The sequence below is a fragment of the Salarias fasciatus genome, chromosome 2, assembly GCF_902148845.1.
Source record: "Salarias fasciatus chromosome 2, fSalaFa1.1, whole genome shotgun sequence".
NCBI lineage: Eukaryota > Metazoa > Chordata > Actinopteri > Blenniiformes > Blenniidae > Salarias > Salarias fasciatus.
Genome location: NC_043746.1, coordinates 12,076,720 through 12,328,004, shown reverse-complemented (window position 1 = coordinate 12,328,004; position 251,285 = coordinate 12,076,720). Strand labels below are relative to the sequence as shown.

General features: G+C 43.1%; 7 protein-coding genes and 1 long non-coding RNA gene across 9 annotated transcripts; 6 read left to right on the top strand and 2 right to left on the bottom strand.

The window, feature by feature from the left end:
* Positions 1–1,764: 1,764 nt before the first annotated feature.
* adra2db (adrenergic, alpha-2D-, receptor b) lies at positions 1,765–3,605 on the bottom strand. The gene has a single exon (XM_030115618.1). It carries the CDS (start codon positions 3,209–3,211, stop codon positions 1,940–1,942), a length of 1,272 nt encoding a protein of 423 aa, XP_029971478.1. The 5' UTR covers positions 3,212–3,605; the 3' UTR covers positions 1,765–1,939.
* Positions 3,606–17,263: 13,658 nt separating this feature from the next.
* On the top strand, positions 17,264–24,771 carry simc1 (SUMO interacting motifs containing 1). The gene is made up of 10 exons (XM_030115463.1): positions 17,264–17,657; positions 18,143–19,246; positions 19,354–19,601; positions 19,712–19,781; positions 20,685–20,845; positions 21,799–21,891; positions 22,045–22,176; positions 23,271–23,427; positions 23,562–23,646; positions 24,402–24,771. Exons 1-10 carry the CDS (start codon positions 17,475–17,477, stop codon positions 24,635–24,637), a joined length of 2,469 nt encoding a protein of 822 aa, XP_029971323.1. The 5' UTR covers positions 17,264–17,474; the 3' UTR covers positions 24,638–24,771.
* Positions 24,772–26,420: 1,649 nt separating this feature from the next.
* cnot6a (CCR4-NOT transcription complex, subunit 6a) lies at positions 26,421–40,319 on the top strand. The gene is made up of 12 exons (XM_030105590.1): positions 26,421–26,548; positions 27,591–27,712; positions 28,161–28,347; positions 29,631–29,716; positions 29,813–29,917; positions 30,099–30,167; positions 31,025–31,182; positions 32,599–32,753; positions 33,223–33,377; positions 33,648–33,881; positions 35,231–35,433; positions 35,577–40,319. The coding sequence occupies exons 2-12, from the start codon at positions 27,601–27,603 to the stop codon at positions 35,790–35,792; spliced, it is 1,680 nt and encodes a 559-aa protein (XP_029961450.1). The 5' UTR covers positions 26,421–26,548; positions 27,591–27,600; the 3' UTR covers positions 35,793–40,319.
* Positions 36,318–58,558, bottom strand: LOC115398692 (uncharacterized). The gene is made up of 3 exons (XR_003932589.1): positions 58,545–58,558; positions 42,399–42,405; positions 36,318–36,395 (listed from the first exon to the last, which is right to left on the bottom strand). It is a non-coding gene; the product is annotated as an uncharacterized LOC115398692 (long non-coding RNA).
* Positions 58,559–101,820: 43,262 nt separating this feature from the next.
* Positions 101,821–218,514, top strand: LOC115398022 (A disintegrin and metalloproteinase with thrombospondin motifs 2-like). Of its 2 annotated transcripts, none has more exons than XM_030104637.1 (22): positions 101,821–102,077; positions 103,604–104,028; positions 154,839–155,016; positions 191,698–191,903; positions 199,522–199,605; positions 201,558–201,714; positions 202,584–202,689; positions 202,922–203,065; positions 203,667–203,799; positions 205,691–205,804; positions 205,922–206,067; positions 206,179–206,354; positions 208,457–208,590; positions 208,673–208,796; positions 209,329–209,409; positions 209,512–209,675; positions 209,805–209,961; positions 210,050–210,185; positions 210,332–210,539; positions 210,688–210,817; positions 211,652–211,738; positions 215,023–218,514. In XM_030104637.1, exons 1-22 carry the CDS (start codon positions 101,990–101,992, stop codon positions 217,395–217,397), a joined length of 5,553 nt encoding a protein of 1,850 aa, XP_029960497.1. In that variant the 5' UTR covers positions 101,821–101,989; the 3' UTR covers positions 217,398–218,514. The 2 variants fall into 2 exon arrangements, with proteins under 2 accessions (XP_029960497.1, XP_029960505.1); XM_030104645.1 differs by lacking the exon at positions 215,023–218,514 and adding an exon at positions 204,586–204,615 and having other exon boundaries at positions 101,990–102,077; positions 211,652–211,869.
* Positions 218,515–226,173: 7,659 nt separating this feature from the next.
* LOC115400952 (uncharacterized) lies at positions 226,174–228,098 on the top strand. Its single transcript, XM_030109040.1, has 2 exons — positions 226,174–226,300; positions 227,082–228,098. Exon 2 carries the CDS (start codon positions 227,084–227,086, stop codon positions 227,816–227,818), a length of 735 nt encoding a protein of 244 aa, XP_029964900.1. The 5' UTR covers positions 226,174–226,300; positions 227,082–227,083; the 3' UTR covers positions 227,819–228,098.
* A 6,063-nt stretch (positions 228,099–234,161) lies between these two features.
* On the top strand, positions 234,162–235,249 carry LOC115402190 (C-X-C motif chemokine 10-like). The gene is made up of 4 exons (XM_030110683.1): positions 234,162–234,338; positions 234,438–234,552; positions 234,749–234,826; positions 234,963–235,249. Exons 1-4 carry the CDS (start codon positions 234,275–234,277, stop codon positions 235,036–235,038), a joined length of 333 nt encoding a protein of 110 aa, XP_029966543.1. The 5' UTR covers positions 234,162–234,274; the 3' UTR covers positions 235,039–235,249.
* Positions 235,250–238,492: 3,243 nt separating this feature from the next.
* LOC115396074 (putative monooxygenase p33MONOX) lies at positions 238,493–247,131 on the top strand. Its single transcript, XM_030101841.1, has 8 exons — positions 238,493–238,509; positions 239,042–239,133; positions 239,818–240,005; positions 240,165–240,267; positions 240,714–240,835; positions 244,804–244,955; positions 245,146–245,321; positions 245,740–247,131. Exons 2-8 carry the CDS (start codon positions 239,106–239,108, stop codon positions 245,943–245,945), a joined length of 975 nt encoding a protein of 324 aa, XP_029957701.1. The 5' UTR covers positions 238,493–238,509; positions 239,042–239,105; the 3' UTR covers positions 245,946–247,131.
* The last annotated feature ends 4,154 nt before the right edge of the window (positions 247,132–251,285 follow it).

Below are 251,285 nucleotides of genomic sequence, written 5' to 3'. Positions count from 1 at the left end.
CTAACAACATGTCAGCGCAGCTGTTTCTTCCTTAGGTAATGAAAAATGAATTGATGACTGAGTCCTCCAGAGACATTAAGCTCATTACAACAAGTGCAGGAGGGCTTCCCATTACGTTCGATCAACAAACGTCACTTCCATCCCGCTGAAGGTGATGACTGCACCGAGGTAATTTCACCTCTTCTGAACGCAACCTGCCCCAAACATTTCGTTTATTTTCAGGGTTTCTGATTCCTTTTGAGATAGCGTTTCCTTCTTCACGCCAACCCCGCATCTCCCAGACTTTCTCACTCGCCTCATTAATAAATCACAAGTGAAGAGAAAGGAAATGTGCAACCACCTTCATTCTTGTTTCCCTTGATGATATTTTAACGCATCCCTCGTGAATATGAGCACACTTTGCAAAAACCACTTTAAAAAAAACTTTTTTTTTTTTTTTTTGAGCATGACACCCCTCAGACGGGATGATTGTCTTTGGCGAGGCGCCAGTGGAGCTGTAGGAGTGCTTTGAAGACATTCCTAGGAGGATATAAATAGTGTATTTATCCTCAGCACCCCCGTGCAGACAATAAGCCGGTCAGCGTTCTTCTCACCAGCCGGAGTTTTCCCAGAGAAGTTCTGGCCTTCGCGTGCACGCCTCATGATATATTCAGCGTTTCACATAAACTTTATGTCCAACATGCATCATGGGCTGACCGCAGTCTGCAGTTTAAATTTAGCAACGCATCGAACTCTTTCTATTTGAGATGCTCTATCAGGGCCATAGCAGGGAGCAGAAGTGATTATTCACAGCACTTTTTTCCCGTGATAATACTGTTTTCTAAAGCAGGGGATTACAGTCCAAGCCTTGACTCATGGATATTAAGCTGTCTTTTTGAAGAGATCTTATGCCGGATGTGAGTCTGGCTCTACCTGCAGATACTGCGTCAGGAGATGCTCTTTTGTGGGAGGAAAGGAGGGAAAAACATCACATTTCTCGAGTATTCCTCCTGTAACATGTCCAGATTTAGACCAGTCAGCTAAATCTCTTCCAAATCATGTCTGTGACAGAATCACAAACTTTTAATTTACCCAGTCATACATTAATAAATGAATAACTTTGACATGCAGTGAAAGAGACATTTGCCAAACGATCTAATGCACATGCAGACAAGGTTTGTATAAAGACCATGAGCTCACACATTTTAATATTTCCTTCAAGAAATATGTAGTTGTTGCAGGTTATTGAGGAACTTGGCCATTGCTCCGGTGACTTGGTGGAATATCAGACTCTTACATAACTTTGGGGTTCACTATGAAGAATTTCTTGGAGCCTTACTGGCGCCTCAACTCCTACAAGCACATTCAAACATAGAATAATCACCTGTAACCATGTCAAACATCTAAACCATGCAGCATTCTTTACTTGGCAATAAACTGTGTTTTCCATGACACACACACACGCACACACAGAGGCAGGACTGCGTTTCCTCATGGTCATATTTTAAAGATGGTGGAGATTAATTTTGTATTCATCTGAGGACAAAACACTGACTGTGAGCCACCTGCCAGACCTGGAATCCAGTCACATAAGATACTATAACTTCAATTTTGTTTGGAAACTCTGCAGGAGAGACACCGTGCACAATGACTCGTAGAAATGTGCAAGTTTGCATGACTTATACAGAGATCAATGTATTAACTCACCCCAGACTCTGTGAATAAATAACTGATTCTGATTGGTCAGGTTTCCACCATTAATGAAGTGATAATGTCTTTTTTTTCTTACTTTTATTCATAGACATTTAAATGTGTACACAACACCGAAATATTTCATGATAAATACATTTAAATAATGGAGGGGCAAATCAGCCTGTGCTATAATACAGTCCTGTCCCAGTACTGCTGAGGAACAGAGGCAAAGAAAAAAACAAAACAAAAAAATCCCTTGTGCAATCTTTCACGTGCGTTTTGAAGTTCTGCATATGATTTTCTTGAAGGCTTTTCTGAAATCCCTGTTGAAAATGGTGTAAATGATGGGGTTGACGGAACTGTTGCAGTAGCCAATCCAGAAGAAGAGGTTGAAGAGCGCGCCAGGGATGGAGCAGCTGTCCCTGCAGATAGCGCGCAGGCTGTACGTGAAGAAGAAAGGGAACCAGCACAGCACGAACACCCCCATCACCACCGCCAGCACGAAGGTGAAGCGCTTCTCCCGCATCTGGGCCACTTTGGTCTTGTTGGCGGCGGCCAGCTGTTGCCTGCCCGCCGGGTTCTTCTGCTCCGGGTAGAGCTGCAGCGCGCGGGCCGAAGCCCAGGACAGGCGGCAGTTCGGGGGCGGGCAGCAGTCCGAGCCCTCCACTTTCCTCCGCTTCGTGAAGCGGTGGTGGCGCGGCTTGGTGTCCGACTGGCAGCAGCTCTCCTCCAGGTCGATGTCGTCCAGCTCGCCCTGCTGCGGCTGGTTGCTCCCGGAGCTCTGGCTGCTCGGACTCTCCATCTCGAACCGGTCCTTCCTCACAAAGCAGGTCTCGGACTGAGACGGCTGCCTCTCCAGCCCGTTTTTGGCCACGAACACGGTGGAGGAGCGCTGCTTGGCCACTTTGTAGATCTTACAGTAAACCAGGATCATGATGAGACCCGGAGCAAAGAAGGACACCATGCAGGAGGAGAGGATGTACCAGGTCTCGTCGGTCAGCAGACACTCCCATTCATCGTGTTTGGTCAGGAGGAGCGGGGGGAAGGAAATGACTGCGGAGATCACCCACACCACGGCGATCATGGACTTAATGCGCTTCGGCGTGCGCTTCAGGTTGTAGCTGACCGCCTTGGTGACGGACCAGTAGCGGTCCAGGCTGATGGCGCACAGGTGCACGATGGATGAGGTGCAGAACAGCACGTCCAGCGCGAGATAGAAGGCGCACCAAGTGCTCCCGAAGTACCAGTAGCCCATCACCTCGTTGACGAGGGAGAAGGGGATGACCAGCGTGGCCACCAGGATGTCCGCTGAGGCCAGGGAGACGAGGAAGAGGTTCTGGGGCGCGCGGAGAGCCCGACTCGTGAGCACCGCGACGATCACCAGCACGTTGCCCACGATGGTCACCGAGATGATCACAGTGACCACCAGGATGATGAGCGCGGTGGCTGCCTCCGTGTGCGGTAACGCAAACGGCGCGTCGGTGGTGTTTTCATCGCTGGAGACGTTTTCCACCAAAAACTTCAGCTGGGTTAAATCCATTCTGGTTGCGGATAGTCCTTCTTTATCATCTTTGTCGCTCTTCCCTCTCTTCCCCGCCAAAAGACTAAGACCGTCTGCGCTCTACTGGCATGTTAACGCACGGAGGAAAGGCTGTGCGTAACGCTCCGGGACGGCGCACACGTCGTGCAGCCTGCATGAGAATCGCAGGCTGCAGAAACAGATCTCCTCAACGAGCAAATCCTTCATCGCGGACCCTCCCATCAGTTCTGCAGCCGAGTCCCGAATGTGCCACAGATGCGACATAAAAACCTCGTTTCGAATCCAAAGACTCCGCGAAATACGGTCCCTCCTCAGATGTCACATCAGCGTGCGTAACGCCGCCTGCGCGTCCTGGAGAAGTGTTCCGTATGGGAGACGAGCAGGAGATGCACGCCGTGGGTGGACCGCACGAGAGTGAGGTGACATCACTCAGAGGACAAGCCCATAAAGTTGAGAGAGAGAGAGAGAGAGAGAGAGAGAGAGAGAGAGAGAGAGAGAGAGAGAGAGAGAGAGAGAGAGAGAGAGAGAGAGAGAGAGAGAGAGAGAGAGAGAGAGAGAGAGAGTGAGAGAGAGAGTCGACAACTAGATTTCAAATTTCTTTAAAACCGGGGGTGTTTCTCTTCAGACGACCTCATAGGCTGTGTTAGATATTTCATGCAGTTTCATTCAGTACAGAAAAAATGTTCAGTGAATATGAATACAATATACCAAATAAACTTTCCTCCATGAGCATTTAAATTCAGACTATTTCCCTGTATGAGATGTCCCTCCCTGCCATTGCATTTACTTTGATTTGTCTGGCACAGTAAATCAGCTTTAAACATCAGCAGTGTTTGGGTGGCATCATTGATGTCTGTGAGGTCAAACGTCACGACAGGAGGTTGTGTTGACCTTTCAGAGCCCTGCAGGGCAACCAATTAGTGTTCAAATAAAGAGCCTTAAATGGAGCCATGACCGATCCATCAATGAAATTTATTTTTATATTTATCTCGGTTCACCTCTTTGATGGAAGCCTTGATTTGTGTTCAACCTCAGTCTTCTACCTGTCGAGGCGATCATAATAAACTACCTGTTGTTAAAAAGCTTACATCTGCCTCTTTACGTTTAGTTATATAACATGTATGCAGCTGCATGTAATCCAGAGGATAATTTCCATGATATAAAAGTTCCACAAGAGAGGCACATTCATGTCCCGTCAGGGGTCACTTTGAAACAAACAATGAAAACCTGCTGGTGAGCAGATTTACGATCGACCCCCAAAGGTATTAAATTAAATCCAAACACTGTCCTCTGAAACTTATGTCCTTCAGCACAAACACAGCTTTTAAAAGCAGGAAAAAAACCCCCCAGAGTTTTAGTTGTGTCTGACTTTATAACCTCAGGGAAATTCACGAAATGTAGTTTCTGTTGTTCTAAATGAGCCCATCTTGTTCTGTTCTGTGACAGAGGATGAATTACACACTTTACTGGAGTTTTACTGCTTGGCTTGATATGAAAGAGGCATAAGCAAATAAATGAATACATTTAAAAGCAATGTAAAAATGTCTCAGCTCAGATCATGATGATTTTTTGTATTACACTGAATTCTATACTACAATATATTACAATGACTTTACATGCAGTTCATATCTTATACCAACTTTGCTCATTTTATGTCAGTTTGCTCTGTATTGTGTGGTAATAAACAACTGACTCTGAGTGACATGCATCTGATGTTATTTCCCAAAAATGCTTGTTTATAGTTATAGATAAACAGATAATTTACAGAATGTTTGCAGCATATTTCGCATCTGCATGTAAATTCACATTAACATCGATACATTCATACTTTCATAACGACACAGTTGTCAGAATGATTTGACCTAATCACAGGAAATCAAGCTCTGATTGCAAATACGAGGAATAATTATGTACACATTGAGTCCAGCCCTCCACGTGCTCTATTCCTAGAAATGTAACAATACTCAGCATCCTGTCACTTCGGCTCCAGCTTCCTGTTATGTTGCAGTAATCACATAAATTATGGGTGCATACCTGCCTGTCCTGCAGCTTTGACTCTAAAGAGGTGAAGCTTTCTTCCTCATATGTTGAGAAATCACACAGATTGAATCTCGCAGCAACTGTTTACCGGTCACCGGTCCATCACATAGATTGAGGGGAATGGGAGGCGGTTTTCACTGCAACCTCTAGTACTCGTTGAAAATGTGATTCAAAATGAGAAAGTTAACAGAGGGAAGTGTTAACGATATGTTGGAATGATATGATGACACAAAATGTTAAAGAGATATTCACAAATAATCTAATTAGCTAAATCTGCGAGATGCAGTCAAAGTCATTTTAAAAATTGTTCATTCACTGGAGTCAAGTATGTTTTTTTAAAAAGTGTCATTTTGCCTTTTGTTATTTATAAGAATGTTAAAAGAAGCACCATTTAATTCTACTTTCATTTACTTCCATTCAGCTACTTTTTATTAACAGTACTTTCAACAGCACTTCATTACAATTCAAGCCATGGAAAGTAAATCCTGATGATCCCAATAGGAGCAGGTACCCGATGACGGCTCCCAGTTTAAAGTTTGGCTCTTAATCGATCAGACAACACTAATAGGCTATTTGGAACGTGACATGTCTGACACACACGACCCCGGGATGACGCAAATGCCACATTCATTTACTGTCTCATTTGGAAATATTAGCCGCTTTCCGAGGCCGGCGAAGGGCTGGGAGCAGCACAGGCATTCACAGCCGACTTCAGTAATATCAATCATCAATCATTAAATATGCACCATGATTTGACAGCTTGTCCCGGCGCCAGCAGGTAATGTTTTTAGTGATAATTACGGCCCCCAGAATTTATTCATCAGCTTAGCAGTGATTATTAATAATCATGCTTTTTGAACACCGTTTCACTGCAAGATGACTGTTTCCCATGCAGTCATTCTCACCTGTCGAGGTGCTTGGAGAGGTGATTTTGTGTTTCCAGGTTCATATGAAATGATCACATGCAGCTGCTGTTTCATGTACAGATGTGATGTGAAGATATTTGGCACCAGTGAACAATAATAGCATTACTGATCGAAAATTAAAACAGTTTTACATTTTGCATGCCTCATGGCCCCTTTCACATGATTATTGTTGTAATTGGACAAATAAGTAAAGAGTATTTTCAACATTTAGAATTTTTTATTGTGATTTTTTGAAACAGTTCTGCCACGAAGGCAGACTCTGGTATTTCATCAGAAAATACCTCTGTTTTTGTGCTAGCCCATGTCTTTTGCAACCAGTCTGTGTTTGCAGCCCAGAAGTGATATGATAAAAGTTTAGAAAGCAAAGATAGCCACTGTGTTTGCAGACTTTTTTTCTTTTTATTATTCACAGTATGTACACTGTTCTTACTGACTGGTCTTCCTACCGTTTATTCTCTCTACTGCTTTTCCAATTCAGGAAGTCTGTGCTGCAAAATAGACAGACAATCACTTTCACACCTGCAGGTAACGTAGACTTTCTGGAAATAAATCTTCTTCACTTTTTTATCCATCAAATCTAATTGAGGTTAAAGTTTTGAGAAAAGGGGAGTCAAAAGTCACATTTTTTGGTAATGTGTCCATCATGGTTTTAAATCAGTAAAGAATATGCTGAAATAAAGTTTATGGTAGAATGATTTCATTTATTTCTTTGTTCGGCTTCTTTGATTTTGTCATTCGCCTGAAAAAATTGTCATGATAATATGGCACAAATATACACTCACTGTGACTGTTTTAACCATTTCCAGGACAATCGTGAAATGGAAAATGGAAAACTAATGGCATTTGAAAATATTTTAAGACTTCTTTCTCACCACTGGAATGTGAATCCTGCTCATATTCAACCTAACATGAAGTGCACATAAAAGAATCAGTAAACTTAAAAGATAACATTTCTAAATGAATATGATTTACAAAAGGAATTTGATTTCATTTCATATTCCGTCCTTCCTCCCCATGTTGATGCTTTGATGAATTAACTAATCCCCTCCCTGTGATGCCCCCATATGTGGATAAAAGTGAAGGATCTCTGGGAGGACACCATGCAGAGAGATGACGAAGGGCTGCGCTTTCTCCGCTTCCTCAATCCTCTTACCTTCCTGTTTTCTTCTGAGGCGGCTGTTTGGCTGGATGTGAGCAGAGCCCACTGCTCCGTTATGTAACGTTCCAGGAATAAATGGCCCGGGGTGGTGTGTGAAAACCTCATCTCAGGTTGCAGGTGATTTGCTATAGTAAACAGTTTCTTTGGATAATTCAGCGTGCAGAAATGTATGCATGACCCTGTAAGATTACTTAAAGGCTGTTTTTTGCATCTTTATTTGAATGTGTGTTTGTCAGAGGCTTCTTGGCTTCTGTCTTTGCACATACTTGTAGCAGAGTGGGAAGGACTGCGTGTGTGTGTGTGTGAGAGAGAGAGAGAGTGATACGCTGCTACTCTGTGATTCATATGCTCTTTTTTTCAGAAATCACACGTCTTCCATATTTCCCACCTCCTCCTCCTGTCGCTGCCGCTGTCAGTGGGATCGCTGAGGGGGATAAATACACGAACGGTGACCTTTGGTGTGTCCCAAACAAACAAGACTTCAGTTTCATGTGAACCTTTCCACTGATCCGGACAAAAAACCCGCACTGGATTGTGAAAACTTGGCTGGATTAGTAAATCCTTGAAGGTCACGCAAGTCGGCACATTTTCAAATAGCTTGGTCAGCCCCTGAGCTCTTCACTGGTTAAAATAATTAAGCAGAAGGCCAAAATTGATACTCAGACGCTATCTGAGTGTGTATTTGTAGAAAGGAATTTAATATCTTCTGCCAATCATAAAATATCTCTGAATGTGTTCAAATTAGGAATTGATTGACTCATTCCATCAGTCTCTCTCTGAATAGAAATAAGGTAATAAAAGTGTGATCCTTGATAAGGAGCTGAGCTGTGCTGGTTGCGAGCACAGCGGAGGAAGGCACTTTTTAAAATTTCCCTTCGTATGACCGTAGAGAATAGGCTTCCTGCACAAACACTTGAGAGAAAATTCCCCGTCTCTTTCTGGGAGAAAGGAGCCGGTGGAAGCAGCATGAATGCGACTCGCTGTAAGGTGGGCCTGTAGCCTCAGTTTCAAGTGAGGAAGAAAAGATGTGGCATAAGAAGTTACCGCTGAGTAAGAGGACCCTCAGGAAATCAAGCCTTATTTTGACTGCAGCAGTGGTATCAATTCACCACGTTCTGAGGAACTGCTTCCCTCACATCCAGAGTCTTCTTCCACTCAGAGAAATCCTTTCAGCTGCTCCTGAAAAAGTGGAGGAATGACGCGGAAGTCCAAAAATGGCTCACAAATATTCATTAAACACGAGTTATACAATGACATATTGTCAAATAAAAGGAGTAGTGAATGTTTTAGTCGAGTGATGCTCATTTGTTTTCTAAATGAGATGAACTTACAACCGATTGCAATCAATTAGAAACGTGGAAACTATTGTTTCATGAATAGAAATTCGATGATCACTTCATCTACTATAGCTATTCCTTTAGACTCACATGCATCACAGCAGAGGCGGGAATACAGGAAAAAAGACATCAGTTTGAATTTAACAAACTGTAATTTGATCAAAAAATGGACGTTAGACAATCATCGTTTATCAGAAGATAAATCACAGCTGTTGATTATCCCAAACCATTCTCACAATTATAATATGACATGTAGCATACAGTATACAGACCTGAACATGCTTGATGCACAAAGCAAATATGTGATTTACATTACAAAACAGATCAATGTCTCAGCATTATTCCAACATTTTCACAAGGACTTGCATAGATAAATGTGAAATTTCTCCTCATCCTCCCAGGCCGGTCGGAGTTCCACTGGGACGGTCCATGATGAAGAAAAGCAGACTGCTCATCAGCAGAAAAGTTACCTGCAGGCTTGTTTGTTGTGTGTTTGGAAGTCAGTTCAAGTAGCTGACCGCATGCAATCCTTATAGATCCTGGAGCATGACCATGAGGGAGCAGCGGAGCGGCGTGGGGACTGATGCACACAGACCCTCCAGCAGTCCCATAAACATCAGCATGTTTGTATTGTTACTGTGAACCTGCCGATCCCTGCTTTTCTCTTAAAGCAGCAGCAGAAGTGCTTGAACACCACAAAGGTGGCGTTCCTGCAGAGACTCCACTCCAGTGACTGTGATCCTGTGAGAGGCGTCTCATCTTGCCACATTATGTGACTTTAAATGAGGCTGCAGTCTTTTTTTTTTCTTTTTTTTTTTTGCTCTCTGCACTCCAATGGCAGCTGTGCAAATAAAGCAATTTACCTCAAAACAATCCTTGTTAAGTCCTAGTCTCAACAATTCTCTGAGTGCCTGCCGTGTGCACATCCCGGCGCTTTAAAGTGAACAGTTAGTATTCAAGATATCCCTCTCCAGCCTGTCACCAGCCCAGGCGCTCATCAGAGCATTCATTTACAATTTGACTTTGTTGGCCTCGTTCCCTGTTATTTCCCATCAGCCTGCAGAGAACAATTGTGCTTTTTTTTTATTATCATGTAAAAAAAAAATCTCTGATGATTTACCTCAGTGGATAGTTCTGACAAGCTTTTCTCAGATGCATTGAACTGTTCTCAGGAGTAAAAGAAGCAAAGGTTTTTTGGAGTTTTTTTTTGTTTGCACAGTAATTACTTACAACCATGTTTTTCTTAAAGTTTAATTCTAACCCGAATGACAAAAACAATAACTTTTGGCACAATAAAAAAAAATTCCCACATGAAATATTCCGTCCAACTCTGTAAATATTTAATTTGATATTGAATAATTCTGCATAAAATTATGTAATCAAAGCCAAAATCCATTAAATGGTCCAATGTGGAACCGATTGTATGAAAACAGAGCGCCTGACTTTTAATGGGACCGATCCCCCGTCTGTCCATTGGTCAGAGTGTCCTTGAGCAAGACACTGGTCCCTAAACTGCTCCTGATAGACGAACGGAGCACCCTGGATGGCAGCTGCCTCCGCTGATGTGTGAGCGTGTGTGTGAATGAATCAGTGAAAAAAGTACCGTATATGTTCTGTATATATCCAAACTTTTATTAATTATATTATGAGTGAAATTTTCCTGAAGTTTGTGATGATTACAATTCAAACTCACAGTAAGTCTTTGGGTACGAACTTAATTCAAATTGAAACATCTCATTCGTCTTGAACTGTGTAAGAGACTTTCAGAAACACACCTTTGATAGCTGAGGTGGTTGATTCTTGACTGACTCCTTTAAACATGAGCACTAAAGATGGCGGCCATATCCTTCCACCTGTGGGGAATTGTAACTGTGTGCGTCTGTGCGATGATGGACCGTCAACCTACAGTAGTGAGGGTTTACAGAGCACGGTTTCAGCGCTCTGCCAGCCTAAAGCGGTCAGGGAGACGGCCGGGCGGCACTGGGTGCTCATTAACAGGATGAGGGTTCAGCTCAGCTTCACAGGATGCTTTTGGTTTGAGATGAAAAACTTTGTTGCTGTGACAACCGCTGCGGTTCACCAGAAGTGCAAATGCTTGAAATGCACGATTATTCCAAGGTCCCATCTTCTCCTCAGGTTTTGATGAGGGTTTTGTTTTCCGGTCTTTTTGCTGCCTTTCAGTATGGAGCTCCTTTAGGGTTCAGGGTTCAGTTGTTGGCTGTTTCCGGGCAGCCAGTCGGCAGACACTGGGCTGTCAGATCTCTCAACAGGGTCACAGATTGCGGAGTGAGTCACTCGGCTCCGGTCCACCGTCAGCCTCCTCTGTCCCCGGACTTGGCATGCTCTGCCAGTCAAATGAGTCCTATGAGGGGTAAAGTACAGCTTCGCAGTCACAAATAATTCATTTAAAGAGATAAAATAAAACAAATAACATGGCTGGCAGTCTGTGTCTCTGCGTTTAGCCCTGATGAACTGACGGCCTGTTGAGGGAGGACTCTACTGTGATATCTGGGACCGGTTCCAGTTCTGGATAAAGCAGGACTGAAAATGAATGCGGGGACTGATGCACATTTAAATTTTATGACAGTGTGGAGTGAATGACAAGCATGACTTAAAGTTGTTGCCGTTCACCCTCTGTCTTGTCTTTCTTGTCCCTGTTTTCACCCCGTGTCTCCATGGGATCGTGCTCTCCGGCCTCGCCATCTGTTGGGGCTTTTCGGGTTGCTCTGCAGCAGCAGTGGTCACAACCCAGGCTTCACGGCCACGCAGAACCAGGGAACACACCAGCGTCCATGTCCAAACAGAACCGTGACCCTGGCAAATCAAGAAAAAATTACTGTCAGTAGATTATTCAAAATTAATAGGAATTTGCTTGAGAAAAGATTATTAGTTGTTGAAAGAGATCCACACTTTACTTCATTAAAGACAAAAACCCCTCAATGATCTCAGTGAGTTATTTTGCTGCTTTTTCCACAGGTGTTCATTAAAATCCAGACTCAAAAGAGGTCAAAGTTCCCATTCAAACCCATTTTTAGCACTTTGTAACTTACTCTTATTAGCTGCTTTGTTGTTCCCTTTTGACGGGTTCAGTTATTGAATTTTGGATCGTACACTCTTCTAATTTCTACTGGATGAACCTCCTGCAATAACTAGGATTCAGCCGACCGCAATGCCACAGCCGATGCACCACCAGGGCTGATACGTCAGGATTTACTGTAATAGTTCCACGTGACGTGACGATAAAATCACTAAACAGCTCAAATTGAATAAAGGACTCAAAGAGGAAGATGCTGATGACAGAAAGCAGGATGTCCAGTGGTTCGTTATGTTTGTGCAGTAATTCCAGTGTCCCACTTGATTGTCTCTGTTTTCTCTAAATCTCTACACCTGTACGATTACTTGATGCTTGCTCTTGATGACTCTTAAAAGCGATAAATAATATATAACCTAGCATAAGTTCATTGATTATTAAACCAGCGGTGTTTGGATTATGTGCTCTCAGTGGAGATTTCTCCACTGTCAGGTTCCCAGAAGGTTTCACTGAATGATGGACACAGAGGTAAACTCATCTTCAACTTATATTAAAAAGAAAAAAAAAAGGTCCATCAGCCAGGTGTGCCTTCTGACCCTCTGAAACGGCTAATGGGGTTTGGATCTAAGCGTGGGTTATTACTTCATTCCACAGCTTTGTAATAAATGAGACCCTTTACTTCGAATATTTTATGAACTGTGACTTCAGTGAAATCTGCATAGTCTTCCCTTGTTCTTTTCTAAACAGGAATAACTATATTAAATTGCCTCATCTGACATAAAAAAAAAAAAAAACAACAAAATACTGAGGAAAGGAAACTCTGCGTTGGTTTCCTTTCAGGTGTTTTTCTATTTTACCTCATAAAGTATTATTCTTCAGGATATCAGTAACCCCACGAGTGCATTAGACTCACTGCGCAAACTGGAAGAATGTTCAGTTCCTTCTTTATTTTTTCCACTTTTTTCAAATATGTGCCCAAATTTCTCATTTGTCAGGCAGTTCATCTTCACATATTAAAAACCCCGAATGTGCGTTTGAAACTATGATGCCAGCGGAGTTTATTTCCCCCCCGAGGATGAAATTTCCCTGCAGAGGATGTTTGTTCTCCAATGCTTTATTTATCTATTATTCATGTTCTGCTAAATGTGATAAGACAGCAGATGTGGCCTGTGAGTGTTACTAACTCCTTGATCGGTGTCACGGCTGTCTGTCTGGAGCAGGAAGGGACAAACGCTGCTGCTTCTAACTCGTTGTGGGTTTTTCTGCCACCATCTCTGCTCCCCTCACTGCAAAGCAGAGAGACAAACTAATTCTTTTTAATACAACTGATGAATCTCTAGTTGATGTGTTTTTTGTTTTTTGTTTTTTTAATCAGATATTATGTTAAACATAGGTCTTTGTGTGCCTTCTGTCTGAGGGAAATCTTCACATTTTCTGTTTTTTTTTTTTTTTTGGTTTTTGGTGAACTGAAGCGCACATGATTCTCTATGCTGAGTGAGTTTAATGCCTTTAGGCATTAAACTCAATTCATGCACTGAGTCCACTCTTTGAAAAGCTTCTAACTTTCAGATCAAGTCAATTAAAGAAAAAAGAGAAAACTATTGGAGGTTTTGGGATCTTTTCATTGCAACATTTGTTATCATTTGGCCACATAATAAGGGTTGTCTGTGGGATTGCATGATTTCCCTGTCTGTGCATGAATTCTCTCTTTCTCTCTCTCTCTCTCTCTCTCTCTCTCTCTCTCTCTCTCTCTCTCTCTCTCTCTCTCTCTCTCTCTCTCTCTCTCTGTCTTTGTGTTTACCTTGTGATGGATTAGCAGCCTGCTCAGGATACACCCTGCTTTCACCCATAATTGGCTGGCATCGGCTCCAAGCGGCCTGTGACCCTCGTTTGGATGAAGCGGGACGGCAGGCGGACGGATGGATGGATTATTATCACCACCGTCACCGATGTGAACGAATGTACTTCTCTGATAGTCTCTCTTTGTGTGCCCGGGGATGAACTGTGACCTCCCCGCAAGCCGGGGCAAGAGTGACGGCCGGGTGGACGACATTATCAGTGTGATGGAAGAACCATTTGCCACGCTGGGCCGCTGATGAAAACACACCTTCTGTCTGATTTCCTACATATTCTCAGTGAAGAGAACAGTCAACAGCATGAAGTAAATGGATTTCACTGAGCAGACTGAGTCTCTCGGGTCTGTCGGTCACTGTTGACTCAGCAGGAGAAACTAAAATAGACCAGTAGCTGCCCAAACAACCACCTGAACATTTCACGAAAATGTTGCACGAGGATGCCCAGCACGTCAATAATATCTTTTCTGGAAAGTTGAAAAGAAGTATTCAGACCCTGTCTGCCTGTTACATTCAAGGACGCTGCCAGGATGAACTCGGCAAAGAAAAATAGATGGAAAACTGAGAGAATCGGCAGATCAGCTGTTCCTCAAAACTACACATTGCCTTTTCAGGTCTTGATAAGTCAAACATTTTGGAGGCAAAAAAAGAAAGAATGAAAATGAAGAATAAATAGAATATATGAATGCTTCTCAAACAGATTTCAAACTACGCACTTTGATTTTTCCATCTACCTCGAAACCTGCACACTTATCTGCTTTCTGCTTAATGCTATTTACTGATCCAGCCAGCTGGCCTCATATTAGACATCATCCAAAACAAGTAATTAGTTATGAGTGCAGACATACTTTGTCTAACAGGAAACTGCATGCTCGGCTGCCGATAAAATATTTCATCCTTAATTTGTGTCCATGTATGGGCAGCGGAGTGTTTGGAGGTTCATCTGGGATTTCAAATGTCTCCACAGCTTTTCCTCTCTGTCTAAGTGAACTTCGATCACCTTTCCCCACTGAATTATTTGTAACATTGTAAAAATATTTGTGTTCTAAAATGTAATGGACTGATCCTCATAACACAGCATGGCTAACAAAGTGATTTGACATCAGTTACCCTTTTTTATGTTGGTCCTTTTGTGCTCATATAATAACCTCAATGTTTAGTTTGCTTTTAATGGAAAACGTGTTTCTCCAGGATTTGTAGATCTGATGACACCCAGAGAACAATAAAGAACCAAAAGAGAGAATGACTCCTGAAGCACAGCGGACAGCAATGTGTGAGGACGGAAACACACGGCTCGTAAACACAGACATTACCTTTCCCAATAAAGTCCTCACACTGCCGAATAGATGTCAGGAGGTTGTGTGTGTCTGACTGTGGTGACTCATCCAGCCTGATACTCTTCACAGGGAGTAATGGTTCGAGGCATTTGAGTTTAATAGCCTCTTTCATCCAATTACATGAGACTACAGGACAAAAATTTACATTTCTCAGAATAACAGCCCAACTGATGAGATGACATGATCTGTTTTCCTGGAAAAACTAGTGTCCACAAAAAACAAATTTTAAGTAGTAGTTTGTTATGAATGATTGACAGAGATGTAGTAGTTTAAATTTAACGCCATGACGTCTTGCACAAGGCTTTAAGCCACCAAATGCTGGGTTCTCATCTTCTACAGCTTATCATGATTACCATGTTCTTATAAAGTTGGCATGTGAGGATGCGGATGTGAGTCACAGCATCATATCAACAGGAAGCAGCTTTGGATGAACATATGCCTCTTAAAAAAAGTGAAGTGCGCGTAGCACAGGGTGGAACACGCCAATGAAAGACTGGCAGAGGATGGCAATCCATCTTTTCTATGCTGCTCTGCCTTTAATCACTGATTCTGTTATAGCACGACCAGTTTAATGATACTGATTTTCAGTTTTTTTTCTCATGTCTAATCTGTTCACAAACCAGAAGAAATAGGAAAGGAGTCATTTGAAGGAGCTCTCAAGCTGCAATGTCTGTTTAGACGACTTGTTTCTCTTCATAACATCATAGAGGCGCTAAAGATCATCTTTTAGTCTTTAGAAGAAAAACTACAGAAAAATGTGAGCCTGTATCAAAAACAAATCAAATTCACCTACTTGATATTTTACTTAGAGCAATGATCAGCTCTGTTTACAGAGACTTCTCTGGAATATGTGCGGATTTTTTAAATATTGTGTCAATGGACTGTTATCTAAAATCCCTCAGTCTTTTGCGCACCGTGAGTGCCCTCCAGTGGTGATGTGTGACATTACAACACTCACATCCACTCAATGAAGGTCTGGTCTTTTTATGTAGCTTAGGGCCGTAAAACACAGCTGACACACACACACACACACACACACACACACACACACACACACACACACACACACACACACACACACACACACACACACACACACACACACACACACACACACACACACCATACAGAAATCCTCTTAGTTAATGAGAGTATTCCTAATCACAGAGTATTCATGAATGTAATCAGTATTCACCACTTTGCGTATTTCATAAGATGTTGATTGTTTGCATTACATTTACTTACCAAGTAACACAATAAATGAACGAAAGTATTACACCGGATCCTGTCATGTTACCAGATATACCAGACAAAACAGATTTTTCCAACCAGAAAAGCATTTCACTGCAAGTGAAACTGAACTGAAAATTAAAAAATGTTTGAGGATTTTTGGATGAATTTTGATGTGTAATTATCACAGTTGAAGAGAGAGGGAAGACAGAGTTTGTCAGTTTGGTTTGTTGTGGATTGGAGGCATTATTTCTGCTATGAAAGGTTGAGACTATACGCTCACAGTGAACCAGTTAACCGGTAACAACTAACCCTCATCCACTGAACCGTTTGTTGTTACTTCTCTTGTGACAAGTCATCACCTCCACAGTTAACTAAAGGGAAGTAAGCAGTTTGTTAGACAGCACTATGGTATATTTCATTTTAACACCAAAATGAAAGGATAAATTTGTAGTTCTTGGATGAGGCCTGAAACGTATGACTCTTGAGTCAAATGATGCTCTTTTTGCACCAACAAACTTTCACAGAGACTTTTTCTTCCCTGGAGGAATAAATGTAAAACTTGAAGAAGAGAACTTTTCAAAAATGCTTTCTCATGTAAGATAATTTTGCCAACGGAGAAGGAGAATTTCATATTATTTGAATGTAAAGCTTTCTTAGTTATTACTGTTTCGATACGACATAAACTACAGTTCTGGCTTGCAGAGCTCAGGTCACCAAGACAAACCCGCTTTTCACATCCCGTCCAGGGCGTTTTATAAAGTCACATAAATGCTACATATCCATTGTTTATTAAGAAACTACTAAGGATCACTTGTGCATATCACAATGGGACTTTGTTGACATATTGAGCCCTGCAGGCTTCCCAGTGGGCGGCTCTGCTGCTCACACAGAGGGAGCAGACGTCTGGGCAGCACTGTGTCTCATCTGCACACTTAATGCCAAAGAGCGCGTGCATTTCAGAAAATCTGCAGAGACAATTATGCAGAGCTGTGATTCTAGTTCCTCTTCTTTCCAGACAAGGCTTCATTCTTCCACTTCAGATGAAAGAGCAGCCGGCGCTTCTCCTCCCGGTCGACAGAGGGCGCTAAACCGCGACTGACTGCGATCCTGCGGACCAACAGAGGAAAAAGTCTCCCAAACACGGAAACGTCACATTGAGGGTCTGCTGTGGATAACATCTCCTGCTGCTTTGCGTGTGGACCAGCAGAGTCCGAGGCAGGTTCGAGCAGCGCATCCTCCTAGAGGAGCAGTGAAAGGTCGTGACCCCTCCGCGGACGCGCCGTCAGGTGAGTCCCGGTCATTATGGGGACAAACCGCCGCACCTGTCCTCACAGTTTGATGTGAGGAATGGAGACGGCCGGAGGAGGAGGAGGAGGAGGAGGAGGAGGAGATATGGACGGTGTGATCAGCGTCAGCTCGGAGGACACGGACGACTCGGACGTGGAAGTGGTAGGAGTCAACAACCGTTTTACTGACAATGCCGAGCCGCTGTCCTCCGTGCGCGTGGACACCGTCACCGTCAACACCGACGTAAGTCACCGGTTCCCATTTCAGTTTCTGTTGTTGTTGTTGTTTGTTTGTTTTTGTCTGGACTCGGTCGAGCTGCAACTTTCCCCGAAACTACCACGAGTCATTTCACGGCCGGAAGTGAGGCAGGTGTGTTTCTTCCGCAGGGAGCTCGTTTCAGTGAAGGTTTATCTGGACAGTTGAAGCTCTCTCTCTCTGTTTTTATTGCGTTAACTAATATCGTCTATCGCCATTTTGAGAAAAAAAAATGTCGAGATGTTTTAGGCCATGTCGCTTAGCCTACGTGCCACATTTAAAAGCAATTCACTCTGGTGAAAGGAACAGCAGATATGTGAATGTTTATTATCAATGTAGCACCATTTTAAAGGGACAGTAGAGGAAATGTTTTTGCTGTGTTTATATTTTTCAAGTTACACGCCTATTCTTTTACTATTGCCAAAGTGAAATGACCATTAACACATTTATTTTTCTCTTTCTTTTTTAACCAGTATTATGTTGACCTTACGGATCCACGATGGTCTCTTCCACATCTCAAGCTGCGCAGAAGACACAATTCACACTCTGAAGCCGTCATAGACTTGACTGAGACTGACCCGGAGACGGAGAATGTACCACACGACTGTCAAACGGACAAAGAAATTACGGTTTTAGACATCTCAGAGGAGGAGGATGCTCGCCAGGAGAATACCTCTGTTGAAGACGCCACGGTTCCAGCTCCAGTTCAAGACTGTGAGCCAGTGAGTCCACAAAAGGAAAACCAGCAGCAAAACTCTGACATCCATCCTCGTCATCACAGGCCGGTCATCAGGTTGACACGTTTGCCTTTTCTTGAAACTCACTTAGCAGAGCTGCCAACATCCAGGTGCTCCATTGATTTAAGCAAAGCCTGCACACAAATGTCACTGTACCAGGAAGAAATGAGCAACATCGGCATAACCCAACATAGTTCTGCCGATTCAAGGACTGCTGCGTCAGATGTTCAAAGGACGGAGTCTTCAGTCAGCCGCAGTCCCCCTGTGGATGTGGCTATGTCTCACATGGGACTGGAACAACGAGAACACTGGAAGGAGGTTGCAAGGACAAAATTACAAACTCAAGAATCCCAGCATCCACAGAGCTGCACTGAGCCTTGTTGCTCGGAGAGAAATGTTGCAGCCTCACCAGACACAAACAGTGTTGACGACATAAAGACTGACTGCTCTTCATCCATGATTTCCTCTCCAGCTGCCTCTCCTTCTAAAGATCAAGACAAGAGTGAAGTCCCCTGCTCTAATATAGAACCACTGGAAAGAAAAGAAGCAGTGTCCCGCCAAAGCCATTCCTCTTCCTACTCCTGGCGTTCCTCCCCTGTGAGACTGTCCGAATCAGTCAGCCCGAATCCTGGAGGGCAGTCAGCGGCTGAGCCGTACAGCGGCGACGCTTTTGGAAATAACAGCCCGGTGTTTGTCCTGTGGCAGGACGGGAGTGACGATGAGGATCTGAGTGAGGAGAGGAGTTTTAGCAGGGATTTCAGGGCTGTCACGGGAGAAAATCGGCATTACGTGTCTCCAGTTGCGTTAAAGAAATTTATGGCTCGACCAACTCAAGACCTGGTGAGTGCCGGTAGCTTTTTTTTTTCCTCTTTTTTTTGACCAGATATTTCCGATTGTGCTTTTCCTCTGTTTATTGTAAATCTTAATCCTTAATGCATTTTGATTAGTTTGACTCGGATGACGACGACGCCGGCGCTCCAGAGGAGTTGAGCCGTCAGACACTGAGTCAGGTTTACACCACCATCGAAGTGAATTACCCAGAAGGCACTCTGGAAATGTTGTTTGACCTGCTTCAGCCTGGTTACTATCTCCCCGGAGACATCGCCGCCCACCTCCTCCACGGCATCCTGCTCAACCGTCAGTGTTCCCAATACCAGTGTGTGCAGGCCTTTAATCTGCTAATGAGGACACAGAGGTTAGAGCACTCTCAAAGAGGAGTAGATAGGAAGGCATTAATCATTCATGTTTACCCTGTTTTCAGTTTTATCTCTTTACTTTCTCTCTTCTTTTATTCTTTTCTTGCAGACATCACATGGCTGATAACACCACAGTTCTTTGGGAGTGGGAATTACTGACCTCTGTCATGGCAAATCAGGTACAGCGCCCGATGGCAAAGTCTCCTAACATGCTGTACCGTTAAAGCGATACTTCAACATTTTGGCAAATTGGCCCATCTAGGGCAATTCGGTAGTCATTTAGAACAGCATACTTACTTTTTTTGTGAGGGCGAGCTGTTGTTTATTCAGCGGTGAGTCTGAGGAGAGCTTCACGGCGGACATAATGGAAGTGGATGGTACAGTAGCTTCCCTCGTCAAACTCATCAATCCAACACAATCCAACAACCCCAAAACACACTCTGGTGGACACGTTATAATCCCCACATTCACTACGCTGTGAAATATTAATGCAAAATTACGAGATTGAGCGTTTTTTTGCGAAGATTGCTAAAACGGAACTACTTATTAAACATGGCGTCTGGGCGTAGTGATCTCAAAAGAAAAAGTAGTTCCCAATATTTGCTTCAATGTCGTAATGCTACAATATTATTTGTTGGTGTTTCACAGCGTAGTGAGTGTGCGGATTATAACGTGTCCACCAAAGTGTGTTTTGGGGTTGTTGGATTGTGTATTTGATGAGTTTGACGAGGGAAGCAACTGTACCGTCCACTTCCATTATGTCCGCCGTGAAGCTCTCCTCAGACGCACCGCTGAATAAACAACAGCTCGCCCTCACAAAAAAAGTAAGTATGCTGTTCTAAATGACTACCGAATTGCCCTAGATGGGCCAATTTGCCAAAATGTTGAAGTATCGCTTTAAATTACTTGTTCACCATATACAAGCACTTCATACAGCATCGTCAGTACTGCTGATCGGATGTACATCAGCATTTCTGGTTTCAAAACAGAAAAAAAATATTGACAGCAGAGATGTAACAGCTAAACATCTCAAATTCAATTGAACTTTTTTTTTTCCTTCCTCGTCTCCTCTTTCTCATCAGGAGGGCACAGACAAGCACCGCAGTGAGATTGTGCGCATGTTTCTGGAGTATATTATACAGACTTTGGAGGATGACTTCCATGCCAAGCATGGCACATCTGCCCTTCAGCACTCGATTGCAAAGTCAACATTGTCATGTGAGCAGCAGTTTCCCCGGGTCCGGTGAGTGTTAACATTATAGGCCTGGATGACATTACAGAAAAATCTAGAACCTAAAAGCTAGTTGCCAAATTATATATTATTTTGGAAACTGCCTCATTCGAGCAAGTGCAGTTCATTCAAGTGATCATAGAAATTCCAGCATTTCAGAGAACAAGGCAGCCTTTCAGCTTGCTGCACACTGCACCTCTGTCAAAATAATTATGGGGCTATTATAGTAGCAAAAATGTTTGTGCATGCATGAGTTTTTCATGCAAATGGAAAGTTTTTTTGTTACGATATTTGTCTGATTTGTCTGCAAATTTCTATGTGTTCAGTTCCGGATTTCGTAGCAGAAAGGATGGAATTACAAGCTCGCTGCCAGGCTGTGTGTCTAACCCTGATGTGTTTAAAACAAGCTGAGTTCACTGGTAACTCGCCCATTGTGGCAAGACTTCCATTAATTTGTTAATATGGTTATCAGCTCCTGGAATATTACTTCTGGAATGGAAGAGCACATTAAATGACACACAGCCTGAATGGGTGAGCCTTTCAGTCCAGTTTTAGGTCAAAAACCTTTGCTGCTTTGACTTGTTTCTTCCATCCATTGGCCTTCTGTTCAGCTTTATTCAGCTTATAGTTGTGGAGCCTTGAGCTGATCCCAGTGATGATGGGGGAGGGTGAACTCTAAAATACACAAACATTTGCCAGAAAATGCACACCCATACCCATAAGGAGAAACATGCAAACTGCACACAAGAAGGTCCTCATTCCTGGAATCAAACTGAGGACTGTGTTGTCATGAGGCCAGAATGCAAACCTACACCTGTGGACACCGAGCGGTTTGTTAAACAATAATAAACAGTAAAATGCATTGTAAGTAAGACAAACTTAATAAATCTCCGAGCCAAAGCACAGGTGAGATTTGTGTAAATGCAGCAGTCTGTTGAATGTTCTCTTTTCTTTCTTCTTCACAGGGACGTCATCAAGTGGCTGTTTTCTGTCATCACAAAATCAACAGAATGTGAGCAGAGCAACAGGATGACCAAAGAGAGAGATGAGCATATTCGGTAAATCACCCTGAAAGTGTGAAAGTCTTGTCCTCAGCAGAAGAAATTAAACTGCACATTTTCTCATTCCGGCTGTTCCCCGGTCTGTGAATTTCATTTACTTCATTTTGCATTCACTACCCCCCCCCCCCCCCCTCAATTTGTCAACTCCAGAATGGTGAAAGTGTTCCAGCGGATGCTGTCTCTTGCTCTGGAGGTGGACCGCTGTCCCGCTCTGAGCGTTGCCAAGCTGTCCCAGGAGCTCTTCCACATGCTGATCAGCAATGCTCCTCTGCGAGCTCACAGGTGAGGACGAGCGGCGAAACAAGGTGGAGTTAACACAACAACCTTCCTCATGATGTCATTATCATTTTAGATTATTAAAACTTTTCAAGAGATGTTATAATTCACCTGTACAAGTAATTCTTCTATTGCAACCAACAGAAAGTGTGACTTTCTTCGTTCCTACTCAGATTATAATTTTTAAAGGACCGTTTTTGTTTTTGTGTTAAATTGGAAATAACAATTACGTGAGTGTTTTTAACAATTTTGAAAAAAAAAAAGGGATCAAGAAGCATCACAAACGAAACATCAGTGGCTGAAGAAATCTTCTTAAAGAAAAATCAACACACACATTCAGACTCCAAGAAACACAGCTGGACTAAAGGATTATGAACAACGAGCAATGTATAAAACTGGCTTTTAAGGTGATAACGTGAAGTTATTTCCCAAGTAGCTTTGGTTCTTTGGTTAGTATTTATGTTTGTATTGGACAGTTTGCTTTCTTATTAAGATTTAAGTGGGGGAAAAAAATTAAATCAAATTTAGTCTTAAGCTGTCAAAAGGTTTTAATTTGAAATGCGATACAGATGAACTTATACTGTAAACGAGTGAAAGAAATATTTAAATAATTGATCCAAATTTGATATGTGATGTCATGAGACCGTGGCCATATTGGCGCCACATTTCGTCTTCACCCCACCTTTTTACGGCTCCGTCCTCTCTGCTCTCCTGTCCTGATCCTGTCATCCCTCCATACTTGATCAAACAGCAGCTATCACAGATTCACTGACGATGTCCAGTGCAGCCGCTTCCTTCTTGTATCCAAAAAATGATTAAATTAAACTGGTAATTTATAAAATGTGCCATTCATTTTGGGTATTTTACAGCTCATGCATTTCAAACTGTTTTATCACAACATTCCTGTAAGAAAAGGCATCACTGTAATGACTCCCTGACCGAGGGGCTGTGAACTTGTATCCAGTTTTCCAGAAAGGTCAACTGCTCAGGTTGTGTTGGGACAGGCGTGCAGACCTGCAGGTGACTTAACCTGTTGTGTTGAAAAGCACCTGAAACGTAACACTCCAGCTCTGAATCCGCCTCTTGTTCGTTGCACGCAGGCTGCTGTTGCTGGAGACGATACAAAGCAAGCGGCTGAAGTGTAAGCTGTTGGAACATCTGCTGGTTTATGCGTCCCCGGTGAAGATCTCTCTGCCCATGTCGCTCAGTCTGCTGCTTCACTTTCTGAAGCACTCCACTCTGGTGCCGGACCCCTCGGTGAGCATGACACTCTTCATTTACCGATGTTGAATGTGATGAGTTGATGATGGTAATGTTCCAAGCCATGGTTTATTTTTGGGAAGATGTTTGACAAATGACTTTTGTAACAAGACTCCGGATGTGTTGTTCAGGATGGAACAGAGACATGGAAGAAGTGGGACGAGTTGATGCAGCTTTTTTGGATGCTGCTGCTCAGCTATAACAAGGCAATGAAAGGTGAACAATGTTCTTTTTATTGGATTTTGATACTTTCACATCCTGTAGAAGTGCACTGGAAATACAGAGCCAGATCCATTTTAGATTAAGAATGAAAGATGTCATATACAAAAAAAAAAAACACGAAGGATGTTTTCTCTATAATTATTGGTTGAAAAATAGTTTAACGGTTACATTTCATAATATAAAAAGCGATCATTTTTATTTTTAATTTCACAATGTTGTTTTTTCCCTTCAACCTTTAATTTTTTTCTATTCATGTTAATGACCTATTATTGACTTTGTTTTGCTAATAACACGGATCTCTCCGCAAAAAGCCACACCCAGGATAACTCCCTCCCGTTATCTCAAAGTATGGATCACTGGAGTCACCTTTTGTTTAAAATAGTTTCTAAATCAATTTCTCAGTGAAGTTAGAGTGTGTGTGTGTGTGTGTGTGTATGCTGGATTATAGTCGCATCATTTACATGAATGCAGCTTTCTGTTTTCTACAGTGCTTTACATGTTGTTACAAACTCTTTCCCCCTTCAGGACCAGTGAGATCTTTATGCTTCGGTCTGCACTTATTGACAAGTTCATATTCATTAAACGGCTCCTTTATCTGTGCCGCCTCACGTCTGCAGTCAGTGTGGAAACAACTCCAGAACGTCACATCGGCTCTGTTTCAGAATCACAGAAATGCATCACAGATTGTTCACAGATACTCGGACTCTCTGAAGGAAAGTTGACTCCTAATTGTTCTCGTCTGTTCGCAGGTTATTTATGCAGCTCAAAAAAGGATCAGAGAAGCAAAGTCAGCACGTTGGTCTACAAGCCGCATGACGTGATCTCAGCCCCCGCCGTGAGAGAGGCTGTGGAGGCCTTCCTGTCCAGATCCAGGTCGGACCTGGGAGAAGCGCTGCCTCCTCACGTGGAGGAGTCCCTCACTTATCTGCAGGATCACCTGCTGGATGCATGTCAGCGTGAAGATCAAAAGACTCCCGCTCTCTAGTTCCCCTTGTTTTATTCGGAGAGCGTACTGTAAATTTATTTTTGTTCTCAATAAGCTCCTACTGTTTTTGTAATTTTAAAGGCTGTGCCTCGATGTGTTTTGAAATGTATGAAATATAACACATCTCACCTTTCTAATTTTCTGTCTGTGATTTTCTGACATTCTTCTCCACACTGATAAAGCCAAAAGGGAGAATTTGAGTCAAAATCAAGAAAGCTTCTTTATTTTTTTCATATGTAATTGAGCTTGAACACAAATGGGAAAATTTGAAAAACTTGAGATAATCTGACTGATATCAGACTTTCACATAACTGACCCTCTTTCTGAAACTTTTCTTGAGTAAAGTAGCTATGGCCGAAGAGAGAAATTAAAACCAAATGCAGAGAATTACACACTTTCCATTATTAACCAGCAGGTATTTGAGAAGAATAAAAGTTTTGAAGTTGCCATCAGCAACTCTTCCAGGTTTTTAGTACATTTTAAGTCTATATACACAGTATTGCTCTTATATGTTCATCTGGTGGGTGAAACATTAAAAACACCTCCCAGGATAATGCGCTTCATCCAATATCTACTTCAAACCACAGCCTCAAAACATCTACATGAAGTCACATCAGGTCAAGGTGAACATGCAGAGAAGAAAATCACCATCTGACCAGACACTTGAGAAGACCAGCAGCTGAGAGCACCAGGACTCCAAACATCTCCCATCTGGAGCACAAAGTCGGACAGAGACTCGACTTCCTCTTCTGATGAGTCGTTTCTATCTGCCGTCAGGAAGGAGACAGAAACTCCACCACATCCACAGAACGACAACCAAAAACCCTGCCAATCTATTCATCAATCTGCAGACCCCCCCATTCCTGTGAGCTTCCCAGTATTTATTGTTTCACAGGTAAAGATTTGAAGCTAAGAAGTACTGGAAGGTTTGTGCAAGTTGATCCTGAACAGGACGATGCAGGTTAAGAAAATTCATGGATGTTTCTCGAGATTTCCAGAGCAGTTAATGAACTGACCAGTGACTGTGTGGACGTATTTTGTATTTATACCTGTCCAAAAATATATGAAACCAGCTAAAAGAAGCAGAAACTAAATGAACCCATTTGTATTTATGTCAACGCACAACAATTGACATTTCATCATATTGATCAAGTTTCCTTTTACTTGGAATTTTATAGCAACACAAGTTTGCCAGCTCGTGCTGCAGCTGATACATTTTCAAGGTTAAAATTGTGTTTAAAGTGTCGATTGAAGATTATTAAAAATCACTTTTTTTTTACCGTGGATATCAGTCCATTACTCATCAAACATGACCTTTGAACTCATGACCTTCTCACTGTGAGGTGAGAACTTTAACCACTGCAGCTCATTGAAAACACATTTAATGTGTTTCTTAGTATAATCTTCTATTCATCAAACTCGTGCATTGCATGGTTTGTATGAGGAGTTAGTTTATTCTTCAGTTATGTGCAACATATTAATGTTCCAGGCAGCTCAAATCAAATTGCGTAGATATTTTACATTTCTATTTATACTATGTGATTTAAGCTTTCCTGAAAGTTTCTCCTCTGTCATTTGACGAATCTCATCCGGTAGATAATGAGACGATCTCTCGCTTAATTTCTATTTCGCGCGGACTTGATGGCCCTTTGTGCTCTAAACGCACAGTTTCTTATTTTTATTTTTCTTCCATCCTCTCCGTCCATCTCGGGCTCTGTGGGGTTTTATTTACTGTGGTTCAACAGCTGGTTGGCTCCTCGGCGCTGACCAATAGGACGGAGCGCCGTTATCGGCAGAGGAAAAAAAAAATCCTGACAGTCGCCATGATACAGCAGCGGAAACGGAGGAGAAGTAGCTAGAAAACAAAAGGAGAACACGCAGTCGTCCTCGCGATTTGGTATGCTCTTGCAGGTAAAAAATCAACCCTTTTCCCTCTACATCTCCCCCGTTTCGACTCGTTTAACCGCAGACGCGAAAGCGCTGTCGTCATTTTGCCAGACGGTTACGTTTGAAGAGGAAGTCGGCCAGCTTCAAATAATTGAAATATGTTAGCTTGTGGCTAGCATGCTAACCGAAGCTAAGCTAAAAAGCTGTGAATTGCTTCCAGGAGCAGCATTGTGTGTCTTTGTGTGTGCTCGGCTGCTCGCTGGTTAACTCACTCAGAACGATTCCTGCCATCGCGAGCTAGCTGCCGCGGCTAAGTAATGCGTTGTTTTCTGGCCTAGTGTTTATGCGCAACTCAACGCTTTGGTATTATGTAAACAAGCTTTGGACTGTAGCTTGCACTGATATTTAGCGTACTTTTTGGCTAACTCTCCCGAGAGCGGCCTGATGATAAACGAATTGGTAAATTTCGCTAACTTTGGCTTATCTTTTCCACCTCGCTAGTTAGCATGGGAGCTAGCGTCAGTTGTCTGGTGGCGTTTGTTGTGTAGAAGTGCGATAGCTGCCTATTTAGGTTAAGCTAGGCTAATCAGTTAGCGACATTGAGGGGGAATAGCGGCTAACTCGGCTATATTTACAGATAGTTTCAAACTCCCGTTTCCAACTGGCCCAAGTGAAAGTTCATGTAGTTGTTAATAGTTTGGGTTTTCACATTTGGCATGGAGAACACAGCTATAAGGACCTGGGCTTATATTTTTAACTTATGTAACCCAGTGAAATCACAGTCTTAATGGGAAACTCTTAAAATGTGAAGTGCACTCATGTAATCGTGGCTTTATTTAAATTTGTTTGTTTGGATTATTGTGGATTAGCGTTAATATTATTTGTTTTTCTAACTTAGTTATATTAAACTTCTCAGTGCAGGCATAGTTACACAATGAGCTTTGGCTGTTACATCTGACAGGTCAAGCCTCAGCTTCAGGCCTGGCTGTGTAGTCGGGGATTAATACAGTTTATGATGTGAACCTGCCTGTCAGTGGTATTGATGCTCTTGAATTTCTGCGTGCAGTGTTATAGGAATGCCCAAGGAAAAATATGACCCGCCGGATCCCAGGCGGATGTACACAATTATGTCCAGCGAGGAGGCAGCCAATGGGAAGAAGTCATACTGGGCTGAGCTGGAAATAAGTGGTGAGTATTGTCAGGTGGGCTTTTAGTTTTGAGGTAAAAATGCTTGCTGCACTCCTCTCAGATTCTTTAAACTTAGTGTAAGGATCCCTTTCTTTGCGTTGAACTCCCTCACATTTCTTTGTGCAAACATAAACAACTAATGGGTGTCAGTTCTTGGGGATGGATTCTGCTTGGTTGATGCCATTATGTAGAATCTCACATGGTTGAGAACTCTGATATGTAGCTTGTCACTTTATCATGTTGGAATATATGGAGCCAGGAAGCTAAATTCATTAAAGACAGTATCTGTCTTAAGTGGAGGAAGGTGAATTTGGTGATGGTTTGGGTCAGAATGATGCAGTTATTCCTCAGAAACTTATTGCAGCTCATGCCAGTGGGCAATATGTTCTTCCAGCCCCTTTACTTCATACAAGGGTTTCCTCTAACTGGTTGTGCTGTCCCTCTGCAGGTCGAGTAAGGAGTCTCAGCACAGCCCTGTGGTCTCTCACCCACCTCACTGCCCTGCACCTCAGTGACAACTCACTGTCACGCATCCCGCCAGACATTGCCAAACTACACAACCTGGTGTACCTGGATCTCTCATCCAACAAGATCAGGAGCCTGCCGGCAGAGCTCGGCAACATGGTGTCTCTCAGGTCAGTGAGCTCTCTGCTCATTTTGCAGCACTGACCTGTAGGTGTGATTTCAACCGGGGTTGGGCGATTGGGAGTCTGAATATATCATATCATACCGAACAATGTTTATCATAATATTCTTATTGCAGACAGTTCAAAGACAATCTCGATGACAGCCTGAAGAAACGCGATCAAAAAAACTGAGTGCAAATGATTTAAAAATGATCAGCACAAAATGTTCTTGAGGGTGAAAGATTCACATCAAACATTTAAATGATAAGGAAAGCCTGGTTAGTAGAACAGCTGGCTCAGCTACTGGAAAAACCCACAAATGAGTACGGTTGAAATTTCAATCTAAAGCAAACGTAGAAATTAAGCTCTTTTCTTTCTTTTTATGTGAAACTCCAGTTAAAAAATGACATGTGGATTTTTACTGCTCACATGAGGGTTTAGTTTTATGGTGTTTAATTGTGATACAACCAGTAAAACTCCCTCTGTGTCACAGAACAGATTGTTCATCTGACAAACAGTCAGAGTTGGGAGCAGATTATCTGACTCTATGATCACATGTTGATCCAACTGCCTCGCACTTTACAGTGACCCGTCTGGCTAAAGGCTACAAGCTGTGAAGCTGTGACTTTCTCCACAATGAGCAAGTCTCAGATCTCATAGTATTTTTTTGGGACCGGAGATTTTAGGTTAATTTTGATGACCGTAAAGCTGCAATCACAAGCCAAACAGATTAATAATCTCTTTAGGAGAGTTTGGCTTTGTTTGCAGCAGCTTTTTGCATACATTTCGAAACACCAGTGTACTCTGCACTGACTCACTTTGTAAATAACTGATATGAGTCCACATGTTTAAGGTGAAATCTTTTTTGTCTGCAGTATCTTCAGTTTCTGAGAGAGTCATAGCTTTATCTGTCTCTGCTGTACTTCCGTTCATCTCTTCTCCAGCTTCTTAGAGATTTTCTGCTCCTGACTTCATGTTGCTATCAAACACAATCATGTACTTGCAGTCCAGAGTGTGCAAACTCAGACAGAATGTGTCCTACTGTTGTCATGTCATCAGAATGAACATCAGAACCCAATCCTTCATATCCACCTCTTTTTTTGTAGATAATGTCGCCCAGCCCTTGTTTTAGCTTTAACAGGCCACGTTACAGGCATTCTAAACTTAGTATCTGCTGCTAACTTAATTGCTGCAAGAAACCTGAGGAATAATGCTTTGAATATGGCAGTAAAGATGGTGGTTTCACAGGAGCGCTGGTTTCTAATGATCCACTTCCCATCTGTCCCCAACAGGGAACTGCTTTTAAATAACAACCAGTTGCGGGTTCTGCCATTTGAATTGGGGAAACTGTTTCAGTTACAAACACTGGGGTTGAAAGGTGAGTGGCTGGCCGGGGTTTTTGTTGCCATTCAAGCCTGCAAATCCAGCAGTCTCCTCAGCAGGTATTCAGCCTGATGTGTCTGTCCTTCATCAGGAAACCCACTTGCACAAGAAATTATGAGCCTCTACCAGGAACCCGATGGCACGCGAAGACTGCTCAGCTACTTACTAGACAATCTGGCGGGGGCTATCAAACGCAGTGAGTCTCACTCCCGACAGGAAGTGCTTCATGCTGTGTTGTTGCTTTTCCTTTCCATTCGACATACGGTTGAGGGCATTCAGAGCCGGACAGCCGAGGAGCTGCTAATGTTTATTTGAACTTAAATGTAATGTTTGTGGACGTGTTGGTGCTCCTTGGCGACTATTTCCCTTCTGCTCAGTACCAACAGAGCAGCCGCCAGCCCGGTCATGGATCTCCCTCCAGGAACCAGATCGAGCACGGCCTTCGGGTAAGCACGGCAGACTGAAAACAGAACTTTCAATGGATCTACATGTTGTTTGGGGTGCCTCCCCCACTGGGATGCGATCAGAGTTTAGGCACGAACTCTTAATGCAAATGAATTTCCACTGCTCGCCATGTGCAGCGAACATCTACCTGAACTGCTAATGAAGGCCCCCTGACTCTGATGAATGGCTTAGATTTCCTGTAACTTATCAGAGTAAGATCTTCCCGCCTGCTCGCTCTGCAGAGATTTGACTGTGAGGTGGGACACTGGAGGAAGGGCGTAATTTCCATTAACTGCTTCAATACACTGTGTTTTGCTGGCAATAAACAGAAAAAACAAGGCTGAAAGATGTTGACAAAAGTCAACTTGAAACTAAGCTGAATAATTTAAAGCTGAACACTAAAGAGATTTAGCTCTGGTATTGTAGACGAGGCTGGACCAACAGGTGGACTCAGACCAAGAACGACCACATTGACAAAACTTTGCAAAGTTTACCTGCAGTTAAAACTCGTTCTGGTTTCATGTGACTGAATATGGATCCTGCTCTCACCCATAAAAATAAAACTCTGTTTTGATAGACATCAGAATTAACAAAAACAAATCTTTATTTAAACTTCCAAGAATTCACACTCTTGGATCTTGGTTGGTTGGATGACTGTACACACTGATTGAAATGGTTTTGAATAACTTGAGGGAGTTTAGTTTTATCTGATTTCACTATCAGATTCTTTTTCTTCAACAAGTCAATATATTAATGCAGCATTAACTTAGGAGTGAAATGGTCATTCCAGCTCATAGTGTTGTGGTTATTATGATTAAATGAGAATGAAATGCTTTCTTTTCTCCGTTTCTCTCCTCAGCATTGTTCTCCGTCATGTGCTACAATGTACTTTGTGATAAGTATGCCACACGACAGCTATATGGCTACTGCCCCACTTGGGCTCTGAACTGGGAGTACAGGAAGAAATCCATCATGCAGGAGATCCTCGGCTGCAATGCGGACATCATCAGTCTGCAGGTAAGAGATATGTTGATTTCATTTTAATGTGTTGAAAGAGATCCAGAAAAAAAAAAAAAAAGTGAAGACGCTCTGGGGTTCTGGGCCCGTCTGGTCGCACATCAAAGCAGTTTATCAAAAGCAATCCCTCAACTTTATAATATTCCTGGGATTTGTTCAATTCCAAAAAAAAAAAAAGTCATCTGTGAGTAACTAATTAGCAGCCTGAAAGATTTGGTTTTGGTCTGATATTATTTAAAAAAGAGAGAGGAAAATCTAGAACCCCCCCCAATCAAAAGTCACATAGTAAAGATTCTTAAGAAATGCTTGGCTTAAATAATGATGAGGTAATTGTTTACATTCATTTTTAAATAGCAAAAATCCAAAATTTTCAAGCTATGAACAGCTTTTGGTGAAAAGGAATTTCAATTGAGCTGAAAGTAAGTTTAAGGACATGATATAGTTGCAGTAAAAAAATGAAAATATACTTTCTTCACTGCGCATTGGAGTGTTTGGTGTCATAAGTGCAACAAATCTGCAGTCAAAGTATGTTGGGTGTTAATAATTAACGTCTGAATTGTGTTTATGCATGATCAGGGCGTTCCTAGGTAACAGGAGACGGTTTAAACATGCCGGCACCTTTTGAAGCGGCTGTGTTTTCTCTGCTCGCCGAACAGACCCGGTATTCGGTCTGAGGACAGAGCAGTTGGTGCCGAATCACAAACATGTTGAGTTCAGTTTGGTAGTTTGACCTGCTGTGCTAAAGCTGCTCTGGGATGTGGTGTTCGTGGAGGTGTGACCGTGATGGCGGCAGGGTGCTGGAGCCCTTCCCAGCCGACTGCGGGTAGAAGCAGGTGACACCTCAGACAGGTCAGCGGTCCGTCACAGGTTTCCAGTGATCTGTGAAGAGACTGTTTCCTCTGCTTTGTGTCGACTGATCTGTAAAAGCACAAAGGGAGCGCAGCAGCACTGTGGAAAGATAGCATTATTTATAAGTGTCATGTTTTAGATCATAATGCTGGTATGTACTGTAGGAAAATCTGAAGCTGTTACAGTCCTGCTCTGACAGTCTTGTTTTTTTGGATGAAAACCTGGACCTAGTGATCTAGTGAGCTGCCATCATGCAACATGTGAAGGCTTCTTGGTTTGTTTCTTTTCTATCATCTAATGTTTCAATATTTCTAACCAAAATATCCTGTCCTGACTCTTGAAAGCCACATTATTAGTGGTAAACATTGATTGAAAAAAGTTTTGCAATGGATTGAAGAGATTCTAATAATGTATATACATTTTTTAAATATTTTTTTCTATTGTTGAAAAATGATATAGTCCCGTCTTTGTAAGAGTAAAGTTTTTAAACTGTTGATTTGGTATCTGTACTTTGAAGTGTTTCCTGCCGTCTTATCAGGTGTTATGTTTGTTTTTCGTTGCCTTCAGGAAGTGGAGACGGAGCAGTACTACAACTTCTTCCTGCCTGAGCTGAAGGAGCAAGGCTACGACGGTTTCTTCAGTCCAAAGTCTCGAGCCAGAACCATGTCAGAATCGGACCGTAAACATGTAGACGGATGTGCAATTTTCTACAAGACAGAAAAGTACGTGTGTGAACTTCGCTTTTGGCCTCATTCAGATGGCTCGTATACGGGCGTCTGTTGTTTACTCTGCTTTCATGGTTGGACACAGTTGGAAAACCTCTGTTTGGAGCTTCAGCGGGAGTTACAGGGAATGTTTTTTAGCCGGAGTGCTGAACTCAACAGGCTTCTCCTTCTGTGCCAATCAACTTGTTTTTCCAGATGAGATCCAAGAACCATCGACCTGACGTGGCTCGATGGTTTTGGAAAATGGCTCTAAAGGAGTAAATTCAGACATACCTGCGCTCATAGCTTTGAGCCTCCGTTCCTGTCGCTGTTTTCCTTTGCACTTCAGTGTTCCCATCTAGTATTCCATCCATTTACGGCGCCTCATAAATTATGCACTTGTTTTTTTGTTCGGTTTTTCCCGTCTTTGCATGCCAAAGTTGTTAAATTGTTCTCTCTCCCCCTGTCATCCGCTCTGTGTTTCCAGGTTCAGTGCAGTGCAGAAGCACACGGTGGAGTTCAACCAGCTGGCCATGGCTAACTCCGAGGGCTCCGAGGCCATGCTGAACAGGGTGATGACAAAGGACAACATCGGGGTCGCCGTCCTGCTCGAAGTTCGCAAAGAGATGATGGAGCTCTCCTGTGAGTTTGCCTGTTATTTTGGATTGTCCTTCGAGTGCCAGACAGCTGCAGATGTGCTTACTGGGGTATTCCCTCAAGATTTGTCTTCCCTGCTAATCCTTAATGGACTCCGTCTGACAGTCTATGAGCGGATATAATTTCAGTGTCGGGAATGATGGGCGGAGCTGCAGTTGGCGCATGAATATTATTATATTTGTTGTTGTTTTACACGTAGAACACTCAGTGCTAACAGTAAGCGAATAAATGAAAAAAATTTCTTTCAAATTTCAGCTGGAAAGTCCCTCCACGGCATGGAGAAGCAGCTACTCCTGGTCGCTAATGCCCACATGCACTGGGACCCGGAGTACTCTGATGTCAAGCTGGTTCAGACCATGATGTTCCTGTCAGAAGTGAAGAACATAGTGGACAAGGCCACGCGCAGCCTCAAGTTATCGTCCATCTCCGGTGAGACCAATGCCATTCCACTGGTGCTCTGCGCTGACCTCAACTCCTTGCCCGACTCCGGTAAGAAAACAAGACTCCTGCAACTGTGTTGTGACTAATCACAGACACAAGGTACACCTGGTCCACTCAAGCTGTTTGTTTTGGATTTTACACAAAAAGTCTGAACAGGCAAGATCCCGTTTCCATGTTTGTGTTTTCTGGGACAGATTGAGCTCTCTGATAGTTTGATTATCTTCAGAGTTGTGGTGTGGAGACACAATGCAGCCAGCAAGTCATTATTGGAGAAAATAAACTGCAGGTGTGGGCTGAGTATTTCACTTACTTAAACTTATAATATTAAAGCAGTGCTTACTTTGAGCGTCCGGTTACATTTCTCTGTGGATTAGAGCCTCGCATCAAGAGCAGGATAAAACTGAGAAACTCTTAATGCTGTGAAAACAGATCTGGAAGAATAACATGAAGACCTCTGAGGAGGTTTCGTCAGCCAAATTTTCTATCATTTTTGTGCTGCCCGACCACTGGAGTAGGCAGACTGTTTTGGTGCATTACTTCTGAAGGGGTTAAGAAAAAAAGTGTTGGTGGTTTGTCTCCATCAGTAGAATATGTAACATTAATGGGCCAAATTTATGTGATTGGGTCAAATCTTTTCCCAGTAATCTGAAACATTTGTTGTAACTGATGGAGAAAACAAGCTGACAGGAGCTTCACTTTGTGTCGGTCTAAGATATCTGCAGCATGATTTGTTTTGTGCGTCATGGGTGTTTTTGCATAGTTTTCAGTGACAAACTCTGCATGTGTTGCATTCGGCTGTTTTCAGATGTGGAAACTTTGTTTTAAATTTTGCGCAACAGCCTTATGGTCTTGGACCAGAAATAAAAAGAATCAAATATCGTACCTACAGTTGAATGAATCAGAATATTGGCAACCTTGATACAGCAAAATGATGATTGACTGCTGGTGAGTGATAAGAATGAATCAGATATAGATTTGTTCTGTTATTGACGAGGTTAAACTACCACCACGAGGGAAACGGCTTCTCTTAGCTTCTCTTCGGTACAAGATCAAATGCTAACAAACTGTGTGTAGGTGTTCAGCAAACTCAAATACTTATAAAAGAAACAAGAAGAATGAATAGTTTCTCTTGAAAACACACTGACTTTGACTGATTTAGAGAGAAAGTTGTTTGTAGCAAAGGGGCCAAATTTATATCGAAGAACATCAGTTTGTCCTTTTACAGCCCGCCCTAATAAAAGCAGTCTGTCTTTATATTGTCTAATATTCAACCTGAGTAATGTAATGGAGATTCAGCTACCAGTTTTGCCCATAAAGGCTCTGCTTGGATGTACCGCTCCCGGGTGTTTTCCGTTGTCTTTTCCATAAACACGCCGTCTGCGCCCGTGTCTGTCCAGGTGTGGTGGAGTACCTGAGTACTGGTGGAGTAGACTGCACCCACAAGGACTTCAAGGAGCTTCGCTACAGCGACAGTCTGACCAAATTCAACTGCAACGGCAAGAGCAGCACGTCCAATGGCAGGATCACCCACGGCTTCAAGCTGAAGAGCGCCTATGAGAACGGCCTGATGCCTTACACCAACTACACCTTTGACTTCAAGGTGATTGTAACGATCCGTCTTCAGATTAATGGAAAAATGCACAAACTGTCCAATCCTGGAATGTAGCGACATGTGTTGTTTGTGCCTTTCGACTGTTTGTCAACAATCTGTGCTGAAGTCCTCCTTCCTTTTCCTCTCCTCAGGGTGTCATCGACTATATTTTCTACTCCAAGCCTCACCTGAACGTGCTGGGTATCCTGGGCCCTCTGGACCCCCACTGGCTTGTAGAGAACAATGTCAGCGGGTGCCCCCATCCCCACATCCCCTCTGACCACTTCTCCCTCTTTGCTCAGCTGGAGTTGCTCCTGCCCAACGCGCCTCCCCAGGTCAACGGGCTCCACCTGCCCGCGCGCAGGTAGTGAGTCCCGGCCGCACCACCGGGGGGCGCTGCAGCCACAGCCCCTTCCTCCTCAACCTCCTCCCTCCCACTACCAGCTCTTCCCTCCACCACACTGGAGGAGGAAGACAAATAAACACAACCTGTAAAATATTCGTACAGTGAGGTCTGGCTGACAGGGATTTCGTAAAATGTTATAGATATTCTATATTTTTCTTTTTTTCTTTCTCTGTTTTTTCTTTTATGTTCTTTTTTAACTGCTCGATTCAGTCCTTTATCGTGTATCATATTTTGCGTTTTGACTCCCGTTCCCTCCGACGTCCACGAACCCCCCGACCCCGCATCGCTTCTGTCACTCAAACGTCAGTGGATGGTAGCTCATTCAGATTTGTCACACGGGGCACTGTTTGGTTCAGGGGCAGTGGAAAATTGGGAAGAAAAAAGTTGGCTCACGGGGCGACATCCACCCAACGAGCTCCATAGCTAAAGGTCTGCACGTCCGCCTGTCCTGTATAAATCTAAAAACCAGCAACGACGGCGGACCTGTCATTCTCGGACCTCCATCATTGGCTCGCGCTTGCTTTCCTCGGTACTTTATGCAGCCAGAATATTTCCTCAGCCGTTGCTGAGCGGGACGCGTTCGGGTTGGTGCAGCTTTTTTTTTGGCTGGTAGTTAAGCTACGACCAGAGGTGGACGAGGAGATATTTCCTGCTGTCACCCTGTGGTGCTGAGGCCCCTTCACGGCCTCCCGCGGTGCTACATAGACTACACCTCTGGCAGCGGCCCTGGTGCATTAGCTACCCAAACCCCACAGATGCCTGAAGACCCAGAATCCCGGAGCCTGCATTGGCCTGATTCCGCACACGGACAGGCTGTAACGCCGTCCTGTGCAGGAAAGATGTGAGAAACTCAAGAGCAGCTACCATCCCCTTCGCAGACTGTTTCACCCCAGCTTTGTATTGTTTTTAGGCTTGTCTTGTGCGTAGGAGCTCACGTGGCCCATGTATCACCGTTTTGGGAGCAAGGGGGGGGGAGGGGAGGGAGTTAGGCTGATGGGCAACGCGATGGGGGGGGGGCCGTCGCAAACTTCTTTATCCAGATCGCTTTTAGGCAGCGAGAGCGAGTATTGGCTGATACATGGGAACAAAACCAGCATTCCTCTCACTGTCGGGAGTTGCCACCCAACCACACACACACACTCTCTCACACACACATACACACACAAGCGTACACACACAGGTAATTTGCAGGCAGATCTGTAGCACTGTCTCCGAGGCCAGTAGTGATTTTCCCCAGCCATAAAATCCATACACAAAAGCAGTGGTTTTTTTTCACAAGTGTTTGTACAGAATAGAAATCTAGACTCAGTCTTTACATGATTGTATATGAACCACAAAAGACCTGTTTTCTGGCGTTTTTTTGTACGAAGAGTAAATTATGATCAGATTTGAAAAAAGATTGTATTGTAAACTATGGCTAAATTTTTATCCAGTTAATGTTAAGATGAATTGATATTACCAGCTTGTACAAAAGACGTAAGAAGAGGTTGTTCAAGGCGTTCGCTTGTCAATACTTTGCACTCCATACATTGACTGTAATTGATGTATCAGTATTGTTTTATCTTTTCTTCCCCCCCCCCCGTTCGTCTCCGCCGTTGGTTTGATCTGCGATGTAAATAGACACGACGAGTAAACTCTGCCTGTTGCTTCTCCTCGCCCATTATCAAAGCCATCGATCCATACCGCTGCCATCAGTTCCGAACAAAAGAAGGACACGCAAGAATGGGTCACATCTGTTCATCTCCACATCTCACTGGACAGTGACGTGTGACTGACACGATCTCGGAAACAAAACCCCCCACATGTACATCGTGCCTCACTGTAGCAGTGGACGTTGTCTTGCACTATTTACACGCGACGAACGCCTGAACAACCTTTTCTCCTTTTATTTTTAAATACTGTTGAGACATTTGTGAAGATTTTATGTCCATTTTTTGTTAATGTTTATTTCCTTTTTTTTTTTTATGAGCTGTGACAATGTTATGTGTATATCCTTCCTATCCACTGAGCTCTCTGGTCAGCAGGTATGCTCTCTCCACTGACCCTCTCTTCTGTCCCGAACCGACACGAGTCAGGGTGTCTTATCTCGATGAATTCATTCTTAAAATTGTTTTTGCTCCCTCTTGGTACCCTCGCACAGCTCCCTGCCCGGGCCCCGGAAAAGTTTGAGCCCCGAGCTTTCCTCCATGGCCATGAATTTTAAACCTCCTCAAGCCTGTCCATCACCCTAACCCTTCGACCCCCCCCCCCTAACCTGCCCACCACTTGATTTTTACCTACTCGCTATATTACTCAAACTGTATCTTTTAAAAGAAAAGAAGAAAAAAAAAAAGCCCTCTGCTCAACCACTTTGTATAGTTTTCCTACCCTCGTCACTGCAGCGATAGTGCCATTTTTGTGGACCCCCTACCTCTGTACCGGAAAGGTCGGACGGCCCACTGTTGGGATCGACACGGGATGAGGGTCGGCGAGCTCGCCGGCTCCTCCTCCGAAGGCCACGCTAACAGTTTGCAGTCGATCAAATCTGTTAGACCCCGAAAAGTGAAACCCGACCGCCTGAGCAGTCGTGCTTTTTCCCACAGAATGATGATGATGATGATGATGATGAGCACTTATTAGACTGAGACGCAGCTCCTGTCACTCCCCGCCCGGCCCATCCTACTAATGAGTGACCATCTCATTACTTTAATGTACATGATTGAATGAATGAATTTTTAAAGCAAGAGGGAAGCAAGCAAAATAGGAAGTATGAATTAGGTCCTCGGATCAAGGTCGCTTGTCCCAGTTTTTGTTTTGTTGTTTTTTTTTTTAATTTTTCCCCAGTGGAAATCAATGTGTCCTGTTTGAGTTCTGTTTCTTTCTCTCCTTCCTGAATGGCATTAGTATTGTAGTAGATTTAAAGGGTAGCTTTTTTTGTAAAGTGTGAATAAAAGGTGTATCTCATGTTTCCTTTCTAAAAAGATAATGAATTGTGTTGTTGATGTGTAAATCATGAATTCTATGACGGTGTTATGTTTGCTACATTGTTTTTCCCTTGACTCAAACTCCCCCCCCCCCCACCCTCCCTCCACGTCTTGAAACCAAATCCTCTGCAGAAATCACGGTGATGGGTTGATCAGAGAAACCGAATGTCGTTAGGACCGAGCGCGTACCGGAACGGAAGTGACCCGCGTCACTGGCGTCCGTTACAAATGTCAGCACAGGGATATTCAGTTGTCCTTTTCTTCTTTTTTTTTTTTTCTTTTACTGTCAGCTTTATTTTGGATGTGGCGCGGCGCTAGCCGGAGAGCGCTCGTGTCTGTAGGTTAGGGCAGCAGCGCTGTCTGACTAGTGGCTGCAGTTCAGTGCTAGAACACACAGTTTTGACAGGTGTTTAAAAAAAAAAAATAAAAGAAAAAAAATGTTTGTAAGACTAAGCTAATGATGTGCCGCTAGACTGGTCCTGTGACGTTCTTTTGACTAGTCCATCTCATTCTGTTCTCGTGCACCACAGTGGTTAAATTTGTTTAACTAGCTAGCTTCTCTTGGTAGTCACTGATAATGTTGTTGGGTCTCTTGGGCTCTCAGCTCCCCCCTCCTCTCCTCTCCTCTCCTCTCCTCTCCTCTCCTCTCCTCTCTCCATCCTGCTCATGTTAAACCACAGACGACTCGTGACTGAATCAGTCGAACCGAGCTGAGCTTCGGCACCTTGTGAGCTCCAGTGAGTTGATCACATTGTTGTTGGCTTTGTACTTTTTCCACTGTAGCATCGTTTCATAGTTGGGTTGTTAGATGTAGAGTGACTTTCTTTTGTGTTTCTTTCTTTGATTTTATTTTATTTCTTTTTTTTTTTTTTCCTCCTCCAGGCTGCATCTCTTTTGTAACGGTGCACACCAAAGCTGCTTGTAGTTCAGTTCTCTGTCGCGGAGCGATTTTTTTTTTTTCTCACACCAACCAAATCATAGTCTTCATGAAATGTAGGGCTGTAAGGAAAGCAAAGTACTTTTGTCCTTTTCCTTGACTCACATGAACACCCACATTCACATCTTAACTGCTGTTAGTTTGGTTTTTCAACCCATAAGCTTGTTTCAGATGCATCATTTTTCTTTTTCCCTAAAAAAAACAAACAAACTTGGCAATAATATCTAGAAACATTCAGATTTTAAAGAAAATAGTCTGGAACAATGTAGCTATTGCATCTTTCCAACTGTGGCTGTTGTTTTTAAACTCTCCATCTTCAGACCTTTCCAGACACTTCGGTTACCCAGACTCCTCCTTTTTCTCATCCATCTTGTATATTTGCTCATCTCCTGCTCCCTGCCAGTTTAGTGGTAGTTGTTCAATGATCAGGATTGTCTATCTGTAGTCAGCTGAGTACATATATTGATCTGTGTCACTGTGTTTATGCACTGGACCAACTATTGTTTACCATTCATGAATACCAGCAAAAAAAAAAAAAAAAAAAAAGACAAGAAAAAGGAATAATGACAAAAACACTTGCACAATGTTGTAGAATGTCCATTAACCCAGATAAGAAATCAAGGCAGCTGTTTTCAAATCAACACATACTGTTTTAAAATGAAACTGAATGGTAAACAATGCTTTCCGTTGTACCCTTAGCCGTCCTCTCTATTCTCTTTGAACTAGTTTGATTCTTTCATGATTTCTTTTGGACTCCAGGTTCTGCTTGTTTCCTTTACACCTACCTATGTATTTTCCTACTTCTGGTTAAAAAAATAAATTCTGTATTATCTGTTTCAAGCTGTGTCACCTCTTATTCTTTGCGATGAATATTGAAAATAAATTCTATATCTGTTTCTCCTTGTGCCGCCTGCTCGATCGTCCTTGTTTGACTTCCCGCTTTTCCTCCGATTTCATTCAACTCTTGGATCTGTCGATGCTCGGTGTGTCTGCTGCTCAGTGGTGAAGAGGTTAGTGAAATATGAAATAAAATCCCAGTTAATTCTCTGTTACAGGCCCCTTTGTGTGAAGTTTACATGTTGGGAAACTAACTACTTGAGTTTCATTACAATTTCTCTGTGCAGAAAACATACAAGTGTTAATGATGGTCTATTCCCCCCCCCACTGTTGTAAATTTGGGGCTAAAAGACAAAAATACATCAAGGATCTTTCCATGGAGATTGTTCTTTGAGCTGTTTGTGTGTCAGACAGCTGTTGGAGGACGGGATTTGAGGCCCACCAGTACCTGATCTGCAGTTTTCCTCCAGTCTTCATAAAATATGTGGCTGTGATCATAAGCAGCACATTCATGGCTCGCGGCGACACACTTGCTGTGCTAAAAACAATAGTTGAAGTCTCCCTGTCAGCAGATCCTCTCACCCCCCTGAAGTGTCCTTCAGTAAGACACTAAACCAGGATCGGCATCGCGGGGGCTGTTCTGCCGCCGAGCCTGACCTTTGATTTCCTCTCCTGAACTGCAAATGAAAAGGGAATCTCCCATTGGGGATCAATAAAGTTTAACATTAACATTTAATACCTTAAACAGGCTGAGGATGACAGTTTGTGCCTTGTTGTTTGCGACCACATGGTGGAGGCAGAGGATCGGCTCCAGAGCGCCAGGATTTATGGCTCCAGCTCTCAGCTGGCCTCAATGCCAAAGCTCCAGTGACAATGTGAGCCGGGGCCTGGATGATGAAAAAGAAATCTTAGTAAGTAATGAAGCCTTGAACTGCTCAGTATTACATAAAACATTTTTAAAACACGCCTGTCCATCCAAATGAATGGATTTGGTAAAAAATTATTTTCCTTAATTCAAAATTGCTGCAGTTTTTTATTGACCAGTTGCCGATGCGAACACCTGAAGACTCTGGAGTCCGTTGGAGTCGCACTTTAAGGACCTCATGCTCTTGCTCCAAGAAGACTGAACACTCCGAGCTGCCTCTTGGTGCATCAAAACAAACCAGAGTCAGAGAGCTGCTCTCTGCCACCAGAGGCTGCAGGGAGGCCACCCTCTCGTCCACCGGGACCGACTCAGACTGGGCGTCTGAGCCCCGTGGCACTGATCCCGTGCAACGCCCCACTAGGAGAAAACACCTCAGCAACAGTGCTCTTTCTCTTGCCCCTATTCCCCCCAATGCATTGTGCAACCCACCAATTAACAGTCTTGAAAAAAAAATAAACACAAGTATTTTGCAAAGGATTGTTTTTGCTGCATAGTAATTAACTGACTTTCTTCAGACATTAATTCACTTCTTGTTTGACTGCAGACATTAGCTGGATGGTTATGATAAAGTGTTGCTGTGTGACTGAAGCTGAGCTGCCTGTGGGGTCAGACTGACGCTGATTGACTCATTCTGTTCAGCTGAAGTTATATCAGTTAGAGGAAAGACGCTCCACAATCAAAATGTTACCGGTTCCCGTGACAAGGGGATTTATCTGATCTCCAGGAGAAGCAGCAGCGACAAAACATCCGAGATCAGCAAGCATGCAGACGGCAGCCTGACAGACACAAAGGTAAGCCCATTCATCACGTGTGATGTGGATTGTTACAGGCTTCATTAATCAGTAAATGTGGGTTTAGTGACAAACCAGGGAGGCAGCAGCTGTTTTCACGCACAGCAAAAGTAACCCGAACACTGAAATATATACTTTTTTAAAGCAATCTGTCTGGGTTCAATCTGTACATCTGTGTCCATCAAATGTGCAAATGTTTTGACCGCTTGGTGAGACAAAACAATTTCAAAGTGTGACAATGAGCTAACGGATGTTTGACATGATTGACAAATAAACCCCTCTAATATCAGGCCTCATGCGTCCCGGTATGAAATGCAATCCCTTGTAACACTCTCTCTCTCTCTGGCTCTGATTGGCACGTCGGTCCAGTTAAAATCCACTGCCAGTTTAAGGAAACACCATGCAGATGTAACAGAAGAGAGACGGAATGCGACAGTTTCAGATGACAGATTCATTGCTCAGAACTCCAAGCTGCGTGTGTGTTTAAACGTCGGCGCGCGAGCAGAGCCGTCTGGCTGTTCCAACCGAAGCGCCATGTTGAATGTGGCGACTTGGCTTCATCTGACGACTGTGTGTCAACCTCTGCCAGAAGCATCAGTCCGTTCATCCACACTCAAACATGGTAAGATAAAATATCACCGTTCTACCACAAAGCCTGCAGCACTTTAATGAATTACGATGTTATTTTGTGATAGGACTGTTGTACATGGTGTTAAGTGTTCCACCCTCATGAGTCATTTCAGCCTCACGGCAAATCAATTCCAGGTTTGAACCTGTAAACAAACTCGGCGATCAGTGAGAAGTTTGCGTGTTTGTATCTGTGTGCGGCTGTTTTTCTGTCTCTCTTGACCCTGGCGACCCGGCGATCAGGATGTAACCTGCCTCTTTTACAATGTCAGCACTGAAACAATGCCAGCACGAACTACATGGCCTGGATGGATGTGAACTGGATCCTGAATCAACAAGTTTTGCTGTTTCTACAACAAATAAACATCTGACTTTCTGAATGGTAGAGCACATGAAGTGGTTCCATCAGAAAACCAGCAAAGTTACTAAAAAACGCAAGAGGAATCAGGAAATTCAACAACTTAAGATAATCATAATTATCATGAAGTGATATGAAGTTTCACAGGATCCAGTGACCTTCACTAGGTCTGTGTTGAGCCGGTCTATACATAGAGATCCTGACACTTTTAAATACATAAAAGTTTCCTATTATTACCCTGAAACGGAGTGTGACAGTAAAAATAATTGTCCGCTGACTGCTCTCATATGGAAACGCCGGGCTTTATAAACACGCTGTCTTAAAGTGTTGGAGTGAGAGGAGTGGGGCTGGACGGTCTGTCAGAGAGGCGGTTTTCCCTCTGAAGGCTGCAGACTGTTAGTTAAGAGTGTTTTTGTGTGTTAGTGGATATTTTGAGGAACAAAAACATTTGTTTTCCCAGAAAGCAAGAAAGGAGGAGGGAGGAAACGGATTCCTCTTCCCCCCGATGCTGGCGGGCGCTCGGTCTCGTGTTGACGTGGCGCTCAGATCGCAGCCGCCGTAAAGTTCTTCGTGGCTGCCGTCTCTCATTTTCTGTCCTCTCCTCTCTTGCTGCTGTTTGTTTTTCTGACTTCTCCGTATCCTCCTTTGTCTCTCATCCACCACTTAACCGTCCAGTTTTTTTTTCTTCTGATATTTCCACATGTGTGCGTGTGTGTGTGTGTGTGAGTGTGACTACTGGGCCAGTCGCCTGTGTGATGTTGAGCCAACTCCTCCTAACACGCTTTCGGAATACTTCTTTGGGTTGCATGCTTGTGGATTCAAGTTGTAAAGCTGCAGAAACGAGCGTATAAAATATGGCTGCGCGTGCCGGACCGAGTCTGGGCCTGCCGGGGCCGGACCCGGACCAGCAGCCACCCCGTCCAGCTCCGGAGAACTTTCACCGAGTGGAAATCACCTTCTGAATGATCCCGACTCTCACTGACCGACGACAGACGAGACGAGAACAGCGTGGAACAAATCTGAGCGCAGACGAGGAACGACACCTGTGCCTTTACGCTTTTGTAGGAGCACAGACTTGTATTGTGTGTGTGTGTGTGTGTGTGTGTGTGTGAGTGTGTGTGTTTTATCACCCTGTTAAACTCCAGGGTGTGACTTTGTTCTATAAGAGAGGAGGAAGGTAAAACCTGGGAGTTCCTCCAGCAGCTTTGGACTAGTTCAACTTCTTTTTACATTTCTAATTGAGCGTGGTGCCATGCCGAATCTGAGATATAGATTTCAGTTTGTTGGACTAAGGAGGATAAAAATTAAAAGCCCTTAAAATTAAAGTGGCATGAGGAACAACGCTTCGTAATTAGTTCAACTCTCAGTCGTGATTGATTTTTTTTTTTTCCACATTCTGCATGAAAACACAGTTCTGTCTGTTCTAAGAGTGAAAATACTGAAGTGAAGAATTTTAAGTTGATTATATTATATTCACCTAATTCAGAAGAGAAGATGGTTTTCCCCTCTAACTCCCCATTTGATGGCCATTTTGCTCCTCAGACTTGTTTTGTATGTGTGTGTTTGTGTGTGTTGGCATTGTATGTTATTCTATTCAAATGTGCTCTATTTCATTTCAGTGAGTTGAAAAGCGTGCAAACGGGCCTGTGTGTTTGTGTGTTTTCCGGCATTCTGCGCTGGGATCCAGATGCCGTTCTGACCAGATGTGAAACGCATTAACAAACCTCACCTGTTGTCGGCGTGCGGCGTTGTTAAGGTCACCAGACGAGAAACAAGAACATCACCTAAAACATAATGTGCTGCCTGCTGGCTCTGCCTTGTAAATGTGAATAACTGAGACTGAGAGAGAGAGAGAGACAACAACTCACAACTACAGCTGCCTTTTACACGACATTTAAATTCCTCATTTTAAGTTTTCGTGGTTGAACGGAGCCTACAGTGATCAAGTTTTTATGATTTAAAACACTTTTACCATCAAATCGCCATTTCTTCGATATGTGGCAGATTAAAGAGAGGTGGTTGTCTGGGAGTGGATTTTGGATCAGGAACTGTGTATTTCATGCACAGACTTGCAGTTCAGACAGAGCAGCATGGTGGAGCAGCGGTTAACAACCAACAACAACACAAACAAAGTTGTGGTGACTTTCAGGCATTTCTGCTGTCAGTGTGTTATTCCTCTTTCTTGGTCTTGTCTCAACAAAGGAAGCAACATTTAAAGAGGCTTAGTATGTTCTAATAGGTTTCTATTCTGTTGTATTTTAATATTAGGATGCTTGACATAGCTTATGATGTGTATTAAAATCAGTTAAAATCTTATTGGTTCAGTTGGTAAAGTTTTGTCCCAGACTTATTGAACCGTTTTATACTCACATGTGAATAATCCAATTCCCAATGAAAAAAAAAAATCAACCTTTTCTTTCATGTTTTTTTTTATTGTGACTCCTCTGAAAGCTGTTTCCCATTGATGGTTTTTATTGTCATATTTTGGGACGCCCTCACTTTAAGCATATTTTAAGATGTCATGTGATTTATTTGTCAAAGCCCATAAAAAAAAAAAAAAAAAAAAAAACTCCTAGTAAAGTGTCTGCCGAGGCCAGACGTTCGCTCCAGTGTGTTTCCTGCAGTCATGCTGTGGTGCACAATGTTAGCAATATGAATTATTTCTGCAGTCAATTCGGACATAATGCGGAGGAATCCTGCTCTGCTGAATCCAGCAGTGTAGTTCTAATGTTGCACTGTTAAAAACAACGATAGGAAACTATTCGCTGTGTCGCGCTGTGTGGCGACTCTGCTGCTACTGAAGAAACCATAGTGGAGAGCCATTTGAGGCTAGTTGATCTGTAGGTGTGGATGCGAGTCCAGAGTTCAGGATGACAGTCGTCAGGGACCTTCTGCAGGTGACAACTGGCAAAAAAAACAAAAAAAAAACGTAGTTCCTTGTGAGACCACATCATCACATCGTCACATCATGTGGACGGCTGTGGTGTGAGGAGCTGCTCTGGCCTGAAGCTGTCTCTGCGGCGCAGGAGCCCGTTGGCCGATTGCACAATCCCTCATGAATCACGGACCTGGAGGCACTAGACACACACGCTAGCTACCTCACACTCGGCGCCGAACTGTCCCGGTGCAGGCGCTCCAGCCTCGTGACGGTGCGAAACTGACAACATCCTCCGCTGAAGAGGAGACGTGCCGCGGTCCAACAGAACCTATAAACCTTCGCAGTATCTCTTTCATATGAGCAGGCATGTAGCCGCAGCACGCGCCACACGGATACTTCCAGCGCAATACCAAGAATGATTAGCTCTGAACTCTGCGGAGCAGATGACAAAAGAAGTGGAACAGACCTAATTAGGATGGAGGATGCGGCAGTCAACCGACACACCTGCTTGCAAATGCACACATGAACAATCCCTTCAGCTGCACCTCCACCGCCGACATATATTATCCACGAAGAGCACGGAAAAACAAGGCCGTTCATCTGTGATGCCATGCCAGGAATTCACAGCACGTATTGAGTTAGAGAAGGGGGAAAAAAAAGCAACTAAAAAACAAAAGAGGGGGGAAAAAAACATGTGCTCTGGATTTTCTGAAAACATTGCAGTGAAAACATTGTGGTTGAGGTGCAAGAAGTCGAATCTGAAATGGTCCGGTTCCTCGTTGTTGCCTTTATTGTTACCATTTCAATTATTCATGGTAAATTCTTTTAATTTTTTTTTTTTTTTTTTTTTTTTTTTTTTAGTAAAGTGCTTAAAGAGGTAATGAGCTCTAACTGCTGGCATGTTCCTGATGGAGGCTTATTCAGCAGTTTTCCAGCGGGCTCCTGGATGCTTCTGGAATCAGACCGCCTTCTGGAGGGCAGCACAGCAAGTTTTTAGAAGTGTGAAACGAGTCTCGACTTTCTGTTTCGTCCTGCTCACTCTGCTCTCCGTTGGCCAGGAAGCGGCTGAGCGTCTCGTAGCACATCTGGCGACTGAACGCTGTGCGTCGGAGCGGGGTCGCAACCTCTCCCCTTCCTGCAGCCCGGCCGCCGCCACATGGCTGCCTGGCTGGCGGTCTGAAGTGCTGGCTGTGCTCACTGTTCTCCAGGTTGGGGAGAATTTGTTTGTCACTTGAGGCTTGAACACACACACACATTTGTGGGTCACAAGCTGCAGCAAAGACGAGCGCAGTGTGACAGCTTCTGCTGGTGTGTGTGTGTGTGTGTGTGTGGCTCGGAGTTTGACCTGGGACCTGAACGGCAGTTCAATCAGTTGAAAACAGGGTTTTCTTCCTCCATATTGTAATTGCTGGGACATGGTGGGGATGAGCGCCTCAAATAAAAAAAAACAACATATTTTTAAGGATATTTATCAAATACAGTGAGGAGGCTCAGCTGGAAACTGCAGTGAAGGCATTAACATCTGCTTCAGCCGGTAAACACCGGCGGCCCTGAGCTCCACAACCTCCATACAGCTGCTGAGCGCTCTCCGACCCTCTTCCTCTGCATCACAGTTTAAATAACAACAGCAAGAGTATTTATCTTTACTGCCAGTGTTACATGAAGCATTAGCAAACGCCAAGTCTTTGTGTGGAGTCGAAAATGGATTGTCCAAACAGAACGCACGCTTTTTCTGACGGCTAGCAAAGTTACTGCTGTTTCCTAAAAATTCTAGAATAATGTTTAATAAATGGGACTGAAAATACATCATATATTTGTCGTCATCACAATAACATGTACAGTGCACGCATATAGCAAAGACTCAGCTTACTGCGATAAACTCTCTGCTCTCAGCGCCAAACCCAGAAATCAAGCCCTGGAACGATGTCCCACAATCCTTTTGGCTTGTTTGAACTGGACTGTCCGTCACCGACAGCCTGCCCGTTCTGAGACACACAGCGTTTTCATTTAATTTCTTTTCAGAAGTTTCGATCGCGTTCCGCCCAGTGACGCTTGATCATAAATCACATTATCATAGTTTTCAACACACATTATGGGACATTGTGTGTTTTCCTGCTGTCATGCAGCCCCGGACTGATCTGTGATGGATGTCTTCATGCAGTGTTCTTTCACGTCCTGCGTGTCAACATGTTCAAGCAATCAGCCGAAGCCGCACTGCCCCAGATTGAGTTGACAATGGACTGTCTTCAGCTTCACCACTTCAGCATTGAACCACACCTGGAGAAAACAGGCCAGAAACACAACGGCATAGAAATCTGCTCTGGTTATTGTTGAGTCAAACAACAAGAGAACAGCTTTTTGAAAGAAAGAAATCCAAAAAGCTCAAAGGGATCAACATCAGATACTTCAGTGTTTGATTATTTATAGTAATTCATATCATGATTGCAATATTTGACGATATTTTCACAGATCACACGCTCATCTAATACCACGCAGCCTTAATATCAAATGGGATTTTCACATGGAAATCTTTGAAACCGTCACTCGCGGTTCAGATTATTTAATCAGCATTACCACTGAATCAGCGGCTTTACTCAGCACCGTTTAGTCATGCTATTTCCAATTTAAAAGTCATATTAAAACATAATGAGATTGCAAAAGCCGCAAATAAAATTCTAATGTATAAATCTAGTCAAAAATATTATTGACCTGAAGACCAGACTCTTTTCTATGAATTTTAAAATGTATATATTTTTTTTTTGATGCAATGGATCCATATATCTGAACTCCTGAGAAAAGTGGGTCGTCTTCCAGGATACACCCTGGACAGGCCACCAGTCCATGAGCAATATAAAATATATTTATTGACTCAGAAGTAGTACATAACTATAACAGTCTCATAATGTGAAAAACAAATCAAAAGGCTCGAGTGATTTTGTGATTTCGACCGCCGCAGCGACTTCCTGAAGTCTTGTTGTCAGCAGGATGTTGCCAGGCAACCTTTGAGGACTCTCCTCTCAAAAGCAGCTCCTGTTGCGGTGGCTTTTTCCCTCAGATGACATCTCTGCGCTCGATCTTGACCTGACCTCTGCTGCTGCCGCCGACCCTCCAGAAGTTCACAAACTAAGTTGAAAGTTGCTTTTTGTGCTGCAGCTAAAAAGGAGAAGAGATCAGACCACTAACAACTGATTTGTAGGTTTTTTTTTAATCAGATCACGTTTATTATTAATCTCTTATTGTTACAAGTCGCACCTTGCTCATAAAACAATGGGCAATTAGTCAGAATCAAACCAAGTTGAGCTACAGAGGAGTGAGATTACAGGGAAACTTGGGTCGACACAAAGACAAACCGGTGAAAGGAGGAGAACTGTGAAGTGGTGATGTGATAAAGAACAATGGCCTCAGCAAAGCAAAGCGTTCTCTTTAGTTTCTCCTGTAACAAACGACTTCAACGGAGATTAATTGTGATCAGGCCGGTGCTGAGTTATGCTTCAGCTGCTGTCAGAGCTGCCGCGGGTTTTGTTGATGGTGCTGCTGGTGGCGTTTGTGGGAGTGAGCTGAAGCCTAATGTGAGAGGTTGCCGGCTGCGGTTGCCCTGACTGTTTACTGTTGTTTAGTCTCTCATATTTATAGGTACAGCGCTGCTGCCTGTTTCAGCTAATTATACTGCGAATGCCATTGGGGTGATTGCAGTAATGACTGGTTGGATTTCCAAAGCTTTCCAAGCTGTTTTTTTTTTTTTTTCTGTTTGTCTTTCAGTTAATTTTGCTACGGGATGCAAAATGGAATTCTCTTTGGTTTGCGCGTTTATACGTTTTTGAGAAGGTATGTCTGCATTTAGGCATTTCTCTAATCGCCTGCAGATTTACGATGCGCGCGCTCTTTGAGGTGTCATCTTGTGGCACTTTTCATGACGAACACATCACATCCTCAGGAGCAGGATCTGCTGATTCGATCGGGGCCGAGGTCTGCAGCCTCCGCAGCCCACTTAGCATGCAGAAACAGACCCCAGGAATGTTCTTTAATCAACCTTAATTATAGTTTCCCAGACTCCGCTGCTCCCAGGTCAGTTGTTAATCCATGCTTCAAGTTCAAAAGTTCAGGGTGTCGTTTGCGCAGACATTTAGGGCCCCCTAAACACCTTCTGCCAAATACTAAACAACCCAAACACCCACACGGCTTGCATTCATCACAGCGTCTGTGTCTGCACACCTACATATAAATGCCGGCGCAGAGTGATGGAAATGATGAGCAGCGTTAAGCGCCGTGTGTGTATCCGGGTGTCTCGACTCGGCCATTAAAATTCTGAACATCCTTGGCATTTAGTTTTAATGCTTTTTGTGGCGTCGCCGGTTTTCGCGGCTGCATCGGGAGAATGCAGACGGTGGCAGGTACCGGGGCTCTGAGCCGAATCTACTCCACTGCGAGAGAGACCGCTGTCTGCCGTGCACCTGCGCGCCTCACACTTCCACACAAACAGCAAAGATTCAGATTCTTTTTTTCTTTTTTCTTTTTTTTCTTTTGATCCAGTCCCACACAGAGAAATATGCCGCGCTCATTCAGTAAAGCCTCAAAGATAATTCAACCCAGATCAAGTCAAAAACACACACACACATACACACACGTGGAGTGCGGATGTTATCAGCATAGTTTGGAAGTACGGCTGACACGTTTTCAAAACACTGCGTGCTCGGTTGAGAGTGTGCTGGATGGGTCAGTGAAGTCTGACAGGAGAAAAACAGTCTGAAGACATACGTCCCATCTTGTCCGTCCTCAGGCGCGCGACCTCAGGAGCCTCCGTGTTCACGCATGAAGCACTGAGTTTGAAGCCACTGATTTGAGGAAATGAAGTGCTGAATTTGTGGGAAATCGCTGCATTTATTCTTCCACCCTGCCAGTGACGTATTCCCGCACAATATAGCTTTTTTTTAAATTTAAATATGCATCTTTTTCTTATGTTTATTGTCTTTTTTCCTTTGTGAAGGACACGTATGACTTCTTTATTTTCCACAGCCACTGCTGTTGAGTTGGACTTTTCACGTGGTGATATTATTCTCTTCAGCATCTGCTGCTTGTGTGCAATAGTAAGCCATTCAACAGAATCCTAAGCAGCTTAAATGGTGCAGAACAACATTATTTTAGCATTATCCGCAGCGAAAAACATACAGAAATACCCTCAAGTTGAAATCAAGGACGTAAGTCTGAGCCTACACTTTCCATTGGAACAACTTGCAGTTTTGATAGTTTTGACACACTGACAGGTGGCAACTTTACACAACGATTGAGTTAAGTTTTTTTCTTTTTTCTTAACCACTTTCTGCACATGAACACAACGTATTTAACATTTTCATCAGCTGATTTTGTGATATTCAACAATTGTTTTCAAGTTTTCAGTCCTGGCACAGACTTAAACAAACGGCAAACGCGCCGCATTAAAATGCTCACAGTCGGCTGACTGTCAACGTGTGTGTTTGACAAGTTACCGGAAACTCATGGACTCTTCTGAATTAACTTCTCACGGCGTGTATTCACCACCTCGGCGGCCATCAAGCACTTCAACGTTAGTCACATTAACACACACACTCACTGTATGCTCATCAGATTTCTATTTGCTTGTGCGTCGTTTACATACAAGTGTATAAGAAACAAAAGCATCAGGCGCTGCGATCTGATGGCGGCGTTGACAAGGAATCGGGAGTCAAAAGACAAATGAGTAGATGGAGGCTTTCAGCTGATGAGTGTGCCTGTGTTTAGTCGGAGGGCATTTGCCTCTGAATATTGATCGCTACTGAGCAGGGAAACATCTGAGAGCGGCGGCGCTGACAGCTTCCTCTGTGGCCGGCCGCCGCCTTCGTTTCTTCATTTCATTAGGCGCTCTTTGTTGCCTTATCATGTACTCCTCCTTATCTTACTCAGCTCATTATGTCCTGCAGCGATCCTCCAGGCAAGGGTGTGAATGAGTACATGTCCGCCCCGCCGATCTCCGGGAGAGAGCGACTGTGCTGCTTGTTGTGTTCTCCATGTCAACACATGTACGCTCAGCTGGTAATGGGCGGAAACAAACCTGGAACCGGTAATGCCTTAATACCCCGCTCAAAGTGAGCCCATCATCGGCGGGTTACCCTGCTGTTTCATCTTTTACTCTGTCCGTCGAACTTGTTTGGATAAGCCGAGTCTTTCGCAGAATGTGGGTTTTCTGTCGACGCGCCTGGAGAACGCTGGGTGGATCCACGTCTGACGAGACGCGTGTGGCGGACGAGAGAGAACGACGCTCACAATCTCCCCTTTGAGCACTCTGCAACGAGGCTTGATTGTGTTTGAACTCGCCAACAAAGCAAAAACAGAGCATCAAAGAGATGCTTGCACTACCGCTGCACGGCATTAGGTCTATATTTATTATGTGCTAAAGTTGAGAATTGTGACAGCAATAAGCTTTGTGATATAAATATAAACACTTGCTAAGTAGCAGTTTGACTGTTTTGTGTCAGGTGTGTATTTTTTCTTGCCTGTTTATGACGAGGTGTAAAATATTATTGATTCAGTGAAATTGAATATAGTTTTCTTTTGAAAATGACTCAATTTATGACACCATTAGTTTGGCCACTTGCTGAGGCCGATGCTGAGTCGTGGGCTGATTATACCCGGGACATCTCTGACCAATCGGAAACCCTGCAGAGCAGCTTACGTAACGGGGGAGCAATTATTAAACAATTATTCTCAAAGTATGTAGAAGCGCTTCCTCGGAGATCTTCCTTTCATTTATACTTTCCATTGAGTTCGTTTGAGGCTCATCTCCCACGTGTGAGGGCATTTTGTGTTGGATTAATAATTCCTCACCATGACGGCACCTGAGCAAACCCCACTTCCTGGTACAGGCCTCAGATTTATCTGACCAACTGTGCTGACATGCAGAATATAAATGCTCAAACATCATTTCTTGCGGTTCAGTCAGTGTGTACTGTGCAGGCGCAGACTGTGACGGCGGTGAATTTGCGACGCATGGCGCAGCCCTGTATGTAAACTCAGCAGCTGTTGTCGCTCGGCTGCATTTTTCATCGCTCCGTACGAAGTAAAGGGCATGATCAATGTGTTAAACCGACTTTGTCAAGAAGGGATTGGTGAATAATTTGTTGAGAGAAGGAGCTATTGTGAGAGACCGAAGGAGCAGAAGAACGAAGGTGAGAAGAGATAATGATGCAGCTGGTGTGTGAGCCCCTGAGAATTGTGGGAAAAGAGCCTTTGTGTCCTGTGGCAGAGATCACACGATGGCTCTGTTATTGTTAGAACCAGTACAGAAGTTGGAGAGCAGAAGTGTGCTGGTATTGATGAGTTATTCTGACTTCTCCCTGCCTTGGTGATGGTCCCCTTGTTGTCTTGAAAGAGCTTTTAGCTCATCCGTCAGCCTGTTTGTTATTCCCGTGTTCGGCTGAGTGTAATCCAGCTGTGAGCGCCTCCGTTCGTCCGTGTGTGCATACGTACACATGTTTGGAATTCTTTGAGACTCAGCAGGCACACAGTTGTGTACTCTTCTGTTTGGGAACAGATGCCAGTACTCCTAATTTTCCTGGCGTACTCCCTCGTGTCACATGGTCCCTCAGGTGGCGACGAACAGCTCCGAGTTGCCGTCTGGCCTCCCGTTTGAAACACAGTCTCCAGAAAAATAAAACGGGGGGAAATTATACAGTTCTGCAAATCCCGGATTGTTGAAATGTAAATGCTTCTGAGCCGAAGCTGAAACTCATTCCTGAAAGCGAGTACCACGCTGGACCTCAGTCGTCATGGAAACGGCACACTGTTAACCTCAGTTTGGTTAGTTTCAGAAACCGAAGCCTGGTTTGTGTTAATCATCTTAAAACAACAAAAAAAATAAATAAATAAAACAACTGGCAATCTAGAGACAACAATTAGCCAAATCCAAATGTCTCTGGGTTCTTGAAGGAAACCAGACTCTGTATTTCAGTGGAACGCCGCTGCGGAATGGGCTTTAAATTAAGACATATTTTTCAGGTGACCGTTTCAGGCGTGGAGACAGTTTGAAAGATCGCACAACCTTTAAATTATCGCTGCCGGAGCTGGTGAAAAGCACCTGGTTCTTCAGAAAGCGAGCATGTCTTTAGCGTGGCGGAGCACGGCGACGGCCAGCAGAGAGGTGGGAGCCGCCTGATGTGGAAGCAGCCTTTGAACTCCCTCCTCCCGTTACGCAACCGGCGAGGGCGCCTGTTCTCGCTGGCCCGCCGCCGCTCTAACCCTCGCCGGGCGACACCTGAGTGTTTGTTGTCTATTAGATTGACCCGTGGAACGCTCTTTCAGAAATGGCAGCCTTTTTCCACTCCCGCGGACGCTCGGCCCTGCTCCTCTTTCCCCTCGACCTCCAAAAAGTTGAAAGAGCGAGAATGTAAAGTCGGAATGTAAAAACGGCGCCTAGCTCCAAGCAGTGTGGCGGCGTTTCTCTCTCCTCTGTAGAGGAAGAACAAATATCACCTGCAGTTTTAAAGACGTGTGCTCCCATCATACACGCTCTACGGTGAAGTAGTGTAGACATAAACAAAAAGAGACATTCTGACAAATCGCGGGACTGTGTGGAAAGAGGGGACTTGAAATGGAGGACGAGAGGAGACGAAAAGCTAAATAACGTGCAGCAGGGTCGGAGTGACATTGAGCAGAGAGGAGGCGTCTCAGCTCTGTCTCTATACGTCGAAGACGGATGGCGTGTGGCTCCTCCTCCGTCTCACGCAGTCGGTTTGGTGTCATTTTTACGCCGACATGTCAAAGCAGGAAACATTTCCAAATAGATATAATCATAACACCTCTGTTCGGTCCCGAACAGGTGTGTTTTCCTCACAGAAACGTGTCCCGAAACGTGCCCGGTGCACGAGCAGCAAACCGAAATACAACTGAGATATATGTCATTTGTAAATGAGTCCGTCTTTGCTATGCTACTTTCTCTTAATATATACCCAGGGCACAGTCTTTGATCTATATTTTAGAAAGTCAGAGTCCGTGTCCAGAATAGATAAAGGTATCACAAACTTGACACTCCTGTCTCATAAAACCCTGCAACTTTGTTCATAAATTATTGCTTGCCGGGGAGAGCCGCGGCCCTGAGGGTTTTGGAGGAGACCTTTAGCTGAGCAGAGACTGCTTTACACCTGTAATATAAATTAAGTGTAGGCAGAGGAGGGGAAGGGGACGGACACCTGAACCTCACCCGCAAAAGCAATAGCAGCAGCCTGACTTTACCGGCTCATGATTTATTACCGCTGGATGGAGCGAGGCTGAGGTCTGAATCCTAAAGTCCTCCTCCACTGACCTTATGGGAAAGTTTAAACAAGCAAACGGTCAGTTTACAGGCAAAACAGGACCCTGAAATGTAACCTGGCTACCCTTGCTGCACAGCTGAGTTGGAGTTTTTTTTTTTTTACTGTCTGAGATTATTTCTCTTTACAGAGACGCTCAAATATTTAAATAGGGTGATGAGGTTGCTGTCAGAGGATCTTTGTGGATTATCTCTAAATTTCCATTTCTGTGGAATACGTCTCTATCATCCTGTGTTGACAAAACCAAAAGAGGACTTAATGGATAATTCCAGTTCATTTCGGCTGAGCCTATTTTCCAATTATTGTGGCTGTTGTGGGTCTCAGTGGGTCACGCTAACTTTCCGCTCTCCATATCCTTGGAAGGATTTCGGAAGCAAAACGTCTGCCCTCCGTTCCTCAAAGCACTCTGCATGAATATGGTGCATTTGTTGTGTTTTTACACTTTTAGTATTTAACAATCAGGGGATGGCTATTTTTAGCTTTTTCGTTGACTATAAATAGCATGAAATGAGTATGAATCATGAGTTTGACCTTGACTTTGTTGTTCATATCAAATTTGCATTAAAACTATAAACTAAAGCCTGGAGTTCGACTTGCTGTGACAACCTCAGCCTTTATTTATTAACTCAAACAGGCAGACATTATAATCAAACATTTCCCTCCGAGTGTCACGAGGGAACGTTGAACTAATCGATATTTAGGCTGTGGTTTAAGAGTTTAATTCAACTTTCAAATGAAAATTAAGTATTACAAAAAAAGAAACAAACAAAAAAAAAACAACAATGCAAAATGAGCCGTTATGGATTTGTAGTGGTCATCACTAGAAAAGAAATCACAGGTTTTAGTAAAGGTAACAAGCTGTTTACCGTGTTGAGAGTCAGTGCTGAATTTCCTGATTATTTCCTCTTTTTATTAAACTCGTGCTCTCATTATGTTTCTGTGGCGTCAACTTTCTTTTTCTGGTGTGTTTTCTGTTCAGCCTGCTCATGTAATGTCACAGCTCTGCCGTCTTCTTCTCCCGTCTTCCTCTGATTTGTGTTTGTGTTGTCGCGTTTTTTTGCTTGTTGTGCCGCCCATCGGCTCATTGTCTCAGCAGCGTCTCATTTCCCCGCTACAAGTCTAAATATGTCTGTTTTTGATCTGGTGTCTTTTTATATCTTTGTCTTTTTATATCTGTCTCTGAGCCATCCTGCTTTCCGTCCAGTCTCGCTACCTGTGTGACAACCTCCGGGTCGTCTTCCCGTCCGTCTCGCTCTCTGCTTCTGCTGTCTGCTTCCCACATCCATGACTAATAGCTGCTTTCTGTTTAAAACTGTGTCTGCGTTTTTATTCCTGACCCTGATGAAATGCCCCCATGAGACTGAAATGTATTGTGAAATCCCTTTGTCACACAAAAACACACATATCCACTGAATTCAGGCAGATCTTCCAGGATGGCGTCTTCTGTTTGGTCTGTTTGGACACGTTGAATTAAGAGAGACTGAACCGGAGCTGAGGAGAATACACACTCTACACACGCCGCGATTTCGGTTGTGGCAACATCTTCAATCACGGCTAAAAATATTTAGTCTGGCGTCGTCCAGTGGGAGGGTCTGCCAGATCGTGGATGTGTGAGATAACTTCTGGAAAATGTCCGAAATTTGTGTGACGTGTAGAAGACAGACAAAATAATGCTGGTCCTTACTGGAGTGTCGTAATAGCCATCAGTAGGGATGGATTTCAGTAACTGGTTTTTCTGGCCATGTAACTTGTTGCTTAACTGACCAGAAATGGAACTGAGCACTGCAGGGAGCAAAGTGACTGGTTCATCAGTATTTTAAATCTTACTGTTAAAGTTTATGAAATCCAGATTGTACAAAATAGAAGCTAATACATTTAGAACTATTATACTAAGCAAGATCTAACATATAATAACTTATAAAGCTGCTAAAATCGTAGAGTGTGTATGTGCTTTCAGCTTATAACAAAACTACAGGGGATGGTCCGGTGTGCAACAACACGAAGATTACAATAGTCATACTTTAGTAAATAAACTGCAAAAACAGATGTGGAGTTTTGACAGGAGTAAAATTAATGCATAAGAGCTCATCCCTGTACGCTGTCTGGTCCTGAGAGGCTCGCTGTTTCACATTTTACAAGTTTTGCTCTAAGCTATGGAGCCTTCCCAGTGATTTCACCGAGTATTTCTAAGACACATTAACCAAAAGGTTGAACTTACAAAGTTGACGTCACTGTGGATGAAGATGAGGGATCACCTGTCGTGGATTCAGATTTTATTTTTCTTCTTTTTTTTTTTTTATTTGACCTTGAAGTGTTTTCTACCTAATGTTTTTTAAAGCTTTCCAAGTCTAGGGTCAGGTTCAGGCATGCTGAATGACTCTGAGTGGCTTGGAGCTGTCCATAACGTCTGCACCGTCCCTGAGTCTGTCATCGAGTTACATGCGATAATATCGAGACAGGATATTGCCTTCTAAAAATCTGTGTTTGAGCGTGCAGGGGGAGAGAATGTAGGAAATGTGCCTGTGTCATTCCCCCCACTTCTTCATTCCCCTGCTGTGGGTGTTTGCTCAGAGTGGGAGAAACAATCAGCGATTCTGGAAGCTTCCACAGGCCCCCATTAAAAAATCATGAATCAATTTGAGCTTGTTCAAAATTTCAAACAGAGCTATCATTAAAAATTCACTGGGACTTGTAAATACATCATTGGTATTGCCGGGGCTGACGAGGGATGCCTCAGAATGAGCCCGGAGAGCGTGTGCTTGATCTCTGACTTTGGTGTCAAGGGCGAAGTTGCGGACTTGGTTCACCCGAGGTCTTTCCCAGAGGTGTTGACTGGCGGCGACGCAGCATCTTTCACAACACATTTAACTGTTGCGTCGCCGCCTGTCCTCACGTGCCCTGACATTTCGTGCGCTATTAAAGGTCTCCTCTTTCACCTGAAACATCTTTTTATCATTGAAAACGTCTCTGTGCTCAGATTTTAATGGGAACAACCAGGTGTTAGAAATATATTGGCCTCTAGAAAGTTTTGTCACAGTCCTTCTCTTCGTACGCGCACACACATGCACACAGGCGCGCTACCACACACACACACAAACTCTGCGCTTTCCCTGGTTTCCATGGAAACCTGTGGTGAGGAAACAGAAAACTCAAGGACAGGTATGTCTGCAAACGAGCGTCCCTCGAATGGTACTGTACGTCCACGCGGTCGGGCTGCGAACACGTCCGCCTCCGACTCGCGCTCATCTTCTGTGAACCGCGGCTCGCCGGAGACATGTGACTCCACTAACTGGGCGAAAGCGCGAGAGACCGAGGCAGCGGAGATGAAACATGACACATGACGGTATTTGTCTGTTTGCCTGCCGCATCTGCAGGCCGTGCTGCGTTTGTGTGTTCGCCCATGTGCGCGATACTGCGTGTGTGTGTGTGTGTGTGTGTGTGTGCGCCACGTGTTTGGCCGCCTCGCATACCAGAACAGACACAAACACAGACACGCTCCAATATGGTCCCTGATTAGGAGAGCAGACTGTCCCGACTTCACTCCCACCACAAAGTATGACCAAGTCTCCTCAAAATAACAAGAGCAAGGCGAATTGCATCTCCGACGGGATGTTTTGGAGGAAAATTGCACGTCACCGGGTGAAGCATCAAGGATGCTGTATTTGCAGCCTCCTCCATGCATCTTCATCATTCTATCAGTCAGTAATGGTAACACAATCTCTCACTTTTGGCTGCGTGTGGCTGCTGTTTTCATCTTGCGGAGCACCAGGGGATCGTATCTCACTGCAATCACTTGCCGACTGTCCCTCACAGACATGTGGGTGTCAGACTTCGGTGGGCTCCTTATAAAATCTCCTTACAGGTTGTTGCTCGTTGCAGCAGTGCTGCAGGAAGCCAACCTCCCCCACACGCAGGCCGATCTCGTTTTTAGCCAAAATATTTAACTGCATTTTGTGTAAAAATGCTTAAGCATTCACAGAAACATTTACATTGTGCATATGGCTTATATCAACAGTGCCTCCAGATTCTTCTCATTACGCTGGTTCGCTCTCCCCGGGCTGAACTGAAGTACTAAAAAAGTGCAGTCTAGTCAGGATTGCTTTGTGCACAGGAAGGCATTTTCAACATCAGGCCAAAAGATGTAAGGAAAACACATCAGCTGACGTCTATATTCTGCAACATAACTTCATAACAATACTGCTGCGTGTTGGACTCAGTGCAATACGATGTATACTGGATTAATGCGGCATTTCAGCGACGTATAAACAGTCAGCAGCTGATAAAATGTATAAAGTCGTCACGCAGTGGGTTTGGCTGCGCAGACGTCAAACATCCTGTACTGGACTGACGAGAACTGGTAGATTAGAAAATTAAAAAATGTTTGTACAGTTTCAAAACTGTGTTGGAAGGACATTGTATTAAGTAGATCTATTTAATATACTAATAATTACTCCTTATTTTGAAAGAAAATACAAAAATGTCAAAAAGGAAATTATTCCTTTGTGTTTATTTGGCTCCTTATTAAGACACTCTGCCAAGAAAACGGAGTATTTTGTCAAATTGTGGTGATCGGACAAAATTGCAAGGTCAAGCAGAATTCACGGAGGTTGGCTGAATTTGAATTAATTGCTTAAAAAACAATGAATCTCTGGAATGACCGAATTTTAAATTCTAAGTCTCTCTATGACTGGGTCTTCTGCCATGTTTGTTATTTCAAAGTGAATCTGATCCGAGACGTTTGCTAAGTCACATTACGGTCTAAGTTCTACTGTGAAGAGTATTGATGAAAACAGTTGAATTCTTTTTTTTATAGGAGAATATTGTTGTGTTTAAAAAAAGAAAAAAAAAGAAAAAGCACCATTCTTTGAAAATCAACCACCAAAATAATATATTATCCAGCTTTACATCCACCTATCTGACGTTTAGAGTGGAGGCAGTTGAGGAATACGATCATTGAAACCACAGCAGCAGACGCTCGCATTAGCATTGTCCGCACAAACATGCTAAATAATGCACTGCAAAAAAAAAAAGTGACGTCATTTTTTTCGTGTTATTTTTATACCGGTTCATATTTTTGCGTGAGAATCTCCTCTGCACGTCCGGCGTGACGCAGGCTGTATGACGGCGGTAAAGCGTGCATGTATGCACAGCCTGTTGGGGCCTCCTATAGCGCTCCATACCATATGTCACCCCAAGAGGAACACTTCGCTCAGGCTGTTGCCAATAAAGAAAAAAAAAAAAGAAAGAAGGCAGAATGTGGTTTACATCATGCTGCCGACATTGCATTTAACCACAGAAACAAACTCAGATGTTATTTACACGTGTTCCAGCTTCCATGTCGGCGTGTGTCTTCCAGTCCTCGCTGCCGCTCGTTCAGCGGTTCCTCTCCGTCAGCCTCAGAAGTTGTGAAACTCCTTGTAATATCCGACGCCCTTGTAATTTATGACGCCGACAGGCTGGATGTTGTCTTGGTGACGGGCTGATTAGGGGAGCAGCGTTCTCACAGCCTCCACACACATCTGCATGGTAACCAAACTGTCTCCTCGCTTCTGTTCGGCCTTCATTTTGTCAGGTCGGTTAAGTCAGCGTGTCTTACCGGTGTCCTCACTTCCTGTTTTATTTTGGTACTCGCCTGTCTTACGTCTGTCGTTGCACGCTTGTCCTTCCGATTCTTCAGTTTGTTTCAATACCTATGTGGTCCTCTGCTAATTAAAATCAAGCAGCTACTGAGCAAATAATCAAAAGCGAGCCTTTTAGGTTTTTTCCTTTTTTTTTTTTTTTTTTGTGGTTTGTGGTGATTGAACTAGGATGACTTCACCCTTGTTGGCTTCTCAATGCAGGACTTCACGCTGGTCTGTGTGGTTTTGGGGGTTAGAATGTGGCACAGAGGGGCAACAGAATGCATTACATCTACAGGAAGGAGCGCAGAGAGACAGAACAGCACGTCTGGATAACACCAGGAATACTCACAGGAAACTGTACGTTCCTCTGTGAAAACACTCTCAGGAGGTTTTAATTAAGCTCAACTCTGCAAAAAAAAAAGCTCATATTTCTCAAAATTTCTCAAATTTTTCAAGTACATGCAAAGATACTGACAAAACAAAACAAACTGTTAAAGTACCAGATCAACATATTAACCTGTGTGAAATCACAAAGTGCATGTTTATATTAAAGTATTAAAAAACTGAATATTTAACTTCATTGATTGTTGGTGTCTTTATTGAGGCATCGTGACTTTTTATCTGGTTTTGATGGTGAAATGAACATAAATGTTTGCAAATCTACACACACACACACACACACACACACACATTGATCTTATTGTATTGCAGGCATAAACCAGCTTGTTTATTACTAATTCCACAGTTACATGAAACTGTAAATTAAATGTCTCGGCTGAGTTAATTCTGTCTCTGCCTGAACAGACACAAATATCTTCCTACCTGGGCAAGTGGTTGAGGGTTTCAGTCATGGTGGGCTAACTAATTTTTTTTTTTTTTTTTTTTTTTTTTTGCAGTGTTTGCATTTTTATGATGTGTGTTCATCAAGCTCTCAGATTTTTGTTGTTTTTTTGGAACTTTATAAGGACATTCTAACTAATTCAACACTGTCCTTTCATGTCTCGTTGGTGAGATGATTACTTGCAGTGTAATAAAACTTTTATATACAAATTTTTGCATTTTATTATTTTATGTTGTGATGCTGTATTTATATCATTTATCTGATTGAATCTGTGCATTTTGTTCTTATCAAAGACTCCAAACTCAAGTATCTTGACCAAGACTGATGTGTGGACTTTTGTTAGTTCCTAATAAAAACAAAGAATAACTAAAGCCTTTGACAAGAGCGATGTTTTTTGCAAGATAAACCAGAGATCTTCCACCATTGGAGCTGTCAAATCAGACAGATCAGTGAAACACTGCACCAGTGCACTGCTGATGTGTGGATCGGCTCTGGAACAAGTACGTAACATCAGAGTGACTGTATGGACTTCAAGCGCTGCTGCAAAAATAAATGTAATACTGCAGTTTATTTTCAGATTCCTTTAAAATGTAACTTGGCCTCCTGGTTCTCACTTTCGGGTTTCATGCTGATTAAGGCAGATGTTAATTCCTTTGTTCGGCTGCACAGTGTAGGCTGCTGAAAGTGGGCGTGTAGAATACAAATGCAGGTCCAACTGTCTCTATTAATAAGAACACACCGGCTTTGGAGACAGAATTTACTGTTCTTCATACCATGTGAGGGTTTCTCAAAATAAACTGTTCTGGAAAACAGAAGCTGCCTTGCTGGTTCATTCCCGTGTCGCTGCGTCGCCACGTTCCTGCCAGTACACAACCGAAGTTTGTGTGAAATCCTGTTTAATAAAATCTGGCTCTGCTGTCTCTGTCACACTGGTTTAAGGTGATTGTAGTGGTCTAAATGTTTGAATTGTTTTTAATTCACATATTTATAATTTTTTTTTGCTTTTTTTCCCCCCTCCTCGCTCTCGCCGTTCATCCTCCGTCCGCCCGTCGCCTCTCCATCGCGGCTCCTCTCGCTCGTCCTGCAGAGGCGCTGTGTTTGTGCCGGGTCTTGGCATGGGTGGGCACGCTTCCATATGGAAGTGTTCAGGAGATGATATAGAACATATGTGACCCCGGCTCGCTGGCCGGGGACTCGGTGGAGATCACACCGTGTCATTAGTGGCAGTGAGAACGCCAGCACTGCAGTGCAAGGCAGGAGAGAGAAGGACGGATATAATTAGGTTAAGGAAAGGGGGAAAGGGTGAAAAATCAGAAGAACGAGAGATGGTGCTGAGTACACCGTGTCCTTAGGAGAGTGTGTGTGTGTGTTCGTGCGTGCATCTGTGTGTGCTGTGCTGCGCAGGCCCCCCTATCTGGTTAGCTTTCACTACTAATGTCAGCTGAAGCGAGGCAGAAAGGCCAGGTAGACTGTTTGCTTTAAACCCGACTCCCCCGGGACCGAATTGAACAGATTGATTTTTGTCTCGGCCTTTTACGTAACAAGATCTGTCAGGATCCATTAACTTACTATTCCGAAGACGGAGTGTGCTTAAGCCGAATATGATATTTCCATAACAATTTGCCCAGATGACAGCTCGCTGAGGAGCGAGTCTGAGGTCTGAAGACGTGCGCCGGTGTCGTTCGGCTTCCCAGAACCTCAAAATGAAATGCAAGACTGGATCTCCACATTTTCCACAGGACGCTTCAGCGGCTATGAAGCTGTTTTGACTGCTGCTGTCATAAAGCTGGTCTCTGGAATGATTTGGTCAAGCCACAGTTATTTTGGTTCGGCTTATGAGCGTCAGCAGAGCACACTGTATGAGAAATGTTGCTTATGTTTGACTCGCTGGAATGTGGGCTAAAGAATAAAGCAAGTCTCAAAATGAAAAAGGTGATTTTCAAACTATATTAGTGTGAAGAGTTAAAAGAAAGACGTGCTCTATTGCAAAGCAGTTAGTGTGGAAACGTCTCAAAGACCGTTTGAAGAAAAATGCTTATTTCCTTCTGTTTTCCACGCTGTTAAATGCAGAGCAAGCAGAAGTCAGCAACATGTACAACAAAACAAGTCGAACGAGTGAAAATCGGGTTCCAGGTTCGAGTCCGGGTTGGACTGAGAGCTCTCCAGGTGCTCCGGTTTCCAGCCACAGTCCAAACACATACATCTGAGGTTAATTGGTGACCTTAAATCGCCCGTAGGTGTGAATATGAGTGTGTGTGATTGTCTCTCTGTGTTCTGGGACCGGCTCCAGGACTCTGCAGCCCACAGTGGAGATGGCACGAAAAAAATAGGTTGAAAATGAGACACTGTTTTCTTTTCCCCTCTCTTTATTTTTGGCCAATGTTTTGAGTAACTGGTTTTATTTTCCATTGTGAAGTATTCCACTTACAGGTAGACAACTTAAAAATAGCGTTACTGGTCCGTCTGGTTGCCTCAGTGGTGATAAGTTTGTTCAGCTCCACTCGGCAGATCAGCCATATCGCAGTCCTCTCGGATCAAAGTCGGTAAAATGAATCTGTGTGAAGCGATCACTGCAGACGCACGTTTAGCTGCTAATCCTTTGGTCTGCGTCAGTGTGGCTTTTCAGTAAATTATTCCACTTTCCCCCCCCCTCATCATTTTGAAAAGAGATTCTCCGGGGAGGCTGATTTTCTGAGACCACAGCAAATGTGCTCAGAATTTTTGCTGAATACCCCCTAAAAGAAAAAAAAAAAAAGCCAAAAAGGCACATTTAAAGATTCAGGACTAAAGTCATCACATTTGATGTAATTTAAGCAATTACCTTTCAACACTGTGATGTGTCAGTTTCCCCACACTTCCCTGTACTTCTCATCACTGATATACTATTTTACCCATAATCCATCAGGAATCTATCCATGCAAGACACAGATAATTTATATTTAAGGCTTTTTGCATTATTATTAAGTGAAGTTACCAGCACATATAACAGTGACGATAACGCCAACATTCATTCCAATGTTGGACTCTTTGTAGCTCAATTGTCTCTTTCTGTGTCCATAAAGTATAAATGCGCCTAAACTTAGTTTGATACAGTCGGACACATCATGCTTTACTCTCTGTATTTAGGGAAAAACAGCACAACTCATGACGCAGGAGAAAACTTAGAAAAAAAAAAAGCCATATAAACCACTGTGGGATTGAGAATCTGATGATGATCTATAAACCTGCAGATCAATCCGATCACGTTTTTCAACATCCGTCTGAAGCAGACGATGTGAGAGTTCAACTGAAGGGACTGTTCAGAAGCAAATATGATCTGCTTGAAGATTCAAGAATAAACTGAATTTGTTGTAAACATAAATACCAAAACTTGCTCACAATGCCATAATTATTAATACTGCTTTTTAATTAAATGGTAAAACTGAAATTCTTCACATTTTTCCCAGTAAACTTCCACTTGTAAAGTCTTGGGGAACGTACTGCAGCATCTGTAAAGAAACTCGTAAATTCAGTCTCTTGCACTTCCGACTCTGCTAACTGACCCACAACCGCCAATTAGCACCTTGGCTGCGTCTTAAGTGCACGGCTGTAATCTGTGCCACTCTTTAAAAAATTTTTTTTTTTAAAAAGACCACATCTGTATGGTGTGTGTTCTTCAGTCTTTCAGACTTTTTATGGGATTTGTGGCTACTGATCAGGTTAATTATTTAGCTTTCCTGATTGGCTGTGAAGATGACCGTGAGCTGCACTACCACTGGCTTTTTTTCAAAGTAAAACTTCCACAACAATATGAACAGGCGTTAAAAAAGCATAGTAAGGGTTTAGAAAACCATGATTTTCCTTTTGCTTTTTGTAATGCAGTCAGTTTTCTTTCCTTTCTGGAAATAGAAGCAGTGGAGTTTATTTAATGGATAGATTTCAAAGCAAGGGGAAAAAATAGTGGATGTGAGAAAAGCTCCAAGTGGTGAGAAATATCAGCGAATAGCAGAGTGTGTGTTTCAGTGTTTCAGCCCTGGAGTCTGATCTCTAGTCATTTCCCTCACTTTCGGCTGGGATTCCAGTTTGTGGCCTGTTTTATCTGTTTGTTGATGTTACAGAAATAGAAAAAAAAAAAAGTCGCTCTAAGAGGAGAAGAACAGAGAAAGTGAAGCGGTGAGAGAACAGCCTCTGGGCCGGGGAGACTCAAGTCTGAATAATTCGGGGGGAATTAAGAACATTTTAAAGTAAAAAAAAAATTAGATTTTAATTAGTTGACAAAATGCATGTGAATGAGTCAAAACTGAATAAAAGATTGGGGGATAAGAAAAGAGGGTCGGAGAGAGCAAGACGAGAGAGTGAAAGGGAAGATTTGTCCGGCGGAGAGAAAGATGGCGGGCGGCTGGGAGAGACAGACGGAGCTTGTTTGCTCAGGCATTGATTCAGGGCCCCTCGAGGCTGCGTCTTCCATTTACCAATTTGTGTCTTTCCTACTCTCATCCTCACCTCCGCCCATCTTCCCTCTCTCTGGCGGATCGTTCGTAGGGAACAAACAACGCCGCTCGGGAACACCGGACCCTCGGTTGCCAGGCAACCACACACTGACTTGATGGAGTGGAAGCAACTTCAGAGGCCTCTGTGAGAACAGTATCAGGGTTGTTATTAGACTCGAGTCCCCATAACCTCACCCCACACACACACACACTCACACACACACACACGGTTGAAATATGTGCCCATAGTTTAAAACCTCGGCTACTGTTCCCATAAGAAACTGTTAGCAGATGTCTCACTGCCGCTGCCGTTCACATGTACTGTATTTTGGCCTTTCACCACCCGCTCTGTTTTTTTACGAGGTATAGAGGGAGCACTTCCTCTCTCCCTCCCTGCTAGAGAAGAGTGTGGCTTCGATAATAACAGAGACGGTTATTAATTAAAGGGGGGAACGGACTCGCTGCTCCCCTCTTTAATTCACCACCGGGCCACGGATAGCTGTGGATAGGGAAAGTGTGTGTGTGTGTATGTGTGTGTGTAGAACTATGTATGTTCATATTTGGTTCACATCTGTCTTTCAGTTGCCTATCCTTTACTCTTTATAGTCCCGTCAGCCAATAACAACAAAATATTTGGATCATACATGGAAGCATTCATGCCAGATATGATTGTTCTGATATAATTCTTTGAGATGTGGGATCCACAACGGAATCGATGGAGTTTTCTTCACTGTCGTGCCGTGACTTGGTGACGCCACTTCTTCAGGCCTGGCGTTGAACGCTTCCTGTTGTGTGGCGTCCACACCCACCTTACTTTGCATTATCAAAACTCAGCGCTGCAGGTGTGAAACCACCTCGGTTAACTCTGAGCTGCAGAAAGAGTGAAATCCTGATAAGTTGCCACGGCAACATACTCTGTAATCCTCACCTGCTGTTGGCAGGTTTTTCTTGATTAAAAGATTCATCCATTAAGGCGTGATAACATGAGCTGTCGTTCACCCCAGAGCTGCTGATGCTGAATTCATTTACAAAGATTTATCCCCGAATAATCCCTGCATCAAACTTTTGTGTATTTGTCCCGAAATTTGTGCTGATACACTCATTAACTCATTGATATGTTCTTTTCTGTGTAACCTGTAAATATTTGGTGTTTGAAGTGAACCAACAGCTGTTGAGCTATGTTGAGGGCAAATGATGGATTATGGTGATAAAACCAAAAAGAGTTCCCTGTGAAGACTGTAAGCCTCTAGGAAAGGCCTGAGTCAGCCGAATTCGGTTTTAAACATAGTCGGGGAAACATCATCAACGCCTGTTGAGGAGTAAATGCTAAATACTCGTGACTCGGGCATCTCTCTCACATTACTTTGTCTTTTCTTTGTCTCCAGCTGACTTTCTTCTGCGTGTGTGTTCAGTCTCGGCACCGGCGTGACGTCGACGGCTTTGTTTTTCTTGGGTTGCCACGGTGACTCGTTGTTTCTGGGCGCCTGTAGTGTAGTCGTCACGCAACATGTTGAACTAAAAATGAACCGACTCGGAGGTGACTGAACCGACTCCCATCGGCTTCAGGGTTACAGCGGTCCGGCTCTAACATCCACGATGAGCCTGCAGCAGGCACGCGGTCCGCTAGCGGCGCCAGCTTCCAGGACTTAAAGGATCTGCTGCTGAATTCATCGTGCCAGATACAACAACACGCCTTCAGAGGTCATGTGGAGTCAGGTGTTTTCTGTTGTTTTTAGCAGATTGTGAAAGATTTATGTAGTCAATTTGAAAATCTTAAATCTTCTCAACTAATCAGTAACATGTTTGCTAAATTGACTGAGAAATAAGGAATATTTCACTTACGTCCCACTGGAAACGCGCTTCATGGTCCACCATTGTTAAAAATGTTTAATATTGACCAGAAACACCAGAAAATGATACGCTTTAATGCCGCTTCCTTCTGGAAAACAGTAAAGCTCAAGTGGATCTTTATGGACATTTTCAGAGCATTTCTTCCCATCCAGAGGATATGCTCCAGGTATCGGGAGCAGCGTAAGGGATCGGGACCATAAAAGAGTCAGTCAGATTTCTGGAAAGGTTTGGAATGCTGATTAATGGTACGGGAGGTTATATCTCACTCATCTTTGAGACGAGGGGCGGAGTGAGACTTGAGTGCTGCAGTTTTGAAGGACTGATCCAGCTGTTTTACAGCCCCTCAAACAGAGTGCTCAACACGTGATCTAAGGAAAATATGCATTTTACAAAATTTTCTCAACAAAGCCATCCATGAAAAACAAGTTTAAAGAACCAAAATTCTGCGTTACAAAAGCATGGGTAACATTTCCTGGAAAAAACAAACCGTGAGGTGAATTAACCTAAAATGTGACAAAGACAGCTGATCAAAACTAGTCATGGTAATTTTCTGTTAATTTTCTGAGTTTCTTTTCTTGGTTGTCTCCCATCTTCAGTTCACTTTTTCTGACCACATCTTAGAAAAGCATGCAAATTCCTTACAAATGCAACCCAGACTCAAACTAGGACTTTCTTACCGCGCAGCCATCCGTCTGTTCGGAAGCACAACCTCTGAAGAGCTTTCACTGATTAAAATGGTCACAGCCAGGGACAGACACATTGTACCATTCCACACAGTCCATGAAGCTGAGCACAAGGATGTGGGAGCTGTTTTCCAAGTAGAATATCACTTTTAATTTTTTTCTTTATTTATTTATCTCAGAATGATTTATTGAAATGTTTTTTTCTTCTTCTTCCTCTTCTTGCTGTTGTTGAAATGCGTCTCAGTGTATTGACGCTGTGTCACATGGGGTCAAACAGAGACCCTTTCTCTGGAGTTTGGGCCTGGCTGCAGGGACTTTACTTCCCTGTTATCTTGAGGGTGACCACGAAGTCTGTCATGAATCAGGAAAGTGAAAAACTCCCCAGTAATGTAAATGACCGATGACTACAAAATGGGGCTTTGATTCTTTACTTGACTGAAATTCTCACATTTACGTACACATGTTCCTTGTGCCATTCTGTTGTAATCAGTATGTCCTTCCAGTGGAGATCTGTTTACCTGAACTGAGCTTACGATGGAAAGAGAAATGAAGGCGGACACCTGCAGCCCAGCTGCCTCAGAGAAAAACACACACGAGGAGAAATGGGGTTAGTAGAATAGTTTCTCTTCAACACAATCCAGAAGGTTTTTCTCGTAAAAAGAGGAGGAGAAACAGAGGGGTATTGCTTATGCCCTTGTTCTCTTCTTCCCTTCATCCTAACTCATATGGATGAGGTATGGTGATGTTCCAGTTACCTTGGGTGCAGGAGTTGGTCTTCGGTATTTCTGCAGACTCTGAGCTGCAGCTTGATTGTGTTCAGAGTCTCCAATAGGGGGTGACAGACTCCACACACCCTGCTTTGCTTTTTCCAAACCACTAAATTGTGACCTTACAATACTATACAATAAGGCCTGAAAGAATGAGATAGGATTAAATAGTGGCTACATGTATAAACAACAATCTGAAACTATGCAGAAGTTTTGAAAGTATAACCCAACCCAACAATTTTATCCAATAACAATCCAGCTGCTGCTTTGACTGACCAACATTGTGATATAACACAATTTGCTAAATCCAGTAAGTAGATGGTTGCAGTAATCTTACATTCTGGAGTTAAAAAAACAAAAAAAATAATTTTTAATATTCACAAGTTTATTGAAGAGAAAGAATACAACCAAGAAGCTGTGTAGGCCAGCTCATCTGGTACTCCATGGTCAGAAACCGAACAGTAACTAATCAACGTAAAGGTCACGGTCACTAAAAGAAGTAGTCCAGACGGTCCATCCTGGATCTGCTGCTTCCTTCACGTGACAGATTCGTACAGAGAGCCGGCTCATTAATCAGGACAGTGTAGTTAAGCTGTCACTCTGCCGCTGCATGCCTGCACACACCACCCGCCCAAAAGCTATCCGCCCTCAAACCGCCGCTGCATCTCTGCCACGCCACCGCGGCTGTAACAGCTCAAAAACACCTCCCTGTCATATCAGCCCCCTCATGGCGCATCTGGACAGTGGTGCTCCTGGACACTGGTGCAAGAGCAAGTATAAGATGAGACACCAAACTGAAGGATGCAGCCAGAACTTCCTGGCTGTGTGGCGGCGCATTTCCTGAGTGGGACGTATCAGCCTTGTGCCTGGGGAGTGGGGAGGAGGGGGGGGGCTCCCAGAGAGCAGTGTTTCCAGATTGCTCCCAACACCTTGCGTTACGGGGTTGTGTGTCTGTCAGCAGCAGTTTGGAAAAGGGGTCAATGTGTGAATGGAGGCGCTATGAGAGGGTGCTAAAAAACTGCAACTGTTTCGCACAAAACACGAAGGCGAGAGACTCTCCATTTACCACAAACTCATTTCTGTCTCTTTCTTTTTCTTTTTCCTTTTTTCTTTTCTTTTTTTTTTTTTTTGCTCAGTCCTCCAATGAAACGCTGCCGCTCTCCAGCTGTTGCTGAAAATGTTCCAGCGTTTGACAAAACGCTCAAGATCTCCGCTGCTGTTTCACGGTGGCAGACATGAAACTAATCACAGCATGATCTCATGTTTATTGCACTCCTGGCTTCGGCGCAGATCGAATCGAATCAGCCGCGAGGGTGCCTGTGGCTGGCCGAGCCGACGGGCAGGGCCCGCTTCGCCATGGCGACCCCGCTCATTTGCCGCGCCGCCCAAAGGGAGGCGGACGTAACGAGGTCAAGGGGAGCTGGAAATCAGATCGCCCTCCAAAAAACCCCCCCCAAAAAACAAAACATTGATATGACTTTCTAATAACCCTGGGATCCTCACCCAGACCTGCCCCACATAACAGCCCGAGGCCACACTGACTGCGTGCTTGAATTGTATTTTATTATTCATATGTATGCATCTGACAGCACGTCTGAATGTGAAGCATGCACAGGCCACTGGTCGTTATTCCTGCATGAAGGAAACGTGAAAGTGAGCGCGACGTGTTGTTTAATGGGCCGAGTTTAAAAAAACACATACTTGTAAAATAATCGGCGCACGAAGGAGACAATCATTCAATGGAAGAAGTGAAAACAGCAAGTCGTAAAAGAGCTAAGAGATCAAAATTCAGGCAGTGAAAAACAGAATAGTGTATATTTTCTGTGCACTCTGCTGTATCGTGAAGTCTGAACGTTTTCCTTCACCAGGACTTCACTGCATTGTGTTTGTTTTCCATTAAGAACATTTTTTGGAGTCTTTCTCTCACACGCTTCAAGAGAAAATGTCAACAATCTCAACAAAGTGTGCTTGTACTTCTGGTTGTCTTTGTAATCGTTCCGAGTTTTGAACCTTTTTAGTCATTTTTCCGACAGAACATTTCAACTTGTCTTTACTTTCCGACACATTTTCAAAGATTTATTTCAAACAAGCAGGCTTTAAGGGTTAAGGTTATGCCTCTGAATGGCCTTACAAAAATAGAAGTGCAAACATTTGATCAGTATGCACCAGTGTGTGTCAGTGTGTGTTTTTTGCCTGCGGGTAGATTCCCTATGATTTCAGGAAAAAGAATTTCAAGAGTTACCAGGGGAGAAATAGCGGCTTCTGTGTTTACTCCTGCAAACATTGTCTTCAGACACGTTGTATCCGTCAATACTTTGCAACTAAAGAACAAAGAAGAAACTGAAAGGAAACAGTTACAATTCCAAACGTTCTCTAATTTCCTGTTGACTTTTTCTGTTGACATGGAAGCATAATTTTTCTCAGACTTGATCAGATATCTGATCAGTCCATCTGTGAACGGCTTCATTTCCACTGTGCCGTCCAGCCACTGACACTGAACCCAATGCTTTGTTGTGCTTTGTAAATATTGTTACATGAGTTTCCAAAATGGAAACGCTAGAAATTTGAAAAAAAGTCCAAAAATTCCAAAAAAAATGTTTTCATACTTGGAGGAGGGTGGATTTATCTGCGTGTCGATAAAAGGAAAACTCAACTTTTTGCCATGGAAACAAGTTTTGTGGCTAAACGATGACTGGACCAGATATCAGGTCACACAAATACGTTTTGATCACAAAACAATGGCGATAAAGTAAGATATGTTTTGGGGGATGAAGAAACTGAATTTTTTTTTTGGAGTAAATGGAAACGGGCATGAAGTTACGTTTAGTTTTTTGTGCATTTTCACGACATTCACTCCAAAATTTCGAGACATTCGGATGGAAACCTGGTTAGTAAAAACTATTGGCGAAGAAGTGATGAGCCGATCCCTGTAAACAAGCCCACAGGACATCAAACCAAAAAGTGTTCTATTTATCGTTAAATACAAAAGACTGAAACTCAACACACACACCAGAAAGGAAGAAACTGAAAGTGATGAAATTTCAAAGCTTAAAAAAAAAAAGCGTAAATGGAAACTGGCAGCATCTTCAGACTGTAGGCTAAGCTGTTATTATGGTTTTTCCTTAACTTGATTTAAACAAAAAGCCACTTGAGTTATTAACTCCTGCATCAATTGAAAGGCTGATTTTAAATGTGCCGTTTTATCACGCAGCACTGCTTTTGAAGGAGCGTGCATTTGGCCTGATGACTGCAGGAATGTTCACCAGAGCTGCTGCCCATGAACTGAATGTTTCTCTGAAGTCGGAAGTCTCCAAAGGCGTTTCAGAGGATTTGGCGGTACGGTATCTGCTTCTCATTCCTGGTTTTTTTTTTTTTTTTTTTCAGATCTGCTACCGCAGTTAAAATAACACCACACTGTGGAAATTAACCTCAACAAGTAACAACAAAAAGAAAAGTAAAATCTTATAATTTCAACTCTATCTGCAACATTATATTTAGACTTCTTCCTCAACACTTCAGCTCTCCAGAAATCTCCCTCCGATTACCTTTTATTTCTCATGAGTGCCATGTCCCACACTGCTGGCTCGATGGAGGCCGTTGTTTATACACAGCAACTAACCCATCACAGCTGGCTTGATGGTTTTATCCCCTGGAGCCGCTCACCGAATCTGATGACATCCGGGGGTCGTTTCAAGTTGAGCTAGCGGAGTAAATCCTAAATTTCTGCTGGATTTCCTGAAACACATTGCGAGGCCGATTTCCGACATGTGAAGCGAGTTTAGCTATTGTGTAACAGAGGCATCGAGCGACAGTCATTCCCAAGGTTGTAAATCCACTCTATCACAGATCATTTACGCTCTGAATCGCTGGGGATGTCTGCAGACGAGACCCCCCCCACACACACACACACACACACACACACACACACGCCCGGCTTAGTGTCCCTCAGCGGGGACAGGGAGCCGACGGAACACCGTCTTCAGGCTGGGTAAGTGGCTTCTGCTGTATGTTTACACTCCTCAATCGATGAGTGTTACATAACTTTGGCTTAGACATTTACCGACTGGCTGTTCCCTTCCTCCCTCCCCGCCCCCGCAGGCGCTGCCCCCTCATCTGTGAGGAAAGCCGCCCAGTCACATCGCCGACTGCTCCCGCTCGGTTCCCTCAGTCACGCATGAGCTGCCTTCTAATTGGCAGCTGAGACAACAAGTGGACCACACTGGCATCTAATTAACAGCTGCAGCTGAATTATTGAGAGGAACAAGAAAGAGGTGATTCACATCTTCTATTTCAGAGAAAATTCACTGTATACTTTCTCCTCGCTTGAAGGTCAGAGCAGGCCTCGTGCAGCAAGGCGCGCCTTAATTTTCTCTTTTATATCACTTGAGTTAATATGAAGAAAGAGAATAAGAGATGTCAACTCCAGATGCACTTATCGTTCAGATCTGCTCTTAGCCCGGGTTCCTGAGTAAAGAGGCACATTCGATTAATCTGCAATCCTACCTTTAGCATGAGAATTCAAATAACACAGGCAAATGTCTGATTTGAAGATAATCATTTTTAGATGTTACGCCCCCGTGCACAGGAAAAACTTCAGCAGCAGTAAAACTGATTCTGGCATTTTAACAGAGTAAATGTAATTATTTAAAAAAAAAAAAAAAAAAAAAAACACCTGTATCAGCGAGACGTTAAGATCAGAATCTCATGCTTTGTGAATTTTGATCCAAACACAGAGGAGCAGCATTTCAGGGATTATCTGATCTAAAATGTATAAAAAAATGCAGCTGATATTGTAATAGTGCTTCTTCTTTACGAGAGGTGCTTCTGTGTGCCTGCTAACCCCAGGTTGGTCTTCATTCTCTCTTGTTTCAGCCATCATCTCCCCTCCTCTTTTGATCCATTCATCCCCCCCCCCCACCCCTCACCGGGCAGTCCCCTTCTTTCATCCCGCAGCCTCCTGCCTCCCCCGCCCATCACTTCTTCATCCCTTCACCGCTCTGCCTCTCATCAGAATCTCGTCCTGCCCGGCTTTAGAGCGCAGACACCGCGCGCCCGGGTCAAGCTGGAAGCTGGAAAACATCTTTTTCCTGCTGTGTCATATCGGCTGTGTTCACAGCGAGTAAATCTGGCGAAGAAAACACAAACACAGAGACGATCTGTCACAGAGTCAGGTGTGTGGAGAAAAAAGAAAAATGACATACATTATCAGTCGGAATTCATCTTGGTTTGTCGTGCACAATTTTCTACTTCCTGCCCTGATGTGTTTCACCTGTACCTGAGTGTGTGACTCAGGAGCATAATGAGCTGCTGTTGTGTCTTGTTACCAGTTTTTTTTGTGTTGCTTTGTGTGATCTTGGTGTTGTTTGTCCTCCAGGTTTTCTCTGTTTCAGTGTTAATGTCTTATTGGGTTCCTCCGTTTCCCTCTGCGTTGCGATTCTACGTTCCCGGGGTTACTTTGTATTTCTTGTTTCTTTTCTGTGTTCGTCCTCTCATTTTCTCCAACGCGACAAGACCATTGCTTAAACTAAGCAACTGCTGTGTTTTCATTTCACGCTGTCATACGTGTTGATCGTCAGATTACTTTCTCGAAACCAAAATCTTTATAAAAGTTATAAACACTTGCTTGTTAATTGTAATATTCAGATGGCATTCGGACATAGTTTAGAGTGATATCTGGGGTTTCCAAAGGACCCCGCACTACCGCACCTGAACTTAGACTCCTTACAGAAGCTCACACTGCTGCTGCTTCCTCCTCCTCCTCCTCCTCCAGTATCACAGCACCGCCAGCTCGCTCACAACTCTTCAAACTGCTTTCAAGACGCCGTCTCATGCCGGCTCCTGTTCATTGACTTTATTAAACAGCTAGCAGCAAGATCAATAAGTGTGTCTTCAAACTGCGAGTGGGGCTGTGTGTAATATACACAGATGGCTCCACAGTGGCAACTTGTAAGATTCACAGTTTCTGGAGTGAAATCAGTGGGTATAAAGTGGCCGCCCTTCAGGATGAGTCCGGCACCATTAGAGCTGTTGCTGTGCTTTATGTAGCAGGAGTCCAAACATCTTCTGTCTCTGTGCACACACACTCACATCAGCTGCTTTGAACAGATTGTGGCAAAAGTATTTGGTTCATGTTGGTATTTTGTGTGGGTTTAACACAAAAATATGCAGAAATAAGACCTTGAAAGTAAAATTATGCCAAATGTATTTTATTTGTGTAAATTACTGTATTTATGTTATTGATTTATCCATCAATACATATGACCTTATCTAATTCAAGGATGGATTCAGTATATCCCTGTCCATTTTTACCTAGCCTTTACTTTTACTGACTATATATCATGCTAAGGCAGCGATACTTTTGACTGACTAATTTTTTAAGGTACTCTACTGACCTCTGACCCTTATGGATGATATGGAGTGGTGTTGTGTGCTGTGTGTCATAGTAGATTAGCAGTTTACAGCCTTGTCCAGCCTCGCTGTCATCCTCCAGGATATTTTTAAACGTCTTCACCTTTAAGGAGATGCCAGACAAAAGAAGCTCAGTAAATACTGAAGATGTGCAGCGGAATACATTACTGGGCAGCTGACACACACAGCCAGGAATTTAATTTGCTCTGTGTGTGTGTATGTGTGTGTGCGTGTAAGACAATCTCGAAGAAAAGTGGATGAATTGTGTGAGCACTGTGTGTTGGGAGGCATTTTCTTCTTTGTTGTGCATTTACTACGCACAGCCCTTGAAACTGACCGTGGCGTGTTGTCCAGTTCGTTTAATGAGCACGGCTGGACGCTTTATAAAATGTCACAGCTTGAGGGTGACCAGGGATCAGCGTTAACACCCGCTAACCTGCCAAACATGAGCGCGAGACAGGTTTACTCACCACAACTCCTGGGGGAAATCTTCCATCCGCACTATCTTTTGTTAGTCGTTTACACAGTAAAAACTCACAATATTGTCTGCACACGTCAGACTCTTCACAATATGAAACGTGAATGAACATTGAACTTGTTATAGTTACACACCACAGTACTATTCAAATTGATTCGTCACTCTCGGTTCAAAAGGGATTCAAAAAAAGGTGCAAGTAAAATTGGGAAACATTATAGCTAAAAGAAGAAGTGGGGAAAAAAGTGATAGAACGTTAAAAAAAAAAAAGAAATGTCTAGAATTTATAAAAGAAGAACATAAATACGGTTGGACAAAAGCATCCAAAACTGTTTAGAAGGAGGTAAAAGGGTTGAAACGGCTACAATTTCAAAATTGTCAACAAAAAAATACTTGAAAATAGTAGAAAAACTATTAAATTCAAGTACAAAAATAGGTTAGATTTCATAAAATGTTCACTACTTTGAACCCTAATTTCATAAATGCATCACAAGATATATTTTTGTATGTGCATCAAAACTATACATGAAACTTCCTGAGCCGCATTCGCCTCATTCTAAAAGTTAAATGTGCTTTGTGGCTCCAGTACAATAGGACTGGAGCTTCAATGTATTAATTTCAATTAATTACTCATTAAAATTAACTAATTTAATCTGAAGAACACCTTTTCTCAGGTTTGTCTCTGTTCTCGACATATGCAAAAGTCATTTTGGGTGTAACCGGTAAGAGCAAATTCAGATTTGATCAGATATTAACTTCATTTTCCAACGTAATAGTTGCAGGTAGTGAGTGGCAACTTCTAGAAACTTACATGAGAGGAAAAAAGTCAGCTGGGTATTTTTAGATGACCTTATATAGTCCAACAATGGCAAATGGCAATAAGATATTTACTGTGTTGAAATTAAAATTTGTTTTCTTGATTCAAAGAGAGAGGATGTTTAAGTAACTTTATCTGATCTGAACTCTTTCCAGTGGCTTCAAACTGAAGCCTTGAACGACTTTTTGCCTCTTTACTTCTCATGTCTGCTCTCAATTATGTGAATTAACCACAGATCCCCCATGGCTGTATTTATACCACTTACAGAATCACTTTTGATGCTGAGGTTAAAGGAAGTGGAGGATAAATCCCGAATCTGAAAGCCTTTTTTGCTGATCCTCTGTGAAAAACGAGTGCATGATGGGAGCTTGATGCAGCCGTATGAGTGACAGTAAATGTGTTCATTTGCCGTGTGTTTTCGGGCTCCTCTGTGTGTACCTTGGCAGCAGTGGGACCGTGATAAATGAGCGTTAGGACCGAGCCAGTGTTTTTACAGCTGGACAGTATTGCATTTAGGAATGAGGAGTGTTTACAAAAACACCCAACCCCAGTTTGTCTTCATTACGCAAGCTGATCCCACTCATCCCATTGGATACTAAGTTGTCAAGCATATGTCAAATTTACACGCACATAATATTTATGTCTCCGCACAAACAAAGACGCGTAACGACATAAGTCGCCATGGGGGCCTTGACCATTTTGACCATGATTTGCTGTAAACCCGCAGTCGGCATAGTCAGAGTAACTTCCATTCATCTTCCTGCTCCTACTGTCTGTCCGGTTTGCTTCTCCAGCAAAATGAAAGGCTTGAAGTGAAATGTCAAGATTGCCACATGTTGACAAACGACCGGGTTTAAAGCTGTTGTTCCGGCCTGAGCTGGTCAATACCGCGCAGATGCCTCGCCGATCAGGAATACGCAGGGTGGCTTCTGCATCACACTTCATCCTGTCACAAATACATCTCTGCAGATATGGCCGTCCACACAAGGAGGTCCTGCTCCTCAGCATTACATGACAGTTTTGTCATGTGTTTGGTAGGCAGGGGACGGAAAGTGACGGCGGTCAATTGGCAGCAGCGTCTCTTATCCGCTGTTCATGTTTCGTGGTTTAAGAATGGCGGCAGCCGAGCGACAGTTGATGTGTGATAGTGGATGATTCAGCCTGTCCACATCTGAATATTTCAAGGCTTTTGGGCAAAAGTGTTAAAATCTCTTTAGTTTGTCATCAAAGGAGACGATCAGGAGAGAGTACCGCACACACGGGGCTTTAATGCTTCTTACAGCGTTTCGATTGTTTCCATACTCAGGCTGTAGCATCACGTCAGTCACAACACTGAAAGTCAGAAAACAATGTTCTACGCATCCAGGAAAGCGGTTCTTAATTATTTTTGAACTGACAAGAACCGTGTGTGTGCGTGCGTGCGTGCGTGTGTGCTTCAAGTTTTTAAAGCACTGTTAATTCAGAAGGATCAGAACGTGTCTTTAACTGAGAAGTGCTTGTAAAGAAATAAAAATGTATCAATGGTGGGTTATCATGTCGTTAACTTTCCCAAATAACTATTTCCCACGAAAATGAATAATAAATCTCAATCAATCTTATCACTCATGGTTGAGATGAGCCAGTTTGCTATGAAAATGTTGACTGACAGCTGATTTTTTATTTTTTTTTAATTAAACAGTAGTGAATACGATTTAAATCTGACACCTAAACGGTTAAACTGCCGTAGTGATTGAGCCATAACAAAAAATTAACAACCCTAAAATATTGTTCTTTAGTGAAGTCTGGTAGATTAGAGTATCAATGTAATGTTTTATGAATGAGACAAATATTAAAATTGAACTCAATTATATGATTATACATGCAAATCATGCCAAAGAGACAGACCGCTGAAGGACGGAAAAAAGAGTGATGAATGTATGGAAATTAAGCTGAGCATGTGTAAGTCTCATCAGCCTTGTGATAAACTTCACAATTCACCCTGAATGAATAATACTCATGGACTGTGTTATGGTACAATTCTTCACTGCAAAATGAAAGCACTGCTGCAGAAAATGAAGGCTGCAACAAGTGAGCGTGCCACAGAGGCCTTTTCAATCACTTGAAAACAGTTTGAACAGATTTTATTGCAAAGTAAAAGCCTTTTTCAAATTCAGATTAGGTGGATAGTTTTGAGTTTTCTTTCTTTCCTCTAGAAAACCATGTAGACATGGAGTGGCAGAGAGATGGCAGCTGTCTGCAGCATGTGCGCACGCTGCACGGCAAAGCAGATGTTTCTGTATACATTAGGCCACGTGTGATCTGTCTGTGGATTTTTCTTGTTGCATCCAGCTGCCAAGTACTTATGTGCCTTAATGCCACAAGACGCTGGAGGTCTTTATCTGCAAGGTGTTTGCGTGTGTGTGTGTGTGAGAGAGAGAGAGGGCGGGGGAGACATCGTGTCAGGGTTTAGTTGTGAACTAATATGAACTCTGGAGCTTCTGTAGCTTCGGAGCCTAAATGGCAGAGATACTGGTGGATTTACCAGTTTGACTGTTTATGTCTCCGTGGCTTCTCACTCGCGGTTCTCTCCGTTTCACTTTGAATATACAGAAGCTCAGAAGGTCTGGGGCTGCCCGAGGATGTCGGCATCACTTGTCAAGTTTGTAATTTGTTGGGAATGCATTGCTGAGTGTGTGCAGCAGCGTTAAGTGATCGTCCTGAATTAGTTACCTTTACAAAATGAAAGGCATGTTTATTTGAAGACCGTGACGGGGAGTGAAGTGGTGAGATTAGAAGGTATGTGTAATGCATGCTGGGCTGTTTTTAAGTCTGGAGTGCTCCCCTGAACTTGGGCTGAACTCAACCATCATGTGTGTGTTGTCCCATATTTTCCTTGTTGCCACGTTTTTTCCATCTAGCTTGCATTCAGTTCGCCCTAACTTGCTGGAAAGCAAACACTGGTCCAATCCAGCTGATTTGATCCAAGACTCTGGCTGAAGCAGCTGTGCCAGGACATGCCGGTACTTATAAACTCGCTCATCATATAGCAGGAAGCGGTGCTGTTTCCACGAAATACCACGACCCACACCCAGGACAGGAATGGACTCTCCCAACGGCCCACATCAGAGAGGAGGACTCTGGGAGGTACGCCGAGGAGTTTAACTCAGGTCTTCTTAGAATTCATATACTTCTCAGTGAGAAGTATCCGGTTACACAGCTTCAGTGCAATGTTCGGAAGGATGAGATAAGAGAGACAACTGGCTGAAATTAGACCTCACTCTTTATCAAGGAGTGAAGACCTCTATGGCTTGGAAAAATAAAGGAAGGGAGCCCCAAAACGCAACAGTTTCACACGTTCAAAATCAAATGCTCAATCTCATTCTTTCAGTTGCTATGACCCAGTGACCATTGGTGAAAGTGAAGATGGAGATCAACTGGTCAGTGAAGAGCACAGTCCCTTGACATAATCGACAGCTGATCTCACAATCCCTCCTCCCAACAAACTCTGAATAAGACTCAAAGAAAATACTTTCAGGGCCCGAATATCAACAAAACGACCAGATGTTTTAGTTCCACTTGTTTGTGTCCAGCGCCGTTAAATCTTCCAGAAGTTGTTTTTCAGAGGAACTCAAACAACAAACACCCGTTTTGTCTGTTTTTAGAACTGTAGTGAACAGAATGACTTATTTCAAAAATGTTTCATGGTGGACAGAGCACTAAAGGGGCAGATTAATGCTGACAGGGAGAACATCATAAACAGCGCGAGTCCGCAGCTGACAAGGTCAACGTCTTCCTCTACCGATTGTCTATTTATCGAAATCTCTGTCAATGAGCTCGAAAGCAAGGACAAAGTTGCATATCAAAGCAGAGCCTCAAGTGCATCACACACACTTAAATTATGATGTTTGCATTTTGATGTGATTTCCTCTTCCCTCGGACTGAGCATCAGCGGGGGATGGAAGAAGCCAGATTTTCTTAGGAAGACTTGATGATGTAAGTATTCAGAGTCCATCAGGCTGACGTAACCACACACACACACACACACACACACACACACACACCAAAAACACATATAACCGTGCATTCAAAGATTGTGTAACACCAACAACGACGCCCTCGCGGTCTGCAAACACACTGGAAATGCAGCCTTGGCAACTGTTTTTCTTTCTTTTTTAATTAGAGCAAAAGATCAGAGAAATACCAAGTGTCAATACCGCCGAGAATGAGAATATGGCAACGGCGACCTTTTAGAGCTCCCTGATCTTTTATAATGTCAGGGATGGAGCATCTTGTTCTTTTCTGCCATAAGTGTATGCCCTCTGCCACACCCCCACATGGAATTATAGAGAACTGCAGACTGATAACAAGCAGAGCTGGCTAAATTTAGTTTCCCCTCATTGGTGGAAATAGCTGGTTGGCTTCAGACGTGTGGCTGATCTCAACAGGTCTTGAACCTAATCGTTAGACAATGTCAACAGAATTTTTTAGTGCCTGTCAACAGGGTGTACATGTAACAGCGGGAGCCCCAAATAATAAATAAATATTTTATAGGTTTCCTATGAAGCGTGGCCGTAAACACTCCGGTTTTATGTCCTTGTAAATTTGCTGCCGTGCACAATCATTTCTTGATGTGAGCCAGAATAAAGCAGTTAAGGTTTAAAAATGTGTGCTGTGTGGAAAAAGACTAATTCCCTTGTTTTTCTTCTTTAATTGGATCCTGTTTGAGAACAACAGCGAGGCACTTTTTGCCACACTCTGCGTGGGCCACATGCTCCATTCCCACATTCCCAAAGCAGCAGGCAGAGAAGGAGATAAATCACCCAGGCTGGAGGCCCACTGGCTGGGATCATCCCTATCTGGACAGCCCTCCTCCTCCTCCTCCTCCTCCTCTGGACGAAGGTGTTAGCAGTTAGCACAAGCATTAGCCTCAGGCTGTGGGGCATTGAAGGGTTTCCATGTGGAGCTTGTGGCCTGGTCAAGTGGAAAGCTGCCTTATCTCCTAATCCTGTTAAATTAATGGCCCGTATTTATGTTGTAAGTAGGCAGGAATAAAAAAAGAACAGAGTACGGAGATATAATAGCCTGTGAGATAAATGTGTTCTTTGCCCTCCTCTATTGATGGTGGTGGGGGTGTTGAAATGATAGCCAGGGAACTCTGCGACCCTCCATTATTCTGTTTGTTCTTCTTGTGAGCTACTCATGACTTTAAGCCAAATGTTCACACCGCAAAAAGGATTATATCTCTGTAGACTTGACAGATACTGCAGATTTTCCTCCTAACACGATAAGTGCAGCAGCTGAAGAAAAACTCAGTCCGAGAGATGAAGATAACAACAGCAAAGCGGTCACATTTATCACAGGCTGAATCAGAAAGATTGAAAGCGAGGAAAATATTGCTGTAGCAAACGGTAGTCTTGGGGGAAGAGCAACGATTGTGTTTGTGCGTTGCGACTGGGAACATGGGTGGGTAACTATTGGGCGTGTGTGTGTGTACTGCTCTATGTATAAACTTCAAACACTAGGTGCTCGTGCGTGTGTGTGTGTGTGTGTGTGTGTGTGTGTATGTGTGTGCGTGTGATCTCATGTCCATGCATGACTGCCAGTAGAGTGGGCTGGCCTGGCTGGTGGCCTACGTTTGTTTAGCTGTGAATTCTTACTCCTGATCCAGTGACTCACAGTCTGCTTATGTGCCCAGAAAACATGAATCTGGAGCGCGCGGACCCAAGACCGCAGCATCACTGTTACCTCACTGCCTTCAGTGGACGTCCAGTTTCTTGGAATGAAAACAGGAGATGGCGAAAGTGAGGTTGAAGGCAACAAACACATGAGTGTTGTTGGACTCACCCTTCACAGGGCTTTGTATTTGTCCACCCATGCAACTCATCTGCGAAGTGAAAGCGTATTTTGATCCAAAGCAGATGTTCAGTGCTGCGCAAGTTACGGCTGAACACATTCTACAAGGTACGTTGCTGATTAAACGGTGTTGTTCAGCAAGAAATATTCCAACCTCATGCGACCTTTCTGTCTCTCGCTGCACAAGTACAGTGCTCTGCAAATGAGTACATTTACATGGATTTAGTTTTTTCAAGAGTCTTTGTTGGTCTCAGATCAGGATTGTGTTATTGTCCAATATAAAATGACTGCCAACAATACAAAAAAAGGACACACAAGTTGTTTAAAACTGGACGTGTCTTTGGATGTACCTCCTTTTGCTCCCCTTCGTGATGCGGCTCAACTGTTCTCCCAGCTTTGGGTGTGTCTCGCTTGGCTGTTTGCTTGTTACTAGATCCGTGTAATGACTTTGGCAATCACCTGACAAAATCAAAAAGCTACTCAGTGAAGAGAAAAACACCACATTAAGTCGAATACAGACCTAACGCGGCAATTCCACACAGCATTTTGACAACTGCTTCATGCCTTCCTTTATCCTCGGTGGCAGTAATGTGTTCAGCTCTCTCACAGCAGCTCCTGCTGAAGTTGCAAGTCTCGTAATTCTCTCTCTAAATATTAAAAGTGATGAAACAAAGCAGGACATGATGCCTCTCTCGCCGAGGCAATGCGGCGCAGCAATAACCGCACATGTGACTTCTAATTTCTGCCTGAAGCAATCGCTGGATGAATCTTATATTAGGAATGTATCAGTATTTGGAGATTGCGTGCCTGTCGTGGGTGGAGCTAACCAGAATGAGACAGACCGAGAAAGGAAGAAAATAATTTATAATTAGCGTGGCCGTGTGAGAAACAGACTTTGCGAGGCCAAAGAGCCATGAAGGGGGTGTTGGGAGCAGTACTGGCAGTACACTCTGTGAGTGTGTGTGTGTGTGTGTGTGTGTGCGTGCGCTGCAGACGCAGATGGACTGTACTGAGGTTGCTTGGAGAGAAGAAGAGTACTGTTGCTTGGGAAATGGACTTGAAACCTGTTGAATTTGGTCCATCCTGGAAAAATAAAAACCCATGATGCTCTGGTTTTGCCCTGCCAGTTGAAAACCTTTATTTTGTGTTGATGTTCAGCTTCGAAGAGGGAAGGAAAACTGGTGACGCCAAAAGGAATAAATACACAGAGAGAGTGACAAGTTTAAGAATTTATTAAAGGAGAAAAACTGGTGAGGCTGCTTGGTGACGTAGTGGACTTCTCAGCAAGACGATCCCTGGTTCAAGCCCAGGCTCTGCAGGTCTCTGTGTTCCTGTGTGGAAGCAGCACTCGGGTTTCTTCCCACAGTCTAAAACCATGCAATTGAGGTCAATCAGTGACTTGAAAACCTTGTGTAGGTGTAAGTGTGTCTGATTATTTGCCTCCCTGTTTCACCTGAACTGTTGACCTGTCCAGGGTGTGTCCTGCCTTCGCCCTGACATTGGAGCTGCTCGTTAATGGCAAAGTTAAAAACTTGATACTGGCTATGTGAATTGCCTATACACTCCGAGCAGACATGTGTGCACTCACAATTAAGAAGTGTTTGTGTTATACAAGTGGCCAGCCAGGTAGAAATCAATCAGGCAAACTGGGTCACGGGGGAGGAGGAGCGGGAGACGCCGGAGGTCTCGGAGGAGCAGGCCTTTGTTCCACATAGAAGGTGGATGCAGAGAGATGCATCAACAAAACGCCCCTGGCCTTTCCCTAAGCTGCAGAAAACACGCCAGGCACCCGGCTTGTGTCTGTACGTGATGCATGAATGCATCCAGACTCATCATTCCTCCCAGGTATTCAGAAACACATGTGTATCCACAGGTTACACAACATTTGATCCACATATCTCGTTTCAGTTGATCTTCCTCCATCCCTCAAACACTAAGCCTGGCATCACCCAGGAAATATTTTCCTCAACACCGCTTTTCCACGGAAAGTCCAATAGAAATCTGCTTTGCTGAAACCCATCCGAAAGACAGATGACCATGTTGTGTCCTCGGTAAACCAATCACGGCGCCACGTAACACTGGGGCGCCTCCGGCACAGTCGCAGGAAATCTTTTCCGCGCCAATTTCTGTGTATTGTTGCCTAATAAATGGCATTATTGCCTTTACGCGGGCTTCACGTATACATTGAGAAATATTGAGGCGCAGAATCAAATCAATGAAATCCGCCCACTCTGATGTGATAGAAAAGGTACGTTATGGGTTTATTCATACCGTTCTCCTCGTCATGCACTGCCTCTTCACAGGATTTATCAATATTTATTTTAGGTGTTGAATTTTAAATCATAAGTTATATAATGATTTGATTATAATTATTTTGCATCCTCGGTCTTAGTGAGCCGGTGAATGTGAGACAATCTGCTTCTCCGCATGAGCTGCAGGGCAGTTCCATAAAGTTTAATTATATGTTGCATTCCCAGTGGAGGGGCTGAGATTAAACTAAATTAAATTGTGTTGGGGTGCATAAAACGTTTCTGTGCTGCGGAGGATGCACACACACATTCACGCGCGGGCGCACACACAAAGAAGAAACCAGCCGTGCTGCAACCGAGGACCGAAACCGTGGCATCACCTGGTAGAGACTCCCATCCGGTGGAAATGGTCGTGCTGGGGATTTCTACTGTTACTGTTTTCTGACAGGTGACTTGTGCAGGGTGAACCTGCCGTCGTTCACGGGCGCCGCACGCTTCCTATTTAACACATTGTTTGACACATGTTTAAACCAGCTGTCAAAACCAAGCATCAGGCTCACTCTGCTCTTTACCTCCTTCGGCCTCACTGAATTCTAACAAAATTGACTTTTTATGTGTCTAATACTGTGCTTTCTAATCACTCACTAACTTTTCCTGCGGTGTAGTGACGGGTTAAAGGTGAAACGAGTGTGCCAGGGTTTCCTGTCTGACAATGACGATGACAAACTTGACCCAGCAGCCGCCAAGCAGGCTGGACACAAACTCTTTCTGCAGCTGCACTGTTCATTGTTCCAATGTTTACCTGTTCATGTTAATCTCACACTTTAGCTTTCTTAGATAATATTGGTCTTTTTTTAGCTGAGTGAACTGTCTCTTCACTGCTGCCATGTATGTTGCTCACTAATGTCGCAAAGGGAGAACATGCAAACGGCGTCCTGAAAGTGTCGACTGCTAATGACACATCGCTAAGCAGCGCTGCACAACTAAACTATTTGCACTTGAATCTATTTCGGAATCCTTTATTCGTCCTCTTTAACTCCATTTAATCGTATTAATATTCGAGTGTGGTAAACATCGGCTCACCATTTTTTGATGATCCTTGTGAAATGCTCTATTTTGGGTACGATAAACACTGTTCAGTGTGCAATGGGAGTGTCCCACTATTTTGAAATGGTATCAAAACACAGCATGAGCTTAATAAGGATTAGAACAGTGATTATGTTTTATTATCATAGCATTAATAGTATGACACATTTCACATTTAGCTATGTTAATCCAGGAGGATAAGTATTTATAATACGGAGACAAATATGGATTGGAACATTGAGTTGTTCACTACAGTCTAACGGTTTACTCCACTTTCTCTGTTTTGTAGCTGGGCTTGATATTACTTATGAATATTAATGCATTTCCTTTATGGAGCACTTTTCATCACTTGGTCTCTTTCTCTTCTTTAGGTTTCTTTTTCAGCCTTTTTTTTTTTGGCATACTTGGAGTTGTCAAATCAGCAGAGGCTCCTATTTTAAGTGTGCACTTGTTCGAGTGAGTTCACGTGCTTTTCAGAGAATAATTACAGAGATCAGAATGAGTCCTGATGTGTTCCATGTGGTGGGTGTCGGGTCGTGGTGGAAGTTATTAGCCTCCTGACAGATTATAAATATCCACTGGAAGAAGAGAGTGGCCGTCCCCCTTTTATGACCGAACTGCGAGACGTGGCTCGTGAAGTTAAAAGCACCAAAACACAAATGAAGGCTGAGTCACGTGGATTAAAAGACGCGCCACCTTTATAGTGGTGATGCAGCCCTCCAGCAGACCTTTCCTCTGCTCTAAATTTATCCAAAACGTGAAAATAATGAACGTCTGTGATGATGCAGCAACTGTGTCCAGCCACAAGAACTACTTTAAAGAAGTTTTTTTTTTTAAGACTTTAATGCCAATTTCACTGGTTTTAACTTGGAGACAGTGCATTGCTGCCAAAGCCTGATGTATTTTAAATATTCGCGGTTGCATAGTTTCTTACCTGAATGGGTTTCTTGCTGATGGCTCATAAAATTAATCACCCTACAGTCTGATCACATCGCCTGATCCTGGATGGAGATGCAGACAACACAACTCTGTGTGGTGCTTTACCATCACACAGTGTGTGTGTGTGTGTGTGTGTGTGTGTGTGTGTGTGTGGGTGCACACCACTGTTTACCTGAAAAATACATTTCTAAAACCTGAAAACCATTTTTAGAGAAGTTCAGTTAACGGGAAGAGGCGAACGCCAGCTCACCATCCACAGGAGACCAAAACCGAAAAGGGATCAGCTGTGAGCTTTCCTTGGCTTACTGTGGCTGTTCTGTTGGTTTGCACTGATAATTCATGAATGATTGCTGGCTTTAAACTGGAATCCTCCACTGCGTCTCATTTTCTCTCGCCTCCTACTCTTTGTATTGTTGTCTTGCTTCTTCCTCTGGCCAAGCTTCTCTCTCCAGCAGGGGGCCACTTCTGCTCTGTCCGGCCGCCCATTCATCACTCGCTGTCCTCGTCCTAATTTGAGCTCAGCTCACCCTGACACTCGCAGTCTTGCACTTTTTGAACTTCGCCCTCGGTTCCTGCTCAAACAGGAACGCTGGTTAAAGACCGTGAGCTCGTTCTGTAGAATATATATTACTTTTCCCAGAAAGACACATCATATATTCCATACATGATAGCTCATAACTTCATTAAAATCTGTAGTTATTTATTTATTACAAATATTTCCAGGCTAATTATTTCTTCATGAAAACATTACATTTATTTTACAGATAAGACATTTCACGACTGTGTGGTTTGTTTCATTTCCCTGTGAAACACGACATAAATAAAGTTAATTCACCATTTAACGGGGCTTCTCTTGTCTTCAGCGCACGAGGTGTTCCAACCAAATCATTTTCAATTTCCTTCATCAGGCGATGTCGTCACGCACTGATTTCTATATGATTAACTCTGGCTGTCGTCTTTTATTTTGACATCAGCTTCGTTTGATTTACAGGTACAAAGCTGATACAACTCACTGATTCCAAATGAAATCACAGTGTAAGAAAAAAAAAAAAAGAAAGTAATACTGCGTCACTATTAGCTGTTCCTGTTCTGTGTTATACCAACATCACATGCCTCAACTATGAGAGACAGAATGAGAAAAAAAAAACAATCCAGAAAATCACAGTTTGATTTTTAAATAATTTATTTGCAAATTAAGGTGGAAAATAAGTATTTGGTCACCTACCAACAAGCAAGATTTCTGGCTCTCACAGAGCTGTAACTTCTTCTTTAACAGGCTCCTCTCTCCTCCTCTTGTTACCTGTATTAATGGCACCTGTGTGAACTCATTATCAGTATGAAAGACACCTATCACAACCTGAAACAGCCGCACTCCAAACTCCACTATGGCCAAGACCAAAGAGCTGTCAAAGGACACCAGAAACAAAATTGTAGACCTGCACCAGGCTGGGAAGACTGAATCTGCAATAGGTAAGCAGCTTGGTGTGAAGAAATCAACTGTGGGAGCAATTATTTTAAAAAAATGGAAAACATACAAGACCATTGATAATCTCCCTCGATCTGGGGGTCCACGCAAGAGCTCACCCTGCTGGGTCAAAATGATCGCAAGAACGGTTAGCAAAAATCCCATAACCGCACGGGAGGACCTAGTGAATGACCTGCAGAGAGCTGGGACCAAAGTAACAAAGGCTACTATCAGTAACACACTCCGCCGCTAGGGACTGAAATCCTGCAGTTCCAGACGTGTCCCCCTGCTTAAGCCGGTACACGTCCAGGCCCGTCGGAGGTTTGCTAGAGAGCATTTGGATGATCTATAAGAGGACTGGGAGAATGCCATATGGTCAGATGAAACCAAAATAGAACTTTTTGATAGAAACACACTCCTAGTTGAGGTATACCTACGGTGACAATTACAGGCCTCTCTCATCTTTTAAAGTGGGAGAACTTGCACAATAGGTGGCTGACTGAATACTGTACTTTTTTGCCCCACTGTACATCTACAGCAGGCATGTGTGTGTGGGTGTGTGCACACACGTGGCCATGTTATCATGCCTCTCATTCTTCTGGAAGCTAGACATGCCTCTGAGGGATTATCCCACCTCGTGAGCTGCATTGTGACTGAAAGATCCTTTGTTCACGTTAAAGAATTATTAGAACTGGGGAGATTATTTGCACACTTAATAAATAAATGAATAAATAAAATACAGTCAGTGTGGTAGAGCAACATACTGATATGATGTGACTTTAAGTTTTTAAGTGATGATCTCGGACTTCGTTTTCTTACATTGTAAATTGTCCATAAATCTTGTGGGAGTAAACCTGTCGTCTCGCAGACGGTTGCAGTGATGGGCAACTGAGATCAGAGTGAAGCGCATAAAAATGAATGAAAACACCTCCACCACTAATGGAAAAAAAAGACTAACTATGTTTCTAATTTTTAGTCAACATAAATTAATTTGAGCACCGTAAAATCATGGTTACTCTCTCACCTCAACTACCACAATATGCTGTTCGGGACTACTTTCTGTGTGGAGTCTGCATGTTCTTCCTGTGTGCACAAAGGGCAGGTTTGCTCCCATCATCGAAAAGCATGTTTGGTTTCTCTGTCGTCATCCTGTGCTGGATCTAACGCCCCCCAGTCAGCGGCCTTGGTTTTGAACCCTGAATGGTGTAATTTAGAGTCATTTCAATCGATACTTGATTATTATTATTTTTTTATGACGATCATCTTATCATCAACAAGATCCAGAAATTCCTGCAAATTCATATTAGGAACCGACAAGACATCATGCTGAATTATTAGGTGTGACTGATGTTCTGCAGCTTTCAGCTTGAAGACTGTGCTGCAGGTGTAGAAATGTTCTGTCTGTCACCTCTGTGTACTCTGATCTGATCCTGTCACAGCCTCCGTAAACTCTGCAGATATCATACTCTTTCTTTCAGACCTTGTTGTTTTTCCTTCCTTTCTCACTCACTTTTCCTCCCTCTTCCTTTTTTCTCTCCTTCCTTCTGCCTTTGTTGTGACTCCGTAGTAATTAAAGCACAACAACAGCAGGGTACAGTTTCCTGGGCCGGACCGTGGCCTTCCTGTGGTCTGGATATATTCGGTGGCCGATGCACCACAGAGGTCAGGGAGTCTGGTCTGCCTCTGCTGGCATGGCTGCCTCTCTGTGGCTGGAGGCGCTGTCTGAATTACAGGCTAGACCAGGCTCATTTTATTGCCCCGGTCATTGGCACAAGCCATGTCTAGGTGAAGATTAAATCCAACTAATCCTCTTATGGTAGTGGAAGATTAGAAAATATTATTTTACTTCAGGACAAGAACAGTGAAGAGGAAACCGTACAACTGTCTAAACAAAATGGAGTTTCAAGATGTTTTAATTTGTAATAAAACTGAAAAGATATCCAGGAAAACACGTTTTGCAGCGATACTAGTTATGAAGAAGATCATCTGCCCCAGATAGATGGTGATTATTTATCAGGGAAGGTTACAAAGGCCAACCAGATTTGTCCAGGGCGTGAGGGGAAATAGGCCAGCAGCACCTACTGAGAGCTTAGATAACATATGGTGAATAAACAATCAATGATGTGTGTGTGTGTGTGTGTGTGCTCACACAAATGGACTAAATACACATCTGAAGGGGGTTCTGAAGTGCACTGTGTTGTGAAAGATATTGACGAAACCCCTCAAGTCACCTCGCTGTGAGAGGCGAACACTGCGAGACCAAACGGACAGGAATCGGGTAAAGAAGTGTATCATGTTGAGCTCTAAAGTACTTCCTCTATTCACCTTCATAGATTATCTTGAGAGACATTTTCTGGACCGCATTAGACTGCCTGTAGCCTAATGTCAGCTTTAAAGAAGTCCTCAGCTCCAAGCGGATGAAGAATGGATTTATAGTCGTGTTGCAGAAAAATCCAAGAAGTCTTTTGAGTCATTGTTTTTCTATAAAGGTTATTTCAGACATATGTTATTCAGTATTATAATATGAACACCACATGTTTACACTGAAGCCTTCGTTGTGCTGTAAATTGGATTTAACGTGCTCTTAAATCAGAGTTTGGCTTGGTGAAGAAAAAGATTTCATGATTTTTTTTTTTTAATGTCATTATTTTAAACAGAGGTTTCAGAAAGGGAAGCAGCACTTGAAGCCGAGCTTGTAATTAATGTGTAAAGCATCCGTGCAGTCAATTATCAATGTGCATGACTCACTTTCCATCTCATGTCATAATTGCTCACAGAAGTGCACAAAATATATATTTGAAAAAAAACTTAGCAATAGCTGTAGTTAAATGACTGAAGCATCTGTTTGTGAACTCAAGGGCTGAGTTAGTCAGAAATGTAATGAACCAAAAACTGATTTAACGAACGCTAAACCCCTTTGTGGAAAACTATATGGCTTACTTAACATTTGAAAATAAAATAAGCAATAAAATCACGTCTGAATCAAAACATTAAGCACACGACTGGAGTTTACTGGAGAATGAGTCATTTGGTTAAAAAGCATCTCATTCTAAGTTTTCTCAGAATTTCTTTTCTTTTTTCGTTCACGCAGACACTCAAAACCAAACTCGGCACTGCGGTTTCTTGATTTCAGCGCTCAACTTTGTGCTGCACCTGCGGTTTTGCACACATGCTCGTGCACATGCAGGCCTGTGCAGGCTGCCTGGTATCAGGGTTCAGGGGTTCGGCCTGATGTTCTGTCACCAGGCTTTGATGCTTCGTCATGTAACCTTTCGGAGACACCGGGAACACCTGTCCGTGCGCTCATAAGGTATGCTAATGCATGCGGACACATGGCGGCGCGCTGCCTGACCTTGGCGGGACAGCAGGAGTCACTGGAGGGACCGGCTATGATGGCCCTGCAGGACACTATTTGGCATATGCTCGCTCAGTATAGCTCTTCACACATGCAGCCTTTTCAACTTGCTGGTGAGGAAAATGTGCATAATGCGGAGGAAATGTACACCAACGCTTACCGCGCAGCAAAACACTAAACAAAACACAAATCTGACCCAAATCATCTCCTTTTAACTCGCCTATTTTCTGAAGATCACCTGGGAACTCAACAACAAAATGATGATGACTGAAATATTACGTTTGTGTTTGGTTATTATTATTTTCATCCTTTGTTATTCTGCTCTCTTAAGAATTGAATGCCAAGACAGAGTGAAGGATAAACACTTCAGTCAACTACGATGACAACTTGTAATTAGAATCTATAATAAACACACACACACACACACACTCACACACTCACAGCAGTGAAACAGCGCAACATGTTGAGAATACACCTGATTTTCACCGCGCCTCTCATCTGGCCACTGAGCTCCGTTTCTTCATTCACAGTCTGTTTGAACATGCACAAGCAATGGACATCTGAATAACTCCCAGACACACACACACACGCACACGCGCACACACACACACACACACGCACGCCAAACCGAGCTATAATAACCTCCACAAACACAAGACTTTGTGTGACTGTCTGTTCGTCTGAGAGGAGGAATATTGTCTGTCTCTCCCCGACTCCTTCCAAGTGCACTTTTCAAGGTGCAGGGCTTGGTATCGCCATGGCAACAGCAAAGCGACCAGGAGCCAGGGGAGGGTGGATGTGGTGGGCGGGGGGGCGGGGGGTGGGGAGGGGGCTTTGTGTGTGAAGCAGAGGGTCGTGTGGTTACAGTTAGGCATGCATGGAGCAGAGGCTCGGGGAAGCCGAGACATTTGTGCTTCGTGACGGTAGAAACGGAACGCAGCAGGCTGGGCGTGGCTTTTACCGGAGGTGTGTGTATATGTGTGTGTGCGTGCGGGGAGTGGAGGGTGGGGGTAGATATTGTGAGAGGTCATCTTTTACTAAGCATCAAGATTACACTTCTGAGTGCATAGAACTCCAAGGCTGTTTAGAAGAACCAGACACACACACAGACTCACACACACACACACATCCACACACACGCTTGCTCTCCCAGTGCAGGGTCATTGTGTTTCTATAGCGGAGACCTCCAGGTATTATTGGACTGTGTTTATATGTGCTTGTGTCTCGGCCGGCCCAGATACGTCCACCTCTCTACGGTCGTCTCCTCTTTTTCTTTTGACCTTTACCTTCCCGTGCTTCCATTGCCTGCATTTCCATTTTGATGTAACGAATGTTTAATGCCCTGATAAGATGGACTGACTTTGTGTTCTTTAAAATTTACATCACATGAAGATGCTCTTGTTGAAGATGTGTCTGTAGCTGATCCAGTGTGTCCGAACCACAATTTGGATGAAGTTGTGAACTGATATATCATGTTACATAGTGAATGACTGACTTTACCCCCATGATCATGTTTTGTCCCTACACATTTCCAATATCCTCTGTTATTCCCCTCTTTCTAACAGTAATTTTTCATGACTATATGCAAAGTCTTTGAGAGAATAATTAATGCTATAGCTCCGGACTCTACTCTAGCTATGGCAGATGTCGGTAACTAATGAGAATCAACACATTGTCAGATAAGTTGATCAAAGGCAAAGCTGACTGAATGTGATGCAGGATTGTTGTGAATTAGTGTGTACTGTACAAAGATGCAGCTCAATGATTCTGTACTCCAAGCTGATTATGTTGAAGCAACAACTTTAAACTGAAAGAATTATTATTGATGGAGTTGCTGTTATAATGTTAGATCAGGGGCTTTTTCTGCAGACTTCTTCAAACCTCAGAATCAAGACTAGTTTCACCTGAATTTTATCCAAAAGTTTAATTGAATTATTTAAATGGTGGCTTACTACATTGCTAAAGTGAGCATGTAGCCACTCTAGCACACACACTTTAAATCACACTTGTAAACATTCGGGTTTAAACTCACAACAAGACATTTCTAAGATTCTCATATGAAAACAGACGGCAGCAAAACTGGTGAAGAACAGTCAGAAATTTCCATTCAAATTCAGAGGAAGTGGTTTAGAAATGTTTACAAGTCAATAACACCAGGTTATGAGTAATTCCCCGTTCAAGTTTGTGTGTGTTAAATCTCAGCTGTGGGCTTCACTCCAGTCGATGTCAAGTTGTATCTCTGCCAGAGGTGGGACCAAGTCCTTGTTTTGCAAGTCAAAGTCGAGTCTCAAGTCGTTGCACTCAAGTCCCGAGTCGAGTCCCGAGTCCTGACAGTCAAGTCCTGAGTCGAGTCCCAAGTCAAGACAGTCGAGTCCCGAGTCGAGTCCAAGTCCTAAACTTTTTTCCTCGAGTCCTAAACAAGTCATTAAAAAAAAAAAAACTGGGGAGGCACTGTTAAGGAAATTTTGGACTGAGATATCGATACTCTTTTTGAGAAGCGAGCTTGTAGATTGGGTATTTTCACCATATCTGTCAAACACAGCATAAAGGTGCTGTGCTCCACCTGCGCCTAATGACCAGTCACCACTGCTTTTGAGTAGTGCTTGAGATGATGACTATAACTGATTTTACTTTTGGTGTGGCTGCCTTCAGATGCTTAGAGAATTATTTCACATTGTAGGTGATTGTCATGTTTTTAATAAAATCCTCTGGCCTCAAACTTTTATGAGTTACAAACCCAACAATGCTGAACTTCATGTTGAAATCAGCTACATGTCAGATACATCAGCTACTTGTCAACTGGATTTACAGCTCAGAGACAACACAGAAACAAACCACTGAACTCTATTCATCACAAATAGGAAGGAGGTTAAAGCATTTCCAGAATAAAAGAATAAACCTCAGGTCACTGGAGGATAGTTGGAGTTACATTAGAACACATGCTGTTACCAGAACATTATATCTGTGACTGGACCAATCTTGGCTTCAAGCCTAACTATCCCGTGTCCTCTCAAATCTAACATTTTACACAAAGCAACTCCAGGAGTAAATGGAAAAATTACAAAAACACAGTTAGGCAGCCCACAACAGAAACACCAATGATCAGTCTGATGACTCTGTCAACTTTGTCACAAAAACCTGGTGAATCAGCAGAGGAAGAACAACATGAAGCCTTATTGTCTTACCTTTGTTGCTGGGAGGTTGGAACCATTTATTGTCATCATTATTATTATTATTATTAGCTTTAATTATTGGAGCAAAACTCTACCATGAGTGGATATTCCAGGTTATGGTATGACTTCTTCCTCTTCTGCTCTCTGCTGTTTCATGGAAGGTTTGATTCTGCTGTGCTGCGTTCACTGCCTCCTGCACAACCTGCGTACGGCCAGTCATTCTGTTTCCTTCTTTCATTTATAAAATCTGAGGAAAGACCTAATCACAAATCAACATTTCAAAAAGAAAAGCAACCGACATCAGAGGAGGCGGTCTGTTAATCCACAGAATCACCATCAGACGTCCTCAGATAGCTTTAGACTGATCAAGCTAATGAACCAGATCTACACATACTGACATGTCTCTGCCCTGGTAAATATGCTCTGCCACCATTAAAGAAATATATTAAAATACTAACTGCACCATCGACACAACAACAAACATTACTGAACATCCAAGGTGTGTTAGACACAGAGAACCATCAGTCTCAGGAGGGTTTTCCATTATTTTATTTGTCCAGGAGCAGAGATCAACAGAAATGAACAAAGCTGACAGAACTGGTGACTGAAGAGGTGACGTCTGCACAAAGAAAGAAAGAAAGAAACAAACAATAAAATAATAGTCCGGTTATCTCCCAGGTTACAGATTACTAGTTACAATGGAAGTGCAAAGTTTACTTATTTGATCAGGAGACCCTGGTTCTTGCTGGAGGTCCCAGTGGAGACCCTGGTCAGACCCTGGCTCGGCTCCTGCTGGTGGTTCAGTGTCGTCTAGAGAAGCAGAGAGCAGCCTCAGTTCTCTACGGCGTCTGAAAACGAGGCTCTGCTCCACGATGTCCCAGGAGAGGCTCAGCAGTCGGCCTGGTCACAATCTTCCTGTGAAATGTATTGTGTGTGTTGTTATTGTCTTCTAATGTGGTGTAGGCTAGTGTTTGAATGCATTTGAGAGTGTGTTTGGACAGCCAATGGCTTACTGAAATAACAACATGCATTTATTTCTGCATGTTTCATTGATCATCTTTGCCAAGACGATTTGATGTAAGGTTTTTTGTAGGAAAAAGGGCGTTATATCTGGTCAAAACAAGATTGTTTGAATTTTAGGAGCTTCATTTTCAAAGGAAATCAGAAATATATTGAAATACTGTGATGTTTTTTGATAATGGATGTGATTACTTTTATTTTGCAGGTTGTTTCGTGCAAATTCGAGCTGTGGGGGCCGAGCTGTGTTCCGCGAAGCTGGAAGCTCAACTCATTATATATTTCTCTATTTCAGCTGATTTTTGACTTAATGGAGACTTATTTTTTTAAATAAGCACAATATAAGCCAAGGCCATGTCTAAAATATATCTATTATGGTATTGGATCAGTTTCTGACCAAAAATAGCATCAGCAATATACTATCTATGAAGTTACAAAGGCTGAACTAATACAGTATCTCGATGTCCAGAATTTCCGGTAGTGTCCGTACCCCTATCCAGTTCCTCATTCCTACTATGTATTTGGCTTGAGCTGAATGTTCTATTTTATATACCTGGGTAGCACTATTTGAATGATGATATGTTGTGGATATAGTGCACACAATTAATATTACAACAGTTGCAAATGGGATCTGTTGTTTGCAATTGTAGTGTCCGTACCCCATGTAGTGTCCAGACCCTCGCATTTTGTTATTCCACTTAGAAGTTGAAATTCTTGATATTATTGGAACATGTGAGCATGTTGAAAAGGGGTGTATTTATCTACAACTCTCAAGACAACATATTTGCCTAAAAGTACATCTTTTACCCACAGAAAACTAACGCAGAGAATCGAAGCAAGGACTTTGAATTCCAAAATTCCTCTTTTTGAATAACTCGCATAATGCTACGGGAAAATTCTCATTTGGTAAATTTGGTAATGGTAATTGCCAGATAATTTAAACAACAATTTCAGTGACTTTATGTTATTTCACTGCACTACCAGTTAGAGGTCGACCGATTCATCGGATTGGCCGATTCATCGGCCCGATAGGACGTTTTACAAACTTCTGAGTGTCAAGATTTCAGAAATAATGCAGTTGTTGTTGTTCATTTGATACAAATCAGTTAAGAAACATAAATTACAGCAATCCAGCAATGTGCAAATTGTATGTGCAGACATTTATATTAAGTTTGCAGAAAAGATAATTTATTTTCCACATATTTCATCACATTTGCACGTTATAGAGTCTTTTGTGGTCATTTGATGGGCAATAAAGCAGAGTTCTGTTCATATATTTTACTAAATTAAACAAACAACTGAGTTTATTAAGTTGTAGTGATGCTCTTCATCTGTTTTAAGTCTTGTTATGCTATCCAAGTCATGATAATGTAGAGTCCATACCCCATTTTACCTCAACATCTTTAACTGATCACCATTTTACTACCAAATAAGATTACTGGATGAATTTTTTTGCATCTGATTGCTCGAAAACTGTAGTATAGTGAAAATAAAAATTGGCACAGTTTGTTGAGGCTGAATTTTTTAGTCTGCTGTCCACCTGGAGTCAATGTTGATTGTGACCAGGCCGAGTGTGACTGTCTGCCATGTCCATAGAGACAAGCTGGGAGGACGGACAAGGAGGACAGATGTCATGTCTTCATTAGTGCTTCAGAACGGCAGGACAATGTTTTTGGGCACTTTTAAAAATGATGATGTTACCTTGTAGCCTACATATCTGGACCTGTAGGACTTCCAGTCCTCACAGCTGCAGTTCTGTTGGGGACAAAAGACAGTGTCTGAGTATGTTCAGCTCTGTTTTCTATGTTCAGTGTTAAATGTCCAGTGAGATTTGAACCAAGGGTCAGATTAAAAAAAAAAGAAGTGTGCACATTTAAACCTATCTTAAAATAAATTGTTTCCTTAATGAAATAAAACATCTTTGATGCATTCTTCTTCATTACAGTTCAAATATAAAAATATGAAATTCATCCCTATTCACATCTTTCAACAAAACTCGCATTTCTTTTTAATCAAAAGCAACAGGTCCCCCAGGGACGAAAAGTATATTGATGATGAACATTAGCTGAGACTAGAATGAGGCCAAACAGCCTCAAAATGTTGCTGTTAGCATGTTGACAGTAATGTTCTTCAGGGCATATCCACATTTCAAAACAGACTACCGCCTCTTGCATAAAGTCTATAACCTGGGATAATCACAGGGTTAAATTAGCAGCCAAGTTTTCAAACTCACCACAGGTGCTGCAGAAGACAGAGCTGCTCTGTGTGGAGCTTCCACTGGAACAGACGCACATTTAGAACAGCCGCACTTTTTGTTTTGTTTTTTTAATCCTCTGAACGTCTGTTTGCGTCTCTGATGCTTGCGGACGATGCGTTCAGGAGCATCGGAATGTTATATAGTACTGAAAATAATCAGGGTTAAAATGGCTTCACGTGAAGGACTTGTTTGTGGTGGAGAAAAAAACATCCCTGGCAAAAGTCTCCCCCTAAACTGACGCCTATGCGCGCATTCCAGGCGGGCAGTGTTGAAACCAGTTTATTAAAAACAATCGTGGCCGACCTGTTGTGTTGTTTGGAATGCGCCTGGAATGCGCGGGTGCTGAAAACGAGCGCTCCCGTCAATGCGGAAGTGAACGAACTCCGCCCGTTGCACGTGGTCTAGGCGGCACGAAACAAGCGCTCCCGCTGCAGGCGCACCTCACCACTGCGATCCCATGAAATGAAGCGATAAAAAATAAAAATGATTCATACATCGCACTTTTAAAATGACTATTATGACTTGACGTGACTCGTCGAGTCAAAGGATTCGAGTCAAGTCCAAGTCTAGAGTCACTGAGCTTAGAGTCCAAGCAAGTCCAAGTCTTTTTTTGATTTTATCAAGTCGAGTCAAAAAGTCATAAAATCGTGACTCGAGTCCGAGTCGAGTCCGAGTCTCGAGTCCAAGTATCCCATCTCTGATCTCTGCCATCTAAATATGCACATAAATTCAGTTCTATATTGTTCATTTTTTACATAAAATGTTCATTTGCAGCAAAAAGAAAAAAAAAAACCTGCCTACATCATACAGCTTATCTTTTCTGTGGTGCATAAGACCACACTAAACTGACTCCAGAAACAACAAAAAACAGCAGAGCTGGTTTTTGACTTGGTGAAATGAACAGAGGTACTTTATATTCCCACACAGGAGTTTTAGAATCAAACCCTGTGACAGAATCTAATGGTGAAAATTACAGGTACAACGCAGAAACAACCAGTTTAATGTCATTTCTTGCAGCTAATGGCAAGGCCACTGAGACAATTAACTTTTATTTAGTTACAAATTCACTTCTTTGAGTTGCCTTGAAGAGCTTCACATTAATATTTAGGTGACATTTACTGGAGTCTGCCTGTGGGTTGCAAGAAAGCAGCGCTGCACTAATCTGACTAAACTGTGCAGAAACATTAACTAATCCCACCAGAAAGTTTTCACCACTTGGCCTCAGCTTGTTTTCTCCTGCGACACATAATTAATAACAAATGGGATTTAGCTACTATTAACTTTGCAACGTATTTGAATACTGCTGAGGCATCTGTTTAAGTGTATCAGTCTCATAAACACATCAGAATATTAAACAGCAGCAAAAGTCATTATTTGAGTTTCTTTCATGGAGTTCTAGTTTGATAAATGTTTTCATGTTGTGCTCAAGGTGAAACAAATAGTTTGATTAACAAAAAAAAAACAACGGTTGAAACATATATCTATATTACAGGATTATTTCTCAAATTTTGTTCCTCTCTCACTGGGACCTCTCCTGACTCTAAAACACAGTTTGGAAAGGTAAAAAAAGAATCCTGTCCCATAGAAGAGTGGCCACTCAGCATTTTTGTGCTTTTTTCTTTTCACAATATAAATAGAATGCAGAAATACTTGGTCACTCTTTTTCCTTTTAAACAATGCTCCTGTTTGCTCTGTTGGTTAAGCTGTTTTATAAACTGTTGAATAATTAAAAGAATACGCTGAGGGATGATCTTATGAATTCAGTTCAGTTGATGTTGTAATTGCAACTCATCAATAGTAATGGGATGATGCTCATGTTTGACAGTAGTCAGTAGTTCTTTTAGCTGAAGGGGGGGAGGGGGATGTGGGGGGGTATTCTAGGCTTCTTTACTGCCCATGCTGCCACCTAGACCTCATATGGAGTAACAAGACAGAAGATGACTGTATGGCCCTTTCATCTTGCAGTTCCTGCTCTATCTCCATTTGTCTTGAAGACAAATTCCTCTTGTATAATTTTGGATACGTTTTAAGGTTCAAAGCAATGAAACCTCCAACTCAAAGAGCTCTATATGACTGTCCCTCTCTGAGAAAAAAAACAATAACAGTTGTTGACAGTCTAAATTTCAAACTGGACATTTATAATCATTATCCTGCCTCATGTTTCTGGTCTGAGTAATTGGAGAAAAGCCACTCGCTCACAGAGGAAACATGCAAACTCTGCAATGAAAGGCCGAATGTGAAGCGGATCACTGTTTGGCTCCTGGAAACCAAATGAAAGCGATTGTTTCACTCCTGCTCCCCATCAGTGTTTACAACAGTTTAAGATTAGTGGTCGAAAGGGCTAAATGATGTGCTAAATGAGGGCAGTGCAGGTTAGGACTGGTAAGACTTCTCCCTGTCTTTTTTCTCCTGTCTGTAAATTGGACCCCTGGGCCCGGCAGACGCTGCTGCGCGTGCAGCGGGGAGCCGCGAGGGGCGCTGCTGCTCAGCCAAACGCGGGACGCTCGCGAGGATTATTGAAAGTTTATGAAAGGTTTGCAGCAAAGCGGGGAGCGGCGGAGCGGAGAGGTGAAGAGTTGTAATGACCCCGGAGAGAGCGGCCGGCGCGCACAAATGACTTAAGCGCGAGCTTTTTACACGGGGCGGTGTGTGAAAGCGGCTTGCTCGGTAATTCCCCCCATGTTTCTGTGTGTATGTGTGTGTGTGTGTGCGTGCGCGTGTGTGTGAGCTGTCAAGAGAGGGCCGTCAGTCCCGCAGAGCGGCTCTGACACGCACGCGCACGCACGAGCGCCGGGGAGTGGGTGGGAGCCCCGGTGTCCGGTGCGCTCTGGGCCGCGCGAATGTGTGCGCGTGTGTTTGTGTGTGTATGTGTGTGTGTCTGTGTGTGAGCGCGTAGTGTTGGTGGGGGGTGGGGGGTTGAGGAGTGAATGGGGAGCACACACGCGCGCACACACACACTGTTAAAGGAAGGAGTTGAGAGGAAGAGAGAGGGGAAGAGTTGGAGAGAGAGTGAGTGAGGGAGAGAGAGGGAGAGAGAGACCTCGGCGGAGAGCGGGAGAGAGAGAGGGGAGGAGAGCTCCGTCTCTCCCGGTGCACTTGGCAGTCTAGTTGCGGGCTGCTGTGCTGTTGCTGTCGTGGCGTGGCTGGTCGCGCCAGGCGGGGAACTTCACCACACTGGAGCCCGGAGTCCCACTCTCTCACCTGCGCAGTTCGGAGCTGCCATGGGTCTCTCGCCGGGATTTACTGTCCTAATTATTTTACCGGCCTTTCTGCTGCACACCAGCGGCCTTTACATCGCCAGTAGCGTTGGTGAGTAGAGAGCGGCCAAACGTGGTCAGTGTTTATATTGTTCTCCGTCTATCTTGTGATCCTCCTCATCAGCAGGGGCTCCTCTTGCGCTCTGGAGAAGCTCATCGTAGCGACGGGGCACTGTCCCGTTTCTTATTCTGAGATTTTATTCTATATATTTTTTTTTTTTTTGCTTCATTTTATTTTTTTATTTTTTGCAAATAACACCGCCGTGTGCGGTTTGCAACTTCTGTGTGTCCTGCTGTGATGCTTGCAGGGACTTTCCGAAGGTTACCCAGCGGTGCAAGCAGTGTTGTGCTTTGCTTTTTACCCTGGGATGAATTTATCCGGGGTGTAAAGGGGCAGCAGATGCACCACGCCGGCTTGCTGTCGGATCTTGCAGAGAAGTCGCCTAATATTATCTGATACGGCCGCTGTCGCATCTATCGATCCGTCACAGGACGCTGGAGTCGGATGTCAGTTTATTGATCACACTGTTATCAAATCATCCCTCCTACACGACGGTTCGAGGAATATTAACAGTGTGTGTTCGGTTTGGGCAGTCAGTAAACTTTATCAATTGGATGTGAAAGGTGGACGGTCGCTGAACAATAAATCCCAGGTGCACACGAGGATCACATATCTGCACGAGGTGATATCATGTGATGGCATTGACACCGCGGAGTGGCCTTGGCTCAGGGTGTTTTAAGTGTGTGTGAGTGTGTGTGTGTGTGTGTGTGTGTGGGCGCAGGGAGCATCTCTCAGGTCGCCTTCAAAATGCACCTGTATTGTCACTGTCACTTGGAAACACGAGACACTTCTTAATACAAGAAACTGTCCCCAGATGTCACTTCAACACGCTCATTTTGATGATAAAAAAAATGATAATTATCGGATTAGTTATAGCAGGAAGCAACTCTGTGTTTCACAATATCAAGACGCCTTTTCAGGGATTGGGTCTGTTTTTTTTTTTTTTTCTGTTTTCTGTGTTAAGTCGCTGTCGAGGTTATGGACATTTTTTTTTCTCAGATCGAGCAGTTCGACAGTGATAAAAACAGGGTGAGAAAGCCGCAATTAGCATCTTGCTCTCGCCCCGGCTCTCCTGTGTGCGGTGGAAGGGCACCGGAGGTGTCAGGAGCGCAGCGCGAGCTGCTGAGGCTGCCGTTTCCAGACGCACGCAGCCGAGCACCGGGGTCGCCTCCGGGTTCATGGGTGGGGCTGTGCTGTGCGTGTGAAAGGTTACTGTTTTCATTTTTTTTTTAAATATAAAAAGATATATCATTGTTGTGTTTCTTTTAGACACAACTTATGAAATACGGAATAATAAAATGCACTCTGGATTTTCCCCATCCCATCTTTTTCCTTCTTCCTTCTTTCCATCCTCCTATCCATGACTCCTCATCTCTCCACTGTTTATCCTCCATACTTCTCCCATGACGTCTCCCACTCTGCATCCCCTGGTTTCTGTTTTATCTTTTTCCACATGTGCACATGTTACTCACCAAATAACATTCCTTCCCCCTCCCTCGCCTTGTCTTCCTTCCCAGACTCCCTGCAGCACGTTCTGGGGGAGTATGGACTGGTGAGGCCGATCAGTGTGGACGCAGAGGGCCGCTTCCTGTCGCACGCCATCTCAGCTGGCCGCATGGCAGGGGGGCAGTCCCGTAGGCGCCGGAGGAGGGAGGTAGGAGAAGGCACTGATGAGTGGGAAGGACCGAGAGGAGCCGAGGGGAGCCCGGGGCCCGCGGCTCCTCGGGAAAGGCTTTACTACAACGTCACCGTCTTCGGCCGGGAGTTCCACCTGCGCCTGCGCCACAACGCCAGGCTGGTGGCCCCCGGAGCCAAGATGGAGTGGCGGGATGACAGCGACAGCACGCGGCGCTCCGAGCCGCTGCACGATGAATGCCTGTACGTCGGTGACATCGCGGACGCGCCGGGAGCCACCGTGGCTATCAGCAACTGTGACGGCCTGGTAAGTGGACGCCCTGCGCCACCTGTCTCCTCCCCTTATCTCTCTGGCTGCTGTCGTGTTCTCTGAGCTCTTGATAGAAGTGTCTGCAGGAGGGGACACAAGGGAGCAGATCCAGATAGCAAAAGCAAGACATCCTGGCTCCCTTCTTCTTTTTTTTTCTTTCTTTTTTGGAAGATCGCAGCACTCAGGGTTTGTCATGGGGTCAGGCCTGTGATTCACTTTGCCTCTTCCCCTGTTGTCCTTTAAAGCGGCCTGCAGACAGAAATACCTGAGTCATGTTTTTATCTCTCTGTCCTCTACCCCTTTTAGTTTATGCACGTATGGGGGAAGGGAGGTGATTATTAAAGGAATACACTGTTGTTTCACAGGTAACCTCAGCACGCGTCACTATTTCCATTCTTCCAGGTGAGCACTTAGCCGACACGTTTCACTCTCAGAGGCAGGAGCAGCGGACGAATAGCTGCGACGACGACCACGTTCAAATTTAAACTGCCACCATGAAATATTTTGGTTACACAACAGTTGCGAAGAGCCTGAATTGTAAATGCTTTTAATAGAGCTGATGAATAGAGAAAAAAGGAAAGCGATGGCAAACAGTTGGTGAATGGCTGTCAGTAAGGGAGAGAAGTGAGATACAGACAGTGTGAAGGCTGCGCACTGGAGCCGAGATGAGAGGATGCGGAAATATGGAGGGTAGAGCTCCAGAAAGAGGTGGAGGGGACGCACAGGAGAGAGGAGCCTCAGGTGAAGCAAATATGGTGAAATATGCACATAAGAGGCTTTCCGGGGGTTGATGAGATCGGGGGGGTGGGGGGAGGAGTTCCCCTCATTAGGAGAAAGTGTTCATTAGTCAGCCAGATCAGCCCACCACTGGAGCTGAGCATCAGCAACTGGATCCGTTTAGGTTTGAGGACACTGGGGACTGAGCGAGCAGCTGAGAGAGCAGGCAAGGAGCCAGGACAGCATCGGCCTGACAAGCCCACTTAGCTTGACACCAGCCAGTGGCAACTCACTGCTGCTGCTGCTGCTGCTGCTGCTGCTGCTTCTCGCTCTCTCCTTTCGTTTTGGAGCCTATTGGCAGTTTCCAGGAGATCCTGCTGTCAAAGGGTTATTGAGCAGATCAAATCAGTCAATGTTGATCTTTGGTTTTTCTCTGTGTGTTTGGCTGGTTTCATTAAAACATGTGATGGGAAGTATTTTCTAAGCGATGACGAGAAAACGTCAAATTTTCATTCATTATAAGTTCAAATTCTGCAATCCATGAATGTCAGACTGGGCTGGAGGTTTTGACCGGTGCATGTCACAGCTGTGGGAGTGAGATGTATGAGGAAAGTTAATTGAGAGAAAGAAAATGAGTAACTCTGTGTTCGAGAATAGCTTGTTGTGACAGACGTGCCGTCTCCTCCCTGTACGTAGGTGTCTGACTGAATCTGTCTGGCCCATGACATTTCTCTGTGTGGAGTTCGCATCTTCTCCAACTGTCTGCATGGGATTTCTTTTAAAATCAAAAATGCAGCATGCATGCTAATTTCATTGGTGACTCATAAAAAGCACATTCAGAGGAATACATAAGGTACCGTGCCTCTCTGTATTTCACTGTGTGACTGACTGGCGACCGTTTTGGGGGAATCCCCTGCTTTTTAGAACAATGCTGGCTTGTTGTGACCCTTGTCTGTCTAAAACAGGCAAAGTGCATCATGGGTATTGTGTATATTACGTTAACTCCAGCAGTTTTCTTCATCTATAAAGAAGGTGATGTGTGCAACTCTGACATCAAACACTGGTTTTTCTCCTCCCAAAAGAGGAAAATATTGTGGTTCTGGGTTAAGCGTCGTCTCTGCTCTGGAAGTGTTCTATATTAAAAATAATTAACAGTATTCCCTCTTCTTAACCAAGTGTCGAACATAACCAGTAAAGGTTGGCTCATCCTGTAGTCACTGTAATTATGTTCTATCAAGACACTTTAGCGGTCGAAAAAACAAAAGAGAGAGAGAGAAGCTAATCATTGGTTTTCGAAACATAAGCTTTGGATACAAATTACACATAGCAGTTTATTGAAACTGGCTTTGTTTAATGAACAAACATATGCTTGTTAAACACTTTTTCTTGCATTATGAAAAGTGCAAAGTAAATGGTTTATTTTAAATTTAAAGCATATAGGAGGTTTCCGGCGTGTTGTCTTCAGCTGTTGAATCAGGTAAAAACACCTTTCTGTTTTTCTTACTTTACAGCAGCAGAGAAACTGGGAAAAAAAAGAAATAGACTGGTAGTATTATATAATCCTTTTTTTGAAGTGAATCGCTAATATTAGCTGAACTCAGTTCAACGCGCAAATTATTTCCAGCCACATTTACAGAGGAAATATTTAATGTTATCAACTAAATTACAAACAGATCAAATGTGAGTCTGTTCATAATTAGGTTTGTAGAAGCAGTTTTTGAAATGTAATCTTCATTATCAGGACCTTCTGAAACTACTGAGACAAATGTTTTTTAATCTACTGAATGATACAAGAATTTACTGGACTGAATCTGATTGATTACCAATAACGTATTGATACCAGATAACGTTCCAAAATGTGGGGAAACCTTTTCATAACAATCACTTTCCTTCTGCCTGTTTCCATCTGATCTGCTCCACTTTGCCCTTGGACAACTTCTTGTCATTGCTAATCAATTCTTACAACCCGTTCAAGCGTGCCAATAAATACGGCCAAGCTCTGTTCGGCTCGGCCCACATCTGCCTTTTTAAATCTCAGGCAGCTCAGTTCAGCTCCTGGTTGTGTCCATTCATAGAGAGGAGGTTTGTCCTGCAGAGGCCACATGTATAACAGGCCAAAACTTCCCACTGTCCTCAAAAGTGAAAAAAAAAAAAAATCAATGATGCTGGTGATAATAACAACAATGATAATAAAATGCACCGTGGAACAGTGGTTAGTTACAAGCGCAAAAAGTACGAATCGAGGAGAATAAAAGTAATAGAGAGACCGGTGGGAAAGAAACTCTTTGACTGGACAAATGACCTTTGGAGGGAATTGGATTTCTGTGTAGCTGCAAAGCCGTGATCAGCTGGTTAGTTCCCTGGATGGCTAAAAGGAGGCAGCACTCTGCACAGTGAGCGTACTGAACTCTGTGTGTGTGTGTGTGTGTGTGTGTGTGTGTGTGTGTGTGTGTGTGTGTTCGTGTGTTCACAGTCCAAAATGAAATTAAACTGCATCTGAGACTGTTTGTATGATAGTGCTGAGGCAGACATAGCATGAATCATATGAAAGGCCTCCACTTCATACATGAATGTTTTTGTGTCCCATGTGTGTGTGTGTTCCTGTGAAATCTATTTGTGGACAAGAATTGAGGTTTAAAGTTGTTCAGTGGCTCTGAAATTTCTACCCGAGAACACTGATTTCCAACAGAAAGCTCACAACGGGTTATTTTTCATGTTTGGATATGCCACAGCGGGAAAAGCCCGAGCTTAAATAATACCGGTATTGATGGCTGGGATTGATTGAGCTGTTTGGTGTCAGAGTCCTGCTTTTCTGCACGCTGGTTAAAAGAAAACCTGCAAATGGGTCTGCTTCATTGACAATAAAATGCAAAGGTTCAAAAAAATAAAGTGGAACCTTTCTTCTCAGTTGTAAATCCAGGTTAGATAGGGGTCACGCAACAATTCAAAGCCACATTGTCTCACCTGTTTAATTCGTGGGCTAACGCATGCAGATAGAAGAAAAAGGGAGAAGCTTTTTTATTTCTGTAGTTCAGGTCAGAGGTGCAGAAAGATTTGTTGTAACAAACAATCCTGTATTCAAAGGGATATGGCTGTTTGCTGAACTTAGATTGTGTTTGTTTATTACATTAAAATGAGAAGAGAAATGGAAACATGCCTTCCACTGAACTTCCGGTCAGGTTCCTACCTGATATTTCACTAGAAGCATAGATGATTCACTGTTTGAACAGCAGCAGTTAAGGGCCGATATTTTACATCGCATATCAGTAAGAATATAATATTAAATTAGTTAATATTATGTGCAAGGAAATATTAATAGTTACAAGACAAATGGATAATAAATACACACACAGCGAAGGGCCTGGCTGTAAACAAGCCCATTGGTTTACTGTCACGGCCAGAAAAAAACCCAAAACAAACTAATTGCATGTTGGACAGAGAGAGTTTAAATTCACCAACACACCGGGAAGGCAGGAACCCAAACTTATGTAAAAATAAAAAAAAGGCTTAATGGTAGTAAAAAGATTCAGTGAAGACTGGAGCAACAGGCGGTGAACTGTAGACCACCTTGATGCACATTTATTGCAAAAAAATATAATCCAATACAATCCATTGTGAAAAAGTGGATCTAGAATGTGCAAATTGAGCAATTTTGAATTGAACAAAACAATCAAAATTGTTTGAGTTAAATGTAAATTCAGTTTATGGTTCAAACATTTGAATATTCCTTCCATGTTGACAGGTGAGGCTCTGCACGCCGCTGCAGCTTTTACACTGGAGAGCAAAAGGGAGAGACACCTGCAGGGTTTACAGCTAAGCAAATAGATATTCCTGTAAATCTCTGAGAAGCTTGGTATCGGGGACAATCGCCATCAGGAGATGGTTTTGTTGATTATGGTGCTCCCAGACAAATTTGATCACAATGCTGGAATCTAGCAGGTTTTATATTCAGCAGTGTGAATAGGTGCTCCTGGTTTCTTTATTATTGGCATTTGTGAAATCTAAATTTTTCAGATCATTAAAACAAATTTCAGTATAAGACAAAGACAGCACACGTAAACCAAAAAAATCAGTTTTTAATTGAAGGTTTCTGTGAGAAAAAAAATCCAAACCTCCATTTCCCTGTGTGAAAGCGTTTGCAACCCTCTGTTAAAACAGGACTTAACCATGGTTTATCACACCTGACTTCAATTTCTTCAGCCACATCCAGGAGTGATTACTGCCACACCTGCTCTCAATCAAAAAATAACTTAAATGGGACCAGCCTGACAAAGTGAAGTCCACCAAAAGATCCTCAAAAGCTACACATCATGCCGAGATCCAGAGAAATTCAGGAACAAATGAGAAATAAACTAATAGGCAGGTCCTGTTGAAGTTATTTTCTGATTGAGCGCAGGTTGTGGCTGGAGAAAATGACGTCAGGTGTGATTAAACCACAGAAAAGTCATGTTTTAACAGAGGAGACAAACACTCTTTCACACATTGTATTACTGTGAGTAACTGCATTAAAAAGCTAGATGTCAGTAAGTGAACTCTATTTGTGCCTCCTGCTGCTTCACACACGGTTTGTTCACAGATGTTGACACTGTTGGCCTCCTGCCGTGTGTTTGAGGTCAGTTGCATTCATAGATGACTAGTCTGTTTTTAATGTATGTAGTAAGAAAACGACGCCCTTTTTTAGGGGACACAGAAGCGTCATTAGGCTACAAATAGCTATAAAACAATTCTTTTTCCTTGATATATATTCTTTAATTTTTTTTTTGTCAATGTGACGCATTAAAGCCAGTAATTTCTCATATCCATAGTGTACAGGAGGCTTACACGATCTGAGAATAACTATAGGCTTGAGGCCAGGGATGCATTGATTTTAACTTTGGAAGCATGTTCATTTTCAAATACATCAAATCCACTTGTCCATTATAACTTTTCGTCCAATGTTTTAATCAGGACTTTCACTCGAGAGAAACCCTCAGTAGAGTCAGAACATCTTCTCCATGCACAGTATTAAGTGGTGTTATCCTCAGGCACAGACGCACAATATGATTTGTGACTAACTCTAAACCCATGCTGGTCATGTGCGACTGGACGATGACAACAACTCTGATGACTGAGAAAGAAAAAGAAGAATCATGCCAGACAAATCTGAGGGAAATCAGTTTGGATCGACGAAGGATAAAAGCCTCAAGTGTCCGCCCAGTCAACCTGGAAATGATGAACCGTTCACGCCAAATCAATATCGGGAAGATAGACATGAATACACAAGACGCCAGAACAGTGACAATTATTTGCAACAGTGACAAATATACTAAAATATTAACAGTATTGATATTAAAAAAAAGGTAAATGCCTGATGTGTTGTACTGCAGGCTGGCTGTAGAGCTGCACCTCCACATAATTATCTCTGCTGTGAGGCTTCCCGTTGGGCCGCAGCAGCTGTGGTAATCAGCAGGTTCTCACAAACATTGCGGCGACTATGGCCTGACGTGGGAATTGTTGGTACATCCGTGGCGATGATGGGCGGGGAAGAAAAGACGAGCAGCGGGGTGAGAAGCGAGTTTTACGTCTCATTTTGTGACAGAGGAAGTGTGTTACCTGTTATCTCGTGTTTTACACTTAAAATCCAGGTGGAAGCACACCTGGATTCCGAGACGCGCATTTTCACAGCTGCAGACCTTTAAACACACACACACACACACACACACACACACATGCAGTAAATGCACCGCCACGCCCACAGGATGGTCAGACGCTCAGGCACGTTGTCACCACAGATGGCAACAAGAAGCAAAGTTTTCTCTGGATCATCATCATCATCATCATCATCATCATCGTCGCCCCGCTGCATTATAAAAAGCAGCGCACACATCTCTCTTATTGTCTCCACCCCTTGCTTCCCTCGCTGTCTGGTGTTTCTTGGCCAGCAGCATTATCAGCAGGCAGGGGAGCTCTCCTAATGATGGCATTAAAAGAGTCAGGAAAATGACAGAGAAAGCGAAGGAAGAAGAATGTCGCAGACAGTGTTTTGCTCCCCAACACCCACAGATTCAGAGCGCCGGCAAGAAAGAAGCAGACACCGAGCGACAGTGTTCCTTTAGTGTGCAGTCTTTGTCTGTTTTTAGCAACAGCTCTGCTCCTGAAGCATTGATCAGACAAGTGGCGTTGAGGGTTCGGGGTATTGCCCGCCGTCGATGCAGGATAAAGTTCAGATCCAAGAAACCGGCCGTGGATCTTATCAACCAGGAAACATTTCCGTTGCTTGCTAATCACATTTTGCGGCCGTCCGCTCATGTTGGCAGATAATTAGCCCCGACACTGTGCAGGTGTTGCCCGTTTTTTTTTTTTTCTTTTTTCTTTTTTATACTCTGCTTTGCCGTGTTTCTGTGTGACTGTGTGCTTCATGTGTGTTATTAGCACACAGCAGGAATGCTGCGAGGCAGCAGTGTTATTTCACTGCATTCACTGAAAAGACTCAAACATCAACGGCGAGGAGGAATGCCAAAGCATTGACAGGTGCTTTATTAATTTATTTTCTGTGGGTGGGTGCTTGGAGGTGGCACATTTTTTGCCAGTAGCTATGTTAAAAAAAAAAAAGAAAAAGAAAAAAACAACCCATAATCATGTTATTAATTCAGTTCAATGCTGCGGTTGTAGTATAATCAGAAAGTGTAAAGTTACAAGAAATCACAGAATGCACACGTCGCACAAGTGCACGCACTCGGATACGAGCAGGGTGCCGGCAGAAGGCTTAATGGTGTGAGCGTGTCGACAGGGAAGCAGGCCGATCTCAATAATATCCCCAGAACTACACTAAATGCCACCGACACGGACACTTGCGCCAGCCATGCCCCTGGAATACACTCAGTCATTACCTCCGCATTAGAAGTCAATAGAGGAGGCGGCCCCGGGCAGCGCCGGCCCATCCATCCATTCAGGCGGCCCGGCGGTTAAGCTTGGTCAGGCGTGTTGGCTCGCTGGGCCCTACACTGTGTTATTCCACCCCGGGTCACACGATAAGCAGCTCTCAACTGTAATCAGCTCAAATTGAAATGATGACATCAATTACAGCGCAGCGCACAGCTGTTATTGACCCTCGCCCTCGCTGGCTGTGCGGAGTATAGGCTCCGTGCAGGAAGAGGAGGGAAAAAAAAAAAAAAAAAAAAAAAACGCAGAGGGGTGAGGCCTGCAGGAACCGCAGGGCTGGAGGGAGTGCTGGGTGTGCAGAAGCCAGACTGCTGAGGCACTGTATGAATGAACCGACAGATAGTAAGAGAGAGAGAGAGAGAGAGAGACAAACGTATTCTCAGTATCTGATTGCAGGTTCCACCCTGCAGTGTAGCTCCACTCAAACACACAATTACTCAATCTAGAGCTATTATCAGACAGAGAGAGGAAGAGAGGGAAAGAGAGATAGAATCAGACAGAGTGGGCTCATTCTCAGGAATGCTACACGGAGCAAACGAGTGCTTTTACCAGAGCTGTGATTACCGCCGCTCACTCAGTGCACTTAACCAGCCCCCTTGTCGCTCTTTCCTCTGCCTTTCTGTCATTCACAGAGTGCCGGCGCTGAGCGCAGGGTTTGTTTGAGTGGCTGAAATTACAGGAATCACCCGAGAAAATAGAGCCGTGGAACCCTGGCAGTTGAGGGAAACACCTCGGTGACGTTGACGCCACAGCAGTGGGGGGAAGCACCGCGAGTGCTGCGTGTTCAGCAGTGACTTTTAGGAGGATTTGGGATTGTGCTGTCACTGAGAGACAAGGTATCTAGAATAGGATCAGCTCTGCGTCTCACGGGTTTACATGAACAGTTTCCCTTCCTTCATCCTTGGGAAGTGTAGACGTTCCCAGCCGGAGAGAGGTGGTGTTTATCAGGTGTCAAGAAGTAAGGTGTAAATATGGAAAAAAAAAAAAAAAAAGTGCATTGTGCTCCTATTAACACATTTTCCTTCAAAGTGAACGGTTTTATTTCAGCCAAAACTAAGACCTGCAGTCTGGTTCTTCCTGGATACTTCAAATACTAAACTTTCACCCACAAGGCAAAACACAAGTTATCCTTCGCCTTTTTCACTCACATATTGTATTTAAAGAAACAGTGCGCACATTTTTTTGTGATTTCTTTTATTTTTGTTTATAAGCTATACAATGTGTAGTGAAGCTGCTTTAAAAAAAAAAAAAAAAACCATTACAGAATGAATCATCCATCCATTTTCTATCCCACACACCGGGAGAACATGCAAACTCCACACAGAAAGGCACGCCCAGTGTTTGAAGCCTCAACCGTCTCGCTGTGGGGTGAGAGCGCTCTGTCATTAATAAATCGCATTGATTCAAGAGTCAACATTTTTGCACTGAAACTGAACTTGACAGAGACGGTTTGTTTGCTGAATGCAGCCAGCCAGTGTGCTGAGACACTTTCCAGGGGTTTGTTTCCGGATGCATCTGGTGCATCAATATGATCAAGATGCCAGGAACTGGAAGGAAGGAGCGCTGAAACATGTCTTGTGTTGGAAAAAAAAAGAAGAAAAACACATTTTTTTCAAGTCATTATTTTTTCTGTAAATGATTAAAAGAAATTAAAGTCCTCTCTATTATTAGTAGATAATACAGTAATTACAGAATGTAAAAAAAAGAGCATTTGATAACCTTTTATTCTACAAGCCGGTGCTGTGAGTCACCAACTTAAACTATAATAGTCCAAAGAAGAATTTACTTGAGTTCTGCTCAATGTAAACACCTAATTAAAAACAGAAATACTGTTAAACTGTTTTGGTAAACTGCCTTCACTGCTCTGTAACACTATTTAATTTGTCAGTGCGTTTTGTCTGGCAATGTTTAGCACAATTAAATCCATAGCACAGCAGCTTGTTCTTTACAAATTTGGTATGATCCCTCCATTCTACATTCATTGTCCTGTCTATTAATAACGTTGCGGGTTCGCGCTGCAAGGCAAAATACCCATAACCACAGCTATTTCTTTAAAAAAAAAAAAAGGATACAGACTTAAAATGGAAAAAATAAGGTAATGTGGGCATCAGAACTCGTCATTCATTGTGTTTGGAAAGCGCTGTAGAGGTTTAATTTACATGACACATGTAACATAGCCTAAAACCAAGTAGTTTTGGTGTCTAATCACCACATTTCACAGAGAAAACTAGTCCTAGTATAATGAAGGATCTGTCTAACCCTATGACTCCTTTGTTATGACGAGGTGAAACTGCGTTTGTTTCACAAACGACCATGTTCTTCAAAAAAAAAAAAAAAAAAATCAAAAGAATATCATTGAGAAGTCCCTTGTTTTGTCCATTACTCGTACATCCCTAACATATATGAAGCACTTCAGGATTTTAATTGTTAAAGTAATAATTTTAAGTTTCAGTTAAGTTTAGCCTTAAATCATTTTGAAGAATCAGTGGCCATGAGAGCGTTTCAGAGGTCACAGTGTAGTCAAACGTACGTCTGAGATCCAACTGGTTCTGACACAAAAATGTATAACAGTGTTCATGTGAAAATTAAATAAAGAAAGGCCTTCTAAATAAAAGCAGACTGTTTTGGAAATGCCTGTCTGCCTGGCGTTCAGCCACCGTGGCCGTGAGTCAGTCAGTCAGTCAGTTACCAGGCTGGTCCCAGAGGCCACAGGGCCATGCAGGAAACTAATCGATGCTGGCCACATCAGCAGTTCTGCCGGTCCCAGCAGCCTCCGTGGAGGAACTTGGAAATGGGATGAGACATTTTCCTCTTGTCCCAGAGTCTTAACAAGCCTTCTGCCTGCCTCCCCTTGACCGACCCGGCCCAAGTCTCCTGTGGCCGCACTGTTTTACCTCCCAGCCGCCACACAGGTGGCTTTGTACTCTTAAAGCTTCCGCTCGTCTGGAAGTTTTCCCCACATAATCCTCACAAACAAAACACAACATGAGAGAGAGGGAGGGAGAGGAAGAGGCAGACAGGAGGGAGAGAAAGGAGAGGAACTCCGATGGGGGAGGGAGGCGGCGTGCAGTGGAATCTTAATGTGCTCAAAACCTGAACAAGACCAACAGCAACATCATAACATCGCCACCTGCTCGGTGTTGTCGGAGAGGATGGAGAGGACTCGTCTCTGGGCCTTTTTAATTAGCATGAATGCTCTGCTGTTCATTGTCTCCTCCCTCTAATCTGAGGTCACAGGAGCCGGAGCACTTTTTTGACTGATCATGGATATTTAATGTTTGCTTTCTCTGCAAGATCGCTTAGTTGAAGCCTCCACACACGAGAAAAGATGTGCGCATTTTGTCCAAGCTTGATCCTATTCCTTTCATTTCTCACTTCTCACCTCTATTTTTTTTTGTTGTTGTTTTTGTTTTGTTTGCATGATCTTGAAGAGCATTCACAATAAAGCAAAGCTTGTCTGTCTGTCAGCATCTCTGTCTGCTTCCAGTATCTGTGGTTGGAAATCGTCTTGCTTGTTGCAGCGAGCAGCTAAGCGGCAAGAATCGCACCTCATAAGAGAAAATCACACCCTCCTCATCTTACTAAGGCTTCCTGTTTTTGTTTTCTTTAATAGGAAAAAAAAAAAAAATCACTTTTTCTTCTCCCTGTGTATTATTATGTTTGGGGGGTTTTGCCAGTGCATAAGGACCACGGGAATTGTTACAGTACAAGCATATGTAATATATTCTATAATAATATATTGTATTCTAATAACTGACTCTGTGGGGGCTGGAGTGGAGCAGCAGAAACAAAGAAACACATCTCCTGCTTTGATCACTGTGACTGATCATCTGCCAACATGTACAAGGAAAGCTTTGAATGCAGCCTTACAATTATATAATCTGTTTGCCAAGATCTAATGGAGACTTTGAGGTGACCTTGTCCATGTAAAGCGCTGACAGATTGAGTTAGCCGATCGCCGGGCTCCCTGGGTGGGTTGGATGCAGCCTCTGAATCGGGGGAGAAGGCCGAACACCTCATCGTCACCTGCATCGCGTTTCCAAAGTGTGATAAAGCAGGAAAAAAAAGTGTAAGATCACAACTATATTTATCATATCAGTCAATATCTATAACAGGAAAGAAGAAAAAGCAAGTGCTTCTGTTGATTTTAAAATTGCCTTTAGCCTGAGATCCCTCAGAGAGTAAGAAATTCAGTACATGAAAACCAGGAATAGTGTGAGCTGCAAGCAGAAAATCTATTTTAATAAAGAGAACATGTAATAAGGAAAGTTATTAAATCATGTCAGTCATGTTAAATAACTCATTTTAATCCTTTTTTTTTTTTTTTTACTGAATGTTTAAGGCAACATGTGCATGCTGAGGCAGATATCTATATTTTGGATGGTGAGACTTTGCGGCATAGTTTTCATTAGCTTGTCGGTGTTATAACACCCTGCTCAGAGATTGTTTCAATGCTTGGTATAAATGTTTGACCCAGTTTTTTTTTTTTTGTGTGTGTGTGTAAAAACATGACAATTGATGCTTGAGGACTTGTAGCGGCTAAGTGTGTCACTCCCTTCCTGTCACAGTTTGAGAAGTCGATCAACTTGTGCAGATTTGACTGCTGTAGAATACGAGTGTCGTCCTTTTTGCCTTTGATCAAACCTTTTAAACATTCAGTATTCCTGGATCTATGTTCTTTAAAACTTTTTTTGTGTGGAACACCCCATCTTTATTATGTTATGACTGAACATTGATTCAGAGATTGATCTATTACCTGCTCCACCTAAGTGGTTTTTTTCAATAGCATGACGTGTGTTAACCGACTGACTCAGAATGGGTGTAATCTTCTAAAGTATATTAAAAAAACTAGTTTTTCATGTGGAGAAACTCGGTTGTGAGAATGTTTAGGAATGTAACCAATGCACTGTTGATTTTTCCATATGGTTTTTGTGCCTAGTTCTGCTTTTGTAAAAATCTTTTTCTTTAAAGCCACATTTGCTGTGTGAAAATACTTCAAGGCCTAAACTTCAGGCTCCCTCTCGTAGGCAGCTATTATTATAGTTATACGAGAGAGAAACTCAGAGCTCATAAAGAATCCATCACGTTAACTGTAACGCCGTTTCTCCGTGAATTGTCTGTTTAAGGGCTGTTTGGTTTCCTACACCGAGATGTCCCACTTTGTCACATATTTGTGGTTACAAAAGTGCATCGAGTGCATAAAATGGGAATAAAAGAGAAAAAGGGTAGCAGATAAAATTGCTCCGCTGTGAGATTTCACGTATTTTTGGTTGAATTTAAGGCCGTATCGACAGAACTGTGCATTTCTTGAAGCTGCTAACCTCGCGCGCACACACACACACACACACACACACACACACACACACACGGAGCTGCTCCACAGTGGGATGATTGACGGCATCACTTGGAACACAAAGGGAAATGATTTCTTCTCACAAGCTAATCCTGTGCTTCTCTCTTTCACACACGCTGACACTCCGGCGCAGATACACGGGGGAGAAGGGACTTATTGTCAGGTTGTGCTCTATCTCCACACTTCATTTCTAATCCTCCATCTCTCCCTCTCTCTCTCTCTCTCTCTCTCTCTCTGCTTCTCTCCTGTTCTTTTTCACCCACTTCTAAATGCACAGCCGCCACCTCCACACCCCACACCCCTCCCTCCCCATCCAGACTGTAGTCTGGGAGCCTCGTCTCAAGGCTGGGATCCACCTCAGCGGTGCCTATCGCGGCCAGATCTGGAAGACATTGTGAGAGGGAGGGGCATGACTGGCTGAGCGGCAGGCTCCATGACCAATGAGATGCAGCCGAGACGTGACCGACGAGAGGAATAGACTGAAGGAGGAATAGAGAAAGATGTTCTTTTCTCCCCTGCTCTCCGAGGAGTCTGGGAGCGGGAGTGGCAGCAGCTGACTGATGCTCGGTGATAGGACCCTCCTCTCTTTCATTTCTGCTGGTGTGTGACGGTGCTCAGCCACTACCCACTTCTGTCTCTTTTTTCCAACACGTCTTTTTTCATTTCCATCACCTATTGAGGGGTAGAAACACATTTTTAGGCCCAGGGTTGATGCTGTGCTCATCAGTCTCCCTGTCTGCTCAAACAGTGTGTGCGTTCTGAGAATATTTAATCTTCAAACAGATTCGCTTGCACAACCATTGTTTGGCTATGCATAAAGTATTTGTGGCTTGAGCAGAATAAATAATCAGTATAATTTATTGTATTACCAGTCCCTGAAAGATTGTAATCAATAAACAGGGGCAGTGCTCTGAAATTCTAATCCATCCTTCTTTGTCTGCGCACAGATTTCCTCTTGGACATGTGTTGGCACATTTCCACAGTCACCCGGTGATAATCTCACTTTCTCTCCGGTCAAGGAATTTCTCAGTTTGGGGTCAGTTGCAACGACCATTCAGTTTTTCACTGCGTGCAGGCTTCTTGAGGCTGAGCACAAGTCTTATTGTGTGGGTCAAGCAAATCAGTTTCTGTACTTTATGCTCGTATTTGATAGCTTATATAATCCATTTACTCAACAAAAAAAAAGTAATTTTTTTTTGTGTGGCCAGTATAGCTTTTACAAGCCCAAACACCCGGGGTAAATTCTCCACTTAATTGTTCACCTTTTGCTCCTTAACCTGTCAGACCTGACAGGCTTTGATGACCGTGCCTCTCATGAACATGACCTTCAGGTCGTTCATGATAAATGGAAAATTCAGAAAGGAACCATGTCCATAGAAGACACAACAGTCTCCGGCGCATCACATGTTTGTAACATGAGCTTCTCTGTAATACCAGACAGTGATTTTGAAGAACTGCCAAATATTTGAAGTTTTCTTGGAAAAAAGAGACAGAAGTGTTCACTCGCTGCACGTTTTTGGAAACTCCAGAACTATAGACCCAAAATATATGTAGTGAATCTGCTAGTAGAAGGATGAAGCAATACAGACAATTTGTTTTCTTACTTTTTAGTGAAAATGTGGAACTGTCTTCAACTCTCAGTCCGAGGTTTAGTGAAAAACAGTTTGACTTGGTAAAGAGAGGACAGCGTTATGTTTTCAACGGCCTGAGACGAGGGTGCAGCGCGCCGTGAGGTGTTTCCTCTCCTCGGCTAAACTTAAGTTTTTATGGCTCGCGTGGACAGAATGTTTCTGCTCCCCTCAGTAATTGTTGTCGCTTCACTCACAGACCATAGAAAAACACAAGTGAGTTTTAAGTAAAGTGTGGCTTCTTCAGAATAGTTTATGGCTGAAACAGTAAATTCTGAAATAGACTCATCACAGAGCTGGTCCTACTGTCCTGGATCCATGAACAGCTTAGTCTGATTGAGCTTATAAAATCTGCATGGTAACCAGATGTGAAAACGAAAGAGGCTTTTAGAGCATGAAAAGCGTAGAATAAAATATGCCCAATTTTGATTTTTTTTTTTTTTTTTTCTTAGTGTGGCGCCCTCCTTTTGCACTTTCTGTGCTCCTTCTTCCACCGACCGTCCATCATTATCTCTCTTTCCCTCTGCATGTCTGCCTCCCTCACTCCAGCCGACATGCACAGAGGTCATGACCCCGGCTGAGCCACAAGCTGTCGGTGCCTTAACTCACTACTATCACCAGCAGGTCCCCTCATAGGAAGATCACTCACTTGTCGTCTCTTCATGGTTTTCATATTTGCGATTATAAGAAACATTTCATCAGTTTTGAGTATTTGCTTTTAAGGCTTCTTAAATGTAAGTGAATGAATGAATGAATGCATTCAAGCTCGTGTGAAAAGGATTCTTATAACTGTGTGTCTGTCCTGGCTGAATGAAGCTCAGGTATTCAATCCCGTTTGCCTGAATTGTGATAAAATATTCAACTTAAATGCTATGAACACTTTATTTTGAAAGCTACAGCACTGAAAGGCACGACAACAAACAACTCAAAGAAAACGGAATCACTTGGAAACTGAATATTTTGAATATCTGGAGTTTTATACAGTCACTGTACCATGCTTTGCATCAATAAAATCATAATTAATATTCTTCTCCAAAATAAGGCACACAGGCATCTTGAGAAGTAGAATTTTTGGATACAAATAAACTGCAGTCCATATGTCAGGCACTTCGTGGCTCCCAGGAGCTCAACATTCTTCATATGGCTTCTGATCCGTGAAGACTGTGTGCTGGTTGGAATGAAGCGTTTCAGGAGTTATGGTACATATGTTGGGCGAACATTTGGAAGTTGTTGCCCAATCTCCACCACACAGTGGAATCAAAATGTTGTCATTTTAGGTGCATTTTGATCACTTAATGCTGGGCGATACTGCTTCACCTGTTGTTTTGAAGGTAAATCAGGTTTTACGTGTGTGTGTGTGTGTGTGTGTGTGTGTGTGTGTGTGTGTGTGTGTGTGTGTGTGTGTGTGTGTGTGTGTGACGGACTGGTTCAGGGTGTACCCTGTCTTCCCCCACACTCAGCCGGTTGATGGATGGATTCTCCAGGCTGCTTCGCCGCACGTCAGATGACATTCAGTAAACGTAAAAGCGTTCACAAAGTCTATACAAAATTCATAATACTGTTCATAAAGTGAATAAAATTGATAAGATGAGACATAAAAATAATGCAGGACTTTCATTTTTCAGCAGAAATATGAAGGCCGGGCTCTTGGTGGAGTGTGTTGGTTTACTCTGATTTCCTCTCGGATGCTGCTGGACGTTGCTGCTGTCTTTTTTTTTTTTTTTTTTTTTTTTTTTTTTTTTTTTTTTTTTTTAGGCAGCAGTTTCTGAAGCTCATCTCTCAATTGTCTACAGGAGGAGGGGGTGCGTGAGGCAGGGGGTGGGGGAGAAGGGGGGGGTAATTTGGTTAGTGGAGGTAACTATGAGATATGGTGGAGTTGAAGGCAGGCCTTTTGACACAGCCACTCGCTGCTGCTGTGCCGTGATGTATAATAGCAATACGAGAGCAGAATGGCCTGCATGACACACACACACACACATACACACACACACACACACACACACACACACAGTAAATTGAAAACACAGTAAATGGAAGCTATAGACTTTCCTTCAACCATGCGACGTAGCGAGCACAACCTCGTGTATGTTCTCAGGATTATGGGTGTCTGTTTGATGTCTGTGAAAATGTTATGTGAAGAAGTCTCTGCAAAATTGCATAAAATCCTTTTTTTCCACCAGGAGCTTGAGTCATTCTTGCTCTCTTTCAGAATATGATAGCTTAAGTGGCTTTTTTCCGAAGCCCAGACCGGGCGCGCTCGGCTCAAAGCGGGAGTGAAAGGGGGCTGATTTCCTCCCAGACAATGTGATTGTATAAAACTGTGGCTGTTGACTCTGCTTCCAGCCCCCAGTAATTGGGGGCAATAGAAGAGCGTGGTGTTTCCCCAGTAGATGAAATCTGTGGTTTAGCTCGGATTGGGTGTGAATTACAGCGTCTACTGTTTTCCGCGGCGCAGAGAGAGAATGATGCACATGTGTGTCTCTGTGTGTGAGAGATGAACACGTCTGAGGGCTTGTGGGTGTGCAGGCGCAGATTTGTTTGTCTGAAAGTGGTGGGAATCCCCAGTGATGGCTGGTTTGATAGCCGGCCTTGTCTTCTATTTTTCTGGTGGTGACTTTTCTCTGAGGACACGCTGTATAAATGTGTTTTTTTTTTCTTTCTTTTTTTTTTTTTCTCCAAGTGTGATTGCATGTGTGCTGTTTGTGGATCTGGGATTAGAGGTATTTGTTTGTCCGCTGATATGTTGTATTAACAGACGCTCGTGGATCAAACGGTTGAATGGTGATGCTGTGCTGATGTGTCAACGTTTTAATTGGCACCCAGAATGCATGCGCTTTCACATACACCGGTACACATTCACACACTCTCACAGCTCCAGGATGTGCTTCCTTTAGGATCACTCCCCTTGTCTTCTGGGTATGGGAAGGTATGAATTTTTGACACTGTAAATGAGGAGAAGGAAATCTTAACACTATTTAGCACATAGAATAATTGTAGGTTAGGAAATAATTTTTAAATAGAATGTAACGTATTTTGGAAGCAGAGCTGCAGAGAATTTTAAAACGGAATTACTCCACTCATTCTGATCTGGTACAACATCTGTTTGCCTCTTTATTTATTAATGTAATAGGATTTTGTGATATTTAAAACACTGGAGTTACGTTTAGCTGAAACGAGGGCGCGACAGAGACGTCACTCTAACTGAAGGAGTGCAGAAAGACTTTTGTGAAGCATGAACTCTTCACACTGCGTTGTTGCTCTGTTTTATTCAAGATAACAAAGATAGTCCGTGAGAAGCCTCCACTCAGAGGTCTGTAGGTTAAAGATATGATTTTCACATCGATCAAGAGGCAGGGAATAAACTGAAATACAGTTGAATCGACATGCTTCATTTGCAGAGATTGATGAACTGTTTTAGGGGATATCGGATCAAACAAGGAGTTAATGGTTGTTTCTATTTTCTGCTGGGCTGTTGTAAAGATTTAGAAATGTGTTTTACACACTTTCCCAGCTGTTATCTTTTTCTAGAGGTTGCTAAGATGTGAAATGGTCCAGAAAGGGCCCAGCGCATCGCTCCAAAGTGGCTTTCACAAGACCCTGCATGAAATATTAAAATCCAGCCTCGAACAGAAGTCATGCATTGTCACCTCTACGGATGTTGTTTCACACCACACAAAATGTGAACGTGAAGACTGGGGTGCACACATACGCACAGCTCTGAGATGCTTTGACGGTTCTATATTGTCTAATTCTCACTTGCAAAAATGCACATCGCTTCAAAAGTATTGCATGAGAAAAAGAACTTGTCTTCATTGTGAGGCGTTTGTGTGCACAACATAGTACGCAGTGGGTTTCAGCACGGAGCCTTTCTGAGAGCAGCGTGTGTTTAATTGATTGTTTACAGTGGAGCATGATTAGAAGGAAAAATCTACTTCAGTTTCTTTCCTCTTCTTGGAGCTTGACGGATCTTTGATAGATCCAAAAACATTCCAAGTATTTTTGAGAAATGAAAGGAAAAGCAATCTCTTGCTCACACACACACACATACACACACACACACACACTCACACTCACACACATACACACACCTCTCCAGGCAGAGAAAGCAAAGCTTGGAGCATGTCTGGGAATATTCTCTCTCAATTTGTGTGTGTGAGTGCCATAAATGCACGAGTGCTGGCGGGGCCCTCCTTTGTCATGGAAACACCAATTTTTAATCTTGGGTCCTCTAACATCTCACATCAGCTAACTAACTCACTGACTAATGCATGCAGTCTGCTGTAATTGATGCATCTGAATTGTCTGTTAGATCTGAGCGCGCACACATTATATTGGAAGCACAGGTGTGCAGAGAGGGAGAATACGACAAGGTGCAAAAGATGAAACAACACCGGGGTGGTTAATAACATGTGGTTGCATTAGTATGGTGCCAAAGGCAGCACACTGATCACAGTTAGCAGTAAAGATGTTAAAGGAGATTTGGAAAAGAATGACTTTCTTTTCAGTATATATATATGTGTGTTAAAAAAAACTGATTGTGCTAGACTCTGTTGAAGGATCAGCACAGCAACTTATACATATTTAAAATATAGGATATGTTTAATGCATGTTCCTCTTGTTAATCAGACATGTCAGGATTTAAAAAAAAAAAAAAAACAGTGAAATACGACGTGGTTCAGTGAAAGCAAAACCAGCAGTTCCTGTTTTAAGGCTTCATGAAACATAGATTTGTGTCCTTTATTGAGGAATTTTTGACATGAAGATGTGAACATTGACAAACTCGACTTTGGACACACCCATTTTCTACATTTTCACAGGCGGCTCTGACGGTATCCCTGGCTACCGCTGGTAACCTTGGTGATACCGGTGGAGATATACTGCAGTCAGTGGGCGTTGCCAGGGCGTGATATGAAAGCATAGCTGGAGCAGTGTGTGTGTGTGTGTGTGTGCGTGTGTGTGTGTGTGTGCGTATGCATGTTTATGTGTGTGCTTGTCTGAGATCCTGATCGCAGCCTCTGCCAGAGCCTTCATTTTGACATATCCTTTGATGACGGCATTGGCATTCGAGCAGCCACACACACACACACACACACACACGAGAAGGGAAGGAGGGGAGATCGAGGGAAAACTGTGAAATATGAAACAGGAGCATCTAAGTTCAGGTACACGCCTGCATAAACATCTATTAATTAATCGTTAAAGCCAGAAGCTCGTAAGAGAAGACGTCGTTAAGTGTTTCTTTATAGTTTATATAGCGCAGCTATATAAGCTTCACTACATGCTCGTCTCTCCCTGTGAGCCTGTTAGGCCTGTACCGAACACGACCGGTCCCTCTCTATGTGATTTATGGCCAAATAACTGTGCTTCATCAACAGTATTGTATACTGTGCTTCCACAGTACATCCTCAGCATGGTCACTAGTTCTGAATTTGTTAGACTATTAGGCCTGGATAATAAGATAATCAATAGAGGAATTAGCATTTGGAGCAAACTGCAGATTCAACTTGTATTGCGGGACTCCTTTGGGCATCGCAAATTAAATCAGTTCTCCGGATTTTTTGGGGTCTAATTTAGTGAAATTTTCAGTCTTTCACACGACAGCATTTGTTTTCCCATTACACTCTCACTTCTTAAAGACACCCCATCTGTTTATTTGCTGTGTGTGTGTGTGTGTTCAATATTAATAAAACAATACGGGAAAGTATAAATTTGATATATATGGAGACCAGTGAGGGTGAAACAAATGAACTTTTTCCTTTTGCCACTTTGTGCTAATCCTACATCCTTCTGCCTTTTTGTGTGCATAACCCCCCCTCCATGTTACCTCAGGTTGACGGTGAAGGAATAGCAAGGCAGAGTGGATGAGATGCAGTTGCAGACAGAAGCCAGCAGCTTCCCAGAGAGGGTTGAGGCAGAGGCCAGCGATGTTCACTCGTCTGTCGAACACGCACACTGTCTGTCTTCCATCAGAGAGAGAGAGGGAGAGAGAGAGAGACTCCCTTGGCCTGGGTTGCCTTCATCAACACATTAGCAATATGCTGTGGTGAGCGTTTTTGACTTACTACAACAACACAGACGCTATCTGGAGAAGGGAGGGGAACGTGGAGAGAACGTGTGAAGAACATTGTCACTGGACACAGTCGAATTCCTGTCTTGACTGTAGTCAGGGATTACTAGAAATTCCTTGACCTGACTCGCCTTTCACGTTTCGTCCTGCGCTCCCTTTGCTGCTGACATCCCGTTCCTCCTTTGCTCCGACCCTCCCCCAAGAGAAAGAGGTCATTAGTAGATTCCCTCCAGGTTCTTCATAATCAAATATTTTACCCAATGAGGGGATTTAATTGCTGGTTGCCCAGCACTGGAGGTGTCAGATTACTGTTTCCCCTTTTCATTTTCTCTGCAATTTATCACCGTCCTGACAGCAGGGTGTGCGGTGCATGTGTCTGAAGGTATTCTTTGAAGGAGTGAGTGTGGTCCTGTGTGCGGATTTGTCGTTAGGCGCCACTTGAGACCGTGGTGCGAGGAATGTTTGTTGGAAATGGCATCCAAACCATGCAAACTCACACATTTTTTTTTTTTTCTCCAGACAAGAAAAATCTACGCTTTATATTAATTCTGGGAAGAATCCAAAGAAAACATGAGGATTGTAGAGTGTGTATGTGTGTGTGTGTGTGTGTGTGTGTGTGTGTGTGTGTGTGTTGCCCGCTGTTCAGCTGAGAAGGTCAGACGAGCCAGACTTTTTCATGTTCGCTCACAGACGTCGCCGTGTTTACAAATGAGAGGAACGATACGTCATCATGTAGGAAAAGGAATAAAGGGAAAGGAAAGTGTCCCTTCAGCATCACTGTGTGCGGAGAACACTCCCCCAAAAGGTGAGTAGAGAGCGGTGAAAGGGTTATTTAGGGTGTCCAAACCACTTAGATTTTAATATAAATTAATAAGCAGACAGGACCGCTGCAGTGACGGTGAAATGAGTGAGAGTTGAGGAACGTTAAGGCTGAGAGAAAAGTGTAACTTATCCCGAAAAAAATAGAGCTATTCTGGAGAACATCAGTCACTCCCATTTACTGTAAACTCAGCCGACTTATTTTCATCCATGCTGTCAGTTTGCAGCAATTGCAAAGTTACATGTAAAGCAATCAGTGGCTGATTTGTATTAACAAGCAATTTTCTGTTTTTGCCAAGGCTGCTCTAAAAAACACTTGGCAAACTTTGCTTGACATGAGGCATTTGTCATAGAGGACAGCTGCTGCCGGCCATCTTTAACAGTTATTTACTATGGAAAATGAGTAATTCTTCTTGCTTACTTGGTTACACTGCAGACAAATATTTTGTCTGTACAAACAGGCAATAAAAAAAAAAAAAAACACATCTTTTCCAGGGAATCTGAGGAGGAGAAACACACGTCTCAGGATGGGCATTTTCCTAATTTTATTGTGGGCTGTCACCAGACAGGAAAGTCTCCCACCCAAACACAAGAGTCAGAACCAAAGTGGCTCATTTTTGTTCTTTTAGTCAACCTGCATGACTTCTTATCGAATATCCAGTCCCTCAAACCAGAGTCTCCATGTGTTTTTTTACTTGCTGGGAATTTACTGTCTTGTTTCACTGTTGAGATGTTGGCTCAGTGTATTTACGTAAGTGACACAGGTATAGTAAGATAATATCAAGGAAGATTTAGCGATAATGACATGTCAGAGCACCAAAGAGACACTCACCTTTCTTGGATTTATTCTCAACTATGAGTCAGATTTGATCAACCCTGCAATTTTAGACATGTGTTTCGACCGAGGATATGTAATTTTCTGAGGCCTCTCTAAATATAGAGAAGTCAGTCAACATGTGGAGCAGACCGCAAGGCCTTCTCAATCACAAAGAAACTCTCCAGCTTTTCAAACAGATAATAATCATTTAACCATTTTTCAGACTGCCTGTTGAAATACGTCAACCCTGCACTGTTATTGAATTATATAACAGAAGTTGTTTTGGGTTTTTTTCTAATTTTTCCAATTCACAGCTAATGAAACAAACAAACAAGACCTTTATATCACAAATACAAGAAAATAAATTGAAAAGAACTTTTAGTATATTGTTAAATGGCAAAACAGGACGTCAGCACATGTTGATACAAGCATGTTAAAATACACACGTGGTCAAACCACCACAGATGTGATTCTTCGAGAAGTCAGAACGTCATATTAAAATTTCACAAGTGGCCTGATCTGGCTGAACTGATGCCTGATCTCACCTGCCTGTTAGTGAAGGTGAACACATTCAAATTCAACACCAATGCTAATTTAGAGTCACCGATTACCTCCTGCCTGTTTTCAGGCTGTTGAAGGAAACAAAAAAAAAAAAAAAAAACCACACAGTCAGAAGAAGAACATTTTAAACTCTTAAAGAACGGCCCAGATTTGAACTGTGGATCTTCTTGCTGTGAGGCGCTGGATACGCTACAATTATTTTAGGTCGGTATTTGCTTTGCACAGTTGAAAAAACAATCGTTCCTCGTGTACTGTAAGTTCGGCTTGTGTGATTACAAATAGGAAGAATTCAGCCCCCTGAGACTGCACCTCTATAAAAAGTGCTGCTGGGAAGAAACTTGCCGCACCGTTCTTTCAGGAATTAACAGAAAGAAAAATATGCATGGAATCATGATTCAAATTTGTCACTGGTGCAGCTGGGATCAGGAAGTTTATTAAGTACAACTACGCTTTGCACAGTTTTTTTTTAGTCTATATAAATAGACATATACAGAAGACAATGACAATAACTTAAAAAAAAGTGAATGAGTCACATTGTCAGCCAATGCTGTGTCCTGCAGATGAAGTGCATGCAGACAGAACGACCCAGCTCTGCTCCACTTCTTTACAGCACACAGTCATTTCTCCGCAGTAACACCACCCAAGCCCCCATCCCCACGATCCACATCGAGCCCCGGAGGCCTGGTCCTTCTCCGTCTCCCCAGTCTCAGTCCCGATCCAGTCAGGGTTAAATCAGTGTAATGGAATTTGAGGGAATGTGGCAGTTTTCCCAGTATCACTCCATTTCCCAGGCAGGCTCAGGAATTATTGAACTAATTCCAGCTAATGAAGGAGGTCATGTTGAAGTTTGTTGTGTGTGCGGGCGGGCGGGGGTGCATGTGCGTGTGTGTGTGTGTGTGCATGTAACAAGAGAAAAATGGAGAGACTGGGACATAAATGGCTGAAACCACTAAACTGCTAAACCACATATATTCCTGACCTACTGACCCCTGTGTTTCCATGGCAACTGGGAGTGGTTAAGTACTGAGTGCACTGATGTTGTATTAATTTCCTGGAACATTTGTTGTGTGAATCCACACTTTTATCTGCAGGCCCATGGAACCTGTTCGAAATCAACTCTGAAACTGATACGCAGTTAATTTTCTTTCTTTCTTTTTTTTTTTTTTTAACACTGTGCAACTGTGAAAACAGCTTTGTAATATTGTTGCTGTTCTCACTGTCTAAATAGTTCGTTTCTCAAAGATGCTGGTTCCATTTGAAAGCGGTGCTCTGTAACCTTACAGCTTGTAGAAATATCAATAGCATTACCACAGAGCTTTCCTTGACACATCTTGAAGCATCTCCTCCACGCAGACTGCACAAGATTCTCGCTGATAGACGATGTGATGCTTTTCAAAGGACAGATATCTTTGGAGTGCGCGCTCTGCAGCCTTCTCTCTAGTGTCTTGCCTGCTGTGCTGAGTTGTTATGGCTGCTTTTCACTGGGTGGCCTTCTTCGAGGTTTCTGGCATAAAGACAGGTTGACCTCCACTGTGCTTGTGTATGTGTGTGTGTGTGTGTGTGTATGTGTGTGTGTGTTCTTGATCACTTAAAGACATGAGGGAAAGGACTAATCAGAATTGCACTGAAGTGATGTTTGTGTCTGCGCCCACTGGCTGCTCCCATAATCAGCCCCTGTGTTCATTGATTGTAAAGTTGGCGTCCTCGCCAGATGACATAGTGATAGTTATGTCAGTTTTGGTGAACGCGTGAGTGGCAATCAACAGAATAGGTAGTTTATCTTGGCTGGAGAAGTATAGTTAAGCCTCGTATGTGTCGGAACGCTCTCCCTACTGAACGGCCAGAAACATCTTGAAGCACCAACAATCAGCACAAACATAGAGAACATTACGTAGTGTCTCAAAAAGTAAAACTTTGGGGGTTCTTGTTGGTTAAACATATGTCTGGGGATGTCTAAAAACATGAAAGAAAACAGAACACCTCTCTGATTAAAATCACATCTTTATTGGTGAGCGGTCATACGTCAAAACCTCCCCACACAGACTCCAACACATTGCAATGCTGACATTTTCCTGGCTCCTGCTGTAATTGCCATGGACTCTGTGGCACCGTGTGACTCCTATGTAAAGATGTCTTTTAGTTTACTTTATCTGCTGGAGCCTTTGTTCCTCCTGGGATTAAAAAAAAAAAAAAAAAAAGAAAAAAGCATTTGCATTGATTATGTTGAAAGTTGGATTTATGTTTCGAGTTGAACACTTCCTGTATGGATATGACAGCATCTTGATGTGAAATTCTCTGTTGGTTGTGAGGTTCATTGGAAGACAGTGAACTCATTGTCGTGTTGAAGAAACCATTTTCAGATGATGTGAGCTTCACCCGGTGTGTTTCATAATCTCCACAAACCATCATTCACCTCTGACTAAAAAAAAATAAATAAATAAATAATATATATATATATATATATATATATATATATATTTTTTTTTTTTTTTGATTAGTTGATTTTTTTAATTTTTTTTCATTCTTTGTTTTAATCACTGAGATCTGCTGCTCACTGGATATTTTCTGTTTTTCTGAGCATTTTCTGTCAACCGGAGAGATGTTGGGCAAAATCCCAGTAGATTAGTGATTCCTGAAATAATCAGACTACCCAGTCCTCCACTAACAGCCATGTCATATTCAAAGTTCGTTAAATCCTCTTTTCTGCCCCACAAGATGAATAAATCCAGTATTGTTCTCACACTACCTGCAGCTGGGCTCACAATGATCAAACACACTTGAAAATATCTGAGTGATGTTGATGTGTGTTTGGTAAATGTTGTTGCTGAGATGCATCCTGCTCTATGGTTATGTCTCTTTTACCTGGTCCATGTAGATAATTTGTAGCTGTAACACAGCACAGCGTTTTATAATTACCTTTGAAATATGAGTTCAAAATCACCATCTTGATGCTTAAAGTAAATTAAAGTATGTTAGCCACGTTCTCTTTTGGGCGATTCTTAATCTATAATTAATCTGACACGATACGTAACATGCTGACAGTAATGGAGTATTTCATTCTCTCATCTCACTCAGTCTTTCATTCCTTCTGCCTCTCTCATTTTCCTTCATGTTCTTGTTAATCACAGCCGCTCCGTTTTGATCAGGGTAGCCGTCAGTCATCGTACTTCATCAAGTTCAGTGCCTGAATACAACGTCTTTTAATTTTTGTGTGTCCAGGTCGTAGCCTGAGGTGAGACAGAGAGAATTCTAGATTTACACGGTTCTGTTTTGACATGTGATAAAATTAGGCAAATATCATCTGTATATGTTTACACACTGACTGTGTGTACATAATTACTAGGGCTGTTTTTATTTCTAGATATATTGGTTATTCTGGTGATAGTTCATCTAAACTCTTGATCTTTGATTAAACTCATTTGTTGTTTATCATGCAGCGGTTATGTTTGCATCTGTGTCCTGTTAGTGCATCAAGTCAAACTGTGACCTGAAGTGTGCAGGATTTAGATATCTGTCGTTTCAAAGAACAGATCCCCTGTAAAAAGTAGACAAACTTCAATTAAGGTAAGATCAGACAGGACTTTATTAATCTGAAATGTTGACATTGAACCATTACAAAAACATGAGGGATTTAAAATCACGTGACAAACAGCTCTGGAAACCAGAGACCATAATGTTGCCACTGTGTTTGAAGCATCGCGGCGCGTTTCATATTGAGAGGTTTGAGGTGGAGCTGCAGGTTTGATTTTTGTTTTGACGGCCCAATAATAATTAAGGCGTTACAGTGACTATTCTATTCTATTGAAGAAAATTTCAAGCTGTACACTGGAATTCTAAAGAAGAATCTGATGCAACCACTTGGTGTGTTATCTCTAAAGATTCTTCTCTTTCAGCTTGCAGAAGAGCTCATTTAGGCCTCACTTTAAAGTTAGCAGTTCTCACACTGAGAGGTGTAGTTTGACTGTCACTGAAGTGTGGTTTATCCAGACACATCACACATCTAGAATGTATTAGAGGAGATTAAATTGATCTGCTTTCAAAACTTGCATCCCTCGAAGGACTGTAGCCTCTCCACTGTGAACATGGACTCTGTTGACTCCTTCAGAGAGTCCGTCGCCAAACGCTATTTTTGGAACCGGATCTCATTATGTCAGTCCCTTTTTTTCCTCTTCTTAAAAGATTGGTCAGATCTTGAAATATCTCGTTGCTCTGAATGTTCTCTTGGATGTGTTTTTGAGTAGGTGGCCTGATGGACGACTTTCAGTCATTATTAGTGCTAAAACAGTCATCCAGTGCATCAGTTAGTCAGTTAATTGGTAGTTTACTTAATTTTCAGCTGTGGGAAAATCACTGAACCCATAAAGAGAGGATGCTTGGTTTCATCTTTTTCAATGCAGTTTCGTGTTGCTTTAATTCCCTCCTTTTCTTTATCGCTATGTCAATAGTTTCTTGAATTGGTTTGACAATACTAATTCTTTCACGCTTCAATCCCATGCTCGGCTTTGAGTAAAATGGAATTGGCAGGATTCGCCACTCCGACAGATTCTGGACAAAGTTATCGCAGATCAGCTCCAACTCTTAATGATTTACATTACTTACTTGCTGCGAGTGTGTCAGCGGTGGCTGGCTGGGTGAGGAGTGTGTGAGTGCATGGATGTGCAAAGAAGAAAGAGGAGAGAGAAGGGCCAAATCAGGAGGCCATCAGAACAGTAGAAATGTCTTCTTTTTGTTTTTAACCCTGTAATCTGAATAAATTTTAAATGTAACTTCCAGCTGAGGATTTTCTTGCAGAACATGTTGATTCAGAGGCTGAAATTTAAAAGAAATACACTGTATGTTACTGGTGATAAACAAAAACATCCTCTTTCCAAGCATGGAAACAGCTTGTTTGTCTTGGAAACAGATCGAAAACTTTCTTTTGCAAACTGCAATGGCGAAAGCGCCTCATGCCGCCTTCCCCTCACCAGCAGTGACAAGATGAATGAAAACCCTTAAATCCCTGCCAAGCACACGCACACAGATGACCCCATTGGCAGGTAACTTCCCGTATCAGTATCCAGTCGTCTTTGCGACAACGCCAGGAGTGCCAGAGGGCTCTCGGGCGTCTTTGAAGTGCAACAAGCCGCCTCTGTCCTCATACATGTCGCAGATGGGGAACCTGAGCTGTGGCATCAGGAGAGAGAGAGAAGGGACATCCTGATGAGATCAGTCACAGGAAACGGAAACACACACACACACACACACACACACACACACACGCACGCACACACACACACACACACACACACACACACAGTTTTATTGTGATCTGAAGCATGGAGCATCACTGTCTCTTCCTCTGAATCCCGTCTCGGCAGGTTGTATATTTCTGCCCCGACAGCTTAACTGAGTCAGTTGATCGTCTTCCTAAATCCAACCCGACTCTCTTTTCTGTTCTCATTGTCATTTGTCTCCTTTTTTTTTTCCCTGGTTGTTTTCTTTTCTAATCCCTCTTCTGTTCTGATTGTCTATTCTTTTGTGACGTAAACCCACATTGGTGCAGAGAACTCAGGCTCGTTTACACACCAGCAGAGGATCTAATGCTGTATATCAGATCGCTCTGTTTGCTCTTGAAGCACAAAATCTTACAGTGCTGATTTTGATGCTTGTCTGCATTTAATGAGAACAAGTTTACATTTTTAGAACTTGCCAGAATAAAAAGAAAACAATTTAAATGTCATCCTGGGTTTCAGCCAACCGTTTTTTTTTTCTTCTTCTAACTATTCGCAAAAGTTTCTCAAGTGAAAAATGGTAAATATTCAGGAGTCCAGTTGATCATGAATGCAACGGGTTGTTGTCCTTGGTTCAGAGTTTTTCTCCAGATACAGAGAAAATACATGACTGCGTTGCTTTGTATTGTTGGGTTTATTTATTCCTCTATTGATTCCACTTTTCTTTTATTCTGCATTGAATTCACATCAGCAAACCAAACCATTCCTGAAAATTGTATGTTGTAGACGTTATATAAGAGCCTATGAAAAAAACATGGCATGCACAGACAGAAAGTATAGACAGGTTGTTTCTCAAAACACGCGAAGAAAAGCACACACATATATCATACATACACACACACACACACACACACACACACAGTGAGACAGAGGAGAGATCAGAGATCAGCTGTACGCAGACGGTTCAGTGCAGGCGGTGGCGCTCACATCTCTATTGGCGTCTGGGCCAGAAGAGGCGACATCAGGTAATTAAAAAGAAAAGTGAGAGAAAGAACAGGAGTGGAGGGGGGGGGTGGAGTGAGGGAGACGGGGAGAGTGGGAGGGAAGGAGAGGGAGAGGCCAGTAGGGAGAGGGATAATGGACAACCTCATGCAGCTTTGCCTGAAAACATAACTTGTCATTAGCAGCGCCATCAGCAACCGCCATGTTAAAGCCTGTGGGCTCCACCACAAATCCCATCACTTAGGTACGACTCAGAAAGTCCTCCTGGAGGGACAGCTGCCTCCTTTTGTCGTCGGCGCCATTAAGCTTTGCGTTCTGTCCGCCCCGTACCTGTACATGAGTGCATTCCCCTGCCTGTGTACCGTATAGCTGCGCACGTGTGCGTCGGTACTTTGTGTGTTCCTGTCCGGTGGTTAAATATTAAACTGATGCTGTCAGGCTTACTCAGGAGGACCTCTGCTTCCAGGCATGTCCATCCCAGGCTCCCAGCAAGGGGGAAAAAAAAAAACGAGAGCAAAAAGGTGAGGAAGTTGGATCACTTGTGACTGAAAGTAGAAAGAAGCAGCAAGAGAAAGAGAGAGACAAAATTTCACAGGGAAGAGCACAAGTGACAGATTTCTCTCTCTCTTCCTACATCCTTTCCTCCAGTCATCTGTCCAGACTGAGAGAAAGAGAGAGTGAGTCTGGAGGGGAGAGAGACACTGAGCTGTCATTATGAAAATAAAGCATGTTTTCTTTTTTTTTCTTTTTTTTTTGTTTGTTTCCTGTTGTCATGGCAGCAGTAAGTGAAGTTAGCTTGTGTCAGGTGCCTGTTGGTTTGACCCCAGTCTTTGAAGCTGACAAGCGCTCGAAAAACACACTGAGGAGTTTGGATGGTTCACATTCACACACCCACACAGGCTCACATACGTGCGCCGGGACACGGGCACGCATGCACACACACACATACACATACACACACACACACACACACACACACACACACACATTCAGAGCTCAGATACTTCACATGGTGGGAGCAGGCCTGTATGAAATGTTGAAACCAAACTTGATGTGGACTTGTTGCATGGAAAATATGTTTATCTGGAATGTCTAGGTTAAGACTATAGCCAAAAATCCAAGAAGAAAAAAAAAAGTTGCACAAATAAAATATTTGTGTGTGCATGTGTGAGCGCAGGGCCAAGCTGGATGCGACAGTCCAAACGCCGACAGGGACAAATAAGTTTGTCTTCCCATTTCTTCATCCCTAAACTTTTGTCTGTAAACAAACTGAAGCGAAGGTCCAACATGCTGGGGCAAAAATGAATAAGTAAAACAAAAAGTCACACATGCACATTATTCATGTGGCACGATCCATTTGAACTGCATGTGCCGTTACCTCAGTGCCGCAAAGAAGTAGAAAAGTGGCCCAGCTCTCTCTCTGCTCCGGCTGATTTGAAGTGAATGAGCCTCTCGTTCTGTAAGGCGTGTAAATATTTCAATAGTTCAGACGCCTGCGCTAGGCCTAGCCGCAGCGCTAACATGTCATTGACCATTAGTGCTAACCTGCTGCTTCTGCTTTTCTGCTTTATCCTTTTCCTCTTTTGTTTCTTCCAACTTTATTTCTTTCCCCTTTTGGCCCATCTCTTTTATGTCTGTGCATGCTAAAACATATTATTTAAATATGGTGGAAAACCATGGAGGGATCTGTTGTTTTGCAGCGATTATTCAGATTGGAAAAATTAATAAATGTTTGGAGCCTGAGCAGCGACATGTGGGGCGCTTTCGTTCCAAACTTTCTGCTTGGGTTCAAACAGTCTCTGGTGTGTTTGTCTGTTTGCTTTGGTTTATTTCAGCTGGTTTAAAAACTGTCAACTAAAGCAGATTTCATACTTTTACAGATATTCAAAGAAACTGTACAGTTTGTAATATGATTATGCCAATATGTGTGCTCACTGCATCTGCCTATAGAGTTCACTGCTTCTTTATCTGGGGAGCAGGGAAACATCATGCTGGGATATTAAAATGTACCATCCAGTGCATGGATTTTCCTGCCAGTGATTGGTTTGATTAACATTGCTTGAACTCATTTAGCAAGGGACTAATGCATTGTATATAACAGATGTTCATTGAATTGTTAATTTGTGTTTATGTTGAAAAGTCTCATGCACAAGTAAAAAAAGAGAAAAAAACCCCCAATTGTTTATACAGTTTTATATGCAAAGCAGTACCCAGGTCTGGTAGTTGAAACATAATCTCAGCAAAACTGAACCAATTAGATTTTTTAAGTTGTGTGATTATTGTTGCTTCAAATCTTGGTTGAGCAGCAGCAACATGTGTTCAGAGGGAGGTCATTAAAATCAGTTGTTTTGAAGGTAGGAGAAGGAATACTCAGTGTGAACAAATAAAACAGTGAAAAGATAAACATTTTATTTCTTTTATGGAACTTTCTTTTTTTCCTTTGGCACACATACACACACACACACGCACGCACACAAACACTTTTACACACCCACACTTCCACATAACACCGAGTTGGATCAATCAAAAGAACAACAAGCGCAGCCTGTCAACTCATGCACAGTCTGAGTCCAATCGATCAAGAGGCAGATCTTATTGGTGTACACTCTATTTGGGCTGGAGAGCGCACGCACACACAAACACACACACGCACATGCACACACAGAGTACAGACACTCCGCAGACATACACAGATTTGAGTCATATAGATTGCAGTCTTTCATAGTGACTTTGGTAATGTGTGTGTCTGCCGCACAGATGCCGTTGTGGGGATGTCTGCTTGTGAATCGCGCGTGTGCATGCGTGTGTGTGTGTTGGAGAAAGTGAGCCTGGAGAATGTTGAGGGAGTTGAGGGATAAACAGGTTTCTTGCAGAGTGCCACTTCTGTACTTAACCTGCCAATGATTCACGCTGAGAATGAGACTTGCAGAACATGAAGTGAGAGACAGTTGATCTGAAGCTGTGTCCGTGCCATTTTAATTCTGCCTGTTATTTATTTATTTTTCTTAATTTAGCTTCCTGTTCCTGTGGGAGTCGATGACGTTTGATGAAGTTTTTAATGTAAAGAAACTAGATCAATACGAGTTTGTGATTTCGACTGATTGTTGACCACCAACTCCAATTGACTGGTGACTTTACACTGTGTGTGTGTGTGTCTTTGTGTCTTTGAGTCTTAACCGTGAATCAGATTGTCAACATGAAGTTGTGAAAGTTTTGGTTCGTTGCATTTCATTAACTTCCATGTTTAAAGAGACACGCCTGATCAGCTGGAGTCCAAAAATGTTCCTGTAAGTGGTGTGGATTTCTATTCTTAGTCCACGTAGTTTTGCGTGGGCTTTGGTTGCATGAGGGTAAACGGTCTGTGTGAGAAACAGAAGAGGTGGCGCAGAAAAGCAACTGTCTTCTGACAGCGTTGTAGTTTTTCGTTCACCTCGTTTTTATCTTTAAATCTGCCAACGTGCATCTGATTAGTCAGCTTCAATTACCGTTTTTTTAAAGCCACAAAGAAAAACGCAGTAAAGGGATTCACACATGAATAACAGCAGAATCAATATAACAAATAAAATCAATTTGAACTCTGTTTAAGAAGTTGCCTTTTTAAGAGAGATTTGAAAGAGCGCAGGGATTCGGCTGGGCTAATTTCCTCGAGGAACTCATTGCAGGGCGACGAGGCACTGATGGAAAAGGCCCTGACGCCCTTGGTTTTCACCATGGGAAGTGTGTAATTCATTCCCATCATCCCACCAGTGAACCCTGAAGACATTTAGCTTTTGCTTTTCAGGAACTGCTATGATGTCCGGCCCACAGAAGCGGTTTTGGCTGCAACAGGGCTTTTTGGAAATTAATTGGTGATACCAAACTGTTGAAATGTTGGCTGATGTCCGTAGAGCTGAGAGTCTGATCAGACTCACAGTTGATGGAATTGAGAATGCAGTATTGTGAGTTTTAACACTTCTCATGCGTGCCACTCCCTTTTCTTCAGCCACCTGAAGGAAACGCCTCTCTGTGCTGTTTTTTGGTAATGTTTGATTTTGACTCCGTCTTCATTGAAGTGAGGTCCAAATCTGTGTGATGCGTCTAATTAAAACTGAATTATTGATAGTTTGGTGAATTATTCAGGGGGGGACGATTAGATATAGAAACAATGGTAAACACAGGTGGAGCTGCGTGGCAGAAGAAGGGAGTGGGGAGTTGAAATGGAGGAGGAGAAAGGGACAGCATGGCCTTTATTCCTCTGGCTCTGTGCCAGCCCACTCACTCTGAGCCTCACCCCTCCTGTTTCAGCCCCTTTTCTCCATGCTTAGATCATTCCCACCACTCCTGGCCAAATGTGTCTGTCCTTGACTCTGCAGTGTTAATGTCTCTGTTTTACCCTTTTCTTTCCCGCTTGGTTCCCTCTGTTCGTCCCTTCCGTCGCCTCATCCTTCCTCCCTCGGTTTCTTCCTCCCTCACCTCCTCTTTTGCCTGTACCTGCTCTTTATTCCTCCTCTCTGTGCCGCACCCATTAGACTTTCCTTCTCCCTGTTGCTATGACATTAGCTAGCAGTAGCAGTGTCAGGCCGGTCTTGAGGGATGAGACTAAAGAGCTAAGTCTTGCTCTTTTCATTTAATTACTCCTCCCTCTCTTCAGCCCCCCCCCCCCCCCTTCCACCGCCGTTCGTGCTTTGCCCCCCCCCCCCTTCTCGTGCATCACACCCTGCCTTTCTTTACCTCCCTTTCTTTCACGTGTTATTCCTCTTCCGTTATTTCGCCCTACCTGTGTTTGCGCATGCATCCACTCCCTCATGTTCTGCTTGTCTCTCTCTTCAAAAAGAGGAGGAGGTGGAGACAGGGGGGACATAACATCACACCCACATCCTTCCTATGAAACTGTTGGTATCTTTTGGGATGCTGCAGAACTCCGCCCATCTGCCTCTCAGCTTTCAACACTGCCCTCTTTTTTTTTTTATTTTGCAATAAATCCATGAGAAAGTGAGGTTACCTATTGCAGGTGCTAATATCCAAACTGTGGCTTTGCAGACACACGAAGGCTCGGCTAAACGCGCCGCGCTCTGTGTCTGATTCTGTATTTTGGCCTAGGCTTGACCTTGATTACCACAGTGATGGCGAGGCTCCTCATTAGTGCTGGACTGGAGGAAACAGGGTAATGAGGGAGCAGTATTGTCTTTAGGCACACAAACACACCTATACACACACGCACACACTCGCGCACACACACACAGATGCCGATGCACCGCTCCGTATTAGTGCCTGCGTGCACCTGCTGACACCTGCGCTTATGCAAGATCTCATACATAAGCCTCATGTTAACGCACACAGATACACAAAGACACACACTCCTTCTGAGTACATCTCAGTCTCATGGCCCCCCACTCAGTTGTCTCGCCTCACCTTCTGTTTAGTGTTTTTTCTCTCCCACACACATTCTGCCTCTTCCCCTCGTCTCTGTCTTCCTCTCTCTGTTCTGCCCACCAGACAGACCTGGCAGACCTCGCTGCCCACTGAGTTCCTATGGACCTGGAACGCCACAGTGTCGCCCTCTGGTGGTTGCCTCAAAGATGCCTTTGACACCTCGAGGCATGTGGCTCAACATCGTCATGAGGAATTTGATCAAATATCATGTGTTTTTATCAAATGTGACAGTAAATATATACAAAAGTCTTTTTTGGTCAGCTTAATGTAGTCTTGATGTGGCCGCTTTCCTTTATCACGTTCTATTGAGAATGAGTTGGATTTTTTGTAGTTTTTTTTCAAGACTTATTAATATCAGTAAACCTTTTTAATCATGGGCTGACTGCTGTTTTTCTAATGCACACATGGACCGACCAGTTGTGGAGAACCCTGCAGTGTCCTGTCGTACCTGATCGTCTTGGTCTTGTAGCGTGACACGGCCCCCACGTTTTAATCCATATACATTGTTGGAATCAGGTGTATACAGTACAGTTGTGCTTGTTGACATTATGAAGTTTCAGAAGTCTGAATGATAGTCTTCATAGTAGTTGTATTTTTCTTTTCTTTTCTACAAGACGGGAGAAGGGATAGAGTGTGATGGATGCAGATGATCCACTGTGGCGACCCCTGAAGGCAGCAGCTGGAATAAGACATAAAACGTTATTTAAAACTATATCTCGAACTCTCAAACAATACAAAGCATGCATGACAGAGACAAAAGCCAGACAAGTTCTTAGACTTGTTGGCTCACAGCACAGATTAAAGGACCTGTGTAACTGTTAAGTCATGCCTCAGCTGTACTTGAGGTGGCGGCGTTGAGTCACTTCAGCAACAGTCCGTTCTTTGTCTGGCTTTAAAGGATAAGTACGGTTTAAACAGCTTTCACGTTGTTTATAGAATGAAGTAGAACAATATACTCACCCAGAAGGCTTTTCTGATCCGAACAGTGCTTCGGGAGAAATTTAGATCCAAAATCGAGCGGCGGACATCCGTATACGTCTAGCAGTTGGGTCATCTGTAACGTTGCTCCTAAAACGGCTTTAATCATCGAAAAACTCATTAGTTTCGCTAATATTTCATCATGGTCCGCTCACGCCACTCCTCCACGGCAGCCGGGTGTGGCAAGATAAATGTTATAGTGGTTTTGTTGTCCTCTGAAGTGAAAGCTTTGTTTACGGCTGCCGCGCACATGCGCAGTACGGCTCATTGTTTCCGGGGCAACCGGAGGCTACACAACAACTTTCTTCTTCCAGTTTAGTGCAAAATGGACGAATATCTATCGGATGAAGATGTTGGGTTTCCTTACAGTCTCGAGCCAGAGTATACAGATGACGAGCACATCGAAAGGCGAGCGCAGAGGCAAAGAGAGGAACGGCTGGCCAGAGCCGTACTGCGCATGCAGCTGCAGACGTAAACAAAGCTTTCAGTTCAGAGGTCAACAAAACCACAACATTTATCTCGCGACACCGGGCTGTCGTGGAGGAGAGGCATGAGCGGACCATGATGAAATATTGGTGAAACTAATGAGTTTTTGGACTATTAAAGCCGTTTTAGGAGCAACATTACCGATGCCCTGTCTGCTCGACCTATACGGATGTCCGCGACTCGATTTTGGATCTAAATTTCTCCCAAAGCACTGTTGGGATCAGAAAAGCCTTCTGGGTGCGTATATTGTTCTACTTCATTCTATAAACAACGTGAAAGCTGTTCAAACCGTACTTATCCTTTAAGAGTTTTGACTCTCTGACTCTTCTTTTTGGTTGATTGTTACAGAGGTCTGGGTTGGTTCCAGTGGAGAAATAATTCATGACTCATCACACCACCTTGTGTTGAAAATGTGGAATGCAAGATTAAATCATCGGGGAAAGTTAGAAATAATGTTTTTTTGTTGATGTATTTTAAACATTCCTTATAAACAATAAAGGGGAAAAAAGACAACTTGGCCACCATACATCATGGAGAAAACATCAAAGCAGTCAGATTGGCCCCGATGATAACGTCGCTAAAATTTCGGCTTCAACAAACTTTTTTTGTAATTCTATTTTATTTTCAAAAACCTTAACAAATAAGTAAACCTGTTAAATAGTAAAATACATACATTTAAATATGAGTTGTTCACAACAAGCCAACCACAAAAGCATTCAAAACACAGTATTAGCAGCTTGTTCAAGCCAGAATGGAGCAGGCTTCAATTTTATGTTTTGGAACGATTTCTTCACAGTGTCCGTAGAACAAATCAGCACCATGAAACGCCACGTCCTCACGCTTCACATTGTTTTAAGGGATGTTTATGTTGAAGCAACATGACACCATGTTCTCCTGTCAAAGGTCTTTAATTTTAATATGTGGTTATTCAAGTCGTTAACTTTATCACTGCACCGAATGCTCGATAAGAATGGAAATCTTCACAGGCGGAGGGAAGTAAAGTGGCTCATTCAACAGTCAATTTGATTTTTTTTTTTGTGTGTGTGTGATTTGTGCTTATTGATTTGAAAGAACTAAAACATCAGTTTGAACCTGGGAGGGGCAGCGGTGCAGTGGCTAGCACTCTTAAAACATCACAAGACGTTTCTGGGTTTGAAGCCACTGGCCTCCCGGTGTGGAGTTCAATGTCCTCCCACTTGCCAGGATTTCTGTAGGTGTTGGAAGCTCTACAGTAAGAATGAAAGCAAGCATAAGAAAGGAGAAGAAAGTGCTGGGTGGAGAACAAAGAGGCCCTGTTGTCTCGTGGCCTCAGTTCACTGACACTCGGTTTGTTTGCCTCACAAGTCTCCTCCATGCTACAAGCAGCATCCGTCCACAAGTAGGCACGAACACATAGTGGACTCTTGTCCTTTCACTTTCAAGGAGTTATTGACGCTCTGGTGGGCTGCTGTTAATATTTCAATCTATTCACTAAAACTTTCTATTTGTCACCATATAGATTGATTACTTTGGGAAAATAGTCCTGATTCCTGAGATGTGAATTTTTCATTTTAATACATCAATAATTGTTGATTTTTTTTTAATTTATCTATTTTTTTTTGTATTGATATGAAGTAGTTTGGGTAATTTAACATTTTTAAAGAAATGCATACATTGGGTCATTTATGGGCTGTAGGTGCAAGTTGTTGCAAACAAAAAACAACAAACAAAGAAAAAAGCTGATGAATGATTTAGGAAAGAACAATTCAAGAGCCAGCTGTCAACTGTCCATGTATTCATTTTGGCTGCAGATTTTTTTATCGATCACAACTGAAAGCATTACTGAGTGGTGGGTGATAGATCTGATCACAGACAGCTCAGACATTTTAAAATTAAACTCTACACGTACCAGCACAGGAAATACACACCGCAGCTCATTGGCTTGGGCCAGCACAAGACTTTAATTCACAGTTTATATTTTCATAAGACAGCTCCAGACTTAGCGGTGTAATTATGACCCATGTCACCTCACAGCGAGAAGAACCCTGGTTTGGAGCTGCTGGAGGGGGAAGATGTGGGGTTTGCATGTTCTCCCTTACCTTGGATTTTGTTAGTACTTCAGCTTCCTCATACAATCCAATGACTTTTGCGACTTTAAATAGTCTCTAGCCTGTGTAGATGAAGCAGGTACTGAAAGGTTGAGATCCAGGTCTATAGGTGTCGCAGAATACTGCAGTATGTTCAGCCATATGACTCACTACAAAGGACAAACCACAATTTAACAATTAACTGAACAAAACCAGTGATAGAATTATTTGGGCCTTGTTTCAGTGTTGGAATGAGGATGTGGTTTAAAAAAAAAAACTGATATTAGTCACTGGGAATGAAAAAAAAGTTTTAATTTCGCAGTTACTCTGAAGAAATAGATGCAAACTGAGCAGTTCTACAACTGGCCCCTGTTTTACCTCTGTTCCTCGTGAACGCCACGCCACACACAGTGTGGATAGCTGAGCTGGAATTCTTGGAATTACACAACTTTCAGTTGGAAGCATGAGCACATTTTTCTTAAAAAAGATAATAGATATCAGCCTCTTTTACTTCGAAATGTCTGCGATTGTGGGACTGGAAATCTCAAGGTTTGTTGCTGTGATTGCACTTCAATGCTTATGTTTTCTTTCAAAGTGAGCCGATCAGATTTCAGGATGTTCAAATCAAGTCGGCGCCCGTGTAAAAAGGAGGCTTTTGTAGTCGGAGTTGGGTAAATTTGTAAAGACCAGGATGTCTCTCCTTCTCTCTTGTCTATTCCACTGTCTGCCTTCTACTTCCCGGTCTATCCAACAAGATGCTGATTAAGTGTCACTATTTCTCGCTTTGATTGCTCCCCTCAGAAGCGATACGAGTGGAGCCGTCGACTCTGCGAGAGAGGGAGCTCTAACAATTCAAAGGTAGATCTTCGTGTGTTGCCTTCCCCCATCCACTTGCTGATTCCAGTGGAAAACAGTTGAAAGATGAAAAAGGGATTGAAGGGAGACGAGATAGGTCAGAGAAAGATGGAATTACACAAGAAGGGAAGATTAAGTCGGAGATCTGTGACATCAAGCGTGTCAAAACATTTATAGATGACATGAAATGCTTTTTTATTTATTTCAGTTTTTTGTTATAAATAAAATCATCAAAATATGGTTTGAAGATATTCTGAAGTCGCGTCTGGCTTTGCTTGGTCCGTTTGCCACCAGGAGTCATGAATCTGGCTCTTCACACACACTCTGGGACTGAGGCCTTGACTCTTTAGGATGCTGGCTGTGTTTCCAGTCTAGTCATTAATCCATCCCCTCAGTCCATCTCCGCTGAGATGGCCAAGGAATCATTTCTGATTATTCTGATATGTATAATATCTTGGGCCTTTTGGTGGGAGGCTTCTCTCTGTCTGAGAGTTTTGTTGTTGTTGTTGTTGTTGTTGTATGTCAAGCCTATGAAGTGGGAGCATAAAAATTGTAAAGGACAGACAGAAAGTACCGGGAATGAGAGGTTTTGACATTGTTTGGGGAAGTCGCAGCAGCAGTGGCGATGTTGATTCCGAGCAACAATAGTGCAGCAGGAAGCCACACTTTCACCATCGCGTTTAATTCATCAGCGAGCAGGAAGAACACAATCAAAACAGGCAGGAATGAATTCGGAGGCATGCCGTGGTCAAAAGGACCCAACCTCCCAGAGGACTATCTTGACTACTAGTATGTGATGTAAGACGACGTCCAGCGGTGAGGACAGTACAGAGTGACCTGTCACACGGAGAGCTTGTTCTAAGTTACATTTCATCCAGCGAGACGCCCCACACCTGCTGCAGTTCTTCATCGGTTCATCAGAGGAGGAAAAAAAACATTACCCTCAAGCACACAATCTCGGGTTTCGACAGGTAGCTCCCCGTGCTCGTTGGGAAGGATCGGCTGTTCTGAAATTAACAGGCAAAGAGTAGCGCTGTGATCTCTAATGATCCCGGTGGACTTGTGCGTGTGCTCATGTGTTAGTCTGCGTGATCCAGACTGTGCCATGTGCATGCACATGCACGTCTTTCAACGCGTGTCAGGTCAAAAAGGTGGCGAGCCGGGGGCAACTCCCAGCCGGAGCATGTGTTTGATTGGCTCCTGCTGTTGCCCCGAGAAAATTTGATTGGTTTTTAAGTCCAGCAGTCAGTGCAGCGAGCAGGTAGGGGTGGGTCTTCACTCCGCTCTGTTGCTAGGTTACAGGTATACCCAATAGATGTGGCGATACAGAGATAGAGTAGAGATAGGGTTGAGGGGATGGGTGTGGATCTGAGCGCCGGTCTTTGTGTGTGTGTGTGTGTGTGTGTGTGTGTGTGTGTGTGTGTGTGTGTGTGTGTGTGGTAAATGATTTCCAGCGTCAGGGTTCGGTCGTCGGGTCAGGAAGATAGAAAGAAGAGCGACACATAGAGGGAGTGACATGAAGAGACAGACTCATAGGGGTTCCCTGGCAGTGAGGGAAAAAAAAAACACACACACACACACACTCATTGTGTTTTAGTGCAAAGTCTTGTTCATCCAGAAGAACATCGTTTATCCACATTCCAGCAATCCAAACCAACAGTTTATCCAAACATTTGTAATGGACCAGAGAAGAGGAGATAAAAAAATGCCAGAATATTTTACTTATTTTATAAACAAACAACCCATGATTCCTCATTCCGTGTTGTTTGTGTAACACACGGTGCCATGTTTTTTCCACTGACCTCCTCAAACATGTACAGGTGCAGCAGTGCAATTATTACCGGCCGGCAGATCTCAGGCCTGTGGTTGATTTGTAATTCATTAAAGTGCTGTTGTATTAATCACAGGCCGGTCCAGACAACACTGCTCTGAGGACAGCTGTTCCGTTGCACTTAGATTGCAATCATAGAGCGGTCAGTCGCCACTAATCGGGGTCATTTATCAATCTCCAAAACCACACACACAAATGTGAGCACTCCAGAACACACGCACACACGCTGATCGATTGCTGGGCTGGGTCAGTGAGAAGGATTGATGTGTGCTTGGCTGTGTGTGTGCGTGTGTGTGCGTGCGTGTGTGTGTGTGTGTGTGTGTGTGTGTGTGTGTGTGTGTGTGTGTGTGTGTGTGTGTGTGTGTGTGTGTGTGTGTGTGTGTGTGTGTGTGTGTGTGTGTGTGTGTGCGTGTGAAAGAGCGAGAGAGAGAGATGGCACAAGCACGGGGAGCACAAGGACCACACAAAGACTAAAGATCTGTAAAGATTAACCTTCGGTCCATTAAAGTGTGTGTCAACCTGTCTTTTACAAATGAGTTGGACAACACAATTAATGTGTTTCTGACCTACTTCCTCAGTTTCTTACCTCCAGGCCCGCTTGCAGCTCTGGCCCGCAGCCTTCTGTCACATCTCAGTGTTCCTCACTGCAGTTCAACAAGGTTTTCCTATGGACTCCTCTGCTACCTTCTGTGCCTCTTAATGTACAACCTGCTGTACCAATGGCGCTGTTCACCTCACTGAAGGATTTACAGAGTGTTCATTACGCTACTCGGCATTCATTATTATCAATAACGGTGCCTAATTCTTAGTTTTACAAATGATGTCATTACTGAGTTTCAGTCATTTCTATCAAAAAAGAAAAACAACAATAAAAAAAGGTTCATTGATGTATTAGGATTTTGTTTTTCAATGCAGCACATAATGTTCAAGTTTTTGGAATAATCTATCAAACTCCAGTGAAGTACTGCCAGGAGAACATCTATTTTGTTTGCAGAACAACACAGTCACTAATCTCATTTGACTTGAGTTTTCCCTTAATCTTGAAAGGCTACACAATAGAAAAGCAATCCCCCCCAACGTAAGTCGTCGTACGTAGTTTGCATGATTGAATGAAGTGAATTCTTCACCTCTGGTAAAGACAAAGATAAAACAAGGCCGAAAAGCATGCTTGCTTTGCAGCGAGGCGCTGGCTTCTCTCTGCACTGGGTTTGCATGTTATCCATGTGCATGCATGGCTTTCCTGAGCTGAATGTTTCGGCATTGCTTATGAACCGTCAAAGGGAGGACCTGCAGTTTTACCAGAAAAGTTATTTCAGTGTTGCTGCACAGCAGTTCATCAAAAGAAAATAAAGCAACTCTTACAACAAGGATCATGTAAATCCTGCAGAATCACTTAAAGGATTAACCTGTAATGATTTTTGAGATGCATTGTTTTATTTCATTCCATTTTTATTTTTATCATGTAGATTTATTCATTTCCTCGTTCAGATTATATATAAGTAAACTTTCCAGGGTGTAAACAGATTCTAAGCCCTATGGGCATTTGTTTCTTCGGAGACTTTTGTTACAGTGCCCCGGGGTTTGTTTGGAGTTCATCGCATTGCCTAACAGTATTTTGGCATTGTTGGAGCTGTTGTAAATGAGACACGCAGAAACCTTCCTGCCAGCCCGGCAGGAATGTCTGGTGTTGTTCAGCCTCTGGCCCTCTGCGACAAACTTGACACCCCGTTCAGAAAATACAGGCTAATACCTGAGCCGTCCGGTGAAAAGGCGGCAGAGTGCCGACTAAGTGTGGGTGCTTTAGATGATTGAATCTTGTAAACATTCCCCACACTTGTCCTGACTCCTCCTGGTTGGTCAGGCCAAGAACATTTGGCTGTCTGGGAAAGCCGTCAGACTGCTGAGAGAAGAAGAATGAAAGGAGGAAGCGGAGAACATGGGCTCCACTGCTGAGCTGCTTGTGGAGTCAGTGATTCTTTGTTTATCCCCCTTTAAAATGTTGTTTATTGAGCCAAAACTCTTCCAGTGAGTATTTTCACTCCTGATCTTTTTTTTTTTTTTTTTCATTCCTTTCAAATTCCCTGCTTATTCTCATCCTTGTCATTTTTACCTTCCATTTCCTTTAAACTCTCACCTCCACCCAGCTGGTTCTCACATATTGGTTCTGCTTTGACTCCTCTGCTCATTCTGTCTCGACTTCTTCTCTTTCCATCCTTGTACTGCTGATTCATAATGTCTGTTTGGATAGAAAACAGAGGGAGGGAGCTTCTGTCCCGATGAATAACAACAGGAATTGGGAGAGAGGGAGAGAGAGAGAGAGAGAGAGAGAACGGGACACTGAAGCGGCCCAAACTGTCTGTCTGGCTGGTACTCAGTCTATCTGCCAGATTGTCAGCAACTGTGTTTCTGTCTGTGTCAGCGCTCTCACCCTGAACCAGAATTTCCACAGATCATGCTGTCAGGCTAACCAGGTTTGGCTCACCACTGCTATTCTTAGGCGTGCGCCATCCAGAGTCTGTTGAAATAATGTGCCCTGTGCTCCGTAGTTTCTTTTTTCCAACACCTGGGTCTGTCTCCTCTCCCTGACACTCCAAGTGCTATTATGAGAGGAGGAAGGAGATGGTGTGTGATAGGAGAGGATACTAATGGAATCGCAGGAAAACACTGGAGGATGTACAATAAGTATGATGGAAAAGGAGAGGGGGAGGCAGGGAGCAAAGGAGGATCAGATAATGTGGCAGTAGAGAGAGAAAGGAAATGAGGAAAGAATGCAAATAGTAGGAATATGAGTGTCATAACTAGGAAGATGCTTCTGGAGACAAACAACTCGGAATGGAATCACAGTGCTTCTTTCCTATTGACTCACATTTTACCTTTGCAATGTGGGATTTTTACTTTCTTTTTTTGGTTTGTTTTTCTTTTAGTGGTTACAAACTGTTGAATCGCATGGGCCTGACTGCAGGGTGAAATCCTGAAATGACCCAGTCTGTGTGTGTGTGTGTGCGTGCGTGTGTGTGTGTGTATAGGGGAGAGAGAGAGAGAGAGAGCCAGAGGGAGTGTGTAGTTTGGCTGACAAACTGTGATCAAAAATGTAGGTCAAAGATGAACAATTTGCAAATGAGGTGCAGAAAGCAAACAGGGGAATGGGAGACATAATGTGAGTAGGGCCGGGCCGCCGTGGGTGTGTGTGCGTGCAGGATTGTGTAGGTGCGTGTGTGTGTGTGAGACCATTTTTAGAGACCACTCTATGTAATGAAGTGAACATGGTGACAAGGATAAGGCTGCATCACTGTGGCTTAAATCACATTGGCATCTGGCTCGTAACACACACACACTCACACACACACACACACTCATCCTGCATGAGCATGCATTTGACGAAGGACGGAGCTGAAAGGAATATCAGAAAGTTGGAGCACGAGCCGGCCTCCCTCCTCCTGTTTGTTTATGTGTGATAAATTTTGTTTGCTGTGTCGGAGTTACTCTGCTCATCCTCCTCAAATATCCATGATTAACATAATTGGGCAATCACTTCACTCCTCACAACAGTAAGCAAATAACCTAATTCACTTAATGAATGTGTCTTAATATTTAACCGTAATTCGGAGTTCATGAAGTCTTCTCCTTCCTTCTGCTCGCTACCTTTTCCCCCAGCGATAGCAAAGCCAAGGGTCATAAATGTCTCATATATTTAGTTTCATTGAATGTTTTAAATAGCTTTGCTTTATTTCCCCTGCATAAATCTACATTCTTTATAATTTCTATTTTTTTTTTTAACCAGAGCCATTTTCATAATCCGAGCATAAAACATGGCTTATGCTGGGGTTGGTCTCTCTCAGCACAAAGGTATAATTTGCGGTTGATGCGATTAAAAGAAACACTAATAACATTTCGGGTGACGTGTCCTCTTAATCTCTCCCTCTGAAGTGTGTCTAATTTTTCAAATCAGCCTTACTATTGTACGGCTGATTCTCCTATGACTCAAAGAGTGAATGAATGGTGGGGGGGGGGGGTACACAGTACGAGTGAGTCACTATCAAAGCTATATTTGCGCGTGGATGTGTGTTTGTGTGACAGTGTGTGCCCCGGCTGCCTGTAGATGCATGTGTGCAACTGTGTGTGAAGTTAGCCAGCAGTAGCAGGGTTATGAATCAGATCAAACACGCGCAACCACACATCGTGACACCAGATCAAACATCCACACACGCTCTGCCTGCGCTGGCCTGAGCTGAAAGGCCCGGCCGGGTGTGACTTTGATCCTCGCCACAACATCCGCTCTTCCACTCCAACACTGCTCTTCTGCTCCTCGCCGGTCTCACGTGCCCCTCAGGACACTTACCCCGGCCTCAAGTTACTCCTTTCAGATCTTCAAATAGAGCTCAGTGTGGTTTCAAACACCGAGGAACCCTACAGTTGTAACTCGACACTCAGAGCTGAGGATCCAGATTTGGAGCTCGAGATGGGATTCCGGCCTCAGAGGGAGGGTTGCGGTCGGTGCCCCCGTCTCGCTGACCGTGAGAGGAGTAATAACACCATTTACAGTATATCTCGAGTTTTTGAATATGAAGGTAGACAAGTACTGATCTTCATTGTTTTTAACATTTATTTAAATCTCATCATCTTTAGTCCTTCTTCTTGAAAACAAAGCGATGCACCCATAAACCACACAGGCCTCATTATCGAGGCCTGCTTTACTTCAGCAGTGCGACTGTTCAATCATAGACAAGCCTCATCTGAGCTCCGAGCCTTTCTGTATTGTCAAAAACAGTAATGCTGAATAAGAACAGAGCTCAGGCATAGATTGTTGGTCTGCAGCTCATGTTAACATTGACCTCTTCATCGCTACTGTAAAACTTACAATCGAAACACAAATTAAACATAAAAGTGTTGATTTACAGCACGATCTAGAAAACATACTGTGTGCTTTCTGTTGCTTTATGTATGCCCCAAGGCAACGACACAGACCTGCCTGGAGTTTAATGCTCAGCCAGGATAAATGGCTGCACTTTGTTTCCCTAACAGGCTGACTTTCATCATGGCCAAACTTAACATCAACAGTGTATCGTTATGAGAATTAAAGGATTTATTTAAGTTTGCCTTTGAAACCTCGTCATACTTACAAGTAAGGCTCAAAAGGATGTTTCCAACTCTCTCCAGTGGACGTGCAAGAGGCCAAAAATGACCTTAAAGATGAGCAATGTACAGTTTACTGGCGAATACAGAAAGTTAAACTAGTTGTGTAGAAAAAAAATTAGAAATTAAAAAAAGATTGAAATTATGAGATAAGTTAATGTGCATATTGTTCAGTCTGGTGAAGTACTTTCTGAAACTTTATCACATACGAGTGATTCAGTTTAATTTTATTACTGAGGGCTGTTCATAGGATATGACATATTTAAATATTTGTGCATTATCAGGTGAAGAGGAGGAGACACAACCTCAGTGCATGTAAATGAATGACAGAAACCCAGTCGAGCTTTGGAGCCACATGTGCATGATACTTCCTGTGTTTCATCTGAAGACACGAGGTATAAAGGTTTTTAGGTGGTGATAAAATGCAGAGAGCGACTATGAAAAACTTAAGTGTCTCATGAGAGGAGGGAAGCTAATAAGCTAAATTTTAACACGTCAAACCTAATAAAACATCTTCAGGCTCATCACCCAGAGGAGCACAATGAATTTACTGTAATAAGAGAACAGCAGCCAGCGAGGCAGCTGTGGCTGCAGGAGTCCCCGAGCAGGCAAGAGCAGTCTGAGACTGAGAATGCTAAAACTACACAAATTACAGAGAAATTAGAAGGGATTCATTGCAGCAAATGAAGCATCACCCTGCAGAAAGCACAAGCTATCAGGCATGAAATCAAACTTATGATGATAGTGGTGGTTTCTGATCTTAAGCTATTTTATAGGAATACAGTCGTCATCAAACAGTGCACCTTGAATGGAAGAAGCGTCTGAATTCCATCAGTAATGTTTCAATTTAGACAGTTTTTTTCTCCAGAGTCTTGAGGAATTGAACCATTTTAACCATATACATCAAAATATGTTCCTTTTAGAGTTGAAAGCAGACATCCAGGGCACTCTTCCTGTCAAGTAAAAATAAATCTATCAATAAATAACAGTTCAGTGGGTTCACAGGACCAAGGGCCTAAATTAATAAAGCAGGTCTGCTTTTCTTCATTGAGGAAAGCCAGCTGAGATGATTTGGCCAATGAATTAACATGCCTCTAATCACCCTCCATCATTGGGGTACCAGGAAATCTATGATGAGGCCCCAAGGTCAGCCCAGAATCATCCCAGTAGGAATAAAACTCTCAGTTAGCCTGCGAATGGAAAGAAATGAGTCAACCTGGCTCTTATCTGGAGTGAAGTTAGTTGTGTCTCCATGATCATCATAACAGACCTGTTCATGTGCTCACAAAGACAATTATTGTTCCTCATCAGTGTGCCTGCACTAAAGTATCGTTTCAAAAACTATGGCCTGGCGAAACTAGTTTGCAGGACCTTTTTTCACCCTATCTGCCAGAAAGCATTGTTTGCTGCAAATGTCACACAGAGTGAAGAAAACACAGACATACGCTCACGGCTGGAGCTCACTCTTCTAATGCCACTCAAGGATAAACTTTCATAATGTCATCAGGAGGTAAATTAAGAAGGTGGTTCTGAAGGTCTCCTAGTTTGTTTTTTTTATCCAATACTTTTTTTTTCCTTTCCTGAAAATAATTCAGGTAATTTATGTGTGAACAGGAAGTGCTAATTTGCCAGAGCAGCAGGACTTCACTGAGGCCGATTTACCAAATATAAATAAATAAACTATAAGTTAACAAAATGAAGCAACTAAAGATTTGCTTTTTAGCATTTTAACTTTGATAAAACCTGAAACTTTTTTTTGTGTGAGTACTGTGACCTAATGTTGAACCCATATGACCCAACACAAGAGAAGTATCCATTTGTTCAGATTCATTGAATTAAAACTGAACTCATGTTAACTAAATACAATTTACAGCATGCCAATACACAGATAAAAACAAAGTTGATCATAAATGAACGAATGAATAGGAAATGTTGGTGTAGGCTGGGAACTGTTCCCTTTTATTCTCAACAAACTGCATTTCAAATAAAATCAATATTCATCACAACTCTGCACAGATATGAATCTCTTCTGAGATGTAGTTTCAAATGAAAGGTTTCAGCAGGTCTGTCCGTTATTGTTTTGATCATTGTGTCTCATAACTGTTTCTGGACTCAGATGTAAAGAAACTTGGTGGGATTTCTTCTACGTCAGCCTGCTTTACGAGACATTATTACCGTCTCCTGTTAAGTAATGTCAATACATGACACTTCAGCGATTTCCATCCCTTCATTCGGCTGGGCCAACCACCCACATCCCTTTGACAGAAGACCAGCGACCCAACAGATAAGACTCGCTGCTCTATCCCCAGTTTATACAGAGTAAGGTCAAAGGAGGTTTTGGCCTTTTCCTGCTGAGTAGTAAGTGAAAGGCAGTGTACACTCGGTCAACACAGATATCTCCTTCCAAATACACACACACCTACACACACATTCATAGATTGTGTAAGTAAGCCAAAGTGCTTGGCGAAAGCCAGACAGCCATATGGAGAACATGTAAACCAGAAACTGTCTCGCTGTGAGAACACACTGCTCTGAAACCACCACTGAAGGTAAAATAAAAGAAGGAAGAAAAAAAGACCTGATTGAGTTTCTGAAGTAAATGAGGCCAGTGTATCACGTCACACTGTCACCTCCTCCTCCTGGTAGCTGTTGGCGTTCCGGCCCGTCCGTCAGAAAGTTCCACACCTGCTCTGGAAGGCCTTTGGACAATCCTCCCCTAATCCCATTATGAGGACTTGGCTGTCCGGGGTGGGATTTTGGATGTCCCAGATTGAAGACGGGCGATTGTGATGATCTGTTTGATCTGAGCCTAAAGTGTGTTTTTTGTCTTGTCGTACAGTGAGAGACATCCTGACATCGCCCTCTGACAGTGTCAGAGATTTCACGTCTGCTACCAGTGAGGACGGATATCGATCACTCAAACTTACTGTTTATCAGAGTTTATCAAGTCCATGTCCCACAATGCAGCAGTGAATAAACTCATCAGACTCCTGAGATCCAGAAGTCTGTCGCAGCCTTTAGGAGCAGAAGAAAGCATGTCTCTTAATAGAAACGTGGGCAGACGCTTTGATGCAGCTTTCATAGGACTTTTTTTCAAAAGATGTGTCCACTTCTCCGGCTCCCATACCCCCCCCTCCCCCTCCACCCCCCGCCACCGCTGTGCCGGCTCTGATCGATCCAACCATGTCTCCTAGTCCCGCATGTCATCTTTTTTCTTTGACACAGCTCTCCTATCGACACTGCTTGGTATTCCGGAGCGGGAATGCATGCACCATCGCAGATCCATCAGGTCCGATCGGAATGCCACACCACGGCTCAGGAAAGTAGAGGAATGAGAAAAGGGAGGAGGGGGTTGGAGGGTGGAGGTCAGCAGCTTGTCGGCTTCCTTCTGGGACTACAGCCTCTGAGTAGTAGGGAGGGAAGAAAAAAAAAGAGAGGAATGAGAGAAGATGAAGGTAATGGTGGAAAAGAAACGCATTATCATTCCTAATGGGCCCACTTTTCTTAATATACCTTTCCTTTTCAACAAGCTCCTCCAGCAGCGTGCACATCCTATTTTTCACTGGATTCAGATCACAAGCAGTCAGTGGTTTGCTCGCATGCACAGGAACAACTTTTTGATCAGATGTTGGACTTTCTGGCTTCGTCGTGATTGCACTCCATACAGCGTGACATGCTGCACGTCTGTTTTCTCATATGAAGCTAAAATGGATTTACTTTATGATGCACACATGCAACAAAAATGCATTGGGATTTAGTGAAGGTCTGACATTGATTTAGCAAAGTCAACATTCGCTTTAAGTTCGTCACTGCAGAGTTGTGGAGTAAGAATGTCACCTGCTTCAAGTCCAGGCTGGCTTGGCAGCCTTTCTGTGTGGAGTTTTCATGTTCTTTCTGGGCGTGAACGACTTTTCCTCAGGGTGCCAAAAACATGCATTTGAGGTGAACGGATGTCAGTTTTCAACTTTTGTTTCCACAAACTCTCTCTTTATGTTAAAGTGTGCTTGAATGGCTTTTCACTATCACTATAGAAGGTTTGAATATCACATATATATCCTAAGTTTTCTACATAGTACATTTCTTTACTGGTCATTGTGAGCTAGTCATTACTTTTCAACAAATGTATTTACATTATGACAAAAAAAAACCTGCTGCTTTTCATTGTGCATTCTTCTGTAATGCACACTGGATTTGTTTTTCATCAGCTCGCTACCCCCCCTTCAACTTGCCCATCATCTCCTCCTCCTGTCAGAGAGGCAGGAAACGCAGACAACCAAGTGTTGATTGTCTTGATGTTTCTTCTTTTCTTCGTTTGTCACTCTTTCTTTTTTCCTCTCCGCTCCTCAAAAGCTCCTCCATCCGCCGTGCTTATCTCCCCCATGGCTTTCCTCTACGGCAGTACGTTGCCTTGGTAATTACCAGTTGTCTTAAACAGACAGATGGAATAAGAGAGAGTGATGGGCAATTTTCCCAGCGCCTGTTTTCACGTATGCGTGTGTGCGCGTGTGCGTGTGTGCGTTCTGTATGCATGCTTCCTTACTTCCCTTCCTCACTCCATCCTCTCTCTCTCTCTTCCTGACACACTTCCTGTGTGCATGGCTGATGTGTGTGTGTGTGTGTGTGTGAGAGAGAGAGAGGCGGATGTGGGGAATTACCTGACAGGACGGGTTAGCGGAGGATGGGAGTGGGACAGTCTCATCTGCTGCCCTTCTGCTGGCCGCTTTAGATGCCGTGTGTCACTCCGAACCTCTGCAAGGCCCCCAGAGGGACCAGCGCGCCCCTGCCTGTCCTGAACACAGCAGTGCAGTAAAACACAGGTTTTCCTCTCTGCCACGGAGAGACGGAAACGTCAAAATATACCAGAGAAGAAGTCAGGAGCTTCGCCCTTTATCGTGATGTCAAAGTTCAACTGTGTGTATTCATGTCATACAACTGATGTATCTTTTTTCAGGCCGGCATGATCAGGACGGAGCAAGAGGAGTTTTTTATCGAGCCGGTGGAGAGGGGCGATGGGGTGATCGAAGAGGAGGAGGAGGAGGGAGGTGGAGGAAGGACACACATTGTCTATCGCTCTTCAGCCGTTAAGAAGGGGCCCATCAGTAGCGCAGCGGCGGACTACCACTCCAGAGGTTAGCCCCTCGTTCCCTCGTTGTGCCGTCCTCCACTCGCAGCTCTTCACGCACACCGCCGCGCAGCACCCTGCTCTCCATTTTCAGCCGAACTGGCTCCACACGAAAATTATTCAACCACGCTGGCGTCTCGCCAGATCCCCTGCTTGCTCACCATGAATCCTCCAAAATTCTACAAAGAGAACTTTTGTTGTCTTTGTGCTTCCCTCAAATAAATGAGCATAATAGAGGACTGTTTCCTCACATACACCTTGTTATATAATCATATCTAACTATTGTATGCAAAGGCAGTGAGTCACAGCATGAGCATCCCCTCCTGTCAAAAAGATTACACCTACACACATTCAAATGCATCCTCCCGTCGCCGGGCTAATTTTCCAGCAAAAAAGAAGTGACATAAGGAGGTACACGTGTTTGACTGGGAAGGTAACATCCTCTGAGTGGTATAGAACTGTACATTGTCTTGCCTGTCCAAATAATTCACGGCTGGCACTCTGGACAGTATTTACTTTTATTTTCTACAAATAAAAATCATCAATCCACATTCACAAGAAGGGCCCATGTTTTAGAGAAAGTCTGATAGTTAATGTTTAACGTGGTCGTCAACATTGGGATTAAAGGGAGAGAGGACTAATATGTATTCAGGTAGATTTTAATACTCAAGGTCCAAATATTATCACACATGCAGAAAGTTCTTTCATCACAAAAATCAATTTATTCGCCTGTTTTGCTCTCTGTTTCTCAAAATGTTCTAAAAGTGCAAAAGTGTCTTTTATTCAATATAAAGACTTTGAGAAGAGCGTTATCGTTTGATGTGCATGGGAATGATGTGAGAGCTCGTAGTTTACTGCAACAGCTAAAGCAATTCAGTTTTTAAATATGATATTCAGTTTCTGCAACTGCTGTCAAATTTGAGTCATTACCGCTGATTTCTTTGAAGCAATGCGAAAATACATCAGTTAATGCAGGAGCTGGGGAGTTTAAGTTCTTGGTTTCACATGTTTCATCAATCAAACATGCAGCGTGGCGAGTGTCCACACCCACCTCTGTACAGCACTCCTGTTTATGAGGCTCTTATTGTGTGAAGTTTGAAAAAAGTTTTCATATTTGTTAACTGAACAGAAATAATCATCAAGTGTTTTAACACCGCCGTCATCTACTGCTAGATTTTTGATCGTATATTTGTTTTGGAGTATGTCTTCCTGTTGATCCTCTTATCTTATTGCTGAACACAACAGAAATACAAGAAGGAAGGAAAATGCAAAACAGGATGCTTAGAACGATCCTGTCTACTGTTCAAGGTTTCGGTTTTTGACTTGCAGGGTGAGATATTAGCTGTAATGCATGTTTCAGACTCATGTTAGCATCAGTAGTTGACCAAATGACTCTGACCGATATGATGCCTACGAGTTCATCAGCCAGACCTCCGCCAGCAGCAGTCTGTATCGCAGAGCCTCCTCGGAGAAGTGCGTCTCCCGTGCTGCACAGGTGTGAGCTGAAGCACTTTATCACAAGTGCGTTGCAATAGATGAGATCTGTGTCTTCCTATTCTGAGCGGTTGACTTGAGAATGTCTAATAATATACAGAGAGAGAGAGAGAGAGAGAGAGAGAGAGAGAGAGAGAGTTTCCATAGGAACACCCAGTGAGGACAGGCTGCGTTAGAGTAACACAGATCTGCTCCCACTGATACGGATACCTGGCAGCGCGTGCACGTACGTGCACACATGCATATGAGCATGACCCCTCACTGGGAAGAAGGAAGAAAGCAACAAAAAAAAAAACTTTTACGGAATCACACACATATACAGGATGTAACCACACACAGCTTACACAACTCCCTTGATCATACAGCAACACCTCTGAACACACACACGCACACACACACACATGCAGAATGCGCACAGACACACAGACGCTCACAACAAGTCTCGCTGCTCCTTGTTGCCTTTGAATCTCTTTTTCTAATGAAGAGTGGGGTGCAGATCAATAGCGTAGGATAGAACAGGCCACCGCGTGTGTGTGTGTGTGTGTGTGTGTGTGTTTGTGTGTGTGAGTGTCTGTACGTGCACATATAGCGTGGGCATGAGTTCTGTGGTCGTCTGGCTTTGAGTGCTGGGATTTTCAAGGCTAAGCAGACTGACAGACAGACAAGCAGGCATGTGCTGCTCCCAGCAGCATTTGATGTGGATCTCTCTCTCTCTCTTTTCGTTTCTCTCTTGCTTTTCTTTTCTTTTCTCCTTTTTTTTTTTTTTAATCTTAGCTATTCTAGACCACAACATTATGTAAACACACAGTTTACCTTCCAGTTGTTACAGCATATCACTGTGAAATCAGCGCCTGGCGGAAAGGAATTACATTATAGATGCTGCAGACTTTACTCTTTTTTAAATATTCAATTAAAAAGTAAAATGTAACTCAGATCCCGCCTTAGCCCTTCTCTTTCTCTCTCTCTCTCCATCACACACACACATTCACCCTTCCACAGATCAATCGAGAACATTAGCAAATTAATAAATAATCAATCAATCATTTTTGAAGATCTCCTTTGCCACGCTTGCTTAATTCCCAGGCAGTTATTGAATGTTGGACTCATTTCCTGGCTAAAGACAGAGGGAAGGAAGTTATATTTAGCAAGGTAATAGAAGAGCTCAAGAAGGAGAGAAAGAGATGAGGAAGGAGCGAGATTGATCGGTTTCTTACACCATAAGCTGAGGAGGTGTGAATCAATGTCCTAAATAGAGAGAGCAAGCTTTATTATTAATGTGGCACATTTGTCAATTAATCGGTGCGGCGATAGAAAGCGAAGGATTGCCATTCATTTTTCGCCGGGCGAACGGACTCCCATCATTCAATCTGTCCTTTTTAGGCCCCGAACAATTTCATTTTATCCTCTTTTGTGTGTGGCTTTGATCAATGTCTGTCTGTTCTTCTAATTTTTTTATTTTATTTTTCCTCCTTCCTGTTCTTTCTTTGTGTTTTCAGCTTCAGCTGCGAACTGTGTGGTCTTTGCAGTCTTCATCGGTTCATTGATTAAAACATGGATTTCATAAACTTGGACTCGGCCTCTTTTCGATGCAGAGTGCGGTTTAATCAGAGGTGACGCTCATCGACATTTAGTGACGCCAACCGCGTCATGTGTCGATAAAAATGGACATTGATCTCTCTGTGTATGTCGTCACTGTTTTCTGAACGTGCTGTCAAGCTAAAGAAGGGATGTTGACCAAATATTGAGCCCGTTTTTGTGTATTTGTGCATGAAAAAAAAACTGGGAAGAGGAGCAGCTGGAGATTAGGAGAAGAGGCCACCTCCATATGTCAGATCTGGAAATAGAGCTTTCTCGTTGATTTTATTGCATTTGAAGTGGTTGTTGAGGAGCTGCACGGTGTGAAGAGTCGGCCTTGGTCAAAAATCCAAATTACTGCATGCTGTTGGTGGTGGCATCGCCCTGAAATCGGCCAGCCATGCACACATCTCACCGAACAACACAAGATCACAGGAGTTATGTAACAACATCATATATTGTCATGACTGTGCATTGTCTGTCTGACCTGGACAAAATCTCAGAGCGCAGCTGCCATGAGATACATTACTGTCTCCGATTGCTCCTTTTTTGGAGGCCAGTCTGTCGGGACTGACTTCAGCTTTAGGTCTGGACTGTCTTTACATCTTCCTGTTGTTTGAGCAATGTTGTGTCCAGGTCTGTGATTCCTGCCACGACCTATAGACTTCTTCCTTTCATAATAAGTCAGAATTGTTTTCACTTGAGTGAATTTAGCTCAACATTCAGGAAACACACTTTTTTCTTGTGTGGTACCACATCACTCCGTTCTGAAGCCTTGCCATAGATTTTACAAATTGTGGTCCACTGAGCAGCTCACTTGTTTTCATTGACATTTCAGAGATCTGTATTGTAGAACGACTCCCTGCAGCCACTGGGGCAAGAGTGACTGCAATTAGGCCGGTGGGTTGACACTGGGTGGAGGATGGAGGCAGCAACAACAGACGCCATGCAATCTACACAAAGCCGGCGTCTGTCTCAGCCCTCAGCCGGCGCAGTTATATGCGATTCTTGTATGTTTGGTGCTGCATCGCACTGAATTCTACAGTCCTGGACCAGTGCTGCAAGTTACTGCGAAGAGCTGCTCCACCTCCCACATCCAGACAATGATCGAACAAGTTGATGACTTCCTCATCTGTTGATCATTGACTAATGAGGATGCATCATGCCTGCATGCAGATCCTATAGTGAGCTTAACATATTGTCGTGTTTTTGTGAGAACACTTTGAAGTGTTTACTGTAAATCTGAATAAAAGTAACACAATTGTGTTTAAATATATGCACAATGAATGGTATTGCAAGCTATATTTAGAGCGTCCTTTGGTCAATACCACAATGCATTGTGGGACAGTAGCTGTATCATCTTGGTGATTCCAACCTTGGGTGAAGGTCAAGCGTCTTGCATGGCAGTGTGTGCATGTGTGCATGTGTGCATGTGTTCGTGTGTGTGTGTGTGTGTAAATGTAACTAATGGTGTGAGGTGCTTTGAACATACAAGTCAGACAAAAAGCATCACAAATGAAGTATCTCAACATTCAAAAATAATGATGCAGAAATGTCAATTTCCAAATATCTCATCGAGTTTAATATACAGGGTGAAGTGTTGTCCTCTCTTCCTGTACCTCCCTCTTCCTCTTTCTCTTTGCCCCCCCCCCCCCCCCCCCCCGCCGCTCTCTGTTGCTGTGACACAAGGATAAGTCATGTGACGTGGAGGTTTTAAGAGTAGACTCATGACGAAGCACTTAGAGATATGAATGTGCTCAAACCCATAAATGGCCTGAACTCATCTTCAGTGTGTAGTAGCAGCTCCCAGCAGACACTCTTAGCTGAGTGATGTGCCTCTCGGTAGAAATCCCACCAAGCCACCTGAAAACACTTGGAAAGTGACATTCTCTGTCACTTGAGCCGTATTTAACAGATTGCACTTAAAGATCCCCTTAACTCAGTCGCTTTGGACCCGGAGTCCTAAATCCAAACAAGAGATCCTACATTTACTCACACACTTTTGCTTTCATCAGACAGTTTTGTTGAGAAAGGTTTGACTATATATATTTTGTTTTTCACGTTACTACAGACTGCTCTGCTCGTTTTTCATTTTAAAGTTTTAAAGACTTAAAATCAGATTGTTGGATTACAGCGTTGTTATAGTCAAGAATACTCTTGTAATCAGTCGCTCATCTCAGTTTTAACTGCCAGATTAATGCCTTTGTCAATTTCCATTATCTGGCACAATTCCCCGAAGCAACATAATCCCTCACACACACACACACACACACACACACACACACACACACACACACACACACACACACTGCCTCTGCGTCCCCCCGAAACCTTCCTGAGAGCGAAAGCAAAGCGGTCTGACCTCTGTCATGAGGCTCAGGACTATAGTCTGAAAATGAGAGGTTTTAGAGAAGAATTCCTTCGCCATATTTAACACATGTAAACAAGGCCTTTTCCCAAGGCCTGTCTGGGTTTCAGTATTTTTAGTCGGGGAAAACCCAAAGCCAAGCAGTAACTTCCACAAACTACAAGCCTCCGTGTGTTTAAGTAGGAGCTATAAAACTCAAACTGGCACTCGAAAATAGACAAGTACGGTCTTCAATGTGCCTTTCGTTTGTGTTTTTTCACAGTTCTTACCATAATTTCAGCACATTTTTCCCCATTAAATAAAAATCTCCCGGCTCATATTCTGGTCACATCGCTGCCTGTGGTTTCGCATCAACAAAGCGGCGGCAGCGCACCCTCAGCGCCTGCATTATGCACTAAACATGTGTTTTATGTATGTAATAACTTGTGATGCTGTGTAATAATTTCGCTGTTCTATTGGGCGTGAGGGATTCATGCTAAATCAGCAGTGTGCATTAGAGCATACCTGCATGAACACACACACACACACACACACACACACACACACACACACACACACAGGCAGTCAAGCAGAACTAAAGAACAAACACACAACTCACACAGGTGCAAAAACACTTCCATGCGTGCGCTGAGCACACACACACACATGCACGCATGCACACAAACATAGCATACATGTGTGAATAGTCCAGGTGTGCTTCTGGGAGGAAATTACAGTGCGAAGTGGGGAAGTATTTCAGCAGCCAGCTGCTTCCTCCCTGCCTCTCTGTGGCCACTGGCTCCGTCCCTGGAGAGCAGGACTGCCTTATTACCACACTCAGCACATGTCTGTGTGTGTGTGTGTGTGTGTGTGTGTGTGTGTGCGTGTGTGTGTGTGTGTGTGTGTGCACACTCATGTATTCCTGCATGTATGGCCGTGCATGTGTGTTTCCTGCATATTTGAAGGTTTTTATTCCTCGGCTGTTTAACTCATGGTTGACTGACAGCAACTGTACAAGTGCGTGAGTGTGTGTCAGCATGGCTGCAGCACGCCCCTCTGTGTGTGTGTGTGTGTGTGTGTGTGTGTGTGTGTGTGTGTGTGTGTTCTTCGTCTGACTCCTCACCTGCTTGTACGGTCCCAGCAGGCCTTCCATTCACCTCGCCACATCGCCGCCTTTACGCCGAGCAGGACTCCAGGGATAATAGCAGGGTGGGGCCGACCTCTTGCTCCAGTCTGCGGCCACCAGCGCTGCGATGATGACCCACACAGTCTGTGTGCGTGTGTGTGTGTGTGTGTGTGTGTGTGTGAGAGAGAGAGAGAGTGTGTGTTCTTGTACGTCTGACAAAGAGAGCAAGCAGCGAGAGGCTGAGTTGGAAAAGAAGGGAGGATTCCGAGGGCTGAGTGGGATACGGTGTTATTACAGCCTTGATGATTGAGAGAGTGTCACTATAATCTTGGTGATCATAGTGCTTTGACAAGATTAGCACCTCTCAGCCACTCAGCTGCCGCTGGTCTTGTGTTGATATTTTTAGAAGCTCGCTATGACCAGTGCAACTGTGGGCTTCTTGAGAGGATTTTTGCATCTATAATAGAAAATAATGCTGAAATGTATTGAATTTTATTTGTTTTGATGACTAACTCATAGTTTGAGAATCACTCAAACGATATTTTTTGTCATAAAGAAAACTATCATCAACAGTGAAGATTAAAACAAGTATTTGGATGAAATAGATGTCAACCGCATTTCTTTCTAGAGACCTGTCATATCAGAAAATATGCTTAGATTTAAATAAGCTAATTATGATTATAGTTTATCATTAAGATAAGTCAGTGTTAGAATGTTTTATTTATCTTTTCTGTGTAGTTTTAATTCAAACAGGCTTTTTTTCACCACAAATTTAGCCATTTTTTATTCCGATTTGTCCAGTTCTGGATTGCGGGACATTGTAGCCAATCCCAGAATTCCATGCACACACAGGGAGAACATGCAAACCTGACACAGAAAGCTCCAGTCTGGACTCAAATATACATTTTTGTCTCTCTCTCTCTCTTTCTCCAGTAGTACCACAGGATACACAAAACTCCCTTTGGAACACATTTGTCAAAGAAGATGAGCAAAGTCATTAATATTTGCTGTGCAGGGCGTCAGAAAGAATTTAACTAAATTGTGACAAATTAATTCATGTTGTTACATTTTCTGTAATATGACAACTCTACCAAATAAGTGAAATTGTCTTTGGTTTAACCAACGCCATGAGCTTCAACATTAGCTTAAGTGACAGTGATAGCAGAAATATATTTGCATTTGATAGAAAATAGACCAAAATCACACACATTTGATGAAAAGTTTCTCACTGAAGATTTGTTAAACATACCAGTGTCCGACAGTCTGAGCTCTTTTTTGCAAACATGGAGCGTAAATAGAATTTTTTTTTTTGGACACTTGAGATGTATTTGATGGGCATGTGCTACCTTGTACTCGGTTTTTGTGCACGGTGCATATCGTCAATGGGACAAAAATACAAGGGTTTTTCTGTCATTATCAGAGGCGTGAACTATAACTGTCTCCAATTCTACAAACCCTGTACAAACTCTACATTTCTCAGTGTTCAGCACCACTTTAATCAACTTTAATTCAATGCACGAGTAGCAAAATATGGCCATTTCCTGGTCAAAAGTTAACGCTCTTTATGTCCAGTTCAAATGGAAACAGAGCTTCTATTTCTTCATGCACAATAAACGTCCAACAATAACACAAAGGCACAATGTGATGCATAATATAAAGGTTCCATTCTTCATGTGCGGAGGCTTAAATATGTGGCTCGCACACGACAGCAGGTACTGTGCGACTACGATTCCGTGCCACGTCGCTCCCTGGAGGTGGCCACTGTTCTGCCTTAGCATCGGTTATGTAAGCAGCCAACCTAAGGGACAGAAGCTCAAGGAGATGAGATGGTGTGTGACTTCCTTCCTCCCACTACTGTCACTGTGTTGCAAATGCGGCACGTCCACGCACACACACTCGCACACACACACACACACACACAAAAAAAAAAAAACACACGCTGTGTTAAATCTGGCACTCCTCAGAGAAGTGTAGGGAGCCACTGCCGTCACTAAATAAGCGTGCTTGACATGCACGCTTCAGCAGGAAATTTGACAGTGTTTTCTAAACTGAAAGCTGTGACAAAAACTCCGAGATGTCTTCAGTTTTTTTTTTTTTTTTTTTTTTTTTTTTTGCCAGCTCACTGTGGTTCCTTTCTTGCATAAGTCCAGAACAACTTGAGGCTTCCGTTTGTGTGTGTGTGTTCGGTGTGTTGAGTGACTCACAGTGCAGCTCCGCCCAACACTCAGCTGAAATTAAGTCTCATCAGGTAGAATGACCGAAAACACCTGCGTGGGTGTACAGGGACTTCAGACTGCGGTGTAATGGCGCCCTGTGTGAGTAACCCTCGCAGAAACACTAATGTAGTAATGTCTGTGTAAAGAGGATGTTTTACCAACGCCGCCTATTCAGAGGTTAATGGAGCCTTTCATGTGAATGAGCCTCTCTCTGAATACCGGGACAGATTCAACATGGTTACAGTGGTGGTTTTCTCTCTCTCACTCTCTCACTCTCTCTCTCTCTCTCTCTCTCTCTCTCTCTCTCTCTCTCTCTCATATCAGCTATTACATTTCAGTTTTTTAGTGTGTGTACACGGGCCTGTAATGCAGTTGCATTTAAAAAAAAAAAAAAAAAAAAGGCTAAAGCAGCTTTAATTAAGATCTGAGACGACGATCTACCTGCTGAGCATGGTTCCTGTCAGGAGATGATACATTGCTGTGATTCAGTCCACATTTTGGACTCATCTGCGCTGCTTCCTCAAGCTTCCTTCACACAGCAGTTTTCTGATCTCTGAGGCAAAAGTTGAAAATCCATTCAAATTCTGACACAGTTAAAAAATAATAACATGTCTTCACTGCTACGCTGGAGTGTTTTCACACCAGAATCGCAAATATTGTCTGTCTCATTTTTGAATAATGTTTTTTAAATCTACAATTTTTCTTATATGAAATTAAAATCTCATTTCTCATTTCATTTAGGCCCCATCCACATGAAGCCAAAATGCTCATAGTTCCAAAAACTAGTGCTGCACGATTTGCGGAAAAGGTGCGATTGGCGATTAGGTGGACAATATTGCGATTGCGATTGTGCTTGCGATTTAATAAAAAACGTTGGTTCATCATGAGTCCACAGACTTGCTGGGTTATCACGGGGAATAAATCAAGGAAAAAGCAGAGATGGATTACTGAGGATTTTAATTGTGTAATAATTCTCAAAATATCCAAACTTACTGTATAAAAGCAGCATTGTCCGGCACAACAGTACTGTTTTGTTTTTATTCAAAATAGCACAATTATGCATTGTACAAACTAAAAAGGCACATCTCTGTAAACTGAAAACAGTGTGAAGTATCTTCTGTGTGATACATACACTGGAATGATAACGCAAAACTTTACCACAGATAGGACTGGGCGCTATGAACAAAATCTTCTATCACGGTATCAGAAATTTCATATCACGGTAACAGTATATATCACGGTATGTATTTTCCCCCTGAAAATTCAAATAATTGCTTAAAAATAACCAAACTGTCTCATTTGCTCATTGTCCCGTTTTATTTTTTAAACTCCGGTTTATATAACTTCAATTATTAAAAAAAAAAAAAAAAAAAAATCACAACATGAAAGAAAAAAGTCCTGAGTTTGTAGCGTCACTCCCGGAGCTGCTAGTCTCTGCGTCCGCCATTATGGCTACCACCCCTCCTGGATACGCTGGTGTTGTTCGCGAGCGCACCCTGTGCTTACCTGACCAATGAAATGCAGCGAACAAACCCCGTACGACGTCGAGACACGCTGTGAAAATGCACAAACACACCCAAACAATTGCACACATGCTGTCCTATTAGCGAGGGCAGACGACTCGCAGCAGACATCTGCTCTCTGGGTTAGGGTTTTTTTTTTTTTTTTTTTTACACTTTTGTTAATAATTGCACAATCGCACCCCTTTTGCGATTATGTAACTGCATGTACTGACATTGCGATTGCGATTGCGATAATCGTGCAGCACTACAAAAAACGTTTGCCCATAAAGACAGAGTTGATTCAATATTTATGACCGTCCACATGACTGTTTTCAAAACGACTGAAGCGTTGCAATAACATGCCAAGCCATTAGGTGGCGCTTCATTGACAACTGCCAAATCAAAATTCTTTATTCATAAATGCAAATATAGCAGGCAGAAGGCATCATTTACCCACTTCAAAAATGTTGTACTCTCTGATATAAAAATGTTAAAAGACTCTGAAAACAAAAACGCTGTAAAAACTATCAGTATGTGTGAAAAATTTAAAGTGTTTGAAAGAAACTGATCGCTTATTGTGCACCCCCTGGCATAATGTTTGCCATGTACGTGTGTATTTACAATTTTAAAAAAAAATTGCATGAAGCATTGCATTCTCCATGTTGATTTGTTGCATCCGGTGGTGCTGAGGGAGTCTAATATTTTGCTGTAAAAGCAGCAAAGGGCTCGCAGTCTTCAGCCGGACGTCTGCTACACTGCACAGCACCATTTATTGTGGTCTCCGCATGCGCATTTGTTACGACGTAGCGCGATGACGCAAGCGTATCAGGAAACGCTCCAAAATAGGAGTAATTACAGAGCCATGGATTCAACAGTTTTCAGATCTGTTCACCCTGGGACCTGCTTTCAAAAATGTTCGGTTTCAGATGAACGGAATGCTGAATTGGTGTGGATGACAGGGTGAATTGATCAAATATTTTTGAGTTTCAGCCTGGATTCGTCTTCGTGTGGATGGGGCCTCAAACTACCTTTTATTGTTGATACATTTGAGAATTACTAATTTAGTGTGATGACACGACGTGTTTTTGTTTGTGTAATTGCAGCCATGCACAGATATCCATTTTGCGAGAGTGGAAATGTCAGGGTGGGAGCTGTGCTGTCTGATTAGGGCAGTGATGTGTTGTGGTGGGAATTCCAATCATCTCTAACATCCTATGTCTCTGCCCGCACTGAGCTGACCGCCATGTCTTGTCGCATTACTTTGTCTTGTGGCATTAGTCTGATGTGTTCAGATTTAGCCAGCATAACAGTAGAGAAGAGCCGTAGAGATGAGAGGGTGGTTAAAAAAAAAAAAAAAAGGCCTGCTTAGAGCTTAGCAGGAGATGAAAATACACATTTGTTATTCTGTTTACTGAACCCAATGAACTGGAGTGACTGTCAAATCCAGACGGGTCATGTCGTGGCCGTCCGTACATTGTTTATCTCTGACCTTTCATGGTATGTGCCTGCGTGGAGCAATTACAGTGAAGCAGTGCAGGGAGGAGGCAACCAAAGGCCGTGTTTAAATCATCATTATTAGTCTTTGTTTAATGAAGTTTGTAGCTCTGTGAACTGTTCTCGCATGCTCTGTTTATTCTGTTATCATGTTGTCGCTTGCATTGGTCACTCTGAGGGTGCTAAAAAAAAAAAAAAAAAAAAAGAAAAATCGCATCCCAGCTACTGTAATTGATTAAAAATAATACGTTTAGTTATTGTTTTAATTGACTTCGACTTTCAGTTCAGGTCAGTCAGTTCAATTCAGTTTATTTACATAGAAATTACACATTACCATCCGATGGAAAAACCCAGCAATCCCACATGAGGCACAGGCAACATGGAGTGGGGGGGGAAATAGGTGATAAAGAGGCTCTCCCAGCCGTCTAAACCATGAGATGCTCATCGACATAATGGTCCTGGGTGACCTGAACCGGCCCCAGCAGGAGGCTAAAGATCTGACCTTTGACTGCTTTCAATATGTTTTTGTGTATTGACAAATTGTTTGCATTTAATCAAGGTTTCCTAAAAATTAGTTCAAAAATATGAAATGAAAATAGAGTTAATCTAATTTTCACATCATGTATTTTAGATTTTCTTGTGGAACAGTGTTTTTGTTTTCTCTCTCTCTCTCTCTCTATATATATATATATATATATTAATCCCATCCTCTTCTACTTTTTCTTTTTGAAACATAACCAGTACTGAGCTCGGGTTCCAAAATAGACTCCTTTCCCTGATATTAGCACGGTGGAAATGAGATACCAGAGCCTAAAAGTGAAAACATTAATCATTAGAAAAATGAGTACAGAGGCCAAGATCGTAATCAGCTCCACGTGAAGCTGCCTCGAACACCGGCCGCAGAAAAGAGAGTGTTCCTGAGGCATGCTTAGGTAGAGCAAAGAGAAGAGGTGATTAAAAGCCTACATGTGGTTGGGCATGTTAATTATGCTTGGGTTTCTCAGAGCAGCCGTGAAACTTGATACCAGTGAAAGCTTTGCAGATAATCCTGCCCGTAATACAGAACAATTTGTGTGTTTTCAGTAGCGTAATTCTAATATTTCCGTTTGGGTCTGATAATGATGATGATGATGATGATGATGATGATCTGAAGGTGTGTCATTGATTTAATTGTGCGTTTGATTGTCAGTGGAATCCCTTTCCTTTACCTGATGTGTCCTTTGCAGCTGTGGTCACAGTCACGCTGACACACTTACAGAGCCAGTGTGTGTGTGCGCGTGTGTGTGTGTGTGTGTGTGTGTGTGTGTGTGTGTGTGTGTGCGCGCGCTGTGTAGCCTCCGCTTCCTCTGCCATGTTTGTCATCCAGTAGCGACAGGGAGAGCGATCATCCTCCACAGCAGATGTGCTGACTCCAAAGAAAAGTTAGTTTTCCTCTCTGGCATATTACCCACGCTCCCCCTGTGACGCCTCTCCGACTCCAGACTTGCTACCATTGCTCTAAACTCTGGGAGATTTCTGAAAGGATTCCCAATCAAGCTGACAGACCCCAGGTTCCTGGCTTGCGATAATCCATGTGTGTTTTCTGCCTCTATAAACTACACAATGGCTCACACTCTTTTTCTGCCATCTGCATTTCTTGTTTGACCTCTATTCTGCAGCATGTTCTTGAACCATCTGTGCCTTCTTTTCCCGTAACCTCTCCCTTTTTCCCTTCCCTCACCCGTTTATGATCAACACCGACTGGAGAGTGTGTTTAAAAGTGTGCTCTGTTGCACCTGTTGTCGCAAACCAACACTGACGCAGTAGTCCAAGGAAGTATCTGGGAGTGAACCTTTGCAATGCTGCAAGTTCAGAGGTTTCATAACTTTATGTTAAACAGGTGTCAAGTTGCTTCTGAAAGGTTCAACATTATCTGAGCTGAGATCGGGTGGACGTAGATGTCAAATCAACACTTTGAGTCCTTATCTTTTTTTTCACACTTTGCAACTGTGGCAGAACTCTTGCAGGAAGCCGTCACATCCAATAGGGATACTGTGCACTGTAATTAAAGGGTGTGCATGGTCTGGAGACGCGCTAAGATATGGGCTTTCTGCTCGATTAGCATTTACATGTATAGCAGCGCCCTTCATCAGATTTCTCCCAAATGCATCTGGCTGCCAATTTGTTACCCAGATAGGTAATTAGCATGCACCTGGACATTTATAGGGTGTAAGAGTGATTCGTCAGACCAGGTCTATGAGGGGCCCTCTAGGCAGAAAGTCAAGCTTGGTCTTACACGCACAATCATAACCTCTCAAATACAGTAATACTCAGGATAGTGGTGTGTGTGAGAGGAGAGAGTAGTGTGTGTGCGAGTGTATATCTCTTACATACCCTCACACACCACAATGGCCTCTCTCACAAACTGCTATTCTCTCTCACACACTACTGTACTCTCACACTTACACTACCATATTCTTGGGTAGAGTATGTCGTGTGTGTGTGTGTGTATGTGTGTGTGTGTGTGTGTGTGTGTGTGTGTGTGTGTGTGTGTGTGTGTGTGTGTGTGTGTGAGAGAGAGAGCATTGATCACCCATGACCCTTGTCCCTTGATTTTCTTTGGTGCAAACTACTACCGATTAGGAAAAAAAAAAAAAAAGCTATGGGAACTGCAGCGTTGCAGATTATTTGGCCCAGACATCTTGTCAGGACTCTAGACATGTGTGGGTGTTTATTGACAGTAAAGTGGACTATAGGTTAAGAACACTGAAGACCTTTGCTGGAAGGGTCAGTGCCAGCCGTCTCTGAGGTCCTTCATCATCTGCCGCCCTCCTTGAAACAGTGTTACGCCGCTTAGTCGTATATCCATATTTAACATTATTTATTTACCTTTATTCTTTAATGTTGACATTTTAACTTCTATTCTGTTTACTCTGTGTTCTTTTCAGCTGCTGCCTTGTCCCGTTTCATCTGATCAGGTTTTCTCTCCAGTTGTCATTGCTCATATTGTTAGAGCTCATCAGTTTACTCCCAAGATGTGGCAGCAGGCTGTGCGTTACGAAATGTCTTGCTCAGCTTATTTTTACAATGCAGTGGCAGCGACTGAAAAACAAATAATCTACAAATTTCTGTACAGATGACGTCGACAACAACTTCGAAATTCCTAATCAAGATCAGCAATTATCAGCAAATGTTTGGCGAAAATAAATCGATTGTTGCAGTATTTGTCAGTAACTAGTCTGAAACTTACTTTGAGCATTTTTTTTTTTTTTTTTTTTCAGAGAGCGTTGGTATGCAGGGGTGAATATACCACTCCACAGTGTAATTTGATTTCGGAACATCAGCATCTGCTATCATTGTAGAGGAAATGTCAGAGGTTGGCGTCACCCTTAATTCCCCAATACTCACCAACAGCTGTCTGCAGTGACAGAAAACAATGTTGTCCTTTGTTTTGCACACTTCTGAAAGTTGAAGATGGTTTTGTGCTAAAAGTAAGTGGGTGCAGACCGAGATAATGATCGCTTGTTAGGAGCCTCAGCCACAGTAGTTTACAGGTTTATGTGTCTGGACTCATTAATTGTAAGCGGGGCTCGGCACCTGCCGCATCTTTCTTTGTGATTTGACAGAAGCCAGACAAGATGCTCAAGTATTCATCACAGCACAGTACTTTATCAAGTGACCCATACCTGATATTTGAAATTTGCCGACAATGTCAGAAACATATCCATGCCATATCCATACTTGCAGTGTTCAGGCTACTTCTGAAGCCAGCGTGTTGAAGTTAGCATGTCAACTTCAGTAAATATCTATACATTATGTTTTGGCATACTCAATGTGTAACATGCTGTGTTATTCTGTACGCTAAAATTCTGCAACCTTTAAACAAAGTTCTGAGACCCTGCTTGGCCTGTACCTTTTATTTTTTTTTAATTCCCCAAACATACACTAAAATCCACACACAAGGGACATTAGTTAGATGTAGACAGATTGAAAATCTTAATTTAGGGAATAGTTCTTATGACCAAACTGTTGGTTTCTGTATTTGTATGTCAGGAGAACAAGCTGTGTGGCGACGGCAGATGGCGGGGTGAATGTGGAGCTGCCTTCGGGGGGACATACCACCAGCCAGGCAGTATGATTTGTCCCAGATTTACAACAATTTACATTTCCTGAAAATTTTATAGCCTCCTAATTTAATTTACTCCTTAATCTTCTCACTCCTCCCCCGGTTCTGGTGCCCTTGAATCGTCTCTGGCCTCCCTGCTGTCATGACTTTGAGCCAGGTTTGCGATCACAGCGTGTCTGACTATGCAAAGAATGACTCACAGACACTACAGCACCGAGACCGGGCCAGCTTCCCTCCTCTCCCTCTGCATTTCTTCTCTTTGCATTTAAGTTCTCATATGGCGCGGATGTATCAGTGGTGCAATAGATGACTTTCTCACAACTGCTTTTGTAGTTCATCCGCTCGTTTGAGGAATGTTGAACACGATAAAAGGCTCGTACTTGCAGTTTGCACTTTGAATCTCTTCGGTCGCGTGTCTGTGTCTCACATATGCAGTTTGTTTTCTTTGGAGCTGAACCAGTATTAAGTCAGCAAGGATTTCAAAGGTTTATCTGCTGAAGATAAACAAGGCAAAGAAAACAGAGAAGGAAAGTGCCTGATGTTTAAGATACTTATCACTTCAGTTCAGACCTCGGAGACTGGAGTGTATAGCTGGAAGATCCGTAGTTTAGCTAATAGGATGTCAAAACCATTAAAAAAAGAAAGGTTGTAAACAATTAAAGTCTTCTTAAAATAGCTGATGGGAACACTGTTCAATGTTTCACCAATAAATCTGTCATCAAGGCCTTTCAGAAGAGAAAAAAAAAACTAGAATGTGCCACGAAGAGCTGTTTTCAGAACAAAACAGGAATAATGCTTTGGTGCAACAGCCACACTGTCACAACCTCTCCGTGTGGGTTATTTTTACTCTGAAAGCAGATAAACATGGCAATTACAAATGTTTAGCTGAGCTGCTACAGCACCAAGCCTGCTAAATCCTTCTAATTAAGTCCTGGAGTGAAAATAAGAAGGTATTGTTTGGCTGAAATATAGGAGGACATTTTTTTTTCCCCCCTTTTTAATCAAGAAGGCTGCTAATATTCTTTAATCACAACTTTGATGTCGTGGGTTGTGGCTCTAATACCTGCAGTCTGTTGCCATGCCCACACGGGCTAAAAATGAGGAGATCCCTCAGTATATCCTGTTTTTTGTTGTCTTGTTTATTTTATTTTTTTTTTTCCACAAGCTGTTATTTCATAATAGTGAGGGGACGATTTATTATATTCCTGCCATCATACTCGCTGTGGCAAAATTTACTCTGAGCACATGAGAACACACACGCAGAGGCAGACGCGCCGGTGGTGTCTGCCTGTGGCAGGCATGTTGCTCTGGCTGTCTGGGTAGTTAGGGCTGAGATTGCCAATAAATGGTGGCCAGTGGCCTTCAGCTTCACCAGCGGGGAGAGATTTGTGTCCTCGCGCCTGATTGGCCGACGCCCGAGGAAGAGAACAAACCATCTCGTTAATCAGGAAACACTGTGTGGACGCGGTGTGTGTTTTATCCCACTCACACTAGTGGCAGGACATTGTCAAAGTACTGTGTGTGTGTGTGTGTGCACATGTGTACGTGTGTGTGTGTGTGTGTGTTTGCGAGGGGAGAGAAGAGGCACAGAGAGAGTGTGTGTGTGCAACATCAAGTCAGCTGATTGAGACGGCAGCAGTGGGTGACAGATGGGTGGTAAAGGCCACGGGAACAGCCACGATTCACGTACACACACATATATATATGTGTGTGTGCGTACGTGTGTGTGTGTGCACAAACTTGGCTACCCAAGCTGTCACATTATAATCCTACCTGAGCTTACAGTCCTCCCAGCATTAATTTTCACCTTTAAGGCTGCCAAATAAAGTCTACTGTGACGTGTCAGCTCATTTCTCGATCAGACGCAGCTGTGCAGAAATTCTAGATTCTTTCAGATATGTGTTGAGGAAAGCAGAAAGCGTTTTCATCCTGACGACTTTACCTTCTCACGCTGTCTTAATTACATAGTGTTTTACGCAGGGTTGAAACTCTTCTGAACTCAAAGTGCCAGCTTTAGGAAAGCTGTGGTGCAAATACTTTTCTAGTAATCAGAAATGTGACATGTGTTCAGCGAACATGTGTTTCATATGATTTGAAATGCACCACAGAGGAGGTTAGTCCGACACACTGGATGGTACCGAATGGATTGTTCTCTGACGTTGTTCTTCCCCGCCTTCCCAGATGTAGCTCATGGAAATTCCATGTCACTATGTGTTTGTGTCACTCACCTTTTCTCACACAGGAATAAAATTTCATTGCAACACATTTGGATTATTTAAAGGCTCATTAAAAATGTGATTTATGTGGCTTTTGTTTCTTGTGGAAAAACGCTGCAGTCAGTGTATTTACAATAAGAAGTTGAATGGGATTCCTCTTAAAACAACACTGAGAAGTGGACTCTGCTCAGATGATGTGGCAGTAACACAAACCTGAGGGGGGGGGGCTGCTCACTCAGACTTTTATTACAGCAGGCGACTCTGATTATATGTGACAGTGCTAAAAGACCACCGTGTTTGAGGAGTACTTCTCCAGTTTGACTGCACAGCTGCAGTCGTCGCATGTGGACAGATTTTAAAATGGATCCAAATAGATTGAGCTGAAACAAACACTCCTCTTTTTTTGCCAGAAACTAGTGCCAACCGACACTTAGGTTAGAGATTTGTTTGTGTTGCATTACTTGTTTCTATTGTAGTATTAAAACCACATGCTTGAAGCACAGATGAAAACACAGACATCTGTTAAGCTTTCCTTTGTCTAATTCCAGAAGCCAGCATGTTTTGTATTGTGGTCTTGATGGTTTCAAAAAAGGAAGATTTATTTTACCAATATGAGCAAGCCAACAATTACTCATGTAAACAATGCATTCTGCATACAGTATATGCTTTATAACACAGAAACTGTTTCTTGATTATGAGAAATTAGATTAACACACCCAGGATTTCTCCCAAATAATCTGAAGTCTCTGTGTATGTATGCACACCTCTTAATATGATTTACTTGTTGTGAGACTCAGTTCCGGAGAGAAGACAAGATGAATTTGGTGTAAAATATGATTAATCTCTAACCACGGCCCTTTTCTCCAAGACAAGGTCAGATGTTTTGAAAATAACAGAAAGTTTCAGTCTTACCTACTTGCATATGTAGAAAACGATCTCATAATGGACAAACTGCCAGGTTTATCTGTCCCAGTTAGTGGGACGAAAACATGAAGATTGAGATGTAATGAACTGTCATGACATGCTTAGACTTTTTCTCATAGCACACCTTGGAAATCAGGTTCCAAACATCTTGAATTAGATCAGTTTGTTGCTTGGCTTTTTCCCTTTCTTCTCTTCCTGTGTTTCCTCCCTAACTTATTCCGCTCCTTGTGTTTTCCTTTCGCTCTTCCAGCTCCATCATGCGTTCTGTCCTGGAGGCAGCCCCGGGGCTGCTGAGTGTGTCTGTGCGCACGCAAGTGTGTGTGCCCGAGCATCTGTGCATTCCTGAGTGAGCAGCATGCCCACCTGAATTTTTACAACTTGTACACATGAATACACATCCCGGTTTAAAGTTTCTCCAGTCGAGTCTGCCCAGATGCATTCATGTTTAGGTTGGCTTGTTCCCTCTCCGTCCATGAATCATCAAGTTTGTGTTCTGTTGGACGTTTGAATTGGCTGCGCTGCTCCGCTCCTGCTCGCTCCGCACGGCTTCAAGCACCGTGGGTTTGCCTCCTCACGTCGTTGATCTTATACCGTGACGGATTAGCAGCAGATTATTTTAAAACTGACAAACAGTTCACAAATAACCACTATAAGGAGTCGTTAGCTTGTTTTATGGGACGCTTGACAGTTTGTAGGGAACAAAACAAGGCAACCTGAAATCCAACCGGTCACAGCAATAGTGTAATGTTGACTTTAGGCATTAATCCTCACGTAAACTTGGAAATTCTTAGTGACCTGAAAGCTTTGATGTTTGTTATAAAAGATTAAACGGTTGTCAACATATCACCAAACCATTGAGCTGGAAAAACTGAACCTGTAATTACAATATATTGAACTTTTTGGTTTGTCTATTTATCTTTGGCCTATGTAGAAGTTTTAATAACTGGGTCACAGCTTCACTAGTAAATGTCACACTATCACTGGAGACCAGTTTTTTTCTTCTTCTTCCTCTTGTTCGGCGGATTACCTTTTTGTTACAACAGTCCTTGGCAGCGCATCTGATGAAATTGTAATGCCTGTTCATTTGACTTGTCAACGGGGCCACGTTGTGTTTGTATGAGCATTAGCCCCCCATGCACACTGGATGCGGTCCGGCTGCGTTCCGACTGCAGTCCGTCTTCGGTTCGGTATACCGCAGCACTGTGATTCACACCGCCTGCGGTGTCTCTGCAGTCCGCTGAAAAAGGTTGCCAGATCTGTCGTTATCCCCCGTAGACAATACGAAACCCGTTTTACTCAATAAAAAGCAGCCCAAACCGCCATCTCGGTTAAAAGGTGCACGTTAAAACCATATTTGTGATAAAAAAAAAAACACGTCATAAACACATAATCATTTCATAAACCCGTCCGACGTGTTCAAAAAAGACGCTTGATTTGGCAGAAACCCGCCCAATCTGGCAACACGGAGCTGCTCCGGTCACAGAGCTGTTTTGTGCCATTTTGGACTCATTTGACTTTTCAGCAGTGACGAAGTACAAAACCGTTCATTCTTCTAATGCGTATAATGACTACATCACGTTGTTTGTTCTGTATTCTGCCAGAAGAAGTGAAAAAATAGAATATTAAGGCAAAAACCCGACACAGATTTTATTTTGAAGTCACTTATTTTGGAACACGTATCGCGTTTCCTTCCGGCACCCGACTTGCTTCTGTCTGGATTTACGCGGTAGGGCTGCGGCGTCCGGAAAAATAGGATCCTTGCAGAAAGAGACCGGAGCTCCGCAGAGGCTCCGGAGCCAGACTGGAGCCAGACCGCGGCCGGTGTGCATCGGGGGTAGGGCTTACTGTATATGTGGGTTGGTGATGGACAGATTGATTACCAAACAATCAATATAAGATAACCAGAAAACTATTATTCCCATGTATTTGTAACATTCTCTTGCTAGAATCTCAAGCTTCACAATGTTATATCACTATTTTCAGATACATAGTTTGTTATTCCTCATTAAACTGAGCAGTTATGATACTGTTAGGTTGTCTTTCTATTTTTGGCATTTGATACTTTTATAACACATGCTGGAGCTCAAGATCATCACGTGAGAAGCTGAGATGTGTCCAGATGATCGCTGATGATTAATACTTGATAAGAAACAGTGTTTGCCCTTGTGTCTTTTTAAATCAAAGAAAATACCTTGAACTTATTAAGCTGGTGGGTTCCTCACACACAGTATTGGTTTCGTATCGGCATTGGTGATACCAGCCATAATTCTGTAATGTGAGTTATACCCATGAAAAAACTATCTTCCATACTTCCAACTATCTTAATTTCCTTTCTTAGTTTGTAGGACCATTTTCCAGTGGAGCAGTGTTCAGGTCACTCCGATGTCGTCTGAAATACAATTTGATCAATTTGTTGCATTCAAATGAAGTTTTTGCTTCTTTTTTGAAGTTTGACCTAAAACTTTTCTTTCAGAATTTGTCTTGGCTTCCACGATTCCCCTTTCCGGCTCTTCCAAATGACATTTTGGACAGTGGAAGATGCCAATTATACTTTGATATCTTTTTATGGGCTGCTTTGGTTATGTGGCTTCATTAGTTTCATTTTTCCTTTCTCGGTGCATTGATTAGAGGAGCTTGTGGTCATGAGTGTCGCCACAAGATCTGAAAAGTTCATTGATTTTTCAGGTGTGCAGTTAATATCTGTTGATTCTGAATCACTTCTCCTGCAAATCCCAATAAGTCACTTACAATCTCAACACTTCTGAGACGTTACATATCATGATTTTACCAAAACTGTGCACCCAACACCAATGGGGGACAGTGAAAAGCAGCTGTCTGTCCCCAGCGTGACTTGTTGAGAGACTGAAGGTAAAGGTGCTGTTCTGTATTTAAATAAATGAAATATTAATAGAGGCAGCCAATTAAAATAGGGGCAGCTGGAGTGTCCCAGGAATCCAGAGTAGACATTAGAACAGCTCTAATAAGATGATTTCCATCAGACACAACCACCAGACATTGCAGGCACCGACAGGCAGGGCCGGAGAGACCCGGAGTGGGTGGGCAGCCGGGTGGGTGCTGGAGTCTGACTCATGCGTCTTTCTCGGGGCTGGAAGAGAGCGGTGTATTGAGGAAGGTGTCAGCGTGATGGGAGAAGAGGAGCCCAGACACAAGAAACAATAGCGATGAAGCACGAGGTGCATGGATTACAGCAATAACGGTGCATGTATGAGTGAGAGGACTCAAACATGTCAACAACTTGAGTTCAAGTCGTCCTGTAACGGTATTACGATCTTAAGAAACACCCTGATTACCTCGTCTTTCTTTCCTCAGTTTTTCTCTCCCTCTGCCTCTCCCTGTCTCAACACAGTGCAGTGTAATTCATCAGGGAAATGAGAAATGGGAATTTTTTTTAGATTTGTTGGTAACATGAATGCATAAATGCACGATCGTGCACATTCATGCACAGATACATACTTGTTAAACAGAGCAAGCAGCTGGTGCACAATCCCATCAGAACAAAAAAAAAACAAAAAACAATCAAGCTTCTTGTATGACTGTATATGAAAGCTGTATATGCCTAATCATGTTTTTACCTTTACATTATGCTGTTGTTCATTGCAGTAGTTGCGTGTGTGTGTGTGTATGTGTTCCCTTTCTTCTGAATTGTATAGTATCATATTCCACTACTATAACAAACTTTTTTTATCGATCCACCCATTCATCTGTATATACATTTTATAGTTAATCTTCATATTTTTCTTCCCCTGGAATGACATTCTACATCAACATACTAAGTTTGTCTGTTTTTAAACGAACGGGAGCGCGTCCTTCTTCGACAATGGTTGAGGAGAACCACACTCCTCAGTTCTCAGAACGAGATGCCTTTCCAGCTTTCATATTGATCAATTAAGCAGGCACTTGACAAACAAATTCATAACACCATGCTACACTAATATGACAGTCGGTTCTAATTCAGAGTCAGTGGGTATGCATTCAATGAATACCAAATGTTGTCTCCCAGTCGAAACACTTGTTTCTGTAACTCCCTGACTCATCAGTACCAGAGGACACACAGCTCATCATGTCTCTCTCCTCTTTGTGTCTGCGGCTTTATTTTCTTTCATTTTTCATGGCAAGCTTTTGCTATTCTTAGCTCGGGGATGCACAGTTCTCCATTACAACCCACTGGATACTGATGTCTACTCTTGCTTTTTGTTGGCCCGTGTGTGTGTATGTGTGTGTCTTTGTGTGTTGTGTCTAGTACTAAGCTAGCTTAAGCCAGCTGCATCTCACACGACTCATGCATGGCTTAACTGAGCGAATGTTCGTCTGTGTGGGCCTTTCTGGATTTTTTTTGAGACAATGTGTTTGCATCCACGTGTGTCGCTTGTCTATGTTTAATTCTTTTTCATGTGTCTGCGTGTGTGTATGCACACGGCGTCTGGTCGCATTAACCACGCGCCCGTTCTTTCTTTCCATGCACGTAAATACGTGTGATGACTTAAACTGACGAAGGTTTCATCGTCACATATTAACCTTTAACATCCTCACTGTTATATATTTCAATGACATTTAATTTACCTAAGCAATGCGGTGTCAGTAATCCTTTTGGAGGATTCACAGCGTAATACGCCAGTGACAGGCAGAACAAATACTTGGCTCACGTATAGCGAGTAGGCACACTTCCATACGTGTATGTGGACACGGACACACACACACACACACACACTGGTATTCACACAGTAATCAGCACTGCAGCTATTATTAATGAGAGAGAATCAGGTCATTAATATTTAAGCAGTGTCACTGGGGCCACTGGTGTGTGTGTGTGTGTGTGTGTGTGTGTGTGTGTGTGTGTGTGTGTGTGTGTGTGTGTGTGTGTGTGTGTGTGTGTGTGTGTGTCCACATATAGGAGAGGGCAGAGGGACTATAAGGCAATTTCCTCAGGCGGCGCAGTGAGACCCACTCCATTACAATGGGATAGACAGAGATGGAGACATATTACTCCCTTAAACAGAGAGAAAGAGAAGGACAGAAACGGGCGAATCAGATTTTTGCCCCGTGTCCTCTGGTTCTCATCCTTTCCTCCCCTCACCTCGTGTCATCCCATCTCCGTCGGTTGTTTCTGTTCTGTGGAGGATGAAGAGGCTCAAATGGGAAACAGCAGATATCTCATTACATCACACTCAATAGCAGAGGTCTGCCAGCTTTGTGTGTGTGTGAACCCTTCTAAATGAACACGGTTGAGGATTGCAGCTCTCGGTCTGCATCTCGTCCTTCCACAGTGGGCATGCGCGCACACACACACACACACACACACTGAAGACGGAACTTTGCATAAAAATTGTAAATAATGACATTACCTCTTTTGCAGTGTCTCTCTTCTTTTCCCGTCCCACAGCCTCTCTCTGTGTCTGGGATTAGTGGGTATTATTTGCTCCGCAGAGCGAGGAGAATGAGACAGGTCTTACTGCCAGTTCCTAGATTGGAAGAGCAGAGAAAATATTCCTTTATAATAACCTCTCTTTATTAAATCAAGCTGGAGGACACACAGCAGCTGCGCCGGTCATCTGTATATCAGCCAACAGTTGTCCTTGGATGATACCAAGCTTTTCTGGCTGAGCCGATGTTGCCGTATTGGCTGGAAGGACATTAGTTAATATGGACGTTCTACTGTATAATGTGGACAGGATTGTTGTCAAGAATGGGATTAGTTCGGTTTTTAAGTTTCATTCCCACCCTGAAGCATTCCGGAATGGATGTATCATCTCCACAGCCGAGCTTTCTGAATCTGCGTCAATTTGCCGTTTCCCACAGTCTTGACCGAATCACTAGAGACTGTCCTTCCTGCATGTTTCAAATAAATGTCTGTCACTCTACGTTTGAAGCTGGTGCTTGTATCTGGTTCCTTCACTGAACCACAGGTAACTTACGACCGAATGTGAATGCACAGTACAGCATAAGAATCAGCATTTGAGCCTCTTACAGCACGTTTTACTCTCCGCTGAAGGTGAATTGTTTGTGACTACGCCAAGCCTTTCGGCTCAAACTCGCGGCATACACGAAGCATTTGGTCTTGTGTTTTCCTTCCCCTCTTCCAGCTCCATCGTGCGCTCTGTCCTGGAGGTAGCCCCGGGTGTGAATCCACAATAATTCTGAGAGCACCCCCACCCCCCACTATCTGAGAAGTCCTGCTCTTCGCCGTCTTCATATTTCTAAGGGCCTCAAATTGAAAATCTCTAGAGGCTCATTGGAAGCAGATCAAGATGAACTTTTCACTCTGTCTTCTTATCTTTGTGCTCCAGTTTTTCAGATGGTCACATTTCAACAAATGCACCGCACTTACAGGACAGGAGGCCAAAGCTTGAATAGTCATGTAGAATTTCTATTGGGGTTTTCACATTGAATGGAGCATCTAACAGTAATGACAAAAGAAGCTCATGTAATGTGGAAATTATTCATAAGGTTGTTAATGACAGAAAAGACAAATGAAAAAATAAACATATCATTGTTGTTTTTTCTGCTGTTGAAGTTGCTCTCCATTGTTTTTAAAGTTTTTATCCCAGCATTGAACAATGAGATAAAAGGGCATCTCCAGCTTTAGTTAATAACCAGCAGCCATCACAGAAATCATGTGTTCAGTCACGTTTGGTTTGTGATGAATAGATGCTGAGAGTGAAGAAATAACTTCTTTGGGAAGTTGAAAAACTTTGTCTTGCTCACATTAGGAGCCCTTATTGTTGTCGGCTTATTGGCCATCTGCCTGTGTGTGCTGTGATTTGATTACTTGGGAGCTTGATCAGGAGCGGGAGGCAGCAGAAGGCCATGCTGGTGGCTCCCCTATCGTCCCCGCTCAAGTATAGAGTTACCTCTGAAACCTCTCCCGACTGTTTTCCTCTCCTGTTGTCACTTTTCCTGCACGCGCTCTGCCTCAGTGCCCATACACAGAGCTGTGTCCAGTGGAGCTTGTCAGAGGTGTGATCGCCGCATAAATACGCCTCGCTGCTGTCAACGTTAGCTTCTGTTTAGCCGCACCGGTTGCTAATAGCTTCTTATTGCGTTCTGTCGGTTTCTCTGGTAGCGCTGCGCCGCGCTCTGAGCCGCCGTTGTAAGAATGATGAATGGCTCTTTTAATTGTTTCTAATTGATATCTACTCTGAAAGACTTTGTTATGAAGCACTGCCAATTTAGTAACACCGATACACTGTGGTGCTTTATTAATTTTCTCCCGTCTGGCTCGAGCGCTGTACAAAAGAAAACAACTTCAGCTTTGTGTTTGTAGGCCGACCAGGCAGAATTTTAGGGTGCCGCGCTTGTTTGGTTTGTTTTTTTTTTTTTCTTCCTTTTTTCCGCGATGCCAAAACGCTCTCTTTTTAATTCACCTCGTTGTGTTGAAGTGTTTTCAACGGCTTCACGTCTGAATTGTTGCAAACATTACTGTGTGATCTGTGGTAATTTACTCACTTCTCTATTTAAGTAGCTGGGCTAGAAAGGGTATAACTGTCTCACCGCCCGGCAAATATGTTTAATACTCTCATTTATGATGTGGTGATAAGGGATGATGAATCTTCGTTGAGCTGGCCCGTGGCAGGAACGCGGGTTGGGCTCTGCTGGTGAGCCGCTTGTAGAGAATATTTGCATACATATTGTCTCGCACCTCCAGATAGACTTTCTCCCACTCTCACTCCACGTCTACCCTTTGAAAAGCACTTTCAACGGTACTTTTAATGAATAAAACAGGAAATAAAAGAGGCGGGAGTGACGAGAAATGCAAAAGAGACTCAACTGGAAGAAACGATGGGAAGTGGTGATCAGTGAGCCGCCCTGATGGCGCCTGCAGCCTCGGTCATCCTTGTTGTTACATTGACACAGGTGAGCTTAGGGCTCTACGAGAAAACAATATATTATCTGTATAGTGATATAACTTTTTCATCTTTTAAAAAAAATTGGGAATTAAGAATCATATCGCCTTTCGTGTTTCCACATGCTTTGCCTGAGAAAGTATTTATAGCCCTCTTTGCTATGAAAATTAAAAGAAACACAAACTAATAATAATACGAATAGAAGCAGAAAAATGCAGACAACTGTGCAGCGTGGACAATATAACAGAGAAGTGGGGCCTTCACGGGCAAAGCCATTAAAGTGCATGCATACTGGATTAGACACACCTTGTTAAATACGTGTTATGCCGCCGTTTAGCAGTTTGAGCAATTAACACTGAGCGATCTGGTCCTTATGTAGTGTAGCAAGACATGAGCCCTGAATTTCTTGTGTGCTAATGGTCTGTTTGCTTGTCAGTACCTTGTTTAACAAACCTTAGACGAACTAGCCGACTTCACATGCTACAAAATGTGCCAAACAGTGTTAATTGAGGAAATGAAAACACCAGTCTCTCCGCACGGGATTAGAATCGCCTCAGGACTTATGATGATTCGTAATAATTACGGAAGACGTCTGTGATCTCCGTCCTGTGCGAATGCAGCGTCTGTAATGTGTGGAGAAATAATTCAACCGCGCATTACCTCCCATGTTACCAAACACCTACGTAGATAAATAAAATTCTCTCATCATTTTCTAAAACCCCTCTTTTCTTGTTTCTTCATAGTTTTATCTTGTCTATCTTTATCTTTCCTCCGCCACCTTTCCTGCACAGCCTCCTCCACGCCCTCCGTCCCCACAGCGCCGAGGCTGACAGATGTTTGGTCGGCCGGGCCGTTATAATAACCGCGGTGCTGCGTGTCTCAGGTGGCTGCTGTCGGGTGTTTCGTGAGTGCCTCAGCGCCAGGACAGGACAAGACGGGACATTGCCTGGGGCTGTGGGTGAAGGAGAAGCAGCAGAAATTAGAATAGAGAAGGAAGGAGCAGGGATGAGGGGAAACAAGGTTTATTTTTTAGCTGATTCCATAAGGCTCTTCATGTGAGATCTCAATATAAACAGATGTTATATTCTCATGAAAAAAATGGTAAAAATGCAGCTCATGTCACATCCATTTTCTTTTACTAATCTCTAATTACAAACCCTCCAGTCTGTATATACAGACGAAAGAAAGTTCAGGATAAGCCACTAATGAAAACTTGTTTTATATAATGGTTGCTTTGAGGAGGAGGAGCTGATATATAGGAGGATCTGCAGTGTGATAGATGTTAGAAGAGGAGGTGACAGGCAGAGCGGGGTTGCAGGGTTGGGGAGAGAGGTGACAAGGGGGCCGCAAACCCTTTAAGCCAACGGGAGGCTGCTGAGATTTATGAGCACTCTGTAAGCTGGACCTTGCAGCTCACTGTCAGCCTCTCCCTCTTTATTTCCTCCATGATGCACATGCTGTGTCCCGGCGAGACTGATCGAGAGCGGCGCAAGTGTTCCTGAGGTCGATGTACAATCAGCGAGGCCTGATAACAGTAACAGGTGATGCAAATGACCAGCAGGTGAACTGCTTAACGTGGTTAAGATGGATCTCCGTTTACACGCAGGTGCTGTCCGAGTCTTATTTTTGTTATGACGTCAGATATTTTCGTCTCTTTTCGGTTTCATAAGAGACCTTCATAAAATTCCCTGCAGTTGTTGCGGACAGACACAGAGAGGGAAAGACAGACGGGCCCGTTTCAGACTGGATAAGTCCTGCAGTAAGTCTAATATCAGCTTGGCTTTGCAGTCTTATTGAAAACGGGGGCTCTCCAGTTTACATGGAGCTCTGAGAGATCCCACCGCAGAGCCAAGAGAAAGAGTTGAGGACATGATTGATCTTGGCGAGCAATATTTTCTCTGTGCATAGCGGTGATTGGATTACTGTGTTTTCAGACGCTTTCGCGATGTTTACAGGGGCTGTTTTTCTTCGCTGTAATTATTGACATCCCCGCAGCTCATACGAAACGCCGCCGCTCGATTTTGACTCATTTGTGGCAATATTTGCAGTAATGACAGTGAATTGTGTCAGTTTCAAACCCCGGCAGAGGGTATTCATCTTGTTGGCTTTGCTTTTGCGAACGTGTAGGTAACCGGATACATTATAGACTTTACGAAGGAGCGGCTCGGCCTGGCTAATGAAACCCTGGTACATGGGGACGCTGGGGGGGAATCGGCGTGCGCCGCAGCACCTCCCCGGCAGCCCTGCGTGCTTCTGACAGACAGACAGTTATGTAAGAGGGGAGAGCTAAAGGTTGCCTTGTCTCCTGAACCATCAGAAATTCACACAGACACACCGAGCGCTGGTGGAGATAGGTGGTCTGCTCACCTGCTGATTATAAAAGCTGCTTTATGCAATAATAAAAATGGTGTGGGTTTTTTTTTTCCACTTCAGGGAGGACAGTAAAATTTAATGCAACAGTTTAAATATTCTAGATGTTTTGACTGGATGTCAATACCGGACCACCGAAAGTATCTGCTCAGCATTATATAAACCCCCGGCTGAAAATAAACAACCCTAACCTAAAGCGGTTATTAATAAATAGGCCGAGTTCAGCGCTTGATGCATGAATAATTATTTTGGTCTTCAGAGAGCTGTCCGTGTAAAATTAGATTGCCGATTGCCAACCTAAATAATTAACAGCCGTGTGATTATTGGGACCAGAGTTCAGCATTTGTCCTCCCGTCTGCAGCCTTTACAGTTGTCAGATGACAGCTTGGAAATAATGAGCAGTCAGTCAGGGACGCTGTGTGGGACACTACCTGCCTACATGCTGGGGGCAGCATTCGCCGTCCGCTGTCCGAGCCACTCATCACCTTGACAACTCATAAAGCTGTCACCGCGGAGACGAAACGCCGGTGCCCCGAGCTGTGTGGCCGAGACGCGTCTGTAGGCAAATGAGTTCACGTGCGTGTGTGTGTGTGGATGTCTGCGCTTCCCCGTGGACCTGCAGCCTTGAACCGCGGTGAGGACTAACAAGTTCATCATCTCCTCGCCCGCCTGTTGCCAGTCATAAATAAACACAGTAGAAAAACAAGTGAAACACTCCAAAAGATTCACTCTGCATAGGAAAACTGTGTGTGTGGAGGCAGGCACCCTCAGAGCAACTCATTTTCATGTTGGTAATATAATACTTGTCACTCTTTCATAACAAGCAACTTTATTTCTTTTTTTTTTTTTTTGTTTTTTGCTCTGAGAAGCGAGACGAAGCTGCAGATTTCTCAAAGGCTTCATCTCCTCAAACACTGGAGTAAATCTTGTCCTCCTTAAATCACTGGGCTCTACCAAAACGTCAATAAAATGAGATGAAATAAGATCAGGAAAATAAGCAAATACATTTATTTTCATTTGTACAATTAATTCAGCCCAAAACACAAATTTACGCACAAGTCAACATCTTTGAAAACTTCATCACCGAGTCTCTAGCATGCATTTAATGACCACTTCTGTGTCTTATCTATTTCTGCTTTCACCTGTCTCCTTTCTGTCACTGCTGCTCTCCCTCTGTTGTTAGAATTTTCCCCTTACATTTCAGCTCTGCCTTCTCCCAAACTGTATTTAAAACTTTCTTCCTAGTTCACTGGTGTTGGTGGTTCACTAGATATCCCATGTTTCTCCTCGTGTTTCCTGGTGACCTTCTTGTGTTTTTGGACTTCTCTTTGGATCACCTTTTCTGGATACCTTCGCTTGGTTTGAGTTAAGCCTTTTCTTTTTTCTTTTTTTTTCTTTTTTTTTAAGGCTTCTCGCATCCTATATTTTCAAAAGCCACAGCTCTCCTCCTCCATGTCGTCAGGGAAACCACAACATGTAAACACGGACATGTAGCAAGCATGTGCAAGACTGCAGGACGGCTTAACGGAGCTTGAATGTTTACATCAAACTGCTCTCTGCACACACACGAGCACAGCTGCTCCAGCCCGTGGCTTTGCATGCACAGATTTCATTCACAGCATTTCTGGTCGAGGTCTGTCTGCGGTTATCATTTCCTTTACATTCCAGTCTAAACTTGGGGAAAACACAGCTGTTTCTAGGGGTAAATGGGGGACGCAGAGTATATTTGTGTGTAAAAGCAGTTTGGCTGATAAAACTAGATATTTTTTGCTTTAAAGGTAATGATTTTGTTCATTGTTGCATTTGTTTAACACCATCAACTGGACCCAATCTGGAAAACTGAAACCGCTCATCAGGAATAACAGCCGAAACTCTGAAATGCAGACAGTGGACAAACAACGCTGCTTCTCCACATACTGCATATCAGAGGCATAACTTCTTCTTTTTTCTTTTTACATAGTGAACCGTGCATCATAAAACTAGTGAGAGCTCATATATTTAGACGCTGGGATGTCTCATGACATATTCATAGCTGCTCACCTCAGTTGATACGCACAGAGTAACAAAGATGACGATAAAAGAAGCAAATTAGATTAAAAACATGGATTCAACTCAAACTTTTTTTTTGTTTTGTTTTTCTTTTGTTTGGAATGTCATTAGAAACACTTGAAATTACTGTCGAACCGCAGCCTCTTGAACCTGCCTCATCTGATACAGTTCATACCACAGATCTCCACTGATCTCTGTTCATTCACAGATGCTTGGTCGAATGAGGAAATCTTCACTGAGTTTGCAGTAGTTTGCAGTTCTTGATCCTCAGATACCAAATATTTCCTTTGTGCACCTATTTAAGCACCATTTTCAATGCAGTGCATTCTTTTTACGTTCTCTCACTCAAACATGATGTTTATTGAAGTGAAGGATGTCTAAACGTATGTGTCAGAACAGAATCTGAAGACATCATCCACTGAGAAACTTTGATGAATTAGGGTCAAAATGTTTGTTTAGCTTGACGGGTTATAAGGATTCTGTCCAGAGATTGCTGGAAGGTTTTTCTACAGTCACAAATGTAAACCTGCAGGTGTCTTGTTGATTAAAACAGCAGGTCTTTGACACCAGTAGAGAGCTGCTGAGTTTTCTGTGGGTTCTCCAGTTTCTTCCCACAGTCCAAACAAATTTATTGAGCTTAACTTGAGACTCTAAGTAGGTGTGAATGTGATTGTTTGCGTCTCTCTGTTCGGACCTTTGATGTACTGGAAATAGAAGATGGATGGATGGAGAGAGCTGCTGAATGTTGTGATTAAACACGGTGATTTATCAAAGTTGTAGTTCAACGTGAAACACTACTTGAAAAAGTGAAGTTATGCTTTAAACCCCGGGAATGAAGCTCACACAGACTTGTTGAACATTGTGAAGCCTGAAAGCAGAGATACAAGATAATGTCTTCTTCTCTTTGTAATTTTTCCCCTGTGGGGACCAATGTCTGTCCAGTTTTTTATTCAATTCACAGTAATACACTCAGGTTATACAGGACATGGGCTCCTGGGGCCTAAGTAAAAAAAAAAAAGTGTTTTTCAATTTAAATTTGGAGTATTTCTTTTATGTTAGGGTCCAAAATGCCAGTGTAGCCCATGAGCAATAACTGTCAAGTGAAGGAAATTCTCTCTTAGATACAACAGGATGAAGCAGAGAAGCTCAAAGCAGTGAAGAGGGATGACTGTGAGCAACATGTCCGCCAAAAACGAGCCGGACAGGGTAAAAAGGAGGATTTAAAAATGTAACCTCAGCCTATTAACTGGACACACACATGCTGTCTCTCTGGTCTACCTTGAACATGGTTACGCCGACCATCAGAGGCCAAAGCGAGCCCCACTGAATGCACAGACACACGTTAGACCATCATCTCAAACCGACGGCTGCTGCTCTGGTGAAATGTGGCTTGACCTGAATTATCGTCACGATCCTGCCTCTTGTTGTGGCTTGTAGTCTCCCCTTACTCTCTGTCGAACTGCCCGACCCCGCCCCCCGGCCCCACAACTCTCCCCCCACCTCGTATGCAGCATGCAACCAGACATTCTTGACATTTTGCAAAGGTTGAAAGACAAAGAACCTTTGTCTCCTAATAAGGCCACGCTCTATACTCCACCTGAATAAAAACACTGGCAGAGCAAGAGGTGTGTGTGTGTGTGTGTGTGTGTGTGTGTGTGTGTGTGTGTGCGTGTGTGTGTGTGTGTGTGTGTGTGTGTGTGTGTGTGTGTGTGTGTGTGTGTGTGTGTGTGTAAAATACTAGATATTTGCATGGGAGGGTCCATGGCAGGTGGGATGCAGACAGGAGTGTGAAAATGTAAATGAGGGCTGAGAATATGTGGGCCGTACCGGACAGACAAAGTTTTAAGATAGGAAGACAGATGAAGGGTTGTGTGTGTGTGTGTGTGTGTGTGTGTGTGTGTGTGTGTGTGTGTGTGTGTGTGTGTGTGTGTGTGTGTGTGTTTGTGTGTGTGTGTGTGTGTGTGTGTGTGTGGGAGAAAGCAGGTTCTGGACTGAAAATGATGCTTCTTGGGAAAAAAACAATGTTGTGATGAGTTCCTCATATATAAACCCAGTTGTCCAAAAGTTTAGACACTGTGTGAAATGTCGATACTTTCACATGTACAACACTCAAACTAGGTTTGTTATTGAAAATGTGATGTAAAAAGTTAAAATTGAATTAAAAAGGGTGTGTTCATTATGAATTACCCAGAACTGTATCTTTGGCCTGTGGGATGAAATCCAACCCCTAAACCGAGCCCCTTGTCTTTGGTCGTGGAGAGTTTAGAGACTGACAAGATCTCTAACTTCTTTCAAGAAACTCCTTAAATCTCACTTTTACAATGTAGATTTTTATGGATTGTTTTTAAAATACCTGCTTTCATATTCTCCCTTACCCGTCATAATATTCTGACAAACATAACTTTCCTCCCAAAACACTGCAGATTGTTGCTTTCAAGAGATTTTTCATAAATGATATCGATCATGAGCATGCAAACTATCGCAGTATGATCAAGAACCACGAACGTTTCCACTGAGTCACTACACCGTGTGGCCAAATTGAAACTGTCTATCATTTGTCTCTCTTCTCTCACTCAATAATGGCGCCGGATTACATCTGTCTGTCTAGTCGTGGTTTTATACTGTATATCCACATTCGTCATGTCGTGTTTTTCCCTTCAGTCCTTATTAATTTTTCACACTTAACTGTCGCTTGATGATCACTGAGATATCTCCTTATATCCTGAAGTAGATATGCAAGTCAATATCTTACAAACCAATTGATCAAGTTTGACTTTCTCTTTGTATTGAGTTTTTATTTCATTTAAGGTTCATGATTTTTCTTTATTTTTTTTTTGCACTTCTCTCTTTCAAAGTTATGGTTGTAGGTTATTTCTGTTGATGATTACCATTTGGTTTTAAAGGCTAATGTAATTGATTGCTGAGACGCACCCTGATGCTTCACCTGCAGCTTTTACAGCAGAGCGATATTCTCCATCACTGCATGAGCTTGAAGCGGAACCCACAAAGCCCAAGGTCCTTCTGGTCTCCTCCCGCGTCTCTCCCCTTCTCTCTCATCCATCACACCCCTCGCCTCAACCTCGCTCCTCTCAGGCTCTCCGGGATCTATTTCATCCACTTTCTTCCAAAAAAATAAATAAATAAATAAGTACATAGAAACACAGCTGAAGCAGGAGGAAAAATTGCAGTTTTTTCAGGTGGACATGAGGATGCTTTAATAGAGGTGCAGCAGTAAAAGACAGGTTAAGAAAGTTAGACATGAGCGTTTGGTTTATTCCGATCTTGTCCCCCACATTATTTCATTCACTGTTTTCAAGGAACTGCAATTATGCAAACACACACGGTTAAGTTGGTACATGGTGTTATTTTCCTTTTTGTCTGAACATTACATAAGCAAAAGGTAAAAATATCTGGACCTGTCTTTAGAGGCAGATGGTGCGGTTATGACATCAGGCTCGTTAAAGGCACCTGTAACTAGGAAGAGCCCAGGGTTGTTGTGAAGTACATCGCCTGAAATCCGGCTTCTTCCACTAACAAGGAGAAGAAATGTTCCGCGCCTCAGTAAAATGAGCTATGCAACACGGGGGGGGGGTAAAAAAAAAGAAAGACAGGAAAAAAAAAGAGGGCATGCAGGAAAAAAAAATCTTTATTTCTCCTCTCATCAGCTTTTGTCGTTCTTCACATTGCGTTCATCGCTGCCCCCCTGCATCCCAGCTTTCTGTTTCTAGTGCTAATATTCTGTCACTCTCTGAAATGTGGGCAGATATGGGATAATAGTCAGACTTTCAGATTAATTCTGCTCCCAACTCGGGAGCCAACGTTTACCACGTGGTTGTTGTTTTCCCCTTGAGCCCGTTGTCTTGGTAACGTTGCATAAGAGGGAGTGGGAAAGCAGGATGCCCCTTGCTGATTGGGAGACAAGGTGGCATGTCTCTCTTCCTCGCTCCCCCCTGTCTTGTCTGGATCTTCCTTCCTTCCTGCATCTTGTTCTTTTTGCTTCACTCCACACTGGTTCTGAACTGTATGTGTCAAAACATCGGCACTCCCGCCGTCCCCTCGTTGCCACGTGTTGAATCAACTCTGCATGCAGCGCCTCCAAATAAAGCTCCTCACTCAAAAGCAGTATATCTATTACACTTAGTCATCTCGCCGCTCCGGCTTCGGCTGAATTAATGCTCCTGTTGGAACAGTGATTTATAGCTCAATTGGAAATGTTTGTCCACAGAGTGTTGAGCACGCAGCAGCGGACACCAACACACACCAGGGAAGCACACACTCCTAGAAACACACAGGGTGCAATTTTGGAAGAAACCAGAGGGACGATGTTTCCATCCAGGGTGCAGGGGTCTGTGCGCCTCTGGGAACAAATGGCGATAAAATGGGATAAAAAAGAAATTCTCAGGAGTGAATGCAATATGAAAGGCAAATTGAAGTGATGAAATGAGAAATAATGAAAAACGAAGTGTGATTTGTATTTTTTTAAGACTACATTTGAAAAAACAAATGCATTTCTTAAAGTTAGCACTCCTAAGCAGACAGATTATCAACTCTGGATCACAATGCACCATGCAACATGATCCTCTTGCCTCGTGATGGGAAGATCCCAGGTTCCTGTTCTTTCCTCTCTGTGCAGGGTTTGCATGTTCTCCCTGTGTGTGTTGGCTGGATGGATCCACATGTTCACTACTCAGTGTGAACATGTTCAGCGTGAGAGCATGACTGCAGATTTGTATTAGTGTCACTTTCAAGAGTTGGCAGCTGACCACACGTTCCAGACTGAACGTCTGGGCATCCTTGGGCTTCTGCTCAGCAAGGCCACTCTGTGCCTTATATCCACTACGACGAGGAGGAGGAGGAGGGGGGAGGAGGACAACAGGGGACGGCACGTGAATCAAGGTTGGCCTTGGCTCTGGAGACAGGATGATTTATCTTCTGCATCCTCACTGACTCCAGCTCTTTGCCTCATTTAAAATGAAGAAAGAAACATGATCAGACCCGACACTTGAAGCTTCACAGTCCCACGTGCCCGACTGAAGTAAAAGTGATCTGATTGAATCAAGGTTGCTTTAAGTTTGTACACTGAATCCGTTCCAGTGGAACAGCCTAATCTTCATTTTCTTCCAGCATATAAGCGAGCCAGGAGGAGAGCAGGGTGGGCCGCCCCAATGTGAGGGAGCTGTCTTAATCCATGTGTTTAGCAAGCACCGTCTGTTCCTTTTATTCCGATGGGAGTAGAAATATTTGGTTGATTAGAGAAGAATGTGTGAAGGATAGTCGGACTCGTCCCGCCGGTTACAACAGACACTCGTACGAGATTCTGTCAACTGGTGTCTTGTAAAGAAAAACAGCCGACAGACATTGAAGTGTGAGTCCCTTTCAAAGCTGTGTCTGTGTGTTTTTGTCTCCAGGTGCAGATCTCGGCGGTCTGATGGACCTGGAGTCTCTGTACCGCGGCGTGGAGGAGAGCATCAACCACACCCGGGCCGGGCGAGCGCGCAGGCAGAGCCTGGACAGGGCCTACAACATCGAGGTGCTGCTGGGCGTCGACGACTCCGTGGTCCAGTTTCATGGGAAGGAGCACGTTCAGAAGTACCTGCTCACGCTCATGAATATTGTAAGTAAGCAGCATAAACACCGATGAGCTCAACTCAAATACATTTTTTTGAATAAAATGCTGTAGCTGTTTCTAATACCAAGGTTTTGACCAAAGTTAAGAAAAAGAAGACTCTGCAGTGAAGCTGGCTCTGGTTTTATGCTCACACAGACATTTTAAGGTTTGATCAATAGACTAAAACAAACCGCGGACAACTCAGCTGGGGTGATGTGTATTCTGCAACTTATGCTGATCTGAATGCATAATAATAGATATGTGGGATTACCGTGATGGTATTTTCAGCAGCTGAGGACTGTTTCCATGCATTTGAAGTCAAAGAAGTTGTCATAACAGCTGCAGAACTTTCTGCTTTACGCTGCTTCTGAAGCCTGTCACGTCCCGTGTTTGGTCAGTTTGGAGCTCTTTGGCCTACAGTGCATGCAGACTTCAGTCAAATTGGAAGAAAATGTCTTTTATCTTCATTTAAGGCAGACTTGAAACACACTACAGGGTTGAGATGGCAACGGTCACACTTTCAAAAACAGAAAGACACAACGTGCCTCCTTTAATCAACCCAAAACTGATGCTTGCAGACTTTCATAGGCTCCAACATCTGTGTTACATTGCAGTTTAAATGCATACACATGTACGTTTTACTACAATAGCAATAAAATGTTAACTGTACATTTACCTACACACTGGCTGAACTTCCTAAATATACTGAAGATATTCGTAATGCTCTTTTTTAAAGTAATACCACAAAGCTATAAGCTAAACTGGAGAAAAAAAATCAAGGTAATGAGCAATGAACCAAAATGTGTCGTTTCAACAAGGTTTAATAATGGCACAGTTGTTCTCATAAGAATATTTTACTTTTCACAAGTGTAACATGTTTCATTAGTGCATTGCACGTCTAAAGCTTTTACAGTGTCAGGACTGCATTTCATAAGACTGGAAACTCGTTTTTCATACAAACTGTGCACGAATCACTCCACCGATGCCCAAAACTTAGACTCGCTGAAAAAAAATTAAATCCTTCAATGAGAAAAGGGATCTATTTGAGTTGAATGGAAATTAAGTCACCGAGAGGTCAAAGACAGAGAGCAACAGACACACACTGGCAAACACGCACCGGCTGAATGACAATTCAATTCCCTTCCTACATGTTCTCATCCCGCAATCAGCCGCGGGTAATCCTTTCTTCTCTATCTGAATATGATGAGATTTCATTTGTGCATGAGTGTGCATGTGTAAGGTGAGCCCTGTGAGCTGAAGGGGCTTCTACCTATCGTTTCATCAGGCTTTGTGTCATGTCATCATTCACTGTGTGCGCGCATGTGTGTGTGTGCGTGTGCACGAGAGAGAGAGAGAGAGAGTGGTGCAGAAACAGCAGGCACTGTGCTTCAGGCCACAACAACACTTAGCACTCACACTCCCAGGTGTGTGTGTGTTTGTGTGTGTGTGTGTGTGTGTGTGTAACACACCGCAGACTTTAATCTTCACAAATTAAACCTGCGGTGAGAGGAGACCGCTCCTTGCATGCGCTTGTACATGTGCATGCGACTCTCGCAGACCCGCCGTTCGTTCCTCCGCTCCCGTTTGCTCCTGCTTTTGCGTTGCGACCCGCCGCTTAAGGAAGCCGCCGCCGACTGTTAAGCAGGTGCAAGCGCACAGCAACAAATCCTGGCACACCTCTTTGTCTCAATTCAGTGCTTGAGAAAGAACAAGAGGCGCCGTGCTCTCAGCCTCCTCTTTCAGATATTTGTTAGACAATATAGGAGAAGGGAATACGCGGCCCTTTCTAATCTGTGGGGAAGAGCCGGGAAGACAGAGGGAGAGGGAGTATTTTAAACAGCGCATTCAGAATAAATTACTGACAGCCAGATAAACAGAAATAAATAAATAAGCGCTGCCTCCCACGCGCGGCATCTAGGCGGCTTTCTTCTTGAAAGTTTGCTTTGCTCACCTCAGGATGGGTGTGCTCCGTCTGACGCTTCTCTCTGCCGCTTTATGCATTTTCCTCTCTGCCCTCCTCTCGCTCTCCTGGGCTCTCACTGCGCCGCCGCTCGCATTGTCGCCGCTTCCCGGCTCAGGTAGTTCATGGCAACAAATGCTCAATGATGTGACGAGGAAAAAAGAAAAAAAACTTTCTAAGTACGACATGCGCGATAACCCAAGTTTATGAGAATACATGCCCGGTGCAACGCGAAAATTAGGATCAGAAGCAGATTTTAGTTGATGTATTTGCCACAGATGCCCTCTGAAGGTTTAAATATGTAAAACCTTTCTTTGCTTCGTTGTCCTTACTTTTTAATACATATAGATTTACTCTTTTCTCAGTCATTGAAACATATTTTGACATGATGGATTTGATATTGTGTTTTCCTTTTCCTCCTCCCTTTAGCTGAGCCCACTGCTGTAGTGGTGTGTGTGTGTGTGTGTGTGTGTGTGTGTGTGTGTGTGTGTGTGTGTGTGTGTGTGTGTGTGTGTGTGTGTGTGTGTGTGTGTGTGTGTGTGTGTGTGTGTGTGTGTGCGCGTGTGCGTGTACAACATCAAAGCACTCCCACAGAAACCCTTTAAATCCTGTCGACTTAGTTCAACATGAGAATGTGTGTGTGTGTGAATGAATGTATGTGGAGCTGAATGTGTGTGTCGTCACCTCTGTCTGCTTCCCACTCCTTTCTCATGTTGTTTTCCTCCCTTTTTGTTCAGTTGTATCTACAAACTGAGAACAGTGTGACCAGGGGACCCTTTTCTAACCACCTGTACGCAGCACAGAAAACACAGTAGAAACCGTGATAGAAACACAGTGCAGGCCTCAAAACGTGAAATAGTCTTCTAAATATTTCAATCCACCTGTTGCAGGTGGAATGAGCCTCCATTAACAGACCACTGTTAAATAAAGTAGGTAACTTAAGTTACTGTGTAGCAGAAAGTATTGGAACTCTGAGACAGTACTCCAGTAGATGATACTTTAAGTTACTTGAGTATTTATTGTTCTGATGACTCTGTACTCGCCTCCATTTGAAGAAAAATGTCATATTTTCTTCCCCTTACCTTGTAAAAATAGATCTGTTCATTCTTTTAATTGACATCAGCAGTGGTTTGATGGATGTAATTTAATATTTAAAGCATCAACAAATTTATTTTAATGTGAGAAACATTTCTGTAAGTTTTTGCTTTTAAGCGTTTTTTTAGCGTGCGTGCATCGTTATGTAATTATGTGCTACAACCGCATTTTACTGGATGAATGTGCCAAAGTGAAGTACACTGTAAGTACATTGTATGTTTTGGATGTTCACATTGTTTGACTAGAAGAGAGATCAGTCATTAAAACCACAAACTATTAATCACTGATATTATTTTTGGAAAAGAAACATGTGCACCTGTACGTATAAAAACAAAAAAAAAAAAAAAAAAGGGCAAGTTTAATTTTGAGAAGGCAAAATAGATGAGGACAGTGAAGTGTATTTTGTCTGCAAAGTTTCTGTCTGGAGGAAACCTTCTTCCTGTCTGCAAGTGATGCTGATGGTTCAGTCATGTCTTTACCAAAGCTGCTGGAGGTAGTGAAAACTTATATTAATAAGTGGCAGGAAGAGCTGGGAAAGGAGATGTAGTCCAGGTAATAATAGACACCTTGTTAGCTGCAGGTGTCACAGATATGTGAGCAGCACTGTCAGACCGAGAGCTCAAATTCCGGGGTTCAGTTTTAAATATTCCCCTGTGTGTTGACAAAAAGATCTAGAAAACCCACCCAAAGCCTTATCAAGCCTTCCGTAGCTCTCCAGCCAAGTTTAATTTGATGACTCAGTTCTGTCACATCTACAGCTGAATGTGTTCTAATATATATTTTCCAGAATGCGTCTGTAATCTGAAATAATGAAACTACATTTTCTCTGCGATGAGAAAAGTCAGTGAAGCACTAAAACAATATTTTCAGCTCATATAAGAGTGTTGCAATGAATCCGTAGTGTTGATAGATATGTTAATTATAAAAATAAAGATAATAATAATCAGAAGCCAGTCAATTAAGACGAAACCGCCCTTCTCCGCCGTGTGAAATAATCTAATCTTGTAGTCTTTAAGCTGTTGTTGTCGTCCCTACTTTTACCAGTAGTAACATTAATGTAACTTCTTTTATTTCATGCAGTCATAGATATTGTTTCCTGGTGTCACTATAGGGCGATGCACATCAGTTTATGTTTGTAATCAGGTTATAAACAGAGCTGTGTATTTGTCAAACAATTAATGTAAACAAGCAAAACATCATCATTCGTTTGGTTCATAGCTGTAATTTATACGACTTATACGAGAAATCACTGATGTTAATCACTCCTCGCTCCTCACGCTGCCAGTTCCCTGCGTCCTTCATACCTGTTGTTGTGGAGTTAATTGACGGGCCCCGCCTGCATTGTTTATCCCATAGTAACGATTTCATGCCTGTGGATCTCCAGGCCGGTGTGTGTCAGGACTCAGAAAGACACACTCGTTGCTGCTGAAATGTGGGTCATCTTGAAAATCCCTGGGGGGTAATGACCGTCGGCGTCACCCTTCAGGACACCGAAGGACTGTTAGCAGCATTTATAAGAGACCGTTTTATACGTTTGCATGTAAGCATTTACAGAGCTGAGCGGCGGATCATGAATCGCAGTGGCGTGTCTGTCCTCTGGCGTTTAATGTCTCTGTGTCAGCGTCCCTCTGTGGGCGAGCGCTAACATGCATGAAGACACATAAAGCTCAACTTAGTGGAGCGCTGTTCCAGCCGAGTGTGTGTGTGTGTGTGTGTGTGATGTTAGGGTCACCTGGATGTCAACCGCCCCTAATTGACAGTCGTCAAGGAAACAGGTCAAGTGTGAACTTACGCACCCGAGTGTCCATTTCAGACAGACGCATCACACAAAGCCAGTGTGTGTCACGTCCTTGTGTGTGTTTGCTACAATAACCACGATAACCGGACAGAAGCTGCAAAACAAGGCAGAGCCGTCAGCATGTCACACAATCCATGAAGACAACAGGTTTGAACTGAAACCTTCCACGGCCTCGTCTGTGCCCCACACTCCACATTGTCGTCCATTAAATATGTTTTTGGTGTAGATTTGTTGTATTTAACACTTTTCTAAAATAATAATCACAGTAATTCATGGTGACAAATTGTGTCACGATCAAATAGCATCTGCCAATATGAGAAGAGGAAGTCTGGTTTGACATTTGAAGATGGATGACTGGTAAACTGATGGAGTACCCGTCAAAAAGGCTAAAAGTTTATGAATATAACTCAGTAAATGTTAATGTATCACATCGACAGTCAGTGTCTGATTGTCATACACAAAAAATGAATTTCACATGCAGGCAGTTTTTCTGAATTCCTTTTAGAATACCAGAACGTTGTGAATATTGAAGCGTGATGTTCGGTGTGTTTAGGCAGGTCTCCTACATGTCAGGTTACCCCGGAGAGAGCAGTCAGTTGTGTGGTGCATTGAAATCCCCGTGGAGCGTGTTTCACTTGCGGAGTGGTCCTGTGGGAATTCTTTGTTTAGTGTTCATGTGGTTCACACTAAATTGTCCCTCAGGAATTCAATTTTTATTTTATTGTTTGCCTCTGGGACCTTTGGTACAGCACAACTGGAAAAGAATCTGTTAGTTTATGTTTGAGTGATGTGTTAAGTAGAAACAAATAGACTGATATGATTTTTCTCTACACTCTTTATTAATCCTGTCGTGTTTCAGAGGATGAGCCTTCAGCGAAATGTTAACCGTCGTTTGGGTCATTTAAAAGAAAAACTGTTTATTATGTAGTCTACAACTGTTGCACTTACTTTTTATCATTTGTTTCCATTAATCTTAATATTAGTCCACCTATTTATTCACCATTTTTTCTGTCATAATTTATTCTCGAGAAGTAAAAGGAAAGAAATCAGACTTGGAAAGCCAGATCCCCACTTTACAGCTGCCACACACCCCTGAGCTCTCTGGCGCCCCCCAGAGACCGCGCTCGTCTCCAGGAGACGTCACAGCGACGTCTCGAGTCGCCGCCAGGTCGCCGCCACGTCTCCGGGCCAGCGAGATCGGCCCTTCAGCTCCGCTCAGAGTCTTCAGCATTATTTTTAGTACTCCTGCTTACAAAAACCACAGATGCTCACAACATCTGATTTTCCTCATGCAAACTGCCACTTCCACTGAGATTGTCATGTTATTACAGTAATATTTCTCTACATTAGCCAGTTAGCTTAGACTGCTGGCAGCTGACAGATGTCCTTAATGACACAAAGGCCGCGCGATGCTGAAAGCCCAGCATGACTTTATTTTGAGGTTTCGGAGCATGCTGTAATGCTGTTACTCCTTCGCGTGGCAGCCATGCCTACACATGTAATTACATTCATTTGTTCCAGACTGTTTGTGGTTCGCAAATTAGGATCCCAACTTGAAAGATCCCTCAGCTGGATTTTTCATAATAAGATGCTGGAATTTCCGACTCTACACCTCATTCCAGATTTTTCTTTCCCTCTCTGTTGCTTTCTGATGTTTTTTTTTTTTTTTCTAAGAACGTTTTGTTTCCATTCTTTCCTGAGCACTCTCTCTTTCCCTCTCAGCTTCTTTGACTCTTCCCCTCTGCCTCTCCGTCTCCATCCGCAGCATTCCTCGCCGCTCCCATACCTTTCTTTTGCTGAATGTCTCTGCAGTTTTGTTCCTTATCTCTGTGTACCTTTCTGTGTGTGTTCGTGTGTGTGTGTGTGTGTGTGTGTGTATGTGTGTGTGTGTGTGTGTGTGTGTGTGTGTGTGTGTGTGTGTGTGTGTGTGTGTGTGAGACTCCTTCTCCGCAGCATGTCCATCAGCCATCTCATTATGGCTGTCTGTTTTTACATCCCTTTGCCTCATTAGGCACCGCGCACAGTCACTGAGGACAGCAGGCCTCAACTCCAGTGCCAATTTACCTCTCTCTCTCTCTCTCTCTCTCTCTCTCTCTCTCTCTCTCTCTCTCTCTCTCTCTCTCTCTCTCTCTCTCTCTCTCTCTCTCTCTCTCTCTCCCTCTTGCGTGCGTGCGAACACACACACACACACACGCGCACACCAGAAGAGTGCTCTCCGCATCTCCCCTGTCACACATTACCTTGTTTCCTTGTATTAGGCTTTCTATCTTTTGCATCTTCTTCATCTCCTGCTCATCAGTGCTCATGGGAAACCCAGTTCCTTGCACTCTCCTAACCTTTCTTTTCTCTCTCTCTCTCTCTTTTTTTTTAATCCTTTCTCCTGTCTTTTAGTCTCTTGTCTCACTTTGTCTTGCCCGGGGGCGACTTCAGTCCACAACTGGCTCCCATCAGCCTTTTCTTTAATTCTTCATTACCGAGTGATGCATCCTTCACAATATGTTTAAAATGTGTAACTAATGGATTCATTTATGCTTAGTAAGTCATCAATTGAGAAAAATATGTAGGACTATGTCACAAAATACCAAACCCTGTTAGTTTGGTTCGCACAATAAGAGTTGAGTAAACAATAAAAAAACAAACCTATTCTGAAGTTGGCTTATTTACTTGAAAACATTTATTTGCCTTTGTTGCAGGTTTGCATAAGTTTAGATGTGTTTAAGGTCTTTGCTCAAACTCCCTTTCTCTCCTGTGTTGATCTTTTATGTCCACAGGTGAATGAAATCTACCATGACAACTCTTTGGGGGCAAAAATCAATGTGGTGCTGGTGCGGATTATTATGCTGGGGTACGGCAAGGTAAGGCCTTCCCAGTCATGATTTGCACTCAGAGGTTGACTGCCGTCTACACAGTTCCTGGAAAGCTGACGCCTTGTCTGTGATGCTGGGATTTTGCTACAATAGCTTTAAGTACCTACATTAAGCACAGCCAAGTCGTACACAGACGCTCATAAACAAACACACAGACACACATGCACGCTCATCCGCACACGCCGATGCCCAGAGCCTGTTATTCCAGTGGACTGAGCAAAAGAGGAACTAAAAGCATGCAGTGTCCCAGGGGAGTGTTTTCAAGTCGCACGCCTTCACAGTTCAGCACCAAAGCACATAGAAACTCTGCCCGTTATGCAATCAGTGTTCCTCCCAGTAGGCTGCAGCACAGAATCCTGGGAAGTCCAGGCAAAGATAAACAATCAATGATAGCCCTCCCTCATTCATAAAGAGACACCGGACAAGGGGTTTGCATCCTCTTCTTCCTGACTGTAACTCTATCCTCACGTCGGCGCTGAAGAGAAGGACGGGAGAAAGAGAGATAAAAGAGAGAGAGAAGGGATTACCCCAACGGACGATACAAATGATTTTAACGCTGGATAGGCGCTCTGTCACTTCCCAGAGCCTTGTCTGTTCCTCTCCTCCCACTACATGTCTCCAGTCTGAGGGGAACACACACGCACACACACACACACACACGCTCAGTCTTGTATTTCTATCCTTGTGGGGACCGTCCATTGACTCCCATTCATGTCTAGCCCCTAACCCTGACCCTTACCCTAATCCTAACCCACACCACTACAAAGCCTAACCCTAAAGAAATGTTTTTGCACTTTTACTTTTTTCAGTAACAACAACATGGTCAAGAAAACACTGTTTCTCCTACTTAGGACCGGAAAAAGGTCCCCACAAGGCACGTCGTTCCACGTTTTGCTATCCTTGTGGGGACATTTGGCCCCGACAAGGATAGAAATACAAGAACACACACACACACACACACACACACACACACACACACACACACACACACACACACACTACGTTACATTGGTCATTCTGGGCCAGCCCCTATGCAGCTCCAGCCCGAGCTCTGGCTGTCCATCATTCCCAATTACCGTGGCAACAGAGCTGCACCCAGACAGCCTGCAGATTGGCTATGTGACCCTGAATGTGCGCACACTCTCTCTCTCTCTCTCGTTCTCTCTCTCACTCACACACACACACACATACACACACACACGCACACACACACACACACAATCCCAGAATGAGCACATTTTCAGAGAGTTAAAAGAGTCGAACTGACATGCACACAAGGAGCTGATGGACATGAGAACTCACACACATGTACAGCAGACTCTGTCCAAAGAGTTTGCGCGGAGTGCCGGCTTCACACTCCGTCATGTGTGCAGAGGCAAGCCATATGTCACTGGTGCAGCTCGCTCACACCACACACACGCTTGCTGTTGGATTCAGCTGTGCATTGTGCGGGAGCGAAAACAGCAAGCAAATGTAAAAACTGACAAAATGAAGCAGCGGGAGGCAGAAGTGCAAAGAGAGAGAAGATAGATGAGCTGAGATGCTGAAGAGGAGCATGGGAGGTGAAGGTGAATACAGGGAATTAGAGGCATCTGGGAGAATTGGTTTTATAATTTTGGTACAGCAAAACTCACAGTGCAGAGCTCATTAACAGTCTATTTATTAGTAAATCATTAACTTAGGATCGAGTTCTGTTTAAGTGCTGTGCATCCTTTTCAGTGTGTGTTTGTGTGTGTTCCACACCTCAGCAATTTTCAAGATCTGCTGACTCTTTATATAAAACATTATGACACTGCCCCCTACAGGGTTGAATAAAACGTTGTTGTTCTTGTGAAATAAGAGGCTGCTTTAGTTGCCTGTTTCTGTATCGTCCTCACACTCTGTGCTCTTCTTCTATCTGGGTGTGTGTGTGTGTGTGTGTGTGTGTGTCTCTCCACCAGTCCGTGAGTCTGATCGAGCTGGGGAATCCATCTCAGAGTCTGGAGAATGTGTGTCGCTGGGCATTCCTGCAGCAGAAGCAAGACACAGGGGATGCTGAGCATCATGACCATGCCATCTTCCTGACACGACAGGAATTTGGCCCCACCGGCATGCAGGGTATTCAAGGACACGAGCACAATCCAGAGCTTTCATTCTCTCACACGCAATAAATACAGTACAGCAACAATGCACATTAACCCTCTTCAAAGTCTGAAACTCGTAAGTACACATATGAAGCGGACGTCTTCCTTCCTGTGCCTCATATAGCTGCATAGTGCACTGTGGGTTCGGTGGTCGGTGGTTTTCTGTGCAGCAGAGTACAGGCTAACACACAGGCCCAGGGGACAGGCCTCTAAAGGCAGTGGCCTAGCTATCCAGAAGCCCTTCAGCTGCCCTTGGGCTCAGCCTTCAGCAGCAGAAAATCAATAGACAGAGAAGGGCCAGCCACAGCTCCGCAATTAAAGGCGGCGCAGGACAGACAAGCACACAGGGAGTTGGAGATTGGCATACGCAGAGGTGGAAGGCGACGGTTTAGGGTTAGGATTAGACACATCAATGCAAATAAATTTGTCTTTATGTGTGTGTGTGTGTGTGTGTGTGTGTGTGTGTGTGTGTGTGTGTGTGTGTGTGTGTGTGCGCGCGCTTGAATATTAATATCAGTTGACTGTGTGCCGCTTGTATAAATGTAATGTATTTTAGTGTGAATTTTAATTTGTTAATTCGCGAGAATCAATTCAGAGAAACAAATATAGATTTAATGATAAAAATAAACCTAAATAGCACATTAGGAGTTAAACCATGTGTGTAGTTGGGCCACAGAATACAGGTCAAATGAGCAAATTCAAATAATAATTGACACACATTTGATTGTTTAAGTGATTTGAATGTTTTTTCATCACCGTCATGTTCCTTTTTTCCTCATCAAGTACATCACAGCAGTAAATCTGTGCTTGCTGAAGAGCATCTCTGTCCCTGTGGTTGCTAAGGTTATGCTCCAGTGACAGGCATGTGCCATCCGGTGAGGAGCTGCACTCTGAACCACGAGGACGGTTTCTCCTCGGCCTTCGTGGTGGCACACGAGACCGGACATGTGTAAGTGCCGCGCCGTCCCGGTGCGCTCAATCACGCTAACACATCTCAGCAAAAATCAGCAGTCTTAACAAGGTAGTGTATTGATTTACTACAGCTTATGTCCAAGTGGTCACCTCAGCCAGTATGGAAAGAGCGAATTACCGCGGCTTTGTTCCCCTCCTACACATTCACAGTCTGTCTCCACTGGTTCACCTCTTTACCTCTCCTTCATCCCCTCTGTCCTCCTGTGCAGGCTGGGGATGGAGCACGACGGCCAGGGGAACCGCTGTGGAGACGAGGTGCACATGGGCAGCATCATGGCTCCGCTGGTGCAGGCCGCCTTCCACCGCTTCCACTGGTCCAGATGTAGCATGCAGGAGCTGGGACGCTACCTCCAGTGAGTCAAACACTTCTGCTGTGTTCCCACAGTGTTCTCCCACTTCCACCATGATGACTGTGTTTTAAAAGTAGCTGCATTTCTTTAAAGGCACCTGAATTCTGCAAAATGTGAGCGTGTAAACAGATTTAATACAACAGTCATAAATAGTCATGGATACACGCTCTCATAGAGACAGGTATTCATTATACAGACTTTTAAAGGTCAGTGCTGGCATCGGTTTTTTGGAACTTGCATCTAGTTTGGGGCTTTTTTTTTTTTTTTGGGTCATTCTTCCATCCTGATAATATTTATTATTTCATGCTGAAAAATACCATTGTGCAAAGGAAATGGATAGTAGCACCACGCTTTGATCTTAAGTCCAAGGAGCTGTTATGCTTTTACGAAAGCTCACACTGTTTTGTCCGTCTGTCTGGATTCAAACAACTGTCATGAGAAACTGCTGAAATATTGAGGGTTTAAGGGAAAATATGTGTTTGAGCTCCAAAGATAAGACAGACGAAAAGTACAGGCTCCAACCCTGAAAAATCCCCTTTTCCCCTTTTCACAGATTTACAGAGACTAGCGAGCGTTAAGAAGTCACTCTTTTCTCTTTGTGCAGTTCCTACGACTGTCTTCGCGATGATCCCTTCGACCACAACTGGCCGTCGCTGCCTCAGCTCCCTGGTTTGCACTACTCCATGAACGAACAGTGCCGCTTTGACTTCGGCGTCGGCTACACAATGTGCACCGCGGTAAGAGATCACCAGAGTCCGTCTGCCACTTTACTAACGGAGCCAGTTTCATAAACACATACTAACATCTACACTCATGAAGCAGATAGAGTCACTTTATCCGCCCAGAAAACATGAAGGTTCTGAGAGACTTTCAGAGCTGAGGTAAACTCATATTGACTTCAGTATGTTGAGTTTATTCAGAAACTGCTGAATTTCACTGTCATATAAACATCTTCATGGACACTCTTGATCTCCAAGGTTTGCCTCATTAACTGAGCTTAGTCCTGACATATATCTCTGATCTGCACTGTAATGAAATGAGACTCACACAAACATAGCGATTCACATTCTTCTGATGTCCTCTGTTTCCTCTCCCGGCCACTGGTGGGATTGACATCTTGCTTAAAAGCAGGTAATTGGTTTTGATAGATATTTCCTTTTTTTTGTGTTATTAATGGTTACTGATTAAAAATATATATAATTTATTATACCACGACAGTTGTCTTGATACCACAGTGCCTTTACATGATCCTCTCACTAGCAGTTTATTGTGAAGACAAAAACATTTAAACAAAAAAGAAAGAAGGAAAGAAAGAGAAAGCCCAGCACACAGCAGAGAAGCTTCACCCCAGTGCAGCATCTTGCCAGGCATCTACCCCACTCACCCTCACCCGCTCCATGAGTGTGAAGCCACTGTGGCACGCTGTTGGGAAGCTATTGCTTGATTGACTAAGGGCTTGTTCACGGGCTGTGCGCACATTGCTAGATTACCCTCTATTCTCTTGTCAAACTCATTCCCCTCAGCTACAAAAGGCGGGGCAGTCAGGAACGCAGGTAAGGTAACCCCATCTCCCTGGAGGACATGTGGCCCGTCATTTCCTTTCTCAGATTTTCTTTACCTATTCGTCCTCAGAAGTTGTAACCGTTTGTAACGTTGTTCCTTACTTTTCTTTGACTGTACTTTGTTTCTCTGTTCTATCCATTGTCATATTTTGGATGTTAGTCTGCAGGATTCTAAAACGCTCCTATATTTTGAGAGAAAGTGGCGATGAAATTCATCAAAACAACGTCAATTTGCTGGTTCACTGGTTCGGTGGCTGAGGTGCAGTCCAGAAGTTGAACAGTACCAAACAGAAAGTCCTGCAAATCTGTGTTAAATCACTGCAGCTTTTGGCAGGAAGAGCCTCATTATATTGGCACTCCCAAGACCTTAAACGAGTGGAAAAGGTTGGAAAGATGTCTTTCCCATCCAAGAGGACTGGGCCTAGCCAGAACAGAGGCCGTTTTTCCATGTTTCACTTCAGCTTTTAGGATCCTCCAGTCTGATGTAACTGGTGATTACCTACCACAGTCTAGCCGTGGATTGTGAGTCGCCCTCTGACCCGTAAAGGTCATGGTGGGTCGGGAAGTCTGTGGAAAGGAGGGAGGAGGGCATGCCCCCTTAGACTCAGGACGTCTGCTCAGCTTGGTGGTATCCTCATCATATCAGACAAGGAGAATTTGGTCCTTGATCTGTGTTCCTCAGCATTTTAGAGGTCACTCAGACCTCACCTTTTGGCTTCTAAACCTTTTGCCCTCTGACCTCTGACCTCCCCTGTGACAAAATTAGGCTACGTCATTAGGAGAGTCTTGTCTCTCTATCATCCATCGGTTGAGTTTGCATGAATGGCTGTGTGTTTCTCGGTGGAGCGTAGTGTGCAGTGCACTGTGTCAGTACCAGGTTGGTGTTACTGTCGGGTTCAGTGCTGTTGTGGCTATCGTTATCGTTCTATTTCTCGACCCATCTATACTTTTGTTTCCTTTATTCAGTGTTCACTCTCATCCCAGCTTCTTGGTGGTTGACCTGTTAGTGAACGTCGGCCTCGCGGCGTCCGGGTTGTAAGAGGGTGTCCGTCTCTGTGTCCCACAGTATCGCACATTTGACCCATGTAAACAGCTGTGGTGTAGCCACCCTGACAATCCATTCTTCTGCAAGACCAAGAAAGGGCCGCCCATTGATGGAACCATGTGTGGTAATGGGAAGGTATTTACATACACACACACACACACACACACACACACACACACCATGTACAAGGGAAGAACTATTTTTTCTTGCATTGGAGGAAGAGCTTGGCCTTACCTGGTTGCTCTCTTGCAGCATTGCTTTAGAGGACACTGCATCTGGTTGACTCCAGACCTCATAAAGCAAGATGGAAACTGGGGTTCATGGAGTGAGTTTGGCCAGTGTTCCCGCACCTGTGGTGGAGGAGTACAGTTTCGCACCCGTGACTGTGACAATCCAAGGTACGGAACGCTCAATCTGCTCATGAGCAAGTTTGAAAGTGTTCAGTTTAAAAGTTATGAAAATGAGTTAAAACGTGAGACTGCCCTCTGTCTGCCCTGTTACCCTCCCAGACCAGCCAACGGAGGCCGGACCTGCGTGGGGGCTACTTACCAATTCCAGATGTGCAACATGAACGAGTGTGAAGACATCTACAGCGATCCACGGGAGGAGCAGTGCCACACCAGGGAGCCGCGCTTCGAACTCCACAGCAACAAGCACCACTTGCTGCCTTATGAACACCCCGACCGTGAGTAGAGCGCTGGAAGGAAAACGCTCCTGAATGTGGTTGAGCTTCAGAGGGTTGTGTTCAGCTGTGGTCTCTGACACCTGGCCGTCCGACTGAGCCTCAGCACAGCTCTGAGGGACGACTACACCCTCCTATAAAAACAAGCCGTCTCTTTGAACGTCTCTTTAAAAACAATCCTCTTTGAACTTGGTGTCTTCTCCACCCTTTCACGATGTCATTTGAACCTCCGTCTTTTCTTCCATCTCCACCACATTCTCAGCATGACGTAAGCATGAAGATTTCAGCTTCATTACAGAAATTTCATGAAGAAGTTTAAAGATGTGTCCGAGTGTGTGTGTGTGTGCACGATGCCATCAGATCCATCATGTCTCTAAGTGGAGGTGTCACTGTCTTCTTGATCCACATTAGATTATCATCCAGCTAAAGAGCAGCCCCGGAGAAAAGCGCTGAGCTGTCTCGGTGTCTGAACGGAGGTCACGCCGCTCAGCGCCGGCTCAGAGAGGCCTCGCTAAATTGTTTTCATCATTCTCATTATTTCTAAATGCCATATTTCTTAGAAAAGCTTTCACAGTCTCAAATTACTTTTGTGTGCGTGTGTGTGTGTGTATGCACTCGCCCGAGTGTGTGTTCGTATGTGAGAGGAACAACGTGAACAGGGAGGTGAAATTGAATTCCATTCATGTTCTGTCATCTTCCAAGTTTCAGACGATCTGAGGAAAACCAGCGGCTGCTCAGAGTGTGAAATTGTTGTATTTGTGTGACAAATTGTTGTTTTATGCCACTATTTGGAGTAAAGAGACATCTAATCTACTCTAATCTGATCTACTCTTGGAAAAGAAACACTGTTAGATGTGACACTGCCGTGGTTAGTTGGAATCTTGTCTCACCTCAGCTTTTGTTTAGTAACGTAAAGAGTTGAAATTCTGTCAATGAAGGAAAACAGTAAACAGCTGATTTTATGAAGAAGAATTTTTGTAGGGGTTTATAAATAATTTGATGGAGAGGACAATCCAAGAGGGGTCCAGACCACATGATTCCCTGCTGTGAATATAACCATGGATTATTATAAATCTAACGCATTGATTAACATCCTTTTCCGCTCTGGAGAGTTTATTACTGTTTACACTGACGTGCAAATTACATTATGACAGCCTGAAAGCACTTTTTTGTTTAGTTTTTTTCCCATATGAAATCAGATGCAAATCTTCTTCAATAAGTTTTTTCATTTTTTAAAACATATGATGAATGCATCTGTTCATTCATCTTGAGGATATCCTACTTTTATGCAAATTACACCAATTATATCAGGCAACCATAAAGAGAACTCTGTAAACAAATCATGAAGTTTGTGATTCTAGAGAGCTGTACTCTTTTCAGCATGTATTGCTGTATATAAAAGAAATGTAAAGTTAGATATGTTTATTCAGAGTTTTTAAAAACAGGATTGCAGCAGCCTTCATCAGTGTTAAAATGTGAATGTTTTTCAATAAGTCCATTATCAAGGGTCAATAAACACCACGAGACTATAATGAACCACAAAAACAAAGCTGCTCATCTAAAATGTGATTCGATCGTCTTCAGACTCTGCAGTCCCGTTACTGTCCTGCACCTGCATGAGACTGTCCTTACCGTGAGCTCGATGTGGCAGGGACACACGCTCCAATAATATGAATCCCTGGCAAAGGAATAAATTGTTTGTGTGCTTTCCTCGTTTATTGTGACAGAAATCAGCTTCTCCACCTAAAACGATTCCGAAGCAGTGTGTCTGCCACCTGTTTATTAGTGTCAGAGCTCTGTAAGACAAGGTCTCTGGATTGCGGCCATCTGTAATAAACGTGATGAAGTGGGAGTGTTCCTTCTCACTGGGATGATCTGCCAGGTTTTGTCTCTGGGGGCTCATAGAGTTGTAGTGTGACTCACTCAGACGAACACAATGAGACGCTGTGTAGCGCTGACTCACGGAGAGCTCATTCAGAATATGAAAAAAAAAAACAAATAATCACGTTAGTTGTAAACATAAGAGCGTCATGACGGATCACGAGTGAGACAGACTGACAGTCGTTGGAAAAAGTTGTGATTTGCTCTCCTGCTTTGTGTTCCAGCTAACAAACGCTGCCACCTGCACTGCCAGTCCAAGGAGACACGAGACGTGTTCTTCATGGAGAGGATGGTCCAGGACGGCACGCGCTGCTCGTACAAGGACCCGCACAGTGTGTGTGTTCGCGGGGAGTGTGCGGTGAGTTTCCGGGCCCGGGAGCCGGACCGGCGGCGTGCGTTCGGACGGACGCGTGGTGAACTCTCCATGCTGTCATTCGCAGAAAGTGGGCTGTGACGGCGTGGTCGACTCCTCGAAGCAGGAGGACAAGTGTGGGGTGTGTGGAGGGGACAACTCCAGCTGCAAAACTTTTAAAGACATCATCTCTCGCAACGCCAAGAAACAAGGTAAACACCTCAACATTTACTGGAACTCTTTTTCAGTGAGATCAGACTTGATTTGGGCCTGTCAGCGAAGTGTCTGTCTGCCATTCTGGTAAACACTGAAGACATTGCTGGCCAGTGTTTGTTCTATGAATATTGAAAGCTTGTTCTGTTTGTCTTGACATGTTTAAATAAACATCGCCCTCTAGAGGAGGATGTGCAAAACTGGCCCGACGCCTCGGCTCGAGCCGTGCTGACATGTTTCCATGTGCGCATTGCCAAGAAGTTACGTCAAACCTCACTTCATGAGCTCATGCTTTTATTGAACTCCTGAAGTCAGGACAAGCCGACATCACAATAGCAAAGTTCCCAGAATCTGATGGTTTTTGTATCAGGGACCAAGACTGTGTGGGGATCTGTGGTTGAAATGAACCAGAGGTCTTTACAGGATTAGATGAGGCTTTTTTTTTTCTTTTTTTTTTTCAGGAAACTGTAAAATGAGCTTTTGGGGGGTTTTTTTTGGCACAACACAACCCAGATGTGTGTTTCATTACAGGTTTCCTCAAAGTTCTTGAAATTCCCAGAGGAGCAAGACACTTACTGATCCAAGAGCTGAAAGCCACCTCACACACTCTGGGTATTTAACTCTGTAACCTTCTTTTGTTAATAACATGTGTGTGTACTTTATCTTGGTATTTATAAGCATGTTTAATCGCTTTCATTGTCCTCTTGTCCGCAGCTGTTAAAAATGTGGCATCAGGACTGTTCTTCCTGAATGGGGAAAACGATTACCCAGAAACCCGTTCAGTCATAGAGAAGGGCGTGGAGTGGGAATATGAGAACGATAACAACAAAGAGACTCTTCAGACCACCGGCCCTCTCAGACACGGAATTCTTATCATGGTACGCTCTCTGATCAGTTTAAAATTTCACTCATACAAGAAGTTTCTAAGTTACACAATAACTTTTTCGTCTGCAATTAGCGTCTCTTGCACTGTAGGCTAAACTTTATGATGATCTGTCCGTTTCCAGATGAAGTTACATGGGGATGAGGACGTGAATTTGTCATACAAGTACATGATGGATATGAACAGCGACTCAGCCATTCTGTACAACATGCTGGTGGAGGACAGCGCCTATGAGTGGGCCCCCAAGAGATGGTCGTACTGCTCCAAGCTTTGTGGTGGAGGTACAGCAAAGCCAGGAGAAGACTATGATGTCTCTGAGATCGCCTGTCTTTCTTTGCGTGCTTATCGTGACGCCTGTTGCTGTTGTAGGGAAACAGTACCTGCGATACGGCTGCAGAAGGAAGGTTGACAGCAAGATGGTTCACAAAAGCTACTGCAACAAATCCAACATAAAGCCAAGAGGAGACACTCGAGACTGCAACCAGAAGCCCTGTCCTCCACCGATGTAAGTGTGGATTTATGAATGCAAATGTTTGCATTCAGATGTCTTTTCTTTTCTCCACTGATGCAGTTCAACTCATTGCTTAAATATTTTGAAAGCCTGCAGATGTTCTGGGTTTTTTTTTTTGTTCCTCCTGTGATATCATCCAGCTGGGTGACCGGCGAGTGGCAGAACTGCAGCAAGCCGTGTGGAAAGACAGGCCTGCAGATCCGCTCGGTCAGCTGCGTCCAGTTTTCAGATGACAATACCACGCGCTCAATCCACAACAAGCACTGCAGCGACGACCGTCCCGAAACACGCAGGCCCTGCAACCGACACTCGTGCCCCACCCAGTGGAGGGTGGGACCATGGTCACAGGTGAAGACTGTATTTCACACTAAAAGAAGATAATGCTTTTGCGTTTAAGTGGAGTGTGTCACAAAAACGTTTGTTCTCTAACGCTTATTGCTTCCGTGTGATTTAATAAGTAAACTCAGTTTTTTGTGCACATGCTTTGTGCTTCCAGTGCTCGGTGACATGTGGTAATGGAACCCAGCAAAGACAGGCACTGTGCCACGCCAGGGACAATACCATCGGCCTGTGTCTGGACAGCAAGCCAGAAACCATCAGGGTTTGTCGCCTGGAACCATGTCCCAGTAAGTGTTGAGCAGGCTTGCCCTCGTAAATAACATTTACATGGACGCACAAATGATTTCACTCGATACATGTAAATGTCAGAACTAAGAAATCTGCAATGATAAAAAGGGAATTTAGGAGTTTTGGAGTAATATCTGACAGGAAACCAGCAGAAGTGTCTTCCTGGAGTTTAACTAGGAGCAAACAAATAAATGTATTCTTGGAGAAGCTGGCAACCAATGTGGAATATATTAACTTTTATGAGCTGTCATTTTTACGAGGCCATTGGAACCAAGAAAATGAAATAATAGTAAAACAGTGGTGTCAAACATCCAGCCCAGGGCCACAGCAGGGCTGCTTTAGGGTCCAATACACCCTGCAGGGTGGTGTTAGAAAAACACAACTCCCTGGATTTCAGTATACACAACTTATATGTCTGGGTAGCCCACAGTGTTTCAACACGATCAACAAACATCACACAAAACTAACCGATCGCAGCACAGTGCTGCAGTGAAAGTGAGCAAACGTTTCGTGAATTAATCTTTTGGCATCAAATCCTTCACTTGAGGGACAAAATAGCAAAGGTTTTCGATGGCCTTTCTGGTTGTCTGTGAAAGATTTTGCAAAAAAAAAAAAAAAATGTATTAATGTAAACAGATTTGAGCACTTTTAGTTTTCAACATGTATGGGTTATGGTGGCATCATTCTACTGGACGAGTCCTGATGTGATCAGGCATTCTTGTACTAAACAAATCCACCAGCCCACCGGCACAGACGGCAAGATAAGAATCACTGAAAGAGTTGTCCCGGTGCCATCCAAACCCATCACTCACTCTCTCCTCTCCGCTCTGCAGAGGGCTCGTCCGACCTCAACAAGAACGGCAACATCCTGATCCACTGGATTCCTCACCCCAAACACGGCTTCCCCAAGATGTCCTCACGTAAACCTTCCCTCTATAGTTCCCAGCCTGGCCTCCACAGCGGCAGCCACAGCTACATGTCTGTCCTCTGCTGGGCCCTGCCCATCTCTGTCCTCCTGTCTCTGCAGGGCCGGCCCCGGCTGGCCCCCTGACCCACCCCTCCCCCACGCCTCGTGCCTGTGCCCACGCCCGTGAGCGAGCGGCAAAAGCTTTCGCTTCTCTTTTGGGGGGGATGTTGTCTCTCTCTCTCTCTCTGTGTCTGAGACGGCTTGGACTGGGGGAGGTCTCTGGCTCCTGTGTGTGCTAGTTGGTTCTCTCTTGCTCTGTCTCTCTCTCTATCTCTCTCTCTCTCCTTTGTGGAGCATTGTGTTGTAACCGCTGGCCAGTCGAATATTCAAAAGATCAACAAAATATTTAAACGTGAAAAGGATTCGAAGTGGCGAAGCAAACAGGTTTTCAACGGCGTCTCTCGAGACGTGTCGAGGAGTCGCTCATGTGCGAGGGGACACCCCCCCCTCAGCATTTGGCGGCCGTGTTTTGCGCGAGCCGGCTGCACGTTGTCATGGGTTACCACTCCTGAGACGCAGCTGCGCTTTTTTCTTTCTGTAGCGCATTGTCAATGTGGGGAGAAACAGATGTGAAAATAAACAGAAAAGGTATATAAATATCTATATAGAAAAAAAAAACATATTTATAAAAAATATGAAAGCTTTATTGTGAATGTGATCTGAGGACATCTTTACTAAAGTGCTCATCTGACATCCTGGTTCCATTCGGGAATGAGAACGGCGTCTCATTCTACGTTCCACTCTCAGATTGACAGGAACTCAGCACAGGAACAGGAAGTGACATGAGTAAACCGTTTGATTTTGGGGGGAGGGAAGTGTGAGGTGAAGAATCTTGAAGTTAAGGTTAATAAAACAAAAAAATTATTAAAAAAAAAAAAACAGGGTAGTCTGACCACTTGAGGTTGCTCCCATTTCACCTCATCATCAGCCATCCTCTTTGACTGTTATACAAAAGTTCAATAAATGCAGCTTATTTGTGCTTGCAGACTTTAAACAAATACATCTATAAATATATTTGTATTTATATATACCTATAAATCTAAATCTATATGAGTAACAATAATATTAATAATGTTTTACCATGAATAAGCTGTAGCTTATTTGCCTAAAACCTTTGGACTGCTATTGATCGCTTAGATCCTTGACTGTTATGTGTATTTTTTTATTGATTTTACATGAATACAGATGAATATTTAATAAAGGTAAAGTGGGGGGAAGGGGTTAGACCTATATTATGCAGGACTTGGTCAGTTAGTTGCCTCTCCATTCTCTCAGATGGATCAGTGGTTTACCGTTGCTTCTTGTTTTCTTTCAGGATTGGATCACGTTTTGTCATGCACATTTGCATCTATCACTCGTGTGTCTGTGTGTGCATGTGTGTGAGTGTGCCGGTGCATCTGTGTGTTCACATATATATGTGTGTGTATGTGTGAAGGGATGTGTGTCTTGCATGTAAGCGTTTGAGTGTGCAGAACAGAAACACCAGTCTTGTTTGTCACAGCGTGTGTGTGTGTGTGTGTGTGTGTGTGTGTGTGTGTGTGTGTGTGTGTGTGTGTGTGTGTGTGTGTGTGTGTGTGTGTGTGTGTGTGTGTGTGTGTGTGTGTGTGTGTGCGCGCGTGCGTGTGCGTGAGCGTGTGCGTGTGTGTGTGCGTCTTCATTTGGGCTTTTACACATTGCTACCAGATACAGAAATACCTCATAAACTTTGATTTGAGAGCGTCTGATGATCTCATTTTCTTTTGATGAACATTAACCACATGAACAATGCCTTATCTTGGATTGAATGTAATGGCATTTATCTGTGAAAGAGATGGCTTTACTCATTCAAAGTTTCACTCAGAATAGAGGCAGCTTCAAACCAACTCAACAAACTCACACCCGCCAACCATCAAACCTACCAAGGTGATGTTGGGCCAACGTCCGACTACTGGGAAGGGTTTACAAAGGGCCTAGGGTATTGACACATATGGCATCTAGAAAAAAAAAGGAGAAAAAAAAAAACACTTCAGACTTGTCATTGTATTGTGATCACATATTTCTGTTGTGACTATGTAGCGAGCTATCCAAGGTTTCCTTCTGCTGGAGTTGGACTGTATGAGACCAAGCCAGACCTAGCAGTGCGATACTGTATATAACATTGGTGTTGACTGTATTTAATAATGTTCATGACTGTTATCTTCTTCTATAATATTCTATACTATGGGTAACTGTTTTGTGGCTTCACTGGCCTGCTGCGTGGGGCTGGCTAACGTTTGGCTAACGTTGAAGAAACATTTCAGATGGACTACGTGCACTGCGTCTATATGCACTTTGATTTATCAGGGAAATTTTATTAATGTTTTGTAAATGTTTCATATGACACTTAATGTGCCATTCCAGTTTTTACATCATCATGGAAATTATGTATTTTATTTAAACAGCAAATATCATTTATGTACTTCATGGGTTTTTTTGTTTGTTTTTTTTTCAATCGATAACAGATTGACTGGTTGATTTCCAAGTAATCAAGTGTTTTACCAAAGTGACTGTGAACTTGTAACTTTCGATACAGTTGAATTATTTTTCTTAAGAAAAAAAAAATATCTATATATTGAGCAGGGGGAGGGGGGCGTACATCTCATTGTTTCAGTTCTTGTCATTCTCAACAGCAAAGTTGTATCAATAAAAATGTTTTAAAAAGTGTGATATTTCTCTTACCAGGAATGTTCACCGGTTAGATTCTCGGTGAGAGAAAAGGTGAAAATGTCAGATGTGTTTATTTTCACTGGCATGGGACAAGAAAAGGGTACAAGTCAAGTGGTAGAGTTTCAGTCCGTCACTGAAATATGATGGATGCTTGAAGCAACACAACCCAAGAACTTGATGAAGACAAAATTAGAATTTTCAAATGAAGCGTTTCAACCTTTGCTACACAAGACTGGCGACCCTTCTTTTTCCATTTCAGTTTGCTCTGGACTAATCTCATGACTGCTCTTGATGTTTGGGTTTTTCGCTCCTTTCCTGCATCCTCTGCTTATGGTCTGGCTTTACTACTGAACTTTGCACGGTGTGAAACAAACACAACCACACTCACACATACACACAAGCATGTCATCTGTGTATAAGTAACACGAACACAAACGTTAATGCTTACTGAATAGTAATAATTATATTTCCCAGCACACACACACACACACATCTTCACTGTCACTACTCCTGGCTGTGCGAAGTCTCAGCTCTCTGTTCTCTCCTTCACAGGCCAGCGTTGTCATGGAGACCGGTCTGTGTTATGTCGCATGGATGTTGTGAAGCGCTACTGCTCTCTGCCGGAGTACCAGCGCATATGCTGCAAGTCCTGCAGCAATGTCACCATTGCAGAACCCATACCCAAGCCAACCTCCAGCTCTCCGTCTGTAACGTCAGTCAAGCCCACGCTCAGAGCTCCTCCACCCGCCAGCATCCTCACCGCCCTCCCACCCACCAAGCCTGCCATCCCCACCACGTCGCCTTCCCACATCGGTTTCTGGTCCACAACTCATCCTGTTGCCTCTCCGGTCTCAACCCCTCATTCCATTTCAACGCCGCTCACTACCTCAGGGACATCAACCATCGACCCGCCAGCATCCACCAGAGCTTCTGTCCTCCCCGCCACTTCTTCCATGGCAGTCGCCCTTGTCTCCACAACTTCCCCCAGTGTTGGTAATCGTCCCATGCCTCTGCCTGCTCCAGATGTAGAAAAAAGCACAGATCTACAGGTGGAGAGCACTGAAAGAATTCTGACAACATCTGTTATTGTAACTAGCACAGACGTTGCTGCAACAACCAATTCACCAAAGACAAGTCCAGCGGAAAATACGACAAAAGCAGACGTCCTGATAAAATCAAAGCCTAAAAAGAATAGTCTGCCAAAGAAAACACAGAAAAAGGTTGATCTGCCAAAGATTAATCCAAAAAAGAATACAGCACTGGACAGGACGCCAGGAAAAAATATTACAGCAAAAATAAATCCCAAAAAGAAAACTAGCTCTGTGCCAAAAAAGGCTACGTTACCAAACACCCAAACGCCCAAAAAAGGTCCCCCAGCAAAGTCTACACCTAAAAAGACTGCTTCTCCAAAGACAACACCAAAAAAGACTAATCCTGTAAAGGCTACTCCAAAAAAGACAACTGTAGAAAAGACTACTCCAAAAAAGACAATTGTAGAAAAGACTACTCCCAAAAAGACAACTGTGGAAAAGACTACTCCAAAAAAGACAATTGTAGAAAAGACTACTCCCAAAAAGACAACTGTAGAAAAGACTACTCCCAAAAAGACAACTGTAGAAAAGACTACTCCAAAAAAGACAACTGTGGAAAAGACTACAAAGACTACTCCCAAAAAGACAGCTGTGGAAAAGACTACTCCCAAAAAGACAACTGTAGAAAAGACTACTCCAAAAAAGACAATTGTAGAAAAGACTACTCCCAAAAAGACAACTGTGGAAAAGACTACTCCAAAAAAGTCTACTGCAGCAAAGACTATTTCAAAAAAGACATCTCAAGCAAAGGTTAATTCTAAAAAGGCTCCTCCTGTAAAGAGCCTTCCAGAAAACATAAATAAACCTTCTTCTGAAAAGAAGGTTCCACCAAAGACCAAAGTCATGAAGCAACCTCAGCCAAAGAAAAATGTCCCGAAAACCCCCCAGCACAAAAGTGTTTTAGATCCACAGGTCAAAGTCACCGAGAAAGAAGGAAATGCTAAAAAGACTATATCTAAAAAGAAAACACCCAAAATTCCTAGTTATTCCACTACATCTGTCACATCCTATACAGACTCACAGCCTTCAACAGAGCATGTTTCCTCCACTACATCCTCCACCATCAGTCCTTATGCTACAAAAGTGAGCTTTCCAGAGTCAGAAACCGATGTGAAGTACGTAAGAAACAGTACAGTGGTGACAGAGGAGACTCCGCTGTGGTACGAGGTTAGCTCAGACCCTGGAGTGACGACACCCAGCACCGTCTCTGACCCCGTTACGCCCTCTGAGAGCGTTGTTATTGAGGACGCTACAGTGTCCAGTGGAACGATGCCGTACAGCGACGTCTCCATGACTAGCGGTGGGGATGTCACAGTATCCAGCGGGACGATTCTCAGCGGTGATGACATTACTGTGTCCTACAGCAACGTGGGATTGGTCAGTGACACCATGGTCTTGGACGATGGCCTCACCATGGTGATACCCACCATTAGTGAAGACGACTTCACACAGCTGGCCACCTCACCCTGGCTGGATCTATCCGAGTACATCCCTGTGAACATCCCCGCTCCCACGTCCACCGCAGACCCCTCTACCCCCCACCCCCCACCCAGCACAATCACTCCTCCAACTGCCAAACCACCAGTCGCCACCACCACCACCGCTGCTGCGATCTTAGATCCTCAACGGAGCACCGAAGAGGACAGAGAGAACAACTCCGTCGACATCGTACCCAGCCGGATCGGCGGCGCGGACGCCGACGTCTCACTGAACAACCTGATCCCAAAGCGGCGGGTCAATCTCAGAGAAAGAACCAAGAACAAACGCATTCAGGAGCTTCTAGAGGAAAAGCGAAACTTTCTGCTCAGGATGAAGAGAGGCCACTCAGCACAATAGAACAAGCCTTCTCCTTTTTCTCTTATAGAGACGAACATTTTTCTCTCCATTCCGCCTGCTGTCGTGCTTTCTGTCAAGCTTTTTCACAAACACAGAAAACTCTCCACCATATCACAATCAGGACCACTGCAGGGTGGGATCATCTTGATCAATTGTTTGAACAGTTGTTTCAAATGAAAGGAAACCCTTGAGAGTACAAACTGTTGCAGATTTGGAGCAAACCGACTCCTCTGTGTAAACACAATAATGACAAACAGATGGATGAAGAGTGAACATCCAGGCCTGTTCAAAGTCCTGATTTTATCCCCCTGAACCACCTGCAGTCTTGTTTGGGGATTAGGTGATGATGCATGTAAGTGATAATGTAGTTTGTAAAATGGTAATTTCCCTTCTGGTGCTTATGGGGCAACAGAATTGCCTCCTCGATTCCAGATCTCCATTTCATGTTTTGCCAGAGCCCAGGACTGCAGCTTCCCCAGACAGATAGGATTACTGCTCTGTCTCCTGATAACTGTTGATCAAATTAAAGTGGTTCTTTAAGTGGCTAACGCTCTCAATACATTGTACATACATAATGTATATTAGTGGCTATTTTGAGGCCTGAAAGCAATGTGCCAAAGCCAGACAATCACAAAGTAAAATTTAAATTTATTGCAGTGCGAAAGTTTACACTGGTTGAATTGTGCTGCTTTTCTCCAAAGCAAGGACTTTCCAAAGGGTTTTCTTATCTCTCAGGAAGTTAAAAAAACAGTATAAAGTCTGCAGAGGGACATTGCTTGGCTTTGCTTTATTTTTGTTTTCCTGTTTTCACGGTCAGTCAAATATGGTGCTCTTTCTTTTTCTCAGTGTTGCTAACAGCAATGTCCCTCATGCATTCGTTTAAGAAGAAAAAAGATTAAAAAAAAATAAATAAATAAATGAATAAACCAGCCTGTGTATATTAATTGTATCCAAACCAAAGCTTTAAGGGCCAGTTTATTTTCTTTCTTTTTTAAAAGTTTTTTTTTTGTACATCTCTAACTTGCAGCACCTGCAAGAGCACGTATTTCTGTACAATATCTGTACATATGAAATAGAAGTTAATGTTTAATATTTATTAAAGTTCAAGTGCCTTTGATATTTTGCAATTTGTGTTGTGTGAATCTTATTATTGTGACTCTTCTTCTAGACTTCAGGTTCTGTGTCTTCGTCACGCTGCTTAAATCAATAATTTCTGCTGTAATATGTGGCACAGCGAAGGAGACGTTAGATCTGTTCACTGTTTGCGCCGTTTATGCCTCAAACCAGCATGAGTGATGCCTTCCTGAGAAAATCAGGCTTTCATCGTGCCGTTATCACTTTGTTGTGCAATTTTCAACTCTTCAGACTGAGACGGCGAAGGAGTTCAGCTGTGCTGGAGCAGCAGTCCTCGGGACTTCACAAAATATCTGGAGCCGATCATCTTTATTAGCAGTGACAGTGAGAGTTCACGGCAGGGAGTGACGTCGCAACGGATGCTTTCAACAGATAGTTATAAATAGTAAGAAGTCTTTCTGTGAGGACTGCTTACAGTTTCTCCAGAAGCGTGTTGCTCGTAAATATTTAAAGGGTAAACGTCCTTTAGTGCGCACGCTGAAGGATGCAGCTCAGTGCTGCTGCAGTGGACCGTGACGCTGCAGCGCTCCAGGTTTAGACGACTGACATGGCAGTCAGACCGTTTCAGTCAAACTTAGAAAGGTGCAGATCGCTGTGGAAATGCATCCAGACAGGTCAGCAGGGTCAACCGAAGGAGGAGAAGATCCTACAAACATAAGATCAGTTTGCAGGTTTCTTGTGTTCTTTATAATTTATTTTCAGACGTTTAAATATTTTTTCCTTTTTACAAGTAATATGCATGTTCTTCCAGTGTGTTTGCGAGCTTTCTCCACGTACTCCAGTTCCCTCCCGCATTCAAAAGCTTGTATTTGAGGTTAACCAGCGTCTATAAAGTGGCCATAGGTATGAATATGAGTGTGAGTGTGTATTTTCTTCTCTGTTAGCCCTGTGATGGACCGATGGCCCGATTAGGGCAAAAATTGCATAAACTCACAGTGAAGTACAGTCTGCAGCAGGTCTGTCAAACTGTTTGGCTCATGTGAGAACCAGACCAGTGAAATGAGGGCATAATACACGAAAAATACACTTTTTGAAAAATGTTTGATGAACAGACTCAAAATTCTGCAACAGCCTATTGCTTCTCAAATCAAAGGTTTTCTGCAGCCTCCAGCACGCCTGCTTCCACAATCCCACCCTCTGTATGACTTTCTAACGCTATTTTTTTTATCATTTCCTTGAGGTTGCTGTGCAGCAGTACCAGATCTGTGGGTTGGAGCATTGCTGCCCCCTGCTGTTCAGTTCTGGGTATCAACGTGGCAGAATGACCTCCACTCCTGACCTCCAGCAAGCAGAGGGATAACAACAGTTCCTTTGATTTGAAAAAAAAAAAGGTTAAAGTCTTATTTTGTCACAGATATCCAACTGTCCTGCATGTTTTAACATCTTCCTGCTTCAGCACACCTCAGTCTGGTCCTGAAGTCTCCATCAGGCTTGTAGAAAAGCTCGATAACGAGCATCTAATTGCAATCAGGTGTGTTGCAACTGGGAGCTATGCAGGAAGACACCGGTGGACGAGTAATTTTTAAACTTTGATGCCCTTAATGGACCCTTCTGGGGGTAAGTAATAACTTTCTTTCAGACTATGTTTTGTATTCAGTCTCATCAATGCGCACGGTTGTATTATCGTAATGCTGTTCTCACACATTTCATCTCCATTATTTGAACGTGACAGAAATCCATCAGCTTTAACCGACGCTGGTGATTCCTCACATGCAACAAATGTGTGGCCAAATTTATATTACTGATTCTTCGACATCTTTTATTATGCTGTCATGAGTAATATATTTAGTAAAGTGAAATATTAGAGCTGCTCCTCTTTGAATAAAACAGCTTTATTTATTGTTTATGCTTCACTTGTAGCTGGAAACAGCCAAAAAATGTAACAATGATTTGAAGATTTCTTCTGTCCTGGAGTCACTTCTTCTCCTGCTTTGTCAGACTGGCTGGAAAACAAGATTCATTCCTGCAATCAAAGAAAATAATGTTTTCATTTAGAAGATCCAGTCAGTGTAATCTGTCCTCCTCTTGTCTCCTCTTTAACAGTTTACATGTTCTTCCTCCAGACTGACTCTTTGTTTCCACAAAACAAAAACATCTCTGCCTACACATGCAGAGGTGGCTTAATCGTCCTTATTTTTAAGGTATTTTCCTTTTTTTCCTGTTATTTTTTTCCCCTCTTTGTCACGTTTTAGAGACATAATGTCAGTTTGTGACAGTGGGTGGAAAAGCGGTGAACAGATACTCTGTAATCTGTCGGTTTCTTCTGCATGCCTTTAACCAGTAAAATTGTTGAGGGGGAAAAAAAAAGCAGAAATCACAACATGTATGTACTCAAGCTGATTAAATACTTCCTGGCACTTTAATGTCTCAAACTCGAGGACTTGGAGTTGATAGTGATGTTTATGCAGGGCGGTTTAGTCATACTGTGGAGCAGTGGGAGTGAAATGTAGTGGAATATGCTGTTCTAGGCTATTCTGAGTTTCCCTGTTATTTCTCCAAAATATAATAAAACTACCACAGAAATGTCCCATCGTCCAGAAAAAGTGAGATTTCAGTGACCTTTTGATTACAGTAAAAGCTGAACTTTGGTAGTAAAATGTAAAAGAACTGACTTGGATACAGCCCAGTTCTACTACATTATACCTAAACCTAACACCGTGTTTTTCCCATCTTCCTCAACTCATCTGAACTTAAGAAATCAGCTTTGAGTTATGTGACTGTTCAGGTGTGGAGTGTGAAGCTTCTGGATGCGCCGAGTCATGAGACAACAGCAAGTTAAACACCAATCCTGAGAAAAATGAAAACAATGCATTTATGCCTTTATTGTTAAACATGTGCCTGGAAATTAGATACTTTTTTTTTTTTCTTTTCCAAAAAACTTCAAACAGCTTGTTCTGGAAAATAATAACATTTTCTGCGGAAAAACCCCTCTGTGCCTTTGACAGGACGACTACACGACCGTTTCCGAGAAGCCCTCCTGCCTCAGGAGGCTGAGCAATAAAAATCAATACCGAGGCTCAACGATCAAAGCCTTTCCACTCACACATCCTTCATGTCAAAATGTCCAGCCCGCTCTGCGCTCTGGACACTCTGCAGCTCTTATCAGCCATAAAACATCAGCATCTTCCGATACCCATTTAATTCTTATTGAACCTATAAGTGGACGAGAACAACAAGCCCAAGACAGAAAAGCTGCACTTAGCAGGAGTGGACTGACGCTGTTCACTCTCCCTTTGCTGCTGCATTGAAAATATCATTTCCAAAGTAATTTTGTTGTTTTGATCTAGGTTGTTGGTTTTTTTTTCTTTTTTCAAAAATACAAAGCTGCTATTGTCTGCATCTGAGAGAAAATACTCTGAGTTATCACCACATTTTGTAGTAGGTTGAATAGAAGATGCAACATGAATGAAAGAGGGAAGTCTTTTACTCGGTGAGTAATTACTCTCGCAAAAGAAAGTGAAGAGCTATGCAAAAGATTCAGATTTTAAAATTCAGAGTGACGGCTCCACTACCAGGTTAGGCTGGAAACAAAAGCAAATGCTCCAGTTCATTTCTGCTCCAGCACGTGAGGAGATTTATGATACTAAATTATAATCCAAAGCACCTGGATTTCCTATGCAGATATTTTTTAGACAATAAAGAGGAACAAATTAGAATTTTTTTGTTGCTGCTGAAGCACAATTGAACCTTCAGGCCTGATTCTAAATACTTCCAACATGCACGAAGAACAAACAGCAGGGATCAGAGCTGAAGCAAGACGTCCTAATATGATTTGTCTCATTCAGATCGTGCATCCATTTTCTGTCCCGCTGCACCAAAGGCAGGGTCACGTCAGGTCAGCAGTCCACCACAGATCAAACACACTCTCATCCAAACCCAGAGGTTATTAATGAGCTTCAAACGCATGTTTTTAGTCACCAGGAAAATGGCCACAAATTCACAGTTTAGCTCTGACCAGCTGGTTTAAACAACATCCAACACAAGTGCGGGAGTTTTGACCTTTGTGAAGGTTTGTTGTGAAACTGTGTTCATTCCAAACAGCGTGCAGCAGTCAGCTCTGGGATGTTCCAGATGTTTATTTATCCAGTCATTCTTCTCCCTTCTTTTATCGAGGGCAGAGTCGCAGGTGCCGCTCACTGTTGAAGCAGACTTTGTGCCACTGGCAGGGTACAACCTGAACAGAGTAAACATACACACCGTACACAAACAGCAGTCTGCACTGCAAGATTTGCAAAAACCGACTTCGCGTTGAGTGGCCTGGGTAAACAGCTTGACACGGCAACGGAGAGGAAACAGCAAACTGCCGCTTCTTCTGCAGTCAGCAGCAGCGTACCGGAGGATTCACAGCTGACTGCCTAAACAAGAAAAACATACAGACACATCTGTGATGAACGCACAAGCTGATAAAGCAGCTTTTTTGACCTGGAGAGCCACAGATTCAAACATCGCTGCTCTCGCTGCCAAGCCGATCTTGTGCTTGTTGTCTTCTGATTAATTGACTTGAGCTGCAGTGGATGTGATGTTTTGCCTGCTGTTCGTCATTACAAGGTTACATGCGGAGTGCAGCGAGGTTGTGGTGCCCGGGAGTCTGTGTCGCCTAATTGGAAGGAGTCACGTGAGAGTGTGTGCATGTGTCTGCAGCCGCTCGTGTCTTTGAGGCAAATTTACATCCTTGTGACTGCTCCATTACCGAGCCACAAAAAGCCGGGGATCTTTTTATAGACGGGATGCAAAAAAGGGATGATTCATCTGGCTCGTCAGGGGTCACGCTGCCACAAACACACACAAACACACTCTGTGCTATCTTTGTGCAGCCGTTCCATCGATGTAATGCATTCCTTAGCTTCTTAGATATTGAGACAACTATCCAGCCTAACACCCTGAACACACACGTCCTCCTGAGTCCAGGTTACCCTTATGGTAGGATGTGCCCTGAGTTTGTCGGCCCCACAAATAAAAGCTTCTACGCCTTTTGAGAGCATCGCATTGACTCACGTTCGTTCCCGGCATACTTCCTTCAAACTGAGATGGAATTAATGCTAACTCTAACGTCACTCCTGAGACATTTCTTACGAGAATTTCAACGATTCATTCAGCGTTCGCCTCTGTTTTTCTTGTGATGCGTGTCCCCATGGGTCAGTAGGACAAGAAAACACACATGCGTGCGCACACGTCACCACTTCATGGTTCAAGAGAGGGGAATCCGTTTCCCGACACACAGGGCCAGATTCCTGTCTGAAGGGTCTCAGGCTGTTTATAAACCATGTGGATATTAGCTTCGTTGGGAAAAATGAATTCACTCAATAAGTAATCCAGAAATATATGTGCTCTACTAAAATATGTTGAAAATAAATCTCTAGTATATTTATTTTTCGCACACAATGAAGATCAGAAGTGACGTGTTGTAACAAGTATCTCACCATGCAAAGGTTTGCTGATTTTAGAAGTTGCTTAACTACTGATTTGAAAATGATTAAGTTTTTAGGCATCATTTCAAAGGATATCCATCAAATATATAGATTCAGAGCTCAGAGTTTGTGCCAGCTGGCTTTTTAAAAGAAAGAAAACACACAGACAAGGCTGACATTTAAACTCTGTCGTGACTGGATTATCTCTGGTGGTCATTCGCCTCAACATCCTGAGTTTTGCCTCAAAGTGAAACCTCAACTCTTGATTCAAGCTCAGTGCATCCGTTGCTCGTTTTTGAAAAATGCTTAACAAGGGGCGAGTCTTTCAGAAGCATTATGATTCAAATTTTATTCATTCATCCGGACCTCGAGACTCAGGTTGTAACGGCTCGCTCTCTGAGAGTCTCCACATGTTTAGTACCGTGCTGCTGTGTTGAAACCTTCTTCAGGCAAATCAGAGAATCTGACAAAAGAAAGATCAGACAAATGTAAAGCGAATAACATTTGGACCAATTAAAGAACCCAAAACTCAGATCAGTTCTGTTGTACGTTACTAAACAAATGTCTTTAATCCAGAACTGACGGAGTCCTTCTGAAACCAGCATGAAAGATGTCCAAATGTAAAGTAACATTTCCAAACAAAAGTTTGAAAATTACAGCTTGCTTGCAGTTGCCAGAGTGGATCTGGCTGATTAAGTGTGATCATTTCATTCATTTCATTTCCCAAACGTTCGCATCTGCTCTCCAAGTTCTTGAATTTATGAAGTGAAGACAACAAGAAGCAGGAACAAGCCAGCAGAAATAAAACACCAGGATTGCTGTGTCCAACATTTTCCAAACAATTGTGCTTCTTTTGTAAGTGTGAATTTGTTTGCCGGGTTTGGGGAAACCTTATTTTGAATGCAGATTAATCCTTAATCTGGCTTGTTTGTCACATTAGTGAAGCGCTGTTGGATAAACTGACAACAGTCTGAGTCAGAGAATAAAATGTACTGCGTGTGATAACAGAAGGTCTTTTTTTTTTTTACAAGTGAAGCAACTATTAGGTGAAAAACACTTTTAATTCTGGCACATTCAAGAATTAATGTATTTTTTAATCATAAAACACTTTGCAGTGAACATGTTCTTAATCATTTTGGTACTTGGCTGGTTTTAGGTTGTTTTGTTCTCAGATCTGCATATGGAACATGCAGCTATATCTTAATGGGGTAAGAATAATTTATTTAGGGCAGTGAATAAAGTACATCATAGGTTTTAGTTTATGATTTATGAAAGTAAACAGTTTTGTTTTCAAATGGTTAAGACACAAAGCTTGGCAAATGCTTCAGGTCATATTAAATAATAGTGGCACAGTGCGGCCAAAGGACAAGCTGTAGAGTAACTGGCTCGCAGAAACTTCAAAAATGGTCACTGTATGTAATTTTATCCAAGTAATTAGTAACCAGCATGTCAACAAGTCATTACGCTTCTTGCACAACGCTGCTCAAATATAATCCACTTGATAGTGAAGCATTAGAGGTTCAGCCAACAACGGAGAAATGCATGTCCAGAGGGGGATTGTTGATTCATGTGACTCATGTGCTCCATATCAGCTCCTGCAACGTGTGGCATTGTGAACACACACACACACGCACATGCACACACACACATGCACACACACACACACACACACACACACACAGGAGGAGAGGAAACACGTGCAAAGCTCTCTCATGCATATCAGATTATCAACATAATACACTTTACTCGCTTCACATAGTGAGGTCAAACATTCAGTTTACAACATCTCACACTTGATTAATTTCATTTTCACAAAGTGTCTTTCATTTGAGAAGATTCTCTAAAATCAGGAAGGTGGCTGTTTTCATTTTTTGGGGAGATGCGGAGGAAAATCAACCCCAAAAACTGTTTGTATTGATTTTCCCATCAGTCTCACACTGGTCTTTTTCTCAGCATCTCATTTTTCTCTTAATATGTCTGAATCCTTTCTCTGTCGCCTTTTCTTTTTTCTTTTTTTTCTCCTGCCTGTGTTTTCTTTCTCCATCCCTACAGACAGTGGTGGGGCTGAGGAAATGGATGGTGTGTCTATTTTTAGAAGCAGGGAAAGAGGGCAAACCAAAAGTAAGCTGGAGAGAGTGAGCAAGGGCGAGGGAGGGAGGGAGGGAGGCGGGAGGAGGAGGAAGAGGAGGAGGAGGGATATGAGGAGAAGATAAATCTGCCTCTGGTCAGAGACAGCTGAGGCTACGGGGAGGCAGCATCACTGGATGGAAACAGGCTCACCGATGCAGGCTGTTTGACACCACAAGCGCAGGGAGAAGAAGAAACCATCCAGTGGGAGCGGCGAAGAGCATCTGCAAGCAGGTGAGTTCAAGCAGAAAACAACCTTCAACGATCAGTGGAAAAAGCATGACGAGAAAATACACAGGGCTGCCTGTTTTGTGCTTCAGCCGAGAGCTGCTGCATCCATTTTTAGCTGTTGTATACTGAAGGTGTAGTCTAAATTTAGCAGTGGTTACACCTTCGAAAAAAAAAAAGAAGGGAGAGGCTGGCATTTTTGGTTTGGCTTGCACTATTTTTGGCACAGAGGTTGAGACCAAAATACACTGTGGGCAACATTCGGGGTTACAACAATATGGGGTTGCATAAGAAAATACAGACTGACACATTCTGTGGCTTCACGTTCAAAATAGTCGTGTATTTCTGCAGCGTCTCGCTGCTCCTCTTTGGGATTGTTTGTATTTAGGGCTGTTCACACCGCCACTCCAAAGCAAGCACAGGACCATGTCTGAAAAGGAGAAATGGAGAGTTAGAGGGAAGAAGGGAGGGCTTATAGGTGATGTGTTGTGAACGGGAGAAAGGGGAGAGAGAGACTGTTGTTGACTGTTGTTGACAACATTATCCAAACAGACACTGTGGCAGGAGAGGACACTTTGACCTGATGACGTGTGATAAAAGCCTGAATAACTCTGTGTTACAGGAGAATACACAGATTAGCTGCTGTCCAACAAACAAGGTTTTCTTAAGAGGATTTTCTACATTTGTGGTCTAGAAATCACAACCAGGCAGATCTACAGTCTTCAGAACGGTGATCATTGTTGAATGATTTGTTTATCTCCAATATATGACCTCCCCCACCTCTCAGGTATGAGGCCCCGGTCCAAGCTGCTGTCCAAGAGGAGAACCACGCTGCCCACCATCCGAGAGGGCTCCGAGGAGGCGGTGAGGGATCTGAACGAAGCCAACACGCTTCACACCCACAGCCAGGCGGTGTCATCGGAGGACTACCTCCTCTCCATCTGCCACCTGGCACACCCCACCTTCGCCACGAGAGCTGTCTCGCAGCCGGATGCTGTGTCACGGCACAGCGGCGCAACGCTGCCCGCCTCCGAGCCCAGCCGAGAAAGAGAAGGGAGTGTGACTGACGCGCGACAGGACGAGGGGGGAGACCTGAGGAGCACCCTGATGTTCGGCTACTCCGACCCTCTGGAGTATCTTTACGGACACCACAGCCACCCCTCCGCCCTCCCGGGCGGCGTGAGGGGGGCGCTGGCAGAGGGGAGGCTCGTCAGACAGCGTGGCAGAGCGTGGGAGGGCCAGGCTCGCGGCCGGGCCCACAGCATCCCCCGAACCTCCAGTCCAGACTTCCCGCGCCAACGCAAGAGCAGCTGCCCCGAGCTGCGGACCAGCTCCGCGGCTCAGCCTGCGGCCCCGATGCACAGCTCGTCCAGGTCCGAGACCCCGAGGAGTCGGCCAGCGGACGAGGAGAATCCCACAAACATCAAACAGTCCCTCATCTCGCAGTGGATCTCTGACTGCAGGCTGGCATGGAAGGAAGCGCGCACACGGGCGTGCATGCTGCCCGCCATCGCTGAGGTGTAAGGCGCCAAAGGACAACCTCTGTAAACATTCCTCAGAAATATCCTAATCTTTCTGTGTCAGTGCATGTGACATTAACATTAGGAGACAGGAAAAAAGAGAAACACTTGAAAACATGCAAAAGCAAATAAATGTTATGATCGTTCATCTCTGATGTTGGAACTGTGCTATTTACTCTCGCATCCTTTGTACTCTTGATGTATGCTGGTGAACATACAAATCTATGAAAATGGGAAAATCTGTACCATCCCTTTTATATTTTCCAGTGTTTTGTGAATTACTTGGGAAAAAAAATGAATAAACCAACCTTTTTTGATACTCTCGACCACATTGTGTGCTGGCTGCTTCTCTCTGAGCCACAATCTGTGTTTCCTCGCGTGTGGAAGCCCTTCAGAAACCAACGCCGCTCTCAGCTCTGCTGGTGCCAGGAGCCGGAGTTTCTATGGTAACTGTCGTGGGATCCTGCACTGGAAAACACGAGCTGAGCTGAGACGACGAGCACCGAGCGCAAACGTGCAAGATGCAGGTCATTTGTTTTTGTTCCAGAATGGCGGCGTAACATGCACGTCAAATAAAAAGAAAACCCAGTAAATCCTGTATTTTAATGAGCTCAACTCTGAAGATGACGCACAAATGATATTTGAAGTGTGTATAAATTAAGATTTCTAATTTAAAATTTTGAAAAATGTCATATAAAACATCAGTTATTGTCAGTCTCAGGTTTAAGGCTTCGACAAATGTTCCAGAGACAAAAACAACAAAGCTCCAGGAGCATGTTTAGATCTGAGGCACTAGGGGGCAGAATTATGTCATTCCAAAATTAAACGCTTGACACAACTAAACTCATCACACATTTCATAACCTTAAAGCTCCTGTAAGCTGTCAGAGCCCTCCATGTATTTATGGCACTGGGGGAACTCTGGAGTTATTTTTGGACCAATCAGATCAGGATCAGAGGATCAGTGACGCGCCGCTGCTCAAAACGGAACACATCCCAACATCACAAATCCCATCCTGGTACATTTATTCAAGGATGCTTATATTTAAATGATCAAAAACAGGACAGTCTAAATTGTTCACAGCATCAGTTATATCCTGATGCTTTAGTCTAATTTTAGAGAATCGAGCTTTTTTAAAAATCTGTCTCCGCTGCCAGTAGTTTGTTTCCCTGAATAAAGTCAAGGACTTGCTGATCGAATTGAGAAAAGAGGACATTTGATACGAATTTGAACGGAAGCTGCTTGCTCAGGGTTCAGGGAGAACATGCAAACTCATCACAGAAAGAGCCAACAAGCCATGAGGGCGAAATGAAATGAAAGAAATCCTTTGAGCTGAGCTGAAGTGGAAACATCTGTGTTCACTGGTCAGCTGGGGTCACTTCTTATCACAAGTCAAACACACACAGACACACAAACACACATGTTTTTGTCCGATGAGATAAAACCACAGTCAATGGATGAAACAGGCAAAGTGAGAAAAGTCCGCACGTGCACGTGTATAGCACATAAGCAACGCCACCAAAAGTCAAGAATCGCACCGGAGATGATCAGGTAAGAAAGGCAAGTGATAAGAAAACATGTCATTTAATATCAAAAACACAAGACATTTTTCAGAGTGGATCACAACAATATCCACTGTCCAACTCTTCATCGTCACTCATTGAAAAACTTAAAATCTACAAACACTTTGTGTTGATGAAGATTATTTCAAGACCTACTTTTTACACTTTTTACTTTTTAGAGTCTGTCTGAAAAAGAAACACAAGTAAATGTCATTAATTTTTAATAATCTACTCTTGGAAAGTGTGAAACTAATGAAAATGGTGTTGTAGTTCTCATCTTACAATTCAATAGCCATCCCAACAGGCTGAAACTTTCACTGGATGTCTTTCAAAAGCTTTCACTGTCCTGTTGTCTCATCTGAATCGTCACATGGCGTTAGAGTCTGTTGAGACTTGAGCAAAAAAAACTGAAGAAAAGAGTGATTAAAAATGCTCGAAACGTTGAAGTCTCTGCACAAGATCTTTAATTCAATAGAAAGTTGATCAGACAAGGAGATAACCTAAATGCTAGCAATAAAAGAAAAACAGGAGTCCTGGACCACGTCCGTGAGATCTGACAGCATCAGAGTCTCCAGCAGAAAATGGCACCGATCTCTCCTCTGCTTGGGAAGTTATACTGTTGGGTTTGCATGATTGATAGTTACATTCTGATGACACTCTGACTGTCACAGGGCTGTTTTTCTCGAAGACCGACAGACAGTAATTGTTTCATGAAGGTCATATACGTACTTTGAAGGAAATAATCAGGTCTTTTCTCATGAGAAAAATAGGGAGTCAGCTGGAAGAGGGTCGGAAGTATGAACTACTCCTTGCTTTGACCCTGGCCGGCCTCGAGCAGCTTCAGGATGCACCGAGAGCTTTCAGTTACAATCTGCTGTACTAGAGGCCTTAGAATCATGAGACAACCATAGGATGCATACAAGAAGAAGAATAATATAATCAACAGTTGAATTAGTACATGTTCATTAAATGTCAATAAAACTGTATATAAGTGAATCATAGCATAATGAGTTAGAATGTGATTAATACAATGGATACATGAGTGATCACAACATAGTGGTTAGAATGTAAATGCATTATACGACAAGTCCTGCAAAAGAAATGTTTTTTTTTATTGGAATGGTGATGTGATTCATAATTAAAATTAAGTTATCACAGTATTAAAAAAGAAGACAAAAAAGAAACGGCTGGAATTGATCATAAACACCATCTTGTCCCATCAAGGCAGAAATAATTTCCTTTTTTTTTAAACCAGAATTTGTATACAAGAACAAAATCTCTGAAACATGTCAGCAGGAAGAAGAATCACACAATGTCCAACAAAGATAAATTTGAGACAAACTTGAAGACAACAGTAAATCATAACCAAAATGTTGTGTCACAAACACCGAACACTGTCTCACCTGAGCTGTCAGCCCACTTCCCTGTTACACAAAGTTACCAAATGATAAAAATCACATTATTATCATTATTATTAATGTTTCATACTTTCTAACAGCCACGTTCGTGAACACTGAATGCACCAGAAAGGAAACTGAAAGAAAGCGCATGATGGTTTCGACCAGGGGGAAAAACAGGTCTGACAGGCCTCATCACAACGAAAGAGGATGTCTATTCTTACCAGGGGTGTTGATACCAGCCGAATACTAAATATGACCATCCAGTCCTGCTACTGTTAAATTACTGCTACAGATTTATGTGCAGTGTATCTGACTCATTTATAATCTGACAAGCACTCAATAATGACATTTTATTATCATAAGTTCTATCATAAGCTCTTTGAAGCTGTACTATATGAAATGTGATGAATTTTACCACAATGGAATGAATGATTCTGTCAAGAGCTTTTCTGCTATTGGTTCTCTTGTTTTGAGATCTTTCTCTCCCTATTTTATACTTAAATCAGACCTGAACTCAAAACGTGCACCCATATACATGTCCATTCCAATATCTTCTACATAGCTTCAACCGGTGCAGGGTCGTGTGGTGCTGCAGATATCTGATAGCTATGGGCGAGGGCCGCACATGTAAGTATATACAGATAGAGAGAGGAATATGGAAGTGTAAGTGCTATGCTACGGTCAGGAGTAACCACGCTTAGAGGAAAAAATGCCTCAGCTTGTCCACAGAAACTAATCTATGGCAAATATCAACTCTCCCTCCACAAAAGTTGCAAATACACATAAACATATATACAACTTTTCGCATGTTTTTCTCTTTGTTTGGTCAGCTTCAGAACATCTCACAAATGCTTTCTGAAAACCTATTTTTATTTGACATTCCGACACATCTTGGCATTTAAAAGAATCGCTTAAAACAAAAAAAAAGTGAGAAGTGCAACCACACTGAGCCTCCAGAGGAAGAGACAGTGCTGACGTTATGAGTTCCTGTCGACTCATTCCTACATCGGCCACAGCTCTGTGGTCTTCACTTCTCATCGAAAGATGTGATACCGCACAGAGAGGAAACATATTAAAGACGAGTGACTGGTTATCCCCTCTCTGCACCAAAACCAACATCAACCCCATCAGTGAAAGGGCAAAATAAAAAAAAGAGCCTTTCCATGACAGATGCCGGTCCTGTCGGCCCCTCGGAGGCGGACTGCATCGTCACCACCTTTCGGTTCCGGAGCCAACTCGGAATATACCGAAGGACAAATTGTACTTCACTAATGGAGCACTCTCAAACTGAAAACGCAAAAGCCATTAAATATTAACAAAGGGGAGACATGAAATATTCAGGAATGCTAAGTGCAGCCTGTCTGTCAGAATGAAGCGGAGTTCATCAGGGGTGAGAGCACCGCACCGCTCCGCTGCAGAGCAGTGTGCGATTTATAAAGCCGCGATCACAGAAAACTTTGAAAGAACTCCTGCAGTGGACATGCGGACATGCGATGGGGTGTTGTGCACCTCCCCCCTCCCCGTCCTGATCACCGCTATATGCTCTTTGCCACATGTGGCAATATCTGAAACTCCCTTTCACTATGGTCAAGGGAAGCCCCTTGTTTCTTAAATTAGTATGCCCACACTCGAACTTTCAGATCTGACATTTTATTTCCAATAAACTAAAAGATGTAGAAATACAGATTTCTCGAGGTGAATGCAGCTTTTCAATCATAAATCAATTTTAAAATCATACTGTCTTAGAATAAATACATCAATAAAATCACTTTTACATTTCATTTTGATTTCAACTTGTCTATTTTCCAGCACTGTGAATGACTTTTGGGGTTGAGATTTCAGGGTTTGAGACATTATTCTAGTCTACTGTCTTTTAACCATCATCCCAGAAAAGAACAAGGTTTTATGAACAGTGGCAAAGAAAAGAAAACTCTCTGCAAGACATAAAACTTGTGACCTTTGACAACTACTGTGTCTCTGATATGTATAATGTCTTAGATACGTATAGCTTTTTATTATTGTTATGGTTAGCACTCTCATCTCACAACAAGAAGCTCATGGGTTCAAAGGTCGGCTGGGCCTTGCTGTGTGGAGTTTGCTTGTTCTCCCCATGTGTGCAAAGGTTTTGTCAGCCTTCTTTTTCTTCATCCTGAATTTTGTTCTATCTTTCTTAATGTTTGGGAGAGGTAGACAATAATAGATTACATTTATTTAGCCATGAAACTTTAACAACAGATGAAATGGTTTCACCAGAGTCCTAAGTCTGTCTCTTCTCCAGCTCCTTCATCATCCTGTCTCCAGTTCAGTCTATTGGCTGAGACTGAGAAGGTGCTCCTTCAGTCCATCCTAAAACTTCATCCTCACACCAGTCTGTTCTCCATCCTCTCCAGCCCCTAAATGTGAATTTAAGTGTGTGTAGTTGTCAGTTTCTCTCAATACCTTCTCTCCAGACAGTTAGGTGTGTGTGTTTGTGTGTGGCTATAACACAGAGAAGATGGATTTTTACATCTTCTTCTTTTCTGTATTCTTCTTTTTACTTATGTTCCCGTTCTGTCGAGTGAAAGAAGCAGAAAAGGGAAGGATGTCGAAAATTAATAGGAAAAAACTTTCACAATGCCACTAACTGCAGAAAATGAAAGATGAAACTCCTCTTTGGATCACACTGTCAACAAAGCATTTTTCTCTTTAAACACGTGGTACGTGACTGCAGGATTATTCTAACTTGTGAAACAAAACCAAAGACGTTTCGATGTTAATGTGAAATAATCAGATGAGTCTGTGAAGACAGATTTATTCACACCATGAATGTCTCGCTGTCGAATACCATGAGTGGAAAGAAGGAAAGTTCCTCCTCACTGTTTCTGCGCAGTCACACAAACTATTTGTTGCTGAACGCTTTAAAGGTGTTAACCACCCATACGCCCTCCGTACATCAGAACGCCACGTTCTAAAGGTCCCCAGCCCACGCTTCCAGTTGCCAGACATAAAATATGATTTGTTAAGCTGTTTTCAGTATCTAAGATGTAACTTGATTTACACATGAGGAGTAAGTAGTAATACTGAACTGGAAGGAATCAATATTACAAGGAAGCAACTAATAAAAAAAAAATGTATAATGTTTTCTTCATTTTTAGTTTTTAATTGTAAAAATATTGTGTCTTGCTGGATTATTTGAAGCTCAGATCATTTTCCTGCTTATTAATTAATATTCCACTTTTCATTAGGTTAGAAATCTCTCTTATGGTCAGATGCGAGACGTGTGGGTGTTTTTTTTTTTTTTTCTTGTGGGTTTCGAAGTTTCACTTTCCAGTCGCAGAAATTTCCCCTGAACTCTGGAACAACGAGGTGTCGCAGCCGGAGAGAGTATTTAAGACGGCATGTCAGTCTCTGCTCTTCACAGCACTCCTGTCAGAACCTCTGGGCTCATCCTGATCTCCGAGGCTCCACTCATCACCTGCACACTCACCTCTTTAAGCCATCTGGAACGAAGAAGGAACCATGTCTGGCATCATGAAGCTGTCTCTGCTCTTGGCTGCCCTGGTCTGCATCTCTAAAGCCCAGGGTAAGTTTTTGCTTTAATTAGTGACGGCACGTAGATGTTATATGATTTTAATTGTCGTGAACTTTTTGATTAAAGTTCTCTCCTTGTCTTCTTTCCCAGGGGATCGAGAACTTTGCCAGTGTTCCACAGTCAGGGGTTCCATCGACCGCAAGCATGGTGTAAAAGACATCCAGATCCATCCTGCGTCCAACTTCTGCAGCAAAGTTGAGATTATGTAAGTTTTGTGTTTAGAAACATTATGGAAATATAACCTGACCCTAACATAACTTACTGTTCACTAAACTGCAGCAAACCTTTAGAACCGATATGTAACCAGACTGTGTACAGAGTTATTTCATTCATTTGCATCCACAATATTTCAGTTTTGCAGAGTTTTAACAAACGTTTTGCCTGGTTGTCTTTCTCTACAGTGTCACCAGAAGCAACGGCTCAAAATACTGTTTGAATCCCTCCTGGGAGCCTCTGAAAAAGATGCTCAACAAGATACAGTGAGTATAAATGATTACATGCTTCTGTTAATCTGTGTTATGTGTGAGATAGGCGAATGGATAAAGCAGCGCCCTCCTCACTCTGCTGGATTTTGACTAATTAGTTCTCTGCTTGTTTTGTTTTCTTCTCTCAAAGGAAGCAGAAAGTTCAGGCGACCACACAGAGCACCTTGACTTCCACTCCAGGCAACGGAACCACAGAAAGCCTGTGAATCTCTTTTAACTGGAATGAAGCTCATATCACCTCTGAATCCTCAACAAAAGCACCTTAACGTATCATTGTGAAACATTTTGCTGTATTCATCTCTTATCTATATTGATCAACTGCACATGTCTATAATATTCTCTCCTTTTTGAAATCCTGTAAATAGTAATTGTTTAGTTTGTTTCGTCTTTTTTATGTATAATAAAGATACACTGAAAGGAAAACCAAGAGAGTTTTTGAATGTTTCCTTCATGATCTGACCTGCCTTAGCCTGTGTGTTCTGGACCAAGAGTGCTCTCTTGTGGATCGACACAGTCGGTACAAGATCCTTAGAAACTCTCCAACTCGTGTCCTTTAATGAACAAATAGCGAGGGATACTCAGCCGTTCTTAATGTTAGGAAAACAGTGAGACTCTTTCTTTAACGCTGCTCTTCAGGACGTCCTATCTCCAAACACGTTGTTAGATTCTGAGACTGCAGGGTCAGTAACCCATGAGCAACGAGGGCTCCTGCAGCTCTCGCCTCACAGGGGTGGTTCGACTCTGCTGAGTCCTATAGGCTGCTGTCCTGAAGGCCCATCCCACACACACACACACACACACACACACACACATTAGGGTGAGTTAAATGTGAGCCTGAACTTAACTCAAAAACTTGACATATAATACTTAAGAGTGTCCTGACCACAAACACACGTAGTGTCTGTTCAGTGCTGTTGCATAAAGTTACCTTGGTGTCCTGCAGGTTTACTCTGAACTGGCCTAACCCGAGCCCTGCCCTGACCTCAGCTGAACTCTACCCTCAGTCTTAATTTACAAATGTCTTCATGTTTGATTCCACTCGCTGGAGTTTGCTCTTTGTGTCCAGGATGGCATGATCTCTCTTGGATCTGCACTCTAAAAAGAAATGTCTAGACTCAACAAAAAAAAATCAACGCAACAGTTTGCATTAGTCTTTTTAAGTTATGGCAACCTCAGAAATTACATTGAACCAACAAACTATATTACTTTGAGTGAATTCATTTTTTTGTCATCAGTCAAAGATCATTTTAAGTACTGCTTACTTAATAAATGCAAGATTTTTAAGTTGATAACTCAAATAAATTGGCTGCCCACTTTTAAGTTGTTAAAATGGCCAGTTTCTGTTGAACCTTAATGTTGTGAGTACTTGGGAATACGATGCTGTCATGGGCACTGCAGACTGGTTCTGCACAGGCAGTATCAGGCAATTATTAAGCCAAGCGGTAAATGGGAACTGTTCTGTTGACCTCTGTAAGTTCTATAGTAGTAGCAGGAGCAGATTAAATGGTCAATACTTCTCATTCCAGGTTTGACACAAAAAGTAACTAAACTATTTAGATTAACTGAACAAGAACACAACCAAACACAACTACCAATAACACTATTAACATCAGAACATCGAAATAAATAATGAAAACAATGTTTAAATCTGGAATATCTCATCCCAAACTCCCATGATGCATTGCGGCACTACCATTATCATTGTTAAATTCTTCAAAGAGCCCGTTTCCTTTATGCTGTGACCAACACTAACCATGCCGACGTGGTGTCCTTACCCTACTAAAAATGAATTTTAGTCACCCGTGAAATGTTGCTTGTATCGAGGTTTTTCATCCTGTTAACCCACCGTCGAACCTGTCCAGGCATGTTGTTTGGCGAGAGGGAACTTAAAATTGTGAAGCAAATGTTGACAAAATCAAATTATCAAGCCAAGTTTGTTAAGTTATAACAACTTGAATTTTGTTTTAAACCCATCAACAATGAATTTTGAGTTCAAACTGCAAGCAAAATTAAGTTGATGTAATTAAGAACATAACAACTTTTTCATCACTTGAAAAAAATAGGTTTGGAACTTAGAAAGTTTATCAAAATCAACTAATTACAATTTTTTTACTTGGATCCATGTATTAAATCAAGTGGTGTTAGAAGCTCCTCTGAGTTACTTTTTAGAGTGTGTGGCTCATCAGGCTGAGGAAAGAACTGGAAACCTTGCATCATTTATTGGCGTCATTTCGTTGCCCTGGCCCATAATCCTAACTTTGAACAGCTAATCAGCAGAATACTGATCCAAACATAGCCTACATATTTTGTTTCAGTCTGGATATTTTAATAATCTGCACACACTGGTTGTAATATTGTAGTGTTGCTCTGACCAGTGTTGGGTTGTCTGCAGGGTTCAGGTCAGTCTGAGTCACTCATCAGCCTCAGCTGTAGTTGTTGCATCAAGTACTGGGTTGTCAGATGATGGGAGCACTTGCTATTTTAGCTTTTGCGAGTTCATTGAAGTCCAGAATTTTCACAGGGGAGCGTTCCACTCAGCTGAAGGGGTGAGATCTTCAGCAGACCACTTAACCCCTGTTCTGAATGGACACCAACTTATGAAAAGAAGCAGAAGCAACAGCTGAGAAGAGCTAGCAACACAGACAGCATGAGACAGCTCTTCAAAACATAAAATGAATATTTATTCAGGTGCTAAGAAACACGGGGACTGTGGAAAGATGTCAGAGACCTTTGAGTCATGTTCCCATGAGAACTGAGTTAATTTTGGACTAATGAGAAAGGATTTCAATGAAATATTAACCAGCTTTGCTGGTGCTTGAGCTCACAGTTGGCAGAGAAGACAGCAAGTCTGTAAGTGTTGAAGAAGCCAACAGAAAATGTGTTTTTAATTCTTTACTCTTTTTTCTAACAATAATGTACTGAAGAAATCAAGAGGCTTTTTATTAAACAAACTTTGTGACCAAATATCTATCAAATATTTTCCGTTTATCTGACATTAGACTTATTGTCTTCTGTCCTCTGCTTTAAGCTGCCATTAACATTGCAGTCTGAATAACCACTCACACAGTTTTGGTCCGATCCGGTCACTTCCTGGGGTGTGTGCTGCTCGCTCACTGGCGCTCGTGCGTGCGTCCGCGCGCACTGTTTGCTCGTCGCATGTCCAAAAGTCATGGATGAACCAAGCGGTCAACAAACAGACAGCCTCAGACCGTTCAGCTGAGCGACTGGAAGCCTCGGGGACCGGGACCTGCGGCGGAGTCCGTCCAGAGCTGAGGTGAGTCTTTCTCATTGCTGCTGCTTTCATGCATGTAAACATGTTTTACATGTATCATGACTGTTATGGCATTTATGACACACAGTCTATTTTAAAATAAGATATGCATGACATTTTAGAAATGTATAACATTTTTTAGAGTTCTTTTTTTTATTTATTTATTTTTATTTATTTATTTATTTTTTTAGACATGCTCAATGTCGTGACTCGGATTTTATTTTTGCAAGTCATTGCAGCTTGGGTTCTCTCAGACCTGACCGTCTGCCAGCTGGCTGAAAATTTAACCAGACTGCAAAGAACTACCGACCTAATTCTGACTCATCTCAATTCTGTCTGAATGTCCTGCAGATTACGGACGTCCCGTACATTTACAATGGAAAGTGACCTCAGAAAATGCGATAAGGTGTGCTGATACCTGCAAATTACATTTGCCTTGTTGACACTCAGACAGTCTGGGGAAACAGGAGGCTCTGAGCTTTTCTGGCAAAAAAAAAAAACAAAAAAAAAAAAACAAGTACGACACAAACAGAGGAATAATGAGTGTGCCTCTCTTTGTGTATAATGCAGAAGGGGAGTTTATAACAGGAGCCAGTCTGTCAGAAGACACTTAGTTTCATTTCCTTGTGGAATTAGTTTGCAGTATGGTTGTGTAACCTTGCTACAGTACGTGAGAGTGACTCTGACATGAAACTGCTGTAACCAGACCCTCAAATTCTATTTAAGGCGTAGCAGACACATGATGTGAAATACTGTGCATTGCAAACACAAATCTGTTGCTTTATGATCAGGTTCAGCCATGGCTGTGGTAATGAAAACATCCTGTCCGTTTACTGGTCTTTAATCTCTCTCAAAGGCTGTGATAACAACACAGATGGCTCCCTTCCAGTTTCACCTTCATGAGTTTAATGACCCTATACCATTGTGCCTTTTTTCAGATCTGCATCAAGTTGTAAGAAGGACAAACCTGCAAACCATCAGCTCCTCTGATTCGCTTTCAAAATGGCTTCAAGACCAGGAGATCTTCCAGGTAATACAAACATTTATATGTTTTTAAAGTAATCAGGATCAGTCATAACATCCTGATCTCTGATGAAGGAAGTAATCATAATCACCTCATCATTATAGCTCTTGTTATCTAGTGGAATATAGAACTTCAGCTCCTATTGATTGTTCCCTGTGAGCAGGGGTCAGTGTCTGTCAAAAGGGGCCTACCGGAGGAAACATGGCAGCAGGGTCTTGTTTGGTGCACACGTGGGGAGTGAGGACTGGCCTTTGTGAGCCAGTCCAACGGACAGGCTAGTGTATGTTATTACTGCAAACAGGTGCTCATGTGCCTGCATAACCACAGGAAAGCCAGGGTGCCCATGTTGAGCCCTGTGTGCAGCCAGAAGAAGCCAACGAAGGTCTTATGAGCATCAGAACTTTGAGAAAAGCTCGTGTGATGAAGCATGTTTTCTTTTATTTCACGTGGGTGACTGGGTATGTACACATTTCTTCCCTGAGGAACAGAAAACACTGGTGAGGAATATAGGAAGAGGCACGTTTTGCTAGCAAGCAAAGGATTGTTGGAGACCATGTACTTCAGAGGTCTGGTGGAAGCATGGCTCGTGTGGACTGGGCTGTTCTGTCAACACAAGAAAGGCCTACTCAGTATTGCAGAGATAGTCTTGATGTGATGGTTGATCCTGTATGTTCTTTGTTGACTCTTCAGCACTCGAGGCCAGTACGTCATCTGGATTTTTAAGATCCATTTCGTCCCCCATTTTAATGCTTCGACGCAACGCCAGCTATGGCGATGACTTGTGTGGCCCCACATGTTCACCAACCGAAGACTTCACTGCCACCATCCTGTGGAAAGAACCTGTCCGCTCAAAGACCAAATTCAAATCCATCGCACAGGTACTGCTAAGCTGCAATCTTTTGAGGTGGTGAATCAGCCTTTGTTTTAGGGTGTGTTGAAACTTGTTCCTCAGGGTTAGGTGCATGCCCAGTCACTGTATATTTTCTTTGCACTCTGTTTAAGGACTTTTTCTATCTGTTTTAAACTTCTGTGACTAGGACAGTGACAGCGATGGGGAGTGTCTGGCTTTTGAGTCTCCATCACGACCCAAGTCACCGGCGCCCGGGGTGGGCAACTCTGTAGTCAACCTGTTCACAAGGCGTAAGTCAACAAAAACTTTTTTGGTCATCTACAGTTTGTTAGAGCTGTGGTTGATGTTGTTATCGTTGTTTTTCTCATTTGATGAAAATATAAGTCACTTTTAGACTGTCAGATTATCAGGATCACAGTGTGTAGATTCAGAGGCGTGGAAGCAGGTTAGAGACAGAGTTTCTTCAAAGCAGCATTAGTTTCTTTAACAGAAGTAATTATGAACAAGCGAGTTCTAGCACAATGAGGCGAGAGCTTTGACGTACAGGCTCGCTGTGCCCAGTCACACACACTAATCCCTCTTTGCTTTATGTGGCAAAAACATTTGCCACATAAAGGAGTCTTGGTTGCTGAAATGATACAGAACCTCTGTGCAATAGGAGCGATGTACATGTGTGTTTTAGTAGAGAAACATAAAGGAAATGGCTCCATTTTTGACTGTTCTCCTCTTTACTCAGAAAAATCCCAGGAAAAGCTCCTGAGGGAGAACCAGGGAGGACAGACAGAAGCACTTTTTTCTCCCCACAAGGGAATCGCCACTGAAGAGACCCGCTTTAACCGCTGTGATAGCCCACACCTCGTGAGTATGAATAATTGTGAGACGCAAGGCTAAATATGGGAAAACACACTTTTCTCCAGGTTCACATTTAATCATAAATAACTATAAATACATATTTGTCCAGGCTCGAACGTCACAAATATGCTGAAGGGCAGCTCAACCTGAGCATAACAAACAACATAAACCATGCTGGATCTTTAGTAAAAGTTCAGGCGTTATAAAAAGTCTTAAGAATTGTTTTAGATGCATGTGCTTAACAGGTACGTTTAATGACGTGTGATTAGAATTATATGACTAATCGCAAGCCTGTTTATGTTTTTTCCCCCTAATGTTTGACCTGGTTCTAACTTACTGGGGAATCATAACTGCAAGCGTCACACTGTCTCACACAAACAATTGACTGCAAAACTCGTTGGCACACTTGGGCCAGCTAAACAGCTGTTCTACAAAGGTCAGATGAGTGAGCTTACGTTTAAGATTGTGGTTAAAATGGTGTCAGTGCTGAGCTGCATTGCATCATATTGAAACGTATTCCTAATATTCTACCTCTTCCATGTACTTAAACGCCAGGCTACACTCTCATAAGGCATCCTGACTTAACATTGCTATAAACCATATACAGTTGAACCTACAGTTAAATTTAAAAAAAAAAAGAGTTTCTCAAGAAAAAAGTTAAACTCACAGAAACATTTTGGAAAGTTACAGTGTACAACTAAGCACTAATGATGGCACACTTTTCAAACTGCACCTCAAACGTCTACAAAAATGAATGACATTGCATTGAGAAATCTTTCAGTGGGCCATATACCTCAATTAAAAAAAAAAAAAAAATCACCGACTGCATTACAGTGTACCCTGGACAGTTATTTTATTTTGTTTTCTATGTAGGGTTGTCTGATTTGCATGGTCATTTCTACTCACAGACATGATTATGTTACCCCACTACCACTCCCACCTGACCTGGAAAACAGCTTTGCAGTGCCAAGCGTATCAGATCTCAGTCAGAAGACGAGGTGCATATTAAAAACAGATGGTATCAGTGCTTGTAATGTAATGTTGTGGAAAATGTCATCATGCTGTACTCGCGTTTGCTGATTGTGACACCGCCATTGGTGCAGTGCTTCCCTGAGTGGCTATGCCAGTTTGAGCCTGTCTAGCCACAGTGGCACTCTTATTTTTTGAAAAAAATAAATAAAATAAAATGAATAATAATAATAAGATGAATAATAATAATAAATTAATTAATTAAATAAATGTATAATTTTTTTTTGACAATACTCAAGTGATCATATAGGAACAACAGCACCTCACTACAACAGTCCTCCACTACTGAGATCGCTTCCGGAAATGGCTGGAGTCACCCAAATGCTTTAGATCATTAAATGTGCACTCAGTTCATGAGCTCCTCTCAACCAATAAGTTAAAGGTGTTCCGTTTACACCACCTAAAACCCAGGAACGGAGTGTGGCATGGCAAGACCAGAGCAAACGAAAAGAAAGGAAGTGATCTTAGTTGATATTGTACTACCAAAAAACTGAAGCCATATTGAACACAACTTTTTACCTCAAGATGTCTGAGAATGCAGGAAAAAGCCTTTATTTGTTCAAAAATTTGCACCCCACACACCGCTGTCATGACCCAGGAAAGTCATGGTTCAACAATTTCTTTAAAACTGAGCCACAATGCCTACGTCTTGCAATTTCCAAGAGCACAAGCACAGTCACAATAAAATATTGCAATAGTGTTTGCACTGGGAGTAGACTCAACTTTACATGTTATGCTTAAGCCATGCATAGCTGAACAATCTTAAAGACGTAAGGTATGTGGATTAACCATTAACCCCCTCATTAACCATTGTCTCTTGTAGTCTAGGAGCTCAATTGATCTAGATCATTCTGCTTGAGTGAATCACTGCTGAGTTGATATAATAAATGTATCTGTCTGTCCTATCTCTTTCTCTCTCCATCCCCTTACTCCAACTGGAATAGCAGAAAGCCGCCACCTCTGAACCATGGTTCTGCAAAGGTTTCTTCCTTTTTAAAGGGAGTTTTTCCTTTCCACAGTCGCTTATGCTTGCTCATGTGGATCAGTTGAGTTCTTCCCTGTAAAAGTATCTAGAAATGACTATGCTGCATTGAATTGGATTTTTATAGTGCATCCAGGCAGACTGACAGATCCCAAAATAACTTCTCTCAAATTATTTTTATCCATGAGGTCACTAAAATTGAAAAATAATGTACCCTTAAGTCGCTACAAACTGTGTGACCTGATTAATATCCATACAAATCTTCCCCGCCCTGCTAAACATGATCCAACACTTTGGTAAACAGATTACGTAATCAGCTGTCTGTCGACTGCAGCCAGAGGCACTGTTGCCAAGCGACGCCCTTATTTTCTTCAACCGACCAATCACAGAGCTCGTTACAAAACGAGGCCTGCTGCAGCGTGAACAGGCGACGCGGTCGGTGTTTTCGAGAAATAATCATCACTTGAACTACCAATCATGGACACAAAGACGATATCTGTCGAGCTGAGGCGCCAAAGAAAGCTTTTCATAAAAAGGTGGGGTAGGATATTTCTACACATGCCGCTCAGCATCTGAACAATCTGGTCAGAAATAGGCCGTCAGCCCGTGTTAGCATAGCAAATGTAGCTCCAGGCTAACCCAAGTAAACGGCCACATTTGATTTCTAGTACACTTTGTAAAAGGTGTTTAGGATATTTCAAACAGTATCTGGAGGCGACCTGATGTTATTCAAGTATTCAGCTTGATTTTGTTACATTTACGAGTAAATGCTGTTGCGTGGCTTATTGTTTAGCATGGCAGCAGCTAACCAACAACCTTCCTCGTTCTGTGTATCAGATTTAATGTATGCATGCGTTTAATGTATCATTTAGATGTAAGTGTAACAGCTCCCTGATCATAATGTGATCTTTGCTTTCGAGCTGTTTGTATAAGCGGAATGTCCCACTGTGACCCTCATCTCTGGTGCCCCGTTATCAAGGGGAACAGCGATTAACAGTGCTATCTGCTCCTGTTCGTTCTTCTACTGTAATATATTGGACCTTGACCTCACTTTGTCCTATGCATCTGATTAAATTATATATGCATTGTTGTATCAAAATATACATGTTGCTCTTTGTGGAGTTCAAGTCTTAAGTGTGTCACTTGTATTTTGGCTGAGGCTGCTTTGCTCTCTACTTTAAACTCAGCTGCACACAGCTAGAATAACTATGCTGATGCAGATCAACTGGACAAAATGTGAGTGAGTTTTGATTTTTGTCATGATCAATCAGGGTTAAAGAGGGTCTAGTCATGTTGTGGTATTTATTTCTGCACTGGCCTGTCATATGACACATGCAGTATTGACATGAGCTTGGAAGGAGGTGCTTCTCTTTGAAACTGAGTAATAAATGACAGAAGCTAAGCTTCATGTAAACGTGAGCATGGCTAATCATTAATTTGAGTTACTTGTATTGCCAGTTTAGTGATGCTTGTACAGAAAAGGAATAATAATAATGTCTTAGTGGAAGCTAGATTTGTTGAGCAGCAGGAAATCACGCTGGGACACTTCAAACACTGTTTTCCTTTTTAAAAGATCACCTTGAAATGTGATGTTCCCAAAATTCACTGTTCAATCCAGGAAAACTTCTTAATTACCGGTATACTTTTCCTACATGGTGTGGTTGCAGGTGAAAGGTTCTCAGGGTATGTGGCACAGTCTTTGCCCTTTGTTTTTGATTTGCAGGTGCCTTACAGCACTGCTGACCTTCTGCATTGTGTGTTCAGGAGTGTTTACTCTCTCAGTGAAATCAGCACTCTGTTCCCTGATGCATTCATATGGTTGCCACAACATGCCTTTAGACCAGGATTGGACTTGAGGCCGCTGTTGTTCTTGTTCTGTTACTTTTCTTGTAACTGTAAAATTGTACAGAAATGTTCCTTAAATACATGTGTGTTTTATCTTTTGTGTTGTCTGTCTTTGCAGAAGTTGAGAATGCCCACCGGGGACTTCAAGGAAGACAGGCTTACAACATCAGCACACGCCACCCCAGGTGGCACCCCATCTGTCACCCCCTCTGTTACCCCCAGTGTCACCCCTTGTGTCACCCCCCACTCATCTCCTGCTCTCACTCGCAGGTAGGTCTCCTGCTGTTGAGGTGTCTTGCTCATTTATTTTATTGGTATTCTATTGTTAAAAAAAAAATAAAAACACTACAGGACTTCAAACTGTACGCATAACTTGTAAATGTGTCCTGTATCAATACATGCCTGGTGACACGCCATTCTGTCTGCTGTGTGTTCATCCTCTTGCCTGTTGGAATTACAGGAGCTGGCTCCAGCTGGGTTCTGCACCTTTCCTCACTGCCCCAGAGCGCAACAGCCCCACCCTCTGCCCAGACATGGGAGGAAATGAAGGAGGAGGGGGAGACAGATGGAACTTCTTTGGAACTCGATCTGTGGTACAGAGGTCCCCCACCGATCCGGGCTCAGAAACCAACACAGGTAGAGGATTTGTACACCGCCATGCACCTTCACTGTGACTGGGAGGAATTCTTGCTGCATTGATTTAAGCTACTTGCAAAACTAGAAATCATGAGGCCATTACGTTTGGCTTTTTATCTACAGGCAGTGATGGTATAACAGAAGCTGTTTGCAGTTATAATACTTTTGAAACCAGTGGAAGTTTAACAGTGAGATGGACTGAAGTGGTCTTATGAATTGGATTATTAACCCATGGTTTTCACATTTTAGTGTAAAGATGTTTTATTGTAAATGGTCCTTGTTTTGCCCTCTATCTTTCTGTTTTGTTTCGTATGTCCTGTGATAAATGTGTTGAGCCTGGTCTCCCTCGGGATGCTGAAACTTACCGCAGCAGGATTTAATGACTGTCCATCTGACGCCATCTCTGCTCCTCCTGCAGGCTTCTCGCTGCAGTCCTACTTCGGCCTGCAGAAGTCCTCCACCATGGACGGCAGCAACGCCCAGACCAACTTGAAGGTGGACGACCCAGCCAAATTCATGCCCCCGAAGATAGAAATCTCAGAAATGGAAACTAAGCGAGCGCCCACGCGGCCGCACAAACTCAAACCTCGGGACATGAACGTTTTAACACCATCAGGCTTCTGAAGTCACATCAGCTCGTCACTTCCTCTTCTGAACCACACCAGTTTTTTTTGTTTTGTTTTGTTTTTTGTTTTTTCTGTCTGCTCATTTCTTCTCCCACCTTCCTCTTTCTCCTCTGCCCGTCTTATAATAAACTGAAGCTGTGATGAATGAAGGCCTCCGACAGTATTTGCTCACCAGCCACAGTCAACCCACCCACTGGATCAAATGCTGTCTTCTCAAAGTCCACGCCATCCCCGTCCTGCCCCAATGCAGTGGTCCAAATTCAAATAGCCAAATGAAGCCGCTTCAACACCTTCAACTTGTCACGTTTTGTTATGGTATACGTTTGTATTATTGTTTCTCTGTAACGCGTTCTGATTGCATTGGCGTGTGCTGCCTTGCTGTTCTTCATTCCATTGTCGGTGACGGCATGAGATCAAAGTTGAAATGGCTTGTCAGGCTTTGAGCCTCTCATCAAAACTGACAAGCTGTTTCAGTTTACAACACTCAGATGTCTGCCACTCTTGTACATACATATTTTTTAATCTGAAAAGAGCTCTGATTGATAGTTGTGTAGTATGTTTCTCTGTCAGCATGCAGAGTTTAGTGTGAAGTATGACTTGATTTTGTGCCTCAACTTGCAGCATTTGGGTTTTTTGGTATTATTGCCATCTAAGTTTAGTATTTTTTGTTACAATATGAGAGAGTTTCTAATTTTACTTGACAAAGAGTGACTGATCTGGAGTGATATTTTTTTGTTTTTTTCAAGAAATTCATCTTGAGGTGATGTCTTGTGAGAACTAGACCAATTTTCTGTCTATATTCTTTTAAGACTGAAACGTGCTTCTGGTTTTCACAGCTCTTGGGAAACAATATATTAACCACATTTTCATCACTTACAGCTGTACTTGGAAAAAAAACACGCTGATACTTGACTCAAGTCATGTGTAAAAATAAATGTTGGTCCACGTCCAATGAACAAAGTTTAGTTTTTTTTAATATATATCTGATAATTGAATTGATAAAGTCAGTTACATTTTTATTTAGGGCTGCAATGTTCACTTTAACGAGACAAGAAAATGGCATTGGAATGTTCATTTTCTTGGAGGGGTTATTTGTGTTGACAGTTGATGAATTCCACAAAGTAATTGCACAAGGGAGATCGCCTCCCACTTCCATGTGTGAATAAATCGTATCACAACAAGCAGCACTGGTGTTCTGGTTTCTCATATTTAACTTCAACATGCACAAAAGTCAGGTAATGAGGAAAACGCTTGCTCCATGCATTTTATGCCACATTATGAGTTTATGTTGGCTCCAGAATCCCTCAACTGTGTAACTTGGTATAAAAGTTGAGAGTGTCACAGACATTATTTGGTGAAGCAGATGAGGAAAGAATAATTTACTGAATGACTAAACTGGCAGTATTTCATTTCTCAACCTTTCTCACATCCATTGAGTGTAAACAAAAGCCTCTGCAGTATTATCAATACTAATGAGAATGTCACACCCAGACCTTCCTGATGCCAGTGACCCCTGTGATGAAATGTTTAAATTCAATGTTTGGCCAGAAGAGGGCACTCTTAAGTAAGGGCTGGCTTTCAGGTTTATCAGGATGACATTATTTTAGCCAGTTCATGAGTGGACAAATAAAGGTGGCGAAAATGCTCCTACAGCTCCTTTTATACATTTTATACTAATATTAACTTTATTTTGTCAAATGAAATCAGTAATATTCCTGAATCATACAAGTTCATTATTCTAAAACTTTAATAATGTTGTGTGGCACAATTCGTAAATGCAATATTAGTTTATTTTTAATGAAAAAAAGTGCGACCAATGAAGCCACTCAGAAAAGGTAAGGCATCTTTTCAACACACATGAACACGTCCAGTGGACCTGTTGCTTTGAGGTTCCTTCTACCTGGACAAAAAAATGCATGGGGAAGTACTGCTGCTGATGATGAAGAAGAATAGATTGGCAAGAATAATGTAATATGCAGTTTTTGTTATCAAATCAGACTACTGGTTTGGTTTGTTGTCAAAATGACTTGATTATGCAGCTAAATGTGACAGTCTGCTGTTCTGTCATTGAAGACAGCCTGTCGGCGTTCAGACAGTGAGCCTGCAGGCGGAAACAGGAGAGAGCAGAGCTTGAATTTCAGCCATGAACTGGATGTGTTTACAGCGTTGTTACATTTCTTAATAGGGACGAGGTCCTTTTTATTGTGTTTTCCAAGAGAGGCGGCAGCAGTGTGTTGTGTCTTTATGTGTGGCACACACAGTTCAGTGGGTTTAACTGGATGAGTCGAATCTCTTCTAACAAGGAAATCATTTCCACTGGTACAGCTCAGTGGGGTAAACTTTTTTTTCTATTTTTTTTTTTCTATTTCATTACATTTAATAACTTTTCTTAGGAAACAGAACCTAAAGTTGGGGTAATTTGCTGGAGGCCCCAGTGAGAGCCCTCCTCTGCCTAATTACAGCTTTTGTTAGGATTTCAGGTGGTGCGGGAGCAGAGTTGAAGATCAAATGAGGCAGGCAAGTAGAAACAGAAAGCTGGCAGTGGAAAAACCTGGAAGAGGACAGAAAAAGTGACGGACAGACAGAAGATGAAAGGCAAAGAGAGAGGAAGAGGTGAAAGAAGTGTGGCGTCGAAGAGAGCAATTTGCCGGCCAAAACTACGAACGCAGATGGAGATATTCAGGCTTGGGGTCACATTTTTTGTGAGAGGCATGTAACACGATCCACAAACAGCTGGGCAGCAATGACTGTTAGAGACCAAACCAACAACACCCAGCGTAAAAGAGAGCGTGGGTGGAGGAGTCTGAGAGGGAGAGTCGCAGGGTGGAGCGCCTCAGCAGTCATGACATAATACAGATGGCGCTCTCTCTGGATCCGACATGACGTGGTTGTGTAACCCCCCCCCCTCCACCGCTTGCTCTTGCCCTGCTTCCCGCCCCCCCCCCTGCCTCCTGCCTGATCCCCCACAAAAGTCCCTGAGCTTACTCACAGATGTGCAATGGCAGCACCACCCTGTCGGACTGACCACGCACCCAAACAAACGCCGCCGCCGCTGCTGCTGCATCCACAACGTGACTCCAGTCACCCATCTGGATCCCAAACAAGCAGGCCGACTCTGTCCCTTCATCAGCAGGCCCAGAATAATTACCGGAGCTTCAGACTCCCTGGTTTCCACATGTGTTCAAACAGAGAAATAAACAGGGCGTCTGTGAGAGTTTACAACGGATGCATTTGGTTTATTGCCCTCTTTGATTAAGATTTTCTTGCGTCACTGATGCAGGATTATGACTTCTCGCAGTAGTGCGTCTGGGAAATGCTGTCAAGGCCTAATTTATGTGCATAGTTCATCCCCGAGGACGACAGTGTGAACTTGTTCTCTGAAAAACACATGCTGAGAGTTAATCTCATTAATATGAGATATTTGGAAATGAACAGATGTCTGGCCGCTTATGTTTGACATGCACAGAGCAGTTTTTATCAGGCGCAAATCTTTTGTTTACTGGACATGACATGGTACTAGATAAGCTCTGAAAACTCTCTGTAAGTAAGGCCTTTAAAAAAGGCGATAATATAATCTACAGAAGTCATACAAGAGTTTAAGACTGGTATTTCTTACCATTTTTAGCTTTGACGTTATAATGACGGAGTATTTTCTTGGAGTTACCAGGAACAACAATAGTGACACTGAACAATGTGCAATGAATTATTCAGTCATGTAGTTATTCTCACAGGGGGTGACAGAATTTAACCAGGGATTTGAAGGCCGGCCCCTTTGACGTTTGCTGGGTGGGTCGTTGTGTCATACTCCACACCATCCGGCTCCAGAACCACATCTGGGGCTGATTCACAGTGAGCTGGCCCGGGAGTGAACCCGCCGAGCCGGGGGGAAGCGAGTGAGAGGGGGGGTGGGGGGGTGGGGGAGTCCAGCGGGACTCGAGCAGAGCTCATGTTTGTCCTCAGGTATCCCGTGAAAGTAAACATCAATCATGCCCACCTCCCGGGGATGGGATGACGGTCCAATGAGCTGCAGCGCTGATGTAGGTCACACACAAATCAAATCACTATGCTTCAGTTACGCAATAGAGAACTTCTGTACCTCATAAAAATGCAAAGACGTAAAGTCCTTACAGCATCTCAGCTTTACCGAGAGTCCTCCGCATTACAAAGAACTGAAGTTTATAAAAAGTTAATATGTTCAATGTTACAGATCATATGGAGTAACGATCAACCTATCATAGTGTGTGAGAGGCTTGGTGTTGTTATGCAGCATAAGACGTTGGTATGAATGTCCATGTTGATGGAATATCCTGTTTATGTTCTTAATTTTTGATGGTTTCACTTTGCTGTGCTTTAAAAAAAAAAAGAAAAGAAAGAAAAGCAATAGATCTAAGTTGCATCCATTGCCACCCGTTTGATATAACCTAATCTCCAGCTCCTGCCCATCAGGCTGCTGGTCCCTGTGCTGTTCGATAGGCATTCTCCTGCCATCCCCCACCGAGAAACACTGGTGGGCCCTTCTGCACTGGCCTCCGGGCTCCTAACGCGAAGCAGATGTGGAGGAGGAGAATCCCGCAGCACAGCCGTCAGTCCCCAGTCAGCTGGAGGCGCTCAGCTCACCAACTACATCCGTCTGCTGCCCTCACATCTCCACAAAGTGCTACAACGCTGTGCTGCTGATGTTTAACACTTCACAAAATGCAAAACGCTTAATCGTTGCCACACAGTGTGTGTGTGTGTGTGTGTGTGTGTGTGTGTGTGTGTGTGTTGCTTCAAAGTGACCCAGGCAGTGATTCATTTCTTGGATGTGCTGAATTTGATACCCAAGACACTTGTTGTGCAATTGACCAAGCTACATATTATTTTCTAATCTGAATCAAACAGTAAAAGCTTCCAGTGTTTCTTTGTGAAGAAGCTGGTGTGACTCCATCTCAAGCTTTACCTAATGAGCTTTAATGATCATCCAGGTAAGCACATCAGAAAATACATATCTGAAACAACCTACTTTGTTTTTTATACCATGTGATTACTGATGTTCCTCATTGTTGTTGTTCTTCAATGCCTCTGGTTCATCTGGGTAGAGCGCCAAGCATTTGTGTGGCATTCTACTGTGCCATGCCTGTAAAAGGCGATAACCCACAACAATGAACAGAGGGATAATTAGTTAAAGGATAGTGAAGCACTGATCAGTGCGAACAATTGAACACAATAGACGTGAAAAGGTTTAAAGGTCTCCAGAAACAAGAGAGAGTCGATGGGAGGAAACCTCTAAGGATCATCATTTTATATCAACGTAGTCATTAAGAGAACCTTTGATCTCTGGGCAGAGCTCATTGGAGAA

Bases quoted from the DNA above. Each gene is read 5' to 3' on its own strand.
- adra2db (XM_030115618.1), bottom strand. From the start codon at position 3,211: ATGGATTTAACCCAGCTGAAGTTTTTGGTGGAAAACGTCTCCAGCGAT.
- simc1 (XM_030115463.1), top strand. From the start codon at position 17,475: ATGGAGACGGCCGGAGGAGGAGGAGGAGGAGGAGGAGGAGGAGATATG. The intron at 19,782-20,684 runs GTACAGCGCCCG...CTTTCTCATCAG, and splicing joins CCTCTGTCATGGCAAATCAG to GAGGGCACAGACAAGCACCG. The intron at 20,846-21,798 runs GTGAGTGTTAAC...TCTTCTTCACAG, and splicing joins CAGCAGTTTCCCCGGGTCCG to GGACGTCATCAAGTGGCTGT.
- cnot6a (XM_030105590.1), top strand. From the start codon at position 27,601: ATGCCCAAGGAAAAATATGACCCGCCGGATCCCAGGCGGATGTACACA. The intron at 31,183-32,598 runs GTAAGAGATATG...CGTTGCCTTCAG, and splicing joins CGGACATCATCAGTCTGCAG to GAAGTGGAGACGGAGCAGTA. The intron at 33,882-35,230 runs GTAAGAAAACAA...GTGTCTGTCCAG, and splicing joins CAACTCCTTGCCCGACTCCG to GTGTGGTGGAGTACCTGAGT.
- LOC115398022 (XM_030104637.1), top strand. From the start codon at position 101,990: ATGGGTCTCTCGCCGGGATTTACTGTCCTAATTATTTTACCGGCCTTT. The intron at 209,410-209,511 runs GTATTTAACTCT...TCTTGTCCGCAG, and splicing joins AGCCACCTCACACACTCTGG to CTGTTAAAAATGTGGCATCA. The intron at 211,739-215,022 runs GTAAACCTTCCC...TCTCCTTCACAG, and splicing joins CTTCCCCAAGATGTCCTCAC to GCCAGCGTTGTCATGGAGAC.
- LOC115400952 (XM_030109040.1), top strand. From the start codon at position 227,084: ATGAGGCCCCGGTCCAAGCTGCTGTCCAAGAGGAGAACCACGCTGCCC.
- LOC115402190 (XM_030110683.1), top strand. From the start codon at position 234,275: ATGTCTGGCATCATGAAGCTGTCTCTGCTCTTGGCTGCCCTGGTCTGC. The intron at 234,339-234,437 runs GTAAGTTTTTGC...CTTCTTTCCCAG, and splicing joins CTGCATCTCTAAAGCCCAGG to GGGATCGAGAACTTTGCCAG. The intron at 234,553-234,748 runs GTAAGTTTTGTG...CTTTCTCTACAG, and splicing joins TGCAGCAAAGTTGAGATTAT to TGTCACCAGAAGCAACGGCT.
- LOC115396074 (XM_030101841.1), top strand. From the start codon at position 239,106: ATGGCTTCAAGACCAGGAGATCTTCCAG. The intron at 240,268-240,713 runs GTAAGTCAACAA...CTCTTTACTCAG, and splicing joins AGTCAACCTGTTCACAAGGC to AAAAATCCCAGGAAAAGCTC. The intron at 244,956-245,145 runs GTAGGTCTCCTG...TTGGAATTACAG, and splicing joins TCTCCTGCTCTCACTCGCAG to GAGCTGGCTCCAGCTGGGTT.